This window comes from Curcuma longa, chromosome 11 (genome assembly GCF_044706935.1).
Source record: "Curcuma longa cultivar G26 ecotype Majalengka, Jawa Barat chromosome 11, ITB_CL_G26_1.1, whole genome shotgun sequence".
NCBI lineage: Eukaryota > Viridiplantae > Streptophyta > Magnoliopsida > Zingiberales > Zingiberaceae > Curcuma > Curcuma longa.
The window spans coordinates 12,829,628-13,101,232 of NC_133871.1; the positions used below are offsets into that span (position 1 = coordinate 12,829,628).

General features: G+C 39.0%; 47 protein-coding genes, 1 long non-coding RNA gene, 1 other non-coding gene and 2 pseudogenes across 60 annotated transcripts in view; 25 read left to right on the forward strand and 26 right to left on the reverse strand.

Moving 5' to 3' along the window:
- Nucleotides 1–303: 303 nt before the first annotated feature.
- Nucleotides 304–3,927, reverse strand: LOC141837150 (sulfhydryl oxidase 1-like; annotated as a pseudogene).
- A 1,438-nt stretch (nt 3,928–5,365) lies between these two features.
- LOC141839402 (adenylate isopentenyltransferase 8, chloroplastic-like) lies at nt 5,366–6,523 on the reverse strand. Its single transcript, XM_074727140.1, is given in 2 exon segments — nt 5,366–5,527; nt 5,529–6,523. Coding segments are annotated over 2 exon segments (1,050 nt in total). The 3' UTR covers nt 5,366–5,472.
- Nucleotides 6,524–8,722: 2,199 nt separating this feature from the next.
- On the reverse strand, nt 8,723–9,587 carry LOC141839403 (uncharacterized). The gene has a single exon (XM_074727142.1). It carries the CDS (start codon nt 9,342–9,344, stop codon nt 8,904–8,906), a length of 441 nt encoding a protein of 146 aa, XP_074583243.1. The 5' UTR covers nt 9,345–9,587; the 3' UTR covers nt 8,723–8,903.
- A 2,013-nt stretch (nt 9,588–11,600) lies between these two features.
- Nucleotides 11,601–12,179, reverse strand: LOC141839404 (non-specific lipid-transfer protein 2-like). Its single transcript, XM_074727143.1, has one exon. It carries the CDS (start codon nt 11,984–11,986, stop codon nt 11,702–11,704), a length of 285 nt encoding a protein of 94 aa, XP_074583244.1. The 5' UTR covers nt 11,987–12,179; the 3' UTR covers nt 11,601–11,701.
- A 92-nt stretch (nt 12,180–12,271) lies between these two features.
- Nucleotides 12,272–14,866, forward strand: LOC141839401 (protein PLASTID MOVEMENT IMPAIRED 2). Of its 2 annotated transcripts, none has more exons than XM_074727138.1 (2): nt 12,272–12,917; nt 12,984–14,866. In XM_074727138.1, the coding sequence occupies exons 1-2, from the start codon at nt 12,666–12,668 to the stop codon at nt 14,670–14,672; spliced, it is 1,941 nt and encodes a 646-aa protein (XP_074583239.1). In that variant the 5' UTR covers nt 12,272–12,665; the 3' UTR covers nt 14,673–14,866. The 2 variants fall into 2 exon arrangements, with proteins under 2 accessions (XP_074583239.1, XP_074583240.1); XM_074727139.1 differs by having other exon boundaries at nt 13,005–14,866.
- Nucleotides 14,867–17,407: 2,541 nt separating this feature from the next.
- LOC141841271 (transcription factor AS1-like) lies at nt 17,408–18,605 on the reverse strand. Its single transcript, XM_074729418.1, has one exon. The coding sequence runs from the start codon at nt 18,470–18,472 to the stop codon at nt 17,501–17,503; it is 972 nt and encodes a 323-aa protein (XP_074585519.1). The 5' UTR covers nt 18,473–18,605; the 3' UTR covers nt 17,408–17,500.
- Nucleotides 18,606–19,814: 1,209 nt separating this feature from the next.
- Nucleotides 19,815–20,865, reverse strand: LOC141841269 (carboxylesterase 1-like). Its single transcript, XM_074729417.1, has one exon. The coding sequence runs from the start codon at nt 20,863–20,865 to the stop codon at nt 19,873–19,875; it is 993 nt and encodes a 330-aa protein (XP_074585518.1). The 3' UTR covers nt 19,815–19,872.
- A 3,297-nt stretch (nt 20,866–24,162) lies between these two features.
- On the reverse strand, nt 24,163–24,927 carry LOC141841274 (PRA1 family protein B5-like). Its single transcript, XM_074729422.1, has one exon. It carries the CDS (start codon nt 24,882–24,884, stop codon nt 24,288–24,290), a length of 597 nt encoding a protein of 198 aa, XP_074585523.1. The 5' UTR covers nt 24,885–24,927; the 3' UTR covers nt 24,163–24,287.
- A 374-nt stretch (nt 24,928–25,301) lies between these two features.
- Nucleotides 25,302–31,132, forward strand: LOC141841264 (aspartic proteinase-like). Its single transcript, XM_074729412.1, has 14 exons — nt 25,302–25,402; nt 27,140–27,499; nt 27,671–27,731; nt 28,035–28,129; nt 28,226–28,338; nt 28,433–28,601; nt 28,695–28,734; nt 28,817–28,881; nt 29,678–29,791; nt 29,872–29,936; nt 30,032–30,185; nt 30,279–30,398; nt 30,625–30,713; nt 30,828–31,132. Exons 2-14 carry the CDS (start codon nt 27,155–27,157, stop codon nt 30,910–30,912), a joined length of 1,515 nt encoding a protein of 504 aa, XP_074585513.1. The 5' UTR covers nt 25,302–25,402; nt 27,140–27,154; the 3' UTR covers nt 30,913–31,132.
- Nucleotides 31,133–31,492: 360 nt separating this feature from the next.
- LOC141841263 (uncharacterized) lies at nt 31,493–39,059 on the reverse strand. The gene is given in 15 exon segments (XM_074729411.1): nt 31,493–31,811; nt 32,003–32,092; nt 32,177–32,302; nt 32,515–32,608; nt 32,712–32,782; nt 33,652–33,720; nt 34,850–34,963; nt 35,034–35,129; nt 35,628–35,686; nt 35,689–35,749; nt 36,290–36,404; nt 37,324–37,440; nt 37,740–37,882; nt 38,645–38,993; nt 38,995–39,059. Coding segments are annotated over 15 exon segments (1,659 nt in total). The 5' UTR covers nt 39,051–39,059; the 3' UTR covers nt 31,493–31,712.
- A 333-nt stretch (nt 39,060–39,392) lies between these two features.
- LOC141841276 (uncharacterized) lies at nt 39,393–39,896 on the forward strand. Its single transcript, XM_074729424.1, has one exon. The coding sequence runs from the start codon at nt 39,453–39,455 to the stop codon at nt 39,705–39,707; it is 255 nt and encodes an 84-aa protein (XP_074585525.1). The 5' UTR covers nt 39,393–39,452; the 3' UTR covers nt 39,708–39,896.
- Nucleotides 39,897–43,019: 3,123 nt separating this feature from the next.
- LOC141841272 (uncharacterized) lies at nt 43,020–47,680 on the forward strand. Its single transcript, XM_074729419.1, has 8 exons — nt 43,020–43,305; nt 44,944–45,024; nt 45,104–45,192; nt 45,275–45,349; nt 45,450–45,568; nt 45,640–45,825; nt 45,906–45,974; nt 47,299–47,680. Exons 1-8 carry the CDS (start codon nt 43,180–43,182, stop codon nt 47,397–47,399), a joined length of 846 nt encoding a protein of 281 aa, XP_074585520.1. The 5' UTR covers nt 43,020–43,179; the 3' UTR covers nt 47,400–47,680.
- A 396-nt stretch (nt 47,681–48,076) lies between these two features.
- Nucleotides 48,077–52,977, forward strand: LOC141841267 (AP-1 complex subunit mu-2-like). Of its 2 annotated transcripts, none has more exons than XR_012602791.1 (11): nt 48,077–48,451; nt 48,582–48,728; nt 48,814–48,876; nt 49,028–49,204; nt 49,298–49,401; nt 51,613–51,720; nt 51,850–51,946; nt 52,056–52,153; nt 52,238–52,374; nt 52,480–52,602; nt 52,685–52,977. XR_012602791.1 is itself a non-coding variant. In XM_074729415.1 (11 exons), exons 1-11 carry the CDS (start codon nt 48,323–48,325, stop codon nt 52,781–52,783), a joined length of 1,287 nt encoding a protein of 428 aa, XP_074585516.1. In that variant the 5' UTR covers nt 48,077–48,322; the 3' UTR covers nt 52,784–52,977. The 2 variants fall into 2 exon arrangements, 1 of the variants encoding a protein (XP_074585516.1); XM_074729415.1 differs by having other exon boundaries at nt 52,238–52,379.
- Nucleotides 52,978–53,357: 380 nt separating this feature from the next.
- Nucleotides 53,358–54,855, reverse strand: LOC141841265 (high-affinity nitrate transporter 2.3-like). Its single transcript, XM_074729413.1, has 2 exons — nt 53,711–54,855; nt 53,358–53,616 (listed from the first exon to the last, which is right to left on the reverse strand). The coding sequence occupies exons 1-2, from the start codon at nt 54,853–54,855 to the stop codon at nt 53,358–53,360; spliced, it is 1,404 nt and encodes a 467-aa protein (XP_074585514.1).
- Nucleotides 54,856–57,113: 2,258 nt separating this feature from the next.
- Nucleotides 57,114–66,317, forward strand: LOC141841257 (uncharacterized). The gene is made up of 13 exons (XM_074729405.1): nt 57,114–57,329; nt 59,064–59,199; nt 59,702–59,835; nt 60,272–60,473; nt 60,982–61,220; nt 61,320–61,431; nt 62,002–62,146; nt 62,264–62,406; nt 63,286–63,455; nt 63,862–64,167; nt 64,240–64,295; nt 64,430–64,644; nt 65,146–66,317. The coding sequence occupies exons 1-13, from the start codon at nt 57,114–57,116 to the stop codon at nt 66,315–66,317; spliced, it is 3,246 nt and encodes a 1,081-aa protein (XP_074585506.1).
- Nucleotides 66,318–67,225: 908 nt separating this feature from the next.
- On the forward strand, nt 67,226–68,659 carry LOC141841266 (pentatricopeptide repeat-containing protein At1g77405-like). The gene is given in 2 exon segments (XM_074729414.1): nt 67,226–67,421; nt 67,424–68,659. Coding segments are annotated over 2 exon segments (1,338 nt in total). The 3' UTR covers nt 68,566–68,659.
- Nucleotides 68,660–70,432: 1,773 nt separating this feature from the next.
- On the reverse strand, nt 70,433–70,876 carry LOC141841275 (bZIP transcription factor 44-like). Its single transcript, XM_074729423.1, has 2 exons — nt 70,546–70,876; nt 70,433–70,452 (listed from the first exon to the last, which is right to left on the reverse strand). The coding sequence occupies exons 1-2, from the start codon at nt 70,874–70,876 to the stop codon at nt 70,433–70,435; spliced, it is 351 nt and encodes a 116-aa protein (XP_074585524.1).
- Nucleotides 70,877–72,459: 1,583 nt separating this feature from the next.
- Nucleotides 72,460–73,852, reverse strand: LOC141841268 (S-type anion channel SLAH1-like). Its single transcript, XM_074729416.1, has 2 exons — nt 72,998–73,852; nt 72,460–72,907 (listed from the first exon to the last, which is right to left on the reverse strand). The coding sequence occupies exons 1-2, from the start codon at nt 73,850–73,852 to the stop codon at nt 72,596–72,598; spliced, it is 1,167 nt and encodes a 388-aa protein (XP_074585517.1). The 3' UTR covers nt 72,460–72,595.
- A 689-nt stretch (nt 73,853–74,541) lies between these two features.
- Nucleotides 74,542–77,927, reverse strand: LOC141841273 (bidirectional sugar transporter SWEET2a-like). The gene is made up of 7 exons (XM_074729420.1): nt 77,590–77,927; nt 77,334–77,370; nt 77,034–77,250; nt 76,793–76,951; nt 76,580–76,699; nt 76,373–76,500; nt 74,542–74,866 (listed from the first exon to the last, which is right to left on the reverse strand). The coding sequence occupies exons 1-6, from the start codon at nt 77,669–77,671 to the stop codon at nt 76,390–76,392; spliced, it is 726 nt and encodes a 241-aa protein (XP_074585521.1). The 5' UTR covers nt 77,672–77,927; the 3' UTR covers nt 74,542–74,866; nt 76,373–76,389.
- Nucleotides 77,928–80,521: 2,594 nt separating this feature from the next.
- Nucleotides 80,522–83,950, forward strand: LOC141841259 (uncharacterized). Of its 2 annotated transcripts, none has more exons than XM_074729407.1 (3): nt 80,522–80,954; nt 81,440–82,726; nt 83,518–83,950. In XM_074729407.1, the coding sequence occupies exons 1-3, from the start codon at nt 80,772–80,774 to the stop codon at nt 83,743–83,745; spliced, it is 1,698 nt and encodes a 565-aa protein (XP_074585508.1). In that variant the 5' UTR covers nt 80,522–80,771; the 3' UTR covers nt 83,746–83,950. The 2 variants fall into 2 exon arrangements, with proteins under 2 accessions (XP_074585508.1, XP_074585509.1); XM_074729408.1 differs by having other exon boundaries at nt 80,883–80,954; nt 81,444–82,726.
- LOC141841262 (serine/threonine-protein kinase STN7, chloroplastic) lies at nt 83,861–87,308 on the reverse strand. The gene is given in 11 exon segments (XM_074729410.1): nt 83,861–84,157; nt 84,241–84,654; nt 84,736–84,792; nt 84,922–85,015; nt 85,111–85,204; nt 85,289–85,457; nt 86,231–86,335; nt 86,442–86,561; nt 86,718–86,807; nt 86,905–87,168; nt 87,170–87,308. Coding segments are annotated over 11 exon segments (1,677 nt in total). The 5' UTR covers nt 87,278–87,308; the 3' UTR covers nt 83,861–83,995.
- Nucleotides 87,309–88,041: 733 nt separating this feature from the next.
- On the reverse strand, nt 88,042–93,889 carry LOC141841258 (uncharacterized). Its single transcript, XM_074729406.1, has 6 exons — nt 93,718–93,889; nt 93,501–93,637; nt 91,713–92,071; nt 89,984–90,080; nt 89,620–89,907; nt 88,042–89,140 (listed from the first exon to the last, which is right to left on the reverse strand). Exons 1-6 carry the CDS (start codon nt 93,857–93,859, stop codon nt 88,130–88,132), a joined length of 2,034 nt encoding a protein of 677 aa, XP_074585507.1. The 5' UTR covers nt 93,860–93,889; the 3' UTR covers nt 88,042–88,129.
- Nucleotides 93,890–96,429: 2,540 nt separating this feature from the next.
- On the forward strand, nt 96,430–100,019 carry LOC141841261 (proline-rich receptor-like protein kinase PERK8). Its single transcript, XM_074729409.1, has 8 exons — nt 96,430–97,135; nt 97,283–97,696; nt 97,820–97,906; nt 98,000–98,070; nt 98,150–98,226; nt 98,308–98,455; nt 99,574–99,735; nt 99,852–100,019. Exons 1-8 carry the CDS (start codon nt 96,430–96,432, stop codon nt 100,017–100,019), a joined length of 1,833 nt encoding a protein of 610 aa, XP_074585510.1.
- A 440-nt stretch (nt 100,020–100,459) lies between these two features.
- Nucleotides 100,460–107,388, forward strand: LOC141839627 (uncharacterized). Its single transcript, XM_074727419.1, has 9 exons — nt 100,460–100,719; nt 101,359–101,515; nt 101,646–101,746; nt 103,692–103,817; nt 103,956–104,076; nt 104,175–104,259; nt 105,723–105,836; nt 105,928–105,967; nt 107,076–107,388. The coding sequence occupies exons 1-9, from the start codon at nt 100,546–100,548 to the stop codon at nt 107,226–107,228; spliced, it is 1,071 nt and encodes a 356-aa protein (XP_074583520.1). The 5' UTR covers nt 100,460–100,545; the 3' UTR covers nt 107,229–107,388.
- A 1,299-nt stretch (nt 107,389–108,687) lies between these two features.
- On the forward strand, nt 108,688–112,007 carry LOC141839398 (putative prolyl 4-hydroxylase 3; annotated as a pseudogene).
- A 3,608-nt stretch (nt 112,008–115,615) lies between these two features.
- Nucleotides 115,616–123,263, forward strand: LOC141837887 (katanin p80 WD40 repeat-containing subunit B1 homolog KTN80.3-like). The gene is made up of 18 exons (XM_074725257.1): nt 115,616–115,805; nt 116,031–116,161; nt 116,275–116,392; nt 116,477–116,703; nt 116,931–117,033; nt 117,159–117,229; nt 117,586–117,660; nt 117,726–117,869; nt 117,977–118,148; nt 118,253–119,083; nt 120,146–120,202; nt 120,270–120,397; nt 121,600–121,725; nt 122,320–122,394; nt 122,479–122,591; nt 122,782–122,901; nt 122,969–123,037; nt 123,185–123,263. The coding sequence occupies exons 1-18, from the start codon at nt 115,775–115,777 to the stop codon at nt 123,246–123,248; spliced, it is 2,655 nt and encodes an 884-aa protein (XP_074581358.1). The 5' UTR covers nt 115,616–115,774; the 3' UTR covers nt 123,249–123,263.
- Nucleotides 123,264–123,420: 157 nt separating this feature from the next.
- Nucleotides 123,421–140,666, reverse strand: LOC141837886 (ENHANCER OF AG-4 protein 2-like). 7 transcript variants are annotated; one of them, XR_012602597.1, is made up of 15 exons: nt 140,269–140,666; nt 139,441–139,517; nt 135,529–138,024; nt 134,937–135,450; nt 134,701–134,809; nt 134,421–134,533; nt 134,164–134,351; nt 132,905–133,490; nt 132,326–132,830; nt 132,132–132,215; nt 131,931–132,030; nt 131,617–131,823; nt 127,665–128,005; nt 124,074–124,194; nt 123,421–123,494 (listed from the first exon to the last, which is right to left on the reverse strand). XR_012602597.1 is itself a non-coding variant. In XM_074725256.1 (12 exons), exons 1-11 carry the CDS (start codon nt 140,377–140,379, stop codon nt 131,960–131,962), a joined length of 4,854 nt encoding a protein of 1,617 aa, XP_074581357.1. In that variant the 5' UTR covers nt 140,380–140,666; the 3' UTR covers nt 131,565–131,823; nt 131,931–131,959. The 7 variants fall into 7 exon arrangements, 1 of the variants encoding a protein (XP_074581357.1); XR_012602596.1 differs by lacking the exon at nt 123,421–123,494 and having other exon boundaries at nt 123,693–124,194; nt 127,665–127,830; nt 127,921–128,005; XR_012602593.1 differs by lacking the exon at nt 123,421–123,494 and having other exon boundaries at nt 123,693–124,194; nt 127,665–127,825; nt 127,895–128,005.
- A 948-nt stretch (nt 140,667–141,614) lies between these two features.
- Nucleotides 141,615–148,754, reverse strand: LOC141839680 (eukaryotic initiation factor 4A-III homolog B-like). The gene is made up of 8 exons (XM_074727483.1): nt 148,343–148,754; nt 146,579–146,819; nt 146,413–146,493; nt 144,983–145,090; nt 144,776–144,895; nt 142,796–142,963; nt 142,572–142,658; nt 141,615–141,934 (listed from the first exon to the last, which is right to left on the reverse strand). The coding sequence occupies exons 1-8, from the start codon at nt 148,636–148,638 to the stop codon at nt 141,821–141,823; spliced, it is 1,215 nt and encodes a 404-aa protein (XP_074583584.1). The 5' UTR covers nt 148,639–148,754; the 3' UTR covers nt 141,615–141,820.
- A 1,611-nt stretch (nt 148,755–150,365) lies between these two features.
- LOC141841191 (phosphomannomutase-like) lies at nt 150,366–155,347 on the forward strand. The gene is made up of 10 exons (XM_074729323.1): nt 150,366–150,739; nt 150,888–150,954; nt 151,465–151,541; nt 152,244–152,279; nt 152,356–152,411; nt 152,494–152,593; nt 152,702–152,788; nt 152,869–152,958; nt 153,771–153,822; nt 154,924–155,347. The coding sequence occupies exons 1-10, from the start codon at nt 150,575–150,577 to the stop codon at nt 155,028–155,030; spliced, it is 837 nt and encodes a 278-aa protein (XP_074585424.1). The 5' UTR covers nt 150,366–150,574; the 3' UTR covers nt 155,031–155,347.
- Nucleotides 155,348–155,880: 533 nt separating this feature from the next.
- LOC141841409 (putative 2-oxoglutarate-dependent dioxygenase SLC1) lies at nt 155,881–157,439 on the forward strand. The gene is made up of 4 exons (XM_074729580.1): nt 155,881–156,291; nt 156,415–156,662; nt 156,752–157,082; nt 157,165–157,439. Exons 1-4 carry the CDS (start codon nt 156,010–156,012, stop codon nt 157,414–157,416), a joined length of 1,113 nt encoding a protein of 370 aa, XP_074585681.1. The 5' UTR covers nt 155,881–156,009; the 3' UTR covers nt 157,417–157,439.
- A 54-nt stretch (nt 157,440–157,493) lies between these two features.
- Nucleotides 157,494–164,332, reverse strand: LOC141841408 (uncharacterized). Its single transcript, XM_074729579.1, has 7 exons — nt 163,746–164,332; nt 160,643–163,471; nt 159,935–159,988; nt 159,260–159,602; nt 159,094–159,174; nt 157,888–158,215; nt 157,494–157,733 (listed from the first exon to the last, which is right to left on the reverse strand). The coding sequence occupies exons 1-4, from the start codon at nt 164,256–164,258 to the stop codon at nt 159,336–159,338; spliced, it is 3,663 nt and encodes a 1,220-aa protein (XP_074585680.1). The 5' UTR covers nt 164,259–164,332; the 3' UTR covers nt 157,494–157,733; nt 157,888–158,215; nt 159,094–159,174; nt 159,260–159,335.
- Nucleotides 164,333–165,081: 749 nt separating this feature from the next.
- On the forward strand, nt 165,082–165,165 carry TRNAL-CAA (transfer RNA leucine (anticodon CAA)). Its single transcript has one exon. It is a non-coding gene; the product is annotated as a tRNA-Leu (tRNA).
- A 3,262-nt stretch (nt 165,166–168,427) lies between these two features.
- On the reverse strand, nt 168,428–169,826 carry LOC141842283 (uncharacterized). Its single transcript, XM_074730494.1, has 3 exons — nt 169,671–169,826; nt 169,427–169,556; nt 168,428–169,324 (listed from the first exon to the last, which is right to left on the reverse strand). Exons 1-3 carry the CDS (start codon nt 169,804–169,806, stop codon nt 168,643–168,645), a joined length of 948 nt encoding a protein of 315 aa, XP_074586595.1. The 5' UTR covers nt 169,807–169,826; the 3' UTR covers nt 168,428–168,642.
- A 3,274-nt stretch (nt 169,827–173,100) lies between these two features.
- On the forward strand, nt 173,101–178,036 carry LOC141841971 (uncharacterized). Of its 2 annotated transcripts, XM_074730176.1 has the most exons (5): nt 173,101–173,281; nt 173,361–173,426; nt 174,081–174,224; nt 174,318–174,426; nt 177,214–178,036. In XM_074730176.1, exon 5 carries the CDS (start codon nt 177,219–177,221, stop codon nt 177,885–177,887), a length of 669 nt encoding a protein of 222 aa, XP_074586277.1. In that variant the 5' UTR covers nt 173,101–173,281; nt 173,361–173,426; nt 174,081–174,224; nt 174,318–174,426; nt 177,214–177,218; the 3' UTR covers nt 177,888–178,036. The 2 variants fall into 2 exon arrangements, with proteins under 2 accessions (XP_074586277.1, XP_074586278.1); XM_074730177.1 differs by lacking the exons at nt 173,101–173,281; nt 173,361–173,426; nt 174,081–174,224 and having other exon boundaries at nt 174,312–174,426.
- A 433-nt stretch (nt 178,037–178,469) lies between these two features.
- On the reverse strand, nt 178,470–187,694 carry LOC141840733 (uncharacterized). Its single transcript, XM_074728798.1, has 7 exons — nt 187,556–187,694; nt 186,780–186,929; nt 184,788–184,889; nt 184,019–184,690; nt 181,066–181,133; nt 180,416–180,992; nt 178,470–180,192 (listed from the first exon to the last, which is right to left on the reverse strand). The coding sequence occupies exons 2-7, from the start codon at nt 186,882–186,884 to the stop codon at nt 178,774–178,776; spliced, it is 2,943 nt and encodes a 980-aa protein (XP_074584899.1). The 5' UTR covers nt 186,885–186,929; nt 187,556–187,694; the 3' UTR covers nt 178,470–178,773.
- Nucleotides 187,695–188,474: 780 nt separating this feature from the next.
- On the reverse strand, nt 188,475–190,014 carry LOC141838352 (tricetin 3',4',5'-O-trimethyltransferase-like). Its single transcript, XM_074725802.1, has 5 exons — nt 189,998–190,014; nt 189,481–189,911; nt 189,093–189,403; nt 188,950–189,014; nt 188,475–188,847 (listed from the first exon to the last, which is right to left on the reverse strand). The coding sequence occupies exons 2-5, from the start codon at nt 189,897–189,899 to the stop codon at nt 188,551–188,553; spliced, it is 1,092 nt and encodes a 363-aa protein (XP_074581903.1). The 5' UTR covers nt 189,900–189,911; nt 189,998–190,014; the 3' UTR covers nt 188,475–188,550.
- A 346-nt stretch (nt 190,015–190,360) lies between these two features.
- LOC141839106 (tricetin 3',4',5'-O-trimethyltransferase-like) lies at nt 190,361–191,945 on the reverse strand. The gene is made up of 4 exons (XM_074726770.1): nt 191,481–191,945; nt 191,096–191,406; nt 190,923–190,987; nt 190,361–190,831 (listed from the first exon to the last, which is right to left on the reverse strand). Exons 1-4 carry the CDS (start codon nt 191,900–191,902, stop codon nt 190,535–190,537), a joined length of 1,095 nt encoding a protein of 364 aa, XP_074582871.1. The 5' UTR covers nt 191,903–191,945; the 3' UTR covers nt 190,361–190,534.
- Nucleotides 191,946–193,751: 1,806 nt separating this feature from the next.
- LOC141839444 (uncharacterized) lies at nt 193,752–199,462 on the forward strand. Its single transcript, XM_074727189.1, has 11 exons — nt 193,752–193,887; nt 193,992–194,075; nt 195,065–195,160; nt 195,331–195,406; nt 195,487–195,582; nt 195,667–195,755; nt 195,855–195,959; nt 197,204–197,341; nt 198,277–198,382; nt 198,891–199,093; nt 199,179–199,462. Exons 1-11 carry the CDS (start codon nt 193,816–193,818, stop codon nt 199,245–199,247), a joined length of 1,134 nt encoding a protein of 377 aa, XP_074583290.1. The 5' UTR covers nt 193,752–193,815; the 3' UTR covers nt 199,248–199,462.
- A 931-nt stretch (nt 199,463–200,393) lies between these two features.
- On the reverse strand, nt 200,394–204,548 carry LOC141840771 (vacuolar protein sorting-associated protein 55 homolog). The gene is made up of 5 exons (XM_074728835.1): nt 204,337–204,548; nt 201,171–201,329; nt 201,041–201,080; nt 200,879–200,963; nt 200,394–200,797 (listed from the first exon to the last, which is right to left on the reverse strand). The coding sequence occupies exons 2-5, from the start codon at nt 201,267–201,269 to the stop codon at nt 200,605–200,607; spliced, it is 417 nt and encodes a 138-aa protein (XP_074584936.1). The 5' UTR covers nt 201,270–201,329; nt 204,337–204,548; the 3' UTR covers nt 200,394–200,604.
- A 1,744-nt stretch (nt 204,549–206,292) lies between these two features.
- On the forward strand, nt 206,293–209,416 carry LOC141838293 (type I inositol polyphosphate 5-phosphatase 2). 2 transcript variants are annotated; one of them, XM_074725730.1, is made up of 10 exons: nt 206,293–206,771; nt 206,857–206,956; nt 207,037–207,117; nt 207,221–207,308; nt 207,386–207,490; nt 207,590–208,292; nt 208,397–208,581; nt 208,663–208,771; nt 208,836–208,972; nt 209,046–209,416. In XM_074725730.1, exons 1-10 carry the CDS (start codon nt 206,742–206,744, stop codon nt 209,230–209,232), a joined length of 1,725 nt encoding a protein of 574 aa, XP_074581831.1. In that variant the 5' UTR covers nt 206,293–206,741; the 3' UTR covers nt 209,233–209,416. The 2 variants fall into 2 exon arrangements, with proteins under 2 accessions (XP_074581831.1, XP_074581830.1); XM_074725729.1 differs by having other exon boundaries at nt 206,294–206,771; nt 208,836–208,984; nt 209,046–209,415.
- Nucleotides 209,417–209,688: 272 nt separating this feature from the next.
- On the forward strand, nt 209,689–214,843 carry LOC141838294 (ent-kaurenoic acid oxidase-like). Its single transcript, XM_074725731.1, has 8 exons — nt 209,689–210,036; nt 212,370–212,847; nt 213,409–213,672; nt 213,746–213,835; nt 213,984–214,062; nt 214,135–214,241; nt 214,337–214,458; nt 214,557–214,843. Exons 1-8 carry the CDS (start codon nt 209,780–209,782, stop codon nt 214,654–214,656), a joined length of 1,497 nt encoding a protein of 498 aa, XP_074581832.1. The 5' UTR covers nt 209,689–209,779; the 3' UTR covers nt 214,657–214,843.
- A 102-nt stretch (nt 214,844–214,945) lies between these two features.
- Nucleotides 214,946–216,009, forward strand: LOC141837151 (type I inositol polyphosphate 5-phosphatase 2-like). The gene is made up of 5 exons (XM_074724601.1): nt 214,946–214,983; nt 215,086–215,262; nt 215,344–215,452; nt 215,517–215,673; nt 215,735–216,009. Exons 1-5 carry the CDS (start codon nt 214,946–214,948, stop codon nt 215,797–215,799), a joined length of 546 nt encoding a protein of 181 aa, XP_074580702.1. The 3' UTR covers nt 215,800–216,009.
- Nucleotides 216,010–217,408: 1,399 nt separating this feature from the next.
- On the forward strand, nt 217,409–221,305 carry LOC141838895 (ent-kaurenoic acid oxidase-like). The gene is made up of 8 exons (XM_074726511.1): nt 217,409–217,703; nt 218,807–219,284; nt 219,840–220,103; nt 220,177–220,266; nt 220,415–220,493; nt 220,566–220,672; nt 220,768–220,889; nt 220,984–221,305. Exons 1-8 carry the CDS (start codon nt 217,441–217,443, stop codon nt 221,081–221,083), a joined length of 1,503 nt encoding a protein of 500 aa, XP_074582612.1. The 5' UTR covers nt 217,409–217,440; the 3' UTR covers nt 221,084–221,305.
- A 2,248-nt stretch (nt 221,306–223,553) lies between these two features.
- On the forward strand, nt 223,554–226,456 carry LOC141842384 (protein PHOX1-like). Its single transcript, XM_074730594.1, has 2 exons — nt 223,554–225,456; nt 226,278–226,456. The coding sequence occupies exons 1-2, from the start codon at nt 223,554–223,556 to the stop codon at nt 226,454–226,456; spliced, it is 2,082 nt and encodes a 693-aa protein (XP_074586695.1).
- A 2,135-nt stretch (nt 226,457–228,591) lies between these two features.
- On the reverse strand, nt 228,592–229,812 carry LOC141837152 (putative F-box protein At5g55150). The gene has a single exon (XM_074724602.1). It carries the CDS (start codon nt 229,810–229,812, stop codon nt 228,592–228,594), a length of 1,221 nt encoding a protein of 406 aa, XP_074580703.1.
- Nucleotides 229,813–231,840: 2,028 nt separating this feature from the next.
- On the forward strand, nt 231,841–233,064 carry LOC141837153 (putative F-box protein At5g55150). The gene has a single exon (XM_074724603.1). It carries the CDS (start codon nt 231,841–231,843, stop codon nt 233,062–233,064), a length of 1,224 nt encoding a protein of 407 aa, XP_074580704.1.
- A 9,592-nt stretch (nt 233,065–242,656) lies between these two features.
- On the reverse strand, nt 242,657–243,636 carry LOC141837154 (WRKY transcription factor WRKY51-like). The gene is made up of 3 exons (XM_074724604.1): nt 243,119–243,636; nt 242,909–243,031; nt 242,657–242,825 (listed from the first exon to the last, which is right to left on the reverse strand). The coding sequence occupies exons 1-3, from the start codon at nt 243,634–243,636 to the stop codon at nt 242,657–242,659; spliced, it is 810 nt and encodes a 269-aa protein (XP_074580705.1).
- Nucleotides 243,637–245,583: 1,947 nt separating this feature from the next.
- On the forward strand, nt 245,584–248,262 carry LOC141841037 (uncharacterized). Its single transcript, XR_012602773.1, has 2 exons — nt 245,584–245,842; nt 247,940–248,262. It is a non-coding gene; the product is annotated as an uncharacterized LOC141841037 (long non-coding RNA).
- Nucleotides 248,263–248,820: 558 nt separating this feature from the next.
- LOC141841036 (transcription factor bHLH146-like) lies at nt 248,821–249,739 on the reverse strand. The gene is made up of 2 exons (XM_074729163.1): nt 249,664–249,739; nt 248,821–249,567 (listed from the first exon to the last, which is right to left on the reverse strand). The coding sequence occupies exon 2, from the start codon at nt 249,548–249,550 to the stop codon at nt 248,987–248,989; it is 564 nt and encodes a 187-aa protein (XP_074585264.1). The 5' UTR covers nt 249,551–249,567; nt 249,664–249,739; the 3' UTR covers nt 248,821–248,986.
- A 14,670-nt stretch (nt 249,740–264,409) lies between these two features.
- Nucleotides 264,410–268,289, forward strand: LOC141838823 (D-3-phosphoglycerate dehydrogenase 3, chloroplastic-like). Its single transcript, XM_074726413.1, has 5 exons — nt 264,410–265,049; nt 266,047–266,423; nt 266,747–266,857; nt 267,110–267,205; nt 267,334–268,289. Exons 1-5 carry the CDS (start codon nt 264,443–264,445, stop codon nt 268,003–268,005), a joined length of 1,863 nt encoding a protein of 620 aa, XP_074582514.1. The 5' UTR covers nt 264,410–264,442; the 3' UTR covers nt 268,006–268,289.
- A 743-nt stretch (nt 268,290–269,032) lies between these two features.
- The window catches only part of LOC141838270 (putative xyloglucan glycosyltransferase 5), a 2,907-nt gene continuing 334 nt past the window's right edge, over nt 269,033–271,605 (reverse strand). Inside the window, exons 1-5 of the mRNA XM_074725701.1 lie at nt 271,073–271,605; nt 270,694–271,002; nt 270,330–270,620; nt 270,125–270,238; nt 269,033–270,048 (exon numbers count right to left, since the gene is read on the reverse strand). The exon at nt 271,073–271,605 is cut by the window's right edge and continues 334 nt beyond it. Coding sequence (XP_074581802.1) covers nt 269,416–270,048; nt 270,125–270,238; nt 270,330–270,620; nt 270,694–271,002; nt 271,073–271,605 — 1,880 coding nt within the window. The 3' untranslated portion in view covers nt 269,033–269,415. The remainder of the gene's footprint in view (nt 270,049–270,124; nt 270,239–270,329; nt 270,621–270,693; nt 271,003–271,072) is intronic.

Here is a 271,605-nt window from a genome sequence, read left to right on the forward strand (position 1 = left end):
TGATGTTTAATTCCTTCATCAATATCGACTTGAAAATAAGTTTTTTTTTGAAAAAAATACAAATGTATAGAACAAATCCCAAGATAATAATTTAGACGGAGGGCATCTTTATTGAATAAAGAATGAGCATGTTGCCACATATCCAAGTATCTTATTTGCAAATGTAAAACTCTTTGCAGCTACGTACAGTTAATGAGTAACAAAGTATTCCTAATCACTTTCTATCCATTTCCTCTGTACATTGATAATTTCATGCATCTCTTCCAAACTTTTCTTATTCCGAAAAGCATTACAAAGGTGAGAAAGAAAAAAAAAGTCATCTAATAAACATTAGATTGGAACGATGTGATTGATTTGCATCCAAAGTATCATACTTCTTTAAAAGAAGGAAGTTGGTGTAAATACTTCTTTTTCTTCTGCTTGGCTCTCCAAAAGCAAGCCAAGGCTCCCAACGTGCAACTGGCGAGAGCAATGGCTAGTGCAGCTCCGATGGGTACTGCGACTGCATTGCTTGAGGCCGCAGTGGCATTCAACTCGTCGTCATCCTTCTTTCTGACTCAGAGTTGTGTCTTTGTAATATTTCACCAGAAATTTATACACCTCATCCAAGTTCCAGTTTATTTTGCTTGTTGCTGCTATTTTTCACGCTCGAAGACGTGTAACATGATGGGCAGAGCTGATTTGGCGGCCATATTATTTTGGGAAATCTTGGGTCTATCGTCAGTCGCTCGTTGACTTCGTTATGTGCTTTCCATAGCCAAATGCTCAGGGCGCGAGTGGTGTTGAAGGGTGCTGAAACACTGCAAACTGTCCCATGTCAGATATTGTTAAGATAGATGTGAAGAAAAAACAAGTGAATGTTCAAGTACCGTGAAGCCATCTCAGAAAAATGCCTATAGCAATCATCACAAAGAAGGAAGTCTTGGATGAAGTCACGTATTGCAGTGCAAACCAATTGGCTTTCTCCGTCTGCAACTCGAACAGACAGGGAGTGGAATAAAACCCATAGGCCACAGCTGTTACGATATGATTAAAAATGTTAGTAAAAAAAATCACTGCCTTTTTTTGTTTGATCTATCTGAAAGACAATTGTAACCTAAAAATTAATGAACTAATAAAGATTAAGATCATTTTCTAGTTACAGGTAGATGCAATCACTGCTGATAATGAAATAAAAGGGCAGCCCGGTGCACGAAGCTCCCGCCATGCGGGGTCCGGGGAAATGATCCATTGTACGCAACCTTACCTTGCCTTTGGCAAGAGGCTGTTTCCAAACTGCTGATAATGAAATATTTTAATTAAATTATATGGGCAATAGCATCTCTAGTTGAGCTTGACAAAAGGCTAGAATTTGGCTTGAGCTCAATAAGAATTTTAATTAACAAGCTCCTTATAAGTAAATAAACAAACTTGAATACAGTCAAGCTCGAAGCTCCATTACATCCCTATGTAAAAATGGGAATGTGTATAGAAAAATAAATGGTATGATAATGAAAAAGGATAAAGTTGGAAGTTTCAAGCACCTGAAGCCTCTTGAATGATCTTTATTCCCTTGACAAAATATCTGCCAAATGTACAGAGATTAGAGAGAGAATCTTCTAACTATGATGTACCTATTTGGGACTGTAATATGACCTGTTTGTGCACACATTTCTTTTCAAGTACCAATAGCAACATCAAATTTCCCATCTTCTCCTAAAATGATCCATCTCATTGATATGTAAATTCACAATAAGACAGGTCTGTCTGCCATTGGGATACAACTATTAATGGGATACACAGCCCTGCTAATTGAGTTTAAAGAGGAACAGAAAATTATTAATACACCATCAAGATCAGCAGAATAAGGACCATAAAAGAGTAGCTATCTTGGTAAATTAGTAAAATTTCAACAAGTTGTACCTATATCAAAAAACTGAAAGTGCATGTAAAAGTTAAGGATACACTTCTCAGAAGTTAATGACGGGTCATAAAATTAGTTTCAAGTATAAGCACTTTGATTGAATACGATGATAATAATTAGCAATACAAAAACAACAAATAATTAAAAGAACCAACAACTTGCCTGCCAAGTTTTTTGTTTATCCAATTGAGTAACTGATCTGCTGTCCTTCCATCATCGATCAATTGTAATTCACTATTTTCATGTTTAGGAGAGACATAAATTCAGCCGGAGGACCCCACAATAGCATGGGATAGAAACCAACTGAAAATCTACCACAAAGATTTGTATTTATCTGTGCTGTCAAAGAGAAAGTATGAAAAAAGGCACGACTGACTAAGTTCCTCAAAATAAATAAATTGTAATTTTCATTTTTTCTTCATTTAGCTTATTTAGATGAAATAAAGAAAGATAGTTATTTAGTGTTTTATTAGGAATAAAATAAACAATAGATGAAATTAAATTTATTAATCTTCTTTATTTCATTCAATTATTTTATTTTTTGTTGTTATTTCCTTCTTAATATTTTGTTTTTTCGGCGGCTATAGTATAGGGCCCCACTTACGCCGTCCGATTAGGTTTCTTTCCCTGTTCCTATAGTAAAGGCACGAAATTTATAAGCATGTCAAATATTGATCGGTATCAATCTCACAAGTAATGTTCCAACCAATAATCACCATGCTCACACAATTTTGATGGTACCCACAAATGCAGCACTTGTCTTTGCCAATATTTGCGAAAGGATGATTTTCTACCCACAACTAATTTAGAAAAAATTGAAATACCATAGAAAAAGATGAGAGGGAAAACACCAATGTGAACGCCAACAACATTAAAGTGGAGTGACACTAGAGTTGGAGTAACCAACATGTATCATGCTTGTTCCAGTATCAATTTTGTCAATCTTAACTCCAAGTTCTAATGATTAACCAAGATACATTTATGAATATGTGAAGAAACTAGTTCCAATGTTCTCATTCAATGCACAAAACACAATCATTAGTCTTGTATTTATGTAAATTGTTGCGTTCAAAATTTTTATTCAAATTGATTTTCTTATTGCTATTGGCTTATGTTTGGCAGTAACCAAACAAGGTGGAACGTGTTGCTTCAAAAATTTTATTCAATTGATTTTATGATTGCTATAGGCTTATGTTTGGCAGTAACCAAGCAAGGTGGAAAGAGTTTATAGGATTAAGATTCATTTGATTTGATTCTGAGTCTCAGCACACTTAGAAGTGGGTTGAGTGTCGATGCAGAATGATACCGAAATCCTATAATTTCATGTTGAAATTCAGGCAACCACTGATGCATGTAATCTAGCTTATAGGAACTAGAATATTCTATGCCTAGAAAAATAGAACCCAAAAAGTTATTTGGAAGCTACAGAAAAATTACCTTCATTGCACAATCAACCCGTGCCATCAAAATAATTCCAGGATGCTCAGCATTTGGCCCATCGAACATCCTTGCAACCTTTTCATAATGAGGCTGCATGATTATGGTTAAGAGTATTTTTGAAGTTGATGATTTAAGAAAAGCAGGGAGCTAGAACTTCATATACCTTATAGTTTCTGCATGCAGGACACCTGTTTAATCAAAAAAGTAAATTAAAGCATGTCAAATAAACAAACTTCAAAGCAAAAAAAAAAAAAAAAGTAACCTATATATCAGCTATGGGCTAAAAACAAACATAAGACAAGTATCCAGTGTATCAAGCAACGAAGATTGATTTAAGAAAAACAGTCCATTTAAGCTTAAAATGAAAGAAGCACTGTCTAATTGTTCGGAGACGTTGAGGGCGACGGCAGCATCAGGGAGATCGGCGCCCTCGCCGACGGATCTGACAGCACCGAGGCCGCGGGCACCTAGCACGAGGAGTAGAGCAGAGAAAAGGAAAGCCCCATCGGAGAGACGCATCGGAGGGAACGGATCTACAGAAGGAAGAAAGGGGATCGCCAGCAAATTCGACCGCAGCAGCGACTCTGCGACGGGAGAAGCCGATCGAGCATTTCCTTTCCGAAGGGAGAGGACTGAGGAGGGATCACTTTCAACGTCCTCTTTAACTCCTACTCAAATTAGCAATAAAAAAAAGTAAAATTTAAATTCTAAATAAAATAATTATACTAAAGACCAATTTATGGGTAAATTAATGGGCCGGGCTGGGCTGGGCCGGGCCGTAAATTAATGGGTAAATATTGCATGGACATAATGTTAATGAATACATGATCCTAATCGATGATCCTATTTGATGATATCGATGACGATGATGATAAACAATCAGTAAAAGGATCGAAAAAGGTAGTTAAGTTTATAAACAAAACATTGGTGGAACTCGTATCGATGATGATTAATAAATAAACCACAGTGCCCATGCGTGCTCTTAAAGAACAAGTGATCCAACAATTAACTAGGATTGTTAGGCTAAGTGACCATGATGCCTAGAACACTCAAGATAACTATTTTTTAAAACCAAACCGAAAAGTGTTGATAAAATAATTTTATTCAATTTATCCCTTGGAAAGCTATTGAGAGTCCTTCCAATGTGCCATCGATAATTGTATTAAATTGAAGCCCTCGATTCATGGAACCTTGATATTTATGAGGATGAAAAAGAAGAGAAGAAGTTTAATGATAGAACAAAAAAGTTATTCTCCTTCTCATTCACATCGCTTTGCCATTTGCTTGTTACACTTCTTTAGGGAAAGGGGACATATTCTTCTTCTATCAAACAAAATTATATATATATATATACACGAAAAATGCTCCGCTACGCGACGGATATTTCCGCGACCCACCTGTGACACCCCGACCCACAGCCACTGTTCTTGCCGCTGTGTCGCCGTTCGACCATCGTCGGCCGCCGGACCGGGCCCGATTGACAGTCAACTTGCTGGCGCACCGTCCAGCTCCGGATTCAAGCTGGATTGTGGTTGGAATCTGACCGAATTCGGCCAGAAACCGCCGCCAGTGGCACTCGGCCACTGTGGGCCAAATCGCGGTTGGAGACTGACCGAGTAAGGACTGTCGGCCGCCGACGGTCCTTCCTCGACTGGTCTCTGGCCGCGATTTGGCCCACAGTGGCTGCATGCCATTGACGGCGGTTTCCGGCCAAATTCGGTCGGATTCCGACCACAATCCGACCTGAATATGGTGTCGGCCAGCGCGCCGACGAGTGGTGCGTCGACCTGGCCCGGTCTGGCGGTCGACAGTAGCCGGACGGCGAGGCGGCAGCGGCGACAGTGGCTAGGGGTCGGGGGTATGTTTACTGTGCATTCCCAGTTTTGGACGGTCTGATGAACTCACGATTGCGTGATGGATGGTGATCCCGCTGTCGCACACAGGCGTGTAGAAAATCGACGCGCAGCAGAGCATTTCTGTATATATATATAATTATATTTATGGTAAAATTTTGTGCCAAAATTGAGTTTTTAATTCTCGAAATTAATTATTTTCTATATTCTCTCGCGCGCAAAGTAAAATTAAATAACAAGAAAAAGCGAGGGGCGACCCGCATTAATCGAAGGAATTTAATGCGGCGCGCGTGCGGCAGGCGCGACGGCGGCGATGGCTGCACTCCTCCTCCTCCTCTAGGAATCGAGCCATCGCGCTCACGCTGGGCTCCGCCACGTAGCTCCTCCAGGGTGCAGACGAGAGGTTCCGGGAGAGCCTCGCCGCCACGGCGGGCGTAGCGTCCACCCGCAGCAGAGGCCAACCTATCGCCGCCAGTCGCTCGATCTTCCGCACCTGCTCCACCGCCAGCCGCTTCGTGTTCGCCTTGATCGCCTCGAGCGCCGCCTCGAACGCGGCCGAGGTCCGGTAGCCGCGCCCGGTGAAGTAGCTCCGGAATTCCGGCACCCCGATGGCCTTCCCCAGCCCCGGGTGCCGCTCCGCTTCCCCCTCCACCGCGAAGTAGCGCTCCAGCTCCTCGACCATACCTTCCGCCACCATCTCGTCCACTCTCCGGTCGAGCTGCTCTGCCAGCACCGCCGCGTCGACGTGCACCCAAATAAAGCAACACCGAGACCGCAGCGCTTCCTTCCTCGCCGACGGCCGCTCCCTGAACGGGTCAGACCGTGGATCAAACCGGTTAGAGAGCAGAGCATGGATGAAGGAATTCGACCCGCCAGCGACCACCGGAATCCGACCGCGGGCGGAGATGTCTTCAATGGCGCAGCTCGCTAAGACCCGGAATCCGGTACGAGGGAGTTCCCCGGCGGCGGGGTCCAGTTCGCCAAGCAAATGATGCGGTACTCCACGGCGGTCCGGCACCGGCATCTTATTAGTGGTGATGTCGAGACCGCGGTACACCTGGATCTTATCACAGTTTATGACCTCGCCAGAAAACATGGACGACAGCTGAACAGAGAGCTTGGACTTGCCGGTGCCGGTGGCGCCCATGATCACCACCACCCTCTGCTCCATCTCATCCATCCCCCGCTTCACATTGCCTCCGTACCCACGAAGCCGGCGGCTTTGCAGCAGCGTCGCAGCGGACAACACTGGCCGCCGCTTCCCGGCGGCGATGGTGCTCTGAGAAAGTAGCGCTCTGCCTCCGCCGCTGCCCAATAAAATTGACATATATATATGGACAAACGCTACAGATCTATCACCTTCTCTAATCCGATCTGATCTTCCAAATCAATCGCAGTCAATTATCAGGAAGAGGATGAGATCCGAGTTCCGATTGGCGTTGTCATTCCTATATATACATCGAGTCGCAGAACAAAACTCTCACCATTTAATACGTCGTTATCATGATTCCACTATCGGATGCTTAATCCTCTACTATCTCTCCGAAGATATTACGAACGCCTAAACCTCTCTTAATTCCTTCCAATGGGCTGTTCTCTCCCTCCTAGAAATCTCTTTTAAGAATTATTACTGCAGAGAAGCAGCAGCGTTGCATGGCGACGACATTGCACAGGCCGCCTCGCAGCATGCAGATGTTTTTCCTCTTCTTTTTCTCTTGTTCTTGTCGAAATGCCGATCGATCGAGAGAGAGAGAAGAGATTCAGTTGCAGATTGGTAGCAGTGCGTGGGGGCGAGGAATGTTTCGAGCAGGAATCTTATCAGGAAGGAACTGGACATCGAGATCGACCGGCACTCGTTCGCAAATTGCACTCCGGGAGGCGGAGAGCATCATACGAACTCCGTGCAGCTGTTCTTCCACTCCACTACCGCGATTCGCGGTCAACGAGTGCGTTGACAAATTCCGATGCCAAATTGAAAGGGGCATGATGGATTGACTACGATTGGACACTAGTGTCTTCGATGAATTTAGTACTCGGAATATTAATTTATCTTGCAAGGAACAAAGAACACAAGACGTGGACGAACAAGAGTTGATGAAAACAGCATAAACAAAAAGAAGAAAAAGTTGCATAGAATAGAATATGCATTTGCAAGCTTAAGGCCCATCGAGCACCACAATGTTCCACTGACAAATAGGTCGAGGAACATTTTGAGGAGAAAAAAAATGTAATGAATTTTATTCTCTATTTTTTAAATTTATTTTTGTTCTTCCCCCACGCATTTCTGATGGTGTTGTGGTAGTGTTTCGAAGCTTTTGCCCACTTATTATCCAATCTTTGTATTACCTCTTTGGTCATGTTGACTTTTCATGCAGCATCAGAATTTCTCGAGTCAAAGCATATTGATTTGCATGGTCCAATCACCATTTTGATATACCTTCTATTTTGTTTCATCTTTTATAGAGGAATTGATTCTTGTATTTTGCAATACGAACGACCCAGCATGGCTCTTACTTCTGGAAAGAGAGAAGTCAACTCCGAATCTAGTCGTAAGATTTTGCATTTGACTGACTTTTTACAAAAAAGCCATCTATATTATATATAATTGCTGCTGAGAAACTAAAGAAACTACACAGACTCTGTAAAAGAAAAAGAGGATTGGAAAAAGATGAATCTCACGGGTCCCAAAATCCCACTCCGCCATTCCTCAAAAGCTCAACCAAATGCCCACAGTCGCGTCGACGACGAAGACGGTGATGATGATGTTAGTTAGTCTGCATTTGACTGCGCCCGTCCCCAGCAGAGCTTCCTGCCAGGCTCTCTGCCTCTGCTCTGCTCATCTTTCGTGCCAAAAGAGCACTTCTTTTAGCAGGCCAATTGCCTGCTCCCTTTCTAACTGAGCCATTAGAAGGCATATACAGTTCAACAAGTGTAAGACAAGGGACTGGATGCAGTGAAAGGGCAAGCGAGGAAGATGATGGCGCTGCGTTTTTTTCTCTGGTAAGCCGCAACAATCTTTTCTTGGGGCTAAACGCTGTATTGGCTCCTTGCGCACTTGATTCCCTTTGTCCCTTATCGATCACGCACTGGAGCTGTTTGCGTCAGTTCAACTCTTTTGCCACGTGAACTGCAGAAAACTATCTCAGAGCAGAGCAATAATTTAAGGTCGTTTGGTCTTGGGAATGGCGATGGATGTTAGGTTACCAGATATTCCCCTGTTCTTGGCAGAAGACATGAATCGCATCATCATGTGGAGTAAGTTGAGTTCAGTTGGTTGGTCGTGCATCATCGAAAGCAGTGACATTTGTTCGTTTGGTTAAAACGTTCTAAAATTTACACGCCATGAGTATTGTACGAAAGATCTTTACAAGATTTCGACAGAAGGGACCTGCATTTTAGTGTCGTCCCAGTTCTACCTCCAACAAATAATGGTGACGCTGACTGGACAAGATCTAACAATAAATGTGAATGGGGAAAATGTTTTTTTTTAAAGCTTATCATGTTCTTGCTGTTTGTACAGGAAAAAGAAGGTTTCTTGTTTAATTATGAGAAACAGAGACGAGAAGAAGGAATCGGTGAGTTGAGATAAGCAATTCATGGTCTGGAATCTGGAAAGAAATGGAAAAAAGGGATTTTTGCAAGATTACAACAATATTTGATCAGTTATTGTCATTAAAAATGGAAATTTTGTGATGAACATGGACGGCTCACTCCGGAATGGCGACGAGCACCGGGCGCCAAGTACGCCGGAGCAGTCGGTACCTCAAGCTACGCGACACAAACCTCGGGACGCCAGCTCCCCTGGCGCCGGCGGCGACGATGTCAAACCCGGACCTCCCCGCCACGCCGACGGGCTTGTCTCTCGTTCCTTCCACCGCCGCCGCCGGCGGCGGCGGAGAAGCGACGAACAGGTCCGCGAGGGAGTGGCTGAGCAGGGCGCGCTTCTCGGTGGGGCGATCCTGGGGCAGGGGCGGCTTCCCGGGCGTCTGCTGCCGGCGGGCGGAGCCGCCCCCGCCTCCGAGGAGCCCCAGGAGGGTCCTGCGGCGGCGGAGGCGGAAGGAAGGGGCGGGGCTCCTGGACGGACTGGCGACGGCAGCCGGCGCCGCGCATTGGGTCGCCAGCAGCTTGAACTTGTGTAGCTTCGCCATCAATGCTTCCGCGTGTCTCTGTCTTCTCCTCCTCCGCTTTGTTTTGGTCTTCACGTAGCTTGGGAGGTGGTTTTGCTTTATGCTGCTGCTTTTCCCTTTATTGCTTCGAAAGGGGGGTTCGAGGGAGGAGGAGGAGGAGGAGGGAGTGAGAGGGCGGCCGGCGGCGCGGCTACCTGGGAGACAGTTAGCGAGGGAGGAATGATGAGCGTATGAAGGAGCGGAGTGGGTGGGGATAGGTTTGGAATCATGAGATTGGACTGTGCATCTTTCGAGGAAGAAAGGAATTTGGTGTGGGGAAGTTGAGAAAGGAAGCAACACATTGTAATCCAAAACAACCACTTTTTCACTTTAGTCCCTCAATATTCAATCGTTTTGAAAAAGCTCCATGTGAGCAGCCATTGGTAATTTTGTGACATAAAATAAATAAATATTATTAAAGTTAATATTTAGAGATGAGTATTATAATATGCCATACTAAACGGGTGCTTTTTGTAATTTACCCTATATTCTTTTACATTCCCTAACTCGACTTCCACCAAATGAAAGCCGGCAGTTGGTCGGATCACATGAGATCTTACTAGATTCGATGGCACCATTTAAGGAAATTTAAAAAAATGTAGCATTTTGTGGGACCTACTCATGAGTTATACCTTTGTTTAGAAATAATCCAAACATAGATTTTGTGTTAATTTTATCATTTAATTATGTAGCAATTTAATTGAGGGTCCAAGTCAAGATGACATCTCCAATGGGCTCCATGTAACATGCGATTTCGTGTGAGGTAAATAAATGATGATACATTCTTCTCCTTAATATATTCTCATTTGTAAAATTAAATCACTAACAATTTATTTAATATATATATTTAAAAGTTTTATAATTAATTTCAGTAATTTATGTTCACATTGGATTGGATTGTTAAAATATGTTATATAATTTTAAAATAGTAATTAAAACTTTAAATAAAATAAAAGAAAGGCCTTTTAAAGAAAAACATATAATATTGGGATTTTTATGGCAATTGACCCATAATCTATTTCCTAAATTAGGGCACCAGTCTCAGGCGCTTCTCGCCGCCGCGATCACGCTCCGCCGCGTCGGAGATTCTGCCAGAGAGAGAGAGAGAGAGAGAGAGAGAGAGAGAGAGAGAGACGAAAGGAAGTGAGGATTTTGATATGAGGTGATCTTTTTTTCCTTCTTGCATCGAAGTATTCCCGAGTTTTTTTTGGATCTTTTTTACTTCTGTGGCAATCTTGGATGCCACTGCTTAGTGATATCCTCTATTTCTTGGTTCGTCTGCACTCAGTGTTATTAGCATTTAGCTATTGTGTAGTGATTTCCACTCTATACTGCATTAGGATCAAAATTTGTTCTTAGCTAGACTAGTTTTATGGCACTTCAAAATTGGGGTAGATATGGAACCTGCCCCATAAACACTGCTCCGTTATTCGATTGGACGGCAGTAAATGATTTGATGCCACAAGGATGGATCAGAGACAGTCTAGCAAAAAATCTATGTATGTTGAGGTTATAAGAGATAATTTCTTGTTAGAGATGAGAAAATTAACTTTCACAAGTTACAACTGGTGTTGTTTCTTGGCCAGATAATAATCTCCTAACATTGGAGTTGGTTATGAAAAGGTGTTGTTATCAGATGTATCAAGAGAAACTATATTCATTATAAAATGTCTATAACCCCGTATGTTCTATTAGCCTAGAGTTTATCAACACCGTGATAGTTGCAAAACTATATTTAGAACGATAAGATGATGTTATGTTTTAAACTACTGGTGGTATCTGTTTCCATTCATTTTTTTCACATGTTTGAGTTGGGAGATCTTGCTGGTCCAAGTGTGCGGGGGTAGACATTGAGCTTGTCTGTGCTTTGGGATGAACTGAATCGAAGAAATTAACTACTTTGGTTCTGAGATGTTCATAAGCACCTCTTTATATAAGAAATGGTTTTTTCATGGCTATGGATGGTTATGTTACTTCTTTGGAAGGTTATAAATTGCGGAATCAAGGAAGCCTTGCAATCTTCGATACGCTACTTCAGTAAGTTTGCTTTGTGCGGTGTTGGTGTTAGTCTAACTTTTGTGGCTTGTGGTTTTGTTTCATTATTTCATCGAGAACCTGAGATTTCATGCAGCATTTCATCTTTGTTGAGCTTTGCAGACTAACCTGAGGCGACGAGATTCTTAGTCTCAAGCATAACTTCAAAGACATCATACAGATTTGACAACTAAAACCCCCACTCGGAAGCTACATCATCAAGACAACTCACAGCACCTGTTCAAGCAGAAGACCTCACACAGACACACAAATTAGATATCTGCTTCATCTTATTTACTACTTTATCAACACGCTGGGATCGGAACGCCGCATGACTTGGAAACTTTCTTGCTGTTGTCGGAGTTTATGTAGCCTCTCAGGTTGGGATTCTGCTTGTACTGGCAGAAGCAGGGCCGCTGCTCCTTGAGCTTGCTGCAGCAGGCGGCGGTGGGCGGCGCCGACGTCAGTATTGCTCCGGCGCACGAGCTCAGCTCCATCGGGTTGCAAGTCACCGGCGACGCCGCCCGCGCTGGACCCAGGAGGACCGGAGCAACCATGAGGACGGTGAGGATCGCTGGCAGCTTCATCATGCCTTCTGCCTAGCGAAGGATACGAGCATCCTCAAAAGAAGAGGAGCAAGATTTATAGGAAGCAACGAGCTATCCCATGTGAAGATGGGACATAAAGTCTGCCAATCTTTATACAAGACACATTGATCCATTGCCGTCCCTTCCTTCCTGTGTAGCCTGCACATGAACAGCATGCACCTTACAACCCATCTGTGATGATTTGGTTAGTGTGGAAGCATGGCGAACTTAATCATGACCCTCGCGCGGTTCCTGCTGCCGTGAATGGGTGGTGCTGTGGGCTTTGGATACTTCTCTGATGGCACATTGTGAGAGGTGACCTAATCTAAAGCCTCGTATTCTGTCAGCGTCTGAATGTGCGCGATTGCAGGCGAGGTGGCGCTCAGTGCGAAGGACAGTGCAGTCTGTGGGAGAGACACGGCGCGCAGACGCAGAATACGATGCTTTGCTCGCCCGCTGGACGCTTCCCGTTGTCAAGATGTGGGCACCTGCCCACCAGAAGAGATTCTGGGTGAAAGCCTAATCTTGTGATTATTTGTGGAATCTGACCAAAAAAATTATATATAATAAAGAAAAATCAATAGAAATCTTGTGAGGAATCCTTGTCGTACACGAGAGGCAGGGCAGGAGAGGCAGGTGTGGCTGTGATTCTTCTTCGTGTAGAAGAGCGAGCCTCTTGCGGATGACCACGCCTATCCGACAGAGCTTTCTCCTTCCCTCCTTCACACTCTGCGCCAAAGATTTCCTCTGTTTTTTGGCACCAGGAAGCTGCCCAAAGGCCACGCAGGGCGAACAGATAAGGCGTCTCCTTCAGATGGATGAACCATCACAGCCGGAAGCAGTTGGTTCGGTGAAAGCGGTCATCAGTTTGTACGGGGAAAGGATTCGTAGCAGGAAGCAGGAGAAGCTCAGCAGCCAGGTCTTCCCGCAAGAGGTACTTGCTTGTGCAATCTTTGATGAGCTCGTTGCTATTTATGATGCTGATTTCTGTAATTTCAAGGATTTGCCTTCCAAAACGAAGGAATTCCTCCGAGCGAAAGCGAACGTTGGCAGGCTGAATGATATCAAGAGCTCTGCGGAAAGGGAGAAAGCCAGGGCGGAGTCCGAATTGCTCCGCGTTAGAAATGTGGCGAAGGAGCTGGCCTCCAAGATCGAGGAGTCGAATGCCCGGAGATCGGAGCTGCAGTCGGTATCAAAATCTGAGAGAATAGAGGAGGAACTCCAGTATTCCAGAGTGATGCAGGAGCTGGACCAAGCGAAGAGAGAGCTGAGCAGGCTCAAGCTCGATGTGGCTTCGACATTAGAGGCGAAGGCGAAAGCAGAGAAGGAGATTGAAGCCTCCAGCTCCAAGGCTGCAAGTTATTCGCGCTCCGTCGCGGAGTTACGGAGGAAGATAGACGACGCTGACGAAGAGCATGTGCTGGTCGAGCTCGCGCGGATTGAGGCCGAGAAAGAACGTCGAGAGGTCGAGGAACGAAGAAGAACCGAAGCAGATATGTTCGCTAAGGAAATTGAAATCGCCAAGAAGAGGATTGAGGAGCTCCGAAGGGAGCTCCATAGGTCGAAGGAGCTCGAAATGAAGCTCAAAGTCACTAACTCGGATGTTAATGTGTTGCAAGGGGAGATGGAATTGGTTCGAGCCATGGAGAGGAACTACCGAGCAGAATCTGTAGTCAAATCCAACAAGAGAAGAGAACAGGATTCTGCACTCCAATCCGCCGAAGCTGAATTGAAGGCAGCAAAACAAGAATTAGCTTCCATCAAGGAAGAGAGTTTTCAGTTCATGGTCTCGATGGATACCATCAGGCAGGAGCTGAGCCACATTTCTGAAGAGATTTACAAGCTCGGGAAGCTAGAAAAGAAAGCTGAAACAGACATCCAGCACCTCAATGCGAAGCTGGCAAAAGCAAAGTCCTTGCTGGAAGCTGCAACGATGGCCGACGAGAGGTCGAAATCCATCGTTACCGATCTGTCGTCTGCCCTCCAGCAAATACAAACAGAAACCAAGGCCGCGAATGAGGAAAAGCAGCAGACTGATGAAGAGATTGAGACCATCAGCGGTGAAATTGGCAAAGCAGAATCGGATGTCGACTCGGCTTTGGAGAAACTGCAGTCGGCCATGCGGGAGCTTGAAGCTGCGAAAGCTTCTGAAGTGAAGGCACTCAGGAAGCTGAGGGATGTAGCTCACAAATCGATGAGAAGTAGAGCCGTGTCGATTCCAGTGATTTCCACCATCACCATCTCAAAGAGTGAGTTCGAGTATTTGAATCAGAAAGCGACTGCGGCACAGGAAGTTGCAGCTAAGAAAGTGGAGGCTGCTCGTGCATGGGTGGAAGCATTGGAAGCTCGAGAGAAGGAGATACTGCTGAAGACCGAGACCATCGAGAGGGACATCACGAAGTCCAGAAGCGAGGAAGTGATGCAGCATTTCGACAAAGAAATGGATGAACTGAGAGAGAACGAAGAAGAGGAGTACGGCGGCCATGCGCAGAGTGCCGTGGAGAAACCAAGAAAATGCACGAGAGAGTCTTCAGCGGCGGCGTCATCAAGGAGGAGTAAGGTGGCGAGGCTTTCGACCTCATCTGCAGCTCGAAATGCCCGGTCGCCGTCGTTTACTATGAAGAGGAAAAAGATCATTCCCAATTTGTTCAAGCTTCTCGGTGATCAGAAGAACAGAAAGCACAAGTGATCTGCACTCGTGCTCAAGAACATCGAGTCGAATCGTTAAAACTCGAGCCTTAATAGGCGATTAAGGCATGTAGTTGATTGAGGTTTTGGATGGTAACCGAGTTGATGTTTTATCGAGTGGTTTCATTCAGTATTTGGGTAGGCAAATACGATATCTCCCTCCCTCGTGCAAAGTTTGTCTTTTGGTAAATTTGATATAGAAAAATTACTAAATTTTAAGAAAAACTTGAATGTAGAACGAAGCCACTCGAATTTTCCAGACCTTTCTTCATTAATTGGTGGATCCACTAACGAGCGACAAGTGTTCCGTGCGTGGGAGGCAAGTTAAAAGTCAATTTTAATTGATCCAATTCTAAAGGACTCGGGTTCTTCCATATCATTATCTCCGTCCTTTTATAGGACTTTCATTGATAGTCCTTATGAATATTCTTGAACATAATATTTTAAGTGAGTGGAGGAACAATTATATTAATGTCAAATTTAGTCCTCTATATGCTCCCTTATATATATTGTTGAATCTGATCTCCTGTTAACAAGTTATTGTTAACGTAAAGATACTTTTTCAACAATTATATAAAGCCTAAAAAAGATAGGCATCATGAGGTACGCAAGAGAACACACTCATTTCTTTCTTCCCTTTTTCTATTGTTTTCAATGTTTAGGAGACTAATTTTTCTCATTCTCAACCAATCATTTTTTTCATCATTCGAGTCTACAACATCGCTTATTCAACAATCATCTTCGTTGATTTATCAAATCACGATCTCAGAGAGGAATATATATATATATATATAGAATATTGCATGTCTATTTTGTATGATATCAATGTGTGTCTGAGTGTGCAAAACATCCGAAAATGATTCAGACATCCGAGAGTTCACATCCAAAAGGACTCGTGCGATCCATGCTGCGCGACTCGTGCGCGACACCCGCAACCCACCGCCGCTGCCCTCGCCGTGTTGTCCGACTACCGCCGGTCGTTGCCTCGGGCGCAATCGACGTGCCACTTGCCGACGCTCCATCCGGCGTTGGATTCCGATTGGATAGTAGTCGAAATCTGCCAATTTCAGGCTCGATCGCCGTTGACAGTGATGCGCATCACTGTTGACCGTGATCAGGTCTGATTTCGGTCGAATCACGGTCGCTGACGATAGAGCCACTGTCGACTGCGATCAAGTCGGATTCCGATCAAATCTCGATTGGTGACCAATCGAGGAAGGACCGACGTGCGACGTCGTCTCGTCCTCTGCAGTTCGGCGACCGCGATTCGATTGGAATTCGTGCCGATCACGGCCGGTAGTGGCCGTGCCACTGCCGACCGCATGATTTCGTTGTTTCCGACCGAATTACGCTGAATTCCGATCACTATCTAATCAGAATCCGACGTCGGACAGAGCGTCAGCGAGCGATGTGTCGCCTGAGGCAGCGGTCTACAGTAGTCGAATGGCACGGCAAGAGCAGCGGTGAATTCAATGGCGGAGCCAGCCCGGGTGATTTACCCGGGCTGATCTCCGACGGTGGGCTATGCCGACGAACTCTGAGTTATTTTACCCGGGTTGGCTCTTCTATTTTCTTTTTAAAAAAAAATTTCTTACATAAATTTAAATTGTTTCGCCGTGGAGCACCCGGGCTATAGCCCGGGTAAAGTAAAACATGGCTCCACCCTTAGGTGGATTGACGATGTCGCACACAGATCATGTAAGAAAAACTACGTAGTATAGTATTTCTCTCTCTATATATATATAATTTTTTTTTGAAAATGATATTTGTACTGTAAAAACATTTTTGCGCGGTAGCAAAAGGAGCTAAATAATTGGCGGAGTTGAAAGAGCGAAGAGAATGAGAAAACAACGCATTTTGAATTGTTTTTTTTTTTATTTTCATGGGCAGAATGGAGCAGCAAGCGGTGTCAGTGTCACGCTTATCCAGCCCGATCCTGCTCAGTTTGGGGATCTCCGCGAGGTCCAAGAGGGAGAGGGAGAGGGAGAGGGAAACCTCCTCCTCCTCCTCCTCCTCCTCCTCCTCTACCCCATTCCGACCACAGATGACAAGGAGTTGTCCTTGTCTCTCCCGCGCCAATCGCACAGAATTGATCTGTTTCTGTCGTCTCCCACCGCCACCACCCACTCGCCCCACGCCACATCGTGCCGCTACTGCTGCTGCTGTTGTTTATTGCTGCAGCCGTGGTGGTGCGCAAAAGGACGGGCCCTGAAGCGTCCCATCGCGCCAGGGGGCCTCTGCTCCCTCCCTGCTGGCTGCTACTAATAGTGAGCAGAGAAAGGAGAGAGCAGTGAGAGAAGCGATCGATGCAGAAAGAGAGTTTTCACTTTCCAATTTCCCCACCGCACCACTTCACATGCATCGATCAATCCATCTGGGACTGAGGGCCTCAGGACCAATCGTCCATGCGACCTGTCCTTTTCCCTGCGCCACCTGCTGCTGCTGCTGCTGCTGCCTGGCTGGCTGCTGCCGCCCTTCCAAACTCCCCCATGACTCCGGGCGGTGACAATTCAAATTTTGTCCCTTCGCTTTTAATGGCAAAATTAATTGCTCCGGGCACCACTCAATTCACCCTCCACCACCACCTAACACCCACCCTCTTCCCCCTCGCTCCTCACAAAAGCTGCTTCGTTCTTCTGTACATCCATGGCGTATTATAGTAGCTAGGAATTATTTGACGATGAGTACTGAAGAGATATTATCGTGTTAATCCATGCAAACACAGAGCTTTCAGCGTTGATAAAAGTTGGGTTCTTATTGTTGATCGTCGTCGGCGTCAACTAGTTTATGTTACATGCTAAGGAAGTTGAAGAACGGAGCGGTCACGAATCACGATGACCGCCGCCCCTCGCCGCCGGCGATTGTCTGGATCAACGAGAGGAGCTTGGCCTGCTTGCGCGCCCACGCCTCCGCCTTTTCCATCTCCTCGGCCTCCGCCTCCGTCCTCAAGTGGCCCATTCTTTCCCTCCACTCCGCGTCCGCCCTTTCCAGCCACGCCTTTTCTTCCTCCCTCAGTCGCCGAATCCGCTCCTCCACCTCCTCCACCTTCTCCCGCTTCCTCCGCGCCTTCTCCGTCTCCATTTGCTGCTCCAGCCGGCTCAGCCGCCACGCCGCATCCTTCCGGTGCTGCGCCCAGGCGCGCCGCCCCTCCTCCACCTCCTCGCACAGCCTCGCGACGAGAGGCAGCTGGTGCGGCGCGAGCTCCAGCGCCGGAGGCGGCGAGATTGAGAGCGAGAGCGCCACTGACGGCGCCGCCGCCGCGGACGAGGAGCTGGCGGGAGACGGGGAGGGGTCGTTGCAGGTCATATTGAGCGCGTGCTTCTCCGCGAAGGTGTGGAGGATGTGCTCGTACGCGCTAGGGGAGGCGGCGGCGGCGGCTGCGGAGGCGGCGGAAACAGAGGGTGGAAAGGCGAAGGGGGAGGAAGAAGAGGAGAAGGAAGAGGAGGAGGAAGAGTGGTTGTTGGCATTGAGCTTGAGCTGCTTCTCCTTGAAGACTTCCCACCACTTCCCGAGCCGCTTGGGGGTGCGGCCGGGGAGGTGGGCGGCGATGGACTTCCACTTGTTGCCGTACCGCGCCTGCAGGGAGATGAGGAGGGACTGCTCGTCGGGGGAGAGCGAGCCCTTCTTGAGGCCCGGACGGAGGTAGTTCCTCCAGCGCTCGTGGCACGACTTGGGGTCGCGGTGCAGCGGGCGCCCCATGCGCTCCGACACCAGCGCCCACTCCTTCGCCCCGTACTGCTTCACGTACTCCCGCAGGAGCGCGTCCTCCTCCGGCTGCCACCGCTGCCGCTCCCTCATCATCCCATCGAACTGAGAGGCAGCGCCGTGGCTCGATCGACTAGTTAAAGACCAATCAATTCAGGCGAGGACGCGACATGGAGGAAAACCGCATGCATGCATCAGAGCAGTGTCTCTTCACTGTCACACAGAGAGGAGGGGGGAGGAGGAGGAGGAAGAAGAAGAGGAGGGTGGTGGTAAAAGATGATGTGGTATGGTATCGGTGTGGATGTGTCGGGGTCTCTCTGGTCACATGATGTTTCGTAGCATTGAATGAGTGGGGGACTGCTCATGTTGGGTTGCTCTGCTGCTCTGCCGCTGCTCCCTTCCTTTTCTGGTCCATACGCACCATCCATTATACAAGCAGCACCGTGCACTGCACCAGCCATTTTCTATTCTGCTACGTTACAAAACTCCCAACTTCTCACTGCACGCTCTTTTCGGGGAAATTTGTAGCTATACATTAGTTCTCGGAATAATGATACCGCGGTAAGATATCTACATTGTCACTCAAGCATTTACAATTCGATTCCACAGTTATAATATATTTCTAAAAATTGTCTTCCAAATGAAGAACGTAATCAAAGGATACTGGGCGTCTAGACTGTGTGCACTTACGCTGTCTGGAAACGACTGGTTCATATCTGTTCCCGTTTTCGAAACACTGGAAAACGTTTCCATCCGTGGAACTTACAAGAAACGGCTGGTTCATGTCCGGCCCGCTCCCCTTTGTCGACTCATCCTCGTCGCTTCCTCTACCTCCTCGTGCTCATGGACGTCCTCCTCTCCCCCATGCCTCATATATAGCCTCTCCGCCGGCGCCACCGATAAAAACTTCCTCCTTTACGACCATCCCTTGTCACCGCCGACGTTGCCGCTGCCAACGAAGAAGGCCTAGGTCGCCGGAGATTCCCTTCCGTCATGGCACCGGCGGCCAACCCTCGCGTGCGATGCTGGAGAAGAAGAACAGGGATGAGGCGATTTGATAGCTTCTTAACGGATCAAATGGTTAAGATCCAATAATATTATCCAATAAATTATAAATCCAATACCCTTTAACCATTAATCCTTAAGTAATTTGGACGACTCTTGACTCAATTTAATTGATCTTTAATTGGACTTCGACGTTTCCAAAATTTAAAAACTTCAACTATTGCCGTTTTCTATTTCTGTTTCTGTGTTTCCCATTTCTCATCTCCAAGTTTTCAGACAGTATAAGCGTGCACTTCTCGATTTATCTTGGTAGCCGATGAAAAAGTTTGATGAGACCGAATCGATCATCCGACTAATTGAGAATTTTTTTTAGCTATACATTAGCCACATACAAAGTCTTTATTTACGATCATTATCTACCTTTTTAAAATCATTGAATTTTTTTTGATATTTTATTTTATTTTATTTTATTTCAGAGTTTAGTCGAGCCACTAACAAGCGTTGGATACGAACGCCCGCACCTCTGCGATTAGGGTTTCCGCCCACGCCGGATCGAGCAGCTCCACCGCGTGAAACCCTCCTTCGCGAAACTTCGCCACCACGCCGCCGCCGACGCCGCCGACTTCTCTCTCCAACATTTCCACGAACTGCCGCTGCCGGTCGACCAACGGATCCCCTTCGCAGCCCGTCACTAGACACCTCGGGAGATGCCTCAGCTCCGCCGGAACCGCCGCCGCCGGGTTGCAGAACCGATGGTCCCGATCCGCGCCTTCCGGCAGCGCCAGCCTCCACAGCATCTGGTTGGCGCGGAGGGGGAGTGTTTGGTCCTCCTCCGACCTCGTCTCCGACGGAGTCATCTCCTCTCCGCCGAAGTAGGGCTGGTTGAGGATCAGCCCCGTGAGCGTGACCGGATGCAGCTCCAGGGCCGTGAGGAGCAGTCCGGCGTGGTAGGCCGTGTTGGCGCCGGAGCTGCTGCCCATGAGAAAGCACCGGGAGGCGTCGCCGTGGCGTGACAGCCACTGATCTCCCCCATCTCGACCTAATTGGGATCGGAGCCAGAGCACGGCCTCCGCCGCGTCCTCGTACGCGGCGGGGAGGCGGTGCTCCGGTGCGAGGCGGTAGTCGACGGAGACGATCAGGGCGGAGACTTGGCGGGTCATCGCCTCGCAGAAGGCGTGGTAGAAGGCGGTGCCGGCGCTGAAGACGACGAAGCCGCCGCCGTGGAAGTAGACGATGACGGGGAGCTTGGCGGCGGGAGGGAGGGGGTTGGGGTGGTAGATGCGGAGCCAAGTGCCGTTCCGAGGGTTGAGGGGGACGTCTCGCGAGAGGACGTCGGCGTCGGGTTGTTCGCCGGAGGGCGGGAGGACGGGGACCGCGGGTCGGATCACGGTGCCGTCGGGGCGTTCGACGATTTGGAGGAAGAGGCTGGTGCTTTTCGTGGAGGGACGACTCTTCTGCGCCTCAGAGCCCGATGAGTTCTCCATGGACAAGAACAGAGAGAATTTCACAGCGGCAAGGATTTTGAGCTGCAATTCGACTCAAACAGCGTAGCTCAATCTCCAGGTAAGTAAATTTTTTTTTTTTTGGCGTGCTTTGCATAATAAACATATTATAATAAACTCTACGTCAGGAAGCTTTTGACGAAGGAATTTTAAAAAATTAAATAGATTTTTTTTTAAAAAAAAATCTTTTTAGATTTTGAAAGGTGCCAAACTACAATTAAGTTTCGTTGTCAGATGATTTACAATTCAGCATCATTAATCGACTGTTTATTTTTTTGTTTTCTTGCCTAGCAGATGGCTTTATAAAATGAGTTTATTATTCAGACACTATTAACAAAAGAAAAAAAAACATTATCATCGATATGCTTTCTGACCTATTCAGACATTATTAACTAAAAAGCATTATCGTTTATATGCATATCTTTTATTGACTGTTTAATTTTTTTTCACTTGTTTATGCATTTTGATGGACTGTTTAATTTCTTCACTTGGTTTTCTTTATTTATACATTTAAATTGTACTGTATTGCCTTAAGATTATTTTATATTTAACATTATCATATCTATCTATATAAAAAATATTAGTCGATGTTCCATAAAAGATTTAGATGTAGTTTGTCGATCTCTAGCGTGATTGGTAGAAGAGTATTTTTTTGATACAAGAATCTTATGCACGTCATTCATGACATAGTGTCACTTTATTCTATTATGATATGGTCTTAATCGATGAGGTTGACTTAGCTACAATTAGTTGGCCTAATAGAAAACTAAACATATTAAGTATATAATAATAAATTGAACGAGGAGAGGAGGAAATTATTATTTTTACTATTTTAAAATTTAGAATATATATATATATATATATATATATATATATATATATATATATATATATATATATATATATATATAGGATTTTGTTATGCCGCGTGACATCTCATCTGCGACTCGTGGGCACCGTCTCGCTCTCGCCACTGTTGCTGCCTCGTCCGACCACCGTTGGTTGTCGGATCGGGCGTGTTCGACGTGCCAATCGTCGGTGCACTGTTCGACGTCAGATTCCCGTCGGATAGTGGTCGGAATCCGACGAATTCGATCGAAAATGGTAGAATCCCGCTGGCAGCCACTATTGGTCGAATCGCGGTAGGTTTTCGGTCAAATTACGATCGGAGACCGACCGAGGAAGGATCGTCGGCGCACAAAATTCGATTGGAATCCGCTGTCGGATGGTGCACCGGCGACTAGCGCTTCCATCTTGCCCGGGGCGGCGGTCGGCGGTGGTCGAATGAGGCGGCGATGACGGCGGCAGCGACGATGATGCACACGAGTCGCGGACACGTCGCGGACGAGGAGGCGTATATATATATATATAAAGTATATATAAGAAGTGATATGTTGCGCGATTAAATTTACGCGATGGTGCGCAACTTCTGACGTGGTTGGGATTGTGATCTAATCTTAATCCTCCAAAAATCGCATGGCCCCATCCCCATCTCTCTATTCTTTGAAGTCGTTATCACAATTAAGGTCTTCGAAGTACACCATCGATGCATGAATTTCGTTGCGTGATCAGTCAATCTCTCACCCTCGTCCATTGTAGTCGCGCCCTCTCCTGGTTCGACCTCCACCGTCATGAGCTCGTCGAGCACACCATCAGTGTCATTGAGATACTCCGTTCCAATCGCCTCCTTGACATTGCCACCATCGAGGTCTTCGAAGGCACCACCTTTGGACACATGAAGGAGAGGGAGGTGGGTTAGGTGAGGACAAGGAAGCAAGTCACTTTCCAGGACTTGTCCTGGAGGCCATAGACAAGGACATCAAGACCATAGAGAAGCGTGGAGTGTGAGGAGACGATGGCGGTGGTGTTAAGGAGGCGGTTGGAGCGAAGCATCTCAACAGGGCTAGCGGTTTGCTCGACAGGCTCGTGAAAGTGGAGGTCGAGCTAGGAGAGGGCACGACTGCAATGGACAAGGATGAGAGGTTGGTTGATCACGTGACGGAGCTCATGTGTTGACAGTGTACTTCAAAGACCTCGATGGTAGTGGCAACTTCGCAAAACATATCAGAAGTTGTGCAGCGTTGTACAGGATATCACTCTTATATATAAAAAGAGACATGCTTTTCCCACCCCCCTGACCACACCCCCGCCCCCCCCCCCCCCACCTCCTCTCTCTCCCTCTCAAATTACATTCCTATCCTTTTCTTTATTTTTTAATTTTTATTTAATTTTATTTTTTAATTAATTTTATTTAAAAATAGCTCTCATATATTTTTAATTTTATTTAGTTTTATTTTTTAATTAATTTAATTTATTATTTTTTTCATCAATACTATATTTTTTTTCAATTTTTATTTAATTTTATTTTTTAATAAATTTTGTTTATTATTTTTTATCAATACTTTATTTTTAGAATTTTATATAAATTTTATTTTTTAATCAATTTTGTTTATTATATTTTTTTCAATTTTATATAAATTTTATTTTTTAAATAATTTTATTTATTATTTTTTTCATAATACTTGTATTTTTTTCAATTTATTATTTTTTAAATTTTATTTTTTTATTGATTTTTTTTTTGTTAATCAGTTTTTTATTAGTTTTATTTTTTTGATGAGTGTTTTGACAGATGTCAATGGTTGAAGAATGTGTAATTTAAAAAGAATGAGAGATTCTGACATATGTTATGTGTCAAGGGTTAGAGGGAAGGATGATTTAAAGGGAGAGAAGGTTCTGATATGTGTCAAGAGTTGGATGAGGATAATTTAAATATCGAATTAGGAAGGTAATTTAAAAAAGAGAGAAATTTTGACCTACGTTAAAAATTATATAAAATAAAAAAATAATAAACAAAATTGATTAAAGAAATAAAACTAAATAAAATTTAAAAAAATAATAAACAAAATTAATTTAAAAATAAAACTAAATAAAAATTAAATAAAATTAAAATATATATATATAAGTATTAATGAAAAAATAATAAACAAAATTAATTAAAAAATAAAACTAAATTAAAATTAATTAAAATTAAAAAATATATATATATAAATAAAATAAAATTAAAAAACAGAAAAAGGATAAAATGGTCATTTGAATGGGAGAGAGAGAGAGGAGGAGAGGGGGGTGCGGTGTCAGGGGAGGGGGGAAAAGCAATTTAATACACTACTACATGAAAATGCGGTATGAAAAACAACTTTGGATGTGACCGGCCCGCACGGGCGGCAGTGAAGCATGGTTCGGCCCGCTTAAGATCAAGCAAATTGTTTTAAAAAGCAAAAATAAATTCAAACAAAATAAAATTTATGATCCACGAAGTTCTTTTCTCGATATAGAGATATTAAAAGAGCAACTACTTCCCAATTCTTCGTCTCAAATCGATCCTTTCGAACCCTAGAAAGCAATATTCACACTATCCGAGGAGGGATCTCCGGTTTTGCTGGCGGAAGCAATCCGCCGCTCGCCGCCTCTTCTTCGTCGAGGAAGAGATCATCCGTTCCGCGGAGCACGGCGTGGAGGCAGACGACGGCGGCCCCCACTGCGACCGCTCCGAATACGGTCGATCCGACGCTGGAGAAGATGAGGGCGGCGACCGTGACGACGCACAGAACGCCGAGGACGGTCCCGTTGTCGACGGATCGGCCGAAGAGGAGGATCGGCTGATCGCGGGCGAAGAAGAGGAATATCCAGGCGGCGGCGAGGGCGATGAGGGCGACGAGGGCGCCGGGGTGCCCGAGGAGGGAGACGGCGAGCACGGCGAGCACCAAGAGGACGTAGTTGGAGCGGAAGTAGGCGAGGTTGCGGCGGAAGCGGGCGGCGGCGAGGGCGGAGTTGACGGGGAGCGCGAGGGCGCCCGGGTCGACGAGCTGCGCCCAGGGGCGCTGGGAAGAGATCAGGGCCTTGCCCTGCTCCTTGATGCCGGAGACGAGGTCGCTGTTGCTGGCGGTGGTGGAGGCAGAGTGCCGGGACGGCGAGGCGTGGAAAGCTCCTCCGCCTCCAGCCATGGAATTTCTTCCCCCCGTCGCCGACTTTCAATCGAAGAAACTAGAAGGCAACTTAAGCAAGACCCGAACACGGAAAGAAACCTAATTGGACGGCGTAAGTGGGACCCTATACTATAGCCGCTGAAAAATAAAATAATTGAATGAAATAAAGAAGATTAATAAATTTTATTCATCTATTTTTTATTTTATTCCTAATAAAACACTAAATGAAGAAAAAAAATGAAAATTACAATTTATTTATTTTCTTGAAAATAACAAATAAACAATTCACCATCGACCGAGTTATTGACCAGGAGTATGACTTACGGCATGCAACATCTACCCACGGTTTACCTTCCAAAATAACGTTCCCAGCAGTCTCATTCAAGTGTGGGTACAGTATTCGGGTAAGTAGCTCTGAAGATCTCGTCGGTGGAGTAACCTACCCGATCTCTGTCACTCTTCCATCTTCTTGCTCGTGCAGTTGTGCTGCTGCCTCTCGCTCCGAATCTCCGATCTAGGTCGTAGCTTCCGGCAAGGTATGGGATGATCCTCCTCCTTCCACTTGTCTGTTGCAATTCTTCGGATTTGTCGTTCATAAATCATATCGATGCTTTGTTCAGAATCCTTTTTGGAGCTTAACTACCAAAGACTTTTCGCTTTCTTAGATGGGGGGAAACAAATCAATTTCTTGTGTTATTGTTGTTGTTTCTTTCGTAGTTACTGTTATATTGATTCCTCCCTACTAGGAGGAGAAAAAGGTTCCTACTGGCTGTTTATCTGTAAGATACCTCCGAATTCTTATAGCTACACTTTTCATTTTCAAATAAACTGACCTTTTGGGGTAATATAGAAAATAAATTTTGTCCTCCCTCTTCCTAGTGATTCACTGTTTTACTTCGATTCGATTTAGAATGATAGAATGACTTGTATTTTTAACATTTATACACGTGTTTTTGGATCTTGTCCAAGAAAGGCTAGGCTTTGGTGCAAGTTCTATTTTTTCCGCTGGTTTAGTTTCAAGTTTTGAGATTATGCTCTGGTATCATTTTATACTTATGATTTTCCCCCACTTATTCTTACTTTTCGAAAATTCATTGTATTTTGATTGACGGTCAAACTGAATTTATTTTATGTGCTGTTTGATGTGAATCTTGATAATAGTGCAGATTCATGATTGACTTTGAAATACATGATAAATTAAGTTCTTGTGATTCATGAGTGCCTTATTTGTAACTTGTTATCAATTTTAGTTGCGGTAAACTTTCATAGTTGTATGATATTGAGATAGGCAGTGTGGAGTGCTGACTTGTACTTATGGTATGATGGAATAAAATAATGGCCATTGCCATCCAAAGCCCAAAGTAAAGAGGTGGGCACAAATCTTGACGTCATGAATACATATCTAGAGGTAGTGTAAAAGTGTGCTTAAATAACTCTTGAACACATATCTTAATGTCATTTGCATATGGTTTGTGGTGCCTTCACCATCCAAGTGCCTCAATTTGCAAAAAATGGGCTAAGTGATTTTCTAATCGAGTAAAGCAGATGAGGTTTTCACATAGTTGTAGATGATGAAGAAAAAGAAACTAGTATATGCTCATAGGATTAGGTCAACAATTATAAAAGAAAACTTCATCAAAAGGATTAAAATTGGTGGATATAATGATTCGGAGTATAAACAAGGCTTGCTTACACGAACAAAATGGATAGTACAAGGCTACAGAGATAGGTATAGACAATTTAACTATATCATCCATGCTCCTCAAATTGGATAAAATATCCAATCCAAATGAATACTTGAAAAAAAAAAGTTAGATGAAATTATTAAAGGTATACCCTACAAATTTATACTTGGTGGAAATTTGATTAGACATATAGGGAGGGGTGTACATGGAGGTCTTGGATTTGGAAAAACAAAGATATAAAAGGAGAATTTTTTGGATTTTGTTACAAAATGTAATTTTGTACTTGTTAGCAGAACTCCCACATGGTTGAGAAGCACAACTTTCTTTATTTTTGCAATACAGTACCGATCCATAAGTTGTACAATAGTTTTTTCTTGCGAAACATAATAGCTAGAAGTTCCAAATGTGCTGCTTATTCTTGCTTTGATATTTTCTATGTCCTTGGTTTGTAGTTCTTAATATCATGTCATCATCAGGTAAGATTACTATTTACTTTGTCATCTTGGAAGTATCTTTATGTTTCTCAGTAATCTATTTTATCTTTGTTGTTGCTAATGCAACAATTTTACTGTTTTCTTGTTTATTCAGGCGATTTCTTTGAAAATGGCACAGAAATATCATTTATGTTGCATTTTTTTCTGGATTGCTTGCTTGTTACACCGTGCCTCATCAGATGGCTTAATGAGAATCAATCTGAATAAGAAGTCCTTGGACCTTGACACTCTGAATGCAGCTAGATTAGTGAGAAAGCAGAACATGGATAGTCTAAATAATGCTATCCATCATAATCTTGGTGATTCAGATATTGACATAATATCCCTCAAGAACTACATGGATGCTCAATACTTTGGCATCATTGGTATTGGCTCGCCTCCACAAAACTTTACAGTCATCTTTGACACTGGAAGTTCAAACTTGTGGGTCCCATCATCCAAGTGCTATTTCTCAGTAAGTTCTGTATGCAAGCCTCGACAAATCATGAATGTCTTCTTTTTGTTTGAAGGAAACCAAAGGCCACACTCCCACCAATGAATGTTTTGTCTGCTTGCTTTTTTTTGTAAATTTATTTTTTTATAAATCAAGTGTGGACTAAGTTTATGAAAGCTAATGTCTTTGCAGCTTTCCTGTTATTTTCACCATAAGTACAAGGCAGGCAAATCAAGCACTTACACAAAGGATGGTATACTTCTAGTCTGTGCACATTTTGAGCTCGTGCTGCATTATTTATCACTAGCTTTCTAACACAACTGGCCTACAATTTCTCTTCCAGCCTCTTTTTTTTTCTATGGCTTGTTGCTTATTTGATGATGAGTATTGTTACTAATATTCAAAATCCAAGCTCTACCCGGCCAATATATAACCAACATGTCATATTTCTGTCATATGTTCAGTTTCTGTTATAATTTTGTTAGGCAATGCAATTCTTTGTTTTCCTTTTATTTGTATGAAAAAATAATCTAGGTTGTATTGCTTTTCTTACCAGGAAAATCATGTAAAATAACTTATGGTTCTGGGATAATTTCTGGCTTCTTTAGCAAGGACAATGTACTAGTTGGTGAAGTAGTTGCCAAAGATCAAGTAGGTCATTTCCTCTCTATATATCTTCATCAACTGAAGTCATTTATCCTTTGCATCTTAAATTTCCAACCTAAATATCTATTTATCCTCTTGCAGATTTTCATTGAGACAACTAGAGAAGTTGGTCCAACATTCTTGCTGGCTAAGTTTGATGGAATTGTCGGCCTTGGTTTTCAAGAAATATCAGTTGAAAATGCACCGCCCCTATGGTATGGTTTTCTTTATGTCACTGTCAGGTACAAGGAGATTGCAAATGTGTTCCTAACATTAAGCATTACTGGTATTATTGTCTGCACTTTGCAGGTCTACCATGCTCAAGCAGGGTCTTATTGAGAAGGAGATCTTTTCTTTCTGGCTTAATAGGAATGCTGATGATGCAAATGGCGGGGAACTTGTGTTTGGAGGTGTTGATCCAAATCATTACAAGGGAAATCATACTTATGTTCCTGTTACACGAAAAGGATATTGGCAGGTAGAAGAAATATGTAACTGAAGGAAAATAGTTATAGTAAACTCCTGGTCCTCCTCTACATTCTTTTTGACTCATTTGGCTTGTTTGTATCAGTTTGAGATGGGTGATTTTCTGATTGCTGGAGAATCTACTGGTATAATGCACTTCCTTCAAATAAATACTATATGCTGAAATTTCTTGCTTCTTGATGTTTTGGAAAAAAAAAAAAATTCTAGGCTACTGTTCTGGAGGTTGTGCTGCTATCGTGGATTCTGGAACTTCATTGCTTGCTGGTCCCACTGTATGTTTTCGAGCTTTAAATGTTGGAAGTTGCTTTAGATGCTCTAATATTTTTTAGGATACATGTTTGTTGCTTGCAAAATAAATTTTTCATGCTTGTTCAATGGTAATAACAAGTCGACGATTGTTTTCTGGCACAGACAATGTTTTCATGTTTCTGGTTTGTCTTTCAGTTTTGTGAAAATGCTTGCACTATTTTTATCTTTATTGGATCTCATTGTGGCAATTCCTTTCTGTGATAAGCTTAATTGTTCAACAGATATAATCATGTGAACCAGGAGGGTATACCTTATCCTCTTTTTGTATGAACCATCTTCTACTTCCTCGATTGTGTTGTATGCCTTTACCTTGAATAACATGCCCTTCCTGACAAACTTGCACCTAACTGTGGTTGTTGGATACGCCTCCTGTAATGTCCTGTACAACTGGGGCTGTAAACAAGCCACTGTGTTCAAGTTTGTTCATTAGATAACCAAATGACCTCAAGCTGAGTCGATATTAATTTGACTCACATTTTTATGTTCAAGCTTGTTTCTTAAAAAATTTATAGATCTGGCTTTGACTGCGCCCAACTGTAGATAAGATCATTCACTTGTGAAATTAATGCCATTTATTTTCAACTTTTCTGATTTGGTTGCTGGCATATGAAAGCCAATATCATGCAGCATACTTTTGTCAAATGTCTAGATGAAGTCCTAGAGCAATAGAAGTTAAGAGTGTGTATGGACCATTCATCATTTTTTTGCTACTTAGTTAAAATGATTAATATTTAACATTGTCTCTTTCTATTGCTTTAGACCGTAATAGCGCAGGTCAATCATGCCATAGGTGCAGAAGGAATTGTTAGCACAGAATGTAAAGAAATTGTTAAAGAATATGGAGAATTGATACTCGAGTTGTTGATAGCACAGGTTTTTTCTTTATTCTTTGCCACTTCCTTTGAGCGTTCATACCTGTAAAGCTTTATGAACATGAGTATGTTTGTTTGCAGACACGACCAGAAAAAATTTGCAAACAAATAGGCCTGTGTATTTTCGATGGCTCTCAATATGTTAGGTTTGTTAAGCACAATGTGTTCCAAACTTATCAAAATTTTGCCAAGTAGTTTGATGATTTTCTGTCTGTTAGTTTATATTTAATGAATTTTGCAGCACTGATATCCAATCTGTGGTTGAAAAAGAAAAGAGAGAAGCATCTGCTAACGGCAACGTTCTATGTACTGCCTGTGAGATGGCTGTGGTATGGATTGAAAACCAGCTACGAAAGAATCAATCTAAAGAACGCATACTAGCCTATGTAAACCAGGTTTGTTTACTAGACTATTAGAGTAGTCTCTTCATTTTGATATCATTTTGGATGCTTTCAAATTTTCGCATGACTTCTTAATGGTTTCTCCAGCTCTGTGAACGGCTGCCAAACCCTTTAGGAGAATCAACTGTTGGTTGTGATCAGATTGGAAGCATGCCAAATATCGCATTTACAATTGGAAGTAGAATGTTTAGTCTAACTCCTGAGCAGGTATGGCACTTATGTATCCATCTATTAAGTCTCAGTTAGCTACTTCATAAGTTTCTTTTGTCGATCTAAAGAGAGGTTCCTCTGCCTTTTAATTCCACCCTAAGGACTTCGTCTCATTCTGTCTTGCCAAATATGTTAGCCTAGAAATTACTTTTATTTTATTTTCATTTTTGGCTACATTGTTCTGAACACAGCTAATTGCTGCTCTCTCATGTTTCATCTGCAGTATGTTCTAAAAGTTGAACAACAAGGCACAGCTGTATGTTTAAGTGGCTTTATGGCATTTGATGTGCCTTCTGCACAGGGTCCTCTCTGGTACTTTTTTTTCTCTTTTTTATTTTAATTCATCTCAATTTCCAATTATGAGATAGTAATCCATGTTTGGAGATCAATCATCAACAGATTCTTATGGCAAGCTCTTTTGTGCAGGATTCTTGGAGATGTTTTCATGGGCGCTTATCACACCATATTTGATTTTGGTGACAACAAAATAGGATTTGCTGAGAGTGCTTAAGAGGTTAAGTAGTTTCATGTGCCCTCCCTCTCTATATTATTTGTACCCTAACTATGGGCCATGATTGCATCGCAGCAACTAGCCTTATGTATATAAATACGTATTCAAGAAAATGAGATAGACAAATGTTGGTTAGGTTGCTAAGTACGAGATATTGTACAAACATGTTTCTGTATATCTAGAAGTTTGTAGCAATTAAGTTATACGGATTCATACTTTACATGGCTGGTTGAATTATCCTTTCTTTCTTTTCATGTTTAGAGAAATTGAAATTCTGATCCAAACTGCTTTTTCTCAATCTGTATATGATCTTGTTGGAGCAGTTTTGCAGTGAGTATTTAGGTTTGAATAATGTTTAGAACATCTTAAACAATGTCATGGTTTGCAATGGCACAGAGAACAGAAGCAGTCATTTCTGCTATATAATGCTATATCCAAATTCTAGATTATTTTTAATACATTAAAGAAAGCTTTCATCTTGTGATTATCATACCAGAACAAAATGCTTGATTTGCAAACATTTGAACCAAAATTATAACTGGTAGAATCTGATTCTAATGTATAAAATGGACACAGGAAATTGCTCGGACAAAAAAAGTGAAGGATATAATCTGAATCTAATATGAACAATGGAGGACACAGAAATCAATTTACAAAACGCCGAGGAAAATGTAACTTAATCCTCTTACAGTCTTAATTACATTATCAAATTTTTTTTATTACTGAGAATGTATAGAACGAATATAACTAAATAGAAGAATATAAAAACTACCATAAGATTATAACAGATTATAAGAGAATCATTGTGGTGCAGCGATTAGTTGCCTCATTGGAGTTAGTAGCCTTGCAAGTGGAAGAGGAACATGTGCTATCACCAAGGTCCCATTCTCCTTGTATTCCTTCATCATAAGAATGGATTATGTAACTTTTAGGAATTAAAATACAAGCAAACTCACTTGATAAGTATTGTTCAGAGGGAATTCATGAATCTAGAATAATTTACTGGCATGTCAACTATGGGTGCCAAATATTTCTTAACGTGGATATCAGTTCAACATCATTTATAAAAGAAAGCATGTTGTATACTTACAGTTCTCTCTACCAGTCCAACCTGATGTATCGAGTTAAGGAGCTCGCCTTTTTCGTAAGGAATCAAAGCTTCCACAGGAACCAATGAGTCCTATCAAAATAAATATAGAGTTCAGGGGGAAAGCAACTTGGAGTACACAATTCTCATAAAGATTATATGGAAGCAGAATGATACCTTCAGCTTTGCTTGAACCGCACTGCAGAATTGCTCCAACCCATCACCATTATACGCTGATATGCATACTGCACCTATTTTTTCTGCTTCTGATTTTAATCTGTCAGGACCACTGGCCTTGTCGATCTGTAATAAACATAAAACATCTCAGTGTAGCCTAGTTCCAAAGTACTCTTAGTTACAGAGCATTTCGCTGAATACCATCTATATATTCTCTATCAAAGTAGACATTATAAAAGGAAGAGGAATCATGCCCAACTAGGAAAAGCAAGAGCTAATACAATTACTGTGCCTGAGAACAAAATAATTGTCACAATAAATGAGAGATATAGCCATACCTTATTCCACACAATTAACTTTGGTATTGAGGTCACATCCAATTCCTGAAGTACTTTATTAACAGCATCAATCTGTTGATTAGCTAGGGGATGGCTGTAATTCATAACAACAGCATGATATTATCCACGATAAACTATTAGATAGAGTTCTCAAATGAAAAAACAGACAGAAACTACAATATAAGCTACAGTTGTACCTGATGTCCACTACATGCACTATAAGGGATGACTCAGATATTTCCTCTAGTGTTGCTCTAAATGCAGCTACCTGTGAGATAAAAGGAACTTTGGATTAAGGTTATTGATATGTTAAGTCGGAGGATCACGATCAACATGGAGAAGACATGTTAGTCCCAACTATTCAGGGGTCAATTATATGGATCTACCCCACCCCATTGAACTGTATGCAAAGTTATATTACTAATATGCGATAAAATTATACCTTCATCAGATAAAATAATAATAAATCAAATGGTTGTGCAATGTGAATGGAGGCATAGGATTGGTGGTTGTGCTCTGGATCAACTTCCTGAAGGTTTAGGTATTTTGCTAGATAGCCTTCTGCTCAAGTGTTCATAGGCAATTTCATGAATTAAACATCAGTAAATGATTTAACCCTTTGTTGTGCCATATCCCTCCTCATCAATTCAACATCATTCAACTCCTCACTGGCAGTTCAAACTATGTGAATTTTATGTTTCTAAGCCCTTTCATTTCCTAGCATGATTTTTTCTTTCAATGATAGTGAGACACTGCCTGTCCATCTGGTGCAAAGAGTTTAACACCGATTTTGGATCCAGCAAATCATTTTTTACAGTATAGGACAAAGCAGTTGATGCCCTGTATTACTACATAGCAATATTACTAATGTGATCCACACCACACCACCATTCCACAAAGATCTTTATTACAATCAAATTTCTTGAAACATATATTGCCTGCATCATATCTCTAGTATTAGCATTAACTAAGAATCATGTATCTCAGAATCCATATTTACAGAGAGGTCCAATGTTTGTTTTTATCCCAAGAGATGATGCTTCAGTATGATATTATATGTTTGCAACTGTGTCATTGCATAACTCGAAATTTTGAAGAAAATCATTTTTTAACAAGAAAGATTCACAAAGAGCATACCAACATAGTAGGCAGCTTCTGAATGAAACCCACTGTATCAGTCAAAAGGAACTCTTTTCCATTTCTCATCTGTTGAACATTTCAAACATGTATATTATTTTGGAATTGTCCCTGAACTAAAACAAAATGCCAGACAGTCAATCTTCCAGCTTCTATCAGAAGAAAGTTGCAAACAATGGAATATATCAATAATATTACAAATAAATGACATGAATTAAATTACCAAATAAGAATTTTAATCAACAACAAAAAAAATCTGCATAGTAGGTGAGAGTTAAGCCTTTAAATTTTTTATATTTCCAGATTAATTAGGGGTTAGTGGGTGAGGACTTAATGCGTGTAAACCACACTTGTGGAGAAGATGATAAAAGATGGTGTTATGGTGCAGATTATCGAGTGGATGCATGAGGTTTAAACTTCTGGGTTGTATTGTTTGGACTGGAAGAGAGGGATTTGGGAGTTGAGTAGTATGGGAGTAGTATGGGTGATGAGTAGTATGGTGGTTCAGTCTTGCAGGTGAGGCTGTAAGAGTTGCCAATCCATTGGTTCTATTCTGGAAGTTGAGTTAGGTTGAGGATAGCTTATATGTGGATAAAGTTAATTTGGTGTACCAATTCTCATAGAGAACTTTGATAATCCTTGTTTCTCTTTTACTTGCCTTGCTCATGATATCTTGTCAACTTCTAGTGGTTTTCCTTTTGTTAATAAATAATATTAGCTATTATACATGAGGATTGTTTATGCAGAATATATTTATTTTACTTGATTGTCTTATATGGTGATATTATTTCAAGGTAATTTTAATACGTAAAGTTGTAGAATAATTTAAATTATTCTTGATGTATAACAAGGTAATTTTTTATTGCTAAAAATGTTGGCACTCCTTTAAAATGGTGGTTGGCCAGATTCATTATCCTAGATAAGGGCATGGTGGACATAAAGCATAACATAGCTTATTAGTGGATGAAAAAACTGGTGGATTGATGAGTCACTTGTTGAGGATGAGTCATAAGGGTGTATCTGAACGGTATAGATTATAGAGATCATGCAGTGTCCTTGTTTAGTCATAATTTTTTCCTTGTATTTTATTCTTTACTTAAGATGCTTTAAGCAGTAAAATCACGTGACACATATTCTAAACAAATTGGAGCATCATCAGACTAAATGCCTAGTTTAAGGCAACTATTAAAGGCAGTACCTGCACCCTTCTGGTAGTTGGATCTAGTGTCGCAAAGAGCTGATCTTCAGCAAGGACATCAGCACCAGTCAGCCGATTCAAGAGCGTACTTTTGCCAGCATTTGTATAGCCAACCTAGATACTAACAATCTCAGTCTTTTGTCACCTAATAGTTACGATAAACAAATTATTCATCTGTCATTACCAGGGACACAACAGGAACAGGTACTGATAGACGACGATTACGATATTGCTTTCGATGTTGCCGTACAGATTCCAATTCTTTTCTCAATGCACTAATCTGCATCATATATGTTGTACAAATGAAATCAAGATTACAATTCTCAGTTTACAACCATTTAAGGCGCAACAAATTTTGATGCAGCCAATTAAAAAAAGTCAAGAACCAGAAAATTACATGTTAGAATCCAAAAAATTTAAACTGGTACTCATCAAACTAGTTTCTGAAGTCGCATTAGTAGATGTGAAAAAGAAAGTAAGTAAACTTGCATCAGCTCAGAGTTAGACGAGAAAACATTGGATTATCATACCAGTTTGAGCCTACAATTGAAGTAACTATCTGGCAATTCAAGAAGAAAAGTCGAAAATATTGTTACTGTGGCCATTGTCCAGAAAGGACAGACAGATTGATTACTGAAGATTCTTGAAGTCCTTGATTGAGCAATTGCACTAAATATTCTAGTATCTTTATGCTTCCAATTTATGTAGCTAGTTTGAATCACATGTTTAATACTCTGCAGCAAAGTAAAATGGAAGCAGCAACTTATTTAAAACTGACTTGTGTACGTAAGATACGCTTGTCCACTTCAATTTGTTTCTCTCCCATTCCCTTAACTATTCAAGGTGAGTCCACATTTTTGTTAACCTGGGAAGTTGGTACTCCATCTGTGCTAAAGAAACCTAGAAATACAAAAACAAATCCTATTAGTACAAAAACCAAAAGCCAATCGTATACATTTTGCTACTGAAGACAATATATGCCATGACTCCAAAAAGTTGAGCTTTGGAGGTATAGAGTTAGCATACAAGAAATTTGAAAAAGTAACAAGGGCATAAACTCAAAGAGCCATATTGTAACAAGAGAGCAGTGACGATTGCAGTATCAAAGAATATTTTTGTTTATATTTTTTCCTTTTATGCTTGATTGTAATTTCAGTAGATACCAAGATTCATTGCATGGTTTTTAGAATCTTCCAGACTTGAAACAGAAGTTAACAGTCGTTTGATTGAATATGTTGCTGCTTACATTAGTAAGACTCCTTGGACAACATATCTCATGGTCAACCTACATAGGACTGATATTTTTTCTAGACCACCATGAGATGAGCAACACACGATCTAATGTACAGGAATCAAACTGATTCAAAAATGACCAAATAAAGCTATCATTTCAACCTCCATGTAACCCAAATAAGTACAGGTAAGAGCCTGAGTACGTGCCTGCAAAGCTGCTTCATGAGTAGCAGCCCTTTGATTAAAGATATCAAGAATCAGAGCAGTTCGATCACATACACGAACATCCCCACCAAGTGCTTTCTCCAAGTTGCGGAGTTGTCTAGAAGCATAATGTCCATGATACCAAGACTAAAAGTTAGTAACATCTACAAATTCTTGATGAATCATAGCTATTATTGCCGATAGAATGGCACACAAGTTGCATCAAGAAGAGCTAGAAGGATACCCTATGGAACTTTTTATGTATCATGTATTCTTCATTATATTGCAACCTCTCATGCTTGTTAAATGCCAATGTATTAGAACGAAAAGTAAAAAAAAAAAACAGGAACACTGGAATGCTTATTTTGACCAATGTATTAGAGCAACATCCCAACCCAAATCTATTGATGGTAAGAATTAGCTACTAAGAGAAAATTAACTACAGAAAAGTTGGCAAAAATCAAAAGAGCAGTCCTTATTTTCAAAATCATTAAATGGGGCACCACATCACTTGTAATAGACCTATTATACCCCTTTTTATCCTGAGTTATTGAAAAGTGAACAATTTCAATGAAAATATTCAGTTTTACTAATTTGAAGCAAAAATCATTTTAGTTTCTCCTCTAACTCTTCTACATGAGAATATTTGTACATTAATTAACAAGGATATATCACAATTTACATATGAAATTTACAAACTAACAAAAATGAACAATTTCAATGAAAATGCTTAATTTTGCTAAATTGGCAAAAGTAAATAGCTTCAATGAAATTTTTTCAATTTTCAATAAATGGATAAAAGAAGGATATAATGGAGCTATTGGTGATGGAGCACCTCTTTCATAATAATCAAAGGGGGGCTCTTTTGATGAGTTTGAAAATAAAGGGCACCCTTTAATTCCTCAGTCCTCACCATAACTTTTTTGCCTTTTGCAACTATTTTAGGATTTCAATTTTTCAAACAGTAACTCACTATGCAAACTGACATAGAGAATGCATTGCTAGCTAGAAAAGCAATAAAATCAAATGAAACTTACCCTGCTGACAACTCATCATCAAATATTACAGTTTCAACATCAAGTGCGTGAATTGCACTCTTGATTTCAGCAACCTTTCCGGAGCCAATATAAGTCCTAGGATTGGGATTGGCAAGCCTAAAGAAAAACAATCAGAATACCCAACTAAAATCAAAGTTATCTTCAAATTACTCTAAAAACTACTGAAAATTTGGCACTCACATACCACATATCCTAAGAACAGAAACCATGAAAAGTCAGCATATCATGAGAGTACACACCACATTAGTGTAATATCAGAATAATGAAAAATAGAATATTATGTTGAGAATAGAAAAGGAGACAAATGTAACAGCTCTATAAAGATTCCAACAGAAAAAGAAATTCATTTAGCCTATCCACTAAATCATGTACTGTAGGGCACAAAGGGAACTTACTTTTGATAGGTAGAGCCAACAACCTTCAGTCCAGCAGTATCAGCTAATTGTGCAAGCTCTTTAAGTGACTCCTCGATGCTGAAAATGTTTGCTTCAGAACCTTTACATTCAACACCAACAAGGTAGGCTTTCTCTTGAAATACCTACAATCTTAAGATGATAATTTGTCAGATTTTTTAATTATAAAAACGAATTAATATCAGTTTATAATAGGTAAGAGATTTTTTCAAGGAAAGTGCAAAAAAAATGATAAAAGGAAAAGACCATAAGACAAAACAATGAACTGGAATGTCTCATCTTTGTCATGACTCATCTGCAACAAATCAGGATCCATGCAAGAATTAGAAATTGTTATGCATATTATAGAGGAACATCTATGTTCATTTGGACTATAAGTAATTAGTTTAGTATAATAGTCATATATAATTCTGTGAACATTTTAGCAAAAACATCGTTGTGTCAGTCAACTAGTCAAAGCAGAAGTAGAGAACTAAGATAATACAGTTAAGACTACTATAACGACATATACATAAATCGTGTATGTGGAACAACGTTGATGAGACATTTGTTTCTTACAAAAACTTTCATGGTCTTCATATTTCAGTTTTCATGCTCAATGGTAAAGAGAACCTACATATAAGTTTCCTAATAAGTATAGGGAAATCAGGTTGTATCCTTGGGATTGCTCGTACCAGGACTAGATTTTTTTCTCACCTCTGCTTAAGTTACATTAACCTAAAATTCTATGTTTCATCATTCTTTTGATCAATACAATTTAATCCACAACAAAAAAGAATGTCTCTGTCCTCCCAATTCTTTGATTCACAATTCCAATCCTCGAACCGATTCCAATAACCCAGTTTCAAGCACTAACCGAGAAGGAAAGAAGGGGATTGAGCACACACCTCCCTTCCGCTGCGCAGAGTGTACCTATCGTACTCTTCCTCATCCTCGTCGGCCTTTCTCCTGCTCCGCACGGTATCCTTGACAACCAAATCCAAACTGCCCTCGCTCGCCTCCCCCGCGACGCCATTGGCGACGAGCCCATCGCTAGCATCTTCTCGAAATCCCCCCTCTGGAGACGGATCGCCCTCAGAAACGCCAGCGTCCACTTCGTTGGCTTCCTTGAGGACTCCGATCGGGCGGGTCCGGCATCTCCAGTGCGTCGACGAGAGGCGAACGAAAAGCACGCGCCGCCGAAAGGGATAGTGGCTCTGGTGGTGAAGCGATCGGCGTGGGGATGAGGCGATCGATCGAGGTGGAGGCGGTAGCGGAGCGGTGAGGGACGATGCAGGAGCAGCAGGAGCTCATGCCGGGCAGGCCTCGACTCCTCTTCTTCCTGAAGAAGCGTGGAGGATAAGGCAGACGCTCAAAAGATATTAAAATGTGAGGGTAATTTCGTCCATTCACCATGAAAATATCTTTATTTTAACCTTTTTATTAAAAAAATGAATTACGAGGTTCGAATTGAATATTTCACGCCAAAGAATCTTGGAACGTTGAACAAATCCACCGCGTGCGCGGCGGCGAGGTCAAACACGCAGCCATACGCGTCGAGACCAAGCAACAAGCAGGCCAGAAAAGGAAAGGAAACTGGGAAGAAGGCTCACGGCGAGAGAGAACGAGCCAAGCTATTAATAAGCAGCGCCTCCGCCTCTCCCCACTCTCAGCACAACAGCCTCTGCCTCTCCGATTATCAGGGCGAGATCGCCGATGGCCAAGTACATGGAGATGTTGGATTTGGGCGTCCGGGTCGCTGCTCGGTTCCACTCGCACTGCCCCCAGACGGCCCGCTTGTACTACAAGCCGCCGCCTTCCGCCGACGCCGGCACCCCCGCTCAGCAGGCCAACGGGGCGCTCCCGGTTGTGGATGCTCCCCCTCGGTCGCCGGCAGCAGCTTGCCGTCGGAATATTGGCGTTGGTTTCAGTTTCGATCCGGCGGAAGTTTTTCCGGATGCTGTTTTCTGAGGGACGACGCGAGATCAAGCAAATCTTTTGATTAACAATTCTTTAGTTCATTGCCGTGCTTCATGGTTTTTGTTTTTCCTTTCGATTTCTGTCTCGATAAAAGTTTTGCCAGCTCAATTCAATACAATCATTGAAATGTTGTAGAATTTGATAGTTTTGGAATTAAAGATTTTATTAAAGCATTTGAAAGCATCTGTTCAATTATCAACGTCATGCCCAAAAATCCGACCTTTTTCTTCGAGACGCGATCGATATCTCTTTCTTCGTTCCCTCTGGTAAATGACCGATGAAACACTGCTAGAAGGGGATTAACGAAGCGAAGCAGATCAAAGGAGCATCTATCTTCTTTAAAGCTTCGATATCGCGGGCATTGATCATTCATGGAGGCCGGATCTCCTCCGCATGATCCATTCGATGAGTTATTCACGCAGATCCAGGGCCGCGACTCCAACGCTCACGGTTACGACGATGAAGACGAGTCGGCGGATGAAGGAGGCACCGCGTCGCAGAGAGAAAGGGGATCGTCCCAGCCACATCTCGGCTATTAGGCTTCTCGGATCGAATGGGCTTGTTTTCTAGAAACAGAAAAGCACACCTCATCTGTCGATCGCCCTGGTGAATAACTTCGATGAGGGTTTCAGGAAACTTCGATGATGCCGACTCAATGCTTGAATATGGTACAGATTTCCAGAAAAACAAACTGGTCGATGTAAGAAGAGGATCACGCATTCCATCGACAAGATGCAATATGGCCATGCAGAGCCCGCTCTGTTGGTGTGGCGAAAGCTATTCAAATCACTGGAATGAATAATAACTTGCAATTAAAAATACTTATTTTGATATTAGTCTGTGAGTTTCAGTTTATTTTATAGACTCATCTCGATCTAACTATTATATTGATATATATGATATCTTTTGATCGTTCGGGAACCTTCCAATCAACTAGATCTTTGCTGATATGGTTTTAGACTTTATTCGCTTCGACAATAATAACATCTCTAGATGACTCAGCTCTTTCTGATCACCTAGAGGCTGTTAGGTCGCCTGGAGGCAATTGACATGATCATTCTGATCCATTTTGACAACGGATTTGCATGACTCATTGATCGATTTTTGATTGCCTGGAGTGCTTTTGATCGTCTGGAATATGGTCAACCTTTGTCCTTTATTCATTGAGCTTGTCTTTTCCAATCGGTCGAATATGTAGTTGTCTAGACTTTGTCTTAGTTGTCTTGACCAATTTTTCTTTTAATTTCTTGTCCCTCGGATGCACTGAGCTTTTTTCGGTTCATCCTCATGCATCATTTTTACTTCACTCTATAACTTCTTGTATCTCGAATGCATCGGACTCGTCAGTTCATTTCCCGTATTATCCTTCTAGCTCATTTACGTCTTCTACCAAGACTTTGTCATCTCTGATACTCCTTAATCATTAATTGTTCTTATACACTTAAACACACATATTAAAATAAAATAATAGTCCCCGGAGCAATGGTGCCACGTTAGGACATTCAGGTTGTCATCCAGGTACCTGTGGTTCGATCTCCAACTACGATGTATTTGTAGAAATTTTCTTCCAAATGAGCACTGGCGGAGCCAGCCCGAGTAATTTATCCGGGCTGATCTCTATACTGTAGACTGTTCCGACGAGATTACCCGGGCTGGCTCCTTAGTTTTCTTTTTATATATATATATATATATTATGACTAAGAAAACTTGTTAGATGAAATGAATTTGAGATATTTAGAATTACCATTGGTTGTTTGTTGTCGTCCATCAAAACCGGGATTCAAAATTACTTAAGTCTAGTCGTCAACTGATATAAAAAAATTAATTAATTCAAAAATACAAATAAAATAAAAAAAAATAATTGAATATTAATTTTTTGAAAACATGACATAAAAATATATAATATTCAATACATTCAAAAATATGGAATAAAAATATTATTGAAGTTGTGATTGATTTTTTTAAAAATTAAACCCATTAATTATTATATTGTTATCAATATTTTTAATCAATTTCGATTCAATATAGATGATTATAGAATATCTTAAAAACTCTTCTTCCATCTTGTTGAAGGACTATTTTAACAGGTTTTATAATTAAAAATATTCGTTCCGTTATTGCTTTAGAGACGGAAAAAGTTAAAAAGATGAACATATCAAATAAATAAATATATTAAATTTAATATATAAGTAAATAATATAATTATAATATATTGTAGGTTTTTAAGTTAATTATTTCAATTAATATTCGACATAATTAAGAAATAATTAATAAATTTTGAAATATTTCATGACCAACAATATCAAATTTATAAGGATTCAATTGCATTTTTAAATAATACAAATCTTGTGTATCAAAATTAAGATGATACAATTTCTCAACAAGTTGATACATATCATTAACATTAAGAAACTTAAAGTTTTTTTAGATTCTAAAGCACAACCAAACTCAAAAAGTTTAATTGTCTTATCTTGAATTTATTATTAAGTTTTTCAATTTAAAAATTTATTACAGCAATAAATGCATCAAATCGATGCTCAACTGTAGTTGATCATTTTATTGACAAGAACTATTTATAACATATTTATAGGGAGCTTCTATATGAGTATTTCAATATCATATTTGACATCTAACTTTTGTCACGTAACTAAGTAGAATAATAAATTCTTCTTCTCTCGCGATATGAAGCTATTATGCTGTACACTATTATTATTATTTTAAAACTATGGCTTCAGATTCGAACCTTTGCCCATTTCTTCAATTTTACTGCATCGTAACCAACTCAGCTATATTTTGGAAGTCAAAAATTATAATGGGTAAACTTTTTATAGTGACCGACTCTACCACCGAAACAGTTCCATATCAGAAAACCCCCTAAGAGATTTTTTGGAGGTACGATATCATTATGTTGAAAAGAGCATACTTCCAAAACAGACCTCAACCAACATATACATGTTGCTAAGACTTAAATCGCACAGTACCTTAGTTAATAAATATATATTGCTAAGATGATTCAAATCTGAAATTTCAGATAATACATGTCTCCAAATTTACCACTTAAAATAAGACACTTCTACTATCCACTCTTATTGATCATAGTTGAAGTTATCATGTGTAGCACTTATAATCCTCCCTGTTATAATAATATTAAAAATAAAAATATTTTTAAAATAAAAATAAATTAAAACGGACAAATGTTATCTTGTTGATAAATAAAAAAATATCCTTTTGCTTTTTGTTTTTTTGTCCAAAAAAAAACACCAACGACGAGATGACGTGGTTCCTCTCTCCGCTACACTGCTGTCGGATAAAACTGGTTAGCGTGCGGACCACTGCTTCGCATCCGGCGGCCAACTGGTAGAAATAGCGACACGCGATCGATCTCTTCTTGGCGTTGTGTAGTTCGAGAACCCTCTCCAGCCTCCTCCCGTCCTCTGTCTTCTCCAAACCCTAGCTAGCTGCCATGGACAGATACCAGAAGGTGGAGAAGCCGCGCCGCCAGCCGGCCGCCATCAACGAGAACGAGGTCCGAATCACCACTCAGGGCCTCGTCCGCAACTATGTCAGCTACGCGACGAGCCTCCTCCAGGTGCGGATCCCCCTTCGCCCGCTGCTGATTTATTGTCGTTTGACTATTCGGTTAGGGGAGCATACGGATGTTTCGCTTCTGTAAGCCTCGTGCATCTCCATCTTTCATGTATAGCATCTATTGTGGATGCCATTGACAGATCCCATGAATAGGAAGCTAAGAGCGTTTGTTAAACTTCTACTGTCACTGAAGGAAGCTAAAACCTTTAACATTTAGGAATTGATAGTTAATATTTCATAGTATTGCCTAATTGATAGGCAGTTTGGAGTTTGTGCTTGTTATGGTATGCACGGAAGGAGTTCAAGTCTTGTCTAATTGTAGGGTAATGCGCTGTGGGTTAGGGTACATATTATTCATTGAGTCTTATGTCTAGAGGATAATATTCTTTAAATTTTTTCAGATCGTCCATTCTAGTTCCCATGAATCTAATTTGACCCTGTGCACAAGTGCAATCGTTTCTATAGTAGTCACTGCTAACATCTATATCCTCCAAGTGTTTCTGAATTTTCTGTAATCAGGAGAAGCTTGTTTCTATGGTTATTTCAGTTTTCAGTTTCTTTTATTTTGCAGCTTAAAATCTGATTTGGATGTCATTAACATGTGCAAATTGGTTCAGCTAATTTGGGATATATTCCTTCCAAAATGGACAATTTTTCTGGATAAGTTTGCTAGCATTAACTCTCAGGCACACTGATGTGACTTGCTTTTCCCCTTCAGCTTTAACTTGTATATAGATACCTATTTCCCATTGATCTGTCCATCGCATGTATTATTTTTACAGATATTGGCTTGTTTGTTGACATGTTTAGTAACGCGCCTAGTATATTAACCATAATGCTACACTTTTTAAGTTGGAGAGTGGTAGATGCATCTGGCTTATCTAGGAGCACTTCACAAAATTTCTGGCTTCTTGCACACGAATCTTATGCTTTACAGTTTGAATATGAAAATTTATACCTGTTGATCAATTCTTGATAATGAATTACATTTAACAAATACCTTTGATGGTTTGCATTGTTCCTACCACTTCAATACGAGTTCATTTCTGGTTTGAACTCCTGCCTTTGAGAAAGGATTGCTAGGGAATGTAGCTGAATTTATTGTGTTTTTTATTTTTCATTTTTTTTTCAATAAAGATATTTCACTCATGTTTGTTGATAGCTGTAATATCATGAGATGATTTTTGTTTCCTGGTTACTACGCAGACAAATGTTACAGATTTGGTTGTACAATGGAAGTTTGCCATTGAAAACTATTTCTTTGCTTTAATATGATGCATGAAGTGAACAAGGATTTGTTGTTCATGTGAATCCTCTATAACTCTATTTGAGTCTGATAGTGAAACTGCTTAGTTACTTCTCCTAAAGATAAACAAGGGATTTTTTTTTCATTGTCTATTGAAGGAAACTACTCTACCTAGTGGGATAAGACTTGGTTGTTGTTGTTGTATTGTCTGTTGAAGGAATGGTCATAAGAATTATCCACTTGTTGAATAAAAATTTGAACTTTAATGCAATATTATTACTTTATTTCTGATTGTTATTCCAACTGAAAAGTGCACGCTTACTATCTCTTGTGCCTATCATACATTAAAGAAGTTAATTTCTCTTGCTTGATTATGATCATCATGTGATACAGGAAAAGAATGTTAGAGAGATTGTCTTAAAGGCTATGGGACAGGCAATCAGCAAAGCAGTGGCAATTGCTGAGATTATTAAGGTTGCTTTTTACTATTTTTTCCTTTTTTTTAAAAAATGTGATATCAGTCTTCATCGCCATTTTTTTTTTTGGAATGCAGAAGAGGGTTCCTGGCCTGTATCAAGACACTGCAATCAGTTCAGTCAGTATCACTGATGTATGGGAACCTATTGAAGAGGGTCTTGAACCGTTGAGTCTCTAACTGTTTTTAGTTTTCATGCATAATCAATGTTAATGTAGTGTCTCATTAACTTATAACTATTTCGTGCAGTCTGGAGATGACACGCCATGTTTCAATGATTTCAATATCCTTGTCAACTAAAGAGCTAGACACAAATTCCCCTGGGTAATGCTTTTCTATATCATCTACTGCCTTCTATATGTACTCAGGAAGGTGCTTTGCTTTAATCATGGATTGGCTTGCCTTTTTTTTTTTTTTTTTGTAGGTACCAGAGTCCCTCATATATGGAGCCACCAAAGTATCAACAAAGATACCAACAGTCACGACAGTCTCAACATTACCAACAGCATCAGCCAAATCAGTCACTGGTTCAATTTCATGAAGGTATGCATGTTGATCATATTTTATCTATGATTGGATACATTTTATTGATTATTTTCAAATGCTTGGTAAAGATTCCTATGGACGAGGTCGTGGTAGAACTAGAGGTAGTGGTAGAGCAGGAGGAAGAGGAAGAGGAAGAGGTTGGGGAAGGGGATATGACAGATATGCTGGATATGACTACAATCAACGTGGATATGACAACTATGAAAATGGATATGACTATCAAGGTGGATATGGTGAATATGGTCATGATCAAGGTAGTTTAATTCAACATGACACACCAAAACCAACTGTGTTTGCCTTCTCAAATTTAGCTGACAAATCTTGTGAATATTAGAAAATGGTGGATGGAACTCTAACTGGGGTCGAGGCAATGGGCGTGGTAGATCTGGTTGGAATTACCGTGGTAAGATCATCTATCCATCTGTCATTTTATGAAGTTGTTTTATGCAATACTTGCCAGCACAATCCTACTAGTTTTTGTCATCTGTTGATAAGACCCACTATAACTGGCAATAGTATATTTTTGCTAGAGTATATGTTATGAGAGTCACTTTTCACAAATTTTAAGCTTTAGAGTTAAAATTGACCAATCGTAACCACCAATTCTGTTTCAAGAATATGGATGGATATAAATCTGCTTTGCCTTTTATACTTCCTCTAAGAGGCTTTTGTGTCTCACAGCCCATAATGTGCAATTGCCTTAAGCTCAATCCATTTCTCTGTCTTCCACAAAGCTGATTGTTGCACATATATTTAGGCGCATAGATGGCTGGTGAATTTTGTGTTTTCCAAATTGGTATGTGTTAATTGAAGAGGCTAGAAATATGGTTTTTCCAATATCTGGTTCTTTTGTCCATTTTCTTGTCTTGTCCAATAACTGAAGAGGGTAGAAATATGGTTTTACCAATATATGGTTCTTGTCTTGTCCATTTTCACCTTTATTATATTCTTCACCAGTGTATGTGACAATGTTAAGATGCACATACTTGTTGAGTCTGTAATTATGAGTCTGATATCAAGTGTTTTGAGCAAGGTTTATAATCTCGTTACCATCATCATGTGTCAATATAGGCTCATGCCGTGTACATTACAATAACGCCTAACACACAATACAGGTTGCAACAGAATGAAATTCTTATAGATTAAACCAGTCTCAAGTGTTATGCCTGAGGGACAATCACAGTAGAGGTTCCAATTGCATTTCAGCTCGACTTTGCTGAAAGCATTGACAACCCCTCGTTCTCAACGTTGAACTGGCTGTGATTCTGTGAAGAAGAAATTTAGGGAAGGGCTTAACAATATTTGGAATGATAATGTCAAATTGAGGAACAGTAGCCACAGAATCTTATTAGGAATTTTATTATTCCTCCATGAATAGTCCTTGTACTCCTATCCTCTATGTCTGAATGTTGGATTATCAACAGGGAAGAGTGATCTTCATGATCTAGGATCATCTTCCAAAAGGATTCTCAAGCCAAGTGATTGTTGTCGGACTATTGTCCTAATATCAAAAAGTTCCTGACCCATTCCACTAGTCTTTTAATATCACGATATCTCAAGAACTTTTTTTTTGTTCAAGATTATCAGTCTTTAGTCAGCTAGTCGTTCTATTTTTTAGAGTACAACTAGCTATCTTTTTAGATATGTATTCTTACGGACACAATGCTAAAACTTGTGCTTATTTGGCAAATTTATACGCTTTGTTTTGTATTGTTCAAAAAACTCAGGCAGAGAATACAGTGTGAGAGGGAGTGGAAGGGCCGGCGGTGGAGGTTATGGTCGCGCACGAGGAAGGATAGGCAGCCGTGGAAGAGGAAACCAGTACTAATATTCCGAAGAGCTGTGGAATGTGGTTGTACAATAGCAAGCTTTAATGGTAAAAAAGAGTGGAATGGGTGTTTTCTCATGTATTTGTCTATGCTGGTGCCTACGCGAATCAGATTATGGTTCCCCACATGATTGTCGAGTTACACAGAGCGATAGTCTGCTCCTTCTCGTTGTTCATATACTTCAACCGATTGGTATTGTTGTATATGAAAATTCTAAATATGTAAAGATGAGTGAGTTCTGCTTCCCAGTCTTATAATTTGATCAAACACTTGCGTTGAATTGTGGAACTGGTACTGAATCTTTGAGTTTAAGCTTGGGAATTCACCAAACCGATAGGTGTTTTTGTCATGATTCTAGCACAAAACTGAGGTTCAAGATTCGTCTTCTCTTTTATAAACAATTTAAAGCCAATAAAAATTAAAATAAACAAAGATATAACAGAATCTAATTATTTTTTTATATTTGTAAACATTATCGATATTAATTTGAATTTGTAACAAGACAATTTAAGCAAATTAATGCTACCGAGTCAGATTGAACACACGGTTCTATGTGGTAATCCGGTCTAAATCGAGTTCCGGTTCAATTCAATTGCGGTGAATCGAGTCAAATTGCTCACCGCCTCCTCAACCTCTTCCCAAGCTCATTCACCCAAAATACTAATTAACTCGCTTCCTCTCCGACGTTCTTCCGAGATCTCGATCCTTCTCCTTCCCGTTCGCATCGTCTCGATCTATACCCTTCTTTCTTTAATTCATCTCTCAATCCTGTTTGTTTGTTCGATCGCTTCTCCGTTGCTCGATGGCTGAATTCCCGGCGTAGGGGTCTCGGGAATGGGTCGCAACGCCAGGTTTGAATCCTCGCCTCCGCCTCAGATCCGCTTCTGATCCGAGAAGATCCCGGGTTGTTTGCGCCGATACTATGGCGGGCGCCGTCTCGGCGCTGTTCCTCCTCGACATCAAGGGCCGCGTCCTCATCTGGCGGGACTACCGCGGGGACGTCTCTGCAGTACAGGCCGAGCGCTTCTTCACCAAGCTCATCGAGAAGGAGGTGATTCACTTCTTCCGTAGGCTATTGCCCCTCCCTCCGTCTAGACTCGTTGCCAAACACCAGATTTGTCTTGTCCTGTTCATTTTTGGGCGCATAGGTGGAATCTTGAGCTCCTACTTTTTGGCGACAGGTGGATCCGGAGTCACACTCACCGGTGGCGATCGATGACGGGATCAGTTATATGTTCATCCAACACAATAATGTCTTCCTAATGACTGCTGCGAGGCAGAATTGCAATGCTGCCAGTATCCTTCTTTTCCTGCATCGCGTCGTTGATGTGAGCATTCCTTTGCGCTGATATTATTTTTTGCTCCAGGAATGAATTTTGTTATTTAGTTTCCTTATAGTGCTTCTCGATCTAGGTATTTAAACACTATTTCGAGGAGTTGGAGGAAGAGTCCTTGAGAGATAATTTTGTCGTTGTGGTGAGTGGAAAATTTACAAACTAACTTCTGCTTCATGGTCTCTGGCGTACCTACAGAATCTAATTCAGATCAAATCTTGGTTTTTTATGTACTTGCTCTTTAGTTTCATATTCTACGGTCTTGAAATTGAACTAATGGCTAATATGGACAGTACGAATTACTTGATGAGATGATGGACTTTGGGTACCCTCAATACACAGAAGCTAAGATTCTTAGTGAGTTCATTAAGACAGATGCATATAGGATGGAAGTCGCACAGAGACCTCCAATGGCTGTCACAAATGCAGTGTCATGGCGTAGTGAAGGGATACGGTATAAGAAAAATGAAGTAGGTTAAGTCTTCAGTCATTGCAGATTCTGCCAATCACTAATTATCTAATTATCCTCATGGAAAGCTATGGTGACATTCTTTATCTTACAGGTGTTCTTGGATGTGATTGAAAGTGTTAATATACTTGTTAACAGCAATGGACAGATTATCCGTTCTGATGTTGTTGGGGCATTGAAAATGAGAACATACTTGAGGTGAGTTTCTTTGTCATTTTTTCTTTTTTCATTTCATTTAGATTATGCTCTATGGATTCTTCAGTTATTTTGAGATCTCCTTAGTCATCCTTAAGCTTATCCTCACTTTTATTTGTTTAATGTTTTTTCTTTACTATTTATAGATATGAATCTTATGCTATTGTTTTTGGTTTGTCATTTTAAAACAAACCTTCTAAGAACAAAAACCATGATGATACTTGTTATGTTTAACAGTGCAATGCACTGTCATTCACTAACCTTTATTCAGTGAGCTCTGCTTATATATAATCTCTTAGGTTTGACCTAAGCAGAAAAGTCTTCTATATTGGTTTCTATTGAACCTTTTCTTCTTTTTCCTAAATAAAGTTGCAATGAGTTACTCATCTGAGTGCTATTTTTTATGTGCTTATGAAAATTAGAAATTGTAATGGCATAGTTATTTTAGGATAGTAGACGCTTCTAGGTCCCAATTCTTGGATTGTGTGAGGCATTAGGTGCTTGTTGGGAAGTACTCTGTATTAGTCCCAAATATCCATACGAAAATATAATTAATAAACCAAAGTTCACCATCACTAGATATGAAGAATTACAACAACAGCGTTATTAATTGACTTCTATTAATTGACTTTTACTAAACAATTTTGTTATTCTGGCATGATCAATGACCAACCTGTGTTGCTGGCTTTAGGGGGATGTAATTACTTGACACTATCAAAGATAATTTATAAGTTGAAAAATATTAGTGATTATTATAATTGCTAATAAAAAAAAGTTACCTCTCAGGACAGCTCCTCTCTTTGGAGTTGATTACTACCATTTGACAAACTGTGAGGCGTGTAGATTAGTTGTTGGTGAAAGGCTAATACATTGATGTTGTTTAGTCCGAGATGTGTTAATTCTCCATCAGTTTCGATCAGGTTATGCTAGAATCAGTTGTACTGTGCATCTCTCAGTAGGGAGTCATAAGCCCTATGCTCAGTTCTGTGTTGGGATCCAACTGAGTTTCATCTTAAGCATGTTATAATGTGCAATTTCTAAAATGATAGTAGATAAATCATAGGTGGTTCTACTTACATCTGGCATATGTCAAACTTGTGTCGCATGAAATGAAACACTAATTCAGTTGCATGGGTCATCAGATATTTAAATTTACTTCTAGTGAACACTTGCAGAGGTATCAACTATTGAAGACACCAAGGGTGTCTGTGCAAAATTACCATTAGCCATAGTTTTGAGTCTGCTGGGAGGATTGGCTAAGTTGATTTTGAATAGGTTAAGGACAATATGTTAACTTGAGATATTTGACATTGAAAGTTGTTCATCTACAAACTCACGAATTAGGAAAGAATGATAAAATACAATTATGTTGGCAGGATATTGACCTAGATAGGCCTAGAATGTACTAATCCATTTGACAGATTGATACATTGAGGTGATCTCTCAGCAAATCCAGATCCTTTGTACTGCCAAATGTTGTAATAAAAATATAAAAAATAAGTTGAAGAGCTTAGATTAATACTTCATTACTACCATCTAAATTACTAGGTCGTGTCTTGCCATTATGGTGGAGGAAGGTTCTTCTCTTCGTCTTCATGTGTTGCATGATGAAGAATGCATGGAACAGGAATCTTTTTACTTAACAGAAAGAGCAGTCACTTATTATAGATATCAAGCATATATATTTCTTTAGAGGTATGTTATATAAGATCTAATGTATATAAAAAAATAACCTTATGTTATTATTATGTATGAGTGGCAAAACATCTTGCAAATTGTTTATAATTTATGCAATATATCTGTTAAAATGTGTCAGAGAGATTGTTCTAAGTTTGAGACTTATCCTAATATGTGAATAAAGTACTAGGTAAAATATTAAACAAAACAATAGTGGATTAAAAATACACCAAAAGATATGTATTTAATCACACCAGTTAGTATGAAAAATGCTGCACATTTACAAATTACATGATCATGAATGTTATATCATTTAATTTCAGCATATTAATTGTAATTTGTAGCTCCCCGTGATATACTATGATCACAAGCATTCAAAGGAAACAATATATAAAATCATTTGATAAATTTTGCTGCATCTATGTTTCTGGACAATATAAAAGTAGTTCATGTGGTGAGTGAAACATAGAATATCATGTGACTATATATCTTTGAGAAATTGGACTCCAAATAACAGATCATGCCCATTTTATGCAGTGGAATGCCTGAATGTAAACTTGGGCTCAATGATCGGGTACTTTTGGAAGCTCAAGGACGGACAACTAAAGGAAAAGCTATCGATTTAGATGATATAAAGTTTCATCAGTAAGCTGGCCTTGTCATCCTCTTCTACTCTCTTTCTTCACCCTCTTTTTTCTTTTTCTGAGGGGACCTTTTGACTCTTTGGCTGCGTGTCAAGGTAATATTTGTTGATTACTGACACTATCATTTAAGGTGTGTCCGATTGGCGCGGTTTGAGAATGACAGGACAATATCATTCATACCACCAGACGGGTCTTTTGACCTAATGACATACAGACTTAGCACTCAGGTCCACATTTTTGTTTTGTTGCACGAAGCTAAATTCTGAATGTTTACACATTTATGCCTTCTTCGCGGGATTTTATTTACCTTGTGTACTTGTCATTACTATCATTCAGGTAAAGCCTCCAATCTGGGTGGAAGCTCAAGTCGAGAAGCACTCAAGAAGTCGCATAGAGATAACAGTTAAGGCAAGAAGTCAATTCAAGGAAAGAAGGTACTAGCCCACTTCCCTTTTGAATTGTCATGGACCAAGACACCTATTTCAAGAGCGTTTACCATCATTTCCTTACCATATTAGCACTGCAACAAGTGTGGAAATTGAGCTGCCTGTACCTTCAGATGCCACCAATCCTAACATCCGAACATCCATGGGTTCTGCTTCTTATGCTCCTGAGAATGATGCACTGGTCTGGAAAATAAAATCTTTTCCTGGAGGCAAGGTTTGAGGCAATTATTTTTTGGATAGGTCAAATGATCGCTCTAATTTTTGTGAAGTTCATAATACACCTATTGACATTTGTGACTCTTCTCGACACTTAGGAGTACATGTGTAGGGCAGAATTCAGCCTTCCCAGTATAACCGCTGAAGATGCAACTGCAGAGAAAAAGGCTCCCATACGCGTGAAGTTTGAGATCCCTTATTTCACAATCTCCGGGATTCAGGTATTTCTCTACTTAACAACTTTTTTCTGGGCTATATAATCATCTAGTTAATGGGTCATTCCATCATGCATCAATTGCTCAGGTTCGATATCTGAAAATTATCGAAAAGAGTGGATACCAAGCCCTTCCCTGGGTGAGATACATCACGATGGCGGGTGAATACGAACTGAGACTCATCTAAAGACACTTGTATGCTGTTTGGCTCTTGAGAACAATATCAAAGACACGAAGATTTCAAGATTCTATTGCTTGGACTCTCATGAACTCTATAGATTTATCAATCAATTGTTCCATGTGTGCAATGCGATGCTCAATCAGCAATTTTTGCTTCTGTTGCACTTATTTCTAGCATATCCACTCAAAATCGTTAGTGTTTTTTTTCCCTTCTCCAAAATCGATCACTGTGCATTTTTTTTTCTTCAGAGTATTTATTGATAGCTTGAGAACACTTGCTGCTTATTCTTTACTGAACATGTGTAATGTGACAAAAAAAAATGCTGATGGAGATGATTATCTCTTGCCGAATTTGCAGTGGATCATCTCATCCTACATTAAAACTACTCTGTTCTTGTCTGAATCTTACCCAATTACGATGGCAAAGGCTGTCACATTTCCATTTCCACAAAATCAGGAGAGATGAAACCTAATATTTAGAATTACAAGATTGTACATCAAACGAACAAATAGATCTGGAAGAAGACACACTACAAGATAGTGCACAAAACACAAGGATCAATTATGGTGTCGATGTGATGTCACTTGAGCAGGTGATATTCCCCACCTGCATCAATGTCTTCTGACAAAGGGGGGCACTTGGATGGACCACAAAACATGCCTCCCCATTCGGGGAAATAGATGGAGGCTATTGGCAGAGTGCAAGCGAGGATCATCACGCCCATTAGCGAGATGCCCGTTTCTGTTGAGTATTTATTGCCGGAGAAGAACAGCAGCTGGGTTACCACTGCGCCTAATGCTCCTCCGCTTCCTGTCATCCCGGATATCACTCCCAGAGACCTGTGATCGCGGAAAGATCAGATTTTGATCTTAAATTATGCGCCAAAATCGGATCTTTGCAGTGATTCATGGAATGGGAGTGGAGTAATTGTACCTCTTGGAGACGAAGGGCACGACGCCGAAGGTGAGGCCGGAGGCGGCCTGCGCGAAGAAGGCGAACCCGCACATGACGGCGCCGGCGGCGGGGAGAGACTTCATCCTCCCTAGCAGCACGCAGAAGAGACCTCCGGTCGTCTGCACCGCCCAAAGCCCCCAGAGTCGCCCTCGCATGCCGAAGCGGCTACCCAGCTCGTCGGAGAGAACGCCTCCTGCCGGCCGCGAGACGACGTTGGCCATCCCGAAGCACGCCGCCACCATCCCCGCAGTTTGCAACTCCAGCCCGAATCGACCGTAGAAGTACTCCGCCACCACGTTCTCCATCGCCAGCTCGACCCCGTAGCAGTAACCGTAGGTCAGCGCCAGCACCCAGCCACGGTAGTTGCCAAGGCCCTCCCGCAGCACCACCCAGATCGATGGCCTCGGGTTATTCAGCTTGAGCTCTTGCTTTCGGACCGAGGCGATATTGCCGTCCGGCAGGTCCTGGCCGAACGCCAGAACCGCGAGCGCGGTGATAACTTGCAGCGTGGCGGGGATGAGGAAGGCGGCGCGCCAGGCGAAGGAAGGGCTGCCACTGAGGCGGAGGAGGGCGGCGTAGGCAAGCGGCATGAGGAACTGGGCGGCGCCGCTCCCAGCGTTGGCCCAGCCCGCGGAGATGCCGTTGGCTCGGCCGACGACACGCGGCGCGAACATGGAGCTCATCCAGTACTGGTTAGCGACAAAGTTGGCGAGGGATAGACCAGCCACGAAGCGGAGGAGGAGGAAAGCGGAGGAAGAGGACGAGAAAGCGGCGAAGGCGTAAATGGCAGGGGCAGTGAGGAGCGCGAGGGCGACGGAGGCGACTCGGGGGCCGAGGAGATCACAGGCCGAGCCCATGGCGAACCGCGCGAAGATGGTGCCGGATACGGAGGCCACGCCGGCGTGGGAGATGTCTAGGGAGGAAAGGCCGAGGTGGAGACGGAGTACGGGGAGGAGCGGCGGCGCGGCGAAGGCAGAGAAGAAGCAGGCGAAGAGGGAGAACCAGGCAAGGTGGAAAGCGCGCATGTGGGGGCCCGCCGCCGAGAGCAAGCAGAGCTCTGTAGCCCGGTGCTCCTCATCCACCGGCAGCTCAAACTCAGAAGAGGCCTCGCCGTCTTCTTGCATGGCTCTCGCTGCTGCGGCTGTCGCTAGGAGCTAGAGGATGGTGGTGCATGGGAGAGACGGATCGAGTGTGTATAAATGGGCGCGGTGTCATTGTGAATGCTTTACTGGAATGGCGACGTGGTGGTTCCATGGAAGAAGGAACGAGAGGAACGACGAGGCGTGGCGTCGCAGCCCGACCTCTCGAGGCTTTGGCTCTTGGAGACGATCTCGTGCATGGCCTCAAAGAGAAAGAGTTAGGCGGACGAAAGCGAACGGGGAGAGTGACGGGTGCTGACGTGGAGGAATCTGCGGTGCAGCTTCGATGCTGCTGATTGGATTCCGAAGCAGAGAATTCGGTTAATTTTTTCGACCCTGAAACAAAATAATACAGTTTGTTCGAGGAGAATCTATTTGTCCAAAAATATTATAATATTAATTAAAATTATTTTTAATTTAGTCAGAAATGCTATAATAGTGATTAAAACTGTTCTAATGTTAATTAAAATTATTTTAATTTGAATAAAATTATTAGCAGTTTTAGTCAAATTTATTATAATTCAGTTGAGTAAAAAGGATAATTAAAAAAGGAAATTAAAAAGAAAATATTCTTTTAATATTTTTTTTCAACATAGTCATCAGACAATACAAAATTAAGGGTTTTTTTTTTTATTTTACCCAATCTATTTTGGCTCAGTACTTTCTATTTCAAGTTAAAATATTATGATTTATAAAGTATAAAATATTCTAAAAGAAGGGCGATGTTCATTCACAACGGAACGGAAGGAATCTCAACGTATCTTTGTAATTAATAACTTTTAAAATTGTAGTAAGTTTTTGATACGAAGAGTAATTTTAATTTTTTTTTATCGAATAGAGTTTTAAAATATTTTAATTTTTACAATGTTAAAATTTTAAGTCTATTTCTAAAATATAATTATCTATCTTTTAATATTCTATCAAATTAATATAGTTTAAAAGATTATTTTTAATATTCATATTCAAATTAATAATAGAATCAATCATTATTCATTATAATTATTTTAATTATTCAAATATCAATCATTATTCATTACATATTTGAATTAACAAAATTAATAATTATCCGATATATTATTATATTCATATTCGAATCAACTGAATCAATAATTATGAGCGGACATTCATTTTCCTTCCAATCACAACGATAAAATATTTTAATAGTAGAATTGTTAGCAAATTCGATATTAACAAATTTTAAGGCATTTTAAAAAGTTATTAAACCTTGAAAATATTTTAAAAATTAATTCTCTAAACTATACTATCTCAAAGAATACAACCCAAAATAGAAAAGTAAATAAAAATAAAGTGATCAATCATTGTGATTTAAATTGGTTCGATTGGGTCGATCAATCAATAATTAGGGATGGCAATTTGACCTGCCTTCATCCCCAGCTACGACGACAGGAAAAATGGGGCAATCAAAAGATACTTTCCTCCAAATGATCAATTCCCGAACCACCCCCAGAGATGTTAGGTCATTTTTTTTTAGTAAAAAAAATTTTTTTTTTAATTTTAGAATATAATAGTTAAGATTAAAGATTTAAAATTCAGAATTTAAAATATAGTATTTATATTAAATGAAATAAAGTATGGTGAAGATACCTCAAAGTGAACAGAAGATTTCATCACTAAATCTAAGCACTATCTATCAGGGATTTGGACTCGTGCTCATGATCTTTTAGCCTTTTTAAAGAAATATGATGAGATTCGAATACTTCAATGATCAGTGTCAGGGAGAAAATTGCAGATAAAATCTGAATTACAACGAACTGTAACTACAGAGCTAATTGGTGTTTCTGAATGAATAACTACAAAGCTAATGTTTGCAGAAAAGGTTGAGGAAGAAAGGTTTGTCAGGGTGCATGATATGCATTACTCTCCCACGTTTGATGCAACCACTCCCATCTCACTCTACCACATGCTCGATTCCATTTGTTCTGCTCACTTCTACAATTTTACTGTGACTTGTCTGCTTCTTCGCCCTTCCTCGTTCACCATTCACCGCAGAGGGATTAAGTAGAGAGATTATGCAGAGAGAGAGAGAGAGAGAGAGAGAGAGAGAGGAATCAAATTCAATGAATTAATTGCAGTTGCAGTGAGAGACAGCGGAGCAGGCCCCAAATAGTACTGTTCCCTGCGTCCTTCTTCATTGCTGTTTCTCTCGCTCGCATCCAGGCACCACCACGTCGGGAGAAAGAAAAGCGCCGGGGGGAGAGAGGGCGGTCGCCATTGTCGCGGAGATGGGCTGGAGCAGGGGAGCTTTGTACCTGTGGCTGCCTCCCCTGCTTTCCTTGGTGGCCGCCGAGGTTCTGCTGCCAGGGGTGCTGTCGCAGGTGAGCTTCTTGAAGTCTCCGCCGGCGTTCTCCTCGTCGCCCGAGGCTGCATTTCAGTTCGAGGCGAGGGAGGGGAGTGATGGTGGTGAGTCATGCGGTTCCAACTGCAGTTTTGTCTGCAAGGTATTGACTTCACTCCATGAATCTGTAAATTATTTATGAACTGCAAGGTATAAATTTAACGCCATGTCTGTAAATTAGCAGTTTCTTTTACTATTTTAGTGCTTAAGTTTAGATTATTTGTTTGTGTATCCACTTAAAAACATCTTGAACTACTTGTATCAGTAAATGAAGGGTAAAATACAGTCTTAACAACAAATTGTTGAAATGCTGACAATTTGTAAAGCTTTTTTGTTATTCTTTTGGAGAACAACTTAAGAAAATTCTTGCTAGTTGCCAGATTGAAATTGCATGTTGCAAGGTTCATCATGCTTTTCTCAATCAAGCAGACACAATATGGTCACATTAGCTCTATCTTTTTGCTCCAAGTCCTTAGATGCTGGGTTTGATCGGGAGTTTGTGCTATATCATAGACAATATAGTTTCCTTTCATCGGGAGCATTTTTCATTGATGAAGATGTGTCTCTACTTCAAAGTAGACACTTAAAGGTTGTCTAAAAGAAAACACAAGGTTTGGGGGATAGGAATGTTTTAGGATTATTATCTTCACAACAGACTGCAAACTATTGTTTCTTCACGGTGTCAATATTGAGTTCAATTTTGTGATAACAAATTTCCTTGAATTGATAGGTCATAATTCTTTTCCTATTTCCAAAAAGAAATGTGAGTTCTACTTCCTTATAATTCCTGAATGTTGATTTGTTCAGCACTTGGATGTTGCTATATATTGTCAACATTTAGATTTCTGATCAAGAGGATGTAAGTTTGACATTGAGGTGCATGCACCATGAAATAAATTTTCAAAGATTGTGAATGGAGATGTTTCAATATTATGAACTTCTTGATAGGTAGTTATGCATGTTTCTAGATATAATCATACATCATTGGTGATGTTAGAGAAATTAATTGCACATATTGCTCTTTTTAGTCTACAAATATTGAGTTCAATTTTATGATTAGAGTTGAGTTAAAATCAAAATCATTTTTTTCCCTAAATAATCCATTTAACTCCAAAGCAAAAGTTGTATGCAAAAGAATGTGGAGAAAAGCTTTAAAAGCTAAAACTGTTTAGGTAGAAGAAAAAACTAAATATATGAAATGTAGTCTCAATAATGAGGAAAAAACTGATAGGATAGTTAATATGGATGGGCATAAAATCATTGTAGGTAAGGGTTTAGGTATCTTGGATATTGATAAAAAAATTGTAGATATAATAATGATGCATTTTGACTATGCCGCTCGGCACAATACTAGAATTGAAACCATGGTTTGAGACAAACAAAACCTAGTGATGATGAGGATATTTGATTAATCTTAATCCCCAACAAGTTTTAGTAAAAATCCTAAAAAAATTTCTTAATGATTTACAGAAGTGCCTATTAAAAATTGACTTAATTCTTGGGTTGTGGTTCTCCTTTTCATCAAAATCTAAATTTCATTACTACAGTATCTTTTTGTCACATGAATGCACAATGGAAATTCTAAAGTATCCAGTAGCTTGCTTTATAAGATAAGTGCATAACTTTTTTATCAGATTTTCTGCAGCGAATAGCATGATAGTAAAGTTCACATTTTCATACCATAAGACCATGTCATGATTACACTGAATTTATTGTTTTTGTATTTTAATTTACAAATAGTGAGCTCAAATACAACTCATTGAACTATGACAAACAGTCTTTAAAAGAATTTACATATTCCATTGATACTGGTTTCTTAATCTGATTGTTTGAGCAGTTGGATAACTACACTTCATCTTCCTGTGAGTCGAAAAAAGTTTCATACTCAGGCCTGCTTGACGGAAATCATATGTTTGAGGTCTGCATCAGTGGTTCTCGAAGAGTTCGCTGTGCTAGCTATTACTGGACTGTTGGTTAAGAAACTTCCCTTGTTTTCTTTGTTGTCTTGTTGCAAACATTTTGCTAAATTTAACATGGTATGCTTTAGTTGTTTCTATATTATCTTTGTTAACTTTAATCAGCCCCTTTCACTTTTGATTTGAGATCTTAGTATGACATTTGTTACTAGCATCGCTGATTTTATATAATAGGTGTCAATGTAGAGTTCTAGTTTTCCTTGATATTGTCTAAGAGCATTATGGATAAACCAAAACTTGTTAACTTTTGGCATGTGGGCTACTAGTCCAATATATAATGAAAAAATGCCTCAAAAAGATACAAATATGGATTAGGTTATTAACTCTCATGACTTAACAAGGTACTACAGAAAATTATCTACTTGACAACCATTCAAAGGGTTGTATCTTCAACTTAATTAAGCTCTTGAAATATTTGTGATTGTTTATGCCTGACCATGTTCTGCTTTTCTAAACCAAATGCCTTGTTAATCCTAACTGTGTTGTCCTTTCATTGCAGATACAATTTCCCCTACTGCACACATTTCGGCTGCATCATTTTTCACAAATGCTCTAAATATGTCCGTAAATGTTTCTTTCAGTGAACCATGCACTGGTGGAGGAGGATTTAGATGCACCCCTAGCTATTGCAGTGTGAGTATGCAGAAAACTTTTTTTTTTTTGCTTGCCTGCCAGAATATTTCTCCCTTTTATATCCATTATAATCAGTTTGTTTTCTCACACATGGTTGAGAATCCTTTCCCCTTTCTCCTGTTTATTCACAATGTTTGTTTCACCAAACAACATCTTATCTGACCTGCAAGTGCATAATTTTTAGTCAATGCTTACCCCATGTTCTTAATTTAAATTATTTTTTCCTGGAAACAGCCTCTTGCCAAAGGCAAGGTAAGGCTGCGTACAATGGATCCTTTCCCCGGACCCCGCATGGCGGGAGCTTCGTGCACCGGGCTGCCCTTTTTTTTTTTATATATATATCATTCCCTGAGTATTAAGCTTTACGATTTTCCCATTTATGTGTTCATTTCTTTGTTTTCTCCTTTCTTAGATAAGACTTTCTACTTTGTTATAGCTTCTTGTTTATGGAGCTGGATATGTGATACCATCTACCCTTAAGGTTATTCTCCCTGAACAAGAATATGCCCTTGCGGTGGCTATATCAGCTGGTGCTCAGTATGGTCGCTTGGTGCTAGTAATGGATAGGGGCTTTTGCAAGGATGTTGCTGGGAACACGTTCAAACGAACATCAAATTCAAGTTTCATTGTTCATTTTGGTATGTTGCCTACTTCATCTGATTGTGCTTTCATTCTTAGAGAATTTATTGAAAATCATGTGTAACAATCCATATAAGACACCAATTAATATAGAAGGTATCATGTATCATATGTATGTTATATGCATACAATTGAACATGCACTAAACAAGTGTTTAAATTAACACTTATAAATTGTCATACCCCAAATCTTGCCTTATTAAATTTATTTAACCATTTCACAATCACAAGAATTAATTTTAAATGTAGGAAAAAATATATTTAACAAACCTCGAGTCTTTTACTTGGTTTCGTTTGTCCACATGGACTGCATATGTAGACTACTTGGTTCTGCATATCGAAGCCAATCGCATTAGAGGACCACATACACTATGTGCAATGCGATCTCCTACTGCAAACACAGTAGTGATGGCTTTTTAAATCCATGCGTAAACCTACATCCATGGCCATTTTCTTTGGTAGTGTTTATTACATCTTTTTTTAAAAAAAAAACATTTTAAATTTACAGATAGAAGGAGTGTGCTCTTGAGCTTGGAAACTCGCATTCCGAAGAAGATACTTCAACTTAATGGCGAGATTAGAACAGCAGAGGCTACAAACATTGAGAAGGACTTGAGAATTTATCTATCTTTCTCAGAACCAGTTCTTAATTCATCAGAAGAACTTCTAGGTCTTCTTCATACAAGTAATGGTTTACTTGTTCCTACAAATAGGAGTACACATGGAAATCACCGCTTTGGCTACATAGTAAGGAATTTTGAACACACACCATTCCTTTTGTTATCATGTACAAGGTACCTGGTGTTTGTTTCACTCAAATTCAATTCAAATGTTTGTTTCTTCTAGGCACAAAATATCCCAAGTATGGCTGTTATTACTATACTTTGTGATACAAGCAAAATAATCAGTAGGCAAGGGACTCCAGTTTCTCCATCAGATCCAATCACTTTCCTTTATGGTATTCTCTCTTCTTGAAGGAGCATTTATATACCAAATCTTTCAGCTATCACAATCCACCCTCGATAACATATAATCAAGAATTCTAGGAGGTTAAAATTTTGGTCAATAGGTCTACAAGGACCAGGATGACATCCCTGAATTTGTCAGCAACTTAAATATAGTTCAAGCATCTGGATGTCCATGTTACAGAAATGTTTTGATTGGTGATATTTCAATCCTAAATTACAGTTTGTATGACTTAATCTTCCGGATTAATTATAGGAAAAAGATGAGACAATCAGCAAACAAAGCCAAAACCACAGACACCTTATCTACATAATTTAACTTATGACCTGCTTGGTCCACTTAGTCTTCCATTTTCATACATGAGTTCAACTGAATAAGCACCTAACTTTAAACTGCTTAGTTCCTTATCGAACTGAAATCCTCTTTGTAATAGAAGTTTCAGACAGTCTCGACTTATTATTGTTTCTCAATGATTTTTTAAAAGTTTTTCAAGAAATTTGAAAATTCATTACATACTGACTGCATTTTTCTGATACATTTATTTTTTATCCTTAACAAAAAGATGATCGAAGGCCTTCTGTGAAGTTGAGCACAACTTCCAACATGAGGAATAGACAGCGTAAAATACCAGTGCTGATAAGGTTCATGAAGGCTGTCTTTGAGTTCAACTCATCATCTGTAATGATTTCTGGAGGACGTATGCGGAGGTAGTTTTCACTTCTAGTTCGTTCATGTCATGTAGTTTTTTAACCTATTGTCCTATGATTTAAATGATACAGTTCGTGAACTTAACTACTGACAAATTTCCTTTGTCATGTGTTTAGCTTCCATGAAATAACAAAGAGCATGTACGTAATTGAAATACATGCTGAGGATAGCATTGTATCTGTGGAAGTTCCAGAGAACACAACTGTAGATATAGCTGGAAACAAGAACCTACAATCGAACATTCTACAAGTGAAACATTGTAAGTCTTGTTTTTGACTATCGAAATTTTTCTTATTCTATCAATCTGAATTGCATATGACTTCAGTTATTGTGCTTCCTTCCTAAACTGCAATAGATGATAGGTAAATCTATCATTCTTTGGTTGTTAGCCAAAATCTTGGAAGCAATAGTAAATAAATCTCCTACCATTTGTACTTATAATGTATATTGTATGTTACTAGGAGATTCTTGAAGGAACTAAGTGTCTGCATATTAGAGATGACAAATATTGGACACAATCAGTTAACATGAGATAAACAAAACATGACATGAAACATTCATCACAAAATCATGTGACTCAAATACTCAACAAGAATGTGAAAGACAAAGTTGACACAAATAGGATTTTTTACAGAAATAATTAATCTCTTAGGAACATAACTACCTTTACATCATATAGTTTCTCTTAAAAATATTAACTAATTTTACATCATTAAAGAAACATATTTTATAACAGCTTGTATCATTTGATAATGATTACTCGTATGAAATGACAGGACACTATTAGGAACATGGACTGTACCACCTTGGTAGGAAAACTTGTTGTGTATGATTTGTTATTTATTCTTTTCAAATTTTTTTGGTTCTTTCCAGCATGTCTCAATCAAAATTACATATCAGTAAAAAATATATAAGGTTTAATATTTGTAAAGTTACTAGTTCCATTGAAGCTCCAATAAGTTTGACCTCCCCTACTTACTTCTTGAACTTTTACTAGCTACAAAAATAAAATGCTTAGCGACTTCGTGGTTTATGTACCTTTGTGATATCATACTTCAATTCTTACTTTGTTGGATATTTAACTACGAATGTGAATGCATGACATTTTTTAAAGTATCTTAATTTCTTTACATGGCAGATTCCATGCCCACAATATCGTCGTTGATTTCCATAGTTGCTACAGTTGTGGTAGCATTGACATCAATGTTTGCATCACTACTTACGGTGTCTGCTTCAAGTCTGATATCTTCTGGGGCAATTTCTAGACAGAAATCATATCTTGTTTCTGAACCCTCAAGAAATCTTATGGTACAGTATTGAAAACCACTGAAACTACAAAGTTACATGCTTTCAGTTTCTTTTTGCTTTCTTTGATGCAATATAAAGCACTAAGTTGCATACACTACAATCCTTGACTTTCTAAGTCTTTTTCTCATATTAGTTCCTGTTTTATTGCCTTATAACTCTAATGAACAAATAAGTTTTTTTATGAAGTGAATTGATCAGCTCATCTTGTTCCCTGGGAGAGTGCTACTTTATTGTTCTTTTGTACGGGAGCTGTATTAGTCTTTTTCTTCTCGGTGCTTATAAACGTTTTTTATTTATTGATTGCCTAGTGACACTCTGCCTTCTGTTTTGCAAAAGAAGAAATATATATGTATACTGTTTATCGACATTATACAGGATGATGATTGTCTATATTTCACTTTTACAGAGAATTTTGTGCCATATCCAGGTCTTTGCCTTATCAAGATGGCTGGTAATAGGCATGCCTGTAGAATATTATGAATTTTCTATCGGTATAGAGTGGAGCATACCATACATGTGTCTTCCATGGGAAACAGGCTCCAATTCACTTTTTGAAGACCCGACATTTGCGCCTGGAACTTATTCCGGAGTGTGGGAAAGAAGGATGTTGGAAACTTTTAGATCCCCATCAACGCCACCCCTGATACCGGAGCTGGACCCTTTGACACCTGGGAAGCCACTTACTGCTGGTGAATATTTCTCATTTCTTGAGGTTAGATTTTTATTTTTGGAATATAGCAACCATTGTATTCTCAGAGGATTGATTCTCACTTGCAATATGCAGAATCAAAACATGAAACCTGAAGCTGAATTCATTATGATTTCACGAAACTCAGATAGGTAGGTCAATCACAAGAGAAATGCTGTGTTTCCTAACAGAATTCTCCATTCTCAGCGATTATTAGTAGTCATATGAACACATCTTCAATCAATTCACATGTATATATATTCCTAACCATGTTTTGTTTCTATAGATGGGAGTACTTTGCTAGAAACATGTTCTGGTTAGCCGTTCTAGGTGGCGGGTTGATCTTGCTCCATGTCACAATTCTTGGCATTTTAAAGTTGAAGAGGAAGATCTCCGAAAAGCAAAAGGAGTTCGGAGCCCTTGTGTTCCCGAGATTTGAAATATCCTTGATATTGCTTGCATTGCCATGCATATGCCAGGCATCTGCTTCAATAATCAGAGGTAACTCCAAACTGGATCAGTATTAAGATGTATGCTCTTCAGTAGACTGCTTTCGATAAATTACCAGTTCAATTGGACTTTATTTTAGCAAATTTAGCAATGTTCCACTGTTGGAATTCTAATTAGCTGATTTAAAATTTTAAATCTGATCTTGCCTCTTTCCTCCCAAAACCCCACCTTCGATCCTTACCCATGTTGGAAACATACTCAATTTGAAACATAAAAGATCTCTTGGATGGCTATTCCATCATTACCCAAAGATCATGAGACTCCTTTATATCGACTACTCTCTTCCATTTCATTGTGCAACAAGATAACAAGTTCTAAAGAATGCACCATACTCATTTTTTGTTCTTGTCAAACTTCTTTTATGAGTTGTGCTGCTTGTAGAAGAATTCGATTGTTTCTCTAAGAGTTGTTTCTGGAACCTTGCACAATAAGGTTGAATCAAACTCTTCGACAATAACTTCTTATTGGACTTTCTTCTTTTCATTGAAACAGGGAGAACAATGGCAAGCCTAGTTGTTGGAATAATACTCTTGGGCATCTCCACGTCTATCCTTATCTCCCTGATTTTGTTTCTGTCAGTCGGCATCGCAATGGGCAAGCTTCTCCAGTACAAAGAAGTCCATCAGGAGGGACAGGAGTTCCATTGGTACCAAGAGCTCATTGATGTAACCCTGGGTCCTGGGAAAAGAGGTCAATGGTCATGGAAGAATCAACAAGACTCGGTTAATCGAACGAAATTTGGTCCATTGTTTGAGGATCTCCGAGGGCCACCAAAGTACATGCTGACACAAATTGCAGGCAGGGGGGATGAAGCTAAACGCGATGACCAAATCATTGTGTCTGAAGATGAAAATGAAGAGGCAGAAGCCCCTTTCATCCAGAAGCTCTTCGGCATCCTCAGAATTTACTACACGGTTGTGGAATTGGTTAAACGCGTCTCTCTCGGAATTCTAGCTGGTGCATACTCATCAAGTAGGCCTTCAAGGATACCCACTTTGATCATTTTGTCCATCACCTCTTTCCAGCTCCTTTTCCTCGTCCTGAAGAAACCATTCATCAAAAAGAAAGTGCAGTTTACAGAGATCATCTCAGTTGCCAGTGAAGTCGGTTTGTTTGCGGCTTGTCTAGTGCTACTGGAGAAGGAACTTTCCGATGTCAACGAGAAGAGACTAGGACTGTTTATGCTGTCTATGTTTATAATCATGCTTACTCCACAACTGATCAACGAATGGCATGCATTGTATCGACAAGTTGTTCGACTGAGGCAAACTGGGGGAACATTCTCTTCAGGGCTAAAGAGAGCTATTGGTGGAATTCTTCTACTTGTTCTACCTTCAAGCTTGACGACAGAACTGACCGAGCAACTGGCATCCAGCCAAGAGGAAGGGGACAGTGGAAGCACAATGTCTCCAAGAGGTCAAGCCCAAAGAGCTTCGGGTACAAACGAAAGATCATGGCCGAAACAACTGAGAGAACTTGCTAGAGCTAGCTTCAGTAGAGAAGCAGCAGCACCACCTAATGATCCTTCAAGTAGCACATACCAAGCGACTCGATTTTGGACCGGAAAAACAAGTGGAAGCTCTTCTGTGACATCTTCATCTGACTTCAAGGCGAAGTCGAAAGGGCTGTACAAAGATTTGGAGGCAATTTTCTCATCCAAGTGATCAGTTAGTCTGTAGATTGATTCATTGGTATCATCCATTCTTCATGGCATGAGATGTTTCTTCATCTTGTGTCATGACAATTGTTGCTTGTAGGATCTTGTTGCCACTTCTTCGACATGTAAATGAAATGTGTTTTCTCATTAGAGATCTGAGAGTGAGACCAGTATCTAATTCATGATTGTAATGATTGTTAGATCATGAGGGCTAACACACCCATGTTTTAGTCTTAAACATCCTAATCTTCTTCATGTTGTTTGTGCTCTACAAGAGTCCTTTATCAACATTGCTAGCAAGGAAAGATCTTGTGGAAGTGTTCAATCTTGCAAATTCTCACAAAAATTGATTTGGCCTATATTTGTAGTTCTTGTTCAATTTTTTAATTTTTTTAATTTTTTTTTTTGATAATTTAAGTATCTAATCCGATTAATTTTGAAGATCATCAATTCGATTCTACGAAAGTTTTGAAGGGAGATGAATCACAGTACCTCTTTAGGTTGGAGGGATTTCAATTCAATTCCTACTTTCATGTGCTAAATTAATATGGATTGATAAATAAATAATATTAATTTAAATTTGAAAGAGAAAAGAGTATATTTTCAAACAACTTCAATATTTAATAATATTTAAATAATATTATTTTAAAAATAAAATATTTTTATTAGGATATTTAAAAATTCTGCCAAATATCTTTAATAGATCGGGAATTTAGATTTTAGAGGCCTATTTTGACAAATATTAATATTAGCTCAAATTTATCTGTGGTTCGGGTTTTGACATTTCGGATTCAAACCCGGTCGATCCGATCCGATTCAAATTTCATTTCGTACGAGATCACCGTCGAAGCGGCGGCCGCAGCATCCTCCGCCATTTCCAGTCCTCCCGCCGCCGATCGCAAGGCGAAGCAAGTCATGCGACTCGACTCCCTTCCGAAGGCTTCGTCGGGCGCCGTCTCTTACACTTCCCGCCGCCAAGGCCTTCTTGTACGGCAGGTCGTCGCCGTCTTGCTCCAGCGTCGGCCCCTCCCTCCCCCGTCACCTCGCTTCCGCGGCTGGACCTCCGACACCGTCCGCGACGTCCTCTCCTCCATCCCCACCTATTTCTTTCTCTCCCCCGCTCCGTCGGCCGGCAGCGTACCTCCGGCCGTCACCGCTCCCCGCTCCGACAGCGCTGCCTCCGCCACGAATCTTCCTCTTCCGCCGGCTCCCGTGGACCCGCCAAACATCGCGACCCGGAATCCGTTGGCCTCGGCGTCGCTGCTGGTCTGGAGTTCTATTCCTGGGTGGAATCGCACTGCGGCTTCCCCCACGACGAGCTGACCTGCCGCGACATGTCCCGCGTCCTTGCCCGCGCCTACCGCCTCCCCCTGCTCTGGCGCTTCCTTCGCGCCAAGGAGCGCCTTGTCAGCACCGCCACCGTCACCGACGTCATCAAGCTACTCGGCGAGGAGGGTCTCACCAGGGAGGCTCTCGCCGCCTTCTACCGCATGAAGCAGCTGCATTGCAAGCCCGACGCCCAATCATACAACACGATCATCTCGGCATTATGCCGCGTTGGCCTCTTCAAAAAGGCGAAATTTTTACTGGACCAGATGGAGTTGCCGGGCGCGCGATGCCGCCCTGACACCTTCACCTACACCATACTGATCAGCTCATACTGCAAGCGCAGCTTGCAGACCGGCTGCCGCAAGGCCATCAGGAGGAGGATTTGGGAAGCGAACCACATGTTCCGGAGGATGTTGTTCAATGGATTCGTTCCAGATGTAGTGACCTACAACTGCTTGATCGATGGTCTCTGCAAGACGTACAGGATTGAGCGTGCACATGAACTGCTCGATGATATGCTTGTGAAGGGCTGTTCTCCCAATCGAGTCACATACAACTCTTTCATTCGTTACTACAGCGTTGTCAACCAGATCGACAAGGCTGTCGAGATGATGAGAGCCATGGTGTCACGGAACCACGGGGTTCCCTCCTCAAGTTCATATACTCCTATCATTCACGCACTATGTGAGACGGGAAGAGTCAGGGAAGCAAGGGATCTCTTGGTTGAGATGGTGTCCAGTGGATCTGTCCCTCGAGAGTTCACATATAAGTTGATTTGTGATAGTTTGACTCGTGCGGGAGAGCAAGGTCTGGAGGATGAGCTTCATAGAAGGATAGACGATGGAATGCGTGCTAGATTTATGCAGGCCAGGCTTCTGAAACCTGTGATGGGTGACAAAAGCATATTTGCTCTAGAACAAGAGTAAGATATATTCCATAAACTTATTCAGTGAAACCTTTGTGGAACAAATGACAAATTCAGTATCAGTTCTCATTTTACATCTTTCTGATATTTGGACGTAGCATCAGCATGCATTATTGGCAAAACAGGATCATCCTTCTTATACTTTTTGATATCAAGGTGCAAAGTGCTACCACAAAAACATTCAACAACCCTTTTCTTCCATTTTCAATACTGAACATTATTTGCTTCAATTTTTTTGTGAACATGGTGTTTGGAGTTGACACAGGACCTATTGAGGTGTTTTGCTGATCGATGGGTTTATTTAGTCTTTTGGCTTCTTTTGTTGGCAATGAAACAAAATTGCATCAGTAAAATAGCAGTATCAGTTTCTTCAACTTTGATTGCATTCAACATCAGAAAACAATGCCTGCAATTTCTGAGCATTCACTCAAGACTGGAGAAGTAATATCAGATAAATAAGGTCTTTGAAAACTCACTTGAAATTGAAAAATACAAGTTCATAGTTCATAAGGAGCACCAATTGCCTTTGCAAAAGATGATAAATTCTTAAGACACTGTTGAATAAAACAGGGACAGTAAAAGCATTCTAATTACTCTTCACTTATTAAAAAACAGTAAAAGAAATCTTCTCATCAATAACTCGTAAACATTCTTGTTGCAATCCAAACACAGTGCTTCTTCCATGCATTCCACCTACCAAATATCCAATGAAAGAAAAAGTAGTTGAATCCTTATCCAATTCCAGGGATCTTTAAAGCCACCTAAAGCCTCAAATCAATCTAATAAGCCACCATTTACACATTGCCTTTTTTTTTATATATTAGAAATGGCTTTCCTCTTCATGAATGCTTTCCTCACCTTCTAATCCATTCCACCAATCTAAGCTCTTGGACACTTGATATTTAGATTAGTGATGCAAAAGTTAATTGCATTGCAGATGATTTCATCATCTAGAACCTAATTCTTTGTGCATGTAGTTGGTGACTTGTTACATGTTTTGCAATACACCTAACTAATTCAGTCCACCACTGCTTTGCATGGGTTTAGATGACAAGAAGACAGCAACACAAATTAGTTAAGTAGAAAGAATAATTATCTCTTGGAGATCTGAACAACTTCAAGTAGATGTGCTAATTCGCGTATACCCTTCACCTTCCTCTCGCGCAACCGATTAACCCTAACTGTGGGTAGGCATCTAGATTGAAAGTGGCTGCCCATCTAAATTCTTTAGGCAAAGAGCAAAGTTTGGACATCAGCAAATGTGATATTATGAATTGACATGCCCATTGTTTAAACTCTCTTTTCAAACAAACATGAAGACTCCAACTTCTTTCATCATGGACCTAACTATTCACATTGTTTAGTTCATGTAAATCAAATGTTGCTAGTGAATTGTGACACCATCACATTGATTGATCTCCCAACTTTTTGTAACTTTATGTAGTTGTTCATTAGTAAGCATAGATTAAACATAATTGTGTGTTTGATCTTTGTTTTTGTTTGTCTCTTCGATTATCAATGGTGAGATTCTCTTTGATTGATATCGGTCGTAACTTCTACGTTGCGAGCATGGCTCAGCCCGTGGCAGGCACGACCCAAACTGGACTCGGTCGGACCAGATTACGGGCGGGTGTGGTCTGATTGTCATCTCTAACAAAGGTGGCAAATGACAAAGCCTCAAATACAAATAGGCAAATTTCAATTATTTTCATAAAAGCCCTCCATTTCTTACATATTGCATTCTGATACCCAAGCTAGCACATCTTCCAGCCATGGCTACACGTAACAGACAGAGTACATCAACCACGCAACCACAAGCACAAATCATACACACGCATGGCTTCTCTTCATCCTCTGCTCTGATCGCTTCAATGGTAGAGCATGTTGCCAGCTGAGGCCATGACAGGTTGCTCCGTGTACATGAAGCTGCTCCATGCAGTCTCCTGCGATCGTCCACCACCGGCAGCAGCGCACGAGAAGAAGCGATCGCCGACGTAGTCGAGTATGCCGGCAAGAGCCTGCAGCCTGTAGCTAAGCTCCATCACCTGCGCTCTCAGTACGGAGTTCTCCGCCTCCAGCGCCGCGTACAACTGCTTAGCGACGCCCAAGCTCGATGTCAGCTGGCTCTTCTCCCTCCGCAGCCGGCTCACCTCCCCCGTCAGCTCACCCAACTGCCTCTGCTTCCGCATTCTGGACCGCCTCGCCGACTCCCGGTTCGATATCTTCCGCTTCAGCTTCTTCAGTGAATTCAAGTCCTCTTCCGAGTGAGGATTCAGCAGCTGGCTCGATCCAGACGAGGTCCCGGAAGCCATGGAAGATCCGCGATGCATCTTCGAAAAAGATGGGATTTTTGGTGGAATTTTAGATTGTTTATAGGTTTCAAATAACTACTACAGTATATGATCCGTGGAGCTTCTAGTTCACGAGAATACGTAGAACCAGTAGAGGAAGACGACGGAGAAGGACTGAACGAGGTGAGTTCTTCGCCGGAGTGCGGAATGGACCATAAACCGGCAGAGAAGGATTTCACTTAGGATAGGCGACATCTACGAGAAAGGCATGATGCATGAAGCTTCAAGGTGGGATTTTTTGGCTAAGATTCGAAGAAAGGTTGGATTTTGAGATGGATTTGATGGAGGAATGGCGGTGTTAGAGAAGAGTCCGACAGATCTTCCGCGGAATTTGCAGGAGAATGAACTGAGTTAGAACAGGGGAGAGAGTTAGGGAGGAACAGAGCAGCAGAACCTTGATGAGGAAGAGGAAGAAGAGGGGGAAAGGGAATTGGAGCAGAAGGAAGGGGTGGAAGTTATAAAGAAAATCGAAGGAGATGGTGGCAAAATTAAATTAATAAAAGAATTTGTGACAAAAGTGAGAATTTTATAATTTTTATTTAAAAAAGAATTTGATTGACATGCTTCTAAACAAATATTGATTTTTTAAAATATTTTTGAAAAATAAAAGTATTTGATGTGATTAAAATAAAAAATATAAAAGAGAAATTAAAAAAATTTATTGGTAAAACAAAGTAAAAATATCATTTACAATAAGATAAATTGTTGAAACCATGCCATTTACAATATTCATAATTTAGTAAAAATACGATCCATGTACAAATATATTTATCAACAAAGTAAGAATAGATTATTTTTATGGGGCTTCAATAGAATTTTAATAGAAAATCAAGATCCTTATTTGGCTTAATAGATTACTTAAATTGTAATGACTTCTTTCTTATATACAAAAGCCATAATTTATATAATTGTGCACGTAATTATCAAATTCTTTATGGTTTTTGCAACACCTATTTCAACTTTTCACTGAAAGTTTTCCCAAACTTGAACCAATTTTATTTTATAAACATTTCATATCATTCTACTTTCTTCCCTCATTAGCAAATTATTATCAACTTAAGCCAAATATATTGATAAGTCAAGAGCAAGAATGCCCTAAGTTTCGACTATTTATACATAGTCTTAAATCTCTACCTTCTTTTTCGAATAGCTTCTTCTTATACGACAATAAGTCTCGCGCCTACTATGTCTATAAATTGAGTGTAGATTGATATCTAATGGACTTTCATTGAATCTAAAATAGCAACTTTCTTCTTTTTTTTCCTTCTACCATAAACTTGTATTTTGAAATTGATAGAGAAACAAAGAAAGATATGCGAAAAGAAAACTCTTCTTTTTACGAGCAATGTTTGAAACATATCGAAGATCTGAAATGTATACTACTGTTAAAAAAATGCCTAAAAATCAATCAAAATTCTTGAATACCATAAGAAAAATATGCAAAAAAAAAAAAACTTGAATAAAATATAATTTGTGCTGGGCTGCAATTGGGCCCAATCCCAAACATACATATGGCCCAAGCCTGTTGGCCACCGTGGCCCAGTTTTGGTGGCCAATCATGACGTACAAGGTCTTCATCCAATAGAATCCATCCGTACACTACTCCTAATCACTTATTTTTAGCTAATAATCACGCAATTAATCCGTCACACCATACTTTAATTTCGTTAATATAAATTATTAACATGAGACTTCAAAGCTGGACGTATTATTGGACGACCCAAGCGGCGGCGGCGGCGGCGGAGGCGCGAAGGGGTCGTCGCCGTTGGGGAAAAGATCGCCGGCCCTCAAGACGGTGAAGACGACGAGCACAGTGATGACGAGAACAGAGAGGGCGGAGAGGAATAGCATGAGCGCGTCGGCGACGACGCCCTTCACCTCCTGATCGTACTCCGTCGCCGCCAGCGCCAGCATCGTCAACGGGAACGAGTACGCCCACCACGCCAGGTTGAACCGCCGCATCGCCCTCCGGAACAGCGCCGGCCTCGACACCTGCCAATTGATTAATTGGACGGGGGAATTCAAACGGTGAAATTAATCTAATTAATGGATAATCGATCAATGGAATGATCGGTTGATCACCAAGGAAGCCAAGAGGAAGAGGGAGAGGTAGAAGAGCATCCTGGAGCCGACGTCGAATTCGCCGGCGATGGAGTTCCATGCCAAGCTGGCCATGCTGGGCGCGGCGATGAAGAGGAAGAACACAGGGCGGAGCATCGCCGGGAGGCTGCTGCTGCCGACGAGGCGCTGGTAGAGGGTGACGAAGAGGACGAGGTAGTGGGCCATCCCCAGGGAGAACATGCAGGTGGCGGCCTCCGGCCACCCCATGCGCGCCGCCGCCTGCGCTCCCACCAGGTTCCCCACCACCGTCATCTGGCTCGTCGGGTTCGCCGCCAGCGATAGGAACCGCTTCCCGTCGGTGAACCACTGGCCGTAGATCTTGACGTCCAGCATCAAGATGGGCGCCACGAAGACCCACCACAGGGCGCGGGACAGCGGAGCAGCGGCAGGCGGCGCCGCCTGCAGCAGGAGAAGCCAGGAAATCCAGGGGGCGAAGAGGTAGTTGACGCCCACGTGGTGCGAGAACTCTGCGGCCACGTGGCGTCGCCGCAGAGCGCAGCGGAGCGCGTACAGAAAGCACAGCGCCGCCAGCACCGCCAGCGCCACCGACCAGAGCAGCAAGTGGGCGACCGCCGGCACCGAGCGGGCGAGGCGCCGCAGGGCGTGCGAGCCTCCGGAGGCGCCCCCGCTAGGCTCGCTGAGCGTCTTCCAGAGCAAGGCCTGCCCACAGAGCGAGAGGCTGATGCGGAAGTAGCCGGCGTGGAAGCCGGTGAGGTTACCGTAGCTCGCCGGCACTCCGTCGGCGAACACTTTGGTTCGAATCCGAGCGTTAGCGGCGGCGGCGGCGACGGGAATCTCGTGCTCTTTTACCTCCATATGAATCAAGACTGCTCTTTTCTTCGATCGATTCAAATCACCATTTTTAATGCATATATAGATTCGAAGAGGATAAGCAACGTGCCATGATTAATCTTTTTTTTTGCTCTTAATTAATATTATTTAAATTATTCTAAATCCAAAGTGCTAATTGGATTTTGAGTTTTCCTAGTAGTTCTAAATGAATTCTCTTTCACAAAAATTGTATTTGAGTGGTGCATTTTAATCTTTGCCAAAAAATATTTATGTTGTTATATATATATATTTCTTCTAAATAAATCTATTACGTATCATTAAAGTTAATCGATTAAAAGACTATTTGCTTCAATTGTAGCTTCCACAATAGGTAGTGGGGGAGCATATCTCCCTCGCTAAAATCATGTTTGACTAAAAATTTAAACTTTTAATGTGATTCTTGAAGAATTTGTTTGGTTGAGGATAAATCGAAATGATGATCTATTGACTAATACTCATCGATAATTCCTTAGTGCGTAATCACTTTCTTAATATTTAATTATTACTTTATAGAATCGATACAAAAAGAAGAATAAATCAAAAGGAAAAATAAAAATAAAACATAAATCAGGATCAACTAAGTATATAACTGATTATGAAAATATTACTTTAAATACTTTATCTTTTCAAAGAAATTTTAGATGTGGGACTAAACTCTTCTTCCCCAGTCTCTCTGTCTTTAAAAACCTTTCAAAGCACTGAATTAAAGTTATCCATAGATGGCAATCTGACCTAAATAATACCTAACGTGATCTCAGCCACCTTTCTTTGTGGATATACATTTATAAGGTTTCTTTTTCTACTATAAACACCATATGTTACTGCCTTCGTTGCCTCTACAGATTATAGAACAGCCACAAACACAGATATCGCACTGTAAACTTCAATACTGCATCATCAACCTTGCAACTTTTCTAACCAGAGATCAGAAATACAGAATTACCACTGTTTGTGATGACATGAATGCTAAAACGAAGCTTGGAGTGGTAGGCAGCAACTCTGAAAATGAAAAGTTTGGAATGATACGCAATTTTGATTATAAAATATACATGTGAAATGGAATACAGTGGAGACAGAGTAAGTGGTGCAAGAAGAAGGGAGGAAGTGAAGTGGACAGCACAAAATGAGGTCAAGATCAAATTGCAGGCATGCAACAGTTTAGGAACAGAGTTGGCCAGAATTACTTACACATCAAACTTTATGATGCAAACATCACCATCTCTGTAAGTTAGTTGTTCTTTATTTCGTTTGATCAGAAGGTATAAGGAATTCTCTGTTTGAAACAAAAATGGTAGTTGAATGTACTATGTTAGCGCACACATATCATATCTCATAGAATCCTTCCTGTTTCATACCCCTTTCATGTAGATTATCATGTATTTGTTGATATTCAATCTAGTTTATGGCAAGTGAATAGGTATCAAAGTGGAGTAATCCTTCCACTGTTATCATTTTTCTCAGAACACTGGTATCGACCTCATCTTGCTTGAATAGTCTTTATCAAGCAAGAAGATGCCATCTGACTTGCTTGATAAAGACCTCGAAGACATTGTCAAAATCTAAACATCCAATCTGGTGGCTCATTTACACTGTATATGATGAGCTAAAGGTTGATTGATGTACACTTAAACTAGTGAGAAACCCTAAGGAGACCATTTCCAACCCTGGCATCCATTTAAATATTGTCAATATTGATGCAACAAATTGGTTTTTTGTTCTCTGACCACATCATAGTGAGCACCTATGCAACAATTGATTTATGTAACCGACAACCCCGTTTTGGACCAGCAAACAGTTGACCGAGTGGAATAGAAAAGGGATGAAATAGTTATTTCTATGGAATGAAATAAAAATTCTTGAGTTTATATGGAATAAGTATCTTTGTATTTGATTCATACGAAATGTTATACGTATGACTTGCCTAGTATGCACGATCTGCCAAAGTTCAGTGCTACCGACCTACCTTGCTCGCCTAGGCTAACTGAGCCAGTAACCTGTAGGTTTGTCTAATATTGGTTAATAACAAGACAAATATCTTTCTATTTTCAGTTTTGTGCTCTTTAGCAGATATGCATAACAAGAATCGAACTAAGTAGTACTCGAAAATTGGAAACACCTAGAGTTGCTGTTTTCATACCATAATAGTTTCTATCTCATAGATAGAACACCAACTATGTTTGTTTCTCAAAGCATTTAGCATGAATATTACGTTGTGCATATTTCTTAGACAATATCAATGGATGGATCCAGCCGAAATGAACTTTGACGATACAAATGATTCATGATCGGACTAAATAAATTGAACATGCCAATACAAGTGATTGTGCTCGATGCATATGATTTAATTTTGCTTATACTCACATATAGACAACCAAAACATGGGAGAAAATTTAAAAGACATGGAACTGGAATGTATCTCTTACAATCCTTTACAAAGCATGAAGCATCGACAGCAATCATCAACAAAGAAATGCATGGAAATGGCATGAGTGTTTTATATTTAACCTTGTCGAGGCTCAACCTTAGTAGGAAGCCAGCAACGGCAAGCCAGATGCTGCTACAGATTTTCTGCTGTAGTAGGCATACAGCAACAACTGTACAATTCCCAGGACAGTTCCAATCCCGTTCGGAATCTGAAATATGTATTCATTTGAATAAGCACAACAGTATCTCTAAGCCAACCAGTGGATTCCATGATTTCAGAAGACTTACATATATGAAGAAGTCATGCAATAGCATCCCATACACAAAGAAAGAGATGCTCATCAAGAAGGTTGCAAGTGAAAGATAGAATGGCATGAACTCAACGCTCTTCGTCTTGATCACCAAATTCTATCAAGTAAAAAGAAAAAAGAACAATGGCAAGTCAAAATCGTTGGCCTAGAGAACTAATCGAGATCTGCTAAGAATAACAAGAAGGCCTACAATGACAAGCAATGGAGAAGCAAACATGGAGATGAGTGAAGCAACACTTAGATATCCAACAAATGCTTGCCGTGTCGGGTGGTCAAACAGCTCAAGGCTCGCATAAGCAATGAGGGCAAAAACACCAAAGACACCTAAAAGCAGTGCAGACATCCTCAGCTGAAAACAGAGCAATATCAGAAGAAATGAGGCGAATATTAGGAACGATTGCTGAAAATAACTTGAGGAATCAATCACACACCTTCTTTGAGCCATCTACATGGAGAATGAAGAGGATTACATACACAAATTGGAAAACAGCACCAATGGAGTTGACAGTAGCCACTAAAACCACTCCATATGATACAAAAGGAAGGCCATACCACATACAGATCAAGCAATTCAAGAGGGAATATATGTAGGGCAGCCCCGAGAACTGCTCGGTCGACTTGTTCCGCAAAATTCGTCGAAATGTTGGCCTGAACAAGTTCAAGCAATTAATCAAGCATTTGGGGCGCACAGATCCAAACGAGGAACAGCAAAATTGATGAAGTGAACTTACATGGGCGAGACAAACAAAACGAAGGCGAAGACATTGCCTGCATACAGATCAAAGGAAGTTGTTATTTTCTCACTTTAGTCTGCAATTGGAAGATCCCCAAATCCTAAATCATTCACGAATCCTTTCCAAAACTAACATATTAAAAACATGAAATCGAGTAAGATCACAGACATAAGAATTCCCACAAAATCATTCTTTTACTTTTCATGTTTCTATAAACCCTAGAAGCCATGGTTGCGTTAAGGAGAAACCTTACCAGCAATCCCAGCTGCATATGTGCAGGTGCCATAGAAGGAGGCAGGAAAAGAAGCTGCTGCAGCAAACTCTGAAGAAATCATCAAGGCTTCTCTAGTCGCTCGTCTCCTTCTATTTCTTATAGCAGCAGCGAACCAGAGAGGCAGAAAAAGCTCACACCTTTCCGTATTATCCTACTGGAACAGGTTCTGAAATTCCAAACTGGCTCAACAAGATCCGATTTTTAACGAGAAACTCGTATAATCTGCCGGCAAAATACTGAAATGCCACGGTTCCCCATTTATAGAAAGGCAAACAAGCAAGCAGCCATCAATTTTTGCGTCTCTTGGTCCACTACTTTTTTCAGAGTCCATGAGCCTTAAAAATAACAGCGCGGAAGGTTTGATGACCTGCAAATCTCTAAACCGCTAGTTTTCACTAGCCGACAACTACATAAAATTTCTCTTCGGAAAAAGAACATAAACGTTTTCTTTTCCAAATCGATGAAACCAAATCATTCACGCCAACTTTGCATTACTGCTTAGATCTCCTGCGTGGTTACTTTCTGATGCACGCTTTTATAGTTAAGAATGATTACGCTTTATGGAAGATGAAGAAGATAATCAACTGTAAATTGATAAACTCTTTGATACTATCCAAATGCTTCAAAAATTTGCTATTTTCATTTTACCTCTCACATTGTTTTTAAATTAAAGTAGATCTTTGACTATATATTTTCAAAACTAGTGCTTTGAGCAAGAAATAAAACTCATCACATGATCATGAATAAGGTGTTAAACAATCAGAGTTTAGCACCACATGTTCATTTGTGATTTATTTGGTTGAATTAAAAAAAAAAAAATCATGGTTGAGAGGATATCTGGGGTCATCATCCCATCTGATCTTCAAAATATTTGGATGAGGTTGATTAGTCAGCAAGTGGAATTATTGAAGAATTTTGCTTGCCAAGAGTTGGATGAGGTTGACGAGTCAGGAAATATGCATGGAATTAAATGGAGAAAAAATTAGCGTGGAAAATGCAAGAATGATGAGTCGCAAGGATCTGGATGAGCTAAAATTTATACAACCGTCAATTTAAATTAAATCCATCAAATTAATCTGATTCATCAAACAATTTAAATAGATTTTAACTTTTTAAAAATATATCTAAACAGATCAATCTTAAAAGTGGATCTGAATGAGCTAAAAATTTTTAATCTATCAAGATAATTAGTCGGATGAATTTTTGACTGATCGATCCATCTTGCCATAAGTCAGCCTCAATTCTTGATGGAGCTGTTTGAATTGGAACCATGTGTATTATGCGGATAAGAATGGAAATAAATACGAAGATCGACTTTAATTTTTGGAGAAAATAATTGTTCCGGGGATAAATCAAGGGTCTAGCCAGGACTTGACTTGTGTCTTAAACTGGTCTCTCCATAAATGGTCCAACCCGTTGACCGGGTCCATATGCCCGGCAGGAGCCCCCTCCGGATCCATCCATCCGGCAGGTGCCTAGCCGGCTCCTCTTATCCGGCAGGTGCCTAGTCGGATCCTCTTATCCGGCAGGTGCTTAGCCGGCTCCTCTTATCCGGCAGGTGCCTAGCCGGATCCTCTTATCCGGCAGGTGCTTAGCCGGCTCCTCTTATCCGGCAGGTGCCTAGCCGGATCCTCCTATCCGGCAGGTGCTTAGCCGGCTCCTCTTATCCGGCAGGTGCCTAGCCGGATCCCCTTATCCGGCAGGCGCTTAGCCGGATTACTCCTAACTGGTAGGTGTCTAGCTGGATCTCCTTATCCGGCAGGTGCTTATCCGGCTCCTCTTGTCCGGCAGGAGCTTAGCCAGATCCTTCCAGCCGGCTGGAGCCTAGTATACTCCGTCCGTCCCACAGCCGTCCGGCCGAATCCTCTCACACATCCGACAACTCGCTGGACCCTTGTACCTGTCTTACCTACATTTGCCACTATGCCCTAGCTCACCTCATCATTATTCTCTGACAAGCCCACGCCCCCTCTAATTAATACCATATCCCTGCTGAATAGCCCGATAGTGACTGGAGATAACTTTATTAGCGATGGGACAGTGAAATTGATTATTCCTGCCATCTCATTAATCATGAAAAGACCTTTCTTAAATGATGACGTGACAGGTGCACTTGATCATCCTTCTATAAACAGACCACTCCTCTCCACAGGTATCTCTCTGGCTCTCACTCGTAACTTTTTACGCTCTTCCTTATTCTCTACTGTTTATCTTCATCCTTCCTCCACTGCCCCTAACTTGAGCGTCGGAGTGGTCGCGCCGGGGCAACACCCGACCTTCCTATTGACGTTTACTGTGTCCGCAGGTCAGGGGCCTCCAAGTTTCCTTGTCTCCTCCCTACTGCTGCTTTTCTTCTTCATTGGTTCCATCCCATGGCGAGCTAGGCCCGGTGACGTGTCCAGGAGCAGTTCTCAACCGGAACAATAATATTATTTGTGAGTGTTGTTAATTGTGATATTCATGTGTATGGTGAATTTATAATTTGGGAAAAAAACAAAAAGAATTATTCTAAAGGAAGCCTGGGGCCAGTCCACCGGCCCATGTTACCTTTAAGCCCAATAAGCTGAATACACTTGGAAATTTAATAAGAAATTTTGATACAACTTTAAATAGGCAATTATTAAAATAATATTTCATTTCATAATTTTTTTCAATCACTCCATTTTTATATTGCTTTAAAGAGTAGTTTATTGAATACTAATTTTGATTATAATTATTATATATTATAATAGTTTTATCCCCACTATTTTTACTAATATTATCATAAATTTGATTTAAAATATTTAAAGTAAAGTAATTAAAAATATATTTTTAACTAGAAAAAGGATACAAATATAAAAAATTACTAACAATGTGCGAGAAAAACTGCGGAACCATCTCGATGCTTCGCATAAACGCCCGTGCGTACGTATGCACGGCTTGCACGTGCCTTCTTCCTTTGCCTTCTTCTACAAGAAATCGGACTCCTCGCCGATTATAATCCCACCCCGCGTCGCCGGCGTCTGCAGAAATCCGACTCCGAGAAAGGAGGATCTCTTCGCATCTTTGTCTATCTCCGCCGGGTTCCTGTTGTTTCATCGATCCGAGACTTTTTGGAAGAGAAAGAAAGGGGAATCGCCGCGCAGGAGTGCCTCGATCCGATTGAAACCATTCCGATCGACATGGATTTCGAGCTGCGTGCGGCTCGGGAGAAGTTGGAAAGGGAGCAGAGGGAGCGCAAGGCTAGAGCCAAGGCTAAGTTAGACCGGGAGCAGCGGGCCAAGGCTGAGGCCGCCCGCCAACGCGAAGCCATCGAAGCCGCCCAGCGCGCCAAGCGCCTCGACGCCGCTCGCGCCCAACTTGAGGTCTTACATCTCTTCCTTCTCCTCCTCTTTATTCTGTCTATTCCTTTGCCCTTTTATTCTACCGGGCTATCAATTGTGATTTGGGCGAGTAGCTACAAAAATGAACTTTTTTTTTCCGTGCATCTTTGTTTTTCTTCTTTGATTTGCTGAGTAACGGTTATATATTTCTTGGCTTGCTTTATGAAATTTGGTTAGTTTTAGGAGATTGTGGGTTGGTTAGGTTAAGCATCCCCTTTAACAAATGGCATGTGAATCTGCATCCCCATTAACCAAAAACTGCGATTTTTTTGGTTTAATATCAAATTTAGTTATGTGCAGCATTATAATCTGCAAGAAAAAAAAACTAATTTGGTTGTTGGTGATGCTTTAAGTGGAATGATGCATTTTTTGAAGTAATTCTTGAAATTTTGGCAACAATGCTTTTACTTCTTTGTTCTGCCTATTTGAATCACTTAAACCAGCATAAAACTGAATTCTTCTTGCAGGCAGAGCGGCAAAAGGAAGAAAGCATGCTTCTTGGGAATGGAATTGTATTTTCCCAAACTTTTGAAGCTTTATCCTTTGATGGATTTGGAGACAAAATCAAACTTCCACCTTCTTGCTTTCAAGAATTGTCTGATCAAGGTGCCCTGGATAAAGGTCCCATGCATTTTAGGTTATCAATGGTTCCATCAGATTCTGATGCTAATGTCCAGGGTGGACACCGAGTAACTCATTCAGGAGTTTTAGAGTTTACTGCAAGAGATGGTTCAGTGGAACTACCTCCCCACGTATGGGGCAATTTGCTCTCTGGTGTCTGTCTAGATGTTCCTCTTATTGAGGTGCGTTATGTTAGCTTACCTAAAGGAACATATGCAAAATTACAACCAGAAGGGATGGGTTTTTCTGATATTCCCAATCATAAGGCCGTGCTCGAGACAACTCTCCGCAGACATGCAACTTTGTCTGAAGGTGACATTATTACTGTCAGTTATGGAGAACTAAACTACAAGTTGAGGGTTCTTGAGCTAAAACCTGCTTCCAGTGTCTCTGTTCTAGAAACTGATATTGAAGTTGACATAGAAGGACCTAACTCTGCTTCCAACGATATAGGGAAAGAGCATGTTCTTACACCACTTGTCATGGGAAAGATTGAAGAAGGAATTGTTGATAAAGGGGAGTGTAATTACTATAAGTTCATTGTTGAGGATGCTATGAGTGATAAAATTGCATCTGATCAGATCAATATTGAAATAAAGCTCAATGCAGATGGTAATGGAGATACCAATGTTTATGTATCAAGGCATCCAATGATATTTCCGACCCAGCATCGTCATGAATGGTCATCTCATGAGATGGGCTCCAAGGCTTTGATAATAAGGCCAAAGGATCCGAATCTGGTTGCTGGTACCTATAGCATTGGTGTCTTTGGTTTTGAAGGTGTTACAAGGTATACAATCTCTGTGGCTTATAAAGACAACGTTAAGCAAAAGGTTGGGGAACATGTTACTGTTCCATCACAAGTTGATGCGGAATGTGTAGAATGCCAAAATTGCAAACATTATATATCCAGCCGCACCATTTTACTCCATGAAGCATATTGCATTCGACACAATGTTCTTTGTCAATATAATGGTTGTGGAGTTGTTCTTAGAAAGGAGGAAGTGGCAAACCATGTACATTGTGATAAATGTGGACAAGCCTTTCAGCAAGCACAGTTGGAGAAGCACATGAGGGTGTTTCATGAACCACTTCATTGCCCATGTGGAGTGACACTAGAGACGGAACAAATGGTATGCAACTTATTCCATGATTATTTCTTGTGTGCTATTGGGCTCTATGCAGTTGCCAACCTTGGTTCTGGATTTGCCTTTATACCAAGTTGTGCAACCACTATTTGATTTTATCACTTTACATAATCTTACTCTTCTATGAAATAGATATTTCCTGTATAATTAGTCAGGATATTAAGGTTTATTCAATCTCTCAATCATTGCATATTAATCTTATAGATTCCTGCCTTTACGTTTTGTGGATGTGAGCCACTAAATTCAATTACCTATTCCATGTAGAAATTAGTCACAAACCTTTTGTTCAGTGGTCATCACCAATTACTTGTTTGTCAAGCTTCCTTTTCCTTGTTGTAAAATCACTTGATTGTCAGAGTCGTGCATTACTTCTCTTCATTATAAATGGCACAAGATGGATATATCTGTGCCTTACACAATCAATTTGGTATAACTCTATAAATAATAAAAGAGAGAAACTAGGTTTATCAATCAGAGTAAAAAAATGTGAGGGGCGTGTTATAATGGTATGACCGAGCTTAATTTGCCGATATGATGTAGTCGACGCATATGGCTTGTCAGAATTTGATTTGTTGCTTTTGTTCCAACTACGAACTCTCAGTACTTTTATGACATTTTCTATTTCATGCATCAAGGTTTCTCCATTAAAACTATTACTATAATTCAGTACATTGTTCCTTTGATGCCTCTTTTACACTGTTCTGTATATGCATGCCGAGGAAGAAAATGAACATTCATTCTTGTTTACGATACCTTCATATTCTCTTATGTGACAGGTTGAACACCAATCCTTGATGTGCCCGCTTCGTTTGATAACTTGTCGCTTCTGCGGAGATATGGTGCAAGCTGGTGCTGCAGCAGCCGATGCTCGGGATCGTTTCAGAGGGCTCTCCGAACACGAGAGCATCTGCGGGTCTCGGACGGCTCCATGCGACTCATGTGGGCGTTCCATCATGCTGAAGGAAATGGATCTCCATGTCGTCGCTGTGCATCAGAAAAGCTAACTCCCTCTGCCGTTTCAAAACATTCATTCAAATGCTCAACCGGAATGTGATTCCATCTTGCTCATCTTTTATTCTGTATTATTTTAAATCTAAGAAATCAAAAAGATGAAAGATCTTTACTTTTGAAACCTAGTTTCTAATGAAGGTGAATAGAACTTGTTCTCTTATGCTGAGTAGTGAGGCCATATATACACGTATTCCTTTACATTACTTTGCAGACTTACAACATATCATCATCATTTAGCTGTTCTTACTCCTCCCGGGGGATCCATCGACTCCACCATAGACTTTTCCGCCGCCTGTTAAGCTCGTCCATGCTCTCGTTTAGGGTTTTAAGAATCTTCCTCTGCGCACGGAGGATGGAAGCGAGCAAGTTACGCTGCTGCGAACTGCCCTTCTTCGGCTTGATTTCCTGTCAGTTGCATTGCACACTCTACATGAGAATATGGAAGAAGAAACAATGCGACTGAGCATCATTTGTTTAAGGCTACTTACTCTCAGTTCCTGGAGCTGTGCTTCTGTGAAGCCACCTTCTGATGCCGTCCCTGACTTCGCCATGAGCTTAATAACCCAATTGGCAGCTTCACTGTAGTCCTTCTGCGTCGCGCGGTATTGCTGAAGCCTTAAATTTTGCATGATGGACAGACCGAGCAGGCCTTCACGTTTGAAAAATGGATGAGCTAGTGCAGCCTTCGCGCTGGTTCTTTGGCGCGCTTTGTAACGAACCATGGAAGTGAGAAGCTCCCAGGCAATGCCTCCATCTAAATCTAGCAGTTCAAATCCCTTCCGGAGATCTGGACTGGCACGGGGCTCCACTAGATTTCTCCATGCATTCATGTCATAGTTGCAGCGCTTCAGCTGACGGTTAAACTGAACAAGGCTGTTATCCGACCGGAGCGACGGAAATGCCTGTAACAAAGAAGCAACAAAAGGCAACACTTGAGTGAATGATTGTATGTGTGTGGATTCTGTTAAACTTTAAGCACATACCATTTGAAGGAAGATAAGGCCCAAGCTGTAAATGTCGAATCTGTCAGGTAAGTTCAGCTGTTGAGAACAAAAACCCCCCGAAAGAGTAAAGATTTATACTTAATTTTCTGGTAAAAGCAAATGGAAATACAACTGTTTCATCCTTTTGGCACATAAATAAATAGTGAAATGTGCATATCGATGAACCTGCCACAGAACAGGGGATAATGCAGCAGCCACTGGTGCAGAAGGTGCCGAGGGTGTTTGTGTGCTCATGATATACTGCTCAGGAGCAGCATACCTACAACAAGAACCAGCAGCAGTAACAACAACAACAATTAGAATGTTTTAGAACTAAAGATATCAAAAATATAATAGACAAATTTCTCATTCTACCGTGGGTCCAGCAGAAACTCCTTTGGAATATAGTTTATACCGACTCGCAGATCTGTTGCAGCTCCCAGATCAATAATTTTGAAGGTTCGAGCCCCTGTAATTATAGTTATTGTTGATTGGAAACCATTTACAAATAGATAAATTCAACCGTGCAGAACTATGACATGACAATTTCCACCTTCTGAGAAAATCACATTTTGAGGCTTAATGTCTCTGTGGACGATCCCTGTTGAATGAAGACCATCTAAAGCAAACAAAAGTTGCCTCATGATTGTTTGAATAATTTTGTTCTCTCTTTGTAATCCCTTTGGCAAATCTTGAACTTCTCCTAGAATCTTAGCCTCCACCTGAAGAAATGGATGTCGGGCAAAATCAGCTGGGCAAATCAAGAAAATCGATAGAACTTGCGAATAAAATCAACTATGAAAAGGTAAGACAACAACATAAGAACTTCAGGAAAACAAGGTAATAGAACTGATCCAAAAGTTCTATTAACTGTAATTTTAAAGATGAATGTTGAGCTTTTAGATCGTATCATTATTGCATGTAACACTAGGATCCTGCTTCACTATAATCAGTTTTTCTTTAACAAAAGGTATCACTTGCTAAGTTATTGCAACAAGACATAAATAATCAGGATACAACAAAATGACTCAGTTACTCTCAACTATTCGAAGGAACATAAATGCATATTATCTTCAGAGAGAGAGCTGAGAAAAATTGTGAGACAAACAGTAGAAGCTAAAACCAATGCTTAGTTAGATTATGCTTATTAGTGCACTAGTATTATTCTGTCTCATAGATTATGCTTATTGTGGAAGTTAGCTAGATCACTTTGGCTTAACTTGAATCATTTCATTGTCATTTCTCCTTGTCATATTGAACTGTTTACTTATAAAGGTGTTTTATGAAAGGCAAAAAGGAAAAAAATCTCATAAACTGATTCCCCTAAAAGAATTAATTATTCCATACACTGGTTGAACTACTTAAGTTTCATGGGGATCAACAGACTCTTCAGAAATACTTGGGAAAATTTAACTGAGTAGCAGCACAGAGTTAGAACAACATCAGGAAAATAGAGCACATGAAAATGGAACAATGGTTGCAAAAGTATACTGACATTATAGGGGAATTCTTTGCTTTGCATGAGATCTGCAAGTGTGTCCTCACCCTCATAACGCCAAATGAGCCAGTACTCATCCCCACCCTTCCCTTTTGATTTGCTCTGTGAAGTAACACACGGCACTTGTTACATCAAGCAATGTTCCTTCCCAAAAGAAATCGAGTTGATCAAAGACAGTGTCCCAGAACAGAATAGAACAGAACAGCACCTCAAGAAAACCATACAAGAAATCAGCACAGCTGCTAGCACAGGCTCGTCGCACACGCTCATTCATCCATATCTCCACTGCTCCATATTCGGTGGCTTTCTTCAATACCAGATCGCCTTCCTTTTAACCAATCAAATGAACAAGAATTAGGGATTAGGCTAAACAGCTCACTTGCCGTGTCCGTGCCGTGCCGGTGGCATCTCTAGATCAGAGAAATAAGCCAACAACTGAATTGAGAAAAAATCAACTTGATTTGGGAAATTACTATGAGAACACCTTGATTGAAGGCTTGGGGTTTGCCAAGGAGACCTTATAGACGACCCCGAAGGCGCCTTCACCGAGCTTCTTACCGAGCACAATCTCATCCTGCATAACCGAACCAAGCGAAGCGATAGACCAAGGCATCGGAAGGCGCACAAAGGAAGCAAAAGGATAAAATTATGCATCAATCGAAAGGTGATACCTTTTGGATGGAGGGACGGAAGTAGCGTTCCAAAAAGGCGAGGACGAACATGTCGAAGAACCCGGGGGCGACGCCGGGGGTGGCCCAGAGGTAGGACACGGCGGCGAACGCGAGGGCGAAGCCGGGGGCGGTGAGGGTGAGGCCAGAGGGTCGGGGCAGGGTGCTGCGGTAAATGATGTCTCCGCACTCCATGACGGTGCAGGGGAGCCCCACGCCCACCCCGACGAAGAGATCGTGCAGGTGGGCCGAAGCCCTAGCTGGCGCCGGCCCGCTTCCGGCCGGTGGGAAACGAGGGAGGAGGAGGAGGCCTGAGCCGGTGGCCGGAGAGAAAGAAGGAAGCGTGGCCGAGGCGGAGAGCGCCGGCCGTCGCCATTGCTCATAAGATTAGTGGTCAGAATGCGCCAGGGACTGTGGAGCTGCTGCTCATTCAATTGGTGGATTTATGGTTTAAATTTTTTTCCATAAAAATCATTTTAATTTTATTTGAAAATTGTTTTTCTAATTTATTTTGTTGTTGCTTGTAGATATTTTGTACACGCCATTATCCACTAGCCACAGGTTGGAATTTAAATTTTGGGGTTTAGATTTTATTTTTATTTATTACTTTTTATTTAAAATTTAATTGAAAATCATAAGATGGAGATATTATTTTTTAAAAAAAATCATAAAAATAGTGTGTAATTACTAAAGAATTTCATATTTATAACTTTACATTTTTCGTTACAAATTAAGTCTATAAATTTTAATTTATCAATGAGAGAAAGGAAATTGAAAAGTTAGACCACAACGAAAGAGGATATTATCTCGACGTTCGTTAAAATTTGATCCTTGTCCACTTCAACAAGTCTGTTCCATCGTAATCAACTCAATTATGTCCTACCTTCACACAATTATTATCAAATAATCAGACACAAATAGCCTGGAATGGTGGTAGCTCCTTCATAGGAATTTACGTGAACTAGAAAAAGGTCACAAAAATAAAATGGAAAACAATGTCTTGTTCATATTTCCCATTGCAAGTGCATTATCATGAACCAATTCTAGTAATTTTGATATTAATGAAAACATAGTTATTTTAATTTTACTTTGGGCTACACTCCATCTCGCTTGTAATTGAACTTCAAAGATCTAACTCAATTGGATTCAGAAAAGTTTCGATAACATCTCGAACAAAATAACAATTAACAAAATTCAAAATATCCGTCGACGATCTTATTCAATGAAATTAAGAACGAGATTTCTTCTTCGATTTGCCGGAAGTTTTTGGACGTTCAGAGGTAGCTGCCTTCTGGGATCCCCCTTTGGATGCTGCAGATGATGCTTGGCTTGGTTTCGAAGTCGGGCCGTTGGCAGATGAAGCTGTAGTTGCCGGAGTGGGTGCATCATGTTTCTCTCTAACCACAGCTCCCTGAGAGCCCCTAATCTGGCTTCTCTTATCCTTCCTCTTGGGCCTATAGCTTGACCTCTCTCTCTTTGGTAGCCATCTCTCAGGATCTGGAGGTGGCCCTGGATTTGCTGGATCGAATCCCTTTGGGTACCGAGGCTTTCGCTTTCTTTTCTTTGACTTTGCTTTCTTTACGTCCTCAGAAACTTCGACCTTCATAGTCTGTGGACCTTCAACATGTTTTGCACCGGAAGTCTTCTCCAGGTTCTCCACATTCAACCCTTTCAGACCAGAAAGTTGCTTCAACTGCTTCTCGTATAACTCGGCCTTCTCAAGATCAGTGCGAGCAGCAGTCATCACAAGTCCTACTAGAGCCTCAACGTTGCCATGGCTCTTGACAAGTTTCTCATATAACTGAGAGGCCTCATCTTCGCGTCCATGATTGAGCTTAAAATTTGCAGCTTCGTGAATGATCAAGTCGAGTTTGTTTTCTTCAGTCATGGCATTCTTCCACCACTGGATTGCAGAGTCCAGAACTGCAGCGGCACCATTATAATCACCCATGCGCTCTTGCAACGAAACCAGCGTCGCGACAGTGGCAGCCATATGTTGAATATCAGGAACCTTTGACAGGGATTCGGCAGAGATCTGATAGTGGCCAGCAGCAGCAGCAATCTGAGCACGAGCAAGGAGGACAGGCATGGACTTGTCTGGAAATCTGTTTGCATACTGAATGAGGACTTCCTCGGCCTTGGCCACTTTTTTCTCCCTGACATGCAAAGCAGCTTGAAGTAGAACTGGCATTACACTATCAGGGAACATATCTGGCAGCACAGCGACTAGTTCTTGAGCCTGTAATCAGAAAACAACCAAATGACTAAGAACACAATCTTCCCTAGATTTCAATCACTGTTGACCTAAATAATCTAATACCTCCACAGATAGCAACCAGTTAATAAACAAGGCATGATGGTCCGTATCATAATTATAGCAACACACACAACAAAATTGCAAGTATGCAGAAAATACCTTCCCAAATGGTGCAAACTCAGTTATGTGCAATTCATGAGTTAGGTTAAAGAAAGAGGAGAGAAAAAAAAATCTATGGTACATCAGGAATCAAATTACTCCAACTAGGCAGAGATGACTGAGCTAAAAAGTTTTAATGTTATTTGGAGGCCTATCCCTTCATCACTCCAGTGCTCTGTCAAGATGAAGCAAAGCAAAGGGAAAAAGCCTTCACACGGCAAAATCTCATATATGCTTCTGGAATTTCCATATATTCCTATAGTTTCATTAAGGAAAAAGGATAAAAGGGCATATAACTAAACCTGATCCATCTTATTTGCCTGAAGAAGTAAAAGCAGTCTGTTTGAATATAGTGATTCTTTTTGCCTTGAAGCCAACTTGAAATCCAATCCATTAGCAAGTTGGAATTGCTTTCCACCAGAGCCCTTCTCTATTAGACGATCAAGCCTCCGCAGACTATCTGAAACATCCTTTGTACCCCGTAGAGCAACAAGATTATTTGTAGCCACTGCAAGTGATGGATAATCAGATGGATTACGGTTTAGTATAGCCATATAAGCTTCTATTGCTTCTTGAGTGCGTCCTTGTAACTGAAAGAGGAAAGATATCCACCTTAGAAAACAAATTACATTATATACATTTGCAAAACCTTTGTTTATTACTCACCTGATGGACATAGGCCAGCTGCACAGCAATTGGAGCTAGTTCCAATTCTATCTCATCATCTGCATAGTCTTCCTCCATTAGCATTTCCTGCCCAATTCTGGCATAATCACCAAGATTATATTCCCCAGCACTAAATAATAAATAAATAAATATTCCATATGCAAAAACAAATATCCACTTTGTGATTTCCATTTCTTATGGCAACATTGTAGTACCACAAAAACACATTTGACCGAACTCTATATTATCAGAAAAATCAAAGTACTTCAATGTTACAAGAATCAAGTGTACCATATAAATGATACAGCCATATATAGAACTCAACAATGTATTCTAGTAATAATGATTTTCCTAGTCAAGATTTAACATGAGAATAAAGATACCTTTTTCAAGCTCTTCATTGCTCTTTAGACTTGACCCTTCACCTATCTTTCTCTCGCTTGCTATGGATCAGGCATGGTATGTGAATTGAGAGAGGTCATTGTTGATCGAGAGAGAACACAATAATATCTTTCAAACAATGATCCTAAGATTGTCCTTCCTTGAACTAAAAATCAGTTCTAATGTATTACAGAGACCCAACTAAATCCTTTAGGAGCAAATATTACATAAATTATTATAATAATTTTCAAAAAATATATTAACAATCTAGTGTGATTGAGGAGCCTATATTCTATGCTAAAAATATGATTTTTTTGTTGATTATAAACTATTTTATTTTTTAATTAATTTATATTAATAAATATGATATTATTTGTATATTTCGTTATTTGACAAATAATATGCATTCTTGAACCATCCTAATTTTGACAACTATGGATGAAATACACGAAGTTCATTTTTGTAACTACAATCAAGATTTGTTTTAATGCTACTATGCACTTAAGATATTAAAAAGTTTCTTGAAGAAATAAGAGATGCGTTTTATGTGAAAAATAATAATAAACAAAGCAATAAAAGGAAAAAGAATGGAGAGAGGGAATATGAGACATATGCAAATAGTTCTAGAGCATATAATAATGTAAACAATAATTTTAAATTATAGCTATGAAGTGTCTGGTAAAAGATTATATTTTATGAAATGGATAAATGTAAAAGCAAAATAAGCATCTTGAATAAGCAAACACCTTTACCATTATATGATCAAAGATGGTCACCTGATACAAACAAAACTGGATGTTGACAATTAGTTGATGATTCAACTTCATGCCATTCTGAAACAATTTCTCCCTTAAGACTGTTCTCCGTCAAAGTTATATAGATGGCAATAGAGAAGGGGTGGGGGACAAGGCAGGGATTTACTTGTCATTTAACATTGCCACACCATTTTTAGAGTGCTCATGATGGGCTGATTATTGTGAAAGATCTTTTTACTAAATACCATCCCTAGTGGTGGTCACAGAATGTGAGAAAATTGTATAAACACTAAATTAGTAGATATAAAACACATAGGGAAAGGCATAAAATACTCATTCCATAGTATTTTGCTCCTTTCCCTGTCTCAACAACTAGGGAGTAGCCATACCCAGGATTGAATTTTGTGTCTGCATGGGCATATATCAAATTTAATTGGTCGTGCTTAAATAAAAGCTCACTTGCATACAAACATTTATCGACAGCTAAAAACTTTGAACACAAGAGATCATCTAATTGCTAAATGAAAGTTACAGGCACGTGACTAAACATTGAATAAAGTAAAAAGTTAATGTAGGTCCAGATAATTTCTCACCTTCGAGCTGAAAGTAATTGTTGCTCAGCCTCTGCATATTTTTTCTTTTCAATCAAGGAGCAGGCATAGTTGTATGCGAGTTCAAAGCTACTTGCAGCTTTCACTTTAAGTGCCTCCATGGTTCCTTGAACTTCAGCAGACCTGCCAGCTGCCACTAAAGCAGCAATAATGTTTGCCTTTAAATCTAAGGAGTCAATCTTGAATCTTTGAATTTTTTCATAACTATCCATGCAAGCTTCCATTTTTCCTAAACGATAAAGAATTTGAGATTCCAACTGCAGGGTCACAGAGTTTCTTTCTTGGCCGTCTAACAACTTCATGGCTTCATGTAGTTTATTCTGCCTATATAAGCAGTATGCCTAAATGAAAGAAATCAAAAAGTAAGACCACAAAAATGGTGAATGATAAATCTATAACTAGAAAAAATTGAGAAAGGGGAAACTTTTGGTTCTTACATTAGTTACCAGCCCTAGTACCAAGGCTGAAAGGCTAATCCATTACTCTTTTGAAATTGAGTTTTTGAAATTGAGTTGGAGCCTTGTCTTTACCTTATTTATAGTAGATTCAGACTCAATTTTTGTTAGAAATTACTTGTAATTCTTCCACAGGAATTTAGTTACTGAAATGTATGTGTTAATGACTAAATACATAATCATTTGTACAACACACAGATGTCTAACTCCTTTGGAGGTTTGCCACATAGCATGGCAGGTAACCTGTATGTATATCTCAATACTTGTTCCTTTACACAATATTCTTGTCACAAGAATCTGATTTGGGCTTTGAGACCTAACACTTTTGCATCACCTAAAGAGCACTAGGATTTTGAGCAATGACAACTACTAGCAAAGAAAATAGCAATATGGCATAAACATAGCCACAATTGCCAACTATTTTTATTCAGAGATTTGAAAACATTAAACAATATATAATTATATTTTCTGGATTGATTTCCGGGGGTCCTTTGAAAATGACAAAAAAAACAATAAATTGTATACAAGCACACATGAACCTCTAAGCCAGGATAATAAATAGGAAAATAAAATATTCTCTACAAGACAATTTGTTAATAAAAAATAATCTTCAATAGAAAATAAGTTTTCCTACATAAAGATATCGTGACGAGACATTCAATGTACAGTCAGCTAACATCTCTGGTTAATAAAAACAACAAAGCAGCCAGTTCTGAATCTCTATTTAAAACAGTGAAGATTAAATTTAAAAAAGGAGTACGAATGTGTACAAAGTATTCCATAGAGAAAATATTATTTAAATGGAATAAAATCATGATATCAAAACTTTAAGAAGCTTAAAAAGAGAATGCAAGGGACAAAAGACAACTTTCACCCATAGTTCATAAAATCAGTAACCAGATTGAGATCAACTATGAAAGATATAATTGCGCTTCATGAGGTCGGTGGTAAAAACAAAGCAACTTAAAAGGCCACAATCTGAACGAACAATTTAAAGTACTAGAGGAAGAATGACAAATTTGGGCTAATATATTTTTTACAGTTTATCCAACTTTTAAAAGATTTTTTGGAGTAAAATACATCAATCAAAGCCGAACCAAATTTTCATTGAATAAAGATGAAGTTCGCAGCTTTTCAAATCAATAGCTTGCCACTTATGAATTCACATGTGTGTGTGTAGCTTATTGCATCAGAAGGACATCAATCGATGCGAATGATGGAAAACAAGTCTATCACTATCCACTCATCATGAAAGTCCGAGAAAAAGAATGATCAAGCGCTAACTTTAGATCCTACAGCAATATGAAGAATCAACCTCGTAAAATTTGAGATCCACTGGCAGATGACGCGAATCCTGGATGGTGGAGAGAGCCATTTCGATCGCTTCGGACTTGATCAAGGCCACGACTTTGCATCGCAACGCATCCTCGTCCCCGGGCGCGACGGCGAGAACTGGAAAAATATATCAAGGAGCACAAAATGAGCCCCGAACCCGAACGATTCAAGAGACAGATCTACAGATCGCGCAGGACCTTGATCGGCGACCTTGGCAGCCTGCTCGTACTCGATGTCCCGGATATGGCGATGGATGGAGGTGAAGAGGTCCTCGATCGGCACAGCGGGAGTCGGCTGGGCGGCCGAGGCCTTGGGGCTCGCCTTGGCTTTGGGCGCCATGGAAGCGGGGCGGCGCAGCTTCTCTGGGGAGAGGAATCGTAGGGAAGATGGGAAAGGCGAGGGGCCTGTGGCCTTTGTCGCGAACTGACCCGTCGGATCCCACGAAGCTTATCGGATTCCTCAAACGGTTATCGAACCCGAAACCGAACAGGTTAGACGGGCTGAGAAGCCCATGTAAGTTGGATCCTCGACTCGGTCCATATGGAGTCTGACTCTTCTGCAAAAAGATGGAATTCGAGGAAGTAAATCGGGAAACTACAGTTGATCACGACTGGAGTATTGTTTGCCAGGATTCGAACCCTTGCCTCTTTGCAACTCTGATCGTAACCAACTCAGCTATGCCTCGAGGACGGGTGACTCTATTAGATAGAGTCTAGGTAAAATACTAGGTGAATTGATTATGAAGAAGTAGATTAAGAGGGCGAAGATTTGAATATAGATAAAAAGTTGAGATAACGTTCTCTTCTGTCGTGATCAACTATAATTTTTAAATTTATTTTCTCACAGATGGTCGTGAAACTGATTGTGTGGGGTTACTGGGTGACGGATTCCACCTTTTGCAGAAAAAAAGTATGATACTTTTGACTCGATCAATATAAATTCGAGTATTTTGGAGTCATTACAAATGTGTGTATTGTCTTTGTTTTCTAGCATTTTGTTAGTCTATTTCAACTAGACAGAGAAAAGTTAATTCGCTAGGATTCTGTCTGCTTGACACTAACTTTGTTAAAAGTAGATCCATTAACCAAATGCACCCTAAGAGTAACCTCGATAGAAGCCAAGGTAATCAACGGATGACCCCCAACCAAGGTAATCACGGAGTAACCTTCACATAACTAAGGTAATCACAGATAACCCCCAACCAAACGCACCCTAAGAGTAACCTCGATAGAAGCCGATCCAATTGAAGAGGGTGATTCAATAGAAGCTGATGCAGTAAAAATTCAACAAATGACAATCCAGTAAGAATCGACTCATCCCTCGATCTCAGATCAAATCATTCATTATTGATCTTTTTCCTTTTCTATCATATCTTCAGACTAAAGATATCATGCATCTTAGTTTGGTAGACGATCAAATGTTTGTTTGGCTGATAGAAAGCATACCATCCACTGTCTCAGTCTTGAGGACTCGCTTTATTTGCATGAAGAACAACAGGCTGGTGCCTTGACTTAAAAGGCCAACAAAAAAGAGTTTTAAGGAAAAGTGCCAACTTTTAGCTGTCTTTGTGTACGCAGAGTGAGAATTTCCCAAGCGCAACGGTGGAAGTTCTCGTCGTGATCTCGCATTCAACTTTAATTGTCATATTGTTTTTGTTCATACCTCTATTTAATTTCTGATATCGATGAGACAATGTGAGAATATATTTTAAAAAGTAGAGATCTTTGGTAATTATTGAGGTGCGTTGTTGTATGAATATCATAACCAAAGTCAACGGAGACTTTTGAAGCCTATAGTCATAATTGCTCCAACTTGTAATATGAAAAAAAAATCTCACTACTTTCAGTTAGAATTGCAATTTAAGTAGATAAATTTAAAAGAGAATATAAAGCGAGATGCTCTTCATAAGACAATCCTACTTAATGGGGCCAAATGCAATTAAAGTAGTTAATTTTAGTATCCAGTTTGTTTAATGGCACATGGTTTAGAAAATTCTTTTGTGAATTGTTTTTGCGCTCGCGATTCGCTTTCACCTTGATCAAGAGAAAGCTGGAAAAGGATTGGAATCGAACGAAGAAGTTTTCCATGCTTATAAAATGCTTCGTCTTGGTTTCCAGCTAGTAGTAGCTCATAATGCGGCGTCGGAAACTACTACTGCCATTACTGTCTGCAACTCGCCTTCCATCAACCCCTAAATCCAAACTAATATATTGCGATTACGCCAAAGTCGTCGTCTTCACGTTCTCCACCTTCCGATTCAGGGCTGCCAGGACGCGTAGAAGCCGCAAAGGTGGGTAGGGTGCTTGTCTCCTATATTTCTCCCTCCTGTTCTTCCGCCGTGGCTTCTTTTTTATTTCCGCCGGGTTACGGCCTTTGCAGTCACAGTGTCCTCGCATTGCGAGATTGAGCTCTTTGTTGATCCGGAATCTGGTACGCCTGGGTGTCTGGAGATGAATCTTTTGCGAAAGGTTGAATCTTGATGAGTTTCTGGGTGAAAAGCTTGAATTTTTGGAGGGTAATCTGTTCTGATCGCCTGATTCGGTTGAGAGATTTTACTAAGCCGAAGACTTTTTGTAGATGGTCGGATTTCGTTCGTTATTTTTCTGCTGGATTGTGGGTTGTGCAAATAGGTGTTTAGTTTTTTAGGGCGGAAATTAGGTTTCCGAAAGGATTGGAACCTCGTGTGCTCATATTTGCGAAGTAATTTGACTGCATTGGTGTAACAACTGATCGATCGCTGTTCGTGGAAATGTAAGTAGAAGCAGCTGCATTCTTGGATACGTAAAGAAGTTGCTTCGACTGCCAAATTTCTTTCTTGGATTTGAAAAGTTCTCAGTGATCGAAGCCCTGGGAAATGGTGGCTGTGTTGCAGATGCTCTTGTGAGCTTTCTTGGAGGAGACAGGTGATTATGAGGGCTATCCTGTGGAAGAAAAAGATGGAAGCTTTTTACTACACATCGCCGCCGCCGCCGCCGCCTCCACTAGATGCCTTCTCACCGCCACCATCTCTTGAAAGCGGGTATTACATCCCCCTTTTGCCAGCTCCTACTCCACCTTCATCCCCTCCCCTCTCACCACCGTCCCAAGCTTCACGCCCACCAGCTTCTCAACCACCAAGTGCTCCACCGGATGGCTATTTTTCACCTCCTCCACCGGCAATTGCAGCTCCGCCACCAGCACTGCCTTTGTCACCTCCACCAGCTGTTATTCCTCCGACGACACCAATCTATTATCAGTCACCGCCACCACCGCCGTCGTCTTTTGCCCCACCACCATCTTCGCCACCGCCTTCCCGCTCTAATTCTTCTCCCCTTCCATCTAGTAGCAATGCTACCTCACCAGTATCTTCTAATATGACCCGTAGAAGCCCACCATCACAATTTTCACCTCCATTGACGCACGCTGTGCATCCCTTACCTTGGAACAATGCCTCCTCAAGAAGCAGCATGAGTACTGCTGGAACTGTTGTTACATTCGCCGTTGTTGCTGGTATTGTGATGCTTAGTTTTGTTGGAGCAGCTGTGTGGCTCGTAAAGAAGCGTAAGAAGCCACTGCAACCTACCAGTCACGGTGGAGATATCGCTATGTCCCCATCAGTGTCTACACTTACACCAGGTAAGGTATACTTCCATCTTACTGATTCATGAATCAGCTATCTCAAATCCAAAATTAGATATTTATCACTCCTAGATCTATCAGTTTCTTCATTATGGATCAGTATTTGGATCAATAATTAATGTAAATTTTGTCTTCTCTCTTTAGATGTATACCCTCATGCAAGATCTCCACCATATCCTCTTGTAAGGTATAGCCCTGAAGCAGGCTCTGGAATCCCTTTCTCACAATCTGAGTCAGGGTTAGGACATACAAAATTATGGTTTACACTGGACGAGCTATCAATGATTACGGATGACTTCTCACCTCAGAACCTTTTAGGTGAAGGTGGATCTGGTTGTGTGTATAAAGGATACCTAATGGATGGAAGAGAAGTGGCTGTGAAGCAGCTTAAAGTTAGCGGCGCACAAGGAGAGCTTCACTTCAGAGCTGAAGTTGAAACTATCAGCCGTGCACACCATCGCCATTTGGTTTCTCTTGTGGGATACTGTGTATCAGAGAATCAGAGATTGCTCGTCTATGATTATGTGCCCAATAGAACTCTTTATTACCATCTCCATGGTGAGAAAATGACCTTTTTTCTTCTCAGTTAACCTTTTCTCTTTCTTGGGATTAACTCACACATACATGCATGTCAAATTGTATAAGCCATGCATATATTCCCATATGGAGTTGCCTTTGCAGGAAAAGGAAGGCCAGTAATGGAATGGTCTAAGAGGATTAAGGTTGCTGCTGGGGCAGCTCGTGGAATAGCATACCTTCATGAGGATTGTAATCTCTAATTTTCTTGTTCCATTCTTTTTCAACTTGAAAACATACACTGAATCAGAATATTTTGTCAATTTTTTTATTTTCTCGTATCAGGCCATCCTCGGATAATTCATAGAGATATCAAGTCCTCAAACATTCTATTAGATTACAACTTTGAGGCTAAGGTTGCCTACCATATATTTCATTTGGTGGACTGAATGTCTTAACCTTTTCGACTGTATCTGATTTATTCTGATATTTTAGGTTTCTGACTTCGGTCTAGCAAGGTCAGCTATGGATGAAAACACACACGTATCCACCCGTGTAATGGGGACTTTTGGGTATGTGACAGCATGAAATTTTGATATCACCCGACGAGACTGGATATCTTTTGTAGAACATGCTAACCATTGCTTTTGTAGATACTTGGCTCCGGAGTATGCAACAAGTGGAAAGTTAACTGCTAAGTCTGATGTATATTCATTTGGGGTGGTTCTTTTGGAACTTATTACTGGACGGAAACCTGTTGATTCATCTCAACCTATAGGAGATGAGTGTCTTGCTGAATGGGTAGGCTCTCTAACTACAATCTGGCAATGATTTCTCTAGTGTCACTAACTGCATTGCATGCTGAATTAAAAAAATTAACCTATGATGTTTGTCACAATGAAATTACATCCTTTTCAAGTTGTTTTTTTTTGGTGTGTGTTAAGTTTGTGGGTTGTGATTGAGATGATGGTACTAAAGGGTTGGTTAGATTTTGCATATCATCAGAATTAAAGAAAAACAACTTGAGAAATTAGGATCTTGTTCATGATGTACTAGATTACATCACATATCCATTTTTCCTTTGTACTTTACATGCTCAAGTATATTAGGTAGAAACTCCCATTGCCTTCAGAAATTGTTCCTCCAGCCCAGACTTCCAATTGCTCAAGTTTGCCTTTTCTCTATGTCATTGTCCTCTAGTTCCTTTGATTAACTCATATGCATCCCTTTTTTGGGCACTTAAATGGATTGTTCCCACCAAACACATGTGAAAAACAAGTGAGTTTATATTTTGGTGGCCCTAGCAAAAAAATCAATTTCAAGTTGTTTATTCTCTGTGCAACTCAGATTTCTAGAACACAATAACTGACTTTCCTTATTTGTCTTGCCTTTTTCGTCTAATTAAGCTTTAGCGAATCTAGGTTCAGTGAGTGATCAAACAGGACTTTCAAGTTTCTTCCTTGTTCAGCTTCAAAACCATCTTTTATCCTCAGTTTCCCTCCCTAGTCTTTGTGCTAAACACTGTTGGACCAATGCATATCTGAGTAATTCTCAAAATCTTCATACTCAGCTCATGTACGTGCAGCGGGTTATGATTCTCCTCTTTAAATGGCACCAGTCTTCATATCGACAAAATCTTGAGATCTCTTGGTTCGGAAAAGTTTATAAGCATGAAAATTTACACAATCACAATCAAAATTCTCGGAGGGTTTCACTTCCAATGTCTGTTCTTTATTCTATGGTCATACCACTACAGGTTTAGAGTACCTTTTTGCCCCAAGACTCACCCTTGAGAACTGTCGCACTCAAACATTGCTTGTATCTGAGCTGAAGTATCATCGATATGATGAAGCACTGTGATCTGAAAAGTTCATTTGAGATTCATCAAGAGATGGAAACTGACTGATATCTCATCTCAGGCTCGGCCATTGCTAATCCAAGCTCTCGAAAATGGAGATTTCAGACGCCTACCAGATCCAAGGCTCGACGGAAACTACGACAACGATGAGATGTTCCAGATCATTGAAGTGGCAGCTGCGTGCATTCGCCATTCTTCTACCATGAGGCCTCGAATGACTCAGGTAAAATCCGATCACTACATTCTTCAGCCAAGTGAATCTGCTTCAGTTCGCATAATCTTCAAATACAAATGTGGATTTGCTTTCTTCTCGATCATTTATCTCATGGTTTTGTTCAGGTGGTGAGAGCTCTTGATGGCCTGACTGACTTAGACATAAACAATGGTGTACCACCAGGCCAAAGTGAAATCTTTAATTCACCAAAATCTGAAGAAATCAGAATGTTTCAGAGGATGGGATTTGGCAGTGAGGAGGACTACAACAGTGATCATACTCGAAAGAGTTAAACAGACTGGGAAGAATATAATTTTGTAGACAATTTTTTTTCCCCTCAATCATTTTCTATATATCAATTAAATTTTTTGATGTAATTACTTCCACAGTGTAATCCAGATACTGAAAATAATCTCGCCAATTTTTGAATAAAATTATATATCTTTACAACTACTTGTTATTTCATCAAAATAGAGCAAGTTTTAACTGCTGATTTTTTTCAACATTTTTCTAGTTTATTGCGAAGATGTTCCTGTTTAATATTAAAAATTTATCAAAAATGATTATTTAAAATTAGGGTTAAAGTTATTATTATTATTATTCTGTTAAATCGTTTAACGGTAATATTTTCCCTTTAAAATTGTGCTTGGTTGGACCGGACCAGACCGGTTCGGACCGATTAATGCGCCAGCATCGAGCCTGCTTGTTCTTACTTCTAGGGGTCGACTCGATCGATCGCCCATCGCTCTCCGCGAAGTCCGCGCTCGCGAACGAGAGGGCGACGAAGAGGGCTCGGATCTGCGGGGCAGGTGGGCGGCTATGGGGGAGGAGCAGGATCCACAGCGACTGAAGAGGATCGCGGCGGCGGCGTACGACTACGACATGGATCCCCGATGGGCGGAGTACTGGTCCAATATCTTGATCCCGCCTCACATGGCCTCTCGATCCGACGTCGTTGGCCACTTCAAGAGCAAGTTCTATCAGCGTTTCATCGTGCGTCTCACCTATCTCTTGCTCCCTTGCTATGCTGTTTTTTTTCCCTTTTTTTTTGTTGACCACACCAAATTGTACATATGATGAGCCTTTTAGATGGGCTTCCTTTTTGAGGGTGGTGACATTGGGTCTCACATGTTTGCATTCAGGAATGATTCCTAGTTATCAGTTGTACTTTCAGTTTTGACGGGGATGTTAAGCTCTGATTTGAGTGTCCTATCCTAGTTTAGTCATGCATGATGAGTCGTGGGCTAATGAAAGAGCTTCAGGAATTTGAGTCTAATTAAGTTATTTCTTTATTGCTTGGTCTGGTTGCTCTTAATTTTTCTCATGTTTAACTAATGATGCTAGATTTTCCCACACTCATATGGTTTTCCTTTTTATTTTTGTCTATACAAGAAAACTTTATCGGTTCCATTTCTTTTGTTTTTGTAAATCGAAGGATTTTTCATTTGAATGATTAAAAATTACCATTTTTTAACAATTTTGAATTTTTGTAATATTTTCCTTTGTTATTTATCTATTACCTTGCTTTTTGTCGTTTTTAGTTTCTCCTAGTTGTTAGTAATGATGAAGGTTTTCCAAGATGGCAATCATGCATTATGCTTCTGAGTTTTGATAATTTATCAAAATTCATAGGATCCTGAGCTTGTTGTGAAGGCAATGTCTTCAACTAGTGCTTCTCAGTCATCAAGAGCAGCAGAGAGACCTTCAGCACAAACAACAGAGTCATCAAGAGCATCAGAGAGACACTCCTCACAGTCAAGTGCTCAAAATGTGAGGCCACAAAATTCAGGTTATCCAAAAACATTTTCGTTGCTTATTCTAGGACATGCTCCCGCACCGACTACATATATGACAAATGTTTTTGTTAACCATCCTTTTAGAGAAGGAAAGTACCTTTAAAACTCAATTTGTTGTGATAGGTTCTAGTGGTGGAGCTGCTGGAACAGATGCATCAACAGGCAGGAGTGCAAACTCATTGAGGCTAGATCAACGGTCTATACATTTTTCTCTCAAAGCTTGGGTATAGAGTAACTCTCCTTATGTATAATTTAATTTCCTTGTAGTATTTGATTGTTAAGAATTGGTAAGCATCTTTCTAGTTTTTCATGCTAGATTATGGTTTCCTTAATTGTTTATTTTTTTGGGCTTCATAGTAAGTATCATACCATACCAAGTGGAAAAAAATGTTGTTCATTTGAATCTAGGAAATAGCCTATCTATCATTGGATTTAAATACACACTCTGGTACTAGGGAGAAATATTTCATATTTGTCCAAGATAATGCCATGCTGATGATTTATGCATAAATTAATATTCTGAATCATTCATAAAATCTTCATTGAATGTTTTTGTTAAATTATTCTTTGCTGATCTACGTTGCTATGTAAATTGGGATACAATGTTAGTGGTGCAACCTGTGCTGTTCTTTTTCCCATTGACCTGGGTTTATTATGCCAAGTCAGTACTGAATTCAGTTGTATTTTAGTAATTCTCGTTCAAACTAACTTGATTGATCAATTGACCGAGTGACTCAATTGATCAAGGCAGTTAAACTAGGTTGACCTAACTAACCATACCTGTCAAATCAAGCATAGGTCGTTGAATCAGTATCGGTATCGGACTATTAGAAAACTTAAAGTATCATCTGTATAGGATCAGGATGATTGGTGGGATTGTAATCGCTAGTAAAAAGAATTTAAAAAGGAAACATAAAATACTAATTTTAAAGTTAAAAAAACATAGAAAGTTAAAGCAAACAAAATATCTTATCATATCAAAGAAATATAAATTTCCTTATTAATACTGATATCATCAAAACTATGTTATATTATTCAAATAATTAAATATTAGTCTTCACCGTATTAGTTAGTTTATCAAGTGAATGTTTTTTAGTTTATAATTAATATAATCATATTATAATTTGATATTATATTACTAAAATCCTATTAAATAATCATAGACAATATTTTGTAGTTAATGATATTTGTTGTTTTATTTTTCCTATATTGTTTTTAAATCACTAAAACCATCACTAATAGTTTTTTAGTTTACTTAATATTATCATCAATAGATCATTATTCATATTATTAATAATGTAATATTTTATTAATAAGTTCATGATGATAATGATAAATTGTAAAATTTAGCTTAGATTATTATTTGATAAGTATCAATAATTAACTTGATTAATAACAATATTTATTTAAACTAATTAGTGATATGTTGATAAAGCTGTGGATTTCTAATTGGTATTAAACTGTAAATGTTTTGATTGATTAATTTTTCAAAGATTTTTATATGATAGATCTAAATAAAGTTTATATTAATTCTCAATTAAATCAAATTGTTAATTTATCATTTAACTAAATATTTAATATCTATTCTTTAAATAATTATTAAATAATAATATAACTAATCCCCTAAATTTAATAGTGCTATCTATTCTTACCTCACACGAAATAACAATTCTCGAACACCTCCCTTTTTTGCACCTCTGCATTCAAAGCCATGCTGCCTTCACCTCTCACAAGCTAGAGAACATGCTTTCTCTGGTTTGCATAGTTTAGCGACATCCTATACTCCTCACACTATCTTTAGTGTTGTTATGCTATAGTACGTGTTTTTCTGTCTCCTTCCTTTGGATTTCAGACAACTTTGTTTCGAGTCCACCATAGACCATTTGATTTCCATTTAATCTTTTGTTTATGTTTTGCTGTCTGAGAAATCAGACAATCTCAGATCGGCATTGGCCAATTATCCAACTCAGCTTATATAAATCAGAATCGACTAGAAAAATTTTAATCTAGGGAACCTAGTTTTCCTGATTAACACGGTTGACTGGAGTAGTCTTCGACTTGATCAAATTGCTTTGGAGCTACGCCTAAATGTTGTCACATTATTATTTTTTATTTTATAATGTTTAGTAATTCCACACATCCGTAAATTTACAATCATACTTTTACCAGGTCTTAGTGGTTGCTGTGCTTGGGATGCTTCCAGTTGTACCAAGAAATTTTTCAAACAAGGCATATTGTTTGTCTTTGCTTGGTACTGCATGCTCCTCGGTGTATTCACTATACACTCTCTATGGGGTAAGGTTTGAATAATAGTCGTTCATTATTTAAAATTTATCGTGTAGATTTAATTTGTTTCTTGGTCGATCTTGGTGTTTGCATTTTACAATTATGCTATATGTATTTTTTAAAACTTATTACATATTGTTTTAATAGAAACCAAGGGCATGGAACCTCCCTGCTATCCAGACATGGTTTCAAACTTTGATTGGAGCAAAAGATTTTGTCCATTTAATATATTGTGTTACACTTGTTTCGGCTCAGCTACACTTTAAATGTGAGTTATTCTGAACATGCTAATTGAACTTCTAAATCCCTGCTACCACATTATGATGGCATATTATTGATTATTGCTAATGCAAATTTGCCCATCAGTTGCTCTCATCCCTGTATTTTGTTGGTCACTGGAGCACGTGGCAAAATTTCTAAGATGTAACTTTGCACGTTCTTCTTTATACAGGTAAGTAAATTCAAGATTGACTTTACCATTTAAATTCTTGTGAACCAAGGATAGTTTTATGCTTCTTAAAATGATCTAAAAGAATACATGTCTACTAGAGGTAGTGATTTGGACTATGGTCAGACTCTTCTGACAATTTAATTCTCAGACCAATATTGACATACTTTAATGGTGGTGATTTCAGTCTGATCTGATAATCATTTCTTAAGCCAGTGGATTTCAGTCCAAGGAGAGTGTGGTGTAGTAGTAATGGGTAATGACAGGAGAATAGCTTGCTACAGTCATTGATGAGCAATTGACAGTTGCCGGAGGTTATCTATTGAATGTTGGGCTGCTTTAACATTTTTCAATGCATGAATTTTAGTAACACTCTGAAGTTTAGCATGAGTTTGGTTTGTCCTGGACTTTCAAATATACAATTTTACCCTTATACTTTTTTGGTGGAATCAAAATCATGAAGGCCAACATTTTATATAAAACTTTTGCATGATGGAAGTGTTTCAAATCAATCACTAAACTAAGATCAGGAGTCTTTATTGAATATAATATACTATAGAAGTATGGATATATCCAGATATTGTAGCATCTATTGAACCTAAGAATAGCTTATTGTTAAAATAATAAATATTGCCGCAACATTTGATACCTTACAGCTTGTTAATACAGTTTCTATATTGGTGTAAGATGCATAAGGGGTATTATTACTCCAGATCCAATCATCTAGAGTAACTGATATATTTGAAACAAATTAACCCTAAAAGAAATGGAATTAATACAGAATGAACGACACAAATCAACTTTTGAGTCCAAAATTGAAGATCAAGACCAGGTAAATTGAGTAGGGTAAGATCCTAAACTTAACAAACTCGTACGAACTCAGTTGGCACTTAGCAATAATAATCACTTGGGGAAATTGTGAAGGTGAATGAATCTATTCCCTTTAAACATGTTCCACATAATAACCAGCTGCAATCACCTTCTAATGGTAAACTACCCTTCAATTGATTAAGACATCCAGGAGATTTTCTTCCATAGTCAACATTTAGGCTTGATAAAAATTCTAGGCTTGCAGAATTCTTGAGACGAGGATGAAGTGTAATTAATAACTGTAATTTCCACAGATGATGATGATGAATTGTTATTAATAACTCAGTATGGATTTGTTGACTGTTTAACAACCTCATTTGCAGCTATACTGTTGAAAGCTTTCCCAATGTTTGGTTAATTTTTTACTGAGCGTTCTATCTTTAATTTCTTATTTTACTAAAGAATCACAAATGAAACATTTTTCATACCTTTCAAGATAGTATTATTGATGCTTTTAGCCATACAGAGTAGTATTACTGATTTTTTTCATCATTTTACTAATTTCTCTGTCATTCAAAAGCATGTTTCTTTTCTTAGAGCAGATTCCACTGCATATTCCTTAAAATCGTCATAATATTTTCTCATTCCATGAACAGGAAATACTTGGAGGAGCCTTGTGTTTGGGTAGAAGCAAATGGAACTACATTGGCTATTCTAAGTTCAAATGCTGAGATTGGATTGGGCTTTCTTCTAATTCTATCTTTATTCTCGTTAGTCTATACACTATATTCATTTTTTTCTTCTTTCTGTTTTGATCATGTTAAATCCTACCCACATTGTTACTAATTTTGCTCAATTCAGGTGGCAACGCAACATAATTCAGACATTCATATACTGGCAGGTTAGTTCTGTTGGGCACAAACATTCATACATAGACGTTATGTTTACAATAATTATTTTCATCCTTTACTTGCGTAGAGTTGAAAGGAATAAGATCCAGTATCCACCACAAGTAGTTGGGATTAAAAAAACAATTAAGACCACTACTGGAGTTTGTGGCCATTTTGTTCAAGGAATTTTGCCTTAGGACAACTGACATTTTATCGACACTTCTGTTAGTATCTCCTATATTCCAATTTGAGGTTGACAAGTAGACAGATAACCAATGGTTCAGCATAACCATAATCACCCTGCTGTTATGTTCTAGTGAGGCGACTCTGAAATAGGCATATTAGATTAGGTGCAAGTCATTTATTTCTATCAGCTATTCCCTGCCATTTCGGCCTTCTAATATAATTAGCAAATGGCTAAGCAGTGAGACATTCTTTCCTTGAATGAAAGCTGTTCTGGCAAGCTAGGGATAAGGCTAAAAATCAATTTGAAAATGATAGCTCTTTATCCAATCGAAGGCTGGTCAATCGATTCATGCCTATGGGTATTGTAAGGATGAGAATAAAAATCTTCAGCAGTAGAATAACTTCAAATGCTAAAAAACCAATAAGGATATAAGCTAAAGACGTTGCAGTAAGAATTGATATCAGATTTCAGTTAGGTTGATATCAAATAATTAAAGGCAAGTCCACTTAATCAAACATATTATGACGAATTCTTTCAAATAATTATGTATTTAAAACAAGTACAAGAAAATAAGAGAGAATACCTGGCAATTAGTCATTAATTTTGATTAAATTGATAGAAGCAAATTCAGCATTTTGATCAATTCAAATTTGGACCTGCTGACCCAGAATTGGTGAATATCTTGATCCAAATTCTGAAGAGTTCTTGTTCATATTTGGATATGGAAACTGATGTGGACATGTCCTAGACGACATCTGATATATGCACTCTGATGTGGAACTGACAAATCTCATCCATTTTTTATTTTTCTGCTGGAACTTCTCCAGACATTTAAGAATTTAGAGCAATCCGTATCGACATGCCCAGTTGGAGTTCTTAGATTATCGTTGGTATTCTATCTGCTACTAATTCTCTCTTCACTGTCAATACAGCTACTGAAGCTCATGTACCAAGTTCCTGCTACTTCTGGTTATCACCAAAGCGTGTGGGCCAAGATTGGTCGTACTGTGAATCCGTATATCTATCGCTATGCCCCCTTCTTAAACAGCCCCATATCTGCAGTTCAAAGATGGTGGTTCAGATAGAAGGGAAAAAAAGGATAACTGGATTTTGGTTAGTGGATCGTTCGGTAAGTGTTTTTTCAGTGGACACTAGTCATTTAATGCTAGGAAAATCACATTTTGTTAAGACGTAGCTCTACCTGTGGACAATTTATGTTAGGCAATCTACTTTTCTTAATTTCAATTTTGGCCGTGTGATCTATGGAAGAAAATGTTATTGTCATCAGCCGAATGTTCATTCTAGTTCTGAGCACATTCCTGTTTTTCCTCTCTTCTTTTTCTCTGTCTTCTACATTAATGTCATTAGGACGTGTTCAAGCAGTGAAAAGATGGTAAAATAACATGTATTCTTATGATTTATGTATACTTTCTAAATATACTTTATATATTAAAAAAATATTTTTTTTAAAAAAATATATTTTTCTAAATATACTTTATATATTAAAAATACTTATGAACTATTTATGAACAATGCTAGTTATCACAACAAGAACGTAACCAGAGTTCGTGCACTATTCATAAATATGCATGTGAAAAGTCTCGTAACTCTATTAATAATATTCACGAACAACCCTTGTGAACAACTTATAAACAAAGCTCACGAATACTTTGTAAACAATGTTTGTGAACAAATTCATTAATAGACATAATTGGCAATATATATGAATGGTTCTTTGTTCTTGAATCCTAGCTGTTGTAGTTATTATAACAACAATATTTTTATATTAAAAACTTTTTTAAATCAAAATTATTTAAGTTTAATTAAAATCATTTTAAAATAGTCAAAATAATAATACTTAATTAGGTGTTATAATAATTATAACAGCAACTAAATAATTGTTGCACTATTATATTATAGTAGTTATTTAAAGTGATTTTTGAATTTTTATGGTAATTTTAAATTTTTAAAAACGATTGTAATTTTATGCCAAAATAATATTGATTAAATAATATATACATATAGTAATCTTTGATTAAATTAAATTAAAAAATAATTTAATTTTACATGCTACTATAATAACGATGAAATAAGATTATTTTTAAAATAAAAATACTATTTTGAGGTTTTAAAAAATAGGGGCAGTTACCTTTTTAACAATTCTAATAATTAGAGACACCCTTTTTATTTTACTTCCACAATTTTAAATAACTTTTTTTTAAAAAAAATAAATATTCTCACAAATATTTAAATTTCCCACTTACCAAAACAGCGTAGACAGGATTTCCTGTGTTTATTCAAACACCCAACAACACTAACACCAGTAAGAACTAAGCGCACTAGAGACTGAGAACGAGGGGGGTGTCCTGGGTAAAGCAGCTGATCCTTGAGGCCCGAGCAACGCAGTACTAATACTGTGGGCAAACGAAACAGAGTTCATCTCCCTTTTTCCAGCTTTCCTTCTCCATTAGGATTCTTGGATTCACTGCCTTTCGATATAGAAGCAAGGATCGGCGAGGAGAAGCGCAGGTTCGGGGTTCGTCTATGGCGTCGTCACTTGGATCGCTGGCAATGAGGGAGGCCCGAGGGGGGCGGTTGTACACCCGCATGTTCGTCGGTCGGAAGACCTCTAAATCGACCTACTTCCTTGTCCTTCTGGCGCTTCTCGTCCTCTCGCTTGTACGGACTACTGCTTCTCCCCCTCCATTCCGACGACGCTTCAATCCCCCGCCTCCGCATGAACTTCCTACGTGAACAGTAGGCGGTTGATTTGTTGTTCTTGTTGATGATTTTTGGGTCGGCGGAAGACCTGATTCGGTTAGTTGATGGTGCAGGGAGGGTTTGGGGCATCGAGGGCCACAGTGGACGGAGGTCGTCTCTTGGGAACCGCGAGCGTTTATCTACCACAATTTCCTGGTTAGTTTTTTGTTCTACAAGGAAATCTGGTCTTTGGAGCATCGTTAACTATGTAATTGGCATGAGGCCTGAAAATATCATTCTTTTGCTCCACACGGTTTTGTCTTATAGAAGTCATGGGTTCGAGCAGGTGTCTAAGGTACCTGAAAATCTGGGCGTGGGAATTATTTTCAAGTCTTGACTTTAGAAAATAAAAGGAAAATTGTGTAGAATATTTTTGAGGCATTTCTCATTAGTTTATCTTTTTATACTAGTTATGGATGAACTCATTAGACACATCTAAGACATGTTGCCATAGTACATATTATTTGCAGATGATATTGTTTTGGTACTTAGACCACACACATAAAGGAGTAAATGCTAAACTCAAATCTTGACGGGAGACATTGGAAGTTAAAAATTTTAGTCTTAGTAAAGTAAAGACAATATATGAAATTTAAATTTAGTAGTAATAGACATAGTAAGACAATTGTTAAAATAGGAGATGACAAATTACTTGTAATTAAAATTTTAAGTATCTGGGATCTTTTTTGCAAAAGGGTGGAGGGATTAAATGAGATATTTTACATAGGATACAAGTAGGATGGTTGAAATGAAGGAGAGCATTAGATGTTCTTTGTGATTGTAAGGTACCTCAAAAGTTTAAAAGGAAGATTTATAAAATAATGGTTAGACCTACTATGTTATATGGAACTGAATGTTGGACTATGAAGGGTGTGCATGAGCAAAAAATGAGAGACGTAGAGATGAAGATATTAAGGTAGATGTACGAACATACAAGGATAGACGGGATAAAAAATCAGAACATTAGAGAAAAAGTCGAGGTTACATCTATTGAGAGAAAATTTGAGAGACACATTTAACATGGTATGAACATGTACTTAGACAACCAATAAATGACCCAGTTAGACGATGTGAAATCATGACAAATACACATATTAATCGAGGAAAAGGGAACCAAAGAAAACGGTTAACAACGATAAAATTCATTTAGATATAGATGTGGATACAGTAGTGGAGAGCCCAATGACACAGGAGAATCCATATAGCCCACTTAATGGGATAAAGATCTAGTTGTTGTTGTTGTTATTGTTCTCATTAGTTTATCTTTCTAGTTGTCCTATGTAGCTTCGATGAGTCTACATATGTATATTTCAAGTTTGACAAGTGAATGCTTGTATTAAAATTTTAATTTTCTTGTGCAATATAAATTGCAGTCCAAGGAAGAATGTGAGTATCTTATTAGGCTGGCAAAACCTCATATGAAGAAGTCAACAGTTGTTGATACCACTAATGGCAAGAGTAAGGACAGCAGGTTAGCATATTACAACTGTTCAATGAGAAAAACTTCAAAGTACTATTTCTTGACATTTTGTATCTTCATTATGTAGGGTCCGGACAAGCACAGGCACATTTCTCCATCGGATGCAAGATAATGTAATCAAGGCTATTGAGAAGAGGATAGCAGATTATACATTTATCCCTGTGGGTATGTAACTGTGATGTCTTGTGTTAGAAGTGCTAACTTTTTGTCTTTTTCCTAGTGATAGCTGCACCTAATGTTCTATTTTAGACTATGAAAAGAGGGCATGAAATAGTTGAACCCTTAAAATTACAAAGTATATTACGGAGTGTGTTAGAAAATAGAATTATATAAGTTCTATGAAACCAAAATGTTGGGAAAATAGAATATTTTGGACCAGAAACCAGTGGAATCGTGTAGGTGCTGTGTTTAACCGTGATGATACTGTGATAGTATATTTTGCACATTTGATTCTTGTTTTTCCTGTGAGTACTTGAATGACTATATAAGGATATTGTTGTTGCTATTATTATAAAACTTTGTGTTCAAATTGAAGACAATTATAACTTGTAATAGTGTTGGAGAATTATCATAATTCATCATGATATGCACTTTAAATTAACTGACAAAAAAAATGCATACGCTTATGGTAAATTTCTTGTGGAAATAGAATGGTTGCCATTTTACTTTGTGCAAAAAATGCATGTGCCGATTATTAGATAATAATTGTGAATACTTTCTGGTAATATTGATTTGTATCTGAGAGTTATCCTGGTTGTCAGGTTGACTTCAAGTAGGACTTTGCTACTCATTTACTGCTAGTTATTCTGTTCTGATTCGTGATTTTGATTAATTAGTCTAGATTTCTACTGAGTTCAATGCGTTCTTACTAATTTAACGCTAATCATTCTGTTTTATTTGTGATTTGACTGACTAGTATTGACTTCTACTTGTAGATTGCTGTGTGCTTTATCTTTTTCACTATCTTGTGTCTTTTCCATATTTTGTAGAACATGGGGAAGGGCTTCAAGTTCTGCATTATGAAGTTGGGCAGAAATATGAACCTCATTATGACTATTTCTTTGACAAATTTAACATTAAGAATGGAGGTCAGCGAATGGCTACTCTTCTAATGTATCTGTATGTCTCCATCTTTACATCCTCAATATCTTTGTGTTTTTATGTTTCTTCAAGTTATTATGCTGCAATTGTTGTTGTTTTACATGTGCATATGTATAGTTCTGATGTTGAAGAAGGTGGTGAGACAGTTTTCCCCAATGCCAAAGAAAACAGCAGTTCTTTACCATGGTACAATGAGTTATCAGACTGCGGAAAAAGAGGTCTTGGTCTTAAGCCAAAGATGGGAAATGCATTGCTTTTCTGGAGTATGAAGCCTGATGGCACTGTAGATCCGTCAAGTTTACATGGTTGATTGTTTCTCACTACCATTCTAAAGAAATGTTTTTGGTTGAGTTTCATTCTATGAAGAAGCATTTGTTGCTTATTTCTCAATTGTAGCTTTTTTAGACATATGATCATATGGCTATCCATTTTAATGATGCTTACAGGTTCGTGTCCTGTGATCAAGGGAAATAAGTGGTCTTCTACAAAGTGGATGCATGTACATGAGTACCATTGATGCAAAGGTATTCTTTATCTCAAGTCAGTTGATGACTTTTGTTGTTTCATATTTCTATAACATTTCTCCAAGTTCAAAAGTTAATTTTGGAGCAAAATCGTTTTCTCTATGTTGCCTTGGTGATTACATCTTTGCGCAATGCTTGAATAAGTTCATTATTTTCAGTCCTCTTCCATCCGTTTATATCAATCATTATTTGGAATAGAGGGAGAAGCTCATGCAGAACAGCAACCATTTGAAAAATAGGAAAAGCCTAAGAGATAAAAGAGGGGGAATGAATTACAAGAAATATTTCATTTTCTATCGCTCAAAAGGCCTACCGTGGTTCTCTTATCAACTATGTTTGGCCACTTCAGTTGTTTGGATCCTTGATGTTCTGCAAACTTAACTTAGGGTCAGTTTACTTTGATGGAAAATAGGAGGGGAGGAGGCAAGTGACACAAAATATGTACAAATTGACGGAGTTTCAAGTGTAATCTTGTTCTATTTTCACCCTGCTATATAATAATTTATTTTTGTTTGCAGATCTCGCAAACCAAACATTGTTTGCCAATCCCTCTTAGCCCAACATAATACTAATAGCAACATTCTTCGCTGGTAAACAGTCTTTCTTCCTGGTCAGATATATTACAGTCACACAATTTTGTTAACATGCATAGCATATCAATAGTTATGTGAACTCATTTTCCCATTTGCAAACGACATCCTTTCCTGTTTATGAACAAATGTTCATCAGGACTTTTAAAGCATATTTTATCATGATATATGGAATAAAAATGTTTATCAGCATGTATGCAACAGAATAAGAATAAGAATGTGCCTTAGTTTTTATTTACCTCAGAACTTCAGCTTGTTAATTGAGTACAACAATTGATGAGATTTGAACTCCGGCTTCATGCTTTGAGATCATAGTAAAGTTTCTCGATTTACCCTCCTGCAATACCCTCTTGCATCGTGACCAATTGTAATTTCTCGATTTACCTCCTCACAGATGGTCGTGGGGCCGACCGTGTGGGGCCGCTAAGGTGGCGGATCCACCTTTTACAGAAGAGATCATAGTAAAGTTGCCCTCGGGGCATAGCTGAGTTGGTGACGACGCAGTAGACTTGTAAAAGAGGGCAAGGGTTCGAATCCTGGCGAAGCCAGACAATACCCTCCTGCGTCATGACCAACTGCAGTTTCTCAATTTACCTCCTCACAGATGGTTGTGGGGCCGACCGTATGAGACCGCTAAGGTGGTGAATTTCACCTTTTTACGTAAGAGATCATAGTAAAGTTGAATGGTTAATCACGTATCTCAAAGCTTAAGCTTTTGAAAAGACATGGTTGGCTATTAATCTCTATATTAAATACGTACCTTTAAGTCATGATTGGTAATGATGACGGCACATTATATTGAAGCTAAGATTCTTCATGCCTATTATTATTTCTCTCTGCTGTCTGAATTCTTCGTTCAAATAATTAATCATTTTGTTTTGAGATAGAATGTGCTCCCTCCTAACTTCATATAGTGCCAGTCCGATTCAGACCGACTTAAGTTTGGTCGACTTGATTCGAGTTCATTTTGACTTTGACTTTCAACCCAATTTGATATTTGACTTGACTTTATTAATTCTTCACAATTTTTATATGTTCAGAAGGTGGTTCACATGTCCAACAACTTGTCTTCTTCTTTGTATTTATACTTTTAAAAAAAAATGCCCTACTTTAAATATTAATTGCAATCAATTATTCATACCATTATCATTATTATTAATTGTGTATCATAATACAGAAAATTATTTTAAACAACCTTTTGGTGTTTATATAATTATGTTGGCCTTTAATATGAACACGCTGTCCAACTGACTCATCCTCTCACTAATAATTAATGATTTTAATGCTGTATAAGTTACCCCATAGATTAATTAGAGATAAATGGTCTACTTTTGAATATTTGAATTATAACAAAAATAACAATGGTGTATCCAAATTTTTTTATTAAAAAAATTATTGAGGTCCAAGTAATACTCTTTCATATGTTTATGATTTCCAAATCCCAAAGTCTCCATGTGATATATGGAGCTCAAACAATAATTTTGAGAACATAAAATTCGAGTGAGAACAGGAAACATGTGATTAATGCATTAAGCAATGTTTTGCAATCGATCATAATCAATTTTTCTTCAAAATATATATATATATATATATACCTCTATTTGTTGTAACAATATCAATAATAGAAGGCAACATGGGAAAGTAGCTTGATTATAACCTTGTGGTCACCCTCAATCAATATCCTCTGGGTCTCTTTCATCCTAAGGAAAATTAATGCTCACGAGGAATGATATTATATTTCGTGATGTTAAATTTTTCTCTTTTTTTTTAATAATTTAAATATTATATTTTATATTTTAAATATTATACTTTAACCTTTAACATTTTTAAAAAAATTAACACTAGGTATCTAGATCCTTATAGATCTAACTAATTTAATTCATTCGGATAAATCTAAAAGTATTCACAGTAATTCATTCAATAGTCAACTTCCACGATCGAAAATTTATTATAAAATCTAGATATTCAGCTCTTACGATCTAATTAATTTTTGAGGTGATTAATTCAATCTTACATAAAATTTTTTTATTGATCATCAAAATAAATTCGAAAACATAAATGTTCATGACTCTAATCTAGTACCACTAGTTTTCGAGCACCGCAAGCATTGCAATGATGTCCAATGTGAAAATCGAATCCTCATTGCATGGATATCTCATCTTGTCATTTACCATCACATTATATAGTGGGCACGTGTCTACATAAAATGACTATCAGTTGAATTAGGTGCAAAGTTGCAATCGGACTGACTCTACAACAGCTTTTGGGACCCACTCTGTGAGCAGCCTATCGCAAACTCATTTAGGACTCTACAAATCCTCATCGGCATTCCCTAGATAATATCCCACAGTTTCATGTCAAAAATCATGGTGAATTAAAAATTAAATTCGGAGAAAATTTAGTTGACTTTTCACCCAATAATTAGTAATGTAAATTTGACATAAAAGGAATGATGTGATAGATTTTAACTGATAAAGATAGAGTCGATGATAGATTTTATTTCTAAATTAGAATGGTCAAATTAAGCTGATAAGGAAAAAAACAAGCTCATTCATCCTGCAGCAGTCAAATCAAATTAACGACAAATTAAAAAAAAAAAGGAATGGATGTCAAACTCAACTCCTTCTAATAATTTAGTTAGCAAAAAATATAAAACAAGAGGTTTTGATTAAGTAAAGATTTCAATTCAACTGCTCAAAATATTTTATATAAATTGTTGTATTTGAGAGAGAGAGAGAGAGAGAGGAGGGAGAAGGGTGGAATTGGGGAGGAAGACAGCAGGTTTTTGAAGCAGGTCAAATCACAGCACAGAGGCACAAAATTTGTCTCCATTTTCTACCTCCGTTTCTGCCTACCGTCTCTAGGGTCTTCTCTTCCCCCCTCTTGGTCAAAGATCGCTGCTTTGTTAGTTGATTGGTGGCTTATCGAGCGGCGGCGGCTGCGGGAGGTGGAGCGGGCATCGAAGACGGTGGGGGTGGATTTCAGCGGAGTGGGCTTTCGCCTCCGTGCGGGTTGAATTTCCGGAGGAGGAAATGCCGATGAGTTGGAGTTGTCAGATTCGCCGCAGGCCTGAGCGGCCTGATCTATGATGAGCGAGGGTGGTTCGGGCTTGCAGTTCGTGAGTGGTCTGATCCGTGCAGGAAGCAGCTGCTCTTTGTTTCTCAGACGCTACCAGCATGGCCGCTGCCAAGCGCGCTTACAAACTACGTATCCTTTCGTTGGCACAGTTCTGTCGGATTCAAACTTTCTCTAGGTTTTTTTGTCTGTTGATTATAAAAGGCCTGCCTTTGTTATCGAAAACGACTTTTTTTTACCTACTCTCTTTAGACCAATCTCAGTCATTTGATTGATCTCTAGATCTCACTTTGCCTTATGGTATGGATCTCCTTGATTTCTGAATGAGATTTGGTAGCCTTGACGAAATAAATCTAGAGGAATTTGTAGCACATTCTTCCAATGTGAATTGCCTAAAGATTGGAAGGAAGACTTCGAGGGTTCTTGTTACCGGAGGAGAAGATCACAAGGTCAATCTTTGGGCTATTGGAAAACCCAATGCCATATTGGTGGGCACCTTTCCACCTCCTAACACATATTCAAGCTTGTGGTGGCTTCCTGTATGATGCAAGTGTTCTTATTTTATTATAACTGTATTTTTATTCTTTTTGGCAATATATAGAGCCTATCCGGACATATGAGTGCAGTTGAATCAGTAAGTTTCGACTCGTCTGAGATACTAGTGGCTGCAGGTGCAGCTAGCGGTTCGATAAAGTTGTGGGATTTGGAAGAAGCAAAAAGTAGGGCATCATATTTTCAGCAATACTTAGTTATCATAGAAAGCAGTGAAGCTAGTTCATATAACTTGGTTTTTCTTTGTGCAGTTGTTCGTACTCTCACAGGCCACAGGTCGAACTGTATAACAGTCGATTTTCATCCTTTTGGCGAATTCTTTGCTTCTGGATCACTAGATACAAACCTAAAGATATGGGATATCAGAAGAAAAGGATGCATCCATACTTACAAAGGTCATACTCGAGGAGTTAATGCCATTAAATTTACTCCAGATGGGCGGTGGGTTGTTTCTGGTGGGGAAGATAACACTGTGAAGGTTTTTCCTAAACCTTTGGAGTTCACATGTTTTATTTCTCTAATTGGATTCTTAAATGATTATTTTCTCAATCATTTTTCATCAATATTTCTGACATGATATCGAGTTTAATCAGCAGCAAGACAATTTTTTTATTGTGTTTTCTTACCACAAAGAGCCCTCTGTACATTTTTGTAGACGGATGAATTCTGAACGTAATGTATCTTGATTTCCAATCTTGTCGACAGCTTTGGGATCTTACTGCTGGAAAACTTCTGCATGATTTCAAGTTCCATGAGGGTCAGATTCAGTGCATAGATTTCCACCCAAATGAATTTCTACTAGCAACAGGTTAGCTTAAATACCGCTTATATTGGGATGAAACTGTGAACATGTGTAAAATAGATTCTATAGTTAACAATAGGCTTTATGTTATCAGTTGCCAAAAGCTGAATTTTTTTCCATTTAATTTGCAGGTTCTGTTGATAGGACTGTTAAGTTCTGGGATCTTGAAACTTTTGAGTTGATAGGATCTGCTGGACCTGAGGTAGTTCATCATGTTAATTTTATTAGTAGTCATGTATTTCTCTCAGCTTAATTGTTTATGTCCATGAAGACTAAGATATTTGAGCAAAGGATAAGATTCTAAAAACATTTGCAATATGGAAATAATTAAAGAATTAAATACTGATAATTTAATCTATCTAATAAAATAATAGTCACAATGTAAACATGAAAATCTATTGCGGCTTCATTCTTAGTCACAATGTAAACCTGAAAAATGACTCCACTGGCAGCCTTTATTTTTAATCATTCATTTAACAGGCTTCATTAAGCAACTGGTATACCCTTGAATCATCACTGAAATTTAATGTGTGGTTCACTTGCTGAAATTACCTCCAGAGTTCTGGTGTGCGTTCTATGACCTTTAATCCTGATGGGAGAACTTTACTTTGTGGACTGCATGAAAGTCTGAAGGTAAACTTAATTGCTTAATTACTGTATTGATAACTTCTGTGTGTATTAACTATGAATTCCCCCAGGTTTTTTCTTGGGAACCAATAAGATGCCATGATGCAGTTGATGTTGGGTGGTCTAGATTATCAGATATGAATATTCATGAAGGAAAACTTCTTGGATGCTCATATAACCAAAGCTGTGTTGGAGTATGGGTTGTGGACCTCTCTGTGCGTCTTAACTCATTCGTGATTTTAATATTCTATCATTTATGGTTTTGGCAGAAGCATTCAACATGCTGTTAGTTTGTACAATAACCCATTATTCTGAACTACAGCGCATTGAACCATACGCCAATGGTGTTGCTGCCAAACTAAATGGGGAAGCAAAGTCTACACCAAGTGGTAATTTACCTATGCAAACTGATAGCAATATAAAGTCTAATATGGTGAAGTTATCCTTATCACAAAGCTCAGAATCTAATCCTAAGGAGTCAAAATCAGTACCATGTAAGTTATTCATTTATCTTTAGTTAATTATCTTCATTACTAAATGCAATGGTGTCTGAATGCAATGTAGTCTTCTCTTCTCTTCTTTTTTTTTCAAAATAAAGCAAGTACAGCCATCCTTAGCACTCCTCAAAAGACAGGGACAAGTGCTGCCCCCAAACCAACTGCTACAGCACCTTCAGTACCTTCTGCTACTACTGTTAAAAGAAGTTCATCAAAATCTAATGTTACCACAAGTTTCCAGGCCATCAACAAAACAAATATTATACCTGTTATTGTCCCCAGAAATAGCCCCAGACCAGAGTTATCCTCTGATTCTTCTAAAGCTACTGAAGTTGGAAGGACAATACAATCTGATATCCAGTCAAAATTTTCTAGTTTCCGAAATGTATCTAACGGCAGAGAAGATTCAGACAAAGAAGATGTCTCTAAATCTGGATTTGTGGCGAGTAGGAATACTGAGCAGATTGAACTTTTAGCACCTTCAGTACCTTCTGCTACTACTGTTAAAAGAAGTTCATCAAAATCTAATGTTACCACAAGTTTCCAGGCCATCAACAAAACAAATATTATACCTGTTATTGTCCCCAGAAATAGCCCCAGACCAGAGTTATCCTCTGATTCTTCTAAAGCTACTGAAGTTGGAAGGACAATACAATCTAATATCCAGTCAAAATTTTCTAGTTTCCGAAATGTATCTAACGGCAGAGAAGATTCAGACAAAGAAGATGTCTCTAAATCTGGATTTGTGGCGAGTAGGAATACTGAGCAGATTGAACTTTTAGGACAAAATGCTATATCTTCTGACATTCCTGTAACTCAAGCAATGACAGTAGCTGGATCAAACAACTCGGATGATGTTAGACGTGTTACAGCAGCAAGGGTCAGGACTAATTTGTTCAGAGAGTCAGCTGCAAATTATGATCAGGAAAATCGTAAGTTGTGAAAATCCTTATAGTGGTTGTTAAATGTTGCAAGATACTTTTGTGATTATTCACTCTTTTCCAGGTTACAACTTGACATTTTATATTGCCCAATTTTGTACATCTATGTTCTTGAATTATATGAAGTTATAAGCTGCAAGAGTAGTTGGTTGAATGAGAAGCTTTCAGAATCTTTTGAGAGGATAATGTGCCTCTTACGCAATGGAAAAAAACTACTACTTAGAATTCCAATATGTACGAGCAAGTACATGTCAACATAAATTTTTTTGCCACATGCGCTTTTGTCTGATTGTGACTATGATTTGTTTATGTTTTTCTCATTCTTGACTTATCTTTATTGAGACATACATTGTAGATGGAGTGCATGAGAATTGATGCATGTTCATAAAGCAAACTCATTATGAGTTACTTTATTAACCATGCAACTTGTTTTATGCTATTGTAGTGATATTGACACATAATTAGAGGCATAAATACTTTTTATACTACAACCTGTGAGATTTACTTCGTGTTTGATATCTATTTTCAGTGCACATATTAATTTGAATTTAGAGAAAGGGAACACTTTTGATATATTTTTTTACATACTTCTCCAGAAATGTAAAATTGCAGGAAGTTATCTAATTATAAGTCATCATTTTACTTCTATTTGTTGATCTGTGACAAATACTAATTCACAACCAGACACTTAAAGCCTTGTGTGTATTTCTTGCCATGAGTTAAAGGTCAACTGGGAGAGGCATGATCCTTGCAAGGAGAACAATAGATGATTATAGTGCTGTATTAAGCTTGTTGAAATTAGGATAATTACCACTTGGTTGGTGATGATTGTTCGATATGACCAGCTCTGTTACAACATCTGGAGAACTTGGATATCAAGTCAGCATTTATATTCTTTGCTTCTTTTGCATTAATGTTAGTTCAGAACCATTAACTCGCTTGTCGGATGCTGACATTTTCCCCAACTTATCACTATATCAAAATTGAATATTGTTATTGGCTATCATAGACATTTTTTCATTGTTATGAATGATTTTTTTGCCTTATGTACAGACAATATTAGAATCCAAAAACCTACGGAAGCATGCTCTTTTGTTGTTCCCAAAGGAGGTATTTACTCACTGCTGCTTCTTGATGTAGTGGTTATGGTTCATATTTTAATTTTCTGATGCTTTAGGAAGAACAAGGTCGCTTGTTGCAAATTTTGAAAGGAGGGAACAAAGTAGGGCACTCTCTCCAAGCTATGAAGAACCAAGCTTAAGTAGTTTTCCTGAGACAGGAGCTGGTGCTATCTCATATTCTCTGGTAAATTTATCCAATCTGGCCTTTCTTTAGTTTCACTATATTGTTGATCATGTGTTTCCATTTGACTTTGTATTAGATGGACTGACTAATGAGTTAAATTTGTTTGCAACCTAAATCATGAAAGAAAAACAGTGTTCAAACAGTTACATAAAGATATAAAATTCATATTTCTTTTCTGAATTGTGTCATTGATCTTTGCATATTGATTTATCTCTATGACTTGATTGTCTTTATTGCTATAGAACCAATGGATACCTATTCCTTGTTTTATGCTTTCCCTAAACAATTATCACAGACATGCCAATTCCTTTTGTTTATTTAATCGTTATAAACTGCGGGTCAAACATTGTTGCTGATATTTTTTGCATTTTCATGGATGGATTTGAATGTTATTTCGGGGATTGTTATCTCTTGTAACTCATTCTTTTGTCTTAGAGCAATAAAAGTGGTTTGTTTGTTGGGCGTAGAATCTACAAGCTAGTTTTTGTGATGTTTGTGTCTATAGGATTGTAGAATAACGAGCACACTAATACATGCTCAACGTTGATGTTCGGTATTGATATACATTACTGGTGGACCTCTAAGAGAGCAAATACACCTCTAATTGATCAAACCAGTTATCTAATGTTTTAACACTGAGACTCAAATTCTCACATGGGTCTCTTCCTTCCATGCAAATCCTCCTGAGTTTTTCTTCCATGAGTCTATTTTGACACTGCCAAAACCTCTCATAGTGCACAATTTTAGAGCTCGTCTTCTTCCAAAACAGTGCATCAGTGAACCTGCCTGTGACACATCTTCCAACAGTCTCCTGTGCTTGTCTGTTGTTCTGAGCAAATCAATAGAACTTGTCCCAGCATCACTTTCGTTTAACACACCTTTCGCTGCTTCCATCCCGAGTGTCACTCTTGTCTATTAGAATCCTATCCCCGGGTCTCTCTTTCAGAAAACTTAGTTGTCTCTCTTCTGAAAGATACAGAACCTGTCTCTTCCAGTGCCAACAGTGATTCTCACCTTAATTAGTGAATCCTAGAGAGCTCCCCCACAATTCAAAATGTCAGAGTCCTCGATTATCTCCTGAATGCCTCCTACCACTAGTCTTTCAGACCTGTTTTTATTTTTCCAAAATTTAGTATATTCTCTAGATCACTTCATTTCTTCTGAAGTTACTCATACAATTTGTTTTTAATCATACTGAACAGAGGAGTCAGAATCAGTATGCTGAAGAAGAGACAATATCTGCTTTGGATGAGGATTCTATTGCTTTTCTGTTGAAAAAACATGACCAATTTTTAAATTTGGTGCAATCACGATTGACCAAATTACAGGTAAATTTTTATTTTCTAGCAGCTTTTGCAGTTTTTGGCTGGTGAATATACTGTTTGCACACAACAGCAACAGCCAATGTTGCCAATCAAAAATTTCTTCATTAATTACTGCTTTGCTCTGTAGGAGTAAAATGAATAAACTATGTTTCAGTTTCATACCCTTCGGAAGCTCATGGATTTTTTTTTTTCTGGTGATTGTAGATTAGCAATGTCAGCCAAGAAAAAGGTTCTAAGTAGTTATTGTAAAATCAAATTGGAAGCATAATTATATCATTTCTGAATGTTTCATTTAATCTTTACCTTGATGATGAACAAGATTCGGTTTTATAGTTTTCTCTTGAATTATGATCCTTGAAACAGGCAATCATTGCCCATAATAGTATTTTAGATCCTGTGAATTAAGTATTTTTGTTGCCAAACAGTAAACAAATCAAAACACAGATAGTTTGTTGTCTTCTCTGAAAAATCTAGTTAACTGAACCATTTTCTGCATTATTTGGTCATCATTTGAGCTGTCTCAATTCTTCTCCTATAAACAATCTGCATTATAGCAAGCATTTGAAAATGAGTTAACAACGTGGATGCAACCTTCAGGTAGTTCACCGGCTTTGGCAAAGAAATGATGTTAAAGGTGTCATAAATGCAATTGAGCAGATGTCTGATCATGGTGTATGTACCTTTATCCAAATTCATCAGATATCTTGCTACTTTGATAACAAAGATCTGCATCTAACTTCTGTAATAAATAAGCAGGTATCTTCTGACGTTGTAGGTAATCTCAAAGATAAAAGCGACCTTATCACTCTAGATATATGCACTTCTCTTCTGCCACTTCTCACCAGCCTTCTTGAAAGCAAGATGGATAGGTATGGTTTCAGTAGTTCCTGCAGACTGTGTTATCTTATTTTGCATTTTTTGCAATTATCAAATTGATGTTAGTTCTTTACTATCATCAAAAAAAAAAAAAATCCTTTCTTTTCTTTTAAGTTTTCATGATTTACCTTTTGCCTTTGCTCTAGTCCACCATAGTCGTGATGCATGTCCCCATCTTTACAGGCATTTGAGTGTTTCCTTAGAAATGTTGTTGAAGCTGGTTAGGATCTTTGGTCCTGTAATTTGTTCAACTTTGTCGGCGGCCCCATCTTCTGTCGGCGTTGATCTTCAAGCAGAACAGAGGTCTGCTTTCTCATTTAAGTTGCGATCGTTACTTCTAACACCGTCTCAAATTCTCAATCCATGACAGGTTGGATCGCTGCAACTTGTGCTTCATTGAGCTGGAGAAGATCAAGCAAAAAATTCCTTCCCTGACAAGGTAATGAATTTGCTGGCACTATAAAATAGAGGAGCTCAAACTAGCTATCAAAATGCCAAGTATTTTAGTGGCTCTTTAGTGATTCTCATCAGTATACATGATTTTTCATATCGAAAGAAATTTACAAGGGAGGTTAATGTTCAACAGAAAAGGAGGATCTATCGCAAAGACTGCACAGGAGCTGAATCTTGCTCTTCAGGAAGTGCTATGACTAACATATACATACACATGTATAGTTGATTTTCCATTCTTGAGAGCCGATCATCATCGAGCTGCCTATTGTGAACCTCGCCGGATACATGAAACTAAACCCTAAAACTGCATACTCTTGTAAGGACCTAACTTTGTTCTGACATCTGACGGAGGAATATGTTGTTCATCAGGCAGCTTATTGAAGAAGAGTATATCAGTACAGCTACAGTTGAGCTTGCAGTTAGATAGTGCTTGAATCCGAACACTGAAATTGAAATCAATGTTGCCTGTAAGAGATTGCTATTGTTGAAGAGCATTATGGTTTGTGTTTTCCTTCATGACAAGTTTGGTTGTTGTATTATGTTGCCTGGCCATAGATTATCAAGATGAGAAGGCTACAGAGCAATTTTTCTTCTTCTCCTTTGATTGTAAAAAAAGAAAATCTTGTATTGCAAATTGCACAATGACAAGTTAAAATTGCCTCGGACCAACCCAAAACCCTAAAGGAAATGGATGTCTGAATTTTGTAACTGATGATTGTGGTTTATGTATGGCTGACTGTTCTTGACTTGCGGAGTTTAATTCTTTCAGTGTACAGTGGCTCTATCCACAGTCATCCATTTCATTAAAAATGGATTTTGGATCCAGTCTCTTGGCAACTTCAAGTTAGAATAACTAGGCTTCTCATACATGATAACATAGCTGCTGCTAGTGAATTGTTGGATTGATCAAGCAGGATTAGTGTCGGAAACCTCTATGGAAGATGGTGTTGTTCTTGTACAAGCCTTTGTATGATACTGTCTAGGTGCTCGATCGAGCCAGTGTTCTTCAATTGAGATCATACCAGTTGGTTCGACCAGTGCGATGTTGTCTTTTGTCGGGCTCTTCGCGACAACTTGTCACACTTGTTTAACCACTTTTCGTCTCCCTCGCCCCACCTAAGCATCTGCTGAAGTAAACCCAACCTAAAACAACAAGAGCTTATTAGTACCATGCCGTAAAAGAATGAGATCTTACCACTCAAAACATAAACATAATTTCGGAAGAAATGAGATGACAAACACAGCAACTAAGCAAGTACAAAAGGCAAATAATAGATGTTTTGAAGATAACGATGAGAATTTTAATAGGTATAAAGTTTTTTTTTTAACATGGAAGCCAACTTAGTTGTTATAGACATGGTAAAAAAACACTAAAGAATATGAAGAAAGAAATCTATTTTATTACAAGTAAGAAAAATAAATAATGAGGGTGAGAAAATGTAAGATAAGATGGAAAATCAAAAAGTTGTTACGAAAATTAAAGATCATGGTTTTGAAAGGTATATGCAAACAGTATGTAGTTGAACCATTGCATAATACATAAATGCAAATGTTTCATGAATAAAACTTATACATTGCACGTTTCAAGTATAATTAAAAATGAGTATATGATCAACCTCTAGTATAGAATACCAAGCTTAAATATTTTTGCAAGTATAAATATTAAATATTTGTTATCAATTATTTAACAAGAATGTTATTTTGATAAAGATATTAATAGATAAACGATGAGTAGCTAAAGTAAATAATGGATAAACGATGAGTTATATATTATTTTGATAAAGATATTAATAGATAAATGAAATTTTTACAAGACTGATGAAACCACAAAAGGCCACTCACTACCAGAGAGCAATCAAGTGCACAGCTATAATAGTTGAGAAAAAGGAAAGAAATAAGTTAAAATGATGGAATATTCAAAAGATGAGTTGTCCCAATTGAAGTTGTACAAAAAGTACTCCATCCTTTGATAGACAAGTTGAATCTTTAAAATATAATAGAAAGGTGTAAGGGTAGACAGAGACCAAAGAAACCTTAGTCAACAAAGTAAAACTGATTTACGAGATATCACTAGTGAGAGTCTTTGTACAGATGGAGAGAAAAGTTTATATAGGAAACTCCAAATAGTTGAAATCTCAGTAAAGATTAATCTTACACTAGACCATGTGAAAAACAAAATGTTTCCCGCAGACATATTCCTTATTTCTCAGAAAGATAAGACCTCCTGCCATTAAGGCCCAAAACTTGTACCCAGTTAAGTTGCATTTGTTTCTAAATGCACCAATACCAATTGTATTAGGACCAAACTTGTAGACACGTAATGCTGTATTGGTTTTCATATCCAACAATACCAATTGTTTTGAGGCAAACTTGATACATAGGCATAGGCAGCATAATGAATCTAGCCAACAAAGGCAAAATGCAGCAAGGTTGTGGCACCACAATGTAGTTAACACATCTAAATAATTCAGTGATACTAGTGATAGGTCTTACACGGAAATTAACTAGGGATAAGATTCATACAGCAGACACTAACATAACTTGATGATGATGAATTCACTGCTTGATCAAGTGAAAGTCCACAATGATTGCAAGCTCAATTTTCTATTTCCCTGAAAAATAAACTAAAATGCACATGCCATTATGACACAAACTTGTTTACGAGGCTTATTGTATTTGCTTTTACATCCAGAAATAGTAAATCTTTTAAACCCAAAATTGGTGCAGATGGAGGCATTTATAGCAAGATAAATGTAACCAAAGATGCTAAGGCATCAAGATTGAAGCACCTCAATAAACTTCAGCAGAAGTAAATCTAAAGTCTAACTATAGTCATACTGCGTCATCTAGTTAGGTCCAGTTAAATTCAGTATACAATAGGGGAATTGTGAACAGCAACTAAAAATCAATAAAATTTCAGAAAAAGTCCTACTTTACAGTGCATTTTCTTTTCTTGAGAAAAGGAAAAGAGCATTCTTGGTTAGGGAACTCACACTTGCAGACCATCTCAATAATCAAGCTTCTATGAACCGACGATTTCCCCCACTTAAAGTATCATATGTATTGGTTTATTCAATAACACAGGACAGGAAACTCACAAATAGTTTATCATGGGACAGTCACAAAAATACATGGTCATAAGTTTTTTTTTTCTGTAACACAATTACTTCTGTTAATATATGGAAATTTCTTCATCATTATCACCAAGCCATGTTTCTCCACAGTTCCCAACTATTTGGATGAGTTACATAAATCTTATGCCTCCATTGTCCCTCCATTGAGTTTCAGACAGACAACACAAGTCTATATATATCACTGGTAGTAAAATTACATTTTTATTCCATAACTAATAATTTCTTGGCCTTCCTCTACCCCTTGCTTCCTTACACCATCCACTAGTAGATTTAACTTTTCTGCCTATAGAAATTAGTGCTCGTCATTGAACAAGTTCATCTATGGTCTATTGAAGTTATACCAAATTGTTCATGAATCTTAAGATTTATTTATTTTAGCATTTCTAGAAACTACACAATCTATCTTAGCATATTTGATAATGCAACATCATTCATTCATCAACATCTCCATGTTGTGTAATAGAAATGATATCTAAAAGTCTTACTTACAAAGATGTCATATACATCTATCTTAACTATTTTATCATCTGCAATTATTTTATCATTAATGTAATAACATTTTGATTTATTTAGTTTTTATTCTAATTAACTTAAATTCATCTTTATTTTCTAAAATTTTCCTCACAATTCAAGTTTCAAATTTAATCTAATTATTCTCATCAATTATTATAATTAGCCAATTCTCTCATGCTAAACCATCCTTTATTTTTCCATCCCTTCTGCTCAAGGGACCTTTAATATTGAAGACCTATTCCACAGAAAAAATACATCTGCATAGTGATAAGATTGAAATGCGAAAGTTACAAATTTCATCTATTTCAAGCAAACCTAATCAAATCCCCATAAGAAGCAAACAGGGGTACCTTGTGATTCCTATTAAATCCCAAGGGATAGAACAGAAAAAAAAACTATCATAGCCAAACAAGGATTTATACCATATGTTATCAAAAAACAAAGAGCAATTCAATCACAAAGGGGAAAGTTGAGCTAAAAATAATATGCTGGTCATGTGTCGAGATTGAGAAGACAAAATCCAGGAACTATAAAAGCATCAATGTGGTCCTTGCTTCCTTTTTTATGTGCAGAAAGGAAAGACAAGAAAGCAATGCGACATGAATTACACCTTACATGTTGCGTCACCTTGCTCATAAATATTGAATTGCTTGAATCTGGACAATCCAATTAGTATAATTCAGTTTTTTAAACCAATACGAGATAAAAAATTGTTGAAATTACAACTCACATATACCAGGTACCTAGATTCCAACATGAAATTGAGTTTGCAAGTACTTGTATTCCAGAAATTAATTTCTAGTTTGACTTTCGAAGGCACACAACTTAAATGAACAACACACCAAAATCATAGAATCATCCAGAGAAAAAAATGGCAACAGTGCCTATAAAACCAATATGAACAATACATGCAATTGCAACCAAACCAATTCCAATAGAATAATAAAAAATATATTGATAAAATACCTTCCGAACTCATCAACCTGCTTGCCTTCCATTTCTCTTATTGGATCATCCACAAACCTCTTAGCTCGAAGAGGACGTTAATGGGAACCTCAATATCATCAATATAGAGCCGGAGGGAGAGAAGCTGGCTAAATTTTCGTCTCTAGCCATATCCTCAGTATCTGAACTAAACATTTAATTTTCAAACAAGGATAAAAACAATCAGATAGTCTCCAAGGTAGCACAATCACCTTAAGACAATGGTGACAGTTCTCACGAGCACTGGCCCTTGATGGAGGGGAGCAATCAGTAGCTGTGATAATGCTACCTGTAGAGCAGGAATTGTGATGATCCTGCAATCCCTGTAAGTTAACAAACAACCATTAACAAAATCAATTTTGGATAAGTGAAATTCTAGAATACAGAAGGAAAGGTGATATGGAATACCAAAGAACATGATCAAATCATTGAAACAAGATGGTCACATTATTTTAAACAAGTTGCTGTCACAGCAAGAGCTGAAACAGTGCTCTATCTATCTGACCTAGAACCTTAAATAATGGACCGAATGGCACAAATGATCATTATTTGTGTCAAATCTCCCTATACAGCAAGAAAGTAGACATGTTTTTCTGTGTATGAGATACTGAGTGAGAGAGTTAGCTAAAAAGAAAAGATCACCTCCACGCTGAAAGTTAGGTTCCTTTCCAACTTTTGGATAAGTAGTTCTGATATTTGTGGGAAAAAACAGATATATTACATGAATTATCACACGCTAGCATATTGTTCCCAACCAACACAAAATACAAGAGCCGAAGAAAAATGAAAAAATTGCTAAAGTGTGAAGACAGCATGAATTTGAAAGCATATATCATAGTTATGCAGGTAATCTCATCTCATCAGCATACCATATTTAGCACGGTCAATTGCAAGATGAGTTGCACACCCAGTACTATACTGTCCTTGAAAGGGTTTCAATTATACCTTCTAAAGCAACATGGGCAATAGCAGCTTCCATGCCACCGCTTGATCCATATAGTGGATGCTACATAGTTGGGGCTAACACAGACGACACATAGCTTGCAGATGCTGAATTTACCACTTGACCAGTGAAACACCACAATGATTGCATGTCAAATTTTCTAATTCCCCAAAAGATAAACTGAAATAATCATGCCCTTAAGGCCCAAATTTGTTTATAGGTAGTGTTGTGTTTACTTTTATATGCAGCAATAGTAAATGTTTAACACCTAAAGTTGATGCAGAGGTAGGCATTTGTAGCAGAATAAATGTGACCAAAAATGGCCAAGACATCAAGGTTGAGGCACCTCAATAAACTGCAGCAAAAGTAAATCTAAACTATAGTCATACTGCATTATTTAGTTAGGTCCATTTAAATCCAGTAAATAAAATAAATGAATTGTGAACACTAAAAAATGATAGAAATAGAAATAGTCCTACTTTGCAATGTATGTTCTTTTCTTGAGAAAAGAAAAGAGCATTCTGTGTAGTAAACTTGCACATGCAGACTATCTCAATAATCAAGCTATTATGATTCTGATGATTCCCCCCTCTTAAAGTATTGATACGCATTGGTTCATTCGATAACACAGAACAGGAAACTCACAAATAGTTTATATGGATGATTATAAGCTAATTTTTTCTATAATAATTATCTTTGTTAATATATGGACATTTCTTCATCATTATCACCAAGTCATGTTTCTCCCAAGTTCCCAACTACTTGGGGTCAACCACATAAACTTTATCCCTCCATTGAGTTATAAACAAGACTACTGTTTAAAATGTCGAGTTGTGCTGATCGCACACACAGAATTTATTATTCTGTCCGCTAGCTAGGACGTGAGAAGGGATGAGACGCCCCATCACATCCGCAAGCCAAAACTAGGTTTGTGACTTCCTTAGACAATTTCTTCTTAGTATTTCTCTTCCTCAGCTGCCTCTTCCTTTGTCTGTCAATTCCTCCTCTTCCCCCTCTTCTTTCAATGCCTCTTCTTCTGTCCAACTCTTCCTTCGCCACCTCTTCATGCTCTTCCTCTATTCGCCTCTTCCTCTATATGCCCCCTTCTCCTCCAGCACACTTCTGAGGCTCCTACTCCCCTTCTTCCACTTCCTTGGGCACCAACATCCTCATCACCTCCTTAAGCACACTTCCAGCACTGATACTAGCTTCGAAGACACTGTCTCAAACAGTCTAGGACTGAAACTCTAATTTGTCTCAAGGGTTTCAATCCTTGATCGAGATTATATCACTAGTAATATTCAAATAAAATTTTTATTACTATAACTAGAGTTTTTGTTGCCTTCCTCTACCCCTTACTGCCTTCCAACTTCCACTCTAGTAGATTTAACTCTTTTGCCAATAGAAACTATTACTCATCTCCAAACAAGTTCATCTATAATGTGCTGAAGCTATACATAATTGCTCATGAATCTTACTCTTTTCTTTTATTTTGTCCTTTCTAATAACTACTCACATCCATCTTAGCATATTTGACTATGCAACATCATTCATTCATCAATATCTCCTCGTTGTCTAATAGATATGTATCTCACACTTTTACAAAAGGTTTTATATCCATGTTAACTATTTCTGCGATTATTTTGATTTATTTAGTTTTCATTATATCTGAGGAAGTTTAGTGTGATTATAATTAGTCAATTCATAATCCTAGCAGCTCTAACACTGGTAGCAGCATTATCATATGTATCTTTTGTTTCTTCAATATAATTAGGAGATACTCCAAAATCAAACACATTAGTTGTATAGAAAATCTATCATAAACTTTTTTCTATATCAATAGGAATAATATGCACACTTTTTCTTTTCTTTATATTTTTCAATTATTATTAATTACATACCAAATAAATTATGAGAAACATTTTTCTCTTTTCTTATTCTCCTCAATAACTGCTCTCATGCTTCATAGTATGGCTCATCAAGTTTATCCACCTCTATAATCTATAATCAGAACAATAATAGGTTTCAGATAATAGAAAAGTATTGGCATGAAGAGAAATGTTTCAAATATGCAAGGAGCAAACACAAGCAATGCTTCACTGTGGCAAATGCTTGCATATGTACATGCAATCACACATTGTTTAATATTTAGAATTGACTCAAGGTGTTGAAAGCAAACTCTCTATTGGTTTGACATCATTTAGTAATAAACTTAAACATGACAAAGATGAATAATTCGAGTTTAGTATTTAATACAAACATAACTAATCCAAAAATAAGTTATAGAGATACAAACAAATAATATGATGATTAGAATAGGAAGAGGTTACACTTGGATCAAGCTGGATGCCAAATTTACTTAAAATAACTCCTTTGGCTAAGAGTTATCTCAATCGAGAAGATCTAGATTCAGTTTTATATGGTAAAAAAAACTAATGAACCAAATCCTGATTCAAATGAAGAACAATAAAGGATCATTATGAAGAACTAGAATTATAAATTTTTTGGGGACTATTTGGATAGCTGTGATTAGCCACTTGGTAAGTGTTACATATGGCAATTTGTGTTTTGCCTGCTGACAAGTGTTAAATTAAATTTAATTATGAATTATTAAACATTATTAAATTTTATTTTAATGGGTAAAATTATTTCATGCATTTTGTTTAATATACTGTGTTTCAACAAATTGTTTCCTGCTTATGCTTTTCAAAAGATTGAAAGAGAGAAAAAAATAATGACTTTCAACATCTATAACAAATTAAGTGAACAAGAAATACAAGTTTGATGACACCAGATTTTTTATGCCAGGCAGATGTCTGAAAAGCTTCTAAGATAATTGACTTTTGGTTTTAAGCTTCAACACTACGATATGGATAAAAGTGGATTTATCACAACCATGTGCGCAAAAAATAAAGGTGAAACACCAGGTAAAATGAGTATAAAACCAAAATTCACATTTTCATTGAGATTCCCTATACAAAGTGAGCTTACATTTACGGAGTCAGTATTTTGGATGCAGTTGCTAAGACAATTAGAATGTACATAGTCCGGCCAACAATAGCACCAGAGTATCACTGCCTCTGATTCTCTGATGGTATCTTTGATTCTAAGATCAATTGTAACAAGAAAGATGATGACCAACACATTTTTATGATATTAGAAGCCATCAATCTCCAGCTCCGACATCATAGAACAAATCTGGAACATAGTGCAAAAACATTCCAAATTAGATAATTGTTCAGTAGACAAAAACATAGTTGGAAATCACTCTGCAAAAGTAACAAACAAAAGAATAAAAATATTACCATATCCAAACATGTGGATAGAACTGACTTTAACCTGGTCTCCAACAATTAACACCTGAAATATCCGGCCTGCCAGGCAAAATCTGGGGAAAACTATGTCCTGGAGGAATCAAAAGCGTAAAAAAAATCAATCAAAGTGCAGTCAGTAGATATCCTGAGATGTAGGAAGCATTCTTTAACCAAGAGAATCATAAACTGAACCTGCAGAAGGCACAGAATTGTGTAGTGGGAGCTGATATCCCATAGAGTTAGAAGGTGCCATTTCTATGTTAGACCTTGGAAATCCTGTTCAATCGGGCAAATTAAAAATTAATCATACCAAAATCCTAAATCCTTTTTTTACAGAGTACAATAAAAATCAGGATTTTCACAAAGAGAAACTTGCAGCCACATACCATCCTGTGTAATAGGTGCCCCTGAACATGATGGCCTTGTAGGTACCCAAGCAGAATGCTGATTATCTGGACTAAAACCACCAGGATGCACTCTCCTCTGTTCATCGGCTAAATATTGTCTGTGACTATTAGGAACAGATGGTAATGGGTAATGATTGTACTGCTGCTGCACTTGTTGTTGGCTCATGGGTGTAGCATGTGGAAAGTGGCCAGCAGTTTGTGCAGCTGTAGGAGCATAAGGAGGAAGTGAATGGTAAGGTCTTTGGTGGAAAGGTGCATTACCTTGTTGAAAATGGTGACTGTTGTGAGAAGTTTGAGGGGCAAAGTAAGATTCATTTTGCCCATATTCAAAGGGTCTAGAGGAACTGTAAGTATTCATTGATTGAGTATTGCTCATTCCATTTGCCATAAAGTTTGGCCGCTGCTGCAAAACCATTTCATTGCTTAAAGCAGCCTCCTGCCCTTGCATCACAGTATTGTTAGGCAAATGAACCGCCTGGTTGCACTGGACAGATATGCCAAAAGTCAAATATGTAGTAAAAACAAGGCATTGTATGCAAAATTACAAGAGATCCTTACATTTGTTAATCTGAATTCTTCCTGCATCAAGGGATAAAATAAGGATGGGGACGAAGATGAAGGGGCAGGTGGAAGTGACACAGAAGATGTACATGATTGACCAGACAATGGAAGAGGGGGTGGGGGTGGGGGTGGGGGTGGTGATGGTGATGAAGGTAGAGGTGGAGGAGTTGGTGGGGGTGAAGGAGGCAAAGGTGGAGGAGAGGGTGGCTGTGGAGGAGATTCTACCGGAGGGGGAGGGGCAGTAGGTAGAGGGGGCAGCTCATTCGAATCAGCCAATGCCAGATCGCTTGATCTACTAGAATCACAAGATTGCAATTCACTGTTTTGAAAATTGTTACTAGCTATGCCTTTCTCCTCTTTGGGCAAAATAACATCTTCCATTTCAAGTTCGCCATCCACATCCTTTAGTATGTGAGGGTGTCGATCACACGGAGTAACTGCACCAGTATCTAAATCTCCTAATTTACTAGCAGTTTCAGCTGACATTTTAATCCCAGAATCTCCAAAAAGGTTGACATAAGGATCTTCCTCATCTTCAAAAACATGACATGATAAAAACCCTGGCAGCTGAAATGTAGCATTGCTGCAAGAAAAAACAAACATACTGAAGATCAGTTACATGAATGCCAACCACAGACATAAAAATAGGGTACCTTAAATGCAATAGAGTAAGGAAAATACAATAGAGCACACAATACAATAGAGTAAGGAAAATGGTCTCATTTTATTCCTACAGTCAGATTGATATTTGTTGAACTTATATAGGGAATACAATTTGAGACACCAAACACAACCAATCATCTTGCCGAAATTTAAAGAATATTAGTATAGTTAGAAACTTCATGCATATGATCAAGGACCAGTATAGGCCAATAAAGCTTGGGCACATCAACATTCCAGCTTTGCAACCAGTGATAATCTCTTGATAAATAATGCCCTTACATGTTGCATCACCTTGCTGAAAAACATTGAAATGCTAGAACTTCGACAAACAAATCAAAATAATTCTGTTTTTTTAGACAAAATGTGATAAAATCGTTGAAATTACAAAATTGCATATATCAGGTACCTATATTCTGACAAAAAAAAAATGAGTTGCCGGTACTTACATTCCAGAAATTCAGTTCTAATTTGACATTCAAGAACACACAACTTAAATGAGCAAACACCAAAATCATACAATAATCCACAGAAAAAAAAACATGCAATGCCTACCAAACCAATTCCTACAGAAAAATTAAAAAATGAAAAAATACCTTCCATACTCATCAACCTGCATGTCTTCCATTTCTCTTATTGGATCATCCACAGACCTCTCAGCTCGAGATGGACGTCTCAGAAAAATCCCAGCGCTTAAGTCGTCACTGGGAACCTCAATGTCATCAATATAGCGACGAAGGAGAGAGTCTGGCATAATTTTCCTCTCAAGCCATAACCTCAGTACCTGAACAGAACGTTTAATTTTTCAGACAAAGATAAGATTATCAAATAGTCATTAAGGTAGCATAATCACCTTAAGACACTGGCGACGGTTCTCACGAGCACTAGCCCCTGATGGAGCAGCAGCACTCAGTAGCCGTGGTAATGCTGCCTGGACAGTAGGAATATATGAAGACCCCGCAATCCCTGTAAGTTATCAAGCAGCCACTGACAAAATCAATTTTGGATAAATGCAATTCTAGTGTGTCAAATCACCTACAACTTCAAATAACAGAATGAATGGCACAAATGATCATTGTTAGTGTGTCAAATCACCTTACACAGCAAGAAAGCTACGTGATATGTAAGCATACCTTTCTGCGTATGAGAACATTGAGTGATAGAGTCAACAAGGAAGAAAAGATCAACTCTACGGTGAAAGCTAGGTTCATTCTCCAACTTTTGGACAAGTAGTTCTACAATCTGTGGGGGAAAAAATAGATATACTACATGAACGAAAATACGAGCCAAAGAAACTCAAAAAATTTGCTAAAGAATGAAAACAACACAAATTTGAAAGTATATGTCATAGGTATGCAAGTCATCTCACCTCATCAGCGATACCATATTTGGCACAGTCAATTGCAAGACGAGTTGCACGCCCAATACTATCCTTTGTCCTTGAAAGGGTTTCAACCATACCTTCTAAAGCATCACGGGCAACAGCAGCTTCTGTGCCACCACTTAGTGAACCTCCTGGCGGCCTGTATTCAGGACTTATCCTGTGCTCATATTCTTCATGATCAACTTTATTTGATAAAGAAGACTCATGAGGAACGGAAGATGGAGAACCAGAAGGTATAGCAGCATAGGCTCCTATATCCTTGTTAGATAAATTAACGGATGTGAGGGGAATCAACACAGCAGAATTTGGACTCATTCCATGGATTAAATTTGGAGTCGATACTATAATAGGAATAGAATTTTCTGGGTGTACATATCGTGATTGAGCTTCTCTCCTTTTAGCCTGAGCAGCTGCAATAAGGTTTCTCATTGACTTACTGGTATCAGAAAATGAAGACTCACTTATAGTTACCAGTTTTTCTTCTTTAGCCATTCCTGATCTGTGTTTGATGAAAGCAATCAGAAAATAATTAAATCACAATAAGATCTGTATTAGTACCTGAAAAAGTAAGTAATACCTTTTCTCTCCTAAAGCATCCTTTCCAGAGTTCCAATCAGAGGAAAATCTCTTTTCCTGTTTGTTTTCAGTAAGAACAGTATTGTGTGCATTAGATTTGGAAGGTGCCTTCATATTGATGGATTTATTCAATGCTTTAATTTTCTCTGGCATGGATTGACTAGTAGATGAGTTTAAGCTCTCTGATTGGCTTTTTGAGAGTTTTGAGGGTGTGATTTGGGATTTTTTCCCAGGAGAATCAAAAGCTTTAACATGGGGCTTAACACATGTTTGATCTCTCGATTTTGATGCATCATCAAGGGCTGCAGAAGCCTTGGGTGAAAGCATAGGAGTTCTAGAACCACCAAAATAAGATTTCTGATATTCTCGCTTTATGGGACTCTGGTATGTCTGGGGGCTTTGAGATTTTTCAGCTTTCCTCTCATTCTTTTCAGCCACCTTGACAGGCAAGGTTCTACCATATGAAGACTTCTGATCGCTGCTTAAACAAGCTTTCTCAGTAGCATCTTTATTGGTTGGAGAATCTTTGTTACTCTCTGTAACAGATTGATGTTTCTGCTCAGAAACTGAAATGCCTGAATCTGATAAAACCAAGTTCACAGAGGATGCTTTATGAATTGGTGTCTTAGTCTCTTCCACCTCATCATCATCATCATCAAATCTACATGATCTTCGTTTGTACCGAATATGCGTACTCAAGGGCCTATCCTGCTTTTTCACAAGCTTAGAATCTGTTTGAACTGAATTTGCAGTAATTTTAGTAGCAGAATGTGCCACTGCATTCATGTCCTCAGCATGTTTAACTGTTGAAAGATGAGCATCCATATTTGTAGCCGAAGTTAACTGATTTTCACTCCGGATGGAGATTCCTGATTTCTTTCTCTTTTCAACTTTACCATATCTGAGTTCATCAGTTGGGGATAAATCGCCATGCATTGATTTCTTGGACTTGTTAACATCCACATTGACCAGTTTTGCTCTTTTAGCGGGGCATGAATTGCTTCCCTCAAACTTGTGTTTTTTACTTCTACCCTTGAAGTTCTCCACCTCGCCAGAGGGTACTGATTCGTCATTGGCATATTTATAGGAAGTATCAGTTGTTACCTTGCAAGGATCATTATGTGGCTTTCCCTTTTGAAGAGAATATTCCTTCGGTTTTTTCAAACTCTTTGATATCTTTCCAGTTTTGGAATTGCTACCTGTTGTAGTATTACGAGCTGATTCTCTTTTAGAGTCATTTGAGGTAACCTTTGTGCCTTTTTCTACAGGCAGTTTGTTTCCCTTTCCATAACCCTTCAACTGCTTTTGTACAGCCACATTTGACTTAATCCCAGAAGCATTGTCCACATTTTGCTTTGGCTCAGTGTCCCCTTTTGTTGTTTGATGACCAACTTCCTGAACCTTAGCATTACTTGTATCTCCCTCATTGGAATCACAGTAATCCTGAAGTCCACCTTCTGAGCCTATTGGAGATGGCTCTTCAGTTTCCTTTTTAGGCGGTGACATTATCATGTTCTCATTCTTGATATTATCAGGATTGTTACTCATTAATTTCTCTTTGCTGGAAGAAGCAGAAAAAGTTGATTTGGAGACTACAACCTTTTTCTTCATTACAACCAGACCATGAATTTCTTTACTAGCATCTTTCATATCACTACAGTCATCAAGGTTGCCATGATCTGACCCTTTTGGCTCCATTTTTATATCAGTGCTGTTAATTTCATCAGGACTACCACTCACTGATTTATTCTTCTTGCCAGAAGAAGGCAAAGATGATTTTGAAACTAAAACTTTCTTTTTCTCTGCAACAATACCGTCATTTTTTTGAACTCTCAGAGAACAGCTTGCATCTTTCTCATGATGTTCATTTTCACTTTTGGAATCACAGGAATTCTTAAGTCCTCTGACAGATGAAACTTTTGGAAGTGGCTCTTCAATTTCAAATTCAGGTAACATCTCCAAATTAGTGCCCTTACTATCATCAGGACTCGTGATCACTGATTTCTCCTTGCGTGAAGAAGAATATAAATCTGACTTGTAAACTACAGCTTTCTTCTTTTTTGCAATCTGGCCATCATTAGTTGGGCTTTTTTTCCTTTTTAAGAGAGATTCAGCACCATTTAAACTACTCGAAGATGGATCCAAAGAGGCACTCACCTCTTGGCTCCTCGAAACAAAATTAATGTCTGGAGGCTCCCCACTTACATTATTCTCAACCATTTTCCCATGATCCTTCAAATGAGTTGCCACATTATGTTCCGCTGGATGTTCAATATCTTCAAAATCACTATTTGATGGAGAAGCAACAGAATCATTGATCCTGTCACCTTCATGCACAGATTCTGTTGATCGCTTCTTGTTCAGTTCTTCAAAAGCCTCGCAAATCTCATCAACAGCACTAGCAAAGTGTTTGACTGTTTTGCTCTGGCAACGAGCTGTCAACTTACTCCTTGACTCATCAGTAAATACTTGAATGTCAGCTGGAACTACAAAGGCACTGCAAAAATATAATCTAATGATGAACGGCCATAGTAGTGGCAGTATATCTGCCATATAAATTCCATGGCTAGACAAATATAATCAATCATATGTAGCATGACTTCAAGTGAGGTTACCAGCATCAAGTTTCAATAAAAATAACCAAAAGATATTAAGAAGGAAAAAACGCATGCTTGATGAAACAAAATTCAAAATTCCCAAACTCTTTCTGGAACATGACAAACGTATCAGGCGCACGAACTGCAACTCAAACAAAATAGAGAAAGGGGTGAGTGATAAGGGACTTCATCAGTTGCACATATTTCCAGCTATCGACCAGTCTTCCACCAGACATTTTTTATTCAAATAGACATGGTCCTACATTAAGCAAGTTGGTTCAATTTTACCAAGCGATATCCCTGGATTCCTCCATTTTCTAATAAATTTGCCTCTTGTTATGTCTCCATCCATTCTACTCTGCCTTCAAAATCCAAATGAGCAATTTACATTCCTAAATTTAGGATTATGACCTACCATACAACAATATGAAGAAAAATTAAGAGTATATTAGATGCAGAATATTGCTTAGCACACACAAATTAATAGGGAATATATTAACCAAGTGCCAAAATCATGTGTCCCAAAGGAAAAAACTAATATTTGATTCCAGTTCATTTCATACAAATTTTTTTTAAAAATACATAATAGAAAAATATGTAACAACTACAAAGTACAAACAAGGTGTCTAATTTGTTTACAATACAGTCCTCAGTCCTGATGCAGCCTCTTCTATTTCAGTTATTATGGAGTATCCATATTTGAGAGAACTCCAATCATGTGCATGAAGCCTAGTCCAATTGGTTGGAGTTATAGCTACACTTTATTTTCTTTCACATGCATGATAGTCCAACTGATGTTTTTTTTTTTTCAAATTTAAATATAAATAAACAATGAAAAACAAGCTTACAAAGGGCTCACTGATTCTAAAACCACTTGTCATCTTGTTTGTTTAGTCAGACTCACCTCAAACAAACAATGCATGATGCTGGTGCAAGGCAAGGGCAAAAAGTTTCTGATATATACCATGTCAATTTACTCCATATTTAAAATGGTCTGCAACATGTGTTATGGAGTAATGTTCCTCAGTTGCAAGGTAATTTATGTTTCTTCAAAGATATCAATGAAATTATCAACAAATCTATCCAATCCAGATCTAACAAGCTGTCTGTGTTACAATTAGCCAAATACTCACTCACAATCAATAACAACAAGACAATACTAGTTTCTCTAACAACCAAAAAAGACAGCCTTTGTTTGTTTAGTTCTAAATAAAATGGCTTATACCCAATTAAAATGTACTATCAAGAAGAATATAGAAGAAAACAAACAGAGTCTCAGATAGTTGTAAACCTAGCAAAAGAATTAGCAAACTCACATTTCTGAAGTCCCAAAGAATTGAACAAAGTATTTTCTAGGATCTGGTGGCCGTTCAAAATCTTCTGGCCTGCTTATCTGAAAATTAGTAGCATATGTTTCAGTTTGATGTTAAACAGTAAGAAATTGAATAAAGGGAGGGGGGGGGGGGGGGGGGGGGGGGGGGGGGGGGGGGGGGGGGGGGGGGGGAGAAGGATATAGAGAACAAATGAAGAAATTCCCACCTTGAAAATAAGTAAAATATCTTGTGTTTCACTCATCAAGAATTCATGGAAAGTTTTCTTTGTGTAAAAAAACAGTCGGTTGAGAATAACTTGTGGAAGCAAGGGATTCATCTTAGATTCATGTCCCAAAAACAAACAAAATCTCATATTTAATTAGATAATCCTTAAAGGCAATGTGAAGGTTTCTATAAGTATATGGATCAGAACCTCTTGCGAGATATACAAAAGTTACTCTGTCTCTTTAATCAATAGCTAGGAAAAGGAAACAGGATTCTGATAAAATGAGGGGAGGGGGGGGGCGCGCTGTGTTACATGTTTAAAAAGGAAACAAAGGTTTGGATTAGCATGTTTGAATTTTAGACGGTATTGAAGGCAAAATTATGAAGATATTAAGCAACGCACAAATCAAAGCAAAGAAATAGAAACATAAAAGTCATCAGAAAAAATCTTAATCAACCTCTCATACTTGCTCCAAAAAAAATCAAGGCTACAAGCAAGACAGATTATAGAGGGAAACATGTGATAAGAGACTCCTGACATCAGAAGCATAAAAAACCCAATTTTCAGGATGATGTAGGACCAAAACCGTAATAAACCGGACTAACCTTGGCAGGCCAAGCAGGGTAGCCTTTCACCTTAGCGAGAACAAGATCCCCAAGCTTGAGCTGCCCCACCGCCTTAACCCGGTTCGAACCTTTCCTACGCCCGGGGGCCATGGCGGCGAGCGCCCAACCCTAACGCGCTTCCGTCTTTCCCCCAGCACAACCTCGGCAGAAAAAGGTCGACCAGGTCGTCGAGAAAACCCCTAGGTCCTCTTCCCGGTGTTGGACTCCGGCCAGCCGAAGGCCGTCCTTTTGCGCCCAATCCTGAGGTGACGGGTCGAAGGGCGCCGCGTGGCGGCGGAGCGCTACGGCGGCAGGATCGTGCGGTAGAGTAGCAGCGGAGCAGAGACGGGCAGCGAGAGCATTAGAGCGGCGCCGACGAGTGCGGGAAGGGATTAGGGGAGGCGATCGGAACTGGGTTAAAGGAAACACCAAAGATACAAACAACAGGTAGAAGAACATAAATATTTATTTAATTGATCTGTAATTTTATAAGGTATATCGTTATGAATAAACCCGAAGTGTTTCATGGGCCGATTCTAACAAATACGGCCCGCTTAGAGGAGCCCATCAAATGGCGGAGGCTTCTAAGTCTTTATTTTAATTTTTTTTTAAAGTTATTTTTTAGGCCCTTATTCATTTTTTTCAGATTAATTAATTTTATATTAAATAATTAAATGACTCCTTTCATAAAGGTCGGCACAACTTCTTATGAAGACAAAGAAAAATTATCTATCTTTTTAATAAATCTTTCATCACTTCTAACCCAAAAAAATGTTCTAAGAAAGAGATCAATTATCAATTATGGAAGGACAGCATAAAAAGTGCGTGAAAGAAAATATGAAATCTATGAATCAAATATTTATAGAATGTACTTCATCTTATTTATAACTTACTAACAAATAAAACATATTCAAAATTCATAATTAAAATAAGTTTATATCAATATATTAATATTATTTAAATTACAAATGCTAATGTTAATTGATTAGCCTAAATTGCCACCAAATGTTTATCTTCTGATATATAAGTGCTAAAATATTACTAAACCTTTTGAAGCTAAAAAATGGTAAATTCAGTTATGGCTTTCATGTGATATTTGAATTTATAAGATCGACCTTATCAAACTATTCGGCTTAAAAAAAGACAATATAACTGAACTTCATCAGACCATTTAGTGCACAATTCTAATTTTTTAGAAACTTGAACTTGAGAGAATAAATAACCACAAGATGTTTGAGCTGTAATTTTTGCTGAAGTGTGATTCAAATAAAATAAAATAAACATTTCAAACTTCAGAGCTTAATAAAAGAAGTAGTACTATCACACTTAATAGACAACTCTAACAATTAGTCTCACAGCACGCATTTGTAAAACTTCATACTGTATTCAACTCATGCAATCTTACAGTTGAGTTTACAAAAAAAAAAAAGCATTAATTCCAGCACGCCATAATGAGAAATCTCTTAGTTAAATGAACTTTTCCAACCTAATTGTTACAACAATTCCCTTGCAAGCATCCGGGGTAAATAGGGGCAGTTGACATTTGAAGCATTTAGATGAGATCGGCAACATTCATTGGCATTTCATCAATCTGTGTACTGTAATATTGTTCTATATCTCTTAAAATCCGAATGTCATCCTTCCTCACGAAATTAATTGCAACACCCTGGATTCACATGAATGGGGAAAAGTCACTTTAAGATGAAAAGGAAGATAAAGCATGCAAAGAGTAAAATAACAACATAATTTATTTATTTTCTTTTGAAGTGACTAAAGAAATGTGGGTCACATCTGACTCTCTAGAAGTGAATAGGCATCTTTGGTGATCAGTTGGAGACCTTAAAAGAGTTCGACATCTAGGGGAAAGATATATTCATGCTGCATTGAAGGCACCTGAGCACTTGGATTTGGCCCATATCAATTGATGATACAAATGCATCCCTTTTCTTGCGTTCTCAAGACTCCTATAGCATGCGTGACCTTTCGAATGAATAAATTACTGCTCACTCATGCAGGCTTCTCTTGCTAGCCTTCTACTTTTACTTATTTTTCTAGGCAATTAGTGTTACAATTTGTGCAACAAATTAATGTTAATGCTAGAAACTATATATTTTCACAATTTCATACAGATATATATTTTTCCCGTTGTGCCATTTGTGCTATTTTAATGACCTTATATTTCAAACAATGCATATCGTGGGCATTTGGTCCTGGTACATATAAAAAACTAAAAATACAATGGAAATATTGGAATCAGACAAATACATGATGCTAAATGCAAGTATGAGCAACAAAGAACCCACCTTACGTCCAAAGCGTCCAGAACGGCCTATCCGATGTATGTAGAGTTCTCGGTTGTTTGGTAGGTCATAGTTTATCACCAGTGACACCTGAGAGAATCAAAAAGACTATTGGACATTAAAACATATTAACTGAAAAAGATCATGAAATTGCTGAGTGAATTTTTTTTAGCATGTGCAAAGTAGTGTTTGAAATGCTAAATCCACGTTTTAGTGAAAAGTCTTGCCTGCTGGACATCAATCCCTCTAGCCCATACATCAGTAGTGATCAGTACACGGGTTGCCCCTGATCTAAATTCTGCCATGATTGCATCTCGCTCTTTTTGTGGCATGTCACCATGCATAGAAGATACTGTGAAGTTATTACTGCGCATTTTCTCAGTTAACCAGTCAACCTGCCAGAGAAATAAGCAAAATTAATCTGGTTTGCAACTAAATTAATTACATCATAAAAAGTTGTGACGTGGATAGAATATTATTTGATTTCATTAAAATAGATAATACAGATTGTCCTCTAACAAAAAAAAAAATAGCTAATAATAGGGTAGTGATGAGGAAAGGTTTTGCTTCTAAAAAAAATGTCCATATTCATATTTCAGTACCCTGAAGAAAGGGATAAATAATATTCAACCATGCAATTCAAGATATCCAGCTCCAGTTTGTTGTCGAATACCGCAGAAATTCATTTATAGATATTTATTGATAAAGGAATCATTTCTCTAAAATCATCCAAATGAAAGCATGTCATGGAAACCTCTAAAGCAGATTGATCTGTCAGTCATTGTTGCTTGCTGCATCACCACTACTCGCTCACCGCCCCTCAGCTTCCATTTGAGGCCTCTGCACAATGCTACCATAGATCGCGCCGACGGACACTACTCTAATGTTTCGCATGGCTCCATCAATGATCGTTCACGTGTGCTAGACATGTAGGCTATTGCTTCTGTCAAACAGCCTGTGCAAGGCAAATGTTGTTCCACTTTGCCTGACACCACCTCCACTCAAACAAGCCACCCCTAAGCAACTAGTCCCTGTCTCCCTTGAGCTGCACATTTGCCTGGGAGGAGCCGCAGCTTCTGCCTTCGCCCAATGACACCCCTACCTAAGCGAACCACCTCCATTCAACAAGTGGCCTCTGCTTTGCTTGGACGTTGTCTTGCTCAAGTCTTGCTCAAGCTAGGCCTGAACAAGTTCTCCCTTCACCTGGTTGTCATCTCCAAGCCGGACATATTGAGATCTTAATCGAGTTTTAGGGTTTTACATCCTAGTCCAAAATTTTTACTAATTTCTAGATTGACCATGATTTATATTTTAGTATTGCAAATTTAAGAATTTTGAAGTGAACCCCTAACATATTACATCTTATTCTTAAAAAAATTAACCATTACTAAAATTAATTAAAAATCAAGTGATTTGTTAAAGTCTTCATCAATGGTTGTGAGGTGCAAATTTCACTGTAGAAAGGGCTCACATCAACACAGCAATTTCATTTCCTCATTGAAATTTCTTCCATGTAATTTAGTTGGCTTAGTTATTTTGTGCATTTGATAATTTTCTAGCATAATTGTTATTCTTGCATATTAAAAAAAAGTAGCATCCTCTTGCTTAGTTTCTACTTGTTCCTTTTATTTAAAAGTAGAATCCTTAGCATCTTTATTTTGGGTATCACTGTGAGAGAAATAGGTGTGAGATAATGAAAGACGAGCTTCCAAAAATGGTTAAAAAAGCATATCGCAACTATAAGTGACAAATTGGCAAAGAAGAAGAATCCTAAGCCAATAGAGAGCACACCTCGCCCATAACCACCATCAACTCATTTAAACATTAGTTCAATTTTTAATAGTGAGGGGACCATTTTATTGAGAGACATTACAGTCTTGTTCCTTGTACATTAATTTGTCAATAGAGATGTCAGTTCCTGCAGTCCCATCCATGATACAACTCATTCTGAAGATCAAGCCCATTCAAGACACTCAAATAGTGTTACTTCCTCACAACAACACCTGAAACCTAGTTCATTATAAGGGACGTCCTAACATCAGTAATGCATGATTAAAGGTCTTGTAGGAATAGATCGCACTTTGCGTGAGATGTTCCAGAATTAACATGTACTAGTATGTTGCCTTAAAATTCAAATACATTCCGCAGTTTGTTTCATATCAGAATCATAGTTCCAAGCCTAATGGAGTAGTAACTTGTAGTCTAACCTTTCTTTTTGTGTTGCAGAAAATAACCGCCTGAGTGATAGTGAGAGTGTCATAGAGATCGCATAATGTATCAAACTTCCACTCCTCTCTCTCCACAGCAACAAAAAATTGTTTTATACCCTGAAACAAAAATAATAATATTAAAGAGATCAATAATATTGAAGAAGCATAAGCTAATAACTGTGACAAAACTTGAAAATAAACTACCTCCAATGTCAATTCATCACGCTTGACAAGGATTCTTATGGGATCTGTCATGAACTTGTTGGTTATCTCTAGAATTTCATGAGGTAGTGTTGCAGATATCAGAGCAACCTACAAAATAATTCATAAAATTACATGCTCAATAAACTTCCAACTTTTACAAGAACAGCAACACATATGAATTAAGGAGGTAATGGTCAACATTTGGAAGAACAGGTCTTAGAAAATTCAACATTGAAAGAAAAGTATGAAGGTCTATATTCATTGAATACCATCTTTCTAGATTATCATAAAAACCTGTGCATATGCTTATCAAACAGAAATCATTGGAGTTATTTCCTCTCACCTACTACAACCAACAACCCATACTTAATGCAGAAGTTGCATAAAAAACTTAACACAATATTAAAACCATTTCAAACAAAAAACAATGCTCAAATTGAATTAAGCATACTAAACCTGAGAGAAATTTGATAAAATCCATATGATAAAATAGAATTGTGACATCGGTTCATAAAAACAATGGCCATTCACTTGTTATGTACATATACTGATGGTTTCATCAGGAGTGAAATATTAAATATAATTATACAAGCAGGCCAAATCAACCCTCTAAAAATGACATACAGCTAGATAAGAGGACAAAAAAATAACTGGGTTCCTTTTTTCTAAAAGGAGGGTAACAAACGATCAAACACAAAAATAGATACTGCATCTTGTATTGAGACTGATAAACAATACAAGCTGCTAGTTTCAAGTAACAAGCAGCACCTATCTTGTATGGTAACTAAATTTATCTCTAACATCAAGAGTCATAAAGCATATGCCTACAAACTTAGAATATGAGTAAGACACAATTTTTCCGAAGTGCAAAGGTAGAAATAATGGCATCAAATAGATGAAGGCATGGAGTTCTCTGGCTGAGCACAAAATACACATGAATAATGCTGCACTTATTAGTTTAATGATCTTGAAACAATGTTTATTTTACATGCAAATGTTTGTTGTCATTTGTGAACACAATGACACTAGAAACAAAGTAAATTTTGCCTGCACAAGAATATCTATTTCTTTATTTGTTAAACTATAAAAAGGTTGAGAGAATTTTAAATTGCTTGATGCAAGCAAACACATGAATAGCAAGTATCCAAAGTTTCTCTTTAAAAGTGTATACATATATATCACAATTTGAGATTTGGTTGGTTTGCACTAAAATTTGGATTTTGACTAATTTGCATTGAGGCAAATCTCGTTGTTGAGTAAATGAAATGGTATCACTCCAGTATGGTTAAGATTCAACTCTGTCTACCAACTGTAATATGAAAATATGATATTGATCTCATACACTGTTCTCAAATAATAACAGAAACAATACAGGTATATTAGATTAAAAGTAGAAATTTTTCCTAAAGACCGTGATTGTTGATCCAAACCTGAAGTTCAGGAGGCAGGTATCTGTAAACATCATATATCTGGTCCTTAAAACCTCTACTCAGCATCTCATCAGCTTCATCCTATTCAAATAACACAAATTCGTTTAGAAGTAGAAATATATAAAATTCATACAAATATACTTATGGAAACACAGAATCAACATACAAGGATTAGAATCCTGATGGCTCTTGTGCGCAAAGTCCTCCTTTTAATCATGTCGCAAACTCTGCCAGGTGTCCCAGAAACCACATGAACACCATACTCCAGCTTTCTAATATCTTCACCTATACTCTTTCCGCCAACACATGCATGGGCTTGCACACTTATATATTCACCAATGGCTAATATCACCTTCTCAGTCTGTGCAGCAAGTTCTCTTGTAGGTGATAAAATAAGTGCCTGAACTCTGAAAAAATGTGCAAAAACTTCACCAGAAGTACTAAATATATTAAATTAAATGAATGGCTTTGTACATGGAACAGATTTCTTGGGTATTTCACAAGGTCCAAAAGGTACAATAATGTGCATTCAGCTATGATATGCAACCCCTCACATTAATAATAAATTAATTATGATACAAAACTAAACACAAGAAAGTCTTCAGTGAGAAACAAAAGTTAGAGCAATTCAGATAAAAGTGCTAGTATCCAGATCAGCCATCCGAACAAATTCCAGATGCAAGCCAAAATCAATTATCATAAGTAAAAGTATATACATCAAGTTAATATGAGTTATTGAAGCTCTAAAGAAAAGGAACCAGTCTACACGTATCAAGTTATATTCAGTTATTAAAGCCCTGAAAGTCGAATAAAATAACAGAAAACAGAAGGAAGAAAAGACATAACACTTCCATGTAAGTGCATCAATTCCACCATCAAAGGCACATTTATCCCAATCATAACAAATAGATGTAATCAGCAACCAACTTGAAATTCAAAATACGCCAAAACCCCCCACTTTACTCTTAAATATTTTCAAATGAAAATCAAAGCATGTAAAAACAAAATAATCAATACATTGCAAAATTCAGATTCCAGAAATATAGGAATCAATAAGAATATAGAGGTCAGTTCATTGAAATAAGTTAATTTACATATAAATGCAACATCCAGCTAGTCTTATAAGTGGTGATATTTTTTTCAGCTTTTAATGGCTATATCCACTAAATCTATATGTTATTGAACTAGTATTGATTGGAGAGAGAGAGAGAGAGAGAGAGAGAGAGAGAGAGGCTCATGAAGAAGGCATGTGCTCTTTATGTGACCCAATAACAATAAGTCTAAAGCGAGTTGAATTTGTCACAAGAGAAAACAGACAAATTACAACTGTGTTATAATAGATGGATAAATTTATTATGAGTGCATTATTGAAGAATGATACTAATCTTGTCAAACCCAAAAAGCGGCTTAGATGCTCAACAAAACTACCAATTCCCCTCGACATCATCTTGATTCTTCATCTATCCTCTCCATACCTATGTCGATTATAATGACTTGGAAACCTAACAATTGATGATCACATGACAAAAAAAATGGAAACAGTTCGTCGAGCACTTGTATCCACTTGCAAATCAAATATTTGTACCTAAGTCCGATACTAAATCATCATTTAGCTAATAGAATAGAAGGCATAAGGGCTTTTAACTAGGTTGCTTCGGTGATGTCTTAAAATACATAAGGACAAACTTATGTCTAGCTGTCATTGTTAATCTATAAAAGATGTCAATTTTTCTGCTCTCGAGTTTGAAAATAAATTACAAGACCTCCTAAAATAAGTGCACAGAAATAAGAAAGAAAAAAAATTGAATATTCAATGCACAGTTTACACGGCGCAACCAAATCAAACCTGGATCTTTGAGTCTAATAAAAATAAGAACGAGAAAGAAAATCCGATGGATATGAATTCAATAAATGAAAAAAAAAACCATACTCTCTAACGGCGGTATCAACCATCTGGCAGACGGTTAGGGCGATCATGGAGGACTTCCCGGTGCCGGACTGCGCCTGGGCAATGACGTCTCGGCCATTGATAATGGGAATCACAGCCCTTTGCTGGATGGCAGAGGGCTTCTCGAATCCATAGGCGTATATGCCGCGGAGGAGGTCGTCGCGGATGCCCATCTGGTCGAAGCTGGTGACGGCCTCGACCCCCGGGCTGGTCTCGAATACCAGGTTCTCGTCGTCTATATTGCGCCCCCTAGGAGCTGCCGTGCCGGCGGCGGCCATGGCGACGAGAGGGATCGAGGCAGAGGTGAGGGGCGAGAAAGAGAGGAAGCGACGACGCAAACCCTAGCAACAACGGCCAAGTTCTCCCGGGACAACAAACGAGACGAGCAGTGACTTTATATTTTAGCCCTGTTTATAAGTTGCGAAAATTAAGCTTTTTTTATTTATTTATTTATTTACGTATTTCAAAATTTACCCCATAAACTTTTATTTATTTATATGCAATGCATATAATAAATTATATTATAAAATATTTTATAAATAAAATTATGAATATGAGGATAATTTTATGAAAGTTCTTACCCTGAATTACTTTATTAATATTATTTAGTTAATAGAAAATGAATATAGCTAAAAAAAGTTTATAGGTACAAATCATACTCGCTTTTCTACCCATGTAATAAATATTCGAGATAAAGAATATTCGAGTATGTGTATTCTATTACTAATTTCTATCCAATTAAAAGTACCAACCAGTTCACGGAATCGCAGCGAAAACGCATCATCGCGCATTCAACAAATCGATCGATCGCATTGTAGTAATTCTTTCTGAATCAAGAACACCCTCGATCGCCTCCCTCCCTCAGGTCTCTGCTGAAATCGACGCCGCCTTGCTCCGCCGTTTGCGTCTTCTTCTTCTCCCTCACCATCTTCCTCGTCGTCTCGAAAAGCTCCCGAATCGTCTCCATGTTCCGGAAAGCGTCGACCCCCGCCTCCACCAGTCCCTCGTCGCCCCTGGTCTCTTCGACCAAATCCTGGATTCTCAAGATCGCCGACATCATCGTCGGCAGAGTATCGCCGAGCCTTTCCAGGCCCTGCTCCAGCGAAGCCGCCGGCGTCGAGGTACTCAACCTCTCGCGAGCGGCGGCGGCGGCGCCTCTGGCCGTGTGGCGGGCGATTGTGAGGGCGACTTCGCTGCGCCGTCGGGCGGCGGCGGAGGGGGGTGGTTCTTGGGGGATCGAAGGGTAATCGAAGGGGAGAGGGGGAATGGGAGTCGGGGAGGAGGGGGGAGGAGGGTGGGAGGATCCGGCGAAGGGGAAGCGGATTGGGGAGTCGTCGGGGGGAGGAGGGTGGGACGATCCGGCGAAGGGGGAGCGGAATGGGGAGTCGTCGGGGGGAGGAGGGTGGGACGATCCGGCGAAGGGGGAGCGGAATGGGGAGTCGGCGGGGGGAGGAGGGTGGCTGGCCCCGGAGAAGGAGAACACGATGGGCGTGGGAGGAATGCGGAGGCCGGTGGGGAAGGGGAGATCGGAGGGCAGCGGAGGGGTGGGAGGAGGAGACCCTTCTGAGGGAGAAGGAAGGGAGGCGCCGGCGGCGGAAGCGGTGGGTTTGGAACTGCGCGCGCGAGTGGTCTTGCCCTTGTGCTTCTTCTTCTTCTTGGGAGCCATGGGAGCTCGATCGAGGGAGTGCTCTGAAACATTGTTTTCCTATAAATAGGGATCGAAGGCATTACGTCATCATTCTCATTCATTTATTAATATTTTTTAATTATTTTTGGTGAATATAATAAAAACAACTTCAAAATTTGAATGAGTCAAATAATTTTAAGAAATATAAATGAATTACGATTTAATTTATTTTAATTAATTGATTAATTATTTTTTAAATATTTATATGGTTTATTTTTCCTCGAACAGATTGAGAATGTTCTTGTTTCTTTTTGTTTTCTTCCTTTTTCTACGGCGCAAGGCTGCCATGAGATCTCGATTCACGCGGTTCCATTCGTCGTCACGCCGCAAGATCTTGCAACCTTTTCGTCTTTGGATCTGAGCGGACCTCGATCTGCTCTCGTAGGAAACCCTTTCCAGCTCAGTCATTGCTGCACTCGCCAGATCTCATCGAGCCTTGGTACTTGGCTGCCTGGGATCGCTCCTCGTACAGCAGAGCCATAAAAGCTTGATCTTTCAAGGATTTCTGTTGGGAGAACGGGAGGAGAATGGCTGCGAGAATGCCTGGCGTCATCGCTGTTTTCGACGTCGATGAAACGCTCACTGCACCGAGGAAGGTTGATTCTAGTTTCGTTGTACTGAATGATCCCCCGCTTTGCAGCCGACTCTTGCTTGAATGCTCGTTTCTTTTCTTAGGGGATAACGCCGCGAAGGTAGGCACACTCCGTTCTCCCCTTTGATGATTCGCCTCTAATGCGATGAGCTGATCTGGAGAGAATGTCCTTCTGAATCTGCAAGTCTTTTGTGGAAATGTAGGGCTTCGATTAGTTTACCGAATTTTAAATGGCATGATTTCGGCAGGTTGTCGCCGTAGGAGTTGTTGGAGGATCTGATCTGGTTAAGATTACAGAACAACTTGGAATTTCAGGTCAGCTAAACCTTTCATTGTGCATCTTCATCAAAACAGTATTAGTATTGCAGGATCTACTTTTAGATAATAAAAAAATGATCTCATTTGTTGATTATTTGTTAAGAATGAACATATGGCTAATTCAATAAAACGTCCTGTTTCTGAAAGAGCAAATTTAGTTTTCACCTGTTGCTACTGCTCCCAACCCCCAAATGCTATCCAATGACTTGCTGATTGAATGCTGATAGGATCATTTTAAACTACAGAGTGATGCCCCTTGTACCATGAATGACTAAATCTTCTTCCTAACATGCTTTGACTCACTGGATTAGCATCAATGCAGTTTATACTTCAATTGGTTGATTTCAAGATGAAGATGGTTTTATTTACTTCTTTCTACTTGAGTTGGTGAATGCAATGCAATGCTCGTTTCCTGAGATTTCAATGTGGTATCAATCAACTACTGCATGCATCTTTTTATTTCATAATGATTTTGGCATACTCCTGATGTCTACTGTTCTTGTGCAGTTCTAAATGACAATGACTATGTATTCTCAGAAAATGGTTTTCTTGCTCATAAAAATGGGGAACTAATTGGTCGACAGGTAAACTGTAAATGTTAAACTATAGCTTAGTTACAAGCTAATATTTGTTCAAGTAAAAATATCATGGCAAATGACTCCTGGTCTGTATTTCCCTCTGGAACATATTTCCTGAAAAAAGAGCTTATTGGTAGGTACGAAGATAACTACAATTATAGGTTTTTTCTCATATAAGTCACAATGCAATACTTGGTCTGTTTAATAATTTGTTGTGAAAATCCTGTTTACTGCAAGTTAGTAGATTCGTTATAGCCTTTTGCCTTATCTTTTGAACTTAACCTACATTTATTTACAAGATGGTTTTATTTTTAACTATATGGAATACCTACAAGCATTCAACCTTCCATCCCTTCATGACACTGTATCTTTGACAGAGTTTGATTCTTAGATTAGTCAAGGAGCCTTCTCAACCTTTTTCTTATTTCTACACTTCAAGTTATCACATTCTTTTATTTTATTGCATAAGCGAGATGGACTTTAGAGTTCCAACAGATGTTAAAGTGTTATTCACATGAGTTATAGCAATTGGAAGTGGGAGCCAAAGGAGATGCTACTTCGGTATTGCTTATCTATCATATTCCATCCTTTGAAAAGAAACCCTAATGAAATTTACAAAATTACGGGCACCTATAACTACTAGGAGGTTCTTCTCTTCTTTCCTCCTCTGTTCTTGGTATTCTAAAAGGTTTCTCTGATGTTTTACAGAGTTTGAAATCATTCCTTGGGGATGATAAACTGAAGGTGAGATATTATACTTTTCAGCTGCTATCTGCTGCATTATTTTTTGTTATGGCTAAAATATAAACTTCTTGTGCAGGAGTTCATTAATTTTACTCTCCATTATATTGCAGATTTGGATATTCCAATAAAAAGGTGGTAAAATTTTTTTATCAAACAGTTTATCGTTCAACCTTTAATCTTTAACTCATACCTTTTAGAGGTTATCAGTGATCAGGGGAACTTTTATAGAGTCCCGAAATGGAATGCTGAATGTCTCTCCAATTGGAAGGAACTTCAGCCAAGAAGAATGTGATGAATTTGTTCGATATGATAAGGCATGCACTTCTTTGCAAAAGTGACTGTGATGTTCAATATTTTGGCTTTTAAGATTGAATGAAACCTTTAACTATGATTGAAAGTTTGTGTTTTGGTTATCTTTTTAGGTTCATAACATATGGCCAAAGATGGTCTTTTACGTGAAAAGTTTGCACATTTTGTCTAACATGATTGGGAGGCAAATAAGTTTTGATGTTAGTTAATTTATAAGTAACATCATTTGTTTATTTTTCAAGATGGTCAGATTAATCATGATTTTCACTTGTTTCTGTAGGTTTTCCCAAGAGGTTGGGACAAGACTTTCTGTTTGAAATACCTTGATGAATTCCAAGATATCCACTTTTTTGGTGACAAAACCTACAAGGTAGTTTTTTTCTGTTTACCTCGGGTGCCAGTTGTTTGTGTCTATTTTGCAACTATTAGACTTGCTAACATAAGTAGTTTCACAATGACTTTGTTCTACTCCAAGACTTGCTTATGAGTTGGATTTGATTTTACACTTATGTGATTCCTGTTAACTGCAAATTACATCAATCTAGGATTATTATGCATGTTTTGATAGTTTGCTCTGAAGACACGAACAAATAGGGATTAGTCATTGTTTCTCATATGGGTATTATTTTTTGCTCCGCACAACCATATGCTAGTTTGGGGATTATTTTCGTGACCTACCTTGATACTTTTGTTCTTTAAGAGAGAGAATTAAAAATGAAAAGATTAGTAGTTCAACCTCCAGGATTTTGCATCAAGGGTATCTATCTATTTTTCACCTAAGGCCTCGTTCAGTTCATGAACTTCTTATGGTTGATACCATCGGATTTGATGGGATACTTATCTAGTCCAATTTTTGGCTTTCAACAATATGAGATTTGAGGGGATTTTATGGGTCTCAAATCCTATATTGGAGATGGGATCGTTATTTTTCTTTTTTAGTAATTTAACTACTAATTTACGAGGTCTCAAATTATTGAAATATTGGAAAGTAATAATTTTTGTTTTCTCAAAATTCCTTTGTGATAGCAAACATAATGAAGAACGTCAAATTTGTCATCCTCAAGAAGTATTTCTTGTTAATTTTTTTTTTCAAGATTATCTTCTGCTTGTCAATTTCAAAACATCAAATTCCTAAATAGAGGTTTTCTTTTCATATAACGAATTTATTTTGTCCACGTTCAGGGAGGAAATGACAATGAAATATATGAGTCTGAACGAACTGTTGGTTATACAGGTATGCCTGGATATGCTATGTTCTGAACATCTATACTGTGCTGTTACTATGCTTTTAAAAAAAAAAAAGTTATTTCTATAACAGTCTACTAATGTTATTTCAGGGATGTAGACTTTTTTTTTCTCTGAATGAGACATTTGAGCTTGAATAAATTTTTATCTTGATAATCGAAGTATGTGAAACAACCTGATTCATTGAATAAAATCAACATTGTTTTGTTTTGAATATGCTTTACCATCATGACATGTTGAAATAAGATTTTAGCGCTAATTATATAACTCCTGTGCATAAATAGCTTCTTATATTTTGATGGCCTTGGTTTGGAGGTTATCCATTGAATTGAAGACACCCATGAATTTTACTTATTGCAATGCAGATAGGATAGCTTGCTTAGTTAGACCTGAAATATAAAAATTGATTTATCGGTCAAATACTTGCCTTCTGTGAATTTACATATTCCAACCTCATGTCTGATAATGGAGCATTTTTATTAAGATTCTGTGATTCATGATTCATGTAATTACTGTGAGATTTATATTTAATAAAGCTTAGGAAAAGCTTTTTGCAGTCCTACAATGTATAGCTGCTTTGTTGATGGCAAAAGAAAACTTGCAATAAAATATTGCAAATTAAGAGGTGTAGGTACAGATTAAAAGGAGAGCCACAATAGTTGGTAGGGTACCATTAAGTGAAAATTAGTGTTTGATTTTTTATTGCAAAAGTTCTCCTGTAGGATATAATTCCTCTCTTTCAAATTCATCCCTCACATTTGTAGGGTGATGAAGTTAAACGCTAATGTGACATGAGACCTCATCCCTTTAGCAGAACCCCACAATAAACAAGGGACTCCACAATTAGCACACCAGTATTTATCGATTGTTATGAAACAAAACTTTTAAACCTTCCAATGATCGTAGATATTGATCTTGTTTGTTTCGCATAACATTTTTCCAACCGCACTCATTCAAGTTGCAGTAATCTTGTAGTGTTCTCTCTGGTACAATTAACTTTTATCCGGCTAGTTTTAGGCTTGCTTAGTGATTATCCTTAATGCAAAGATCTCACTATCGATGACTTCCTTGATATCTTGCTCCTTTTCAGTCACAAATCCTGATGATACAGCAATGCAGTGCAGATCTCTGTTCCTGGGAAATGAATTGCAGATGAATTTCTTGATCCTAAAGGTCACCATTCCTTATACTTCCTGATAGTTATATTCAGATTAAGTTTCATCTTCTCAAACATTTTATGTTCTCCAAGCTTCATACAGATGAATTCAACTCTGGATTTTGGGGCCTTTGTAGTTAATAACTTGAATTTAAATGATTATGTTTAGTGTTCACATATCCATTATAAAATAAAATACAACTTAGCATGAATATGAATCTTTATCAACCCATAGACTTCTTTTGCTGCCTATGCATTGCTAGCTCTTCCTTTCAAATTTTTCTGATTGAATTGGCTCTAAATTCGTTTCCACCGGGATTTTCGATTCATGGTTCAATGGCCTAGTTGGATTTCAAGAACACTTAAGATGATCATGTTGTATTAAATTTTTTACAACCGGATTAGATTTTCTTATGTCTTTTCATACCTTTTACATCTTCAAATCTATTGACTAGTCCATTAATTGTGGTTTACATCTTCAAATTTATTGACACGTTTAGCTATATAATTGCTTATGTTTTACATCTTCAAATCTATCTTCTCAATCTATTAGTCATCTTTTACATTTTCAAATCTATGGACTCAATCAACCTAATCTATGAAGTCAATTAGTTGTATTATTTATGTGCAATAGTATATAAAATATTTGCTGATTAAGGTCAAACTAACCACCATGTGCTTGATGTTAATTATTCACAAGTCAAGTTGCAGCAGCCGAATCCAGCCAACGGCGAAGACTTTATCGATGGCGACTTGCAAACGTAGAAACAATTTGTCAATTTCAGGCGCTTGTGCGCGTTGACTTGTACCAAGTCAACGGATCATCTCTCATCTCTCTCTCTCTCTCTCTCTCTCTCTTTTTCTGTTCTCCTTCTCAACTCACCCTCTATATATATAAACTTCAAGACATACATTTTTCTCCATCCCCTTCACACAGTTTCCTAAATTTATTATCATTATCATCATCATTATTATTTTTGCCTCGATCATCAAATTATTGATTGGGAATTTAGATTAGATATGGAAAAGATGACCCAAGGTGAAAGGGGAGTAGAAGAGGCAATGGAAGTTGATGATAGTATTGCAATGAAAGGGGTTAGGCACCTTTGTGAGAATGTGGGCATCACAAGAGTCCCTAGCAAGTACATCTTCCCCTTCCCTGACCGACCGCAAATCACGTCATCGGAGCAGAAGCCCAAGCTCAAACTTCCGGTCATTGACATAGGCGAATTGCTTTCGGCGGATCGCACAAGGGTTCTAGAGACTTTGGACAGAGCTTGCAAGGAGTATGGCTTCTTTCAGGTATAAATGAAGTAATATATCTTATATAGAGAGCTAAATACATCTAGTTGATTCTAAATAATTGCAAAAAATATAGTGTAGTCAAGAACATTTTCTACTAGGTTCATGCATGATACATCTTAGGTGGTAAATCATGGCATCGACAACGAAGTAATTCAAAGAATGATCAACGCGGGAAAGCAATTCTTTGAGCTTCCTTTTGAGGAGAGATCGAAGTACTCGACGACCAACACGAGCAGCCCGGTGCGCTACGGGACCAGCTTCAGCGAGATCAAGGACAAGGTGTTTTGTTGGAGGGATTTCCTCAAACTCACTTGCCACTCCCTCGACACAATCCTCCCCCTTTGGCCTTCAGCTCCAATCAACTTCAGGTCATAAATTATTTCTTTTTCTTCTTATCATCATCGTCGTCATCATCGTTATATCATCATCGTCGTCATCATCGTTATATGATCATCAGGGATGATGCCATTTTGTATTCAAAGAAGATTAGGACATTGTTTTTGGTGTTGATCGCGGCGGTGCTCGAGGCACTCGGTGTCGGAGATGGAAGCGGCGGGAGTAGCATGAAGGAGTTTGAGGAGGGATCACATCTGCTGGTGCTAAATTGCTATCCGGCATGTCCGGAGCCGGAGCTAACGTTGGGGATGCCATCACACTCCGACTATGGCTTCCTCACTCTGGTCCTCCAGGACGAGGTGGAGGGCCTCCAGATGCTCCATGCCGGCGACTGGATTACCATCGACCCTGTCCCCGGCTCCTTCGTCGTCAACGTCGGCGACCACCTTGAGGTCGGCCATGTATAATACAATCAATTCCATGCAAATGTGTAGAGACTCAACTCAGGGATTGATATGAATCGTCGTAATTCAGATACACAGCAACGGGAGGTACAAGAGCGTGCTGCATCGGGTGCTGGTCAACGCGTCGGAGTTGCGGATGTCGGTGGCGTCGCTGCACAGCGTGGCATTCGACAGCCTGGTCAGCCCGGCGGCGGGGCTCGTCGACGACGGCGACAAGAGGAGGCTGTACAAGGACACAGGCTTCGCAGATTTCCTCGCCTACCTGTCCACCAGCGTGCCAAAGTCAAAGAGTTTCCTAGAGTCCAGGAAGTTGACCACGTGACGTGGCAGATTTCCAAGTCCACGCACGCATGTTGCTCGAGTCAATTGGTTGACAAAAGCTTGATTATGGCAAAGGAATTGAAGTCGTAATGAGCTTTTATTTATATTCGACAAAAGACGAGGAAAAAAAAGAACATGTAGCAGACACTTTAACAAGGAGGCCATCAACTTAGTGAAGTCAACGAATTGAATGCTGCATGATCTTGTAAAAGTCAACCCCACAGTAAAATGATCTATTCCAGAGCTGAAGAATGAGTGCCAAATTCTAGAAAGGAAGGCTCCATCTTCCAACGTCACACGTAAATGAAGACCAGAATCCTGCAAAAATGATATCAAAATGAAGCCCTTTTCCAAATGGCAAATTACTGAATTCTGAAAGAAATAAAAACTATAGAAAATGCTCCAGAAGTTGTGTGTCAAACTATGTTAAAACATCCTTTGCACTTGCATGAACTCAAAGGCCAAAAGCTACCTTTACAGATTTGAATCTGACCAAGTCGTAAGAGTAAGCAAACAGCCGTGTTTAAGATTTAGGCAGTGTATTCGTCGGTCGGGATCTTCTATCTGTGTTGCAATGAAACTGAGTGTTGGAGTTGTTTCTATGTGATAGTATTGTTGACTTGCCTTCACTGTCACAGGGCCAACACCATTTACAAGAGACATAGGCAATCTGAAATTTGATTTAGGAAAAGTGACTTTCTAAGAGGATGAAGTTCGTCGCAGTAGGCAAAAGGCAAGAGTATTCATCTGCAGGATCTTGGTTGATGAACCTCGAGGCAGTTGAAGGCCAAGCCTTTTATCTGCAAGGATGATCAGTTGCAGTAGTTGACAGACAAGCGCATTCAATGAGCTTAAACAAACAATTTAAAAATGTTTTGAAATGTTTAACAAGATCACTAAGAACTATACAATGTTTGGATCATTTAATTTAGTTGTTCAATACTATCTGACACATGCAAGTACAAAAGGGATGTGAATTTTATGAAAGCATTGTTGGCACTAGCAAAAAAATTCATCATCGAATTTCAGATGCACATAGTGTAATGAACAATTGGGCATGAGAATTTAAATAACGGATGCATGAAGATTGCATATGGTATAAGAAGAGGTTCAACACAGAGGGCACTCTTCTTTGGAATCTCCGTAGAGGCATACTGTCTTCACATGTAGGCACATAAGGGGTGTGAAATCCAAAAAGGGTTTCCACAGAGACCTTGAGCTCTATGAAAATTCATCACAGGATTTCAAATGCATATAGTTTAAAGAACAATGCACGTGCGAATTTAAAAAACCGATGCATGCACATAGAATATGGTATAAGAAATAGTTGCAAGACACATGGGCACCCTTCATAGGGATCCTCTCCAAAATGGCTTCCTATAATATGCAACAGTGCAAATGTAGTTTGTGACTGGTATTGCAAAGACAACTTACAGTTCAGTTCGTTGTTGGTGCAGCAAATAGATAATCTTATTTGAAAATAATATATGCCAAGGACTAATACCAATGATATAGATAATAACCATTGGTTGAGGATGATGAATGCAAGCAACAAAATCATGTTTCCTTTAATCTCAATACAGAACTCATAAAAGAGATACATACTATCATTAGCTCATTGGAAATGCTTAATTCCAAAGTAAAAAAAATGAAACCATGACAGTAGTTATTAACATACCATTTTAGTCAGCATGGATGGTGAGAATCGAAGAATTGTGAATATGCTAACTGTACATGAACATACTGTGTATAAGACAGTCTGCAACATCAGAAACAAGAAGTTGGAATGTAAGAGCTCGTCCCCATAAGAAATATAATCTTCATGGATACGCTCCAGATCTTACCTTTGCACCTGTTTAACTCCAAGCTGAAACGTCAACATGTAGACTTCATAATTCCAGAGAATAAGTTGCCACTGCGTCATCCTTGAATTTTTTTCATCATCTCATCATCTTCATGTCCCAATGAGATAATCTGCAAACTAGTTCCTTCCACAAGCCATGCAGTTAATTCTGGCTTTTGTACAAGGGGGTTGAGTGGTTGGAGACACCCATTATCCATTCGAACACCATATACAAAGGGGAGCTTTAATGTAAGGAAGCTCTCTGGTGGAAGAAAGACTTGACAACCAAAGCTGAATCGTGTTTGTTGCTCACGATTAGGTACAGATGGAGGCAGACAAGCATCCTACATTACATTTGCATAAAGTTTCAGCTTAGAAGTACAAATTAAGATTAGTTAACCAAGAATCAACAAGCCTGAACCAAAAAATGTCACGGAATACCATATCCAATGCCACTACAATAGTAAAATCCTGTCAGTATCATCTAACTGTATCCCACTAGGGATCATCCAAAAGAATCCAAATGCACATTTTTCAAGTAGGACGTTATTTACCCACATATATAAACAATGGTTCATGGTAAAAGGTACAAAAAGAAAGCTAAAAAATGTTAAAAAAAAAAATTAAAAAAACTAGGTATTCTGCTGAAGATTAATATCTGAAAGACATTACTTACATCAAATTGTACTACAGGACATGTCCCTAACACAGTGGGGAATTTGGGTGTCACCTGTATCACAGAAAGGAGAAAATACTTGATGTTAAAAAATAGCTTTTAGTTTCATGCTATTAGATACTTGAAAAACTAAGATGGATTGCCAGCAGAAAACCGTCAGCAAACATTATGATGAGTTCCAAATGCTGCAGAAGCTATTTAGTATTCCATATTACCACATTTGATTAATCAGCAATCTCTATAACCACATTTATCAATATTGTCATCCCATGGCCTTGGCTAGTCAATAGTAGATCCAAGCAAGAAATTCTTATGATCATTAGCAAGGAGGACAACAAAAACAAATTATTGTCATCATAGTTTAGAAACTTTCTTCACACCTTCATGTCTATAATGAGGATCTAAAATTCAAATTGGAAGAGTTAGGAGGGAAATGTGATGATTGTTGTTATTCTACAAGGAACCAATATATTGAATTTATTGAAAGTTCAATTTACACTATAATACCATTGTTATTCTCAGGTTATAGACTATAGTAGTTAGCTTCTTAGCAAATTGATCAGATTTAATGAAGATTAAATGACATTGAAATCCAAAATAAAGCACATATTAAAGAGGTAACTAGGAAAACATCTTCTCTACAAAAAAAGAGAAAATATAATAATATTATAAACAAAAAATAAGACAACAATCTAAAATGTTACTTACTATAAAAATGCGCTGAAGCTGTGATACAGTATCTGAGATTTTCATCTTATCCTTGCTTGACAAACTTTTACAGTAAGGACAGTTCATATACACAGGCAGCTTCCTGTTCAAAAGAGAAAATGCAGAAGCCCCATCATCAAGCTTAACACATGAAATATTTCTGTCAAACTTTTGCTGGTAGCCAGCAGGTAATGGGTGCCCATTTGCAGGTTCCGACCTTGCATTTTCGGACCTTGATAATAGTGTGATACTACCATGTCGACCATTAGATTTATCTGATCTTTCTCCAGACCTATTAGTTCTCTTCGTATTATTTACAGAAGTAATCGTTGCCATTGAGTTTTCTGGATCTTTCTTGTGCAAACCATTCCTTGTTTCTGTTTTTGCCTCAGAATCATCAGCGGAAGAGGGTAATTCATTCACTGAAAATTTAGACTCGAGATCTTGGAGGTGATCAAGAGACAATAGAAACCGATGGCCATAGGCGCATTCATGCTCGAAGCCAACAAATACATTGACTTGCTTTGAACAATCATCCCTACAAATCTTTTCACCGCCAAAATTTACTGGCACAATATTGCTCCCTATCTGCAAAACAGGATTCCCATCAATTTGCTCATTAGTTGCTGATCCAAGAACATTTCCCTGTGTGCCTCTATGCTCAGTTTTTTGAGGGCCTTCCCTGCTGTCCACTACAGAAACTCGATTGATAAATTGTTCAGATGTAGCTGCTTTTCTTAAACCTGTGTCTGCACTAGCTTTTGGTGGTTTTTTATGCTGAAGACTTGGAAATGGATCTCCACCACTAGTGCCTGCAACAACCTCAGAGAAAGGCTTTTTCACTGGAAATGATGGCAAACCTTTACCAAAGTTAATGCTTGAATTATTAAGGGGCCCCATCTCTAATTTCTTCACCATATTCTCTGATCTTCCAGATTTAGGTTCCCTCTGTAACCGATCAGCATCATTTTTCTTTGCTTCTTCATCTGAAATAAAGGAACCCTTAGACTCTGGCACTACATCTGTGGAAGAGGACTTGTCTGCCATGGATAAAGGCGAATTATTCACTTCCTTCTGTTTATCAAGAGGAATTTCCCACTTCAACAAGTACTTCTCCGTGGAAGAGAACCCATTTTGAAGCAAGCCTTTTGATGGGTTATAGTATCTTGCTCCTGCTATACGCATCAAACGCCACGAATTTTGAGGAAGTGAACCTACAAGATTATCTCTAGGTAATATAAGGTAAGGGAGGAGATCTTCACAATTAGCAAAACAGCTGAAATTGATGTTTGCACTTTCAAAGTCAAAGGGGTCATCTCGAAGACGTCTTGATCGACCACAAGCACAAGCATGAAGGAAAACATATCTACTGGAATGTTGTTTCTTGTCATCATGTCTTTGGTGCATGCACGGTTTTCCTGTCAGACTAACAGTATCACAGAGTTGTCTTCCTGATTCCCATATTTCTGTGCACTCCTGTTCCAATTTCCTTGAATATGTTAGTGTGGCAGGCCCTTTGACCATGGAACTGAATGCACGCAAAGCCCTCTCCAAATGGATCTTATGCAAAGCAGTTGGATAAAATGGAGGCAATTCATTTAAATAAACATTCTTAGCAGCTGGAAGAGCTCTTTGGCACCAAGAAATAGAAAATTTGAAGTTTAATCCTTTGCTACTTTCCAAACAAGAGACAGCAGCTGAAATAGCTTTCCTATCTTCAACAGAAATCTCATTTTCTTGTGTCTCATTTGCATCTTTTTCAAGAGATAATTTCTTAAGTTTGCCTTCTTCATCAAGGAAGATGTCGTCGTCAACAGAAATCAATGAATCAAGGATCAAATTAATCAGAGACAGCCAGTGTTGTAAATTTGGAAGATCAGGAGAAGTAAGAGTCTTTCCAGCTGCAGCTGATGCAGCGGCAGCAGCTGCTGCAGCAGCTACAATTCCAACACCAGCAACTGTTCCACTACTTGCATTACTAGGCAATCCTCCTCTTCCTCTGATAGTGTCAGCCTGCCTGTATAAAAAGTCCTTAATTGCTTGAATATCCTCATTACTTGCATTCTGGCAATGGTCTTCAAGGGAGATTATATCAAGTGTACTTTTTGAGTTAAATGCATCCTCAATAAGATCCGTTATGAAGTCCAGTGATTCACCTCTCCGGATCAAAGACCTATCTAACATAGCAACAACCTTTGATGAATCAAACAAAAACAAAGGTAGAGTACTCAGACTAGTGGCATTTCTTGAGCCATGATTACTATGTTCTGTGCCAACCAATGTTCGGCATCGCTTTATTAAAAATCGAAGTTGTGTTTCCAGGGACGATTGTAACTTTTTCTTAAAACTGCCTTCAGTTTTACTGGCCGGGCGTGCCAATACAACAACAGGACCAGAACCTTTTGAACTCGAAGTAGGCTTTGACAATCCACCAGCAGTACTACTAAGCTGAGCTACAGAAGGGGCATCAGCAGATTCCTCAGAAATGGTGGAAGGATTGGACTCATCAAGCAAGTCGCCAATAAACACAAAGAGAATGACTGGAGTACACTGTCCCGGCAGCACGGATGAATTGCTACCTGAACCTGACATCAAAGAGATAGAAGAACTGTGACGGCTTGTGATTCCACGTCTACTGAGAGAGGGAATGGATGTGATTCGTGCAGAAGTAGCGTGTGAGTTCAAAGGGGCATTTGTCAATGTTGGGGCGACTTTGCTTCTTATGAAAGGTGATAAGGCATGTTTTGCATTTTGGAGTATTCTGAACCTTTTCAAGATATGCGTGTCAAATCGGAGACCTTCATGAAGAAATATGATCACATGGCAGACCTGAATGCAGTTGATATCACCAGTTCTCATTAGAATTAAAAGTTCACAAATAACTGCAATTTTGTGTTAGTTTTAAATCTGTGAAAAGTTTGAAGCTTCGCTGACACCTAAATTTGAATCGCATCAAGTGGTGCTTTTTATTAGTAATGCCAGCAATGTTTCACTTCGAGCAATCAAAGTAAGAATACTCACTACGTAAATCGTGATCATGGGCTCGATAAATCTGTATAAACTAAATTCCATTTATCATGAATCAAAGAGAAAAGAAGCTCACACAGAACATGAAGAGCATGCCGCGCAGATCATCAGCTTCCAACTCCTCCAAAGCTGAAGCAGACGCATATTCCCCTTCGCCTGTTCGAGATGCAGAAAGCAGCGACAACTGCGATAAAGAAGAGGAGAACTGCAGAAAAACGACGCCTTTCTCCTTCTCGTGGTGGTAGCTGATCCTTCGATGGCGGAACCATTCCTCTCCTCGCCTGCTCGACTCAAGCCGAGAAGCGAACAGATCCTTGTCGAGGTTCCCGCTGCCGAAGACGTTCGCGTCGAGGATCCTGTTGATCAGATGGGTTGAGTCGATGCTCGATCTGCTGCCGACGAAGCCCACTACGACGACGCCTTCAGGGGGAGGAGACGATGAAGGGGGCGAAGGAAGGGAAGTGGGCGTGCTGCTGGTGGCGGCGGAAGTCGCGGAGGAGATGGAAGAGGAGAGAGAAGGGGCGATGGAGGTGGTGGGATGGGGAGGACGAACGAGGACACGGACGGAGGGGGGATTGGGCTGCGCCATCGGCGACGGCGCAGTCGGGGACGGGACCGGGAGCAAGGTAATCGCCGATCGAGGTCGCCCGGGCAGGGCTGCAGCGTAAACCTATTTCAATTTCGCCCTTTTTAGTGTTTGAACTTGAGCCCGAGCTCGACTCGGAGTGCGTTCTAATTCGAACGAATTAATAGAACCGGCCATCGTCATGCCTCGGACCAGACCCCAAGCTTCTTCCCTCCTCCTCCTCCTCCTCCTCCACCGCCACCGCCGCCGCCGCCGTTACATCCATAATCGTATCCCGACCCTCTTCCACTGCTGTAACTATACCCGTCGGCGGGTTTCGTATCGCTTCCCCTTGCCGCCGCCTCCGCCTCCTCTGCTCCCTAATCCCGAACCGAATCCCCAACCACAAGCGGAGCTGATACCCCACCTCCACCTCCACTGCTGTCACCGTATCCCGAACCGTACCGGTAACCGCGAGTTTCCATCATTGCGATATCCTCCTGCACGGCCGCCTCCGCCACGAATGGGTCTTGCTGCAGCAATGAGACGGAGGAAGAGAAGTAGAAGGAGTGCAAAGCGAGGACTCGGTTCCTGTCCATGGCACGCGAGGTGAGGTTGAGTAGAAGAGCGCCGGCGTAGGAAGCAGAGGATGCGTACAAATTCGGTACGCGTAGATTGTGGTGGCCGGGTGAGCCGACGTCGACGGTAATAGTTGAAGAAAGAGGCGTCGGAGCTTGTAGGATGTTATCCTTTAATTTCGCCGGATCCGGCGATCGATCGACGACGGGATTTGACGTCAAAGATTCAATATCAATAAGAAAATATTTGTAAAATTAAAACACAAGTTGTCAGGATGGCCGAGTGGTCTAAGGCGTCAGACTCAAGTTCTGATTCTCGAGAGAGAGCGTGGGTTCAAATCCCACTTCTGACAATTTTAAGTCAATTATTTTTCTTATTATCAGTGAAATATGTTTTGTTAACTTTTATTCATTTTTTTTAATTGGATATTCAGATGGGCCCATGAGTTTCGAACTCCTTAGTTTATCACTGATGAATCTAACCACTAATCATTACCTTCGGGGAACTTTTGCTACATCGGGAGCATAATTGAATTTGTTACTGTAGAACAGATTTACTATATAGTTGAGATAATATTTTCCTATGTAGTGATCAATTATAACATTCTGATTTATCTCCTCATAGATGATCATGAGGCTGATCGTTTAAAACCGCTAGAATGACGAATTTAATTATCTTTTATTGAAAAAGAGGATAACTTTTGCTAGTTGAATAATTATATAATGGTCAATTATCTTATTAGGGGAAACAAATATTTTTCATAATTAAATTAATTTCATGCTCGTAAGACCAGCTACTATTTTTCTGATGAAAAAAAACCAATGGATAATTTGAAAAATAATAATAATGTTTTTTTATCAGGTTTTTATGGACTTAGGAAATTTATTGGGCTGCTAGTGTAATTCAAATATTAATAAGGAAAAATAATGAGAATATAGTTAATATGAATGAACAGTTGAAATCTTGGACCCAATGTTCAACAAGAACGAGATTAATAATAATAAAAAAGTGAATGGTTAAACTGCAAATTAACATTCAATTTAGGTGTAGCTGATAATATGAGACAAGATAGTTTATTCTGATATGGATGTATTCAAAGACAACCAGAATTCTATGATTTAACCATATGAGGTAAAAGAATACCAAAGAAAACTCCAATTAGTGAAATTAATTAAGGTGATTAATTGATAGGGTTGCCTCTAATGAATCACTCTGCACAATATCAAGCAAAAGGTTGCCTCTAATGAATGATGCAGGAGCTAGGAATCAAATTTTAATATGTCATAATTTCTTGACTCGGATATCAGAATGAGGGACCGTCTAAGGTAAATTGAAGTTCTTTTGTATATCTATACATTATTAATTAGTACTTTTTTTGGAGACTCTGATTATTATTATTATTATTAATTTTTTATTTTTAAGTTCAATCATATTTTGTTTTAGTTTTATTTTAGATATATTTTAATGTTTGTTTAACTATTTTTGGATGATATTTTATTGTTGAATCAAACTATATTTTTTTTGATAAAACCTATAGGCGACGATTTCTTTTTATTTAATAATTTTTCGCGTTTTATTTTCTCCATAATTTCTCTTTGAATTTTCTCTTCATCTTTATTCTGTCCTGCTTCAATGTTTTATGGAAACGCGATTCTCATGGGAATTCTCACCATTTATGAAAATTACCATAAATAATACAGTAAAATAGATATTGTTTCATTTTAAATAATAAAAAATGTAACACATTTTATTCGAGAAAATAATAGATGCGAAGTAATTATTCCTAAACACAAAATAAATTATATATTTAAAAAATATATTATTTTTAGTTCATCATGAGTCCTTCTAATTAAAAATCACTTCAAAATAATTGGGAATTAGGTAGACCGACCATTTTGGATACTCATCAAGATTTTGAAAAGCATGGCGAAGTTAAAATTGGGATTTTTGTCTTGTAGTGAGTATTATGGATTCTTGTCACAATAATTGGCGAGGTAGGTAGGTTCACTCATTTTGAAAACCACTAAACCAGGCTAGCTAGATTCCAAAATATAAAAGATGAATCCAAAGAAACTCAATTATTATGACTTCATGACAAAAAAAACCAAAGATTATAATCTTCTTTAGGTTACGGAATATATTGTATACTTAATATATTAATTATCAATTTTAATTTAAAATATTTTTAAATAAATCAACTAGTTATTAAATTGAAAAAAAAATGTATTAGATATCCAATTTATGTTGATTACTAATCCAATTGAGACAATCCTCGTAAGATCTGTGGGAGGACCTTAACTAGTTACCTAGGAGGAAAATCACCATCATGCAGTGTGCCACAATTGAGTCTCGAATAATCAAAATGATTCGTATCGAATTGGATGAAAACATAATTGATAGAATTGATTTCATGTTGGCTGAGGAGCTAAACTAATCAAAATGAATCGTATATATCGAATTGGATGAACTAGGTGAGCTAGAGACTAAGTAATGGTAGAATCAATTAATCATGTTGGCTGAGTGAGTATGGTTTGACCCAATGTGTTTAAATGAGCTAGCCAGTTCCAATTGGAAGAGCAAGTCGATCGAGTCATATCGAGATTAAACGAGGGGTACTGCAGTGGTCCGATGCACATATGGTTCGTTGCAGAAACCCTAGCTAAACGTGCCGTAGGAATCAGACATGTAAGCAGGTAGCTAGGTAGCTAGCAGAATCAGAGATGGCAACAAACGAAAAGCAAAGCCTACTCACTCCTGTGACACGTCGTCTGGCTCGATATATCAAATGATAATGGAGAGTGGGCCCTCCTGCAACACAATCAGGCATCCAAAGCCCCCCTCAATTCCATGCATCCGCCATTGTTTAATCCACAGAGCTTGCTTGCTTCTGCTTCTGCTGTGCTGCATGCATGCATGCAACTTAAACCCTGCAGCAGGTCCAGGTTGGTGAATAAAATCTCGGTTAAATTAAAATAATAATCAGTTTAATACCAAACATACACGTCGTTATCGGTACGAACGACGACGACGAAGGACCGCACCATCGCTTCCTACCACACCGCTGTCGAATTCGCATGCATGCGTGCGTACGGCGGAGCTCACGTTCGATCGGCGCTCTCTGTTCCTCCGATCGAGCATGGCCTGCGCCAGCGCCGCCGCCTCTCTCAGTGCTGCGTCGCCGTTCTCGATCGCCGGGCTGCCGTAGCGTACATCCGCGCTGGGGATCTCCTCCAGGTTGTGCTCCGCCAACCCCGCGCAGGCAGCTGCTGGCGTCCTGCAGGTCACCACACCAGCTCTGAGCTCTCTGTACATGGGGCTAAAGGAAGAAGGTGGTCCCCTGTACCGGCCTCGTTCCCATCGGTTAGCGAGCTTAGTAGGTAGGCAGAAGAATCCGACGAGGACGGAAAGCCGGAGTACTATACTCCTGCTGCTGAACTCGATATCTTTAGGCATCCAAAGCCACCGTTGATTAATCCACAAAGATTCTACTAGGGTTAGCTAGGGTTTCTAATATTGGTAAAAATATTTAAATGTTAGTAGTAAATTCTTTCAAACTTTCTGCACCGCACACCCATGCCAATCAATTCCATCAAACATTTGCCGAAATGATTAGATTCTATCAGGAAACGCAGAACACATAATGGAAATCTAAAGAACAATAATGGTACGGCCGACAAATACTACCCCGCATAATTAAATTAATTAGCGGTACGGGCGCGCTTATCAGGAAACCCTCTCCCTCACAGACTCACACACCGCGCACCAACCATTCATGTCGTCGTCGATATGAACAACGAGGACGAAGGACCGGACCACTCACTACTACTTCCTACCACAGCGCTGACGAACTCACATGCGCTATCGAATCGTAGCTACAACCTCTCCAGCTGCGTATGGCGGAGTTCGTATTCGGTGCTCTCTGTTCCTCGGGATCGAGCATGGCCCGCGCCGCGGCCTCTCTCAGTGCTGCGTCGCCGTACTCGCCGTCCTCCGAGATCCACCCCGCGGCGCTGCCGTAGCACGCATTCGCGCTTGGGATCAGGTGGTCAGCGTACTCCTCCAGGTTGAGCTCCACCAACGCCGCGTCGGCAGCGGCGCCGTCACCGCCGCCGCCGTAGAAAAAGGCCTCCAGACCCAGGCAGCTGCTGGCGTCCTGGTCACCACCCCAGCTCTCCATGGGGTTAAACGAACTGTACTGCACTGGGGCCGCCGGAAGATGCTGCACCGGGTTCCCCGTGCCGGCCGCGTTCCCATTGGTCAGCGAGCTTAGCAGGTACGCAGCCATCGGCGAGGACAAAAGTAAGGGGTCGGAAGAATCCGACGAGGAGGGAAAACCGTAGCTATACTCCTGCTGCTGCTGCTGCTGGTCGTGGTGGTGGCGGTTAACTCTCTTTATTCTCTTTGGGTGTGGGCGGATCATCCCTGAGAACTTCTTCTTCAGCTTCGTGTTCCAGTAGTTCTTGATGTCGTTGTCCGTCCTCCCAGGGAGGTGGCTCGCTATCACTGACCACCTGCATCATATATATATATCTCACTCAATCGCATTCAGATAACGAGCCACTCGATCCACAGCCATAGCGAAGACAAATTAAATTAAAGGAAGCACGCCGCACCTGCTCCCGATGCTGGCGTAGAGGTTGGCGATGATCCTGTCTTCGTCGTCGGAGAAACACCCGTGCTTGATGTTGGGCTTCAGGTAGTTGAGCCATCTCAGTCTGCAACTTTTCCCGCACCTGTTGAGCCCTAAGCAATCCATACAAAACACGCATGGCCAACGCCTCAATATTGTCTTCACACGTACGTACGTAAAAGGTAAAACAAACATGGCTAGCTAGCAAGAGCCATTGACGTACGTACCAGCTTTGTGAGGGAGAGTGATCCAGTTGCCACCAGTTCCATGCTTCTCTATGTACTCCTTGAGCTGCTTGTCTTCCTCAGGAGACCAATGCCCTTTCTTCACGCTAGACTTGTCACAGCAAGGTGCCCTCCCCATTCTCGTCTTGCTTGCTTAATTATGATCAGTCACCACAAAAGATGAGCATGCATGCAATGCACCACACACACACATATATATCTCAGAAGGAAGCCACAGCCACATTAATTATTTATTTAACCATACCAAAGGCATAAAATTGTTGGAACTGTATACGTTTAGAGAATGACAAAATGAGGATATAGGTTAGTAAACCTGTCTGGATCTGTACTCTGACATCACATGCAAAGATCTTGTGTAATTGCTGCAGTATATATGTGAGTTAGGTGGAGCTGGTCAGGTGGCTCTTCCTTCCTCTCTCAAGTAATTACTTAAATTTTCTTATTTGTATTTACTTGCTTGATTATCAACCTGTGCACGTGTTCCTGGACAGAACGGCTGTGTTGCCAGTGTTTTTTTACTGGTACAATCTAACTTGTCTTGAGTCCTTCGATAGTAAAAATATATAATTTTGAACAAGTTAAAACAATCGAGATCATCTTTAGTTGATTGGGGTGAGTAAAACTTGCAGTTTTTACAGCATGAGATGTTAATTAATTAACCAACTCAGTTTAATTATATATGCTGAGAGTAGTTTTCTGCTAAAATGCTCAAATGAATTTTGATTTTAAATCATGCATGCTGTAAACATATATTTAAATATGAAAAAAATTCTAACTGTAAACCGGAGTTGGTAATATTAGTTCAATTAATCTTACATAAATTATTTATTAAATATACTTTATTATTATTATTATTTTCACCTCCTTTCTTTTGAAAATTTTATCCGTTTTTATTTTTATTTAGATTCTTGCAAATTTTTAGGTTGTCTCTCTCCATTTGAATCACGTGCATATTTGTACTATATATAATAGCAAAGAGAATTTCAATAAAAACTATAACTTATTCTCTTCTTTGATCGATATATAGTTCATTCTTTTTTTATCTTTTTATTTTTATTGGGAAGGTAAATGGAATAACTGTAATTCTAAATAAAAAAACTTACTCTGACAAATTACAAATTGTTTACATTGATAGAGGGAGAAAATCAAGGCCTTTTTTATTTTAATTTTTCTTCTTCTCTCTTAAAACCCAAAATTGAAAATGAAATGTTTAAAACATATCAAAGGTGATTGATGTGATAAATATATATATTTTTAATTTTTTAATTTATCCTCAAGTTCTTACATTATATCATGTCTCCATATCAAACTAAAAACTCAATCACCAAAATAACTTAAATGTGTTGCAATTACCGAGACGCCCATGTGGAACATAGACACATCGTGCATGCATTAGTTGAATGTTAGGTAGAAAGTTAGTGTAGAGAATTATAGCTCTAGATGATTGCAATAGCTTGGAGAATTTTGCAAGTAAAAAAAATATGTAATATATGAAACGACCATTTTACTATTGGATCAAACAATCATCGATGAACAAATATTTTAATTGTTTTTAAATTTTTGCAAAAAATCTAGGTAGAAGTTAGCTAGTAAAATTAACATGATTCCTTAACATGCTTTCTGTCGTATTTTCTTCCTTAAAATAAATATTCAGAGAATTATCATAAAAATAAAGAATTTATTAATCATGTTTGTTGGACTAAAAATTTAGAAATTATAAATAATATATTTTAATGTTAATAGTGTTAATAATAATAAGCAGATTACATTTTAAATTCATAATCGAAGAGGCATAGCTTCTTGGGCCTTGGCCCGGTCCAAACAAACAAGCGTTAATGGGCTATGGGATTCTGGACTCGGACCTCATTCTATTACGAGATGGATCCGATCCGCTTACCACCGTCAAAGGGAAACCCAACCGAGATCGATCACCTCGGCGCATGGTAAAATATCTGATTCTTCTGCAAAAGGTGGATCCACCACCTTAGCGGCTCCACACGGTGAGGAGGTAAATCGAGAAAGTGCAATTGGTTACGACGCAGAAGGATATTGCCTGGTTTCGTCAGGATTCGAACTCTTACCCTCTTCTGTAAGTCTGCTACGTTGTAACTAACTCACCTATGCCCCGGGCTAAAATATCTGATTCGTTTGGTTCTCCTGTGACGTTGAGTATTTTGATTTAATTTTTTTTTTTTGTGTTTTTTCTGGAATCGTGCATGTTCCTGACGAGCTGGTGGAGCATTACCTCGCGTGGAGTGGTTTCCACTGGCCCGACATAAGACTGTTGGTACCTCATTCTTGATTTTATTTTTTAAATTTTCTATTAAGATTTGCCTTTGATAAATCTGCTAATGCCAATCTAAAGATGAAAAAGGGTGAGAGTTGTGCGTTAGATTGCCCATTAGTGTGGATTTTCAGATAAATTTTAACGAATGGATCATCAAATTAATATTATCATCTTCGGAAGGAACGTGTTGCAGGATCCAACTGTAATGTCTCAGTACAACTACATCTCTATGAAAACTTGAGTGTAGTGTTTAAATATGCAAGTGTTCTCGTACCATAGATTGAGTAAAAATAAATATATCCTGGCGAAGTCAGGCAATACCCTCCTGCGTCGTAACCAACTGCACTTTTTCGATTTACCTCCTCAGAGGCCGACCGTGTGGGGCCGCTAAGGTGGCGGATCTACCTTTTTGCAGAAGAGTAAAAATAAATAGTATAAGAAAATTGATTGTCTAAGATTTGGAACATAAAATCTAGAATGGTATAATGGATGTAGTAGATACGATAATTAAGAGAAGAATTAATATTTTATATATACAAGAGACAAAATGGATAGGAGAGAAGATAAAGATCGAGTTAAGTTATAAAAATTAGAACTCCCTAAACCCTAAACGATGAAGATCGAGTCAAGTTATAAAAACTAGAACATAAAAAATAAAATCTTATTTAATAAACCCTCAAAGTTTTAATAATTTTCTATTGTTTATAAACCTCTTTTATGTCTCCAAACGAAGTTGTACTTTTTAAAGATGCCCCTGGAGTTTTAAAATTATTAAAATTTAAAATTTCGAACTCCCGATGTTTATTAACAAGAGTTTAAGAACTCTATAGATAGTCATCCTATAAATTATACAAATTTGGGGGTAAAAATAAAAAAATAATCCCAATAATATTGGGCCAATACTATTTTAGGCAGTCCGGAATTTATAAAACTAATCTATTTTGGGCCGTCGGTGTCCTTGATCTCATCTCATGACGATGGGCGTCGTGCGGGGCAATTCCAGCGATCCCACTGGGGCACGGGCGTCCGAGGAGGCCGAAGGCGTCGTCGGTGAGGCGGCCATGTAGGGGAGGATTTGAGGAACATGTACCGGATCAATCAGGAGGCGTGGCGGAGTTCGCCAGAGCGGCAAAAAAGGCTTTGGAGTTCTGCTACTAAGTCCGAGTACCATCCGGCACCGACTGTTCATGCTGCCAAAGTAATTTTGCAGGATGGACAACACTCCTGTGTCCTCTACGACTCGGCTCTTCCCGTTTTGAAATTTGAAGGTCTTCTATTCCATTCATGGGAACCTAATGACGCTCGGGTAAATTTAGTTTCCCATGAAAGTGAAATAGCTGCCAGATTAATGTTTAATTTAAATGTAATATTGTACCCTGTTTCAGTTCCCTTGGCAATGAGTTTAAGCAGACAAGTCAACGGATGGAAGCTTAGTTCATTAAAGTCATCTAGTAAGTGTCTTATTTCTTTTCACTTTGTCGGTTGGTAACATTCAGGTTCATAATTAAACTAGATATGTTGAATCTCTGAGAGCATATTTAATTGGGTGGATAGGAAATATGGTGGGGGAGATGGTGTGAGATATTGTAAACTAAAGAATTTCTAGTTTGCTTATAAATTAAAAAGGATGAAAAATGATAATTTGGAACAACTAAAACTTGGGAGAGAAAAAGGATATCACTTTATTGACCTCTGCCCTCCTTGCCTTCTTAAATCTTAATGATTTCCATAAGGCTATAGGAGGTCATCATAGGCTGGTTCGTTGAATGTTTCTCATACTTTTGAAGCCATCAAAGGTTGGCTTAAGGGAGACTCCTAGGAGATGAGTGCACAAAATTATCAAAACTTGTCCTTTTCACTCTTCAATTTTAGGAATGTAAGGCTGCGTATAATAGACCCTTCTCCGGGACCCCGCATTGGCAGGACCTTCATGCATTGAGCTGTAGGAGTATAAGATTGGGAAGCAAGTTAAGTTTGATCTTCCTATTCTTGCCTCTTCTTTCCAATCTTTGTATAAACACTACTTTTTGAGTCACCATACTTGTTTTCCATCTTCCATCTCACCATACTAATTTTCCTACTCTTACCCTGTCTTCTCATTGTAGCCTGGTTGTATTCAACCAGCATATTAAAGAAGATGATGGAGGCATGGAGCTGGTTGATAATTTCTCCCATAAGGGCGTCATTATTTTTGAAACCAGTCTTGGTGCTTGTATGCTGTCGGAGCAGTTCTGTATCATCCATTTCAGGCAAGATGAAACACAATGTTTTAAATATTCGAAGAACGATTTCCTTCATTTTTAGTAGTCAAAGTATATAACTTCCAGCAGAATTAAGTGCAGCATGCATCCTCTGATAAAACAATGCCAAGCAAATGGAGATGATCAAGGGACACAACTAATGGTAGCAATCTCAAATATTCTCCGTCACTTTGGTGACACCTTTCTTAAGGTGAGAGTGGTGTTATTAATAGCAAGGTTTATCATAGTTGATCTATTATGCATGTGACATAAGCTGACTTGATCATTAGTCGAGTTTCCCTAATTAAATATCTTGAGGATGAGAAATCATTGGTAAATAAGAGAGAAATAGAGTTAAATAGATGGAAATATTTTTTCTAGGTGTTTAAGGAACATATTGCCATTTAATTATGAGATAGTATTTAAAAATAATGAAAGGAAAAAAGACCTTGAGAGGAAATATTATTCACCAGCTACTGTTATTGTGCATTCTCACTATAGTTTTTGAATTTATTATCGATGTGGTTTAAATCAAACCAATTGAGCTTTGATTATATAGTTTTTTTTTTATTAATATGATATTTCATGGTTCTATCAAACTTGACCTAAATGTGTGATTATTACTTGTCACCTTTTTTTTTTATTGCCTAGTTGCTTGGAACCAAGCACCTTATAAGACCTTCTATTTGATTTTTTTTTTTGCTTAAAAACTTTTGATAACTGAAATATTATGTTAATTAATGAAAATGGTAGAACAAAACTTTTAGAAATTTAAAAAGTGATTTGTTAAAACATGGTGGAATTTTTGGAACCTTATGATCATCATGTCTCCCTTAGGCAATTATTTTATAAATATTGTGGCACAAACAATCAAACTATTTGATGGGTTAAAGTATCCCATGAGCAATCAGGTGTAACTCTATGTAGCCCCAATAGGTTTTACAATTAAGTCAACTCAATTAGAGGATGGCATGAGGGACGAAGATGAAGATAAAAAAAACACTATGTTTAACATATACTTAAAAATGATATTAATGGTATCAATATTCTAACTATATAACCTTATATAGAATCTCATGGCGAGAACATAATTTGACAAATTGTGTTGTGCTAGGTGGCACAGGTGAAACTTTTCATTTTGGTAAATTGTTAAAACTAATAATTGCTAGCTGGGTAATCTCTCCTATGACAATGATTATTGTATTGGTGTCAACACTTGACACACTTTGACATGGGTTGAAGTGTCAAATTAGATTAATTCGACTATTCTTTATTATTTTTGTAGTTTATTTCTCTTCAATTGATTATCTAATTGTTATATAGTTAATCAAGTGGAAGAAGATTAAAGGTCTAAAACTCTCTCAACATGCATTGAAGCAAAAACAATTAGTTTAGTTTTTTATTCAATTATCTAATTGATATATTTTTATTATTTTTAAAGTAGAAAGTCTTAGTGCAGTATCAATATTGTATGGTAAAGAAAATTTAAATTAACCATCGAATTTTATAATTTTACTTTTAGAAAATAAACTATTGAAGGGGCTTAAAGATGTAAAATTTACCTTGCCATTCTTTGATATATTCTGAGTGTCGGCACACTATAGTGCCAAAATGGTAATATTTTATACTGGAACTAAAACGCTCGCACGAAACAATATTTTAAACCTTAAACAATATAATACCAATTTATTTAGTCTAGAATAGTATGTACTCATGGCAGCTACTTATTTTTCCTCTTATTTTTTATTGGGGAATTTATAATTTATTTCTTACTTAATGTTCTTAGTAAATTAAAGGAAATTTCGGTTTCTTTCATTTGAAACAAAGGTTTTTGCAATTAGTACATGCCAATCTTGCGAGCTTATTATGCCAACTATTTGCTTTCTTTGGTAATTCTTTGGAAAGATAACTTCTAACTTGTTAAATTTGTTGAATTTTGTTTACGACTAGCCTTATAGGATTTTTCTTATTTTCTCCTTTAAACAATGTCTGGAAAAGTATCTCAAGTTAATGACTTGGGTTTATACTAAGCGAGAAAGCATGTATAACTTGTCAAAATTAGGCATAATATTTTATAAGTAACCATGAAAATTTTTTTATTTTATACTTGTTACAATTGTATTTATTATTTCATAATTATATAAAATAGATATTAAATCAGTGTGGACTCTGTTCAAGAGTTGTACTTTCAGTGGGGCAGTGAAAACTTTTGAGTTTGAAAAATTATCACATCCCATGGTCAATACAAAATGCTTCTATAATATTTTTAGACAAGTTCAAGAGCTTACAACTGCAGAATTTATCCTACTAAGTCCCCTTTTTTAATTTCTTTTTTTTTGGTAATTTTGTTGACTATAAATTATCGCACTTGTGTTGCTACCTCATATGAGAGATTAACATTGAGTTAATTAGACAATTACTAATGAAGTTTAGGAAGGGATGAATCTGTTGTTTAAGGAAAAGAGAGAATGCCTTAATTTATACTCCCATTATGTCTAGAGATCTTTTTTGCCTGGCCAAATCCTCTTCTAACCTAGATTTCTTTTTGAGCAAGTTTCGTTTCAGTAAATAATTCCCTTCAAAAGCCAGTTTCCATTGTGAGCTTGTTCCTCATTTGCAACACAGTATAAGAAGAGACCAATTCTCAAGTACATCTCATTCTCACATCTTCTTCACACCAGAAGTAGTAACTTGTGTGTACTTTTATCCTTCATGTTGGTTAAGAGAATGAAGATGCTATTTCTTTTTCTTGTTCCATGTTTTTACTCGTCATCCCATAGTTTCTTCTGAGATTTTTAATCGCTGCAGTGCTTTTCCTTTTCTCTTCTCGATCTATTAGAAATGGATTTTTCTAATTTGTAGATAGTTTGAATTCACTATGCTATGTTCATATCAATCATGACATTTTTTACTTAATCGATAGTCAATCAACTTTTGCTTCTGCTAGTTTGTGCTTGGTTTAGCTAATCTTTTATATAAACCTTCATGTGGTTTATAGATCAAATGGCCAATGAAGAAGCAAGGAATGTATTATTAGACCCAGAGGAGAACAAAGTAGAGGTTAAACCAGAGAGAAGGGCATTCAATTGCCAATATTGTGATCGCATCTTCACAAGCTCCCAAGCATTGGGTGGGCACCAAAATGGCCATCGAAAGGAACGAGATGCTGCCAAGATAGCTGAACACGAAGCTGAGATCTACAACAGGCATCCCCAACTCCTTCCCATGTTCTCACCCCAAACGTATCTCCACACAACTCAATCTTCCACTCATGCTGCTAGAAGCCATTTCCGTCCATGGATTCACCCTCCTTATCACTCAGAGCCGCGACAATCTTGTTATCACCCTTATCATTTGCCATCAAGGGTCGATCCGAGGTACTCTCTGCCTCAAACTTTCTCAGCTTCTCCTTGTGATCAGCACATGGCAAGAGAAGAGCAATGGAGGTTTGCAAACTGGCAAAGGAAATATAACCCGAGATATGCGGGCACATCCAGGACCATGAAAGAATCAAATCTAGAGCAGCAAAATATGATGTTGCCATCGCCTGCAAGCTTAAGCCCTGCATTCGAGCATGAGAATGATGAGGATGATAAGTCTGCCAAGGAAGGAGAGATTGAGGATGGTAAGTCTGCTAAGGAAGGGGAGATCGATCTTACCCTTCATCTCTGAATGGTTTACTGAAGATCACTATTTGTGGAAGAATCGCAAGTTTTTTTATCATGAGTTACAATATGTTACCCTGTTTTCTTGCTTGTTTCTGGATGGTTATGGTTATAGATGCTGAGTTGAAAAGTGCTTAAAGTTATATTTGTACAAGGTTTGACACCAAGTTATAGTGGATCTTAATATATATTGTCATGCTATGTTCGATATCTAGCTTTTTATTGTTGGAACTTTCATCTCTTTCTTTCTATATGTATTTATGCAGATAATTGTTTTGATGAGTTGATAGAGGATTTAAGTTAGGCGTGTCGCTATATCTCATGTGTACGTGTGAAGTTGTGCAAGATCTATCAAGATTGACTTGGCATGTCTAAGGTGGTTCATGGAAGGTCCATAGAGAATGATAGAGCGAGCATCTGAGAAATTATAGAACAAGGTTCATCCTTGATAATTTTCAAAATAGGAGTGCCTGTGATTATAACCAAAAAAAAAAAGTTCGTTATTAAATAAAAAGATAGATAGAAACTTTGCCTCTTCTAGAAAAGGGAGGAAGGTCAGTAATAATAATAAAAAAAAGGGTTCCTTCTTTTGACTTTCTATCCAAGTAAACAAAGTCTAAAAACTTTCCATCCAAGTAAACAAAACTTAAGTGAGCGACCAGCTAGCATCGCCTGTAAATAAATAAATTTTTATTTCCTTTTATGGTAACAACTAATCTAAAACAATGCAGCAATGTCGAAAGGATCCAAAGAGCAAGATGCTGAGAAACTACTGATAAGCAGAAGCCGCAACTCACAACAAAACTATGCACAGGAAACTTGCTGCATAATCGAACTTCGCAGACAACAAAATTCTGTACAAATGACTATCAGTGAATATCTTATGGGGCTAGCTACCACCTATTCCCCTGATCATCTGATATCGTTTCCTCAGAAGATGCATCGCTGTCGATCACTACCAAGTTACTTGGTGCAGTAGGATCACAGCTTGTGTTATTCAGCTCTAAGACATCGGTACTTGCTCGAGAAGCTGAATTGATGGTCAGTGCAGGTTTCAGAGGAATTGATCCCACATTTAGTTGGAGGGAGAATCCACTCTGCAACAAAGAATTATCCATAGAAACTGAATTTTCCGATACCTTGATGCGGTTGACATTCTTCCTTGAGGTCATGTTATTCCGCTTCAATATTCCCCTTCCATGGGAATCTTTGCACCGAGAAGGTAGCTCCCCGGCACTAGGAAAAGCAGTGACTCTCTCATCAACATTAATCATGTTAGCAGAGTTTGAACTTGAAACTCCACAAGGCATCGACAAACTACTTCGTCGTTGAGGGATAGTTAACACTTCTTTGAGCCAATGGGGAAGAGTACTATTTGCAGCACCTGTAGTAGGAGCTTCCCTTTCAACCTTTTTTTTAGGTGAAGCAGATGGTTCACAATCATACCTGTGGTACTTTGTTTTGAGAGTCTTCTGATGACCATTTCCTGGCCTTTGATGAATAGAACCGGTTGGGTTACTTCCTATGAAAGGATTTTGAACAGAGCTTTTAAATGTAAGAGGGTGCAAAGCAAAGCCAGACAAATGGGGCAAACTTCTTTTGGTATTGTTTTCACCCTGACCATAAACACCACCTAGAGAAAGTTTGGTTTCTGCTCTGAGTGTTGGTAGATCGAAGCAAGGCAAGCCTCTCTCACTGTAAAATCTATTTGATGCTGTATTCCTCCTGCAATTGTCGTCCCTACCAAGATGCCCTGAAATATCTGAAGTAAGTCTGCTTGGCTGATATGATGCACCAGAAAGAAGCTTCATTTGCTCTTTATCCCATTGCTCAGCCAAGTCTTCTGCAGCCTTTGAATCTGAAAAGCATAATTTTGGATCCAGTAAGATGGCACTCCAATTACTCAATCCATGTCTTCTCACACCAATCCAAAGGGAATCTAGTTCTTCCTCAGACCATTCATGAGGAACCCTCTGAACTTTATCTAAGAAACCACTCTCTCTTAACACTCGTGAGCCAATCATATGGTTCACATGCAATTGCTTATCTAGAGATGCAACTCCGCCCATCTTGTGCCAATTCGTATCAAGAGTGTCTTTGCCACCTAATGGCACCGAAATGCTACGTAAATCATTCATGGAAACTTCATGCACTTCAGAATCCACAGGAAGAGAAAGATCTAGAAAATCAGTACATTTATGGCTGTTAAATGTCCTTTCATTTTGCTGCTTTTCATATATTGAGTGTCTTGGCTCCATCTGAAGTGTTTCCTTTAGTCCGGATATATGATTCCTGCATTCTTTTGACATATCCTGCAGTGGACGAGCTTTCTGTAAGTATATATCAATGCGGGGAGAAATACTATACAATAACGCCAATAGCATTACTGATTATTCTTTGTCAATTAATATGAGAAATATGAAAATAAGAACAATGATATTTGACAGATAAAATGGTGGAAAAGTCAGCAAATGTTATGCAATAGATTGAAACATTTATGAAATAAACACATCCCATTCCTAGGCTTAATCTCACCTTGTTGAGTTCAATTTTTGTGAATGTGTTAATAGGGTTCATAGAGGAAGCTCTTCCATTTGATCCTACCCTGCAATTTGTGCTGTTTCTCTCCTTCTGATTGGATGAGCCGACTCCTTTAGCCTCCAATTCATTGTCAAGTGTTTTCAACCATTTTAAGGCTTTGGCTTTGTTATTAGCTTCCTCATTGACAATAACAAGCTCACAATTTTGAGATGAATTGTGTGGCTCCAGCAAGTTTCCAGCCATAAAAACCGTAGGTTGCTTACCAAATGAGTTGCTCAGATAAGTTGAAACAGGTATGGCAGCACAAATCTCTGTTCCACTCACCATCCCTCTCTCCTCTGAGACTAATTCAGTTCCCTTGTTCTCTATCATCAATGTAACATTATTAGTGGGTCTTCCTGGATGCTTGTTGTCATGCAGTAACGTAGGTTCTTCAGTTGAGTCACTTGGTGAACTATCCAAGTTAACAGATTGATAATTAAGACCATGTAAAGGTTCTGAAGGCACGGGATCCTGAGACACAGTGTGGGGCCTCTGAAAACATAGCTCTTTATGTTCATCTGCTACATCACTAATAAATACAAATGCATGTCACTTTAAAGAACTGAAACTATAGAGACAAGCAACAAGAGCAGTATATTTACCTTTGTCCAGCGTGTTTAAGTCCAGCATCATTATCTTCAACATGAGCATCTTTCCTGATATCATGTGCCTATCCAGCATGTCACAAGGATTTAGTTAACAAGATACATTTTTTCTAAAAACTTGGAGGATCAAATGCACATGAAGAAATAGGGCTTGCATCATTAATTATTTACTTCCTTTTCCTTAGAATCCTTAAAACTGGACCAAACGGTCATGCTTTCCGATTAAACTTCCAACAAGAATGCACATTGACAAAATGACTATTTACTGTCAGTTCCTTAAAAGCAACTAGATAATGATAAACATAATAGTGTCAAATTGGAAACCACCAGCTCTAAGGTGGTAGAGGCTATGGTCTTAAAAGCCAAATTCAACAGTTCCTTAGTTTGACCCCAGTCCTAGGTGCTACTACAATTTTACCCATGAGATCATTTTTTTTATTTTTTATTTTTTGAAAACAAAAGGCTTTCTTAGATCAAATAGGAACAAAGCATGCTGGAAAGAAATTTCAAATCTAGCTTTACACTTGCAAAGAGCATATTCCTTACAGAAGTTAGTTTCAGCTTTCAAATACATCCAAGCTTAGCTCTAATATTCATATCGTATAAGGTATCCATTATTTAAAAATTGTAAAACATAAATAGGAAATATATCCACTTATTTCAAAAAGATGAATCACTCAAGTCATTATCAAGTATGGCAATCCTAAGCTAATGGGTGTGGTGCAATTAAGCTTTGTGAACAAATGCTAAAAGATGCAAAGTGCGATCTAAAGTTATAAAGTTGTATATGACATTCACAGGGTTGAGAAAGTGCAGGTCTAACATTAAGATGCATCGAGATCAAGTCGAAGGATGAAAAATCTTCCATTGAATTAACTGTATAATAGTTTACTCGTTTCTCTATTGTCAAGTGCTTCAGTCTTTATCTTAATCTTCTAAAGTCTTTATGCTAATCCTGAACTTAAAGACATTACTGACACATCTAGACTATGATTGAAACTTGAGTCATCACATTGTGGTCTGGAGAAGCAAATATGAAAAGTTGTTATATACCATGCAAATTTTTTTGTTGATTCATCAATGTTACAATATCTACACCAGCCAACAGATTTCCCAATCTTTTGAAACCCTTTGAGTCTGCTAGTGATGCTTCAGAGGTAAGCATAAACATCTTAAGGTTATCTTACATTCTTTAGACAACTGACTGATCATATAACTTTACTCCTAATAAATCATTCAAAGTTATTATTCACCCTTCGGGACATTAGTCATATTACTTATTACCAAACAAATTTACCATAAAGCACTAAAGCGCTGAGTTTTCATTTAATCTCAAAAGAAATTGATTGTCAAACCCAGAAGAGTAGGATTGTCAGGATAGCACTCAGATTGTAAGATTTAAATTCTTAAAGGATGAGTATATTTTGCACTAACTTCAAAGAAGTATGAAATAAAATCATCATATGTGGACATATTACAAGATTAAGGATGCTGCCCTGTTCAAAATCACACTCTTTTTATTATTCAAACATTCCTTTGAGATTTTTTTGGCATGACAAATGCATGCAGGCGACCCTCTAGAAGATGTACAACTTTAAAATTGACAAAATTGATATGTAGATAATATTTTCCCCTCATGATAGCCCACATTGTTACCTTGTCTATGGGAAGATCCCAATTATAGGTAACATAGGTTACAGAAAACAAACTGTGCAATTTTACAGCTGACAAGTTTTTTTTTTTGTTTAAATTCAGCGACATGCCAGATTCTGCTCCAATCCCATATGATACTCGGACTTAATCTGTCCCCTCCATACCATATATCTAACACCCATACACCTGTGTCAGATATGGAGACTTGGACGATGACACTCTGAATGAATGCATGATATTTTATTCGATCATTTTCCTGTGCATTAATATCTTATGTATCAATTGATGAAATATCTGTGCTACTTGCCATATAGATTCCAACTTATTGTTTTGATGATCTTACAAGGAACTATTGGGCCAGACTAAACGAAGGCAGAAACTAGACAATTTTGAGACTGAGAAATATTCCTTGTATGAAATGGTAAAGCAGTATATAGATGGGATGACATCAGGAAAATCAATAAATACAAACTAGTCTAGAAACGTTCTACAATTAGACACAATTAGCAACGGTCTTCATAATTCATATCACCAAATGATGGTTATCTGAAGCTTCAAGAGAGCCAGACTTCAATTTTATATATTCTCCAACATTTTTGCTAGTAATTTCTTCCCCAAGTAAGTTTCTAGGGCAAATTTCACCTTCCCAGACTTAGCCCTTTTTGCAAATTGTCCACCTAGACATTCAATAAAAAAAATCCACAAGCTCTATCCCCAAAAAAATGGCAGTAAGAATTTGAATAGTTCACAGTAGGCGGGACAGAAATAACAAACAACTCCATTGACCACATATTATGCCAAAATTTATTATTTTAATAGCTGATGCGGCACCAAGATTCATACTAATGCTGGTTACTATTACTGGTTGAAGAAACATAACTGACCATTAACATTTAACAGACAAATTGTGGAATAGGGTATGAGGACAAGTAACTAAACAGTAATTGCTTCTATTTAATAGTATGCATCTTTTAAAACGAGTTGATATGCAAATTATTTACTCAAAATAACCCCCCCCCCCCCCCCCCCCCCCCCCCCCCCCCCACCACCACACACACAACAAAAAACAGATTGGAAAAAAATTGGCTAGGCATCTGTGGATTCAAGAGGGCAGTAGTGTTTCTGATATTCTTGATTCTTTTTTCTCTTTGTTTTTTGCAGTTTATTTTATAGATATTAAAGGAAAAACACTGAAGAAAGAATAAGGACAATTGATAAAGAAAATATCTATCTTTTCTCTCTCAAAAAAAGGATCAATTGGACAAACAAGAAAAACAAAAAGTTTAAGTGTACCCACATCCTGTTGAACCACATGAAGTTGGCTGGGCCTGCTTAGATCTGATATAACTGTTGAGCCAGCACATCTACAGCTTGCTCCTAATTCATGGCTGTGCGTACCAGCTTGACTTTGTTTGATCTCATCCCTTGAATATCTTGTGATTGATTCATCATCTATCTTTTGTTTCTTTTTGACTCTTCTATGAAATGTAATCAAGCGTGTCTTGGTATTCTCTTTTGGGCAGTCATCATTCACGACTATGTCACACTTTTTATCCAAACTGACTCCTGAGGCAACACTTTCTGAAAATTTGGAATTAGGATCCGTTTCAGTGCAAGTATTCAGATCTATATGAGTTGATCTTCCTACACTCTCCAAATTTGATGATAAAAATCCTGAAGTTTCCTTAACAACCTTTCCCGTTGATCCAAAATCTTCACCTACATTATCTTTAATGTCGCTTACTCTCTTGATAGTTGGATTCATTAGGGAAGGGGTGTCTTCAGTATATTTCTCTTCAAGTGATCTTGAATTCAACAGCACTCTCTGGTCACCCAGCTTCATTAAACCCATCTCAGGTTCTTCAACAATTTCATTTTCTATTATTTTGCTGAATTGGGGCAGTAAAGGTACCTCAGTATTACAATTTTTAGTGCAAGCAGAGCATAGCCAGCTGTCTTCGGGAACATACTAAATGCAAAAAAAAAAAAAAAAAGGAGAAGAAATATCAGGCAAACATGCACATACAGAAATATCAAGGAGAAAATATGAACAGGTAGTCATAAACCTCAGAAGAAGACTCAATGCATCGAATATGGTAGCTTCCAAAGCAGCTATGGCATACAAGCAGGTTTTCATTAACATCAACATTACCACACCTAAAGCAATGCTGTGGCAAGCAAATGGAAGTAAATAGATGATATATATCAGTTGGTGTTTAACAAAGCAGAGAAAGAGGAATATAAAAAGGATAGTGGAAGTATGGTGATCTATCCTTTGATTGGCAATTTTCTTGCAATAAGCATAAACTTCTTATCAGGCCAATGTTACCTTTATTGCAAAAATGTGAGCAGACAGAAAAAACCAGGCAATGGACTAAAATAGAAATATTTCTAGAACAGTTGATGCAAACTGAAAACTATAGGTCTTTTTGAATTTGTAAATTTGTAACTAACTTTGATAGTTGTCTTACTATAAGTGTGGAAAGTTTGGTATGTTTTGATTTGGTAGTAGAATCTTTCATTTCGGCTTGCTTTCTTCTATTTTAACCACCCAGCTTTTGTCAATCAAAAGATGAAGCATGCCTTCTTCAATCTCTTCAACTTGAGAATATCTCAAAAGTCTAACTATAAAGAGTTCCTTTTATATCCATCTCAACCATTCCCATAATTTTCTCATCCATGCAAATTTACATTTAGAACACTCAGGCTTAATCTTGCTTAAGTTCCAAAAATTCCCTAAGGTCCTAAAATTTTCATCATAATTCAAGTTAAAAATTGATCCAAATGAACTCTCAACTATTAAGAATCCACTAATGAACTATCTTTCTGCATGACAATAACACTGATTAGACATAAAGCATTATTTGAGATGTAATACTTCATAGAAGTTTGCTTGTACTCGAGCTTCTCAAGGTACTTAGCTCACTTTTTATCTAAGTCAGCAAAACTAGCATCTTAAGTTGCATATTGTATAACACCTTTCTGATGGGAAAAAGCCTAGTCGAGTCTAGAGTTCAATTTAGACTCAAATTTAAAAAAAATTGACTCCTAACATTGGGATGCTAATAAATATGTTGTGATCTTTGAATGCGTATGAAAGGTGAAGAAAATGCATTGTTGGCAAGCTTGTCAAAGGCCAACAGCATAATGTGACACACTACCTTGGACAAATTAGAAAATGTATTTTCTTAAAGAAAAAAAAAACCTATATTTCCTTTTTCATGAGCAAATATAAGCTAGAAATGCAAAGTAAATGAAATATGTTTCCCATTGCCTTATTTGCTTTTAACAAATATACAAATTTTATGCTTACACCACATGCAAAAATAAAATAAAAAAATCAACCTTTCACATAAACAAGAATACCATTTCTTTTATTTTCATCACACATTTTCTTAGAATTTTTTTACCAAATATATTGTCACAAACAATTTTTTTCTTTTCCAAAAACGAAATTGGAAAATTACAAAATATATTCAAGACAAATCAGTCTGTAGCACCTCAAAGACTTAGATGAGAAGATTAGTTTGTGAAGGGTGTTAAAGAATTTAGCAGCTTAGTTTGTTAGTCCATGGCTCCAGACTACTTAGGACAAAGTTTTATAGTCTTGTTATATCATATGTATTTGTTGTCAACAAAAACATATCTAGTAATCAATTAAACTATCTTCAAAAAAAAAAAGTGAAGCAGTCAACCTACTAGATGACAAAATCAAAATAGAAAGAAATAACAGCATGAATGTAGAAATTTATGCTAGTATCCTAACTCTTTTCCCTCCGAAATTAGATATACATAGAGAGTTGGCTCACTTTTGCATGCAAGAACGTTTTCAGGTAAATTAACATTGAGTTGTATTAACATTAATCTGCCAAAGAGCATACGAAATTACTTGTGGTTATTTAAGCTCCACCAAATTGTACACTAGAATTTACATCTGTAGGTATGCACGAAGAAAAAGAGCACAAAAAACAAACAGAAGTAACTTTCCTTTTACTTATCACTATAATCCTCTACTGACGTAGAATATCAATTTTTTCTGTTCAGAAATTGAAATTTACCTCCCCCTCAATCTTGACAGATGAATCAGATTTTAGAATAGCAGGCTTAACATTGGCTGAAAGACGCTTCCTCTTGTACGTGATAAGAACCTTGTTGCTTATCATTTTGAACAGTGACCAATGCTCTTGTCACAGTCAAATCATTGTCACCTGCATCACAAAAAAGGAATTGCATATCAAAAGTTGATTTCTGCATAATATATAGCTACTAGCGCATAAATACCAACATATATGAATTGTGTTAAGCATATAACTAAAATACGATTCAACATTCTTCCAAATAAACGAGTCATAAAAAACCTAACAAGCATAGCCTAAGAATCGTGATACTTAATCGCCAAACTTAGAACACTAATGCCAACTATTCCAGGTTCTCTATTCAATCTTAACAATGTGAAATCCTAACCTAAACAAGGAACTTGTCACAACATGCCTTGTTAAAGACCAGCCCCTCTAGAAATGATGAGAAATTGGACTAATCCAACAAACCGAACACCACTAGTTGCCAGCATAAGTAAAAAAAAAAAAAGGAACAATACAAGAACATAATTTTGCCAAATAGATCAAACCCAAGCTCTCTACAGTGCTGATCCCCACCAAGTTCCCAAATTGCTTCCACTTCCGAACGTTTTCCCAAACATTATTTCAGGAAGATAAGAACAAACTTCCATCGAATCAATACTCAGTACACGACCATTCGCCCCGCACAATATTGAGTGTAAAAAAGGGGAAAAAACACGAAAACTACTAATCGGCGCAACGAAGAGAAATTATACCAGCGGCGAACCGCAAGGGAGGACAGCAAGGAGCCGCCGGCGTCCGGAGGAAGAGCTACCGAGCGAGATCGATCGCTCCGACGGAAGGAACTTTGGGGCGAGAGCGAGATTGTACGGATTCGGCAAGGGGGGAGAAATTAGAAAGACGGGCAGAAACGCTTGCGTCGCGTTGGTCCCGTTGGATTTGCCTGTTTCTCTTGGTTTTACTTGCTTTTTATGAGGAAGAAGGCCGTATTGACGTAAATGCCCCTGCTCTCTTTGGTGGCGTTCTACCATGTGCAGAGAGGCAGGGTGTTTTTGGTCATTTAAAGCGTCGAGCCAGTGTGGCTCGGCCTGCCACGGTGGGCGGCTCCCGAGGCGCTGTTGGTCATGCTCCGGCCCACCGGCGGCGAACTGACTCGACCTCGCCGACCGGAATTGGAACGCTCCTGTTCCCGTTGATGCTGGGACTCCCTCCTCGGCGGCGAGAATCGCGTCGATCACTCCGCGGTCGAAGTCCTCAACGGCGACTCCCGTCTTCCCTCGAGCTCCTCTGCGTCGCCAAGCCTCGCTCCGAGCTTCCCCTCGGCTTCGGCGCCAAGGCTTCGACTTGGGTAGTCGACGGCCCTACGCTCCAGGGCTTCAGGTCCTCCGCATTAATTTCGCTCTGATTGTCTGCCCCGCCGGCACAGACGCCCGGCGAATGAGGCCTTGTTCCTGACGGCCCCTGGCATCACCGCCAGGCTTTCACTGAGCAGGACACCGTGACTCTGAGGTGAAGTAAACGGATTCGAAGTTGACTTTTAGAAAGTAGTTGACACGCAGCATATCGAAGTACAGGAAGAACCAATCTCATCTCGACCAACTCCATTGTTTTTATAGCACGAGAAATTAATATTGCATTAATGGATGATCTAACAAACTGCAATAGCAGATACACTCGCAGCAAGAACCTCTTATTTTCATCAAACTGCATGACTGATACAAAAGCAAGCATGACATCTCCCTCACTGTGTCTACTTGGTGAACTCTATGATATACGTATTGGCGTAAATATACGTGGACTTGAACCCTTGGAACCCTGCTTGAGTCGCCAAGGCCTCGAACTCCTCCTTGGTTCTCTCCTTCCCTCCCGGGTTGTGAGCCAGCATCACCAGATCCATGTGCAAGACTCCCTGCGCCCGGAGATTCACCTCCGGCACCGCCGGAATTATGCACTCGAACAGCATCACCTTCCCCTTCTCCGGCAGCGCCTTCCAACAGTTCTCCAGAATCTTGGCACAGTGCTCGTCGCTCCAGTCGTGAAGAATCCACTGCAGCAAGGTCCCGAAAATACAGATCAGAAACAAAGGCTGCTCTGTTTTCATAAACAGAATCGCTTTAATATTTTGAGTTGGAGTTTAGCACAATTTGACCTTCATAAATATTGCATCGCCATTTGGGACGCTCGCAAACATGTCTCCACCAACATGTTCCACTCCTGCATCTCCAAATTCAAGAGAATAGATGAGTTGATTTGATTTTGAGGTAAGTAATTGTTGAATCTATTGGCTTTGACCTGGAAAAGCTGGAGCTTCGGAGATGACGTGGGGGAGGTCGAAGTTGATGCCCTTGATGCGAGGGTACTTAGCGGTGATCATGGAGAGGGTTCCGCCGACGCCTCCGCCGACGTCGACGAGCACCTGGATGTCGTCGAAGCCGCGGTACTTCTCGAGCAGCTTCTTGGTGAAGATGATGGAGTGGTTCTTCATGCCCTCGTTGAACACCGAGTTGAACCGCGGGTCCGTGCCGTGGTACTCGAACGCCGTCATGCCGTAGGCCTTGTTGAAGGGGATGCCGCCGTCGAGCACCGCCTCCGTCATGTGGTACCTGCCGATGAATCAATTGAATTGAATTCCTCACGATGAATCGGAAAAGGGAAAGTCCGAAAAGATTGGATCTTGTACCAGCTCTCCATCAGGACCTTGTCCTGGTTCATCAACACCAGCGGGGCCATGGACACGCCTTCCTCGTTCTTGGTCAGGTATTTGCACGCCGGCGCCGCGCCGTACTTCCTCCCCACCCGGCCGTCGTCGCCGGCCTCGACGGCGCACTTGACGAGGTCGTAGGCGGCGAGGAGGCGGAGGATGCGGTCGACCATGGCGGGGGCCTGTGGGTTCTGGGTCGGCAGCTGCGCGACGATCTCAGCCGGGCTCAGCTTCGCGCCGTACCCGGCTTTAACGAGGATCTCCAGGAGGCCGAGCTCGACGGCGGCCCTGAGCGTCATGGGCGGGATGGAAGCGCTGCCGAGCGTCATGGCCAGCATGCAGGCCACCTCGTCCTCCTCCGGCGTCATCTCCGGCGCCTCCTCCTTGACGGATCCCATGGCTGCTAAACGCTGCAGATTAAACCAAATCAGTGGGAAAGATGAGGAGGACGAAGATTCCGCAGATTTAGTTAAATAACATCCTCTCGCTCACCTACCGCAAAGTAGACTGTGGTAATCAATTGCAGGACCGATTAATTATCAAAATATCCAAACTATTCCACCTGCTACGCCACTACTTCCACCTCCCCCGTCGGTGACGGCCAGTTCAACACTCGACGTGATGGCGTGATTTGGAAGCGCACTGAGGCAGCTGCATGGGTCCAACGCCAGAAGAAAAGTCTTCCCTGTTATCTGAATCCAAGTGTCACTTTGTTCTTAAATTTACTGCCAATTTTCTTCTTGTGTCGACTAAAATAATTGGAGTCTTGTGACGACTTTTCTTTATGACATTAATGGCTGCCTTTCTATAAGTCAATTTTACTTTTATATTAAAATAGTCTTTATATTGAAATATCTGATTAATATAGAAACATCATTGTAACTCGCAAAGTCTTATTCTCAATAGAAGTGGGCACAAGATAAGACAACAAAAACCATGGACAAGTTCAATCAAAGAACAAGCAAGCAAATGGCGAAGAGTTAGTTCCCAAGTGACCAAGAACTAACATCGAGACATTGATTAACTCTGTGGCCTACTTGGTGAACTCCATGACCCAAGTGTTGGCAAAAATGTAGGTGGCCTTGAAGCCAGCAAAGCCAGCCTGCTTGGCCAGACTCTCAAACTCTTGCTCGGTCCTCTCTTTTCCACCAGGATTGTGTGCCAGCATGATGAGGTCGATGTGGAAGACGCCCTGAGCCTTGAGAGTTGGCTCCGGCACCACCGGGAGCACGCATTCCACCACTATCACTTTGCCATTGGCAGGAAGAGCACTGTAGCAGTTCTTCAGCAGCTTTGCACAGTGCTCATCGCTCCAATCGTGGAGAATCCACTACAGTATCAGTATGATCTCGCAATTAGTCCCCAATTAATTGTAAAGCCAATAACAGAGATGCATATATATGTTGTAACTTAGATCTCACCTTCATAAAGATTGCATCAGCAGTTGGAACAGCTGCAAACATATCGCCACCAACATGTTCCACTCCTGCAGCACAATGAGGATCAAAAGACATCGATGGGGTTTCATGCTAGATTGTGTGAAGCTTCATGCATGCACGTTGTGAGCCTATGTATATCATGTGAGAGGATGGACCTGGAAAAGGTGGTGCCTCCGATATGACATGGGAGAGATCGAAGTTTATGCCCCTGATGTTGGGGTGCTTGGAGGTGATCATGTAGAGGGTGGCCCCGATGCCGCCGCCGACGTCAACGAGCACATTGACGTCGTCGAAGCCGCGGTAGATCTCGAGGAGCTTCTTGGTGAGGATGATGGAGTGGTTCTTCATGCCTTCGTTGAACACCGTGTTGAACCGGGGGTCGGTGCCGTGGTACTCGAACGCCGTCATGCCGTAGGCCCTGTTGAAGGGGATGCCGCCGTCGAGCACCGCGTCCTTCAAGTGGTACCTGTTTGTTATATGTGTTCGTTGCGTCAGTTCGTCGAACAGCTTCAGTGCGTTAGCTGTTGCAGCGTAACTCACCAGCTCTCCATGAGGACTTTGTCCTGGTTCATCAGCGCCAGCGCGGCCATGGAGACGCCGTCCTCGTTCTTGGTGAGGTACTTGCAAACGGGGGCGGGGCCGTAGGTCCGGGCGGGGCGGCCGTCGGTGTCGGCGTCAGCAACGGCGCAGGTGACGACGTCGTAGGCGGCGAGGAGGCGGAGCATGCGGTCGATCATCGCGGCGGCATGGGGATTCTGGGTCGGCAGCTTTGTGGCGATCTCGGCGGCGCTCAGCTTGGTGGCGGGCCCGGCCATGGCGAGGATCTCGAGGAGGCCGAGCTCGATGGCGGCCTTGAGGGTCATGGGGGGGATGGAGGCGCTGGCCAGCTGCATGGCGTACATGCAGGCGGTCTCGTCCTCCTCCTGGGTTAACTCCCACGCGGCGGCGCCGATGGAAGACATGGCCGGCGACTGCAAGCTCGGGTTGTGGGGCTCCAAAACTAAAGGTGGAAGATGGGTGAGGGAGACTGAGTGGGGTGGTTGGCTTTATACGCGCCATTGGCTCACCAACCGCACCACCAAATCTGCTGCCGCTGCTGCGGATCGGAGTGTTCTTGGTGGTGATGATGACGGCGTGGTGGAGATAATAATTATGAGCTCGCTTTCTGGTGAAGAGTGATGGTTGGAATTGGGTGAGCTGCTGTACCGGAGCTTACGGAGTGCCGATGAAGCAATGGCCGCATGACGCTGCTGCTGCTGAAAACCTGCATGACTTCTGCCAGCGTAACCCAAACGCCGATCTAGAAAACCCAAATTTTCTATAAATATTCCCAAATAATTTAAAACCAAAATTTTCAACTTGTCTCAAATAATTTATCTACGTTTTAAAAAATTCAGACTATTAATTATTAACACCATTAATTTATCCAAATTAAAATTAGTATCAAGGGTGTTATTGATTAAGGTGGAACGATAACCTTAAACTTAAACAACCACAGAAGAAATAAAGCTCCAATAACAGAATCACTTGCAAGTGAAGTACCAGAATGAACTTGGTGGCTCACCTAATGCAGGACAGATGTGATGTAGTGTGTTGGTATAGTTTGATCTAGAAGGTTAAGATGTGGTTCGATAGGAGATGATAGCATATAAAATCTTAACTCTAGGATTGACTAATTTGGTTTCACATCCTTAGCTCTATGGTCGAATTTCACACTCACTCTCTTTATCCTAACAAAATGGTCGAGCTCCGACTTGATAGCCAACTCAATTCCGATTCTCTGACTTAGCAACCAACTCGACTCGATGCGTAACATTCAATTGCTCCATTCAGATTCAACACTAAGCTCTGAGTTTAGAGCCTCCAACCAAGTCTCCACTTGGCCCCGAGCTCCATCTCTTACTACATCTTGACTTTCAGTCTCGGGCAGTCTCGATCTGGACTCTCTTTGTCACCTTAGTTCCATCCGTCCTGTGCCCTACTTAGTACTCAACTGACTCTGCTCCTGTTACCCCATCATTTAGCTTGTCAAGACTGTCGTTAAAAAGGACACATGCAATGATATAATATTTAACGTAGTTCGTTTATTGAGACAATATGATTTATAACAACAGAATCTGATGTTGTACCAGGCATGGGCAATACAATTTTTCATTATGTCGACGGTGATAAGATATTGATAAGATATTTCATTAATGTGACATTTCCTTTATTAAAAATGAAATATCTTTTTCCCTAGTAACCCTATATAATAGCTCTTTTTGGCACTAATATATGATATGCTAGAATAGTTAAATATACTTTTTTTTTCTCTTTCCTCTAGTCCTTTTTCATCATTTTTAGATGACTATTTAACTTGAGCAGTGGAATGGCTAAGCTAGGACATCCCTAACCTTCATTCTCACCCTTTTATTTCTCCTTGCAATTTGGCAACGCATCAAATCCTCATGTTTTCTCTTAAAGTCGATCATGGATACTACATGGCTCTGTCAATATATAAGTCAGGTATCCGATAACTCATTTGAAGACGACCTCGAACAGGAACATAATGTGATGATATAAAATAAATAAATAAAAAAAAAAGTTAGCGTAAAAAAAAGTCTCAATTTATTTGCACCATGAAAATTAATTAAATTATTCTATATTTTTTATTTATATTTATTGAATACTATTTCTCATTTTTTAGAAGATTTATTTTGGGCAATAAAATAAATTAAGAATAAGCTTCTTTTTTCAAACGAAACGTGGCTCGAATCCGATCGTCGAAGCAACCATTCTCTTTCTTAGTCGTCAATTAAGTCGCGACTTTTTGCAAAATTGATCTGTGATTGTAATCTCATCTGCCAAACGAATCCGCTTCCCCTTTGCTTCGGCCATGGAATTCCGCCTTGTTCTGCTGCATCTGAGCCTACTGATCTTGTTGTCGACGCAGCAGCTGCAAGCTAGGGTGCTCGTCCCTGCCCTCATCTTTAATTTGCACTTGTATCTGATGCATCGATTGTTTGATCTCGCTGTTGTATCTCAAAACTGCTTTGGATTTGACTGGCGCAGGGCGAGAGCAAAGGATCCGTCGCCTTTATAGATGGTTATTCGCAGAGGTATATCAGGAGCAATGCGCAGGACTCCCCGGGGAAGGTAATCTTGAACCGGTTCTCTTGTTTCCCTTTTGTGTAGGTGTAAAGTTTGTAACTTTGAGCCGGTGTTTTGTGATTTTTTATCTTATCGTTCGGAATCCCAACCTATTTCATGATAACTATCCGTAGCCTTCTGGTTCTAGGAAGTTTGACTATGTGATGAGCCAATCCTCAATTGGTTAGATTTGAGAAGCTCAGTCTTTGGAAAGAGCACCGAGCTATGGTGTTTATATTTATATGTGTTTTCAAATATTTGTTGATCTCAGTTGCTTCAGATTGTGGCGATCTAGGTAGAATTGATAATCACAACCTTTGTAATTGGAGACTATTTGACTTTGTTAAAATGTCTAATTACTAAATGGTGATAGATTCTAGAAATAAGCCTTTACAAGGAATCGTCAATCATCATTCTGTATATCATTATTTTTCTGCTTTATGCTGATGAGCCAAAGTAAGGAGTTCAGGTTTCCAATTGTCTTACCTCCTATATTTGCTTTATAACGTAAGAGTCTCATTGCACACATCACCACTTTTCTAGGTTGTAAGATGGAGGTTCTTATGACTTTAGCTACAAACTTATTTGAAAAATCTAATATTTGCTGGTTTCTACCATGAAAATATCCTCTAAGATCCAAAGGGTGCCTCCCTCTTCCACCTTGTCTTTCATTCTCTCTCCCATTGCTCATTTTTAGTATTCTTTTATTTTGTTAAACATATAAATGAGTCTCTTTTTTATCACCAAAAGATATGCAATCGTCTCTAGTTACTTTAACTCAAGAACTTTGCTACATGTTTTTAGTATTTGCCATCTCATCTCATTTCATTTCATCAGTATGTGCCATCACATTTCATTTTTAAATAAGGAATATTTTTATTCAAGTTTTCCCCAATATTGTAGCCGACCCCACATAGTGGGATAAGGCTTGGTTGTTGTTGTTTCCCCCAATATTGTACATTGGATGATGTTGGAGTGTTTTTATATTTCTACAGGTGATTTCTATGTCTTTGACAGAAGTTGCTGCCACTATATCAGTTTTACTTGGATTTGCACCACCACCCTCACTTCCTGCTGCTTCTTCATCTAAGGTATTTTTACTGACCAGCTTCTTTGATCTTGTTTCTTGTTTTCTCTTTACATTCTAGTGTTAGGATCTAACTGATCTGTAAGTTTGACATAATACTTAGCCATGAACTCTGTGTGGTTGTCCAAATTGGTTGTTACTGCAAGATAACTTGTGTTGCTCTTCTGAATGCAGCTAAGCGAGGTTCTATATCCCAATCCCTTTGATAAACCCCATGCCATTTTCTTGCTAGAAGTTGGTGGAGTGGTTGGTCAGTGTTTCATTTGTTTTTATAGAGTATTGAACCATATATTTTTAGCCAAGAGGCTGAAACAGGTTACATACTTGCAGAACCATCAGACTACACAGAGTATTTGAATACCCAAGCTGGTGAGGTTTTCAAAAGCTCAATCTCTGGTTCAAGCAATGCCAAACTAGAACTTCCAGGTGACTAAAATTCTTCTTGAATAAAGTGCTGGTTCACTTCTTCATTCTTTACTCTGAGTATGTGAAGCATTGCATTTTTCCCAGGTGAGGATGAAGTTTCTATTGTTCATCTGGACAGAACCTTGGATTTTGAATGCAATGATGCTTGTCTTGATAAGGAATTCCGAGATTTTGTAGGTTTATCTTACTAGTGAATTAACTGTTGCAACAAGCTCTTGCAAAAATGTAAAGTATCATCGGTGAGTGTAATTTGATGTTGATTCTTTGCGTAGGCAAGTTGGATTGGTGGTTCTTATGTTGGCAGCATAGAGTCATCAGACTGGAAGCTTACTATTTCTTTATCCAGCGGAAGCACTCTGGATCTGCATCTAACAAAGGTTCAACTATCTCCAGTTACTTCTTTCTTGCTGATGTTTTTTTTCTGGTGCATGATATATTTGTCATCCTTGAAGTTTAAATTAGTATTTATTTACATTTATAGCCTGAAGATACTTGTTTTTTTTTATAGCAAAGGCTTACTATCCTTGTTGATCATGTATTCATTTATCATATTCTCTCTAGAAGGATTCACTGAAAATTCTCACCACTACCTTTTAGTTACAGATGCATTGATAATTCTTAAAATGTTATTCTGTCTATATACACGTTATTCCAATTTCATCCATTCAATGAAATGTCTGGTTGCTATTAAAATAAAGAAAATCTAACTGCCAATTTAACATGAACAACATTGAGATGATTTGGGGATGGTGTAATTTGGAACCTTATGTGTCTCTTTTGAATCTAATGCAAACATTCTAACATCTGTGGTAGCTTAATCAAAATAGATTATTTTCTAAAAACATCTGTTTTTTTGTAGTGGTTATTGGCCTGATTTCATGGTAAGCAAATACTAGTACCCGGATGATAGCAAAGCCAACATCCATTCAATGCAGGCAGCTTTCAAACGAATGTGAAAAATAGACAGGAAGATGTAGAAAATACTTAATAGAAAATACTTAGTGAAAATCATATATTTTTTCCCTGATGATCACCATCATGCTTGGGATACAGTAGTTCAATAGAGTTTAAAAGATTGGATACTTTATAGTTTATACTTAATTGGCTTAATGAAATCATAGATAATGCAGAGTTTAGCAAATATGTAGTTCATTTTTAGTTAGTGAGCATCATATCTTTTTTGGCACTGATGATCAACATCACGCTTGAGATATAGTATTTTTTTTAAACAAACTTGTGCTCACAGGCAATATATGAGTTCGGAAGGGTCCTCCAATCACCAGTTTGGAAGGGCTAATAAACCTGACTTTTTGCAGGCTAAAGTGGAATTTATTTTAAGTTGGCATTTACATACCTTCTTCTGTGTATCCAAATACTTGGTGTTATGTTAAGTAATCACTACTGTTAACTTTCTATAAACCATGCCACGATACATATGACAAGTAATTTCAAGCAGTAATCTGTATATCCATGGATCTGTACTTGTCTTTAGATACATATGCCAAGTAATTTCAAGCAGTAATCTGCATATCCATGGATCTGTACTTGTCTTTACATATGTTCCTAAAGTTGGAGAAATTTCCATTTAAGAAGCTGACAATAGAGTACACTTTCTTTGCAGAAATCAGACCTTCAATTTGCATCTAGTCTTATTTCTTTGGTTAGGAATGTCAAGAAGGCAATGGCCAAACATGAAGTTTTATCAGAAAGAAGAATCATATCCTCTGAAATTATGAAAGGCCATTTTTCAGGCATCAAGGTAATCTTTTTTTAACTGATATATATGACCACTGCTTGTTTAACCCTTAACAATCCTTGTCAATGTTTGTTGTTAACTGTTTCTAATATTCTGAAGCTTCACAATGAAGCCATTTACTTCCCAATATACTCACTAATGTTCTTGTTGTTCACTAATTTTCTGGTTGATTGAATTCAACGATTGTGCATTTGTGTAAGGCAGTTCTGTTAGATATGATAAAAGAGCAGGGAAACCATTATTCTCTTCTGAGGAATTGCTCATAGAATGTGTCATCAATTTCAGGATCATTTGTGTAAGCCAAATAGTTTGCTGAGCACAGTGCCCTGCCAATGTGGGGTCTGAAGGTGATTAATATAAATAGGCTGTTGTGGTGACCCGAATGACCTGCATCCTAGTTTCTGAGTTTCCATGACGTAACCTTAGCACTGTGCTGAGGCTCAACCTCATAGACTGATTGGTGACTGCTTGGGAAAAATAATTTTTTAGGGATGGACATATGTTCTACCTCAATAGCTTCAAATTCTGTGACCTCATTTTTTCTGAGCTATGAAGTCCTCCACGCATCATTATTTCAATAAGATTACAAAATTTTGGTTAGTGGAACAAATGAATGCACTGGAAAAAAATTGGTTCTGATTAGATATCATCCTGTAGGTTTGGTATTCTATGCTAACCATAGCTATATATATATATATATGGACATAAATAATATTCTGATCAATCCTACTGTAGATTATGAGGGACCTGTTGGCTTTTCTTTGGCAAAAGTTCAATCAGCTATAAACCTAATGTTCTTAATATTATACATGGTAAAAAAATTGTTTTATTGTTGTATTGTCCAGAGGCTACTGGTATGCTTCAAATTTGTTGGGTTGTTTTCTTAAATCTCATGTTTCCTTACAATATTATTTTGTAATTTGATGAATGTAATATAGGCACTCACAGATGAATATGGTTGGGGAACCATTGCTCATCAGGGTGTGGAGCTGCTTCAGACAGTACTCGTAAAGATATCTGATATGTTACAAATGGCCTACGGAGGTTTGTGTTGATAGTAGTTTACTATCCTAGTCTGATAAATGCTTACATTTTATTTCTTCATCAAGTATTTAGGATGATCAAACTCAGTTACTCCAAGCTGGAGGCTTCTCTAAGGAGCTTTTCTTTGTGTGCTTTGAATAGCCAATCCGTTAGTTATCCAATTGAGACAACAAATGCAAAAAAATTGCAAAGGGCCCTAGAAGTATTATTTGCAGCATTTATCATCCACTTACATGTTAAATAATTTTCCAAATTGTATATTCTCACTTTGAGTGATATCACAAGATTAAAAAACTTCTTAGTTGTTTGAGTTGTGAATACCCTTATTATGAATCACCAATCAACTTTGGGTATTCTGAATGATATAAAACTATTTGGCATTATCTTATTTTGATCTTCTAAGCCTAGTTCTCTTCTCCATAGGTTTTGTAAGCCACTCTTCTAATAATGTTAAAGCTGCAGTCGGTTCATGATCTAAGTTCTTTACTTTGGTGCTTAAAACTTCTAGGGAAGATCGTTGAAGTCATCATATTAAACGAGGAGCCTTCATCAGAGTCTGGAATCTTGTTAGATGTGGCATCTATTCCACGAATTTCAAGAGTCTTAGAAGGAGCAAGCTCATCTGACACGACTGATTCAGAAGTGCGATTTGTCAGGAGGACTTTGGCTTGGATAACTGGACTTATCCTCCTCATATCAACTTTCATTGGGGTAACGATAATTTAATCATGTTCCTACTTTTATATCCGTAAAACTACTAAACATTTTTCATGCATCATGTTTTTTTACTTCTCAGATCTACTTCTTGCTCTATATGCCACTAACGAGGGACACCCTTCTTTACTCCAACGTCAAGCTAGATTGATCTCAAACTTGATGGATGGATATCTCGATAGTTTCAGTGGAGGATTTTGGCATACTATCAGTATGTTTTCACATGTCTTGCTCTTTAGCAACATCATAATGGATGCACTGGTGTGTTTCGGTTTCTGTTGGGTAAGTTACTCATCACAGATGAGTGTACCATGAACTTGTTCTCAACATACAGATTAATTAAACAATAATGCATATTTTTACTTCTATGTGTGAGCCATGATTTCTTGGTTGTAGATGCTCTACTTGTATGAAATTGATTTTGATAAGTAATGAGATTGAATAGGGGGATCTACACTTGCAAATTATTTTTTTTCAATTGAATTTGAAATTAATGTTAGACTAATAGCTACTAGAGCAATCAAGAAAATTGTGAGCAATCCTGTTTGATTTGAATAAATGACTAGTCTAAAAGGCTAAGTTGACTACCTAAAGAGGTGTGTCGATTAAGTTTGGTGTCAATTTTTTCCATGAATTGTGTTTTCATGAAAGCATCTCGTGATTGTGAAATCAAGAATTACGTTTCTAGGGTATAGTTTGAGTTGGTTACAATGGAACAGAGTTGTTAAAGTGAGTAAAAGTTGAATCTCGACGAAGTCGAGGCAATGTCCTTCTCTGTTGTGGTCAACTGTAATTTTTCAATTTATCTCCTCACAGATGATCGTGAAATTGACCGTGTAGGATCGTTGGAGTGATGGATTTTATCTTTTGTTGAAGTGAAATTAAAAATTACAAGTAGTTGTAAAGTCCTCGAACTCCATTTAAAGTGATTCCAATCAAAATCAAAAGTGAGCACAGGTGTCATTGAGATTATGATACAATGATAAGATATTTTCGCAATCAATCAGATATTCATGTATGACACATTACAAATTAATTTTTTTAATGGAAAGACAATCTTAGAATGTTAATTATAGAGTGATGTGTCATTCACGCTTTTTGATTTAATCTATTTTTTTTTGTAGAATTAGATAGATCATCTTCAGAATTAATTAATTTAAAAAATTAAATATCTAAATTATTTTTTAAATAATAAGAGAACACAGATTTTCTATTTGCTAATTTTCTTTTATAATTTGATGAACTGAAAAGGGGATGACAATGTGATTGTTTAGTTGCAATTAATACCATCTTACTACTGATAATGTGGGTGGAAATTAAAATTGTTAAATTACAAAGAAAATGAAATCACAGAAACACAACTTGTTCTCCACTTACACCATCAAACTCGGGCAATTGCACAAATCACAGTACACAAATCCACGTCTGACTGACACCAGAGTTGCCAAAATTAACACTTTACACATCTGCACAGGATCTATGCCTCTTGTTTTTGTTTTTGCCTAATGTCAGAAAAAATTGTAGTCGTCTTGGTTGTTCATCGCCAATAACCACACGATTGCGATGCCGAATACTGCAAATGAAGATAGCTCCATCACTAGAGCTCCCCATCCGATGAGATCGGCATGCTTCAGTATCGACGGTATAGCGATGCTTCCGACCACCGAAAACCCCGTCAAGAATTTGGTGAAGTTTGCCCAGCTGTGAATTAGTATGGCATTTCAAAAACTTGTTAATGGAGAACTGAGACGTTGTTGAACTAAATAAATACAAAGTACTAACCCATCTCCCTCACTGGACATGAGTGAGCTGCTGTTGGATCCCGTGAAGAACAGTAATGGCATGGGAAGTATTACATACATCAAAGCTGCAGTGATTGTTAAGAAACTTATCGCAATAGTTATTAATTCTCTGAACAAATTGCTTTCTTATACATTTTGCTACCTGTCAGCATAGGCCACCAGTTGTTGTACAAAGCACACGCCTGGAACATCATGTAGAACAAAACTAAATATGGAGATGGAGTTGTGCAAAAGATTAGAAAACTGTCCAGATTAAAATAAAAAATACAAACCAGAATTTGCAACACGATTCCACCAGACACCAGAATTGCCAAAAGAGCAAGCTGTCCTGTGTGCAAGCAAGCAGCCAATCTGCGTGAGAAACCTGCCATCGTATCTTTTCTGAAGCTGAACTATCGTGAGTTGAGTAGAAAGAAATTGATTGCGAAAGCCTGCAAGGAAGCATCAAGGCATGAGACACATGCTTAAGGCATCAAGTCAGTTATTTGCACCAACAAACTTCTCATATATCAAGTAGCTCGTCCAAATAACAAAAACTAATCACACTACTGTACTATTGGCTAGTAAGAGAAGTATAATGGCAGAAAAAGAAAGAAAGACAAAAAGGGCTGTGGGCATGATCCATGCCAATTGGTGTATAAAGCAGAAAGAAAAAGAGATGTGGAGGATAATGGCAATATGCAAAGGAAAGCTATTTATTTATTACAATTTGGTTAATGTGAAACAGATGGTATAAGCTGATGGAGAGTATGGATAAAATACAAACCAGAAAAGCCTCCAAGTTATCATGAAACAAGAGCTTCACTACTTAGTGTATATATTACACAAATGATCTGATGTGAGTTACATGAGTACAAAGAGAGTATAACTGACCTGTTAGGCCAGATGTACAAAACATAAGCAAAGAAGCACCATCAACTTTTTGGTAAATTATTCACTGAATAAAACGTTTGCAAGTCTGTTGATGTTCTTGTTTAGTACAAAATTGAAGAAAGAACATATGAGTTCAGAAGAAAATAATAAGAAAGTGTAGTTTCCCCGAGAAAAAGAAAGGAATTGCAAGAATTACTTGGCAACAAGAACAATTACAATTAGCGTGTGAACTCCGTAGTTAAGCATGCTCGGTGTTGTGTAATCTAGGATAGGTGACTGTTCAGAAGCGTCTCACCTTAAAGTCAAATTCTGCCATGGGATATAACTGTGGGGCTGATAATATGGATACTGGCCAATGTAGGAAATAGCTCGATCTTCATGAGAATTGCTCACTCTTAAAATTGGGACCAGAATGGGGGTGTCATAGTTTCCCAAACTTAAGGCTTGAAGTTCCTGATCAGGAACAGGCAAGGTCCAATGGCAACTCCACCATTGCATGCAACTTTATCCCTTCGATTACCCAACCATTACTAGGACTAGACAAGTAGGCATATTCTAATACCATATGTAATTATAGAAATGACTCATTAACTAATATGGATTAAATTGAGGTGTCATATAACAAAATTTGCATATGGCATTTTTATGATTTTATCATTGTTCTTTCCAATCATATTGGTTTTAATAAAACTAGCATAAATTGTGTTAATAGAAACATGTCTTAAATAATTGATCCATAAAAGAATTCTACACGCTTACTAAAAAATGATTAATAGAAAATACAAAGACCTAATCTCTAACACTTACCAATAGCGATATAATACAGTGCCAAAACAAAGCTCAAAAAATTGCTGAGAAAAAAATTATTAGAGTTTATCATCGTCATCAAATCCTCACTTCTTTATTTGAAGTCCCAAACCAAGTGGAATGGATGTGAGACTTTATGTCGCAATCAAAGGTATCACAGTTTTACTTGGCCATGAAAATTGATTTTTATGTCAATAACAAAATTTAAGCAAGTAAATTACAAATCTGCAGGTACTGATCCTATAGAAACTGAGAAATGCATGCCTGGTTTGGATCATGATCCTGACTATGTGGTATGTTAGCATCTTTTTGGTTCTTAATCCAACAAAGCAACCATAAAATAGAAGGCAAAGAGAAGGACCAAACAGCAAAGTTTAGATATTGAGGCATGACAAAACATGTTATTTTGCCATTAAACCAGCAGGCAGAATACTCGAGACTAGCAAGATGTGGCCTCCAATTCTTCTTGTCTTCCTCTAGTCTAGCACCATGTCAGATATTAGCACCTCATTACCTCCATGTCAATATCTTATACTATATTGAGATTAGCACATGGTTTTCTGTTGATACCAGCACATAATCCACAACTTGTGTTTCCAGAGCCTGCAGTTTCTACTCACCCAATGCCCTCCTATTCCATTTGAAGCGGCACGAGCTGGCATCAATTCCTCCACAGCCATGTCTTCCTCCACAACTAATACCTCTGATGCCTTCCAGGAGGACTTCCTTCTCCTCCTGATTTGTGCTCAGTTGTTCCAGCACCTGCAGTTTCTCCTCAAGCAACACCCTCCAATTTTGTCCAGAGTACCATGAGTCAGCACCAATTCCCCCACAACCATGTCTTCCTCCACACGTTGTGCCTTCGAATGCCTTCCAGGAGGAAATCTCTTCTTTTTCTTCTCTTACTGTATACCAAGAGTTTATACCTGTGTACATGGATGGCCTTACCTGGACAAGGATAAAAGGGAGAACCATTCTCTAGCACTGCATTATTTTGATTAATGCTATAGGTCATGGATTAAATAATTTATTTACCAAAATTTTGTGATCTATTCCTACCCATTGTAACATTGAGTAATTCTGCAAGTTTATCTGACATGTATCAGTATAAGATCCCTTATTTAACTTCAAATATCAGATGAATAGCGCCACGTACTATTGCATTGTTGTTGCAGTTGTGAACCTTTACATTGTATACTGTTATATAAAAGCAATGTTGTTTGTGGATAGGTTGGAAAATGAAGCTGATAGAGGGTTCAAAATAGATCTCTCTCCTGCATCATCTCTTCCCAGGCCATTGAAGCATCATCGTTGATTGTAAAAAATGCAAACTATCCCATGAATTAATTCAACAAGGTATTCATTATTATATCATGAAAACTCATATTAGACTTGTGGACGAATGAAGCCCTATTTGGATTGCTTGGTCTCAAATCTCAATTGGATTATTCCTATTGCAACAGATCAAGGTACAGATTTCTTAGGCTTTGTTTTTCTAGCCAGTCTTCAAGGATCTTAAAACCGACATATTTTCAGACTCAAAACTCAATTCCAAAGACCCAATTAGTAGGACAACAAATGCAGGAGAGAACATGAAAAATATCAGCAACAAATCTCTAGAACTGATCACGATTCGATATCATCAAGAATAACGATGAAGATTAGAGACTGTGATAGTAGTCCAATAACGAACCATTTCACAGGAGACCATAAAGATGCAGGCTTTACGATGAGAGATCGAGCAGACAGGAAGTGTACCTAAAAAAAACGAAAGATTGCAAGGCTTGCGATGGACGTCGGCGCTCGTTCGGAGAGGGTGAGGGACGAGGACGTCAAGGGGGAAAAGACGACGCTGACTGGTAGCTCCGCTCCGACGGGCAGAGACGACGAATTCCTGCCCCTTGAGATGGAGATCGAGGTTGCGTAGCAGGAGGAGAAGCGATAGGCCGACGGCACGGGTCGAGCCGATCGGGGCGACAAAAGCGTCAATTGTATTTTGACCCCTACTACTTTTTTTTTGGAATTTTCTCATTTAACCTCCATAATCTAGTCTTTTCAATTTAGCTCCCGAAATCTCGAAACAATCTATAATAGCAGAGTCAGGTATATGTTAAAAATGCAAGGACTTTTTTATCATTATTTTTTAAAGTTAAAAAAAAAGTAAAAAGGAATTTTTATATAATTATTTAAAATACTTCTTAGAGAAAAAAGGCAGAATTTTTATTTAAAATCGTTATTGATTTAAATGGCTAATCTAAATAATTTGATTTAGATTACTTTGTTCGAAATATTTTAATATTTTTTTATGATTAAAATGGTAATATAAGACTACAATTATTATCAAATCTTATTATACTACTGTGGTAAATACTTAAAAGTAATAATAAAAGGATTAAAGTATAAACTTTAAATGAGATTTTTTTTATAATCTAGGTATTCAACTTCTATCATCTGATTAGTTTTAGGAGTGATTAATTTAATTTTATAAAAATTTCTCATCAATTATAAAGTTAAATCAGCAAGCATAGATAAAGTCATAATAGTGGTACGCTACAGGCTTCGAACCCTTAGCTTAGCGGTCCCACACGGTCGGTCCCACACTTCGCCAGGATTCGAACCCTTGCCCTCTTCTATAAGTCTGCTGCGTCGTAACCAACTCAGCTATGCCCCAAGGGCCATATGGGCTCCTCTAAAGCATGCATGGTATGTATGCAGCATCAGGATGATCAAAAGTGATTTGAACATCTCACGCACTCAATCACAAATGAATATTATTCACAGCGTATCACGCAAGATATATATATTTTTTCTTTAATAAAAAATAAAATTTATCATCTCATGGTCTTACTCGATCTTACCACTATAAGTGAAAAAAAAAATTTAATTTATATTAATTTAATTATAAAAAAGTTCCTTTATATCTAACTCACTCATTATTAGTCTAATCAGCTATTGATTCCTCCGTTGGCTTCTTCTGCCTATATCTGTTGATTAGATTTGTTCACCTTCAATCATAGATTCGCCAAAACATTACTTCACCTTTCTATCTCCCGCAACCAGACACTTTCGGAAATGTTTTAGATATTCCCACCTTCTTTCGGCAAATCTACCGCAGCTCTTCCTCTCGCCCTCGCCCTCGGCTTTAATTCGACGGCGAATTCCCCTCCTGTTTACTGGAGCCACAGATCCGCAAGGAAGAAACCTCGCGTCTGCGTCACCTCCACTTCAAATCCAACAAGATCCTTATCCCTCCTCAGGCTCAGCTACAACACGCCTTTCTCTTTTGGCCCCTTCTTCTTGGCCACAACCCTTCCCCCCTTCCTTCCTCTGTGGGCGAGCGAGCACCAACTTTAGCGTTTGTCTCCAACCACACCAGTGATTCCCCAACTTGGGAGCCTGAATTGACCCCCGGCCACTGTTCCGCACCGATGATCGATGAGCTCCACACACGATGAGTCGTCGAAAGTTTGCAACTTGATCCGTTTGGTGTGTGAAAATTGTAGATAAATAGTAAAATAAAAGTTGTGATGAAGGAAAAGGATGTGACTTGATACTGTCGATCGAGAGAGTCCATACAATTAATATGAACTGCAATGCATGCGTTCGCTTTCAGTTCCGTTCGGGATGTCGCGGTGGTGGCCGTCGCTGTCGCCGCCTCCACTAGCGCGAGGACTTCCGGTTCCGAATATACGCTTCGTCGCCGCTGGCGGCGGAGGGAAAGGTAGATCCGATTCCTACCGACGAGCAACTCGTGCTGTTTGTGGCATCGATCGGCCGCATGCATGCTGCCGCGGGCGTTGCCTTCGAGTGGCATGCCTTTCTGCGTCGAGGCGAATTCTCTGCTTCGCGAGGAAACAGGGAGGAAACGACACGCCCAGTTGGAGGTCGCCGTTGAATAATCTTGCGCCCGCACCCATCCCGTGGCCCTCGATCCTTCGAGGACGAAGCTGAGAATTCAGACATTCGCTTTGTGGATTTGCAGGGACAATCGCCTGCTGGTTCTCTGCCACATACTCGCTACCCGTCGCTTTCTCGAGTGCCTTTTGTCCGTACGTTGCACCGGCTTCCTGATCTTCCGAGGCTCCTCAGTGTTGATTGCCGGGGGATTTCGTATATAATAATCGCAACGGGAACTTCTTTCGGGACTAATCCAACAGTAGATTATGAGAACCAGGAAAGGCAGGCGATCTGAGGTTACGATCTTTTTGGCCTTCTTTGTTCCATTTTTTTTTCTTCTTTTCTTTCGTTGATCAGGCGGCAGAATTTGTCTTTGAGCAGTCCTTCTGGCCATCCATAGTCGCGAGGAAATGGCTCAACATCAAGCCCAAGGTTCATGAGTTCAGCGAGGACGAGGTCGAGACCGAGAGCGACGACGACGGTTTGTGCAGACAAATTCTGAGCTCGACAGCTTCGGATCGAGTTTCTTGCCCCTAACCTGAAAATCTTTTGTTGTTCAAGATGCAAGAATCTCCGGCGGCTTGGTTCCATTCTTTGAAACAGAGGAAAGGGGAAGTACCGACAACAGCATCGAAGCGTCAGGTTCTTGAACCTTATCGTGCAGTTTGATCGCATAGCAGAGTGAAATCCGTATCAGTTTCAGTTTCTTCGATTTCTATAGCTTGTTCTCTCAAAAATTCTCCAGGAACAGAAACGAGGGTCTCATTGGCAAGGCTTCGGAGAAGAAGATCTGAAACTTTGCGGGTTAATTATATAACGAGCAAAGATTTGAGGCCTGGCTCTTCTATCCAAATGAAGTCTTAAGATTTTTCCTCACAATTAAACTGAATTTTAATTTGGATCCATATAGGGTGATGATTGGCACATGGAATGTAGCAGGAAGGATTCCTCTGGAGGATCTTGAGCTTGACGAATGGCTCGATACTCAAGAGCCTGCTGATATGTATGTACTTGGGTGAGTAGTTACTCCATTTTTCTGTGATCTATGAACATAAATGATAAACTTTGCCTTTGTTTTCTGATCTTACGAAGTTGCTTAACATTTCTATTGCAGTTTTCAGGAGGTAGTTCCTTTAAACGCTGGAAATGTGCTCGGAGCAGAGGACAACAGGCCGATCAAACAATGGGAGGCCATTATAAGAAGAAGCCTGAACAAATCTTTGCAGCCGAAGACAGTCTGCAAATGCTTCAGCGCTCCTCTCTCCCCAGTGTCATCCTCCTCCGCCCCTCCTGGCACATCCCCAGCAGCTGCCCATGCCAGGGAGAAACCGAGCACCATCCATGGCGGGGTTGACTTAGACTGGCCTGAGTACTCACTGGACACCCCTCAGCGAGTCCTGGTGCCCGGCAAGAAACTGAGGAGGGTCCTGAGCAGCTCCGCGAGAATCGGACTCGACTGGCTCGACGAGGCCCGAATTCCAGAGCCTCACGGTTCAGCCGGCGGCGCAGGCATGAAGAGAGTCTGCCACAGCTCAGGGAACCTCGGAATGCTGTGGTCGGAGCAGCAAGCGGCCGCTGATGTCCTAAGCTCACTGAACGACATCTCAGACAGGTCCTCGGAAGAAGAACTGGATACGTGTGAAGTTGATGCCGAAGAGAGGCCTTCCAAGTCGAGCAACCGATACGTTCGCGTCGTCAGCAAGCAGATGGTCGGCATATACATCTCGGTCTGGGTGTGTCGAAGGCTCCGAAGGCATGTGAACAACCTGAAGGTTTCTCCGGTGGGTGTCGGTCTTATGGGGTACATGGGAAACAAGGTCGTTTCTCCGCTCTGGGTCTTTACTGCACAACCATCGTCTGGTACCGAGAAAGCTAAGCTTGAGGTTTCCTCCTGATTCAATTGGCTCTTTTCATGGTGTAGGGATCTGTTTCTGTAAGCATGACCCTTTTCCAGACGCGAGTGTGCTTCGTGTGTTCTCATCTCACTTCGGGGCACAAGGAGGGAGATCAACAAAGGAGAAACTCTGATGTTTTCGACATCCTCCAGCGCACATGGTTTCGCTCTGTCGATGCTGATCACCAGCCGCAATCGATACCGTCCCACGAGTAAGAGCTAGTTACTCCACCTATAGGTTTTGATCGATGTTGTGAGGGGATTCATATCTGAGCTTTTGTGAATCGAAACAGTCGAATTTTCTGGTTCGGCGACTTGAATTATCGTCTGAATCTGCCGGACGCTGAGGTAAGAGCAATGGTTGCAAGAAAAAGCTGGGATGAGCTCATGAACTACGATCAGGTACTTCTCCATCAGTGAATTTTAGCATTTATGTACGGTTTGATCACTCCGTCAGCCATGGCAGCTGAGCAACGAGCTGAGAAGCGGCCGCATCTTTGATGGTTGGAAGGAAGGATCGGTCAACTTTCCACCAACTTACAAATACGAAAGGAATTCCAATAGATACGTGGGAGAAGTCGCAAGGGAAGGGGAGAAGAAGAGGTCCCCAGCATGGTATGTCTCTGAACTCGGAAACATGAGCATGAACTTCAATGATTTATGCTTCTTCTTTCAGGTGCGACAGGATTCTATGGCTGGGGAAAGGAATTAGACAGGAATCCTACTGGAGATCTGAGCTAAACCTTTCCGATCACCGTCCGGTGAGCTCTGTGTTTCTCGTCGAAGTTGAAGTGTTTGATCACAGGAAACTTGAGAGAGTGCTGAACTTCGCCGGCGCTGGATTTCTGGCTGAGAACGAGTGAACGGTAGACAATCGAGACTCAAAACCGTGGTGTCTCACTGCTGAATCTTGTGAAGTTCATCAAGCTTTTGCAGTGGAGGTGGTGCAGTTGCTTGCATCGTATTGATTTTGGTGACGAATTAGTTGAGGACAGAATCCTTCTCCTCCTCCTCCTCTTCTTCTTCTTCTTTCAAACATTTGAAGCAGAATATAATACTAAAATTCAAACACAATTAAAAATTGGTGTTTAATTTTTCTTTTTTAAAAAAAAAAATAGTTGCATAAATAGGAAAAATATTTTAAAATAAATAAAAAAGGGAATTATTGAAATTCTCGGTGTGATTTAATTATTTTTAAAAATAGCTTAAAATAATGACCTATCTGTACCTCTGCTTGCCGGCCGTTGACCCACTCCTTGCAGCTCTGACACACCTCCTCTTCACTCTCCCTATAAATACCACACTAAACGACGACACCGGATCTAACGATCGCCCTCCCTCCCTTCCTCCCATTATATTCCCCTTCCCTCGCCTCGCCTCAATCCGCTCGAGATAGAAGAAGCAGAGGCGATGGCGATGGAAACGATGCGTGACGAGGCGTGGGGGCTGCTGCTGCCGCTCGCGGCCCTGGTGGCGGCGATCTGGGTGGCGTGCGGCGGAGCGCGGCGCGTGCATGAGTGGGCGTGGGAACGCCGGCTCGGGGCCGCGGCTCGCGGCTGCCTGCCGCCGGGCGACATGGGCTGGCCGCTAGTCGGGAACATGTGGGCTTTCCTCCGGGCCTTCAAATCCCACGACCCCGATTCCTTCATCGCCTCCTTCCGCCGCCGGTCCTCTCCCTCTCTACCTCTTTCTTCTAACACGTCGCTGTTGCTTTTACTTGCTTCTGCTTTCCCAAAATTGAGTTTTTTTTTCTTACTTCTTTGGGATTGTTATAGTTTCATTGATTACTTCCTTTTGTTCCATTTATGGAACGAAATTTCGGCTTGAATTTCGTGTGTTCCAAAAATCAATGTTTTTCTCTTTCGATTACGTTATTTTCATCTTGTCGATGGATAATTCAATGGAGACGGAGATTGGGATTGCAACAGGAGTGTCATTGCATTTGGCCTAGGTAATATGAAGAGGAGTGAGTAGGGGGCTATGTAATGTCCGTTTCATGGAAAATGAAAGATTGACTTCGACAAATTCTGTGCTATTAGATGGTGAGAGGACTGACTACCTAATAATGAATAGAAAATAGTATTAGATTAGTAAAACTCACTCTGTAATGATTAGATTTTACCACATTAATTAGCCCTTTCGATTAGGCTGATGCCCTATGTCAATTATATTTTGGGCATGAGGCATCCATGAATAAAAAATAGTACTCTTTCTAGTGTCTACCACCCCTGTGGCGTTTGGTTGTTGTTTGTACAATAGAATTCAACAGCATTAATCCTCACTGCAGGCAGGTTACTTATGAAATTTTGATGGATGAAACATTCTGATCATCTTGCAAAGTTTTTAGTCATTACTTTCTGTTAGAATTAGTTTTTCTAATCTACTAAGGAAGGTTTGTGATTCAGAAAATGAGGATCTCTATCCAAATTTTGTTGTTAAATTTGAGTTGAAATATTTTTCTCCTACTCCTTGAAATATTTATAAAGCATATATTTATTGTACTTTAAATCTTTGGCTAATATATTAACTGAAAAAAATCCTTTCTCCTTGGCCACCTACAAGAATTTTAGTCCACAACTTCTTGCTAATAAAATAGACTGAGACAAAACATTATTGTGGGATAACGATGTTATTTACTTTCTGTGGTCATGATGATGGCACGCTGTTTTCACTGAAGCAGTGGGACATAGTCTGTTATGGGCACTAATTTTATGGAGTTCCTAGATATGGCATGGGACCCAACAAAGGATTGGTATCGGCAATTCCCCATGCCACCTTGCTTCAGATCCATCGATGATTTCAATTTTCAACTCGTTTCAGATACAAGCCACTGAATGCTATAAATCAGGTTCTTTATGTGAAAAAAATTCAGCAAAATCAATCCTTTAAGGCAAGATTCATTTTAATACGGGGCAAAAAGTTACTTCTAAATGGTTTCTGGATTTGAGTCATAACAATCTGCATGATACGTTTGTCAGTTGGCTTCTAAATATATCTTGAACTAATGACGAAAGTACGTAGAGTTATTTGCTTTTCTTTTGATTACTGTTTTTTTTTTTTTACTTTAATATGTAGTGTTACTTGGATGAATTGAATTCCCAGAAGTTCTTCAGCCTCTTGTTCTGTGTGCTTTCTTGTTGCTGACCAATTCTCTGTTGCGGAGAAAATATTAAATGCAGCCTGTGCAACTCTTGTCCTTTGTGATGGACTGATTATTGTTGGGTTGTGTAGATGTGTGCATAGGTTCTGGGTTGGAATTATTTTTTTCTGGTTGGATGTCTTTTTCCTTTGTGGGGCCTTGGTTTTAATCCACTTCTGATTGGTATTACTAAGAGGTTGAATGTGGAGCAGACATTTTTCAGGACAAAGTACAGGAAACAAATTACTGTCACTCCAACCAAGGTCTTGTTTGTAGTTTGGGCTCTCTTACCTAGCAGATATTCTATAGTTTCTCTTTCTCAAATTTGTTTGCTTCTTTGCACGTTACTGGAAGCTCATTTAATTTTGCTGAAAGAAAAATTAGCTTTTCATCCCAGTTAGCCTTTTTTGGGGCACTGTTTATTGTCCTGACATGTTTTATCATAAGGTTTTGGAATCTTGCGTTTTTTTAGTTTGCGGACCACAAATGAGTCATGGCTTCCCCTTTAATATTTATCGTATTAAAACTAGTGGTGATGCAAAAAACAGGAGCCAGCACTGACAAATTATCAATAGTATAATCATTATCAGAGTCGTCCGGTGGTTTTTGTCTCAATTATTTTGGTTTGGCTGTATGAATATTATCCTTATGTTGAGCTTAACAGTATAACAGTGAATAGCAAGGAAAAGTGGAAAAATGCTTTCCTTCTGAATTTACTGCTAGAAACTAGCCTCAAAAAGGAATGAGAACCTAACAGTGTAATCATTTGCGCGATTCGAATTTCTAGCTTGGTCTCTTCACTGTTATATAGTATCAATATATAAGTCATTACATCCTCCATTTGTTTAATTCTTGGTGCAGATATGGACACACTGGAATATACAAGGGCTTCATGTTTGGAAACCCAACAATCTTGGTCACAGCACCGGAAATCTGCAAACAAATCTTAATGGATGATGATCATTTTGTGCCTGGATGGCCTAAGGCAACAAATGAGCTTATTGGAAAGAAATCATTCTTAGCCATCAGTGCAGAAGAACACAAGCGGTTAAGACGACTCACAGCAAATCCTATAAATGGTTATGAAGCTCTCAATACCTATCTCCAGTTCATAGAAAATACTGTGTTGTCATCTTTGGAAAGGTGGGCCAGTATGGGATCTATAGAGTTCCTTACAGAGCTACGGAGGTTTACATTTAGAATTATTATGAAAATATTTCTCTGCTCAGAAGATGAGATTCTTATCGAATCATTGGAAAGTGTTTACACTAATCTGAATTATGGAATTAGAGCTATGGCTATTAACATCCCTGGATTTGCTTACCATAGAGCATTGAAGGTAACCACTCTCTTCTGCATGTGACATACATGGGATAATACAGTTCCAGTTTTTAGTCATTTAAAAAGTATTAATTTTATAAATAATCTTTGTCTGAGAAATCTGTAAATAGCTTTGCATATATGCATAGAAATCTGTAAAGAGTTTCTTTCAATGATATACGGGTGAGCCTTTGGCCTTCCCTCAAGAAAGGTTTACAATTTATCATGCAATAAAATTGTGTTCTTATTTATCACTGTCTAGAGATTGCCATGAAGAAATTTTTTCTTATACAGCTACATTCTCCGAGCTAGAATCTCTGTACTAGCTTGGATTTGTCCTTGATTGGTTGAGTGATCTTATTCTTCTAGTTTAAGATAAACACATAGATGATGGTGTGGCTAAAACACCAATGAAGTGCTTATCTTGAAATTATGCTAAACTGTGTTGAACAAGTTTCATCTTAAAAATTTAGCGACAACTAGAACAGTGATTTGTTTTCATATTTGAGGATCTCTATAGCTGATGTTCCAAAACCAATAAACCTTCACTTTATATTTTATTCCAAATTGTTTCTGTTAGGCTAGAAGAACACTGGTGGCAGTTCTCCAGGGTGTCCTTACTGAAAGAAAGGCTATGAGGACAAAAAGTTTCACTCCAACAAAAAAGGACATGATGGACAGATTAATGGACGTTGAAGATGAAAATGGTAGAAAATTGAGCGATGAAGAGATCATTGATGTGCTAATTATGTACCTCAATGCTGGCCATGAATCGTCCGGGCATATAACCATGTGGGCAACTGTATTGCTTCAAGAAAATCCAGATTTTTTTGAGCAAGCAAAGGTAGCATATGTCAATCGATCACCATTTTTCTAGGCATCTTAATCTGACAATTCAAAATTATGATACCTTGTAGCTAGAGCAAGAGGAAATTCGAAGAAATACACCACCTACGCAGAAGGGTCTAACAATGAAGGAGATCAGGAAGATGGAATATCTCTCAAAGGTTTGGATAGCTTCTATTGCAGAGCTATTAGTATCAGCAATAATGTATTCATGACGTGCCAAAATTTCTAGTTCAATTTCAAGCTTCTTAATGACGTGTGTTTATCTCGAGTCTTGACACCAAATTTTTGTTCTTGTTCTTTCTAAAGGTTATAGATGAGACGCTACGCATAGTTAACGTCTCATTTCTGTCTTTCCGGCAAGCGACAAAAGACATGTATATCAATGGTACTTAAAGGAACTACTAATCTCTAATCATTTGCTCAAACTTGGCCAATGTAGAATGATATGCAACTGCAGGTTATTTAATACCAAAGGGATGGAAAATTCAACTTTGGTACAGAAGTGTTAACTTGGATCCTCAATTGTATCCCGACCCTAAGAAGTTCAACCCATCTCGATGGAATGTAAGTAGAAAACTGATTTCCTCCCTCTTCAAATTCTCAGAGCTACATCTTGCAGTTTCCTTTGATTGTAAAACATTACTTATTCGCATGTCCAGGATTTCATACCGAAACCAGGAACTTTTCTTTCCTTTGGAGCAGGAAGCAGGCTGTGCCCCGGACAAGAACTTGCCAAACTAGAGATATCTGTATTCCTTCACCATTTTCTTCTTAAGTATCAGTAAGCTCGCTCTTTAACACTTTAATTTGAGTAAGCAAACTATTCTCTCTCATTCAAAATGTTACCAGTACTGAGTCATCTTCTTTGCTCACCTGCAGGCTTACAAGGCTAAATCCTCACTGCCGAGTTCGATACTTGCCTCATCCTCGGCCCATCGATAATTGTCTGGCAAAAATCACAAGGATAAAAGATGAATAATGTAAAGGACATGCTGCTGAGACATCTGAATGCACTATGACAAAGTAAATAAGTTTAAGGTGGAAAAGTTTGCTTTCTTTAGGCTTCAATTATGTATGTTGATGCCTGGGATCAGTGAGATCCACTGGCTTGTATCATTTATCATGTACTAAGAATATAATTAATGGTGTGTTTGGTTTCATCTATGTATCTTGTTAGAATTTCAATTCTCTCATAATTGAGCCTATCAAAATGAGTTAATTGTTAGGTTGGACGAGACAAATCGGTCGATGAAACCGGACAAGATCTTATGAAGTTGCTTAACATTTCTATTGCAGTTTTCAGGAGGTAGTTCCTTTAAACGCTGGGAATGTGCTCGGAGCAGAGGACAACAGGGCGATCCATAAATGGGAGGCCATTATAAGAAGAAGCCTGAACAAATCTTTGCAGCCGAAGACAGTCTGCAAATGCTTCAGCGCTCCTCTCTCCCCAGTGTTCTCATCTCACTTCGGGGCACAAGGAGGGAGATCAACAAAGGAGAAACTCTGATGTTTTCGACATCCTCCAGCGCACATGGTTTCGCTCTGTCGATGCTGATCATCAGCCGCAATCGATACCGTCCCACGAGTAAGAGCTAGTTACTCCACCTATAGGTTTTGATCGATGTTGTGAGGGGATTCATATCTGAGCTTTTGTGAATCGAAACAGTCGAATTTTCTGGTTCGGCGACTTGAATTATCGTCTGAATCTGCCGGACGCTGAGGTAAGAGCACTGGTCGCAAGAAAAAGCTGGGATGAGCTGATGAACTACGATCAGGTACTTCTCCATCAGTGAATTTTAGCATTTATGTACGGTTTGATCACTCCATCAGCCATGGCAGCTGAGCAACGAGCTGAGAAGCGGCCACATCTTTGATGGTTGGAAGGAAGGATCGGTCAACTTTCCACCAACTTACAAATACGAAAGGAATTCCAATCGATACGTGGGAGAAGTCGCAAGGGAAGGGGAGAAGAAGAGGTCCCCAGCATCACAGCATGGTATGTCTCTGAACTCGTAAACATGAGCATGAACTTCAATGATTTATGCTTCTTCTTTCAGGTGCGACAGGATTCTGTGGCTGGGGAAAGGAATTAGACAGGAATCCTACTGGAGATCTGAGCTAAACCTTTCCGATCATCGTCCGGTGAGCTCTGTGTTTCTCGTCGAAGTCGAAGTGTTCGATGACAGGAAACTTGAGAGAGTGCTGAACTTCGCCGGCGCTGGATTTCTGGCTGAGAACGAGTGATCGGTAGGCAATCGAGACTCAAAACCGTGGTGTCTCACTGCTGAATCTTGTGAAGTTCATCAAGCTTTTGCATTTTAGTGACGAATTAGTTAAGGACAGAATCCTTCTCCTCCTCTTCTTCTTCTTTCAAACATTTGAAGCAGAATATAATACTAAAATTCAAACACAATTAAAAATTGGTGTTTAATTTTTCTTTTTTTTTAAAAAAAATAGTTGCATAAATCGGAAAAAATATTTAAAATAAATAAAAAAGGAAATTATTGAAATTCTCTTTGTGATTTAATTATTTTTAAAAATAGCTTAAAATAATGACCTATCTGTAATCCACTCCCGGACAAAAAATGCTTCTGCTTGCCGGCCGTTGACCTACAACTTGAGGCTCTGAGATCATCTCCAATCACAAAATCCATTTTGATGCTCCTTCAACACTAATTTAGTGTCATTTCAATATCAAATTTTTTTCAACTCTAACCAAGAGACACCATTTCCTACACTAAAAAGAATATTCCTTAAAATATTCTATTTTCTATATTATAATATATATTAATTTCAATATATATATTAATTTATTAAATATTTTTACTATGATCATAATTATTAATAAAATAATATTTTTATGGTACATAATAACTAATTTTAATTATGATCATAATATTATATTTTTTAATTATAAGGAAATAAATATTAGTACTTCCTTCTTAATTTTGACAATATAATAAATATTTTACATATTACTTATTTAAGTTAATAACTAATATAAATTTATAATATATAAAATTTACAAAATTAATTCAATTAAATTAAATAATATTAATTTATAATATTTAAGAATATTTTGGTGCATGTGATATTTAATACATTAATTTATTCTACTTAATACATTAATATTTATAATATTTTTAGCATTTAAAAATATATTTAATTAAATTAATATATTAATTTATTAAATATTTTTACTATGATCATAATTATTAATAAAATAATATTTTTATGGTACATAATAACTAATTTTAATTATGATCATAATATTATATTTTTTAATTATAAGGAAATAAATATTAGTACTTCCTTCTTAATTTTGACAATATAATAAATATTTTACATATTACTTATTTAAGTTAATAACTAATATAAATTTATAATATATAAAATTTACAAAATTAATTCAATTAAATTAAATAATATTAATTTATAATATTTAAGAATATTTTGGTGCATGTGATATTTAATACATTAATTTATTCTACTTAATACATTAATATTTATAATATTTTTAGCATTTAAAAATATTTTTAATTAAATTAATATATTAATTTATTAAATATTTTTACTATGATCATAATTATTAATAAAATAATATTTTTATGGTACATAATAACTAATTTTAATTATTTGTTAATTATAAGAAAATAAATATTAATACTTACTTCTTCCCATTATATTCCCCTTCCCTCCCTCCCTTTATATTCCCCTTCCCTCGCCTCGCCTCAATCCGCTCGAGATAGAAGAAGCAGAGGCGATGGCGATGGCGATGGTAGCGATGCGTGACGAGGCGTGGGGGATGCTGCTGACGCTCGCGGCCCTGGTGGCGGCGATCTGGGCGGCGTGCGGCGGAGTGCGGCGCGTGCATGAGTGGGCGTGGGAACGCCGGCTCGGGGCCGCGGCTCGCGGCTGCCTGCCGCCGGGCGACATGGGCTGGCCGCTCATCGGGAACATGTGGGCTTTCCTCCGGGCCTTCAAATCCCACGACCCCGATGCCTTCATCGCCTCCTTCCGCCGCCGGTCCTCCCTCTCTACCTCTTTCTTCTAACACGTCGCTGTTGCTTTTACTTGCTTCTGCTTTCCCAAAATTGAGTTTTTTTTATCTCTCTTACTGCCTTGGGATTGTTATAGTTTCATTGATTACTTCTTTTCGTTCCATTTATGGAACGAAATTTCGGTTTGAATTTCGTGTGTTCCAAAAATCAATGTTTTTCTCTTTCGATTACGTTATTTTCACCTTATTGATAGATAATTCAATGGAGACGGAGATTGGGATTGCAACAGGAGTGTCATTGCATTTGGCCTAGGTAATATGAAGAGGAGTGAGTAGGAGGCTATGTAATGTCTGTTTCATGGAAAATGAAAGATTGACTTCGACAAATTCTGTGCTATTAGATGGTGAGAGGACTGACTACCTAATAATGAATAGAAAATAGTATTTGATTAGTAAAACTCACTTTGTAATGATTAGATTTTACCACATCAATTAGCCGTTTCGATTAGGTTGATGCCCTTTGTCAATTATATTTTGGGCATGATGCATCCATGAACAGAAAATAGTACACCACCCCTGTGGAGTTTGGTTGTTGTTTGTACAATAGAATTCAACAGCATTAATCCTCACTGCAGGCAGCTTACTTATGAAATTTTGATGGATGAAACATTCTGATCATCTTGCAAAGTTTTTAGTCATTACTTTCTGTTAGAAGTTTTTCTAATCTACAAAGGAAGGTTTGTGATTCAGAAAATGAGGATCTCTATCCAAATTTTGTTGTTGAATTTTAAAAGTAGTGGTGATGCAAAAAAACAGGAGCCAGCACTGACAAATTATCAATAGTATAATCATTATCAGAGTCGTCCGGTGGTTTTTGTCTCAACTATTTTGGTTTGGCTGTATGAATATTATCCTTATGTTGAGCTTAACAGTATAACAGTGAATAGCAAGGAAAAGTGGAAAAATGCTTTCCTTCTGAATTTACTGCTAGAAACTAGCCTCAAAAAGGAATGAGAACCTAACAGTGTAATCATTTGCGCGATTCGAATTTCTAGCTTGGTCTCTTCACTGTTATATAGTATCAATATCTAAGTCATGACATCCTCCATTTGTTTAATTCTTGGTGCAGATATGGACACACTGGAATATACAAGGGCTTCATGTTTGGAAACCCAACAATCTTGGTCACAGCAGGGGAAATCTGCAAACAAATCTTAATGGATGATGATCATTTTGTGCCTGGATGGCCTAAGGCAACAAATGAGCTTATTGGAAAGAAATCATTCTTAGTCATCCGTGGAGAAGAACACAAGCGGTTAAGACGACTCACAGCAAATCCTATAAATGGTTATGAAGCTCTCAATACCTATCTCCAGTTCATAGAAAATACTGTGTTGTCATCTTTGGAAAGGTGGGCCAGTATGGGATCTATAGAGTTCCTTACAGAGCTACGGAGGTTTACATTTAGAATTATTATGAAAAAATTTATCAGCTCAGAAGATGAGATTCTTATTGAATCATTGGAAAGTGTTTACAGTAATCTGAATTATGGAATTAGAGCTATGGCTATTAACATCCCTGGATTTGCTTACCATAGAGCATTGAAGGTAACCACTCTCTGCATGTGACATACATGGGATAATACAGTTCCAGTTTTTAGTCATTTAAAAAGTATTAATTTTATAAATAATCTTTGTCTGAGAAATCTGTAAATAGCTTTGCATATATGCATAGAAATCTGTAAAGAGTTTCTTTCAATGATATATGGGTAAGCCTTTGGCCTTCCCTCAAGAAAGGTTTACAATTTATCATGCAATAAAATTGTGTTCTTATTTATCACTGTCTAGAGATTGCCATGAAGAAATTTTTTCTTATACAGCTACATTCTCCGAGCTAGAATCTCTGTACTAGCTTGGATTTGTCCTTGATTGGATGAGGGATCTTATTCTTCTAGTTTAAGATAAACACGTAGATGATGGTGTGGCTAAAACACCAATGAAGTGCTTATCTTGAAATTATGCTAAACTGTGTTGAACAAGTTTCATCTTAAAAAAGTGACAACTAGAAGAGTGATTTGTTTTCATATTTGAGGATCTCTATGGCTGATGTTCCAAAACCAATAAACCTTCACTTTATCTTTTATTCCAAATTGTTTCTGTTAGGCTAGAAGAACACTGGTGGCAGTTCTCCAGGGTGTCCTTACTGAAAGAAAGGCTATGAGGACAAAAAGTTTCACTCCAACAAAAAAGGACATGATGGACAGATTAATGGACGTTGAAGATGAAAATGGTAGAAAATTGAGCGATGAAGAGATCATTGATGTGCTAATTATGTATCTCAATGCTGGCCATGAATCGTCCGGGCATGTAACCATGTGGGCAACTGTATTTCTTCAAGAAAATCCAGATGTTTTTGAGCAAGCAAAGGTAGCATATGTCAATCGATCACCATTTTTCTAGGCATCTTAATCTGACAATTCAAAATTATGATACCTTGTAGCTAGAGCAAGAGGAAATTCGAAGAAATACACCACCTACGCAGAAGGGTCTAACAATGAAGGAGATCAGGAAGATGGAATATCTCTCAAAGGTTTGGATAGCTTCTATTGCAGAGCTATTAGTATCAGCAATAATGTATTCATGACCTGCCAAATTTTCTAATTCAATTTCAAGCTTCTTAATGACGTGTGTTTATCTCGAGTCTTGACACCAAATTTTTGTTCTTGTTCTTTCTAAAGGTTATAGATGAGACGTTACGCATAGTTAACTTCGCATTTGTGTCTTACCGGCAAGCGACAAAAGACACCTATATCAATGGTACTTAAAGGACCTACTAATCTCTAATCATTTGCTCAAACTTGGCCAATGTAGAATGATATGCAACTGCAGGTTATTTGATACCGAAGGGATGGAAAATTCAACTTTGGAACAGAAGTGTTAACTTGGATCCTCAATTGTATCCCGACCCTAAGAAGTTCAACCCATCTCGATGGAATGTAAGTAGAAAACTGATTTCCTCCCTCTTCGAATTCTCAGAGGTACATCTTGCAGTTTCCTTTGATTGTAAAACATTACTTACTCGCATGTCCAGGATTTCATACCGAAACCAGGAAGTTTTCTTTCCTTTGGAGCAGGAAGCAGGTTGTGCCCCGGAAAAGATCTTGCCAAACTAGAGATATCTGTATTCCTTCACCATTTTCTTCTTAAGTATCAGTAAGCTCGCTCTTTAACACTTAATTTGAGCAAGCAAACTATTCTCTCTCATTCAAAATGTTACCAGTGAGTCATCTTCTTTGCTCACCTGCAGGCTTACAAGGCTAAATCCTCACTGCCGAGTTCGATACTTGCCTCATCCTCGGCCCATCGATAAATGTCTGGCGAAAATCACAAGGATAAAAGATGAATAATGTAAGGGACATGCTGCTGAGACAGACATCTGAATGCACTATGACAAAGTAAATAAATTTAAGGTGGAAAGGTTTGCTTTCTTTAGGCTTCAAATATGTATGTTGATGCCTGGGATCAGTGAGATCCACTGCCTTGTATCATTTATCATGTACTAAGAATATAATTAATGGTCGACGCAGCAGACTTGCAGAAGAATATAATTAATGGTGTGTTTGGTTTCATCTATATATCTTGTTAGAATTTCAATTCTCTCATAATTGAGACTATCAAAATGAGTTAATTGTTAGGTTGGACGAGACAAATTGGTCGATGAAACGGGCAGACTAAGCTAGTCGAATAAGTAAATTGCATGAACTAGATGCCGAAGAATCAAATGAATCAGTTGAGCAAGCAATTCAGGTGATAAACAGAGATTACTCAAGATTTTCATCCTTAATTTCAATTGATAGAATTAATTGCATTAAGATTAAATTTAAAAATAATCAATGAACTATTAGATTAAGTCAACGCCAACACACCAAATTTGTCTATACATGTTGAAGAATGAGCTCAAATGATTGCACGTCAACACAAAATCTCCAACAACTTCGGATCTAGATCTACTTCAATTTTTGTGTCTGTATTATATATCTTAAAAAAAGGAGTTGAAGGTGAGACTATACTACACCTCAAAAGATAGAGAGAAGGAAGCAAGGTAATCTCAATATGCATCGATCGGGAAGTACCACACGAGCATCGGACGAATTCCACATGAGCATGGCAGCCCAAGCGATGGGGGGCTCGTACTCGGCCGTAGGATTGCGGTCGAGCTTAGACATGGACCACCATCTGTCCCCCTATCACCCTGAATCGGAGGTCGAGAAGAAAGAAGTAAATCGTATCAAAGTGGCAGAGAACATGGTTCATATAATTCCCTTTGTCATCCTCCTTTGCACCATTGTACTTTGGTTTTTTTCTCATCCGACAGGCATGCTATGTGCTCCTTGCCCTTCTCGATTCACTTTACTCATTCCCCTACATTTTACATATATAACGATTTACCTTTCTATCTTCATTTAACAGTGGAGATTCTTGTCGTTAGCAAAGACGACACCTTGGTGGCGAAGATCAAGAACACTCCCTTCCATAGCAACACAAATTGGAATGGCTCATCCATGACCATTGGCATCGAGGATCTTGGCCCGATCGATGGAATTGATGATGAGAAACACAATTTAAAGATTAAAAGTAGAAAATACTTCAATTAACCTTCCACATAGTTAATTTCTTATTGGAATAAGTCGATGGCTTTTAATTTACTTTTTCTCAAATCAAGTTAAACAAAATCTGTTTAGTTAACTTTTAGTATAATCTTTTTTTTTTTTGATGTATGTGTATTGAGTAGGTTGATACTTCGATCTACTCTAATTTAATGATTTGATTTTATATATTAAATTTGTGATTGGATGGAGTTTTAAAGGTGTTTAATATTTAAATAAATATATTTTAGTCATTGAGATTGTAAGTTTGTTTAATAGAATTATGATATAATATTTTATATGATTTTTTAAAAGAAAATTCTATTTTAATGATTTAAAATTTTTAAAAGGCATTTAGAGAAAATGAATTATTTATCTTATTTTATCATTTGTATTGTAAAATAGAGATACTAGTAATTGTATCTCTTACAAATTGATTTTTTTTTTAAATGGCATTATGATTTTAAATTTATTAAAATATTTTTATAATTTTTAAATATGGAGATGAAATAACAAGAATTTTAGAAATATGATAGTATTTTGATAATTTAAAGTTTTTTTTTTATGAAACTAGGAAAATCTTTCAGGGGGCCAAATGAAATTTTACTAAAATTAGTGGTCGATCGTGACTTTTGTTCGGCTATTCTTCGTCGTCCCAAGGTGGCGGAGGAATCGAAGGGCAGCGGTTGGAGCCGCTTCGTCTGTAGATTTCTCGTTGGCATCGATTTCGGAGGTGACGATCACGCGGAAGAGAAGATTCAATCTTTTTCGAGAAGAAAGGCACGGCCGAGACGTCGGGCAGATATGTTTTCTCGCAGATCTCGCTTCAATGATTTCTGAAATTCATTTGACTCTTTGCGCGAGTGGTTTGCTCTTTTGGCGGAAGCTAGGTTTTTTATTGTTATAGGCGGTCGCAAATGACGCATCGGCTGATTTAGGATGCTATATTAGCTTCAGATCTGCGGAGGTTGTGCCAATGGAGCTAGTAAGGAAGGAGAGGCTGGTTCTTTGACGCAGGATTAGGGTTTCACGAACTCGTTGCCTTCGTCAATTCTCACTTTTCTGCCTTCTCCGATTATTATTATTAGTTATTTGAACGTAGTAAAGAGCAAGTTTGAATCTTGAAACAAGCTAGCATTTTGTTTTAGTAGTAAGCAAAGAAAAGATTTTGTTCGTCCCCCCTTTGAAGAGAAAAGGAAGCGAAGAAAAGAAATAAAGGTAATAACTGCGAATGGGTAAGTCTACTGGCAAAAAGAAGAGTTCAGGAGCTCAGTTAAACAGTGTCGATGATGCAAACTCAAGAAATAGCAAATCCAACGAGCACAATCTGAGAGTATTAGAGGAGGATACAGCAAAGCATTTGGGAATGGCACACGATATGATAGAGGATGGGAACAAATTGTTCCAGAAAAGGGACTACGAAGGATCTCTGCTCAAATATGAAAATGCTGTAAAGCTTCTCCCTAAGAATCACGTCGATACTACATGCGTGCACAGCAACATTGCTGCTTGTTACATGCAGATGGGCCCTGACTACGACCGAGCAATCATTGAATGTAATCTAGCTCTTGAGACGTCACCCAGGTACACTAAAGCTCTATTGAAAAGGGCGAGATGTTATGAAGCCTTGAATAGATTTGATTTGGCATGCGAAGATGTTGCTCTTGTTTTGGAATCGGAACCTTACAATTTAACAGCCTTAGAGATATCTGAGAGGGTAAGTAAAGCAATGGAGAAGAACAATGTCATGATGAATGATAGCGCTGTTTTAAAAATCCCAGATATTGGAGTAGTGAAGGAGAGTACCAAGAAGAAGAAGAAGAAAAAGAAGAAAAGGAGCCACAAAGCTGAGGAGAAAGTGGTTCTCACAGAGGAGAAGCACATTGAAGTTAAGAAAGAACCTATGAAAGTAGTGAAGTTAGTCCTTGCAGAGGATATAAGATGCGCCCAAATACCAGCTAATTGCAGTGTGTCATATCTGAGGGAAATTGTTCACAAGAAATTTCCAAGCTTGAAAACCTTCCTTATCAAGTATAGAGACAAAGAGGGGGATTTGGTAACCATCACTGCAGCTGAGGAACTAGGGTGGGCGGAAGAGTCTGCAGATCCACAAGGTTCTGTCAGATTATATCTTAGTGAAGTTACTCCTGAGCACGAACCATTCCTTGAGGATACGGAAACTTCTTTGAGAGGGCAGGAAAGAATAGGTAATCACAGTGAAGAATTATTGAGCATCCGGAATGACAAGGAAAAGATTTCAACGACTTACATTGATGACTGGGTTGTGCAATATGCCCACCTTTTTAAGAAGCATCTGGGTCTCAGTTCTTATTCATCTCCAGATCTTCATGAGCTTGGTATGGAGCTCTATTCTGGGGCAATAGAAGATACAGTCACAAGCGAAGAAGCCCAGGAAATATCTGATCTTGCCGAAAGTAATTTTCAGCAAATGGCGGCACTTGCTTTATTTAATTGGGGAAATGTTCTTCTAGCTCGTGCTAGGAAGAAGTTGTTCTTGCCAAAAGATTCATCCAACGGATTAGTTCTTGAAAATGTAAAAGATGCCTACAACTGGGCTCAGATTGAATATATCAAGGCAGGTAATAAGTATGAAGAAGCCTTGAAAATTAGACCTGACTTCTATGAAGGACATATCGCCCTTGGTCAACAACAGTTTGATCTAGCAAGACTTTCATGGTATTATGCTCTTGGAAGCAAGGTAGATTTTGCTGTGTGGCCTTCAGCAAAACTCTTTGAGTTATTCAAAAATGCCGAGGATAATGTTGGAAAGGGGTTACAGATATGGGAGGAGAATTCAGAAAACCAGTGGCCCAATAAACTGTCTAAACCTAGAGGGGGAAAGGTCCTCTCAGAGAAGATGGCACTGGATGGTAATTTCAAAGAGCTCTCAATCAGTGATGCAACCAAACTGGCCACCGATGTAAAGTCTCAGGTAAACATACTATGGGGAACTATACTCTACGAGCGGTCTATGATGGAATTCAAATTAGGTATTCCTATTTGGGAAGAATCTCTCATGAAGGCAGTAGAAAAATTGAAGCTTGCAGGAGTTCCACCTATTGAGGTTATTGATTTCGTCAAGATGCACTGCGCCAATGGAATTCCCCATGAAGGTAAAAGAGATTTCTGATTCATATGGCACATCATTTGCATAATTAATTTAAACCACTCAAATATGCAACATCTATTCTAAATCATTACCTCCTTACATTTGAATGGATCAGTTCATTTATATATGATGCTGTGATACTACTTTCATTGATACAAATTGTTGAAATGCAATTTTCCTTGTTCTGCTTTTTTATGAATTCTGGAAAACAACTCATCAGGATATTGCTTTTCTCATTGAAATTTTACATGTCACCATGTGGACTCCTAGACATACACTTTTCTAGTCATGTATTTAGATTTCTGTATTGAAGCCAAGTTCAACTGAATGTTGAATTTTCACCATCGCCCATGGTAGTTAGTAACACTCAGATCAGCTGCAGATGTTGGCGCTGGAAAGACACTCTACTGAAGATCTTCGTTTTTGAACTAATGCAGACAAGCTTGTCACACTGTTTTGTTGTTGAACAACAGCCTTTGTGCTAATATATGCAAACATTCATTTGATGGGAATTGCGCAGAAGTCCAGACATGTCAAGGGCCTAACCATTTTGCATGGGAATGTTTAATCCTAATTGTTCAGTAAATAGAGTCCACATTCTTTTAACAAAGAACTCAGCAGAATTTGTAAATTGAGTCCACACATGTTTTTTTTGCTGTCAAAGTTGTTAGACCTCTACATGTACCTCACTACTCAGATACCTCATGGAACACAAAAACTCCCAAGTACACTTTGACAAAATGATCTTTTAATCAATTGCAATGTATGAATGCATGCTAGTATTGGAAAATAATGTCAGCGCTAAGTGTTTTTACTGGATTACAGGGTTGGCCTTCATGATTGATGAGATAGTTCAGGCATCAAATGAACTATATGATGCTAACAGGTGGATGAGTAGCGTCTCATCTCTTCGCCTCGATCCATTATTTCACCAAAAGGTTTATCTTGCACCATATGATGAAAAGTGTATGATAATCAATACTAGCAGAAGTCAGGCCTCATGAAGCTTTCTACATAAGGGAGGTGAATATAGACCGTCTTTTTTATCTTCACTTTTTTTATTTTGCTTGGTTAAGTTTATTTATTTATTCACATATATTTGAAATTGTTAGATTAGCAAGTGTTGTTTAAGTGTTGAGCCTCTTTCAAGGTACATTTTTTTTTGTGATTATGAAAAAGAATAACATATAGAGTTCTAATTCAGATCAACTCTCAAATGCTCGTCTGTCAAAACTCAAAAAGGTTTATTTATTCCATGCTGGGTGAATTTATACTAAAGTTTGGATTATCTGAGATTATTTCAACTTTGTATTTCAAGAAATTCAGACCAGTTCGCAAAGATCATGTTTTGGGTGTAACAGAAACTCTCAATCGACTATTACATTATGCTAAAATTAATCTGATATTGTTGAAGAGTTGAGTTCTTGTTCTTAGTCTGAAATTAGTTTGTCTGGTTGGATGGCACCTAAATAGCGTTAACCTGTAGTGACATATATGAAAGTAAGGTGCCATCATGATCAAAAATTAGGACAGCTGAGCCATCGGATCGCTCGCACTTTCAGATTTACATAGTGGCAAAGAATTCACCATCATGATAAAAGATTAGGATAGTTGGGTCATTGGATTGGACAGCTCGCGCTTTTGGATTTATTTAGTGGACGAACTAGGGGAACGATGATCAATCTCCACTAGCCCATAAATCTAATAAGCCCAAGTCCAATAACTGTCAATTAATAATTAAATACTAAATTCAATATAATATTCACATCTATTTTATGCACCCATCATACATTTTTATGCCCTCACGCGCCTAAAATGACTTTCACCCCTAAAACACATGAATTGACCTTATAAAGACATCGTTAAAACAAACTATACTTCTTTCAATTCTACTGGGAGTTCAATTCTACTGGGAGTGGACAGCTCAAGCTCAACCATGAGTGCATCAAATCCTGCACCGCTCTACAATAATGCTGGGAAGATATTATGTAAGGCATGCCAAAGGGAGGATCCTAAAACTGAAAGGTATGTCTTAGAAAAGGATCTTAAAGAGCATAACAATCAGTTTCACAGGCATTATAAGTTTGAATGCCGGAAGTGCGACAATGTTTTCTGGACCGAAGCTGAAAGGGACATCCACGAGGAGGAAGAAAAAAAAAATAGTACATTTTACATGAGTTTTTAAAGTTTTGATATTAGTAATTATTTACTTTTTTTCTTTAAATTAATTTTTCTTAATTTTGTTTTGCAGGAATGCGGAATATCATTGGTCAAAGCTTTTTTAATTAGATGTCCTGAGAAGAATATTAATTAGCTATGCATGCATATTTACTTTTATATGGTGTGTTTAAATACTGAACTACAAATTAGTTTATGTTGTGTCTTTAATTAAGCAATGCATGTCGTATTAATCAGCTTATGAATAGTTTGTTTTGAAATTATATATGCATGTCTTAAATAGTTAGTTTCGAGTATTGTAATAGTTTATAGCAATGAATATATTGCCAACTTTAATATAATACTGTGGAGATGTAGAAAATAAAATTCTTAACCAGAGCCGTCATATAGGTCAACCTTGATCCATAAAACTCGGCAACATGTAAAAATTATTAAAAAGAATTGTCCATAAAACTCTTATTAAATCATATGATTGATTAAGCGATCTTAATTAAAAACTGGTTTTAAATTTTAAAATGCTCAAGTTTTTTAATTCAAGATTTTGAGAAATCTTATGCAAAGCAAATTCCCACCCCCCCCCCCCCCCCCCCCCCCCCCCCCCCCCCCCCCCCCTTTTTTTTCCCAAAAAATGCAGCCAACATTAATTACAAATATGATTTGCCAAGTAGAAGAGATTTATCCAATATAATATTACAACTCCATAGTTATTGTTACTAGCATAAATTATTTGTTAGAATAAATTATAAGAATAAGTACAATTGTATTAATTAATAATTTTGTTAATTGAAATTATTTATACTGACTAGGAAATAATTTTTTCTAAGAACAGCGTGCAATTAGCATAGCAAGTTTTATTATGACATTTCCTTATTCACAAATAAAATAAAAACAAAATAAACATTATAAAATTTTTCACTCTACATTGTTTTTTCTTTTATATAAAAAGAGAAAGATTACATTACTACATCATATTATCATCATCACAGCTGTCGATGGATGGCACAAACCAAATTGGTGGAGGCAGTAATTTTTCAGACGACGGCAGACGACACTCAAACTTTTCTTGTTCCAAATCGAAGAAGCCAATATCTGCATTTGTTCTACCCTTAACAATATTGCAATTCATTCCCTCAAAAGTGTCAGTGAAACAGATGCAATTTGCTCTGAGCCCTGGAAAATCTTCAATCGATAAGAAATAGGCATTGTTCATGCCTATAAAAACAGATTTGTTTCCTAAACATCTAACTTCATCCCAACAGGAACTACTCTCGCAATTATACTTGGAAATCATAAAGCTTTCCGTCTCAAACTTTTTAGTATCATTCGGAGCATCCACATAAATATTACATCTCATAATTAGGAAGAGTTCGCCGGTGCTCGAGAATGCCAAATACTTATCCTGATGTGTATAGCTTCTTGATAAGAAGGAGTCAGAGAGTTTAATGTCACTGTTGAATAAATCAATGATAACTTTTTTGACCGGATTATCTCCACTTAAGTCGAACGCATAAACCTCTGAAACACATCTTAAAGCGTAAAACAATCCATCATGATAGATAATATCGAGCACGGGAATGTCTAGACTAATCCACTTAGATATCCCTGCTTTAGTGTAGGCTGTTGGATATTCATGACGAATAACCATTGCCATATAATTATTGGGAGTTGGATTTGAGGAGAAAACGACTTTGTTTATGAAATAGTCACGACAAGTTTCATATTCAAAAAGATAAGAATCTGAATTATCATGAGGGTTATGGCATAGGTAACCGCCACAGTTAGGTAAAGGTTCAATACGAGGAATGGGGAGGAAAGAAGGGAGATGGATTTGAGCACCGGTAAGAGGATTCAAGAGGCTGATGTTAAAAGCTAAATCAACAATGGCGACCCAACCGGTATTAGAACCAGCATAACGCATGCCATGGAGTGGAGGGACGGGAGAAAACTTGAAAGAGGAACAATGCTCATTATCTGAAGGTAAAGATAGAAAGGTACACGAGTCATCAATTTGCTCAGCAGGAAGAAGAAGCCAAGGATATGGAAAAACAATAGAAGGGAGAGCCGAGCACCAAGACTTGCATACCGTACGAAATACAATACGATGTGGGATGTGTAGCATCTCTCCTAGTTTTCTGAGAAGATCAAGAGGAAGCAATGACCAATCGCGGGCATCATCATCCATATTGGAATTAATACTCTGTATTTTGTCTAGTTGAGTTGACGGAGAGGCGATGAAATTGGAGAAGATAGAAAAGAATAAAGATACAATGAAATAAATCCTTACTACAAACTATTTATAGAGATATATTATGTTGCCTTGTCAATAGAAATAATTTTTAATTAATAAAATTTTACTTATTATAATAATTTATTCTGATTTATCTAATAATAACTTAAATTGATGAAGTTTTATTGGATAATTTTAGCTGCATTTTTTTGGAAAATACTCTTAAATTTTAAATTTTGGAAACTATTTTTTTTAGATAGTCTAATTTCATGGTCAATAGAATTTTAGAAAAACATATATTTGTTACCATACTTCTTCTGAATCGCAATATTCTTCTAACTCGGTTAAAATAATTTCTAATATTTTAAGGAAGAAATTTAAAAAAAACACCTAATTATAAAATTATATATATGAATGATATCCTGCGCGCATTAAAATACGATTGTGCGCAAAAAATTTTCAATGCCTAAAATAGTAAATAATTTTTTTAATTTTTATTTTAAAAATTTTTATATTTAATATTATAATCCAACCCCTAAATCCTAAAGAAAAATCTTAAATGACTTAATTGTATGTCAAAAAAATAAAAAATAATTTTTATTTAAATTTCTTTTTTATGTTTAATACTATAACCCAATCTTAAATTCTAAAAAGAAAATCTTAAATGACTTAATAGTATATTAAAAAATAATTTTTATTTAATTTTTTTATGTTTAATATTATAACCCAACTCCTAAACTTTAAAAATAAAATCTTAAATGACTTAATCATAAAATAAAAAAATATATAAAATGATTCTAGACGCTCAAAAATTTTTTCAACTCCCATGTTATATATAGTCACATATTTTAAGACGTACAAAATATTAATTATATATATATATATATATATATATATATATATATATATATATATAGTATATCCACGTCTTACTGCCACACTAGTCCTAGTCGAGATGGGCAGTCTTTCTCCTTAGTTCGCCCACTAAATAAATCCAAAATCCAAAAGCACGAGCTGCCCAATGACCCAACTGTCCTAATTTTTTACCATGCTGGTGAATTCTTTGCCACTATGTAAATCCTAAAGCACGAGCGATCCGATGGCTCAGCTGTCCTAAATTTTAACCATGATGATGAATTCCTTACCATAACGTACCTTGAAACTTTAATATGAAGTCTTCTTCACCTATTTAATCTTTTTTCCATTAAAATTTCTTAACATCCTAGTTTTAATTAGCTTTATATTAGTAATTATTTAGTTTCGCCGACAAAAATTTATTTTTCTTCTAAATCAAAATATGGTGCACTTCGTAAAACGATTTAAATAATTAATATATAAAAGTAAAATTATAAAGAAAATTACTCCAATTTTCTGATAATTTTATTACTTTTACTGATAACCCATAAATCAAATTTATCATATCTTTTATATTTATATCAAAATTTATAAATCAATTTTTATATATTTTTTACGATTTAAATAATTAATATATAAAAGTAAAATTATAAAGAAAATTACTAAAAAAATTACTGATAACCCATAAATCAAATTTATCATATCTTTTATATTTATATCAAAATTTATAAATCAATTTTTATATATTTTTTACTAGTAAAAAAATAAAAGAGATCAATTATCTAATAAAACTCTATCAAGATTTTGAGAAATCTTATGCAAAGCAAATTTTTTCCAATTTTATTTTCCAAAAATGCAGCCAACATTAATTACAAATATGATTTGCCAAGTAGTAGAATTATCCAATACAACTCCATAGTTATTGTTACTTGGATAAATTATTTGGTAGAATAAATTCTAAGAAAAAGTACAATTGTATTAATTAATAATTTTGTTAATTGAAATTATTTATACTGACTAGGTAATATATAATATTTATAAATAGTATTGTCTTCTTCAATTTCAGAACCCTCGTCTCTCTCTCGACGACTGTAGCGGATAAACAAAATACAGAGTATTAATTCCAATATGGATGATGATGCCCGCGATTGGTCATTGCTTCCTTTTGATCTTCTCAGAAAACTAGGAGAGATGCTACACATCCCACATCGTATTGTATTTCGTACGGTATGCAAGTCTTGGTGCTCGGCTCTCCCTTCTATTGTTTTTCCATATCCTTGGCTTCTTCTTCCTGCTGAGCAAATTGATGACTCGTGTACCTTTCTATCTTTACCTTCAGATAATGAGCATTGTTCCTCTTTCAAGTTTTCTCCCGTCCCTCCACTCCATGGCATGCGTTATGCTGGTTCTAATACCGGTTGGGTCGCCATTGTTGATTTAGCTTTTAACATCAGCCTCTTGAATCCTCTCACTGGTGCTCAAATCCATCTCCCTTCTTTCCTCCCCATTCCTCGTATTGAACCTTTACCTAACTGTGGCGGTTACCTATGCCATAACCCTCATGATAATTCAGATTCTTATCTTTTTGAATATGAAACTTGTCGTGACTATTTCATAAACAAAGTCGTTTTCTCCTCAAATCCAACTCCCAATAATTATATGGCAATGGTTATTCGTCATGAATATCCAACAGCCTACACTAAAGCAGGGATATCTAAGTGGATTAGTCTAGACATTCCCGTGCTCGATATTATCTATCATGATGGATTGTTTTACGCTTTAAGATGTGTTTCAGAGGTTTATGCGTTCGACTTAAGTGGAGATAATCCGGTCAAAAAAGTTATCATTGATTTAGTCAACAGTGACATTAAACTCTCTGACTCCTTCTTATCAAGAAGCTATACACATCAGGATAAGTATTTGGCATTCTCGAGCACCGGCGAACTCTTCCTAATTATGAGATGTAATATTTATGCGGATGCTCCGAATGATACTAAAAAGTTTGAAACAGAAGGCTTTATGATTTCCAAGTATAATTGCGAGAGTAGTTCCTGTTGGGATGAAGTTAGATGTTTAGGAAACAAATCTGTTTTTATAGGCATGAACAATGCCTATTTCTTATCGATTGAAGAAGATTTTCCAGGGCTCAAAGCGAATTGCATCTATTTCACTGACACTTTTGAGGGAATAAATTGCAATATTGTTGAGGGTAGAACAAATTCAGATATTGGCTTCTTCGATTTGGAACAAGAAAAGTTTGAGTGTCGTCTGCCGTCGTCTGAAAAATTACTGCCTCCACCAATTTGGTTTGTGCCATCCATCGACAGCTCTGATGATGATAATATGATGTAGTAATGTAATCTTTCTCTTTTTATATAAAAGAAAAAACAATGTAGAGTGAAAAATTTTATAATGTTTATTTTGTTTTTGTTTTTATTTTATTTGTAAATAAGGAAATGTCATAATAACGTTTATTTTTAAAAAATTACGTTAAAATAAATAAATAAATAAAATATCTCAACTCTTATATAATATATAATATTATTATAGGGTTAACAGAAGATTATGCAATTAGATCTATTACTATTAAAGATAAATGAAATAGAGAGCCGCCTTTTTAAGTAATTAATCAATCTAGATTTTTTAGTAATTAATCAACATAGTAATTACATTTTTAAGTAATTTCACATATATTTGAAATTGTTAGATTTAGGGGTGAGCAAAAATTTGGTTAGAATTTTTAATTCGGTTCGGTTATTTCGGAAGTTCGGTTATTTTTTTAAAAAAATCGGTTAATTCGGTTAATTCGGTTCGGTTTCGGTTTTAAATTTTCTTATTCGGTTAAACCGAATTAACCGAATTAATTAAATTTAAAAAATAATTTATAAATTTTAAGTAAATAAATATATAAATTTCTAATTTATTAGTAAAATTTTTATAATATTTAAAAAAATTCGATTAATTCGGTCGAAAACCGAATTAATCGATAAAATTTCGGTTCGGTTTGTTCGGTTTTTATTGGAAAATTCGGTCGGTTCAGTTGGTTAAAAAAAATCGGTTTATTCGATTTTCGATTAATTCGGTTCGGTTCAGTTCGATTTTAACCGAATACTCACCCCTAGTTAGATTAGTAAGTGTTGTTTAAGTGTTGAGCCTCTTTCAAGGTATTGACTAGGAACCTTTTGAGGGAAAAGATCTATATTTTACTTGTGATTATGAAAAAAGAATAACATATAGAGTTCTAATTCATATCAACTCTCAAATGCTCATCTGTCAAAACTCAAAAAGGTTTATTTGTTCCATGCTGGGTGAATTTATACTAAAGCTTGGATTATCTGAGATTATTTAAACTTTGTATTTCAAGAAATTCAGACCAGTTCGTAAAGATCATGTTTTGGGTGTAACAGAAACTCTCAATCGACTATTACATTATGCTAAAATTAATCTGATATTGTTGAAGAGCTGAGTTCTTGTTCTTAGTCTGAGATTAGTTTGTATGGTTGGATGGCACCTAAATAGCGTTAACCTGTAGTGACATATATGAAAGTAAGGTGCCATCATGATCAAAAAATAGGACAGCTGAGCCATTGGATCGCTCGCGCTTTCAGATTTACATAGTGGCAAAGAATTCACCATCATGATAAAAAAATTAGGATAGTTGCCTGGGCCATCTTTTGGATTTATTTAGTGGGCGAACTAGGGAAACATGGTCAATCTCCACTAGTTCATAAGCCTAACAAAATTAAGTCCAACTCCAATAACTATCAAGTAATAATTAAATACTAAATTCAATGTAATATTAATTAGTTATGCTCTTCTTTCACATCTATTTTATGCACTGATCATACTTTTTTTATGCCCTCATGCACCTCCAATGATTTTCATCCCTAAAACACATGAATTTTTACCTTATAAATACATCATTAAAAAAACTATACTTTTTTCATCTCGATCTCATATTAATTCTACTGGGAGTCGTCGTATTCTCTTTTCAAGTTTAACCATGAGTGCATCAAACCCTTTTCCTCTGTACGACAACGATGGAAAAATATTATGCAAGGCTTGTCAAAATGGGAATCCTCCAACTATAAGGTATGTATTAGAAAAGGATCTTAAACACTACAAAAATAATCATAAATAATAACAGATTTAGCGACCGATTATAATTTGATCGCTAATTTAGCGATCAATTTTTAAATTCGATCGCTATTTAGCGACCCATTTATAATCGGTCGCTAAATTAACAACCGAATTATATTCGATCGCTAAATTAGCAACAGAATTATAATTAGTCGCTATTTAGCTTCGAAATTTAAAAATCGATCTCTATTTAGCGACATAACTTAATGAAATTTATATTGGATCGTTAATTTTATAGTTGGACGGTATCTATATGAGATAAATTAGAATTTTAGCGACCGAATCAAGATTCGATCGCTGAAATAGCGATCGAACTAAATTTCGATCACTAAAATAGTGACCGAATCAAGATTCGATCGCTATTTAGCGATCGAAATATTTATTGTCAAATGTCCAATCAACCTTTAAGTAATAATTAAATATTAAATTCAATGTAATATTAATTAGTTATGCTCCTTCTTTCACATCTATTTTATGCACTGATCATACTTTTTTTATGCCCTCATGCACCTCCAATGATTTTCATCCCTAAAACACATGAATTTTTATCTTATAAATACATCATTAAAAAAACTATTATTTTTTCATCTCGATCTCATATTAATTCTACTGGGAGTCGTCGTATTCTCTTTTCAAGTTTAACCATGAGTGCATCAAACCCTCTTCCTCTGTACGACAACGATGGAAAAATATTATGCAAGACTTGCCAAAATGAGAATCCTCCAACTATAAGGTATATATTAGAAAAGGATCTTAAACACTACAAAAATAATCATAAATAATAACAGATTTAGCGACCGATTATAATTTGATCGCTAATTTAGCGATCGATTTTTAAATTCGATCGTTATTTAGCGACCGATTTTATAATCGGTCGCTAAATTAACAACCGAATTATATTCGATCGTTAAATTAGCAACAGAATTATAATTAGTCGCTATTTAGCTACGAAATTTAAAAATCGATCTCTATTTAGCGACATAACTTAAATATCGATCGCTATTTAGCGATGAAATTTATATTGGATCGTTAATTTTATAGTTGGACGGTATCTACATGAGATAAATTAGAATTTTAGCGACCGAATCAAGATTCGATCGCTGAAATAGCAACCGAACTAAATTTCGATCACTAAAATAGTGACTGAATCAAGATTCGATCGCTATTTAGCGATCGAAATATTTATTGTCAAATGTCCAATCAACCTTAGTCGATTTGGATTGTTCCACTTGACCTAATTGACTTTTCACTCAAAGATTTATATCTGCATCAATTTTGATTAACTAAACTGAAGTCAATTGCACGAATAATCTCTCTCTCTCTACCAAATTCTCTTTACATTTATTGTCTTCTTCTTGTCAATAATCACTTTAATTAAATATTAAAAAATTAACTTTGAGCTTAGTCAATCTGATCATCCTCAACAAAGGTTTGATTGCACCAACATATTAATCAATGATAGTCAATAAGTCTAACAAAACTAAGTCTAAGTCCAATAACTATCACTTAATAATTAAATATTAAATTCATGCAATATTAATTATGTTCCTCCTTTCATATTTATTCTATGCAGTGTATCCTACTTATCTTATGCGCTCATGCACCTCCAATGTTTTTCATCCCAAAAACACTTGAAATTACCTTATAAATACATCATAAAAAACTATCCTTTTTTATCTCGATCTCATATTAATTTTACTGGGAGTCGTATTCTTTTCAAGTTTATCCATAAGTACATCAAATCCTCCACCTCTCTACGATAATATTAGGTAAGGCATGCCAAAATGAGAATCCTAAAACTACAAGGTATGTATTAGAAAAAGATCTTAAACACTACAAAAATAATCATAAATAGCGATAAATTTAGCAATCGATTATAATTCGATCACCAATTTAACGATCAATTTTTAAATTCGGTTGTTATTTAGTGACCGATTATAAATTGGTCACTAAATTAACGACCGAATTATATTCAATCGCTAAATTAACGATGGAATTATAATCGGTAGCTATTTAATGATGAAATTTTAAAATCGGTCTCTATTTAGCGACAGAACTTAAATATCGATCGCTATTTAGCGACAGAATTTATATTGGATCACTAATTTTAGAATTGAACGGTATCTACATGAGATAAATCAGAATTTTAGTGACCGAATCAAGATTCGATCATTGAAATAGCGACCAAACCTTTATTTGGTTCGCTAAAATAGCGACCAAATCTGATCGCTAAAATAGCGACCGAATCTTGATTTTATTTAGCGACTGAATTCAATATCTACATGTAGATTCGGTTGCTACCTACATGCTTCGGTCGCTATTCTTTTCCTAAAATTTTAAATCGCGATCTTTCTCTCTTCTCCCGATCTTTCTTCTCTCCGAACCCTAAGTTGCTGCGATCTCTCTAATCTCTCTGCGATCTCTCCAATCTTCGATCGATCTCCTCCTCTGGTGGAATATTTCTGACGAATTTCTCTCCGGTGTCTCGGGGTAAGCTTGTTAGGTTCGATTTTGTTTTTTTTTTTTTTTTGCTGTTGGGCGTGGCTGCAGTGCCGACGGGATGGTGGTGGCGCAGTCGGTCCCTCAAACGAGCATGAGGTTGGTGAGGCAGCCGGCCACGGGTCTGGAGGCGCAACCGGTTCCTCGGCCGAGCGCAGGGCTGGTGGCGCGGGCGACCTCAGGTCTAGTGGCGCGATAGCAGTGTTGGTGTCCTATAAATGATGATTATATTATTTAGGGTAATCTTTCTCTTTTTAAATAAAAGAAAAACGATGGTGAAGTTTTTTTTATAATGTTTATTTTGTTTTTATTTTATTTATAAATAAAGAAATGTCTTAATAACGTTTATTTTGTTTTCCCTTATAAATAAGAAAATGTATTAATTGAAAGATAACCGTAGGAAACAAATTAATTGCATAGTATATATATTATGCTTCTGCTCACAATTATATGAATATTATTGATGTTATACTTGCTAGTATTAAACGGAGGTTGAAAAATCAATCAAAATTAATTAAAAATTATTTTTTAATTTTATGTTAAATAATTTTTTTAAAAAAATATCTCAACTCTCATACACTATATTAATTATAAATAGACCATTAATCTTTTGAAGGTTAATAGAATGAGTGGATTCCTTTGATTAGACAATTAGATCGGTTCTGGCTCGATGTCGACGACGGTCAAGTCATCAGTCAATATAATGCCGTGTCAACCTGCGGTTGCCCGTCGATGAGAAGGGCCTGAAGAAGCAAACACTGAACGCATGGATTAGCAAAGCATCGGGGGTTCCCGGCGTAGCCACTTCGATGCTCAAGTCAAAAAAGTAAAGTAGAAATGTGTAGAGAGAATTCAAGATGGTTAATTGTCATACCTGCGGGGTTTATATTGAAGCAGCGGGAGTGATATCCTCAGATCTCATTGTTTGCAATTGGCTGTGAAGGCGTGATCAGCGGGCCGATTTCTGACAGGTTTCAATCATCTAACGGCTTAGCAGCGTTATTTATCCTCCTTCAACGGCTAAGATTATCCGGACCAAGTACGGGCACTTGGTCCCTATCCTGATCCTTATAGATAAGTTGTTAAGCCCGACGAAAAGGTCAGCGTGGTGACCCGTTGACATCTATCTAGCTACCTGCGGTCGGTAATGGCTATTTTGTATGAGTGACCGGGATGTGCAAGTATGCCGTGAGTTTATAGGGTTGATGAGCTAAACGAGGTACGAGTCTGAGCTCTTTACGTACACTATAGCTGAACGAAGTGACTTACCGAACTCTTTGAGTGTATCTATTCATCAAGCCAAGCGTTTGGTCGAGCCCTCACCTGAATTACCGAGTTGTCTGAAGCGGATGGTTCATGAGGTGAGAACCAATTCATGAGATCGGTATGTGATACCGGGACTAGGTCACGAGGTCGGTATGTGATACCAGACCAAGTCATGAGGTCGGTAAGTGATACCGGGACCAGGTCATGAGGTCGGTATGTGATCTATGTACTTTGTTGGGCTTGTTGCACTAGGACGGGATTTATATACCATCATTCTAAGTATTACGGCGCGTGTTAACCTCACAATGAGGTTGGTATATGAAGTCAGTTTGATGCTAAGGTAATCGTAGGAGATCGCCGTAGAGTTGTCAAACGGGCTAACCCATGGCGGGGCGGGCTAACCCATGATGGGCCCATCATATGGCGGGGCGGGGTGGGCCAACCCACCAATTTGGTGGGTTGGGAAATCTCCAACCCAACCCAACTCAAGGCGGGCCGCGGGTTAGGCGGGCCAACCCACGGGCCTATTAAAAAATAAAAAAATATTAAAAATATTAAAAATTTTAAGATTAAATTATAATTTAAATTGATTAAGTTGAAAGTTTTATGTTTGAATTATAATTTTTAAGCTTAAATTGTATTTTAAATAGATGAAACTCATTAATTCATTAAGTTTTATACTTTAATTTTAAAATTTAAAATAAATAAATAAACATTCTCAATCCGCAGGCCAACCCAAGCCCGCCCCGGGCCAACCCACGCGGGTCGCGGGCCTAGGCGGGCCAACCCATCTTAAAATGGATTGATAAAATTTCAACCCAACCCGCCTAAATTACTTGGCGGGGCGGGCCAACCCGGTGGGCTTAACCCAACTTGACGGCTATAGAGATCGGGGTATATAGACCGAGGTGAGGAAGAGGTCGGCCTAGATATCTTATCAAGTGTCGACCTCATAATGAGGTCGGCCGTTAACGCTCGTACCTTTTTAAGCTTATTAGGAAGGGTTGTAGTCTATAGACCGACGCTACGAACATGTGCCGACCTCATAATGAGATCGGCGGTTTAAGAGTATTGAAACCCAGAAGGGAAAAGATCAGGGCTTTTCACATATGTATCTTACCTATCTTCCACAATTCTCTCCTTACTCATTGTCATTACTAACGGTCTATGTATGTTCACCGGCATTTCGCTGTGATGAGAGGTCAGGATGCATTGGATGGAGGTTGGACAGACCTCGATTATTGTGCTGAGGCCCGTGCTACTTTCTTAGAGAAGTCGGCCCCTTATGACATTTATTATGACTCCAAGAGATCGGGATCTCTTTATCCAGTATCCACGTATGTCATTGCCAAATTAATATTTTTCCCGTGTCTTACTACTCATCCACGTCATCACAAACTATTTTCGCCGGATCAAGATCTATTATTACTATTAACGATAAATGAAATAGAAAGCCACCTAGATTTTTTTAATAATTAATCAACATAATTAATTAAGGTTGATTATATTGGGACTAATGGGGTTTAATTAAGGTGAATAGCGATTTTGATTTACTTCGATTGTTGTTCGTTATACTCGTCTATAACAAATTATACGTAGTGAAAAATACAAATCAAATACAAAATAATACAAGTGTAAGAGATAGATCATTTTACATTTGAAACCTTCGATTTCTACTTTAAGATTTATTATTCTAATGATGACTTCACTATCTTTCTCCTTCAAATATTTTAGAAAGCGAAAAAATCTTTTATAATTCTCTGTTCTTTATAAATAACATGAATTTAAAAATAAGAATAAAGATGAAAAATAAAAAAACAATTTAAATAAATAAATGTCGCTTTTCATAACTATTGAATATTTTTGGATTACCTCCGACGTATGAAAATGACTATTATTGGTCTCCAAATGCTCAAGAATTAGTGATGAAAATCTTCATGAAGCCTCCCTTTATAACTTTTAGAGTGCTCTGAAGGAGCCCCGGGGCATAGGTGAGTTGGTTACGACGCAGCAGACTTGCAGAAGAGGGCAAGGGTTCGAATCCTGGCGAAGCCAGGCAATACCCTCCTGCGTCGTAATCAACTGCACTTTCTCGATTTACCTTCTCATAGATGGTCGTGGGGCCGACCGTGTGGGGCCGCTAAGGTGACGGATTCACCTTTTTGCAGAAGAGTGCTCTGGAGGAAATTTTGTCTTGACCGGTTCAGTATTCGATACGTGTAAGTCACACAAATCAACTTAGTTCAATGCAATCGATTTGCATCCCCTACACACTCATGTATAAAAGAGAAAGTCTTTCCTCATGCCTACGTTCACAACATATAATGCGTATAAAACAATAAAACCAATAATAAAGCTTTAAAACTTTAATATGAAGTCTCCTTCATCCATTTCATTTCCTTTTTCCATTAAAAAAAAATGATAAATCCTAGTCAGTCTCATGGACTCAATCCCTGGAGGTGGTCGGTCCGATCCCACGGAAGTTTCCCACCGACCATCAAGGTAAATCGGAAAGTACATACGGTGAGCAGTCCAGATGCCCAGCATCATTTGATTGCGTTCCCCATTTGGAGGAAAATTCCTGCAAATACGCCGTAGTTGGGGATCGAACCGCAGGTCCTTAGGTCACAACCCGGATGTCCTATCATTGCACTATTGCTCCGGGGACTCTTTTTTCCATTCAAAAAAATGATAAATCCCAGTCAGTCTCATGGACTCAATCCCTGGGGGTGGCCGGTCTCACGGAAGTTTCCCACCGACCACCAGAGTAAATCGGGAAGTGCATACGGCGGTCAATCCGGATGCCTAGCATCCTTTGATTGCGTTCCCCATTTGGAAGAAAATTCTTGCAAATACGCCGTAGTTGGGGATCGAACCGCGGGTCCCTGGGTCACAATCCGGATGTCCTACCGTTGCACCATTGCCCCGGGGACTCTTTTTTCCATTCAAATTTCTTAATACTCTAGTTTTAATTAACTTTATATTAGCAATTATTTATTTTCGCCCGACAATAGTTTATTTTTCTTCTAAATCAAAGTATGACGAGATTAGTAAAATGATTTAAATAATTAATATATAAAAGTAAAATTATAAAGAAAATTACTCCAATTTTCTGATAATTGTATTACTTTTACTAGGTAACTCATAAATCAAATTTATGATATCTTTTATATTTATATCAAAATTCATAAATCAATTTCATATATTTTTTACTAGCACAAAAAATTAAGGTAAAAAGATCAATTATCTAATAAAACTCTATCAACTTAAATTATTATTATCAAAATAAATTATTTATTAGAATAGGTTATTAAAATAAGTAAAAAATATTTATTAAAATTTTATCGATTAATTTTTTTAATTAAGAAACATTATATATCTATAAATTATTATTATTTGTTATTTTATGTTTAGTAAAAAATTTAAAATATTAATTGTGCTATTCTAACTAATAAAATATAAAATAACAATAACTTAATTAAAATCTTTAAAATAATTTTTAGTAGTTTAATTGACTTGACTCCTAAAAAAATTATGAAAAAACAGTTATTAATTCTTTTTAAAAATTAGTTTACTTAAGAATAAATTAATTTTTATTACTGTTTACTAATCGAAACCCATATAATCTTCTAAGGATTCATTTTGTTGGGAAACCAATAATTCAATTGAGTTGTAAATACCTGAAAACCCAAAAAAAAATGATTGTAAAATTCAACTTAAAGATATCGATTCAAAATTATATAAACTTAAGAGGAAAAAGGAGTATACTTTATTTTAAATTATTTATTCGCACCAATTTCGAGCCTTCGTTATCAAATTTGCCTTTCCTTTAATAAGAGAGCTAATTTATAAAAAGTAAATATAAAGAATTAATTAACACCTTTTCATGATAAAATTCAAACTATTCAAATATGAGATAATTTAAACAAAATAATTTTTTAATATCTCTTTTCTTTATCCTTTAATCTTTTTCATATATCTGTTCATTTAGCTGATCAAGATAGAATTATTGAGGTCAAAGGCGAAGACCACAGCATGGTCAACGGGAAACCTTCCCGACGACCGGTAGCTCCGGCGTTGACTTCCCCTGACTTTCGTGCCGGTGCTCGCCCTCATACGTCACGATGAGCATGGCGGGGTCGTCGGCCGCCCGCTCCACCTGCTTCCGAGCAGGACATCCGTTGACGCCGCTGCACCTGTAGTAGCCCCTGCAACAGACGACCAACGGTTCAGACCGATCCACGGCGGCGCCTTGGTGCAATCGGACGGTAGAGAATGCAAATTTAAGTACCTCGGGTAAGGCGAGCCTTTGATCGGCTTCTGCCCGTACTTCCGCCAAGTGTATTCGTCCGCCGGGATGTCGGCGTTCCTCGAGCTTATCGCCGGCACGCGCACCGTCTTCCTGTCACGGCTCCTTTTGCGGAAATGAAACGAGGGAATGCGCAATTTAGGGAAGGAAAGACGAAACGGACTAGCCTGTGCAGTTTGACGGCGTGCGTACCTTTTCTTCGCGCAGTGGCAGCGGCCTCCGGAGACATCGCCGGCGGAGTGGAGGGTGTCGGGCGCGTCCTTCCTCTTGTGGGAACATGCGAGCGGGGGTTTCCCCTCGCGGATGACTGCGGCCGCAGCACCGGTGGAGGGGACGAGAACAGAAGAGTAGCCCACCTTGCCGGTGAGTGCCAAGAGGAACGAGGAGCTGGTCATCGACTTCGCCTTCGTGAAATCCAGCGTCTCGGTTAGCGTAGCCGTCTCCGGCGGAGAAGCAGTGGACGGTAGGAGAGCAGAGACGGCGGCGGCAGGCTGAGGTCCACGGCGGAAGCGGGCGTGTCCGGTTCTTTTCAGGACGGAGATAACGTCCTTGAGCTTGACGATCTGGTTGGCGATGTCTTGGCAGTCCGACGAAGGCTGGTGGAGGGAGAACTGGAGGACGAGCCGCTCCAAGCTCCGAAGCCCGGCAGCAGCCGCCTCACGGATCGCCGCGTGATGGTCCATCACGTACTCCTCCGAACCCGCCGCCATCCTCGACGTAATTCGCCGGCGAAATTTCAGGTCAAAGACACGTTCCAGAATTCAACTCCAAATCGAAGAGAGAGAGGCGATCGAGATGTGGAAATCGAAGAGGAAATCAAGGGGTTTATAAAGACAAACTTGAGACCGTAACCCGTATTTGAAGTGCCGTGCTATGTTCTTGATCTGACGGTCAAATATCTCATCGCCACATAGATCAACGGACGAAACTCATCGTAGACTTACTAAATTGGTGATGCGAAACGCTACAGTCAACGGGGCAACCGTTGACTGTTAAGCCCCACGTGTCCCTCGGCGGCGACACGTGGAGGAATAAACGTTATGCTTCTTCTTCGTTACTTATTCGGAGAGGAAAGAATATGGATTGATTGAGCGTGGAAGTCAAAGACGATAAATAAATAGCAATCGACAACGAGGAGGGTTGACTTGGAGTGATTCGGGACTTTTGGGATTAAATTTTAAACAATCAATTATAATAAATAAACAATCTTGAACAATTAAGATTTGATTTTGTAAAATCTCTCGTAAGATTTGTATTAATTGGATCTTATGCGACTCGAGCCCCCTTTTCTTACGAGTCCACCAGGAACCTCTCTTCTGGCCGTCAATTGGGTTGACTTTTAATCGGTGAGCCCAGATGGACCAGTGGCCATGATCAGCGGTACCAACTAAATATTAATTTTTTTTCTTATATGCATGAAGAATAATTTTTAAAATAAGTAATTTATTATTAATAGGAAAATAAATACTATTTGAATTTCTCATAATCCAATATCTCTGTTGAGAAAACAACTAAATATAAAAATCAACCAAAAAATACAAATTAATTAATGATATTAAAAATTATATAGTAATTGTTTTTGAATATATTTAAGTGATGTATCAATTTTGAAAAGAACATATAAGACTCATAGACGTTCTCCCTCAGTTGAAGGTATCTCTCTCGATCGAAAACATCGATCCATACCTTCGACATGCCTCGTGTACAATCGAAATAGTTAGTTATCTCCCAATTAATGACACTAATATTTGTGTCATGTTAGAAGCTTGCACTAGTTGAGAAGAAGCATTCCTATCACATTATAAAATGAGTCTCCAAACATTCATTTCCAATAATTCACTAGACAATCGGTCAATAAGTAAACCACTAGAATTAGTAGGTTTTCGTCTTGATCACCTACTTGACATGATAGAGAAGGGAAGTGATTTTAATAACTCAAGAGATCTAACCTAACCCGACCACTAATTTTAATATCTTGAGATCTCTGACCTAACAACCACTAGCACTAGATTGCAACGTAATCTTATATGGAGATCGGTACTTGTCTAAGTTGGTCTCATGGTTAAATATGCACAAAGCACCCTCAATATTTCTCCCTAACTTTGTATTTGACCAATGGCACAAAGAAAGGCACGTGCCTAGTTGAATTAATTTATTTAAATTTATGTAATTATTTGGCAAGTTTATCCATACCCATTTGACGTTGACCCAAGCTTCACCGGAACGTTATTATTACTATAAAGCGCGCCACGTTGCCATGTCGGTCGATTAAGTTAAGAGTCGAGACACGACGCCGAGCTACTGATCTCTCCCTCCCGCATGGTCTCACGTGGCATCCTCGACGCCATTTGCTGTCTTATCTCGGACACCGTACAAAGTTACCGAGCCACGTTTACCTCGCCTGCCATTTATCCAAGTAGGACCCGTCATCGTACTTTTTCCACGTGTCGAATTCCGTTGTTCTCGGAGGATCACTGGACGACGCTGCTCGCACACCCGAAATTCCCGTATTCGTCCCGGTGGAGACCGGCGGGCCCCACGAAAAAAATGAGGAAGAACGGGCGTCGCGTCAAGCGACTAGTGGGGGAGTGAGAATCTCGCGCGGGGAGGTGAACCCTTCGGATAAAAAAGGCAACGGAGAGAGAGAGAGAGAGAGAGAGAGAGAGAGAGAGAGGTCGCAAGGTGTCGGGGGCGACACATCGATCCTTCCAAGGGGAAGCCGTCGGTGGATCGGAAAGAGGGTGGAGTTGCTTGTCGGGTGAGTGGGGCTGGGGTCTTTCTCGGTGGAGAAGCTCGCCGCGAGCCGGCGGAGGAGGATCGGAGCGAAGGTGATGGCCTGGTGGCACAGGGTGGTGGGATCGCCGGCGAAGCGCGCCTGGGCCGCCGTTGCAGGCCGATTCAAGTCCCGCAGCGAGGGTAAGCCTGCCTCTCCCTTTTCTCTTGCTTTGTTTCCGGCTTTTGTGAATCCCCCCTTTTCTTTTTTGGCTTGTTGTGTTTTGCTTTGATTTGTTTTACACATTTCTGGATTTGTTAATAACTGATTTAGAAAGAGATCGGTGCATATCATATTTCTTTTGTATTTGTTTGCACTTTTTTTTTACAGCCTTGTTCATCTTTTAAAAAAAAACTTTAAAAGCTGTGACTTTAGTTGGTTTGTTTTACTATTTTCACTTTTAATTTTGCAAAAAAAAAAAAAAATCGTAACTTCTTGGATTCATTTTGGATCAAATGAGGTCTCTGTTGGAAAGTGCCTAACAATTGGTGCAGAGTTTGCTTGTGTTACATGCTAATTGATTTTGCTTATAATCTACATATGCTCATGTGTGTTCACAGGGTGAAATTAAACACATTCTTCAAATGATTTAGCAGGTCCAATATCTAGTTTTTCTATCATGTCAATGGGTTTTCGAAGCACATTTTAGATATATTCTTGCAAGTATATATATATATATATTTCATTAAAAAAGATCTATCTACAAGGTGCTGAATCATTGGTAAAAAAAACCCATTGGATAAGAATGCACTGCTCGACATACTGGAGCTTTACTTACATCTTCTGAGTTTACTATGGCCGAATGATCGAAAAACAGTGGCATGCCTTTATCTAAGAAATGAGATCTGGAAGGAACTAAAATTGCTACCATTTGTCCTCTACCCAAGTCACCCCAAGCCACCCTAACCAATTCCCCTCCCATCTCTGTATGGTGAGCGCATGCGACCATAGGTTGAAAGGATGCTAATTTATTGTACCCTAAAATGGACCTAAAAATTAGTGTCAGCGAGTAGATCTGCTAGTCATTACATAGAGTTAGATTGCATGAGAACTAACAATGTAATTTTGAAACTATTATAATGATTGTTGACTTAACATAGAATTTTAGATTAAGCATGGCCAATGGACAACTAACTCTACGATCGGAGTGATCAAAGACATGCTCCAAGTGGCTGTGCAATTTACTGCAAGGTTGATTGTATCTGCAGGTCACCACCTGAGGTTGGCATTAGAGAAAACTATGGTGAAAGTTTTTAAACAAATGATGTTGTTGATTTCCGGCTAACCATGTAATTAATGGTTAAACATTGAGCATACAACAGACTTAAATTACCTCTATACTTGGTTACTAAAATCTCACATCATGTTTACCCAAATTATAGTGGTACAAGCAAGCGCATGAAGAATGTGCACTTTTGTTTAACTTATCTTGCACTGTGGTTAGGTTTCTACTCTTTTACACCAACCATAATGATGTTGCTAAAAATTTAGGCCATGAATTTGTTAAAAGGAACTCTCATTTCTCAAATCGTCTAAAACTTTTCAACAATAATTCAAAAAAATTCTAATCATTGGTCAGAATGATTTTTGGATACCAGGTTGAACCTCTTTCCTTTTTTCATGGTACAACCCTCTTGCTGCGTCCCTCTTTTCCTTGATACACAGATAATGTAGGACATGCTCCTTTGATTGACCTCAGGTGATCCAGGAGGTAGTTGAATTCCCATTACAAGTTTGTCCATAGAATTCAACCAATGAATGACTGAATGCAAATTCCATGTACTTTTCACTTACTACCATAATTTTATTTTTACATTACAAAGACTCAAGGTACTTGTCAAATTTATTTCTTCAGTATATTTCTAGAAACAGCAGTTTGTATCCTTGGATAAATATGTTTACTTAATGGAAGGCATCTTGCTTTTAGCTAATCATATGTCTAGGTCTGATCTCTCAAATGTATCAGTAGTAAGCACAAACTTTAGGAATTTATCCTCACTATTAGCAATTTATTATGCAATTTCAACATTACAGTGATTGATCAAGGGTGATTTGCTTTCTGTTCTTGATGATTTTTGTCTTTTTGAAGAATAGTCCATGGCCAGTCTCTTTTTTCTTATTCTGTCTGTTTCATGTTCTCTCTTTATGCTACCTTGTAACTTTCCAATTCTTTGAGTGATTTTCATATTCTTTCCCAATGAAAAAAGGACTGGTAAGAGAATTTATTCTTGTGCTTTCAGAAGCCAGTGGAATTCTTAACCTACATAATGATGTTCAAATGTGTGGATATGAAGACGTGCAAACCATGTGGGAGTTGGTGAAGCGATCAGAGATGGAACTCTCAAACAAGAACAAGAAGCGCAAGCGGCCATTGTGGAGGCTATCAGCCTGGTTGAACCGGACGTCATGTAGCAATCCCATGGATCCTCATTAAGTGAATTACTGTTGCAGTTGACTTGCACAGAATTATTCGACAATTATAATATTACCTACTGTATCTCTCATCTGTAACAAAGAAAGAAGTATCGAACGCATGCAAATGAGCTTAAGCCAGCTCTAGTCAGTATGTTATCTCCACTCCCTCACATAAATTACAGTAAAATCGATGTACTAAAGTTGAATGATGTGTATATATAAATGGCATCGTGTATCAACAATTGCACCCCATGTTTGAATGGAGGTGCCAAATTGGTATCAAGGCCTTCATAAGCTGACATCTGCTTGCTTGATTGTGATTTAATGTGCACAAAAGTTGAAACTGGTCTCTTTGTGATTTAATGTGCAGAAAAAAAAAAACAGGAATTGTTTTCTTCTCTGGAAAAGTGAGTTGGATAAGAAAGCATCATGGATAAGAAAGTAATGGACAATATTTTTCAGGCACAAACCTGGCATCTCAGTTCTTCTATACCATAAGCAAGGTGCAATGTAATGTTGAATTTTTCAAGGGAATAAGTTGGCAGTGGTGTAACTACTACAAGATTCTTGATATGCCTTTGCTTTTCTTTCATCATTAAAAATTCAATTAAGTGCCCAGCTTAATTTTCAGCACATGCAGATGTTATACAACAGGGTCTAACTTTTTGTTTTCCCTAAATTGTCGAGTTCTATATCCAGGTCAAGCTTTATCAGAACAAACACATGGAGTCTTTTGAAGCATCAACCTTATGACATGAATAAAAGGTGAGGCATGTTACACCAACCCAACTTATGATTGCAAAGCTAGTTGAAACCATGTTTGAGGTTGTTAACATAATTTATTTCTTACAGAAATCAAATTCCCATCCTCATCAGTGGGCTTCTACAAGAGATTTGAGAATGTTAACTTGCAGTTGCAGGTAAACCATGTAGCTCTTCACTTCATATAGCAACTCACTGAGGCACATCTCATTCCCACCAGGCAAAATCTTCCTCAGAGCTCTCACACGCCGGCTGTACTCATCCTCAACTCTGATCAAGCTCATGTAGCTTCTTCTGCTTGAACCTTTTGGCCTTGTTGGATACACAAATGCAAGTGACCTGGGAATCATTGTGGTGGCTAGAAACATGGGAAGCTGCTGGCTCTCTGAAGTGATCAAGGGGGTCTCAGCTCTGCGATGCTCGAGCTTGTGCCTCAGGGCACGGCTCCATTTGAAGCCATTGGCAGAGAGAGCCAGTGCCATGTCGACTTCAAACCTCACCATGCTTTTGAGCTTTTGGTCTTTGATTTGGCAGCAAGAACTAGCATTGGCAGTGGCTTTGGCCAAAGCAGGGAGGAGATAGCCAATGTATCTATACAGAAAACTTGCATAGACTACAGCATTTGGTTCTGATGAACAGACCCTCTTCCTCTCGCTTCTCTGCTTCTCTCCCATAAGAAAGGTGTCACTACCTGATAATGTGAGTCATAAAAACTTTGGAGAAGAAATCATAAAGATGGCTCAAAATGAATTAGAAGGTGTCGGAGGAGAAGATGGAAAGGAAGTACCTTGTTTCTGCTTGGGAAGCTTAATTCAATTGCTAGGAAGAGAAGAGAACATGACACCACTAAATAGGGCAAGAGAAGAGCAGCTCACAGTGCTCATTTGAATGCAGCAGTCCTTGAACTGGAGGCCAGCACAGAAGCAAAATAATTGAATGGTGGAGAGGGAAAGGTTTGGGGGCACCCATGCAAATGCATTGATAAACAACAGATGACACAATTAAGTAAAAGAAGGGCCCAAGGGGTCAGGGCATGCAGCAGGGCCAAGTGCTCAAGGGGTTTTGGCAGCCAAAACCCTCAGTCAGTCAGGGTTTGACATGGCTGGAGGCAGCACATGGTGGCACATGCAGGCAGAGAAGACGAGGAGCCCTCATTCAACTTCCATGTGCCGTGGCCTCTATAAATGCCAACCATCAGATGAGTCCAACCAGAGTACCCTTACACACTCTCACCTCTCCCTATCTCTCCTTCATCACAACTCATCACTTTAGACATGTAATGTACATGGATTTTGCATTGGTATTCATACATTTTAACCACCAATTCACATAGTTGAAAGTGGTTAGGAGATGGTTCAGCTTCTTGTTAGTTGATGTAAAACTATGACAATAAGTTCATGAACATGGATCTCAAGTGTCCTTGTTGTATGCCCTGCCTCATTTTGTATGAGAAGCCTAACTTTACATGCATGCTATCTCATGACCTGTGATGGTAAATAGACGATAATTCATTGGAAATGTATTGCCTCCAAGACTCATAGAAAGTCCCATGTAATTTGTAGAATAACTACTCTAAATGAGTATTATCCCTAATAAGATGAGCATGTGAGCCTAACAATGGATAAAGAGCTAAGCTAGAGTGAGTCACTAGGTTAGGATCCCAAATCCCAAATAGATGTCCAAAAATTTAAAGAGATATCAAACTCGACATGTTGAACAATGCATTAGGTTGGATTGACTCCTAGTCAAAATGATCATGTGACTCGTAGAGTTGGCAAGTCAAATGCATTAGGTGGTGGGTCAAATGGGATAAGAAAGTCAAATTGGTTGGTTTGGGTAGATAAGAAGAAATTAGTGGAATGAGTAGATCAACACACTAGATGGACTCCAACTAACCAAACAAGGCAATCTAATTATGTTTGTTGAAGTAACTAAGTGGATTGAATAGATAGATCAAGTGAGTTGGACAAACTAATTAACATATGAGCCAAGTAGACTTGGCCAACCGATCGCATCTAATGGACAATAGGCCAAGTGTTTTGGATGGATATAAATAAAAAAAATCCTAGAAAAAGTAAAATGTCATAATCGCCCATCATTTATACAGGGACAACACATGATTATGGATAACCTTAAATAGAGTAGAATCCTTGTGTCGGTCCCATTCCATGCATTCGGCTTTCCTTAGTCACTATGCTTTCCTCGGTCTATATATGCGGCTTCACACGCTTCACACCAAAAGCAATAAGGCTCGACCACTAGGCACGAACCTCCAACCCATTGATTGGTAACCCTTGTGCCTTTCTACCTCTTTTAAATTGTTTCATCAAGCCCCTCGCAAGCACAAAACACTTCTACTCTAAGCCTATCTTAAGTAAGACTAGCCCCTCACTAATCATAATGAAAGCTACCACTCAATTAATTTTCTCTCTACTTATTATAAAATTTCTCTTTCAAATGTCACTTTGGGAGACCTAACCACTTCTAATCAATAATTCATTTGCAACCATCACATAAGATGTATTAGATAACTCTTAAATATCATATAGGAAATATGAGATGCACATTTTCAAGTGTACTATATATATAACTCAATGCTCAACACAATGCTAATTATTCAGATATGATGTTTAGTGATATTCACACAATGAAGATGCCTCAATATGAGAAAACCTATATATCATTCATCATAAAAATATGCAAAAAAAAAAAGTCCTTTAAGATTTCATTAACCTTACTATTTGAATGCTCTCTCTCTAATACTGAAAGTAGTCTATAAAAATTCCTCATAAATGCAAAAGAGGTACTGTGGAACACTAGTGAAAGTGTTTTGAGAAGAATTGGAGAGTTTTCAGCTTCTTGTTTTCATGCCATTGATTGAGTTTGGAGGAGAGCAAAGCTGCACATGGTATTCATTGAAGCAGTGTGTCCCATTTAGCTGAGCTTCTTTGGACACACTTAGACAAATACAAGCACAATTTAAAGCTAAGAGTTGGGTGCCAAAATCATTGAATTCTCTATGATTAATTAATGCAGTGTCAGTGGAGATGCAGCTGATCATTTTGCAATTAAATACCAAGAACGCTAAACATAAAGCAATAAAAACAAAAATAGACCAGTGCAATAATGAGAAAGAGTTGGATATGGAGCCCCTACACTTTCGCACAAGGACACCAATAAGGTTCAACAGATATGCATGTGCCAAAATGCCCTGCTTTGTTCCAAGCAACTATGGCCAAAATACTACAGTTGTTACTGATAATTACAATGGGAGATGTTTACAGGAAAAGTCTTTTCTGTTGTTTAATTATTGAACTCGAAGAGCAAAGGAATTAAATCTTTAATCTTGTCTTGTTTTCTCTCACAAATCAAACAAGATTCGGGTTGAATGATCATGACTCAAGAGCCCCCATTTTTTGTTTGTTGCTGAAATTTAGAAATGAGTTGGATGAACAGCTTAATTTAAGCATGCAGCAATCATTTGATTGTTGCTTCTTTACATTTATCTGCCAACTTTATGTATTATACATAACTTTATAAGCATTCCTCACATATACTTTGTTAAGAAACTAATAAAGAAAATGATTTTTTTATAAAAAAAAAAAAAAGAAATTGTGTTTCATTGGAAGCCACGTGAACCCATAAAAATGGTGGACCAATGCGAGTATTGTTTTGCGTGACAGCTATAAAAGGAGGGGTGGGCGGCAAGGAGATCAAGAAATCGAATGGAGAAAGGATTCCGAGATCGAACTCTCTCCTCCTTCTCTTCTAGTTGCCGCCGCCCCCTTCCCTTCTATTCCTCTTCTTTTTCTCCTTCTTCCTTTGCTTCCTCTCTTTCTCTCTTGTGGTGGCCGAACCTCCTCCAAGGTGTGTAGTGGCCGGATCCAAGGTGGGAGACAAGAAGAGTCGAAGTTGCTGCGAGAAGAAGCAAGGCGATCCAAGGCATCATCATCCGGAGGTTGCAGTTTCCTTATTTCTGGAGGTCTGTTGCCCACACAACGTCCAGGAAGAAATTGGGAATACAGCGGAAGGTTCCGAGGTTATCAACAAGGTTCGGGTATGATTTATTTTTCCGTAGTTTTTTTTGTACCTAGAACTAGTCGTATACCGTAGTTAAGTAATTTAGGAATCGGCGATCCTGAAGGATCGATTGACTTAGTCTTTTGTAGACTTTGTCAATTGATCCTGGCGGAATAAAAAGTTTGTCCTGTGGGGTTCTATGCTTTTCGGAGCGGATAATCCGGAACATAGAACGGAGATCCAGATCGCCAATAAAGTTGACCAATTAATCCTGATAAGGTTACAACGTTTCTTTCTTGATAATTTTTATCTTTCCTATTTTATTGCTTTAAGTGACGTTAACAGGCTTAGGTGGTGTAGTTTTATTGGTTCAATGATGTCATAGCTTATCCCTTGTGGTGTATAAATACAACACAGAAGTGTGTAGATTTAATTCACGGCAATAAACTTTTTTCCTCTTCCTCGTTGGTTTTATTTCTCGGTGCCTTTTATTTTTTTTTTTTCTCTCCTTGCTTTGTGCTGCCGGTGTGGTTTTGTAGATTCTGAGCCAACAATTGGTATCAGAGCCTTGAATCCACGATTCTACAAAAATGTCGGGTATCCCACAAGCTGCTGCGAAGGAGAACGGCGGAGTGCCATTTCCCTATCCGATGCTAAGCCCTCACAATTACACTGTGTGGGCGATCAAGACAGAGGCGATTCTTGATGCCCAGGGAGTCTGGGAGACGGTGGAGCCAGCAGAAGGAGCCCAGGTAGATGCAAAGAAGGACAAAAAGGCACGTGCATATATCTTGCAGTGTGTCCCCGAAGACATCCTTCTCCAGATCGCAAATAAGAAGACGGCGAAGGAAGTCTGGGATAGCCTCAAGACGAGGTATCTTGGTAGTGATCGGGTGAAGAAGGCACGCGTACAAACATTGAAGAGCGAGTTTGACGCCCTCCGGATGAAGGAGACCGAGACGATTGATGAGTTTGCTGGCAAACTCAGCGCCATGAGCAGCAAATTCTCCACCCTTGGTGCCACGCTTGAAGATTCCTCTCTGGTAAAGAAGTTGCTCGATTCTGTCCCTGATAAATTCTTCCCTATTGTTGCCGGTATTGAGCAGTTCCACGACCTTGAGACTATGCCGTTTGAGGAGGCTATAGGGCGACTGAAGGCGTACGAGGAACGAACACTACGATTACATGGCAACACCAACAACACTGAAGGTGAGCTCCTACTTACTCATGCCGAATGGCAAATGCGACAGAAGGGGAGCAACGTGGACACTTCATCAGGAGGCAAGGGGCGTGGATCCAACAATCCCAGTCGTGGCAATTGGCGTGGGCGTGGGCGAGGGCGCGGACGTGGCCGTGGTACGCAGCGCCAAGACAGTGCAGGAGGCACTAGCGGCAACAACAGTGGCGCTCGTGACAAGAGACATATAAAATGTTTCAATTGTGAGAAAATGGGGCATTATGCGTCTGAATGCTACAACAAGCGTCGTGATGAGGCTCACCTCACTTGTGCCACCGATGAAGAGCCAGCACTGATGATGACCGTGTCCCACGAGGAGTCTCACACAAGGCGTGAGCGGCAGGATACCATTCTACTCAGCGAAGAAAGGTTCCTACCGGATATGTATCGCAATGTTAAGAAAGGAGAAGATAAAGACGTCTGGTACCTTGACAACGGTGCCAGCAACCACATGACCGGCCATCGCGAGAAGTTTCAAGAACTAGATGAAACCATCACCGGGAGGGTGAGATTTGGCGATGGATCAACCATTGAGATAATGGGCAAGGGAACGGTTGTGTTCGAATGCAAGAATGGCGATCAGAAGGCTCTCCATGAGGTATACTACATTCCGAAACTTTGTAGTAATATTATGAGTCTTGGTCAATTGACAGAAACTGGGAACGAGGTGCACATGGAAGGAGATACCATGAAGGTGATTGATAGGAGCGGGAAGCTCTTGATGCGGGTAAAGCGAACACAAAATCGCTTGTACAAGATAACCTTGAAGACATTCAAGCAAGTCTGTCTCATAGCAAGCCTAGAAGACCCAACCTGGTTATGGCATGCAAGGCTCGGACATGTCAATTTCCAGGACTTGAAGCTTTTGGGGGAGAAGAAATTGGCAGTTGGTGTGCCACTATTGCCCCAGCCAAACAACTTTTGCGAGGTGTGTGTGATGGCCAAGCATGCAAGGTCACCATTCCCGTACCAAGCAAACTTTAGAGCAGAGAAGCCGTTGGAACTTCTCCATGCTGATATTTGCGGGCCAATCTCACCATGTACACTCGCCGGTAACAAGTATTTTCTTTTAATTGTTGATGATTTCACAAGGTGGATGTGGGTGTTTCTATTGGCAGCAAAGAATGATGCATTCCAAGCATTCAAGAAGTTCAAAGTCTTGACGGAGAACAAGACTGGGTACAAGATCAGAACACTCCGAACAGACCGGGGCGGCGAGTTTCTATCCACGGAGTTCACTCGGTTCTGTGAAAATGAAGGAATTGAGCGGCACCTTACGGCTCCCTACACACCCCAACAGAATGGTGTTGTGGAGCGCCGTAATCGCACCGTGATGGCCATGGCAAGATCTCTCCTCAAGGGTACACATATGCCGGCAAGGTTCTGGGGAGAGGCGGTTAGGCATGCTGTCTATCTACTAAACCGTCTCCCAACTAAGGCGCTAGGAGAGCGTACCCCATTTGAAGCTTGGATGGGGAGGAAGCCACATCTTGCTCATTTGAGGGTGTTCGGTTGTGTTGCATATGTGAAAAACACAACCCCTCACCTTAAGAAACTTGACGACAGAAGTTCACCCATGGTATACTTGGGTGTCGAGGAAGGCTGCAAAGCTCATCGTCTATTTGATCCAAGGCGTGGCAAGCTACAAGTAAGTAGAGATGTCATATTTCAAGAAAATTGTGAATGGACATGGAATGCAGGTGCTAACAATGAAGAAAACTTGCCAGAGTTTATTACGTTGGATGATACATCCTATTCCGACGAGGCGATTGTTGCAGCAGATGCTGAGGCAGGGGTGGAAGATGTCGCACCACCACCAGAAGCCGTGGTGCCCATGACAAGAGTGTCAAGTCCATCTACACCATCATCGAACGCCCATGCAGCTACCTCATCTTCGGAATCAAATACACCCGAGTCTTATGAAGGGCCAGTCCGTTATAGGTCCCTTGCCGATATCTACGCCAACACTGAGGAAATTGTTGGTATTAATGAAGAGGTGATGATGGTGATGTCTGAAGAGCCGACATGTTACCAAGAGGCTGCAACCGAGACTTGCTGGTACAAAGCAATGGAGGAGGAACCGAAATCTATCAAGATAAACCAGAACAATGAGCAGATGTCATCGGTCAAGGAGTCCTTGCCTCTCAATGAAAAGGATGGAAACTGCAATCCACATAGATCAGAGGACAACTCTTGCCTGAAGGATGGAAAGAATGCATTTGGAACCAGTGATAATAAGTCGGAAGTTGGTTGTGCGCATGGTAATCAAGATTCTGATTGTGGAGACAAGACAATTATGACTTCAGATCAACATGAAATTCTGAAAGTAATATCAACTCCAAAAGAATTCCTGGTCAGAGAAACAAGTGATGGCATGATGGTAAATGTAGTTGAGGGACTCAAACTTTATGAGAATTTTCTGGATAGCTCAGAAGTCACTGAACTTGGTTCATTAGCTAATGAAATGAGAGCAGCTGGCCAGAGAGGAGAACTTCCAGGGCAAACACTTGTAACACTGAAAAGGCCAATGAAGGGGCATGGTAAAGAGATGATTCAACTAGGTGTTCTCGTTAACGAAGAAGCTATAGAAGATGAAAATACAATTCTGACCTCTGGAGAGAGGAAGATAGAGGTCATTCCTAGCCTGCTTGATAGTATCTTTGACTGCTTGGTTCAGCTGCAAGTTTTGCCATTTAAACCTGATTTATATTTTAATGAAAGTTTAGTATCTTGGAATTCACAGAAGCATAAGACAGTGACACTTTCATCTTGTGAGTTCATGACAGCCACAACTGCGGCCTACCATGCATTGTGGTTGAGGAGCATTGTGGTTGAGGCACTTTCATGCGACAACTACTCGGCGTTCATGATTTACAGTTATATATATATATATATATATATATATATATATATATCATCTTTAACAGTTTGACATAATTAATCTCACGATTATATATATAAAAAATAAATAGTTAAAAATGATGAAAAGCTCATGCATGCATGAATGCTGGACATTAAGAAACTGATGGTGCCCATGCATTTGTGTATATAAGGGCATCCATAACGTAGAAGTTATTTCATCCAAATATTTATATGATTTCCATATTCACATCATCAATTAAATATTTTCTTCCTCAAATATCTCAACTTTCACAATCAAATATCCCCTTCCAAATATTTTTTATATAATAAAATAATCCATCAAATATCATTCCTCAAATATCATCAATCAAATACTTTTTTACATAATAAAATAATTAAAATCATCCGATAAATTTATCCAATAATTTGAAATCATCAATCAAATATCCCTTTCTAATAAAAGATATTTGATGCATGAAAATATTTCTTCAAATATCCGTATGCCCTAAATCCAGTTAGGATATATAGTGAGGCAAATAAATGGTCCGATCCACCTCTGCCCTGCGAATCAAACACTGCGGCAACAAGAGAAGAGAAAGAAGAACGATCCATCCACTGTCCCAACCGATCGGAGAAGATGGCCGCAAAAGAAGCAGCAGCCGAGTTGACGACGGTGAGGTTAAAACTCCATCTCCTCCGGTGCGGTCGCTGCAACGGCCGTCTCACCCCACCTGTCTACCCAGGCCCTTCTTCTTCCCGATCGAGTTCAATCGTCGTTATCGATCATAACCTCCTTCCTTGTGTAGTTGATATTTTTCTGTCTCGGTGTCTGTCAAAATGGACATTAACGTTTTGCTGTCTCAGTCTGAAAACGGATTCGTTACAACATGCCGGGAATGCCAAAAGACACTCACGCCGATCTCCTCTTCAACGCCGGTGTTATTTAACCGAAACCACGCTCTAGAAAAGGTGATAGAGTCTTTATCCATCCCCTGTTCTCATTCCGCCCACGGATGCAACGAATACTTTCCTTACCTCGGAGCTTCAATTGAAAACCACGAGAAGGATTGCCGCTATGCGCCTCGCCGTTGCTTCGTCAAGGAATGCGCGTTCAAAGCACCGAATGGAGCCCTGGCACAGCACCTCACGGCGGAGCACAGCGTCAAGATCCGCAACTTCAACTATGAGGTCCCTCTACAAGTATCCATAGACGACGATGAGCTATTGCTAGTGCTCAGAGCGAGCGACGACAGCGTCGACTTCGTGCTGCTTAATTCTTTCGATAACTGTTCAGAATATAACAACTTCACATTGGTTAGTTGCGGTCAATCTCGTCCTTCCAAGAAGATATTCAGTGAGCTGACAGCGAGGTCGGACGAGGGAATGGAGCTTTGGCTCAAGGCTCCCGTCGAACAATGGAACGGATCGTTTTCCACACCAGCCTTCCTCGTCGTTCCCGGTGACTTCTACGGTGAAGATGGAAAGCTCGACCTGGAAGTTCATATCTACGTCGAGGATTAATCCTCATCCTGTCCTCTCCTCTCCTCTCCTCTTTTGATGTGATGTGATATATTTTGCTTTTGCTTGTGGTAAAAAATTATGGATTTTATGCATCGGGATTCATGCCGTGAATATTTGAATTGTGGAGACGTTTGTAATGATTATTTAAGAACAATTTAAAACAACATATATGAGTCTATATGTGACGATGTAATAATAAAAGAGGGATAGTGACAGTAAACTTTTAACACACTTAATCCTAATTTCTTCTAGACTCGGATGGCATGCAGTCACTGTGATGCGGAAAGTCAAGGAAGACGATATGCGTATTTGCTAGGTCAAGATCTACGCTATGGCGGCAGACCCTCTCATCTCGACAGGAGAATCCCCCATCTCGTGGCGGCGGCGAGAGAAGCCCCCGTCCCGACGAGAGAAGCCCTCCATCTTGGCAGGCCCTCTCGTCTCGACGAGAGAGGACCCCATCTCGGCAGACCCTCTCGTCTTGGCAGGAAAATCCCTCATCTCGGTAGACCCTCTCATCTCGGCTCGGTGTCAGCATCTAGGGCCTCCCCTTCAGAGAGTTTCATTCTATCTTTATCACGTACACCTGTAAACCCAGCCACTCCGCCTCTATTCGGGTAGGCTTTAATCCTAACCCTGACCTCTGACACCAACTACCATCGCCGGGTGGGCAAGGAGTCAGTATGCCGCCCCGTTGCAATTGCTTTCGACATCAGTCCTAGTCGCTCCCCCGCATTAATGACAACTCCCATCGCATTAATGGAGCTTCAGTCCTCGTCCCTATACGTGGCGTGCTCCTCTAACCTCGTGGTTTGCACGCATTACCGTAAAGTAGGTATGGGAAATCAGACTCAGTTTCCCCTAGAAGTTCCCCCTACGAATGTAGCTCAAGATAGAGGGGACAAAGGGAAGGTTCTTCTGGTGATAGTGCGTGTACCCGAGGCACATAGCAGCCGCCTTCCCGTACGGAGTCCAAAGGTTGGTTATAAAAGGAGTAACTCATAACCATGCAAGAGGTCAATATCGAGAGAACTCTATCTCCCTCCCATTTTTCTCACTTCCTTCGGACGAAACCCTAACTTGAGCATCGGAGTGGCTCACCGGGATCCCTCGAGCGCCATTCTAACCTCCCTTGTTTAGTGTGTTTCAGGATTCCTTCGAGAGGGAAGGTGTCCAAGTGCCTCCATCCTAATCCAATCGTGTGATCGCCCTCGTCAGACGGTCCATTGACTGGTGGCTTGACCCTCTACGACATTTGGCCGGAACACACTGTTATCCAAATAACTTCTTACTTTAAAAAATGATGCTGTTCTTCGAAAGAATAAAAACAAATAATTCAATAAATGATGGTAAATACGATTTCACCGTCCACAGTTGCTGAGAAAGTTAAGTCGTTGAAATAGACATATAAATCTTGGCCCATTATTCATCATCGACCTCAAAATAACAGTTTTTATATTTGGAGTATGTGAGCCCACGCCCTTAAACGAAAAAAAAAACTTGCATACATCTCCTCTCCTGTTGCATACATGCTTCGTCAGTTGTGGACTATAGATCCATCTCCTCTCCTGTTGCATACATGCTTCGTCAGTTGTGGACTATAGATCCATCTCCTCTCCTGTTGCACAATGATGCAACAACAAAGATGGAAGGAGTAATAGGGTTTAGGATTTAGAGGATCATAGTCTTTCTGAAAGGGTGGTAAATTGCAAATAACATTTATCTCCCACAGGAGTTGTTGAGGAAGTATGTTAGGAAACTAGTCCCACCAATGTGTCCTTAACGTGGATTTGTAGAAGACTTTTGACATAGTAGATTAACACTTCTTGCATATTGCACTGGATTTTTTTGGCTTCCCTACACTTAACACTGATTGGATCATGGAGTCACTACCTCAATAATGAAACTCTATCTTTTTGTTGTCGGTTGTTATGGTCGTAAAGAGTGAGTCGCAGTTAGTCAAGTTCGAGAGAGGTTATTGGGTTTAGCGGCACGGGTCATAGAGCTCGGATCGAACCGAACCCTCCGAAACCTCTTTCCCAAGTCGAGTTATGCAAGCCGAGTCGGGGAAATAGGATCCGGACCTGATGGAAGGCCTCCGGCATAGCTCAGAGTCCTCTCAATAGGGTTCTCCACTCCCAAATCAACTGAGCCGACTCCTCACCCTCATTGCCGATCTCTCGAACGCTCGGAGCCGAGTCCATCAAGTCGACGCGGGGTCCAAATCGGATTCGCAAGGCAACATGACATCCTCTCCCCCGCCGATCCATATCCTCTTTACGGATTCTCCGACTGAGCCAAATCAACCCGTTCAGATGAAAATCATGCTTACTCTCCGATTCTGCCCTGGCTCAATATAAGCTTTTTCTCTTTCCAAAAGATCACTCTCCCATCTTGATGAAATTCTATCTTTTTGTTGTTCGGTATTCTTTATTACTTACATTTCAAGGTATAATAGTGTGTTACTATTATCTTATTATTTGTACGATTCTTTTCCTCCAAAAGAGAATGTTAGGGGGTGTTTGGTTAAGGGTAATCCATGATTACCTTGGTTATCCATCCAAGGTTATCAAATAAAACCCTGTTTGGTTTAGGGAATGGGTGATTCCCTAGTAATGTTTTATTCCCGCCACGTCATCCTACATCAGCATATTAGGGAATCCAACCCGGAATTGAAAAACCAGGTAAAATCTTGGTTATCCTGGATTCCGGGGTTATCCTAATTTCGTTTACCCTGTTACCCATCTTTTACCCATCCGTCCCCCGAGCGAGAACCCTCCCGAGCGGAAACCTCCGCGAGCGAAAACCCTCCCCCGAGCGAAAACCTGCGAAAACCTCCGCGAGGCCTCGTCTTCCCCGAGCGAAAACCTCCGCGAGCCGTCGTCTCCGCGAGCCCTCGTCTCCCCCGAGCAAAAACCTAGCGGCGGCGATTCCGTCTCCCCCGAGCAAAAACCTCCGCGAGCCTCGTCTTCACCGAGCGAAAACCTTCGCGAGCCCTCGTCTCCGCGAGCCCTCGTCTCCCCCGAGCAAAAACCTACGCGCTTCCCCTTCCGCGCGCTTCCCCTTCCGGTGAAACCCTAGCGGCGATTCCTGACCTCGGCCTCCTAAAAATAGCAATGAAACTACAGACGGCCATTGATAAGTAGGAGAAGTAGACACAGGGGAGAGCTGTGCTGCTCTCAATCGATCAATCCAAAGGCGTCGCCTTTCTTCTTCGTCCTTTTCTCCTCCCATTCCTATCGAGGAACGGAACGAAGCTGCAGTGACAGATCTTGTGTACGACGCGCAGGGGGCGGCGCTCCCTTCGTCTCGAAAAGGTAGTGTTTTTTTTTTTAAACTTATTTCAGCTGTGGGTTTGTGATTACAATCAATTTGGTCTAATCGGTACTTTGTGTGATACTTTATTTGAAGAAGATTTAATGGTAAGAAAAATGAGGTATTGCTGTTATAACTTTTGTTTAGAAAAATTCATACAATGATTAACTTTTCATTTGTGTTTGTGGGAGTTCTCCACAATGCTACCAGGCTGCAGGAACCAAGAATCTGCTGACTCGGTATCGGTATGTCACAGTTTATTCAGTATTAAATCTTTCAGTTTTCTTTAGTATGCTTCCTCCTTATTCTGGTCATTATACTTTCCATATTGTAAATTGAACCACCCAAGAACCAATTTTTAATTTCTAGTTTTCTGTGGTTTTTAGAGTTGATAATTTGAATTCTTAACTATGATTGCTTCAGGTTTGTATGTCAAAAGGATTGGGTGCTCCAGTTGGATCCGTCATTGTGGGCACAAAGGAGTTCATTACAAAGGTAGATAAACCTATGGGGACCTTTTGTTGATAGTTTGTTGGTGCATGCAAGGATCCCTTTATGGTGATTGCCACAGAACTTCTTCTGGGAAGCTGCATGTCTTTTGTTTGTTTGTTTGCTTATGATTGATCTACCAGTTTGTATGAAGCTAAAGTTGGAAGCTCTTTGTGATCGTTTCTTCTGTATTTGTTGTTGCTGTTCCATTGCTTTGTATGAAGCTAAAGTTCTTTCTCTGTATTTGTTGTTGCTGTTCCATTGTCTTTGGGAGCTTGAAACTTCCATTTGAGTTTGAAAAATATTTATTTTGTTATCTTTGAATTATTATTATTGTAGAGTTAATATTATCTACTTAAAGTGTGCTATGTGGAAATTGAGCTGATTTCATCTTTTTTTATGTTGTTGTGGAGTGTCTAGAGTGGATTATCGTAGTCATCGCCGATCCAATTCAGAATTGCAGTGATATGTCATCGAAATTGTGGTCGATACCCAAACTGAACGGATTTTTGGTTTTCAACTCGATCGCAAGAGGGGCATCTAATTCATCGGCTTGGTTTCCAACTCGATCGCATGACGAGCATATAATTCAAAATTTTAAAATTTATAATATATATTATATTATTAATATTATAATGAATAATTTAATTTTTAAAATAATTAAATATCAAATTAATTGAATTGTAAAAATGATTATAATTGAATTAAACCAAACAAGTAAATAAGGGTAATATAGTAAATGTAAAAGTAAGTAATGTATTAAAACCTTCAACCAAACAAGGTTTTGTCTCATTACCTAGCATTAAACCAAACAGCATTCAACCAAACAAGGTTATGTTTTATTCCCTATAACCTTGGTTATGTGATTACTTGGTAATCACATAACCAAGGTAATCACGGACAACCCCCAACCAAACGCACCCTAAAACTTCTTCACATGATATAATCAATAATCATCGTGGACGATAGTATTCATTACTTCTAGAGCGAGTGGCATTAAGCTTGAGAAATTGTAAGTGACTTATCTTAAGTAATAAACATGAAAATATGTGTTATCTAAGATTTCAAATTTGAATCCTCTTAGCAATATGCACCAATTGACTCAGGTAGCTATTTCGATAGTAAACTCTTATTAACATAAGGTACCATGCCTCTAAAAATTCATTTATGAGGTTTTCTGACTATGACATCGTTTTAGTGGTAGAGTCGATCATTATAAAAATTTTATTCAAGATAATTTTTGCCCTCGAAGCATAATTGAATTAATTATGACAAAATAAAATGGTAAAAGAGAGTAAGAGTTCGAATCTCGACGTAACTGATATAATATCTTTTTCTATCATGGGCTGTTGTAGTTTTTTAATTTATTTTTTTATAAATGATCGTGAGATCAATTATACGAAATCATTGATGTGGCGGATTTCACTTTCAGAACAGCTTGGGAAATTACATTTAAAATTAGAAAAAACTCAAGGAATTAAGCTTAGAGTAAAGGGTTTAAAGTGAAGAGCTGGAGGAATTAAGCTTGGAGTGACCAATTCAAGGAATTGAGCTCGATTTCAAGATAGCGGATGGCTTTCTGGATCGCGGGGGAAACTCATTCTGCTGCCGTGTTTACATGCGGGAAACGGAAGGAGGCGTCCGTGGCCGGCAATATGTCGAGCCAAGGGCGGAGCTTCAACCCTAGAAGTCCCTCGGAGGTCCGATCTGAGTGATTGCGTCCATGTCGATGCCCCTGAGGAGAAACCATCGACCAATGACGAGGCGCATGGACCATGGGAAGGCTTGGGAGGACGAACGTCGGCGGCGAGCGCTGTCGTTGGCCCTTCAGGTCAGGCTGGAGTCCCTGGCAGCGATGTAGGGGACGATTCGGCGTGAGGCGAGGTGCTACATGTCAGACCTGGATGAACGGAGCTGCGCGAACGGCGAGTCGGAGATCGGATCCTACGCTCGAGGAAGGAGGATGATGAGTCTTGCGAGCCGTGCAAGTCAACGAAAAAGGGACTCCTTCCGCCTAAATAAACACAGCACAGAATCCCAATTTAAACCCTACTCAGCGACCCAAAAGGTCACTTAGTGGCCATTTCAGCCTTCCTTCCCTTTTCCCGAAGCACTCGCCGCTATGGCCGCCGCCGCCGCCTTGAAATCCCTTCTCCGCCCCTCCGCTACCTCGCCGGATTTCTCCGCCCTCCTTCCCCTCTCCGCTTCCTCCTCTGCGTCGTGCGTCTCCTTCCGGTCCTCCAGCTCTCAACCCTCCTTCCTCGGCATCCGCCTCGCCGACCCCGCCCATCCCACGATCCCCGCGCTCCGGATCCGAAGTGCGGGAAGGGGACTTCGCATCGAGGCCGCGGCGAGACCCACTATTCTGGTGGCCGAGAAGCTCGGGGAGGCCGGGCTGGCTCTGCTACGGGAGTTCGCCAACGTGGATTGCTCGTACAACCTCTCGCCCGAGGAACTCTGCGTCAAGATCTCTCTCTGCGACGCGCTGATCGTGCGAAGCGGGACGAAGGTGACGCGGGAAGTCTTCGAGGCCTCCAAGGGGCGGCTCAAAGTGGTCGGCAGGGCCGGGGTGGGGATCGACAATGTGGATCTCCAAGCTGCCACGGAGAGCGGGTGCCTCGTTGTCAATGCGCCGACCGCAAACACGGTCGCAGCAGCTGAGCATGGGATAGCGCTGCTTACTGCCATGGCAAGAAACGTCGCTCAGGCTGACGCCTCGATGAAAGCTGGTGAGTCAACTTTGTTGTTCGTTACCTGCATTTGTTTAGATCTGCAAGTAAGGAAACGAGAATGATCATTATTACTATATGGGCGGATAAAAAAAGTACTTTAGATCCATATTTCGTAATTACTTGTTTGCATTAAGAAGTTTGGATTTTCGTGCTGTCAAAGTGCCAAATCATGGTTTCAAAAAGATTCCGCTTGAACCACATAAGATGAAGCAGCATTCTTGGCGGATTTTGAAGGCGATATGACATGTGTAGATTATACACGTAGTTAAAAATCTTATCAGGTTCATTTAAACAAATTTGTACAATCAAATTGAATCAAAACCTAAGCTACTTTCTTTAATAGTTTGTTCCTTGTAAATGCTAACTTATATTCAAGCGATAAAATATCTTTAGTCAAGCTGCAGCCCACATTAGTCATTATAAATATTTCAATATTTTAACACAGATTGCATATGTCCCCTCAGATTTCTCGTATGCCACATGTGTTTTACATAGTGAACATATTGTTTGCTTATAGTTTTTAAAGCTTGTACCCAAAATTACCTTCTCGTTCCTTTTTTTTAAAAAAAAAATTAATTGAGTGGGAATGTGGCGTTCCATAAAAATTTGTGAATCTGCAGCCCAATAGCTACTATTGTCAGTATCAGGTCAAGTGGGGTGGAAATTTAGATGAGTTTTTGATTCCCAGTTTAAGGACAATTACTTCTCTGCGGAATTTGCTGGCAATTACTTCTCTGTGGAATTTGCTGGTCTTCATGAATTAATTCATCTTTAACTTCCAAGACTTCAGATTTATCCTAATCTTTAGTCTGCATTAGTTGTGTGACTCCTAAGCTGAAATGCTGAATCTTGTTCAATGCTTGTATATATATCTGGTGTTCTGTATTCATCTATCAAGTTTATTACATTTTGTTGCATTTACACTACCAATGTGAGTTTACAGTTTGTAGTATGCTTTACAAGTTTATTATGTGCCCATGTTTGTCATATTCAGGCAAATGGCAGCGCAACAAATATGTTGGTGTTTCTCTGGTAGGGAAGACACTGGCGGTGATGGGATTTGGAAAAGTTGGTTCAGAAGTTGCCAGACGCGCAAAAGGACTTGGGATGCATGTTATTGCTCATGATCCTTACGCACCTGCTGATAGAGCCCGTGCTATTGGGGTGGAACTTGTATCATTCGATGAAGCCATCTCTACTGCTGATTTCATATCACTTCACATGCCACTAACTCCAACAACTGCAAAGATATTCAATGATGAAACATTTGCAAAGATAAAAAAAGGAGTAAGGATAATTAATGTTGCCAGAGGTGGGGTTATTGATGAAGATGCCTTGTTCCGAGCGCTTGATAATGGTACAGTTGCTCAGGTAAGTTTCTGCTGACATCTGTCACCTTCCAATTTATGTACTTTTAGTTTTATCCCAAGCTACAATATAGTGCTTAATTACCAGATACTGACAAAGCACAATCTATCAAGCTGTAGCTTTGATGCATTTGCTGCTTAGATTTGTGATGATAACATTAAACTAATTCATTTATGGAGGTGGAGTGTTTGGTGGATCAAAGTATCTCTACTACATGTCTATTAATGACTTTATATCTTCAGACTGTTCTAATGGGTCATAGAGGGTGCTATTCTTGTTTTAATATGGAAATTTCTGTTGACTTTTGCCAATTGTAACTGAAACAGGCTGCACTTGATGTATTTGCCACTGAGCCTCCTTCAAAAGACAGCAAGCTGGTGTTACATGAAAATGTTATTGCCACTCCTCACCTTGGAGCTAGCACTGTGGAAGCCCAGGTATGTGTTTTAATACTCGAGCTCAAATTTATTGGTTAAAAGCAACCTACACTCTCTAAAGTGTTTTCAAGCTTATATTTTTAGCAGAAGCATCTTGTGTAATCTCCTTTTCACAAATTTACCTGTTTCTTTATTGGTTATTTATGGGCAAAGATCCATAAGAAGTACAGTTCGACCTTTTTTACTTGATAGCTCACAAATATCAGTCTTCTAACTTATGGTCATGATCATCCATGTGATCAATATTCTTAGGAAGGTGTAGCTGTAGAAATAGCAGAGGCTGTTATTGGAGCATTGAAAGGTGAACTTGCTGCCACTGCTGTGAATGCTCCCATGGTTCCTGCTCAGGTGATTATTTATATGGGTCCCCATATATATATATATATATATATATATATATATATATATATATATATATATATATATATATTCCAATTTACATCACCATAGACCTGATAAAATTTTGCTCGTGACAGGTCCTTTCTGAGCTAGCCCCTTATGTTATCCTGGCTGAGAAACTTGGTAGGTTAGCTGTTCAATTAGTTGCTGGGGGAAGCGGTATTAAGGGTGTTAAAGTTGTCTACGCATCTGCTCGAGATCCCGATGACTTGGACACAAGGGTTCTTCGTGCTATGATCACTAAAGGGATCATCGAACCTATATCAAGTGTGTTTGTCAACATTGTTAACGCAGATTATACAGCCAAGCAGAGAGGTCTTCGCATCAGTGAAGAGAGGACTTTCCGCGACAGCTCTCCTGAGATTCCTCTAGACTCAATTCAGATCCACCTATCTAACGTCGAGTCCAAGTTTGCCAGTGCCTTATCTGATGCTGGCGATATAACAGTGGAAGGAACAGTGAAGGATGGCATACCTCACCTCACCCTTGTTGGCTCTTTCAGCGTGGATGTGAGCCTCGAAGGGAATGTCATACTGTGTAGGAACGTTGATCAGCCCGGTAATATCGGTCGGGTGGGAAGAATTCTCGGGGAACAGAACATAAATATTAGCTTTATGAGTGTGGGTAGAACTGCACCAAGGAAACAGGCTATAATGGCCATTGGTGTCGATGAGGAACCCAACAAGGAAACTCTGAAGAAAATCGGAGAAACGCCAACTATCGAAGAATTCGTCTTCCTGAAGCTATAGGATAAATGCCATTCTGCTTTAGCATTTTCCATTTGAGCAAAATAAGGTTATAAGGTGCTGATTCACCCAACAAGAAAGCTATTTGGAGGATCATCGACGCTGCTTTGGCGGAGTGGCCACCATAATTGCCTGTTCGCTTGTGCCTTGCATTTTTCAAGCATGTGGAGTTTCCCAACATTAGTTAGTTTATTCAATATTTTGAAGAATCTCCTGACCTAGATTTTGGATGCTTCTGCCGTAAGCAACTTACAGGTTGATTATGATAAGATTCTCGATGCCAGCCGATGCTTTATTCCTCCAGGTTATATTGCATGATTTGTATTGCTTGATTTGTGCAGGTGTCGCCAGCGAAGAGGAGCTGTATCTTCCATTTTAGTTCTTTTCCCATGTTTCGTTAGAGTGAGTACTGGAACTACAAGTCTGCACACACACATGCTCTCTCGTCGCCTGAGTATTGTTTTTCAATACTAACTCTTCAATCAAAGCTGACAACCAAAAATCTCCACGATCAAAGCTGTTTAGAAAGAAAGGGACAAGATCACAGTTTCCATATGACAAGAATCAGAAACCAAATCCGAATCATGGCGAAGTGCTGTCCCTTTTCATTACCAGACAAAACACGGGCTCATTTACGACGGCACCAATAAAAATGCATGTGCTTGTAGGGCCATCCACCATCCTCATCAGCCATGGCGCATCTCATCTATTGCATTTGCACAATCCTTCTCACAGCCTTTTCTCACCTTCTCGAATTCAATACACAAAGGACAAGATACTGGTGAATCAACATCGAGGGGATGTACGCAGTGGTTAAGTGTGTGCCTTACCCCTACTTGAACTTGTCCATGGCAGATTAATGATACAAGGATACCATGACAGTGGTTGGGTAGAGAACGTTGGTTCTCTGACACCGGCACATCTCTCAGACGTTCCCGTAGAAATGAAACAAAGTGTTGAGTAAATGTCAGGGGAGGAGGCTAAACAAAATGCCACAGTGGTGAACAGATCAAAGCCATAAAAGCCCATCAATTATTTCATTCAGTTTTCAACTCAATCAATAATGATATACAGATAGTTGTAGCACAATCCAAGTATAATCCAATGTAGAACACCAGCTCTCAACCCTCTCATTATAAATACAGATGGACGGACAACTTTTTGTCCTCGAGATATTGTACATGGAATCAGATAGAGAGACCACTTCATTTGCCTGAATGTGTGCAAAGTAGATAGCAAAAATATGGGATGAAAGAAAATTTCTAGGTAGATTTTAGAGATGCATAACTTGCTGCTCAAATAGAAACTGCCATTGCTCCCTTTCACTAGCCATCCACAACTTGTAGTTTATATACCAGATGATATAGCTCGATCGATAAATAACTGTGTTGTGTTCTTGTTTTTGTTTTTAGATCAGCTCATCTGCTCCCCGATGAGATCCAGACCGACGAGGAGAAATGACACTCCTTGAAACAACAGGAAGTAGAAGTGAATGCCCTGCGCCGAGAGGAGGCTTCGGATTGCGGCAGTGAGGAGTAGAAGAGCAAGAGCTAATTCTTTCTTGTAAAGTTTGTTCTCCCTTTTCACAGGGGGAGCCTCCTCTTGTTTCTTCAACTTGGTCAGTTCGATGAGCTCACTGTCTGAAACACCTCTGAGGAGCTGCTGCATAGGCTTTGCATCTCGTTCGGCCGCCGCCAAAAGATCCGATTCCAACGACCGCCCGGCCTTCTTTGTGACAATCCACTCGTACGAACTTCCGAGTTGGAATAACCCGGCCACCATGGCATTGAACTTGGTCACTGACATCGTGTTCTCGAAGAGAAGGTAAGGTACGAGGAAAGGGATGGATCTCGGGGCCGGTAGAATGTTTAGGAAGGACATGATCACAGGGATATAACAGATTACCCAAATTGGTAACTCAGCCTCAGGCACAAACATGGACAGTGGAAGAATTATGCAGAACAATGTGAAGGAATAAAATGGGAGGATGAGCTTTCTCAAGAGGAAGAAAAGAAGGATCAAGTTAGCCTTCTTCCATATCGAGATCTGCAAAATCGTTACGATGATTGGATTGATTCTACGATAAACATAATCCATATAAAGTAGCCCAAGAATTTCAAACCTTCGATTTTATGATGGCCGGAAGGCACAGACGGAATAAGTGCATCGGACCGGAGTGCCACCGGTGCTGTTGTTTCCGGTAGGCTTCATAAGATTCAGGCACTTCACACAGCACCTGTGTAAAATGTATCAACACACGAAGAAGCAAGCAATCGATCGATCGATCGATCGATGAACGAACGAATTAATCCAATTGAAGTAAGTACCTTGACGTCGTTGAGGAAGATGAACTTCCAGCCGTCGAGGTGAGCGCGCACGGCGATGTCCATATCTTCGACCGTCGTCCGCTCAAGCCACCCCCCTGATTCCTCCAACGCTTGGATTCTCCACACGCCAGCAGTCCCGTTGAAACCGAAGAAGTTCAAGAAGTTGCCATTCACCTGCTGCTCGACCTCAAAGTGGAAGCAAAGGTTGATGTTCTGGAGCCGAGTTAGCAGGTTCTCGTCCTTGTTCACGAAGCTCCACCGAGCCTGAACTAGCCCCACTTCGGGATTTCCCTGGCCCAACCAAAGACTCACAATTCAGTTCGACCATGCCCTTGTTCATCCTGATGATCTCAGCAGATCTTACCTTAAAATGTGGAACTGTCTTCTTGAGGAAATCAGGGTTTGGTGTGAAATCAGCATCAAATATCGCAACAAACTCGTAGTCTTTGACATAGTCACAGCTCATCGCCGACTTCAGATTCCCAGCTTTGTAGCCAGTCCTGATCGACCGATGTCGATGGATGATGTTCACCCCGCGTTGGCTCCACTTGGAAACCTCTGCCGCAATCAGGAGCTTCACCAACTCGTCGTCAGAGTCGTCAAGAACTTGGATCAGTAGACGGTCTCTGGGCCAATCCATCTGGCACACGGCGGAAATTGATTGCTCATACACCTGCAAAACTTGATAGATCAAACTGAAGCTGCAACTGACAGATCCAAGTAAATTAAACATCAATGGCTACCTCTCTTTCGTTGCACATTGGAATCTGGACGAGCACCATGGGGTAGTCGGAGCTTGAGCCCTCTACGTCGTCTGCTTTGAATGGATCGCCGTCGATGGTGGGTTTGATCTTCTTCAACTTGATGTATAAGCAGCCGAGGCAGAGGACTAGTCGGTCGACCGACTGGACGACGAAGAGGACAATGCAGAAGCTGGACAAGCTCTGGATGGGGTAGGCAATGTAGTCGGCCCGGAAGGAGAGCCAGTAGGCGTAGGCAATGTACATCCACCCGCGGATGTCCGCGGCTTCGGGAACGCGAAAATTAGGGTTCTTGAAGTGCCATCCCTTCAGGTAGGCAACCATCTCGAAGGCGAGCATGGCGAGGGAGAGGAGCACGAAGGCCCTGAGAAAGCGGAAGAGGAGCCGGCCCTTGTCGTCGGACGGACCTTGCCGGAGGAGGAGCCTCCTCCGGATGGCGCCGAGCAGGGCCCAGACGCCGGCCGCCAGCCAGGCGACGCAGCCCACGGCGCGGTGGGCCTTGAGGAGCAGCACCC

Excerpts from the sequence above, each read along its gene's own strand:
- LOC141839403 (XM_074727142.1), bottom strand. The coding sequence starts at position 9,344 with ATGGCGAAGCTACACAAGTTCAAGCTGCTGGCGACCCAATGCGCGGCG.
- LOC141839404 (XM_074727143.1), bottom strand. The coding sequence starts at position 11,986 with ATGATGAAGCTGCCAGCGATCCTCACCGTCCTCATGGTTGCTCCGGTC.
- LOC141839401 (XM_074727138.1), top strand. The coding sequence starts at position 12,666 with ATGACCACGCCTATCCGACAGAGCTTTCTCCTTCCCTCCTTCACACTC. Across the intron at positions 12,918-12,983 it reads GCCAGGTCTTCCCGCAAGAG|GATTTGCCTTCCAAAACGAA; the intron begins GTACTTGCTTGT and ends TGTAATTTCAAG.
- LOC141841271 (XM_074729418.1), bottom strand. The coding sequence starts at position 18,472 with ATGATGAGGGAGCGGCAGCGGTGGCAGCCGGAGGAGGACGCGCTCCTG.
- LOC141841269 (XM_074729417.1), bottom strand. The coding sequence starts at position 20,865 with ATGGAGAACTCATCGGGCTCTGAGGCGCAGAAGAGTCGTCCCTCCACG.
- LOC141841274 (XM_074729422.1), bottom strand. The coding sequence starts at position 24,884 with ATGGCTGGAGGCGGAGGAGCTTTCCACGCCTCGCCGTCCCGGCACTCT.
- LOC141841264 (XM_074729412.1), top strand. The coding sequence starts at position 27,155 with ATGGCACAGAAATATCATTTATGTTGCATTTTTTTCTGGATTGCTTGC. Across the intron at positions 29,792-29,871 it reads TCGAGTTGTTGATAGCACAG|ACACGACCAGAAAAAATTTG; the intron begins GTTTTTTCTTTA and ends GTTTGTTTGCAG. Across the intron at positions 30,186-30,278 it reads TACTAGCCTATGTAAACCAG|CTCTGTGAACGGCTGCCAAA; the intron begins GTTTGTTTACTA and ends TGGTTTCTCCAG.
- LOC141841276 (XM_074729424.1), top strand. The coding sequence starts at position 39,453 with ATGGCCAAGTACATGGAGATGTTGGATTTGGGCGTCCGGGTCGCTGCT.
- LOC141841272 (XM_074729419.1), top strand. The coding sequence starts at position 43,180 with ATGGACAGATACCAGAAGGTGGAGAAGCCGCGCCGCCAGCCGGCCGCC. Across the intron at positions 43,306-44,943 it reads ACGCGACGAGCCTCCTCCAG|GAAAAGAATGTTAGAGAGAT; the intron begins GTGCGGATCCCC and ends CATGTGATACAG. Across the intron at positions 45,025-45,103 it reads CAATTGCTGAGATTATTAAG|AAGAGGGTTCCTGGCCTGTA; the intron begins GTTGCTTTTTAC and ends TTTGGAATGCAG.
- LOC141841267 (XM_074729415.1), top strand. The coding sequence starts at position 48,323 with ATGGCGGGCGCCGTCTCGGCGCTGTTCCTCCTCGACATCAAGGGCCGC. Across the intron at positions 49,205-49,297 it reads TACGGTATAAGAAAAATGAA|GTGTTCTTGGATGTGATTGA; the intron begins GTAGGTTAAGTC and ends TTTATCTTACAG. Across the intron at positions 52,154-52,237 it reads AGTCAATTCAAGGAAAGAAG|CACTGCAACAAGTGTGGAAA; the intron begins GTACTAGCCCAC and ends TTACCATATTAG.
- LOC141841265 (XM_074729413.1), bottom strand. The coding sequence starts at position 54,855 with ATGCAAGAAGACGGCGAGGCCTCTTCTGAGTTTGAGCTGCCGGTGGAT. Across the intron at positions 53,617-53,710 it reads GTGCCCTTCGTCTCCAAGAG|GTCTCTGGGAGTGATATCCG; the intron begins GTACAATTACTC and ends CCGCGATCACAG.
- LOC141841257 (XM_074729405.1), top strand. The coding sequence starts at position 57,114 with ATGGGCTGGAGCAGGGGAGCTTTGTACCTGTGGCTGCCTCCCCTGCTT. Across the intron at positions 62,147-62,263 it reads TCTGGAGGACGTATGCGGAG|CTTCCATGAAATAACAAAGA; the intron begins GTAGTTTTCACT and ends TCATGTGTTTAG. Across the intron at positions 64,168-64,239 it reads AATATTTCTCATTTCTTGAG|AATCAAAACATGAAACCTGA; the intron begins GTTAGATTTTTA and ends TGCAATATGCAG.
- LOC141841275 (XM_074729423.1), bottom strand. The coding sequence starts at position 70,876 with ATGGCTTCCGGGACCTCGTCTGGATCGAGCCAGCTGCTGAATCCTCAC. Across the intron at positions 70,453-70,545 it reads CGACTACGTCGGCGATCGCT|GCAACATGCTCTACCATTGA; the intron begins TCTTCTCGTGCG and ends TGGCCTCAGCTG.
- LOC141841268 (XM_074729416.1), bottom strand. The coding sequence starts at position 73,852 with ATGGAGGTAAAAGAGCACGAGATTCCCGTCGCCGCCGCCGCCGCTAAC. Across the intron at positions 72,908-72,997 it reads TCTTCCTCTTGGCTTCCTTG|GTGTCGAGGCCGGCGCTGTT; the intron begins GTGATCAACCGA and ends ATCAATTGGCAG.
- LOC141841273 (XM_074729420.1), bottom strand. The coding sequence starts at position 77,671 with ATGATTTCTTCAGAGTTTGCTGCAGCAGCTTCTTTTCCTGCCTCCTTC. Across the intron at positions 77,371-77,589 it reads ATATGCAGCTGGGATTGCTG|GCAATGTCTTCGCCTTCGTT; the intron begins GTAAGGTTTCTC and ends ATCTGTATGCAG. Across the intron at positions 76,700-76,792 it reads CTTCTCCATTGCTTGTCATT|AATTTGGTGATCAAGACGAA; the intron begins GTAGGCCTTCTT and ends TTTACTTGATAG.
- LOC141841259 (XM_074729407.1), top strand. The coding sequence starts at position 80,772 with ATGGATTTCGAGCTGCGTGCGGCTCGGGAGAAGTTGGAAAGGGAGCAG. Across the intron at positions 80,955-81,439 it reads CCGCTCGCGCCCAACTTGAG|GCAGAGCGGCAAAAGGAAGA; the intron begins GTCTTACATCTC and ends TTCTTCTTGCAG. Across the intron at positions 82,727-83,517 it reads CACTAGAGACGGAACAAATG|GTTGAACACCAATCCTTGAT; the intron begins GTATGCAACTTA and ends CTTATGTGACAG.
- LOC141841258 (XM_074729406.1), bottom strand. The coding sequence starts at position 93,859 with ATGGCGCCCAAAGCCAAGGCGAGCCCCAAGGCCTCGGCCGCCCAGCCG. Across the intron at positions 93,638-93,717 it reads TGCCAAGGTCGCCGATCAAG|TTCTCGCCGTCGCGCCCGGG; the intron begins GTCCTGCGCGAT and ends ATATTTTTCCAG. Across the intron at positions 89,141-89,619 it reads AGGCAAATAAGATGGATCAG|GCTCAAGAACTAGTCGCTGT; the intron begins GTTTAGTTATAT and ends TTCTGATTACAG.
- LOC141841261 (XM_074729409.1), top strand. The coding sequence starts at position 96,430 with ATGAGGGCTATCCTGTGGAAGAAAAAGATGGAAGCTTTTTACTACACA. Across the intron at positions 97,136-97,282 it reads AGTGTCTACACTTACACCAG|ATGTATACCCTCATGCAAGA; the intron begins GTAAGGTATACT and ends TTCTCTCTTTAG. Across the intron at positions 97,907-97,999 it reads AGCATACCTTCATGAGGATT|GCCATCCTCGGATAATTCAT; the intron begins GTAATCTCTAAT and ends TTCTCGTATCAG.
- LOC141839627 (XM_074727419.1), top strand. The coding sequence starts at position 100,546 with ATGGGGGAGGAGCAGGATCCACAGCGACTGAAGAGGATCGCGGCGGCG. Across the intron at positions 100,720-101,358 it reads AGTTCTATCAGCGTTTCATC|GATCCTGAGCTTGTTGTGAA; the intron begins GTGCGTCTCACC and ends CAAAATTCATAG. Across the intron at positions 104,260-105,722 it reads GCACGTTCTTCTTTATACAG|GAAATACTTGGAGGAGCCTT; the intron begins GTAAGTAAATTC and ends TTCCATGAACAG.
- LOC141837887 (XM_074725257.1), top strand. The coding sequence starts at position 115,775 with ATGGCCGCTGCCAAGCGCGCTTACAAACTAC. Across the intron at positions 115,806-116,030 it reads CAAGCGCGCTTACAAACTAC|AGGAATTTGTAGCACATTCT; the intron begins GTATCCTTTCGT and ends AAATAAATCTAG. Across the intron at positions 120,203-120,269 it reads TTTTGTTGTTCCCAAAGGAG|GAAGAACAAGGTCGCTTGTT; the intron begins GTATTTACTCAC and ends CTGATGCTTTAG.
- LOC141837886 (XM_074725256.1), bottom strand. The coding sequence starts at position 140,379 with ATGGCCCCCGGGCGTAGGAAAGGTTCGAACCGGGTTAAGGCGGTGGGG. Across the intron at positions 132,831-132,904 it reads AAGAATTCAGATTAACAAAT|TGCAACCAGGCGGTTCATTT; the intron begins GTAAGGATCTCT and ends ATATCTGTCCAG. Across the intron at positions 132,031-132,131 it reads CAATTCTGTGCCTTCTGCAG|GACATAGTTTTCCCCAGATT; the intron begins GTTCAGTTTATG and ends TGATTCCTCCAG.
- LOC141839680 (XM_074727483.1), bottom strand. The coding sequence starts at position 148,638 with ATGGCCGCCGCCGGCACGGCAGCTCCTAGGGGGCGCAATATAGACGAC. Across the intron at positions 142,964-144,775 it reads TCTGCAACACAAAAAGAAAG|GTTGACTGGTTAACTGAGAA; the intron begins GTTAGACTACAA and ends TTTCTCTGGCAG. Across the intron at positions 142,659-142,795 it reads GAGGGATTGATGTCCAGCAG|GTGTCACTGGTGATAAACTA; the intron begins GCAAGACTTTTC and ends TGATTCTCTCAG.
- LOC141841191 (XM_074729323.1), top strand. The coding sequence starts at position 150,575 with ATGGCTGCGAGAATGCCTGGCGTCATCGCTGTTTTCGACGTCGATGAA. Across the intron at positions 152,789-152,868 it reads GGAGGCAAATAAGTTTTGAT|GTTTTCCCAAGAGGTTGGGA; the intron begins GTTAGTTAATTT and ends TTGTTTCTGTAG. Across the intron at positions 153,823-154,923 it reads ACGAACTGTTGGTTATACAG|TCACAAATCCTGATGATACA; the intron begins GTATGCCTGGAT and ends GCTCCTTTTCAG.
- LOC141841409 (XM_074729580.1), top strand. The coding sequence starts at position 156,010 with ATGGAAAAGATGACCCAAGGTGAAAGGGGAGTAGAAGAGGCAATGGAA. Across the intron at positions 156,292-156,414 it reads AGGAGTATGGCTTCTTTCAG|GTGGTAAATCATGGCATCGA; the intron begins GTATAAATGAAG and ends GATACATCTTAG. Across the intron at positions 156,663-156,751 it reads TCAGCTCCAATCAACTTCAG|GGATGATGCCATTTTGTATT; the intron begins GTCATAAATTAT and ends TATGATCATCAG.
- LOC141841408 (XM_074729579.1), bottom strand. The coding sequence starts at position 164,258 with ATGGCGCAGCCCAATCCCCCCTCCGTCCGTGTCCTCGTTCGTCCTCCC. Across the intron at positions 159,989-160,642 it reads AGCTTCAGCGCATTTTTATA|GTGACACCCAAATTCCCCAC; the intron begins GTAAGTAACATT and ends TCTGTGATACAG. Across the intron at positions 159,603-159,934 it reads GTCCTGTAGTACAATTTGAT|GATGCTTGTCTGCCTCCATC; the intron begins GTAAGTAATGTC and ends AATGTAATGTAG.
- LOC141842283 (XM_074730494.1), bottom strand. The coding sequence starts at position 169,806 with ATGGGGAGGGCACCTTGCTGTGACAAGTCTAGCGTGAAGAAAGGGCAT. Across the intron at positions 169,557-169,670 it reads CACTCTCCCTCACAAAGCTG|GGCTCAACAGGTGCGGGAAA; the intron begins GTACGTACGTCA and ends TGGATTGCTTAG. Across the intron at positions 169,325-169,426 it reads TACGCCAGCATCGGGAGCAG|GTGGTCAGTGATAGCGAGCC; the intron begins GTGCGGCGTGCT and ends TATATGATGCAG.
- LOC141841971 (XM_074730176.1), top strand. The coding sequence starts at position 177,219 with ATGGCCAATGAAGAAGCAAGGAATGTATTATTAGACCCAGAGGAGAAC.
- LOC141840733 (XM_074728798.1), bottom strand. The coding sequence starts at position 186,884 with ATGATAAGCAACAAGGTTCTTATCACGTACAAGAGGAAGCGTCTTTCA. Across the intron at positions 184,691-184,787 it reads GCATTGAGTCTTCTTCTGAG|TATGTTCCCGAAGACAGCTG; the intron begins GTTTATGACTAC and ends TTTTGCATTTAG. Across the intron at positions 180,993-181,065 it reads CTTAAACACGCTGGACAAAG|TGATGTAGCAGATGAACATA; the intron begins GTAAATATACTG and ends TGTATTTATTAG.
- LOC141838352 (XM_074725802.1), bottom strand. The coding sequence starts at position 189,899 with ATGGGATCCGTCAAGGAGGAGGCGCCGGAGATGACGCCGGAGGAGGAC. Across the intron at positions 189,404-189,480 it reads AAGGTCCTGATGGAGAGCTG|GTACCACATGACGGAGGCGG; the intron begins GTACAAGATCCA and ends ATTCATCGGCAG. Across the intron at positions 188,848-188,949 it reads GCGATGCAATATTTATGAAG|TGGATTCTTCACGACTGGAG; the intron begins GTCAAATTGTGC and ends ACCTTGCTGCAG.
- LOC141839106 (XM_074726770.1), bottom strand. The coding sequence starts at position 191,902 with ATGTCTTCCATCGGCGCCGCCGCGTGGGAGTTAACCCAGGAGGAGGAC. Across the intron at positions 191,407-191,480 it reads AAAGTCCTCATGGAGAGCTG|GTACCACTTGAAGGACGCGG; the intron begins GTGAGTTACGCT and ends TATAACAAACAG. Across the intron at positions 190,832-190,922 it reads CTGATGCAATCTTTATGAAG|TGGATTCTCCACGATTGGAG; the intron begins GTGAGATCTAAG and ends CTGATACTGTAG.
- LOC141839444 (XM_074727189.1), top strand. The coding sequence starts at position 193,816 with ATGGAATTCCGCCTTGTTCTGCTGCATCTGAGCCTACTGATCTTGTTG. Across the intron at positions 197,342-198,276 it reads GCCATTTTTCAGGCATCAAG|GCACTCACAGATGAATATGG; the intron begins GTAATCTTTTTT and ends AATGTAATATAG. Across the intron at positions 199,094-199,178 it reads TCATATCAACTTTCATTGGG|ATCTACTTCTTGCTCTATAT; the intron begins GTAACGATAATT and ends TTTACTTCTCAG.
- LOC141840771 (XM_074728835.1), bottom strand. The coding sequence starts at position 201,269 with ATGGCAGGTTTCTCACGCAGATTGGCTGCTTGCTTGCACACAGGACAG. Across the intron at positions 201,081-201,170 it reads GAATCGTGTTGCAAATTCTG|GCGTGTGCTTTGTACAACAA; the intron begins GTTTGTATTTTT and ends ATGATGTTCCAG. Across the intron at positions 200,798-200,878 it reads ATGTCCAGTGAGGGAGATGG|CTGGGCAAACTTCACCAAAT; the intron begins GTTAGTACTTTG and ends ACTAATTCACAG.
- LOC141838293 (XM_074725729.1), top strand. The coding sequence starts at position 206,742 with ATGAGAACCAGGAAAGGCAGGCGATCTGAG. Across the intron at positions 206,772-206,856 it reads GGAAAGGCAGGCGATCTGAG|TCCTTCTGGCCATCCATAGT; the intron begins GTTACGATCTTT and ends GTCTTTGAGCAG. Across the intron at positions 207,491-207,589 it reads GCTGATATGTATGTACTTGG|TTTTCAGGAGGTAGTTCCTT; the intron begins GTGAGTAGTTAC and ends TTTCTATTGCAG.
- LOC141838294 (XM_074725731.1), top strand. The coding sequence starts at position 209,780 with ATGGCGATGGAAACGATGCGTGACGAGGCGTGGGGGCTGCTGCTGCCG. Across the intron at positions 213,673-213,745 it reads ATTTTTTTGAGCAAGCAAAG|CTAGAGCAAGAGGAAATTCG; the intron begins GTAGCATATGTC and ends GATACCTTGTAG. Across the intron at positions 214,242-214,336 it reads TCAACCCATCTCGATGGAAT|GATTTCATACCGAAACCAGG; the intron begins GTAAGTAGAAAA and ends TCGCATGTCCAG.
- LOC141837151 (XM_074724601.1), top strand. The coding sequence starts at position 214,946 with ATGAAGTTGCTTAACATTTCTATTGCAGTTTTCAGGAG. Across the intron at positions 215,263-215,343 it reads CAATCGATACCGTCCCACGA|TCGAATTTTCTGGTTCGGCG; the intron begins GTAAGAGCTAGT and ends GAATCGAAACAG. Across the intron at positions 215,674-215,734 it reads GTCCCCAGCATCACAGCATG|GTGCGACAGGATTCTGTGGC; the intron begins GTATGTCTCTGA and ends TTCTTCTTTCAG.
- LOC141838895 (XM_074726511.1), top strand. The coding sequence starts at position 217,441 with ATGGCGATGGCGATGGTAGCGATGCGTGACGAGGCGTGGGGGATGCTG. Across the intron at positions 220,267-220,414 it reads AGATGGAATATCTCTCAAAG|GTTATAGATGAGACGTTACG; the intron begins GTTTGGATAGCT and ends TTCTTTCTAAAG. Across the intron at positions 220,494-220,565 it reads AAAAGACACCTATATCAATG|GTTATTTGATACCGAAGGGA; the intron begins GTACTTAAAGGA and ends ATGCAACTGCAG.
- LOC141842384 (XM_074730594.1), top strand. The coding sequence starts at position 223,554 with ATGGGTAAGTCTACTGGCAAAAAGAAGAGTTCAGGAGCTCAGTTAAAC. Across the intron at positions 225,457-226,277 it reads CAATGGAATTCCCCATGAAG|GGTTGGCCTTCATGATTGAT; the intron begins GTAAAAGAGATT and ends ACTGGATTACAG.
- LOC141837152 (XM_074724602.1), bottom strand. The coding sequence starts at position 229,812 with ATGGATGATGATGCCCGCGATTGGTCATTGCTTCCTCTTGATCTTCTC.
- LOC141837153 (XM_074724603.1), top strand. The coding sequence starts at position 231,841 with ATGGATGATGATGCCCGCGATTGGTCATTGCTTCCTTTTGATCTTCTC.
- LOC141837154 (XM_074724604.1), bottom strand. The coding sequence starts at position 243,636 with ATGGCGGCGGGTTCGGAGGAGTACGTGATGGACCATCACGCGGCGATC. Across the intron at positions 243,032-243,118 it reads TGCCACTGCGCGAAGAAAAG|GAGCCGTGACAGGAAGACGG; the intron begins GTACGCACGCCG and ends TTTCCGCAAAAG. Across the intron at positions 242,826-242,908 it reads AAAGGCTCGCCTTACCCGAG|GGGCTACTACAGGTGCAGCG; the intron begins GTACTTAAATTT and ends CGTCTGTTGCAG.
- LOC141841036 (XM_074729163.1), bottom strand. The coding sequence starts at position 249,550 with ATGGGAGAGAAGCAGAGAAGCGAGAGGAAGAGGGTCTGTTCATCAGAA.
- LOC141838823 (XM_074726413.1), top strand. The coding sequence starts at position 264,443 with ATGGCCGCCGCCGCCGCCTTGAAATCCCTTCTCCGCCCCTCCGCTACC. Across the intron at positions 265,050-266,046 it reads TGACGCCTCGATGAAAGCTG|GCAAATGGCAGCGCAACAAA; the intron begins GTGAGTCAACTT and ends TGTCATATTCAG. Across the intron at positions 266,424-266,746 it reads ATAATGGTACAGTTGCTCAG|GCTGCACTTGATGTATTTGC; the intron begins GTAAGTTTCTGC and ends TAACTGAAACAG.